We start from the raw sequence: 288,358 nt of genomic DNA on the forward strand, positions 1-288,358 counted from the left end.
CTTCTGCCCTGTGCACAGTGTGATTGCTGCCCTGCCCTGTGCACTGTGTGATTGCTGCCCTGCCCTGTGCACAGTGTGATTGCTGCCCTGCCCTGTGCACAGTGTGATTGCTGCTCTGCCAGGCGGATCGCTCAGAAACAGCCTTATCAGTCCACCGACAGACTGTACACACGCTGTACTGTCTGCTGAAAACCTGCCCAGCAGGAGGTGACGACGGACCAGTTGTTGCCTTTGATCAGACGTGTGTGCAAGCCTTATGGCTCTCATACTACATGGAAGGGGGTAAAATTGGTCTGTGATCTTGCCTTTTCCAAAGACTTTTATCTCAAGTGTATATGTAGCATAAGAATGCAATGCAAAGTGAGGGATTGCACATTCTCAATTCTGCAGCTTTGTAAATCAGGATCAATGTTCACACCTCCTAAATGACATCACAGAGACTGAGAACACACCAAACGTTCAGACATTTCATCTACATTCCAGTATTCTCCCTTCCCAGCACAGAACAATTTCCATTCCTGAGGAATGTTAAATGACAACAGCAATTAGTGCTGACAAGCTCCAGAAGCAATCCTGTATTCTCTTTAAAAAGCACTACAGTCTTTATTAAAGTCTTCCGACCGTAAACCTTGCCGCTGTGCTGATTATCTCACATTATTTTTACACTGATATGTGGTATATGAGTGCACCAGAGAATGGGATGCGAGGAAGAGCCAATGGTCAATGGAATTGAATTATTCATGTTAATTATCCATGTTGCAGGTAGTTTAGGGTTTATGTTAGATATACTGTATATTGCTTATTATTGTGTTTCTTCCCCACCTAACACAATGAAGTTCACTCACCCACAGGTCCCTCATGCTCATCTACAGGAGACCTCAGATTACAGGAGGTCAGGTGACATCCTCTTTTAAAGGGAACTGAGCACCCCCTTTTCCCTGGAATTTCTCCTAGTTTCTACTAGCTGTAGGAGCTGCCATGCCCTCCCCTTCTAGCTGTCCTTATTTACAGAAGTCACAGATGCCATCTTCACACCTTTCCTCTAGATAAACTCTTTGATGCAGTTGTCCTAATTACCTACTCCCCTCTGTTGATGAAAGGTATTGTTTACTTCTTGCTAATGTGTGCAGTAAAACAATGACATTAAAGGTCCGTACACACGCCGGACTGGAGGCAACGATGGGTCCGTCGTCACTTCCCGCTGGGTGGGCGTTCCAACGTCAGTCCGGCGTGTGTACGCACTGTCGGCGGACTGATACGGCTGCTTCTGAGCGATCCGCCTTAGCTGCCTGAAACCTCTGTGGTAGAGCAGGACACGCCAACTGAAGTAGGCTAATAAAACCTATAATCCTCTGCTAAAGTTTAAATGTGAAAAGAAAATGTAAAATGGAAGTTTTTTTTAAATTATGAGACAAATTGTTGGCATGCATTTTTAATGTACTATTGAGATGCCCTGGGTGCTAAAAAAGGTGCTTGGTTCATATTAAATGGATATCGCTGGAAGTGAGGAGGTGTCCCAAGGTGTAGTACATAGCTGCAGGAACATTATATATATATATATATATATATATATATATATATATTATGACTTACCTCAAAAAAGAAGGGGCAAGCCCAAGTTAAAATACATTTGAATAGAAACCAGACACTTGAATGATAATGCGTTTCATGGAACTCAGTCCACCTCCTTGGACCAAGTAACAAAAAGTGTCTTAAAAGCAGGGTTTTGCTAGCCAGGAGTGCCTAAACAGCGCCTTAAAATGGACCACCTGAATACCCATTGCACCTAGGACCAGCCTGTACTGGTGTCCTCTTTATCTCAGGGCCACACTTCAGGTCCTGCAATGATATTCTGGTACTCTTGATCCAAGTACCAGTGGTAGGCATGGGCTTTTGGTCTTCATGAGAACAAGGTATCACAAGCCTCCTACTGCCCAGTCCACTCAATTCCTCCCAATCTGCTTCAGCCCACAGACCATCAAATCCAGTGTATGCAATTGATGCGCTGAAACCGCTGGAATTAGGCAAACAGACAGACCGGGTGTGAGGAAGGGGAGGGGATGGGGGGGGATGGGGGGGGGAACCGTGTGAGTGACACAAACACTTTAATACACAATATTACAGATGGCTGCCACCACCTCTGTTATAAGGGCAAAGGACTCTGTTCTGCATATTCTAAGCCTGCATATAAAACAGTTAACACACTCTAGTCTGGCTGATACTTCAGGTAGCAAATCTTTGGAAGAGCTAGGATTCGTTCAGCCATACTCAAATCAGGTATATAGCCATAAAAATGACATTAAGTAGTTTTATTTTAAATGCAATATAAATAATTTATACATACAGCAAATTATACGTAATAGTTGTGAAGACAGTAGCCACAGTATAAAATAAAAGGGAAAACAAAGAAAAGTAACTTATCTTTTTATGAATTTTGGAAGAAGTCTATTCTTTGTGGCCAAGCCAAGTCCAAGCAAAATGGAAGCCAGCCTTGGGCTCTCTGCTAGCTTCAGTGGTGGTCAAAATGGAGAACTACAGTTGAAAATGCAAAGTTCTCTTTTATACACCTTTGCTCTGAGGGTGGAACTCAGGGGTAGTCCCTGGGCTGGAGGCTGGACACCCCCTGACATTTGGGGGGAAAATCCAATCCCAAATACAGGACTTGTCTATATCTCAGGCAATATTCATTGCACACAAATAATAATAGCAAACTCTAAAACCTCAAAGAAAATGAATCACATTAAGACATGAATAGAGTGTGACATTTCCTTCCTGAGAAGTTTAATGACGGGTTGCTGTTAATGTCAGCCCCCTGAAAGATATATGTAAATGTTTGTGAAGTTACTAGCAATCAAACTATATACTTTCCATATACATCACAAGTACAGTATCTCTTAAAAGGCAAAAATAATAAAATACAGTTAGTGAATATGGCTAGGGCTGTCTCCTCTTTGTCTGCCTCTGGGGTGCTTTAGGGCTTCCCTGGCAGCAGTAGAGACAAATGTTCCTTTTCAGGCTGGTGGTTCACAACTATGTGTGAGTTTACTGATGAAAGAATGCTCTTTTGTTAGAGGTAACTAAAGAAAACACACTGTGGTCCCGGAATAGAAGCTTGAATAGACAGACCCTAGTGCTTCTGCCCCTACACATACAATCTGAATTGTAACGTAAATCACAATCAGTGCAGAAAACCGATTGTGATTGCGTTTTTCACCATTCATCCCTGACAAGGGATGGCCCATGCAATTACCACAGGTGAAAGAGAGAGCAGGAGATACTGTAATACAACATATGGACTATAGTGGTGCAGACTGCAGACTATTGTCTGGAGGCAAAGTTGGATAAGCCCAGGAGTCAGGACTGGTGGTAATCTGTGACTTTGGAGTGAAGCCAGAGGACAAGGCAGGCATGCAAACAGGCAAAAATGAGTACTAACGAAAGGTCAGAGGCAGACGGAGTTCAGCCATAGCGGAGTAAGACAAGCTGGGTCACAACGCAAAGACAATACACTAAAGTGCACTGAATTTAGGCACAAGACTCTGAGCTACAGAGGGTACAGATGTGTCTTCTAACCTAGACTGAGATAGGATAGCTAAGTGCGAGGCATACCCCTTTCTTCTGTTTGCACTTGCACATACATTCTCAGGTACACTAAATCAGAGCTCCTGCCCCTTTTTATCTTGCTCTAGAAATTAGCAATGCACACTCAGGGGTGTATTCACAAAATGTCAATTAAATTTACATGTGAAGACATCGCACATTAAGTTTACCAGGCTTAGGCAATCTACATAGTGGGTTATGCAAACAGTACAACTTGCTTCATACTGTACATGAAAAGTTATTATGGCAGGTTATAAAAGAAATGTGAGTATTGCATGTATAATGCAAGTTACAATATTTGCAAAATGTGCCATGTATGGTAGATTGCATAAACCCAGTAAACTTTACTTTGCATTGTCTGCTCTTGTATGTTTTATTGACCTGTTATGAATATACCTCTAAGAGGTAATCAATTGCTCATGTGTAAGGGCAGAACTGCTTAAAAGGCAATGTCCTGAGATGCACTTGCACATTGGAATGTGCACACCACTGGCATACAATTGGAAAGGTGAGTTACCACATTGCTCCCTACCGCCCAAGGTCAGCCTCTGCATGTGTAGGTTTGTGCAGACACTTCCAGGACATACCCACCAAGTTTCTACTGGAAAGATAAGTTGTGCACTGATCACACCCCCTCCATCACGAGTTGCTTGGGAGGTGGAGTCAGAGGACATTATGGCCAGAGCACATGTTATGAAGAGTGGTCACTGCAGCTGTTAAATTTAAATTTTGGCCACAAGGCGACCATAGTGCTCTGGAGGAAGTCCGCTCTATGCCAATGAAGCATGTATAATACACATGGTGACTGCTGACCTCACACCACTTAAACCCCTATTGCACCAAGTTTGACGGCAGACTGGTCTAATATAGGAAACGCTTTGCAGCTGCTCTGTGACAGAAAATGGATCAACGTTTTTAGAGATTTCCATTCACGCTGGGTGATTACCTGACTGGCAATTGGTCAGTTGTAGACTGCACTGATGTCATGGACTGCACTGCATGGCTTTTGGTGCATGATACACACTGCTGTGGTGCAACTGGACTTACAGAGATACATTTCCATTGCACTTATTGTTGTGTGAATGCTGAAATTGGACGGCTGTGGACCTTGTACCTTGTTATGCTGCATGGCTTTAGGACTGTTTGTTTGCAACATCACATAATATAGAGAAGAACACATGGACACCGAGAGCACAATAGTGTAGTATGTATGGATCAAGGGAGGATAAGGGAAAGGTAAGTATAGGATACTCACAAACCAGGGTTGCCTCCTAGGCAACCACTGAAACAGCAGGTGGGGAGAACAAGCCTGTCCCCACTCAGGAATAAGAAGTCGCTCTCTGTAGATAGGAAGAAACGTGGAACGTTTTCCGCCCTTCCACCAAGGGTGGGTAGATAATATGAGCAGGTGAACAGAGACGCCAAAAGTGTAAAACAATATAATAAAAGTTATAAACATAGATGTGGTGGAGCTGGAAACCTAGCCACTCCAAAGGACGAGAAAAGTACTTTTTCAAGTCAAGCAACAAAAGATTTATTTATACACTCCAACAAACATACAAGGCGTTTCGCGGCATAACCCCACTTTATCAGGCAATTCATACGGGAGTATATAGCGTTAGTTGTCCGGGTTTGTACTAAGCGCCTCTGTGTTTTGTTTTACACTTTTGGCGCCTCTGTTCACCTACATCTATCACATAATATAGTCTGCTTCAATGCAAGAGGCCTTTCAGAGATAAAATGAAAGCAGACCACAAGCAAATTGACTGTCAGCTGAGTGGCATAGTTGTATATACAGTAATATTAATATAGAGTGCTACATCTGTGCTAGAGGATTCACTGGAGCCTGTCTTTTTAAACCTGTTAATTATCACACAGGCAATCAGATTTAAAAATAGCTTAACTTAAAGCGGTTTAAAACCCTGACATAATATTCAATAAAAACATGTTTTCCTACTTTTTATATGCCATACGGTTGTCATATGTGCATTTGTGTAAAGTATTATTATTCATTTAGAAATTATAGGTTCCCAAAAGTACAGTTTTTTTGCTTTGTGAGCTGACTTTGCACTTTATTAATAACTGGTTTTATTCATTATGTATTGAAGGCAGACATACTTTCAGTGTCTGTCTCCAGCTGCTTCTGCACAGTCAGATAATGTGTCACATTCCTCACTTGATACATTGAATGCTGGTCTAGTAAAAAAAAATGCTGGTTGCATATAATACGCTGTAAATAATTTTTTAGAGCAAAGAAGAAATGCTGGGTTATATTCCGCTTTACCGAATTTTTTTTTTATAGTATTCATTTAGGAATTATTTAGCCAAAGATTTACCATTTTAAACAACTTGACTCACCCTGATTTGCATTCTTGCATTTATCAGTGATGCCAACATCTTAACTTTTGGTAAGGTGAATCGCTGTGAAATGCTTTTTTTTCCCCTCTCTTTGAAGTGAGCACAAACATCACCTGATCTCCCATAGTGCTCTGGGGCAGCCTAACATTGTAGCCTAGGTTACAGTTGCCCCCCCAGAGAAATTTCGATGTTCACACCCCTTCTCTTGTCTCCCCTTGGTGCCCTTTAAACCAGGGTAATTAAGTAGGCATAAAGGTTTACTGTGGTGATTGGGTCCGGAATCCCATATTTGCATTGGTATGTGTACATTTGTGAACTTCTGGGTCTCTGAAAGGGGTTGAACTGCACAGCACAATGTTAGCCCATTTTAGCATGGCCATCCCCTGCCTATCCAGCCCTCTATGCTACCTCGGCGGTGACCAGTCTGGCTCCATTTTTCATCTCTTCTAACACCACATGCGTTATCATGTTTCATAGATGAGTACTTCTAAGATATTTAAGTTACAAGTCAGTATTTTTCTGTTGATGTGTGTGTACAGTATATGTAAGGATGTAAGAATATGTGTATGTCAGTTTAATCTATGTGGAGATCAAAGGGGCCAAATTACAGAATATCGTGCAGGATTAAAGTGAACCTATAGACTAAAAATCTACTCAACGGCACTGAAAAGGCTTGGTGTTTCTTTAACAGTTTCACAGCATCAGAACTTTGTTTTTCTTACATAAGCCTTATTTTTAGCTGCACAAAACCTAAGCTCCGCCCCATCTTAGAAAACTGCCTGGGCTTTTTTTCCCTGATGCTGTGCAAACCATGATGGGATTTCCTATGTTGTTGTTCACATTGCCTAGCAACTGGGAGTAGTGATCAGCACACAGGACAGTTGAAATTGTGTCTCATGCTCCCTGTCACCTCCTTTCCACCAAAAAGATGGCTGCCCTCATGAAATCAAACATTTGCCTGTTCTTTTAAAACAAGGTGGTAAAGAGATTATATTACTTATCTATTTTAAGTAACATAACTAATGTAACTTAACGACAGTATGTTTGTTTAGGCTAAAGTTCCTCTTTAAGGTCGTAACTGTAGGGTGTTAAGAAACGCGGAAGAGCCGCCGCCATGAGTCAACGGGAGGCGGCTCTTTCCGCACATGGCGTGGCAGAGCACGGGGAGGCAGCCGTCTCCACTCAGTCTGAGGCGGCTGTCCCCGTGCAGGGCATGGCGGAGCGCTGAAAAAACGCGCGCATGGCCCCATTGCAGAGGCACCGCAGAGCGGTGCTGGTGTGGCTGGGACACATAGTCCCTCCAGGTTTAGAATGACGCGCGCGCGCGCACTCAGGCAGGGATTATATGACAGCCAGAAGTGAGTCAGCTGACCAGGCTGGTCAGCTGACGCTGGCTTCACTTTTCATTGGCCCAGCACTTAGGGAGGTGCTGGGCAGCTTTATGTATATATACTGCAGGATGTTCAGTTGCTGGTTGTCTGGCGTTGCGAACACAACGTGGGAGCACTCAGACTCTTAGTCAGATCCTTAAGTGTGCCGGGACCAGCTGGAGCTGTAATCCTACACTTAGCTAGATACTGTTGATAGCTTAAAGTACTAGTTTGATTGTGATTCTCTGTTATGACCCTTTGCCTGCCTGACTATCTTTCTGAACTCTGATCTTGTACCTTGCCATTCTGATACTCTGTTGCCAAACCCTGGCTCGTCCTTAGACTCTGCTTCTGCCTCCTGATCTTGTACCTTGAAATTTCTGATACCCTGTTGCCGAACCCTGCCTGTACCTTAGACTCCGCCTCTGCCTTCTGAATCTGTACTTTATCTGTCCGTGTGTTTACAACCTGGCTTGTCCGACCTCGAGAACCGACCTTACTGTTGGAGGCGGTTCCCCGTCCTGTTAGTGACACTTCCTCCAGAGTGTCACTTTCAGTCAACTTCCTACTCTCAGCCTGACTCCTCCCGTCTTGGAGAGTTCAGGTCTTCGGAAGGAATCCGTGCAGTACTCCTTACTGCGCTGAGGCCTAGTCCTCTAAGTGTTACTGTTACACCAAACACTACACTCTACTCAGGTGAACAGAGGTTAGCTGGTATATCGGATTATTGGTGATACTGCAGATCACTTATAATCTGGTATATATCTGTATTCCCAGTGATTCTGCAGATCACCGGTAATCAGATCCTCTCTGTGCTTCACCGTTCGTTACATAGGGAAGCAGCTCCTTCAACTCCAGCAGGGCCCAGAGCAGTGGGGGTGGCCCCAGCTACTAACCTTTCCTCTCTCCATGGCAGGGGTCCAACCTCCAGATCAGGTGTTTTTGTGGCCACACTTGTAATGGGTGTGAAGATCCTGATGGCCACACTTGTATTATGACCCTTGCATCATCGGTTGCCAAGCTGTGAGGGTCACCAAGAGGAGGCATGAACATTTGGGGGCCCATCAAAGTTTTGCTGAAGAGTCCAATAATTTGCATTCTTGCCCCTGTGCAAGAGATTTCTATGTACTTACAATGCCGTTTCCTACATTAACCCAGGATTAGTGACATAAATCCAAAGCAAGCTTATAGAAAATGTTTATTTGTTGGCATAGTTTATTACACAACACTTAATCTATGCAAGACATTTTAACAATAAATATTCAGAATATTCCATAAGAATATAGTACAAAATGTAGTGCAAGTTTCTAAGGACAAAATAAGTGCATGTCTGTTAACAAAATGAAAGGCATATTCCTCTTTCAGATAAGTATGGATTTCTATCTACATTATGGTATGAATACCCGTTCCATTTCCCTACTATCTGGATCTCATACACAAGCCAAGTTGCATGTTTTGTTGCAGGTTGCTTCTGACAGTAGAACTACATGCAGGCAGCAGATGCAGTGGTCCCTCCAATTGTTTCTGGTCCTATTAAATAATTCTTAGAGCTGCAGGCCCAACTATGCTTGAGGAAAAGAGAATGGATGAAATGGATTTTGTTGGCCAATCCTTGATATTGTCACATATACAGTATGGAGCTGGGAATGCTTGATCACTACTTCTTCTTCTATCATAGCGATGATCATGGATTCTCTGTCAAGTCAACCATACATGGCTTACCAAACCTGGTTGAATCCTGTCTGCATACCTCCTTGCCCTGTTATATGTGTAGAAAGTTTAGTTTTAGTTCTTCCCTCTACCCGGATGTAGTTGCCCAGGGGGAAATAGCCGGCGATGTCGATCCGGCGTGCGTTGCAAATGGTGGAAGAGTGCGGTTAAGCTGGCAATGACACCCACCCACCTCAATAGGTAAGCTAGACTATTTAAGAGGTATCTGTTGATGGGGCAATTTTTCCTGATGACGCGCCACGCAGCATAGGCGCGAAACGGCTGTTGACCTTCTCTCTGCCTGTACCTCTCTCCATGTATATATTGCCGCTGGAATGCTTTTAATGGTTTTGAAATAAAAGCTATGTTTTAGCCTGATGTGCACGACCGCTTTTCTCTTCGTTTAAACTACTTCTTCTTCTATCATAGCGATGATCATGGATTCTCTGTCAAGTCAACCATACATGGCTTACCAAAGCTGGTTGAATCCTGTCTGCATACCTCCTTGCCCTGTTATATGTGTAGAAAGTTTAGTTTTGGCTGCAAACAAACAAACAGATTTTCTTCCCCACAATTTGCTTTGAGATCTACGCCTAAAGAACCACTACTGTGAACATTTGTATAATTTGCAATCTGTGTATAACCATATATAAGATGCAAGTTTGCCCCAGAGAAATTCCAAATAAATTACTTTTTTAAAATGTTGCTGTCACTGATGGGTTTTAGACTAGTCCATCTCCTCAAGGGGATCTCTCAGGAATGTATTTATCTTCCATATGTAGATGGACTGGTCCAAAACCTGTCAGAGTTGTGAGAGCAGAGCAGTTTTTACTGCTTACTATAAGTGACAGCTACAAAGGAAATTCATAGTTCATTGTACTCTGGGATAATCATACTTCCTATTTTGGGGTGATTTCACAGCCAGGATCTAGTGCTTAAATACAGCCTTTAAAACTCAGTAAATATTATTGCCATGCCCCAGAAATCATATCACCTAGATTGGTATATACTGTACTTTGCTTATGTATTTCACATGACCAATATTTAATTACGTTTCTAGATATTTTTGTTATTTAAATACTGACAATAACCCTGTTCTTTGTAATGCTTGCACATTCTTTGTATATATGGTAATTCCAAGAATACATTTTTAAATAAAAAAAAAATTCTGGTGTAGAACTCCAGTTAATCCATTATGGATAATCGAGATACTATAAATACATATTCTTGGTATGACAGTGGCTTAAAGCCCATCTGACTGACCCTAGGAGGACTGAGGCTTAATTGAGTATAAATTTACCCCTTTTGTAATAGGAACTAACAAAATCTATGTGTACACATGAGTTTTAAATTTTACAATCTTTCCTAATATTATTTCTTAAGGGAACACTATCAACGATTTCCTTTTTTTATAAACACCTTAACCACTTTACCTCTAAGGGTTTTTCCCCTCAAAAAACCAGAGCAATTTTCACCTGTTAGCACTCCTTCCATTCATTCGTCTATAGATTTATTACTACTTATCACAACGAAACAATCTATATCTTGTTTATTCGTCACCAATTAGGCTTTCTTTCGGGAGGGGGGTACTTTTTAGCTCAGAATGATTTCATTCTAAATGTGTTTCAACAGAAAGTAATAAGAAAAAAAAATATTTCTCAGTTTTCGGCCATTATTGTTTTAAAATAATACATGCTACCATCATTAAAACCCACACATTTTATTTGCCCATTTGTCCCAATTATTGCAGCTTAAAAAATGTTCCCTAGTACAATGTATGGCGCCAATATTTTATTTGGAAATAAAGATGCATTTTTTTCAGTTTTACATGCATCCCTAATTACATGCCCATCATTTATAAAGTAACAGTAATATACCCTCTTGACATACATATTAAAAAAAGTTCAGTCCCCTAGGTAACTATTTATGTATTTTTTTTTAAATAAATATATATATTTAAATATAAATGTTTTTGTAACTATTGAGGAGCGTGGGAGGTAAAGGGTTAATTGTAAACTGTTAAAAAATGTCTTTTAAAGAAAAAAAAGGTGCGCAGATGTAATTTTACTATTTGGCCACTAGATGTCCTCATGCATAACTTCCCTATGTGTAGTATTACTAAGCAAAGAGGAAGTAATGCATGGATGTGTAGATCATTTAATCAGACTGACTGAAATCCGCCCAGCCACAAGACTCACTTGTTTATCCAAGCAAGACAGAGTGCAGAGGGAGCGAGATTCATATTGCTGCCTGCAGCCTCGTCACCATCACCCAACACCCTAGCTCTCCATATGGTCTGATAGGGCGAATAATGTTTTTTTTTTCCCCTTTTACTACCACTTTATGTCATTACAAAGTCTCTTCTGCCTATTAAAGGTGTTTAGAAAACAAAAAGGAAAAGTTTCATAGTGTTCCTTTAAGTCGTGTAATGATCTACACTTTTTGTGTGTGGTCAAGAGATCTTCCTGTGCTCTCCTGAGCATATCCAGTGAATCTACAACTTGAGGACTGGTTTGAAAATCTCATTTTTTATGCTGTTAAAGTTGCTAGTTCCCTGGCAATTATTCTCAAAACTTAACTTGAACTGCAAATAAACTTATAAGATAAAGGCATGTGTAATAATGATGGTACATAGAACTTTCCTGGAGTCTCATATTCTTATTTTAAGGGGTTAAATCCTAAGACTGTAAATGCATCCATTTTAATGTGATAGAAAACCTGTCTGATTCAGCTCAAACACAGAGGAATAATGGTCTTTTGAACTTTTCAACAATATCATGTTATCAAGAGTGTTTATTCAGCCAGATAGAAGTGTTATGCGCGATTGCAGGAGAGTTATAATATTCAACACTGTTATTTGACTGCACAGATCTAGCACTGTTTTATTAACTATTGCTGTACAGTGAAAACCTATACATTCCTAGTGGTTTGGGTCACCCTGAGCTGCTTGGTTACTCTGTTGTACAGTGAAAAGAAAGGGAACACAGATAAGTTATTAGCATGACTAGTACTATATGTAGTCCTTTTTATCTCACCTTGACCCTGATTCACAAAGCTGTGATAAAATGAGGTGCGCACACAGTGTCACTTTAACTTGCATTTACACAATTAACATGACGTGTGCTGCACTAGTACAACCAATGTGTGTGTAATGCCGGGAATACACGGTACGTTTCTGAGCCATTAAGATGGCTCGATTGATAATTTCCGACATGTCCGATCTCCCGCCGGATCGATTCCGCGCTCGATTTTGCATAGCAGAACAATGGGAAAAGATAAGGAAAACGAATGGACGGTAAGAGAATCGGGCGTGAAACCTAGCGCGGAAAACGATCGGGCACAAAATCGAGCGCGGAAAACGTAACGTGTATTCCCAGCATAAGGTATTTGACAAGCGTTGTACTAATTGCACAAGGCATGTTATGTAGAATTGACATGCGCTGTGTGTGCACGCATCCATTTTACCACTACTTTGTGAATCTGGGTCCATGTCACATGTCAGTTCAGGTATACTTTATGTGAATCAGTGATCTGGACCACACAGGTAAGGGCTTTTACAATTTTCTGGCTGCATGCTCTAATATGCCCAGTAAGTTATGGTATATTTATAAAGGTCCAAAATATCAACTTTTTATAGTTACGTATTTATATAGTGCTGATATTTTCCATGGCATGTCAGTAGCTGTCCCTCAGCGGAGCTCACAATTTTCCCATAGTCATACTGTAATGTTCATACCATAGCCTAAGGCTAGTTTTGGGAGGAAATATTTAGCTTAACAGTCTGCTTATGTTCAATGCTAAAATATAACACTTTGTGTACTTATACTGTACATATTTATACACATGCAGAACTCTCTCCATGGTGGAGAGAGTTCTGGAACCAGAGGAATAGTGAGCAGAGGCACAAGTAACCAAGTGTGGCCAAGGGTAGTAAAATGCCAAACTAACCTTTTAAAGGAGGTTACACAAATATTCGGAGCATTAGAAAACTGACAGTACCTTTCATGGTTGCAATTATATCACTGCCTTCTATCCCGCTTCTGTAGGTAGTGGGTCCATGCGAGACCCTAGATTTGGTGATAGGGCCCGTAGGAAATTATCGATTCGACCCATTGATATGATGGGAAATTGCATGGTGTGTACCAGGCATTACAGCCAATGTGTCACTGCCGTGGGACTGCCAAGAAGATTAAGAAAATGCTTTGTTAATTCATTATATGGATTGAACGTGGGATTGTCAGCCACAGAATCAAATTCCATTTAAACACTGCAATGTGTCTTTAACCCTCCTGGCGGTTAATAAATTCTGCCAAATAGGCAGAAATACATTTTTTTTGTTTCATGTAAAGCTACCAGAGTGGTAGCTACATGAAACAACACTAGAGGGCGCATGTGTCCCTCTAGTGCGATCGTCGCCGGCATCAATAGCAAACAGGGGAAAGCGTATATAACACGTTCCCCTGTTTGGCTTTTCCTGTCACCATGGTGATGATCGAAATGACGTCATGGACGTCAGCCGACGTCCTGTCAGACACCTCCGATCCAGCCCTTAGCGCTGCCCGAAAGTCATTGGTCCGGGCAGCACAGGGCTCTGGCGGGGGCGGCCCTCTTTGCCGATGTGTGCGGGCAATCGCCGCAGAGCAGCGGTGATCAAGCTGTACGCACGGCTAGCAAAGTGCTAGCTGCACGTACAGCACTTTAAATGGGGCGAATCGCCCCACCAGGGGCTGAGATATCCTCCTGCACGACATAGCCCGAGCTCAGCTCGGGCTTACTGCCAGGAAGGTTAATGTTGCCAGACATCTCAACCTGCAGTACAAGCTCTCCAATCTGTTCAGGAATGTGTAACGATTGTGGAATTCTCTCTGTGATCAGCGCACAAGACGCGCGCCGACACTGCGGAAATCCTCCACAAGCGTGTAATTTGCGGGAACCCAGCAAAAGGTGCAATGCACCCATAGAGGGAAATCCCCGTCGACAGAAGGAGCTGTGGAGCGCAGAGGAACAGCTCCTCTGCCCTGCCACACACACCAGACAGGAATTGGACGAAGGGAAGAAACGCAGGGCAAGATAGCCCTGAAGGAGAGAGAGCAAAGCGACAGAGGGTATGTGTGTGCACCAAACTAGTCGCCAACCCGCGACGGTGCATACACAACAGCAGATATGAAGTAGGAACGCAATCGCGAGAGAGGCGATTGCCAGAGGTGACACAAGGCTACAGCAAGGCAGAGCACGAGAGTAGCAAAGGCACAGCAAATAATACAATGAGAAGATAAGGAAAATAACAAACGCTAGCTAAACGCGAACACCGCACTCATTCGCAACAGTGCACACGTTTATGCGTGGTCCCCGCGTGATAAGCACAACAGAGACAAGCACGCCTAACTACCCACCGACAGACAAACATGAAACATAGGACGCGAGCGCTTGCTTAACGGTTACCTCACCGAGCCTCCAGCAAGCGTTCGTAGCAGACAAGACAGACACACGAAAACAGGAATACGTAAGAGATACGATCCACTGCTCTCTCTGTCAGAGCGAGTGCGATCCAAGTAAGGCAACAACAGAACAGAGGGGCCTACCAGTAACAACTGCTGCTCTGGTTAGCACCCCACAGACAGACAGAACAGGCAATACAAATAATGCAATCCTAACTGCACTAGGGAAACTGCCCAGTGCAGTTCCAGGAATTACTCTAGGCTAATCTTCAAACAAAGAGCAAAGCTGACACTCCAGACGAGTGTTACACAGGAACTAAGTCTTATGACCAGCCACTTACTGTGGGAAACATAGCTCTTTATAGAACAAGCCCACAAAGGATGTGGCTAGGCAATCTGCATGACAAATGTATGCAAATTCCTCAGCAGCAAGCTGCATAACTGACAAAAGGTCTCTCTTCCAGAGACCTGCAGAATGCAGACCTGAACAGTGGTCAAAAGGCTGCCTGCCTGCGCAGGCAGCCCAGCGGATCCTCACAGAATGTCTCTGCTGTAACTATCTTATCTCAGTCAGCTGAGCTCTAGTCTTTTGCCGTGATCACCAAAGAGAGAGAGGGAAACTTGTTATCTCCCCTCCCACATCACTGCTTCTCTCTGATTGGGATAAGCACACTGCACTGTGACAGGCTTGGCTAGAATCTGATGCTTGTGCTTACACCTGGTTAGAATGCAAGCCAGAATGACTCAGCACATTGGAGGACAACTGAGGGAAGTAATGGCATCAGGGATTTAGCCTCAGACTGTGAGTAAAGAAATTTCCCCTGCCAGGAACATAATTATCTTCATTTACTATATGAAATTTACTGAAATCAAAATGTGGACAGTACAATACATGTGTTATGTAAGTAGAGCAAGAATTTACATATATATATATATATGTGTATGGCTGATCCTCCTGCTTTAAAACAAGGAACTGAACTACAAAGGTCTAGACTCTAGCCAGTGCATATGGACAACTTTGTGGCTCTAGTGCCGTGATTGTACAGCTACTATTATTCATTGCGACTCAGTTCTGCATGCAGCATCCGTCAGACAGTTCTGCAGCTGAAACATCCTTAGAAATGTACACAGGAATATTGCGCAAATGATAAAAATCAGCTTTTATGCCTTAATCCATGTTTAGCAGTAACAAACATAATAAATGAACATTGGATGAGATTCAGGCCCTATTCAGTTAACATATTATCTTGAGTTTTATCCTAAGAGATCATTTTGTATCGTCTCTTTAAAATAACATTTCAGCACTTTGCAACTTGAAAAAGTACCAAAAAAGAAGGTGAAAAAGTCATTTTATTTACAAGGTGTGATAATATCACCATGGACAAAACTCAGGAGAAAAAGTTACCGGTAATTGAATAGGGGCCACAGACTCCTAACCTTTCTGATCGGGGATGTTGTAGTCTTAGAGCAATGATACACCAATTATTAAATCCCAGCTTGAAAATGAATACTGTGGTTCATCTTATGTAGCACTGGTAACAGAAGAAATGTACAGTACATCTAGCACTGTGCATTACAATACTGTAGATTTCTCTTAGCTAGCATATAGTGTTACATCACTATATTACAAAGAACTTCTTGTAATCTACTAGTATTGGTATTCACGGTTAAACTGTAGCATACTTTAGATACCTATGTTTGCCCAACAAATGACTAGTTAGCTGCCCCACTACAGAGCTAGGCACTCCAGTGGGAAGAATTGCTACTAGAGACCGAAAGGCATAAGAAGTGGGTGTTTGTGTGTACTGGCAAAATTTCTAAATGTAGCTACACTTACCTCTTAAAGTGTACCTGAGATGGGGGATTATAAAGAATCACTCCCACGGTGTCCGCTTCTCCCTCTCCGTTCGCCTGCAACTGGCCCAGGAAAATCCTCCATTCGGCGCCTGCGCAGTCGTGCCAGGCGCGCTCCCCTGTATCGCTCCCATTGCTGGGAGCATTCTGTGCGTAAGACGCTCCCGGTGACAGGACTGTGAGTGGCAAGGCCGGGCATGCGCAGTTGGCCCGGACCGGAGGACTTTCTGGGGCCAATTACGGAGGAAGACAGAGGTAGAAGAGGACGGCATGGGAGTGATCAGGCCTGAGGGGGCTGAAGGAAGTCTCAGGTATGTATATTTTCTCTATAATCCCCATCTCAGGTTCCCTTTACCAGTGAATAGGGCATCCACCTTTGGGCAATTCTATTTTTATGATAACCAGAAGTGACATGTAACATGAGATAATCGTGTGTATGTGCAGTCACAAACAGGGTTGCGCAGGTGATATCAGATTTGCAGTGAATTTGTTAGATTTGCTTAAAGTGTACCTGAGACAGTGGATAAAATAAGTTTTATACATACCTGGGGCTTCCTCTAGCCCCCTTCACACTGATCCATCCCTTGGCATCCTCCACCGCTGCCCGGATCCTCTGCAATCTGGCCCAGTAATTTGGCTGGTCGGGGCCAGTTGGCACAGGCACATTGCGGCCATGCGTGCCCCCTGACATGAGGCATGGTGACGGGAGCGCAAAGGGGTGTGTGTGAATGGGTCATGCATGCGCAGTAAGCCCAGGAGGAAGAGAGCGAGGGACGGATCAGTGTGAAGGGGGCTAGAGGAAGCCCTAGGTATGTATAGAACATCTTTTATCCACCGTCCCAGGTTTACTTTAAGGTGAATTCTTCATGAAACTGAGGCTAAAATTCACCATTTGCATTGATGTCTATGGCTCTGACTTTCACGGTTAACTGCAAAGCCCCATACATGCACTTTTTTGTTGTTGAAAAAAATATATTTTAAACTCTGGCAGGAACAATTTTTTTTCATACCCCTTGCAGCATCAGTTTGTGTGTGAGTTTTGCCACCAACCCTCTGTAGGGTACCTCCCAATCAAATTAAGCATGCAGGCTGGTATCACTCAGGAGGCAGAGCCCCACACTGGTGGGCTTCAAATTCCCTGGGAATACCAGTTTTAAATTCCCTATTTGGATGCATGTTTGGGGAGAAGACTTTATGTGCGACACAGATGTATTGATTGAGGGATACTGCAGGTTGGGATCCTGACCTTTTCTATTGGTCCCTCATATATTCGCAGTGTGATGGAGATAGGAAGGGCTAAGGATGACTGTCCAGGTGGACTGTACTGGATTGAAAGGTTGGATCTGGGGGATTTTAGGACCATCCCTGGGAAGAAGAAGTGGTGTCTCTTTTTCTGTAGTCTATATAGGGTGGTTTACACAGCCAGTGAATAGGACAATTAACTTTTAGGAAGGTACATTTTAAATGGGAGAGTCTACAAGCCAATGAGGAGCATATAAAGAAGCTTGCCTCAGTTTGCTGTTTTGGTTAGACCAAACAACAAGGGTCTCGGTCTCTATAAACGACATTGTGTATACTGTGAACTTTTGTATGTTTGCACTGCACTTTTCTCTTAGCACTTGTATTTGCACATCGCTGACAAAGAGATATGGGGTAAAACATAAGGTATTTGTATGTGTTAATCATTAGGTTAGGGTTGTTCCCTTATCCTCATTTGCACATTAAGAGTGAGAATTATTTATGATGACATTAGCCTGGGTTCATACTTCTCTATTCAGATGTTCATGTCAGTCATTCATATTAGCATTTCAAATGACATTGTTGCCTATAATTCTTTTATTTAGTTTAGTAAAGGTTACATTTTATACTCAGCAATTATTGGTTCTCAATGGGGGGGGTCATCATATTTTGTTGGCTTTGCAGTTAACTCCAAAATATACTGTACTTCAATGCAGAATTTGCCCCGTGGCTATATTTTTTGCGACAATGCAGTAGTTTCACAAAAAACTTCTCTAAATTGCTTTTTCTCTCATCCCTAAACCCATGCCTGCTTAGAACTAGGCTGTATTACTTTTTTTTTTTTTTATACACTGTAAGGGTAAAAATCAGGGCTTTAAATGACAGTTTCGTTATCTGCAGCCACAAAGCAGTCAGACTATTGCGTAACTTTCAGTGATTACTAATTAGAGCAGATTGAAACACTTCTGAGTGCAGGAACAGATAAAAAGTTCCATAGTTCAGCAGTTATCTGTGTCAGAGCTGAAAAGCATTAAAACTTTGTAGTCATTCACCTGAGACCATTAAATCTTCAAACTCACATTTTAAACTGTTATATAAAAAAATAAGACCATTGGATTCCAGGACAGTCCTGTTTAGGATTAGGGCCATGGATACAATTGTTTACCACATCAGTTTATTTTCACTTCAGATTTGCTTTAAGACCTGGTACACGCCATGCAATCTTAATTTCAGATCCTACTTCTGATCGAGAAAATGATCAGATTTGGGAAAAAAATATACTGATTGCCAGCTACCAATCCCAAACTTAAAATTTATCTGTTTCTCAATCCGAAGCAGATTGGGCTTACTAGAAAATATTAATCAAATACTGGCTATTGTTCCATGTGTATGTCCTTTCAATTAATCTTCCATCGATATCCAATCAGAAAAAAATATTAGAAATGTGATCAGAATTTAAAAAAATGGCATGTATGTATGATATTTTTCTTCTTATCTGTTCAATCTCAGATCTGAATATCAATCTGATCACTTGCTGGAATAGGATGTGAACAGGAAATTGCATGCGGTGTACCAGGCCAGGCTTAAGTTTTTAAATTATACAACAGTTCCTCAGAAAAGAGGATGTAAAGGAATGAGAGGTGGTAGCTGGGAATGGACTGGTGTAAAAATGGTTTGTGGCACAGGTGGAAGAGGCACAGGAATATGACAAAGCACTGAACTTGGCATAATGTGAATTGGTGCTAATGAAGGAGATTCCACAGTTATCTGGTAGAAAGGAGTTCTTGTAATCCCTTGAGTGTGTGGACCGAAGAATTGATGCTGAGAACCAATAAACTTAACATTTTCAATTGAGGCTGAAGCAAAGTTAGGTGTGAGGTGCTGTGGTAGTATGTGCTGTAGGGTAGCTATGGAACCAGAACCAAATGGTACCTCTACTTGCATTGGGTAAGCAGAGGAACAAGGCTGGATAGGTGCTGTGGACACCAATTTAAACATGGCTGGAAGTGTATTTGAATGCAGTGGTTTACCATATCTTCTGCAATCTTGATAATTCACTTTCTCTGAATGTGTCCTTGATGGATGTGTTGGCTGGTATGGGAGGCTGAGGTGGGGCATCATCTGCTCAGTGGCATACGTTTTGGCAGTCATGTGTGCTTCTTTGTATGTTGACAATAGTTGGCTTTCTTTAGCCTGTGGTGTAGTTTGCATACAGTTTTTCTTTGGCTCTTCATAAGTTTGCCCAGGCAGACCATCCCAAGACAGTTGAATTTTGCATTGCTCTTCAAGCTTATTATGATGATGTTGATGGGCTTCTTTCTGAATAATGTCTCTTGTGACTGCTGTTGTAGGCAAAATACTTTTCTCAGCTGTATAGCTGACTTGGTTTGTGGTATTGTGTACATTTTCTGTACAGCAAAGTGAACTTTGATCATTTCCCTTTAGTTCTGCTAAACTTTTACACAAGTGGTCCAATTTTACCCCTACCACTTTCTTTAGATTTTTAATGTATGTACGAAACTCCTTTGCCCTAACAGACTTCAGTTCTAATTTGTACAAATCGTCACCTATTTCTTCCACATTAAGGTTTTGAGTCAGTTTGCAGTGCATTGGTTTGTTTTTACTCTCAATGATGGTATCTTTTATTATCTGCGCCTCTCTTATTCTTACAGATTTACATAAAATGCTAACATTTTTCATGGGAAGAATGACCCCTTGAGAAAACAAAGGTTTACATAGCCTGGGTCTCTTAAAGGACAGCTCTATTTCATCTATGAGAGATTGACGTGTTCTTTTGAAAGTGCAACTATGCTTCAAAAAGGTTTTGTGTTCTTCATGATCAAAGCTTATTTTGTCAGTACTCCAGCTACAAATTGTTTGAGAAAATGCAATGTTTTGAGTGCAATGATCTATTTGCAGGATATTTGATTGGTAGTTAAAAGACCCTGTGTTCTCACTGTGTTTGCTTTCTGTTTGATTGGTGAACATTCTTTTATGATCTGCATCCCAAACCATACTTTCCTGTTTGATCTGTAGCGTTGGTCTTCTTAACAATTCTGTTTCTGCGTGATCGTTCTCAGCATGTGGTGGCTGATGAGAAGCTGCTAAGTTTTTTAATGAGTAAAATGAGTCTTTTGGTTTTGCCTGTTGTTCGAAATTTGCTGAGGAGCTCTGACAATTTCCATTTAGACGATTCTTTCGTCTGTGCCTGTATTTGGAAGTTCTTCTTCCACGTTCTCTGCATTTGCATCCTCTGTGTCTTCTTCTTTTTCTTTTACTTGAGTTTCTGTGACTATTCTTTACCTTCGTTTTATCTTTGTCCAGATGGTATTTTGAAACTTTGTGCTTTTGATCTGCTCTACAGCTGCAAATGAACCTATAACATCTCAAGTTTTCTGCCTCTTTCGCCATTTGGCGACAGGTATCTTTTCTATTCTTTCTTACATAAGGGCTGTAGTCTAATTGTGTATTGGGTTCACTGCTTTGATTGTTACTGTAATGATCATGTCTTATTTGGTGTGGCAGACCATTATATTTGCTAACTGGTTTCATGCCTCTTTTTGGTTTCGTTAACCGGAAATCAAAATGTAAAGGGTTGCAGCTATAGGAGATAGACGGCTGTGTACTTGTGTACCTTATCATTTCTGAAGGCCATTGTAGGATTTTTGAACCATCCTTGCTTTGCACAGGTATAAAATCCTCACTTGGTCTCTTATGGGATATATCATTTTGGAGAAATGTTCCAGCTTTATGGTATGATGAACTGTCTGCTGGATTTTTCTTACATTTATTGCTATCAACTGAATCATCAGATACTATCCCCTGCTCTCTCTGCATGTTGTTTTCCAAGGGCTGATGGAGGAAGCTGAAATGATCATCACAGTTTCCTTCTACTTCACTTGCCTCTGATTTGAAGCAGTCTACTGCAAGTTCTTCATTTCCAGACTGATATTTGCCCCCTTTTTGTTCTGACTGGACAAAAGTATCTGAGTTTACAGGTTGTGCTTGGGCATCACAGTCTAAAGGCACTTTTAAATTGCAAACATCAGGGGATGCACATGTTGTAAGCTCTCCTTCATCCACTTCAATCTGATTTGTGTCCTGGGAAGCATGTCCTCTACTAGATGATTGTTTTTCACAAGCTGATATAGATTTTTGATCGTCATTTGGGCATGAAGATTCTTCTATTGGCAAAGATGATTGAACACTAAATGAACCTGGCAGAAATCTGCTTCTCTTCGTTAACCCATGACCACCAGAAATATCTTTGTTGAAGTCGTAGAACACAGCGGCTGAAGCTTCGAGTTTAACAGGAGTCCGTTTTGGAAATGCAAATGAGAAACTTATTTTCCGTTCTCTGTCTTTCTGGATCTGATGTGGTAGGTTCTGTTTATTGTTTTCTGAGCTTTCTGAATTTGATAACAAAATGGATGTCACACTGGTGCCGGTATGAAGCTTTGTGATAGAAGTAAGTTGTGTAGTTTCCCTTTCTGCAGGGTGGACAATGCTACTCTGTAGGCTGCTGTGGACATGATCGTGGACAGTAACCGTGGTTGATTTGAACATAGGACCACATCCTGGAGCACTAGAAAGAAAAAAGAAAACTGAATCAGTAAAAAGCAGTTGACTATTAACTATATTTAAAGCCTTAATTTAGGATCCCCTAAGAGTATAGAAACCTTTTACTTTAAGTCTTAAGTTTAGGGTTTACGTGCAACAGTTTGCAAGGCCAACAGGCCACAAACAAAGAGCATAATGTATTAACATTCTCAAAGATAAACCTAAAATCTGAGATCATTCAGCACCAGAAAATTTGATCTGGTTTCTTTTTAAATTAGAAAAATGTGAATATGACATCAAGTACTACTACTGGCCCAGTGGGAATTCCTCAATAGACAATAAAAATATGTCAGATCCAAGATAACAGGGAAATACAGCTAATTCAGAAGCAGGGTGACAGTTCTTTAATCAAGTAAGAACGTTACAGAATATTAGTTAAAGAAAACATGTACACCGATAAAGCACCTAAAAAAGATTAACAAATTGTGATGGGGGCTTAAATAAAATGCACTTTAAAGCTAGACATATTTTTTATAAGAATTTTTTCACAGGTGGGCACCAGATTGACTCTCTGTATTACCCCCGCCCCCTAAAATTATCCTACGTGTGTGTGTGTGTGTGTGTGTGTCTGGGGGGAGGGGGGGTTGTCCTGGGGCAAAGATGCATTGAGAGAGTAGGTTTTGCCACTTCCTCTCATAACGTTCTTTTAATTTTTACAGCTGTGTGGGTTGATCAGGTTGACGGGTGAGGGAGACAAGCTTGCTGGCCTTTTTTTTCCTGCTGCTTCTAGCTAGCATACCTGGATGAAGATGTTCCATTTTTTAATAGCGATAAAAAGTATTAAGAAGCATCATCTACAATTTGCTTGCAGTGACTGCCGCTGTCCGACAGAGCATATTTTGTCTCTTAGCAATGGCCAACCAACAGTCAATGAATTCATGATTTTTAGATGAAAAAATTAAAATTATGGCTAGGACATTACCCACATTCTAGTGCATAGCTGCTTAAAGGAATGCTATTAAATCATGTGTTCTAAATTGACAATTTACAAATAAAGTCTAAGTAGCAGTGTAAACATTTTCCTACTATTCTTGTTAAAGAGAATCTGTATTGTTAAAATCGCACAAAAGTAAACATACCAGTGCGTTAGGGGACATCTCCTATTACCCTCTGTCACAATTTCGCCGCTCCTCGCCGCATTAAAAGTGGTTAAAAACAGTTTTAAAAAGTTTGTTTGTAAACAAACAAAATGGCCACCAAAACAGGAAGGAGGTTGATGTACAGTATGTCCACACATAGAAAATACATCCATACACAAGCAGGCTGTATACAGCTTTCCTTTTGTATCTCAAGAGATCATTTGTGTGTTTCTTTCCCCCTTCTGCTCTCATGCACTTAAGTGTCAGGCTGTTTCTTCCTGCAGAGTGCAGACAGCTCTGCCTGTATGTAATTCCTCAGTATGTGAAAGCCCAGCCAGCTCAGAGGAGGATTTATCCAGCTTGTAAAAGATAACAGAGAAGAGAGAAGCTGCTCTAATCTAAATAATACACAGGCAGTGTGCAGAGAGGGGCCTGGAGGGGGGAGATGCATCACAGAACCACAACACTGAAGAACTTGGCAGCCTTCCAGACACAGGCTGACAAGTCTGACAAGAGAGAGATAAGTTGATTTATTACAGAGATGGTGATAGTAGAACGTGCTGCAGTAAGCCAGAACACCTTAGAATAGCTTTTGGAACTTGTAGGATGATAAAAAACAGGATGCAATTTTTGTTACGGAGTCTCTTTAAATATCAGAGGCAAAAGCTTTAATTTATTGAGGGTAGGATTTAGCTTTATTTGGAACAAATCAATTGCAGAAGGGGTGTCTGTTTCAATGCACAGCCAGTGATGCATATCAGACTAAAGAGTATTTTTCTCTGAAAGCAAAAAAGTATGAAAAACTGTGGTGTCACAGACAATTACAAATGTTTATAACAAGTTACATTTCCTCTGCTCTCTTCAGACACTCCAGACAGAGACAAAGGACACACCAGCTGCAGCTGCTGAGAGCTTTCTCTCTCACACACACAGGGTTAACAGATGAAGTGTGAGGGAAATTCCTCCTCCCCTCATGGCTCATTCTGCAGTTAGTTTTGGCGTCAGTAACGTGTGAAAGTATTTTGATAACTGTAAACAAAGAGGTTGCCAGTAAAATGTGTACACCAGTACTTAGCAGCACTTCCCAAACAATTTCTATCTCAATTGAAAAAAATATATTAATTGATTGTGTTCCTTTAACACTGCTTTAGTAAATAACACCAATACCCTCTTTGGAGGTTAAGCAACCTGCCTGATCCCTAGGGCTTGTCTCCTTTTGCGCACTTTCAGCTGTGATTATGGAAATGCGATCACAGGGACAGCAGAGAGTGCACAGACTGCACTGTCTGCAGTTTCCATATATGCGCTGTGATTCACCACTGAATCACAGCACATGGTTTCCTGCATTTTGGGGCAAATGCGACCGCGATCCCATTCAGTATAATGAATCGGATCGCAAGCAATGCCCCCCCCCCCGGTAAGTCACATGCAACAAAGAGCCACGCTGACCGCGTATAATGGAAACAAGCCATAAGGGCCTGAGCCCACTAATGCAGCTGTGTATATATATATGAGATAAAATGAAACACTTTTCGTTTTCTTTCTCTTTACTCTTTACAACATTAACAATAAAAATAACAGATATCCGGAGCAAATGACCAACAGAGTCCCCCTTTTCATTTAAGTGGAACTTTGTGATTAAAAAATATAGTAACACAAAGTGACAGAAAATCGAGTACCTACGCGTGTGTGTGTGTGTGTGTGTGTGTTTGTGTGTGTGTGTGTGTGTGTGTGTGTGTGTGTGTGTGTTTGTGTTTGTGTGTGTGTGTGTGTGAAGGGGATGCTTAACAAAGGTAACAATAAAGTGGAAGCGAGAAACTAAGCAAATAAATTCCTGTATAATTGCATGGGTTGTGATTAAAAATGTATGAACTCAAACTGGGAAAACGCTTGTTGATTTTATATTTTGTTTGTGGACCCCCACAATATTCTGCAGGTCTTTTGGTGCCCATACATGGTACAATTTTGTTCATCCAATCTTACCATTTCTATGTAGTATAAGGGTAAATTAAGGGAATATACTAAAAGGATAATTTAGGTGGTTCCCTTGTATTACATAGAAATGGTAAATTGGATGAAAAAAATTGTGCCATGTACGGGCACCATAAGTCTGATAGTTTTGTTGTATGTGAAGTTAATAGGCAATTTAAGTTGTTCTGGATCAGTTATGTTCAGTCTTAGAAAATCATGCAGCACCATTGCTGGCAAAACCATGGCCATGGTGTACTAAGCTTTTAACATTTTAACTCTATATTTTTTGTCTCTTTTTTGTTCTCCTCAATGCCTAATAAGTAAAAAAAAAAAAAAAGGAAAGAAAAACTATATATTAACAGAAAAAAATTGTATTTTTATTTAATCAAGGACAACTTATCACAGTTGACTGTTATTATATAAACAAGGTCAGAAAATGATAAGTAGAAATAATGCAAGAGAAACATATGGATTACATGCACACAATACATTTTCAGAGATGCTGAAAGGCACATTTCAATCTGTATGTTTTATCTTACAATGTACGCTGTAGCAGTACCAATTTGTCTCCACTAGAGGGGGTTCTGCACTCAGCTTACACAGCCATTGTAATGGAGTTCAACTAAAGATGGGAGATTGCAAAGGCATGTTACCAATTACCGGTACTCTCAGGCTTTTTCATATTATACCTATGGATAAGCCATATAACTTAATCAAAAGTATTAATTAGAATACTATTGCTTTGCCCACTCCATCATTATACATACACCATTGTATGTTATGTAAATTTAAAGGAAACTTTAAGTAAGAATAATTTAAAGGCTGTTTTGTTTTGTTTTCATTTAAAAATGCCAGATCCCTGGATATCATGATGTTTAGCTGCATGATTGTTTCAGTTATACTTGGAACCCTTGACACAGAACACTCAATGGGCTCTATTCATAAAAAAGATGTGGCGAAAAAACTCCTGGAGGTAAAATACCGCAGCGGTATTTTACACTTCTGGGTGGTCATTCAAAAAAATCTTGAAAGCTGCGATGCAAGAGCGGAGATCTCCCGCTGAAAGCTGGCGGTAAGCTGTCGGAAGGCATGCGGAAACACTTCAGCCGGCAGAGTCCCTCCGTGCACTGCTCTGTCTGGGAGGTCTGTCCCATTCACTTGTATGTAATCCGCAAAATCAGAGGAAGCGGTATTTCCCGTCAACATACCGCTTCCTCTAATCTTTATGAATGGCCATTTTGTTACTTTTTTCTAGATTAATCTAGAAAAACACTGGAGAAGGCGGAAATTTCTCGCTCTGCTGGGGGATTGTAGATTTTCATGCGGGAACAGCTTTTATGAATGCCCACTTTGCTAAATGGACGAGAAAACCCGCTGTTTTGAGCGGAAAACTTGCGGTAATGGTTTATGAATAGAGCCCACTGTGTATGCTTTTTCTAGGCCAGTGAATGAGGAACTTTTTTGAATATGGCTTAAAGGGAACCTTAACTGAGAGGGATATGGATGTTTCCTCTTAAAGAGAACCCGAGGTGTGTTTAAAGAATGTTATCTGCATACAGAGGCTGGATCTGCCTATACAGCCCAGCCTCTGTTGCTATCCCAAACCTTACTAAGGTTCCCCTGCACTCTGCAATCCCTCATAAATCACAGCCGTGCTGTGAGGCTGTATTTACATCTGTAGTGTCAGTCTCAGCTGCTCCCCCGCCTCCTGCATAGCTCCGGTCCCTGCCCCCGTCCCTTCTCCCCAATCAGCAGGGAGGGAAGGGATGCAGGCGGGGACCGGAGTTCTGCAGGAGGCGGGGAGAGCAGCAGACTGACACTATAGAGATAAACACAGCCAGCTCTGACAAGCTGTTTGTCAGCAGCGTGGCTGTGATTTATGAGGGATTGCAGAGTGCAGGCGGACCTTAGGGGGGTTTGGGATAGCAACAGAGGCTGGGCTGTATAGGCAGATTCAGCCTCTGTATGCAGATAATATTCTTCAAACCCACCTCGGGTTCTCTTTAAACAATACCAGTTGCTTGGCAGTCCTGCTGATCTCTTTGGCTGCAGTAGTGGCTGGATCACACACCTTAAACAAATATGCAGCTAATCCAGTCACACTTCAGTCAGAGCATCTGATCTGCATGCTTGTTGAGGGGCTGTGGCTAAAAGCATTAGAGACACAGGATCAACAGGAGAGTTGGGCAACTGGTATTATTTTAAAAGAAAAAATCCATATCCTTCTCAGTTTAGGTTCCCTTTAACCTCCCTGGCGGTAAGCCTGAACTACGTTCGGGCTAGCCGCCGGAGAGGATCACATGGCCCATGGAGGTTTTTTTTAAAATAAAATGTATATTATATTTTTAAGCTAGCACTTCGCTAGCTAACCATGCCCTTCAAGTCCCTCCACTCTCCCCCGATCGCCGCCGTTATACGTACCCCCCAGGGATCCTGCGATGGCGCAGCCTTCCAATCAGCTCCAGGCTTCGGTATGGGGAGGATCGGGACTGCGCATGACGGGGTTTGGGAGGCATAGTTAGCTAGCGAAGTGCTAGCTAAAGCATTTAAATGACATTTTATTTAAAAAAATCCTCCCGCGGACGCAGCCTATGAAACTGCGTACCGCCAGGGAGGTCAAAGAACACCTGAAGTGAGAGGAAAATGGAGGCTGACATATTGATTTCTTTTTAAACCATACCAAGTGCCTAACTGTCCTGCTGATCCTCTGCCTCAAATACCTATTTATTTATTTTATTTATTTATGTATTTATATAGCGCCGACATATTACGCATCGCTGTACAGAGTATATTGTCTTGTCACTAACTGTCCCTCAGAGGGGCTCAAAATCTAGTCCCTACCATAGTCATATGTCTATGTATGCATCGTGTAGTGCATGTATCACAGGCTAGGGCTAATTTTTTAGGTGGAGGCCAATTAACTTATCTGTATGTTTTTGGGATGTGGGAGGAAACTGGAGTGCCTGGAGGAAACCCACGCAGACATGGGGAAAACATACAAACTCCTTGCAGATGTTGACACTGGCTGGGATTCGAACTTAGGACCCAGCTTGCAAGGCAAGAGCGCTAACCACCTATACCTGAAGCCATAGACCCTGAACAAGCATACAGACCAGGTGTTTCTGACTGAAGTCTGACTGAATTAACCCAATGCTTAATTCAGGTGTGTGATTCAGACACTACTGCAGCCAAATAGATAAGCAGGACTACCAAACAACTGGTATAGTTTAAAAGGAAATAAATATGGCAGCCTCCATATCCCTTTCAGTTCAGGTGTACTTTAATAAATATAATTACTGATTTTTAACTCTATTACTTTATAAATGATTTAGACAATGTTTGCCCATTGCAAGCACTTTCCTGCCCCAGACTTATGTTCTTAAATGGATCACAGGTGGTAACATTTTTACTACTGGTAGGCGCATCACTGCGGAATGTTCATTTACTGTGTGTTCTGAAGTCTGTAGAAACAAAACTTGGTCTACCAGAATGCTATGGGAGGAGAATTCTGCGTAGCTAAACACCATAGGCTAAATATTATTGGTGGTGGGGGGCAGGGTTACATACTAATATACAGCTCTATATAGATATAGGAAGTATTTTTGATGCTGAACCCTGAATACTTAACATAAAAGTGGGATTCCTAAATGATTTACTGCATTTTACTATATGGCACTGTGATGACTCTTAAATGGCATTAAGTGGGCAGTCTTCACATAACTCTCATTACAGATATTCTTTAACTTGAGAATTAAGAAAAACATAAAATAAAAAATTAAAATTAAAATTTTAAAATTAAAAGAAATATGAACATAGGGTGTTCTCTTTGCAATACTCTTAAAAACTGCCAATACTATGTGATAGGTGTGCTGGCCTTTATCTTCCAATTCATTACAACTGAAAAAGTATGCAGGTCAGAATGCTCAGACACTAGTGAAGGTACCATATATACTCGGATATAAGGCGACTCCGTGTATAAGTCGACCCCAATATTTGACCCTCTTAAACTGGAAATTTTTAATAACTCAAATATAAGTCTATCCAGCAAAGTTTATGGTTGCCCTTGAGGACCAGAAAGGAGTTAATGGCTGCACTTCATAAAATATTGTAGCTATTTACCTCTCCTCAAGTGCAGCCAATAACTCCTCCATGCCCCCATATGCAGCCATTAACCATATCCTCTTTTGAACCCCCTCCCACCCACCACTACCTAAAGAGGTGCTGCTGCCCCCCCCCCCCCACCTGTGTAAACCCCCCTCCCCACAGTGCCAGTTGCCAGCTTGCCAAATCCCCCTCCCAACACCTAAAGTGGTCCTGCATATCTTTGCCGCCCCCACACACCATGTAAACCCCCCTCCCCGCAACACTGACTGGCTCCTTCCTACCACCCACCACAACCTAAATAGTATGTGCCTCTATCTCCGCTTCCCCCTTCCCACCGTAATACAATGTAGTGTGCCCAAACACGGATGTCCTGTCACTCACCACTCTAGCGCTGCATTAACTTACGGAACGTAATACAATGTAGCGCGGACGAACACGGAAGTCCCGTCATTCACTACTCTAGCGCTACATCCTCTGCTCGCGCTGGACTTACATTCGTGGCTTACCTACATGTATTGCTTGCCTTCTATTCCCGATGTCACGTGGCATCGAGGTACACCATGCAGACCACCGTGAGAAGAGGATGCGAGAGGCTGCAGGACTAGAGTGGTGACGGACGCGACTTCCACGCTGCATTGCATTACGCAACAGGAAGCAGCGCTAGAGCGGTGAGGGATGGGAATGGGCACACTACATTGTATTACCGGGGAAGGGGGAAACGGAAACACACACTATTTCGGTTGTGGTGGGTGGGAGGAAGGAGACAAAGAAGCTAAGAGCTTCAACTGCTGGGAGGGGGAGAAAGGGAAGCGGCCCCCCAATACTGTCTGTAAGTGGAGAGATTTAGGACTGACTCGCATATAAGGCGACCCCCCACTTTTAACCTGTGAGTCAGTCCTAAATTTCTCGACTTGTAGCCGAGTATATACGGTACTCTTACAGGACCTAATATAATGTAAAGCAGGTAATATTGGCAGTAGAGTTGCCGAGGAAGTTTGGACACCACCTTGGGCGCCTAAGTCAACCCGCTATTAGCGCTAATAAGCCCAATAAAAAAGTGGGAGTTGGGGCAGGCCGCCATAACTTACAAACTATTGATAAAAATAGTGGGTCGCTCGCTATATAAACTGTGACTATGGTTCGGGCTATGCATGGGGGAGGTCTGTTAGAATTAGACATCGGTGGGGGTGGTGTCGGTTAGGGATTGATGGGGGGGGGGGTTGGGAATCGCCGAGGGTGGTGTCGGTTAGGGTTAGGCATTGATGGGTTTGTTGGTTAGGAATCAGAGAGGGTGGTGTTGGTTGGGGTTAGGCATGGGGGGGGGGGGGGAGGTGGTGTCAGTTAGAGTTAGGCATCGGTAGAGGAAGGGCTTGTTGTAACTTGTCGTTGGGCGGCGTAATGGATGCACATAATGGCTGTACTTCTTATATGAATTATATTTATCATTAATATTAATAGAGCTCCATAGAGCCACATTAATCCATGCCATGCACTGATGAGAATCAACCAATCCGAAACAGTCTGTATGCATGTTGGATTATTGTGGCTCTGTACAATTAACAAGCTGACACATCATTGCATTCCAGTGGTTCTGGAGGTGTGGTTAGCTTACTGGGACAACAAAGGAAGATTTGCATATTCAGCAGTGATGCATCATTGGAGACATGCAAAAATTCCCATATAGAACTCAACCCTAGGCAGGTATATTCCAAACTTCTTTTATTTCATAAATAGCAGTGATACAGCATAACAAACCAGCAAAACTTTGCGGGCCTGTCGCCCTTTGTCAAGTGCTCCATCGTGGGAGACATCATATGCTCTCTCCAACCTAAATTATCGCAAATACCTTCTGTTTTAAGAAGGCAAACTTTTGTTTTGCTTAACATTTTAGTAAGAGGGCTTTTTGGTCCATTGTAGCCCCTTACACACGCCTAGGGGTTCTGGTTCACCTAGAGATTGCTGGGTAGTCTGCAACTCTGGGTGTTTCAAATCCTATTCCATAGAGCCACATTAATCCATGCCATGCATGATGAGAATCAACCAATCTGAAAAAGTCTGCATGCATGTTGTATTATTGTGGCTGTGTACAATTACCAAGCTGACACATCATTGCATTCCAGCGGTCCTGGAGGTGTGGTTATCTTACAGGGGCAACAATGGATGAATTGCATATTCAGCAGTGATGCATCGTGGGAGACATCATGTGCTCACTCCTTCCTGAATTATTGCAAATACCTTCTGTTTTAAGAAGGCAAACTTTTTTTGATTTGCTTAATATTATTAGTTTGTGATTTTATTCTTGGTCTTTTGATATTTTTGAAGGGAAATAGCTGCATATGCTGGTTAACCTCCTTAGTGTCATGCCCGACACTGTGTCGGGCATACCACTCGCTGGCTTTAGGAGTCCCCATGCTTAATTTATTTGATCAAATGGCCGCAAAACCTTTAGCTAGCACTAGGCTAGCTAGTACATGTGTCCGCCACCCCCAGGGTGATTGGGGGCAGGGGGGTTAGGGGTGATTGGGGGTTGCCGGACACCTGTACTAGCTAGCCTAGTGCTAGCTAAAGGTTTTGCGGCCATTTGATCAAATAAATTAAGCATGGGGATACAAACTAGCAAATCCTCCTGAGGGGCGTAACAATCAGGAGGTTAATAAACTGAATATAGTCTCTTTATATTGCAAGGATTACTCCCATTGTGAAACAGTGTGAAGCATATTAAATGGGAGCAATAAATGTGACATTAATAACCACTTTGCACCTAGACCTTGCTTTCCCTGCATGGACTAGAGAAATGTTGATGTTTTAGCTGTGTCTATTTAATCTGCAATAACTTTATATCACTACTTGTGACACCTTAGTGATATAAACATCATTTTTTTTCGGGGCAACTAGACTTTTTCTGGGTGCTTTTTTCCTATGGGTATTATTTTATCTCCTATGCATTTAAAAGGGAAAACGAAGAAACCAAATGGAAAAAAATACACAGTGTCTTAAATTGCTATTGTAAATAAAACACACAAATTATATTTGACCATTCATCCTATGTAGGATACAACTTAAAGTGAACCTAAAGTCACTTAAAAAAAACGAGATTAACTCACCTGGGGCTTCCCTCAGCCCCCTGCAGACGATCGGTGCCCTCGCAGCTCCGCTCCGATGTCCCAGGACCCGCCGGCGAGCACTTCTGGTTTGGCCGTCACCGGCCGACAGGGATGGGAACGCGAGTGATTGTTCGCGTTCCCAGCCTGTATATCGCCCCCTATGCTGCTATTGCGGCCAGGAGGTCGGAGCGGAGCTGCGAGGGCACTGATCGTCTGCAGGGGGCTGAGGGAAGCCCCAGGTGAGTTAATCTCGTTTTTTTTAAGTGACTTTATGTTCACTTTAAATATTGTTGCTGCTACAACGTATGGGGATAATATTTGATTTTGAAATAAACACATATATATATATATATATATATATATATATATATATATATATATATATATATATATATATATTCTGCATTATGTATTTTTACTCTACCTCTACTGCTGCTTTGATAGTGAAACATTTTTAAAGGCGAAAGGGGGGAATAAACATTTTATAGAGAGTGTATTTAGTGCAAGGTTTGTGATTTCAAAAGTGGGCAGAGTTGCAGGAGGTGGCTAAACAGGGATTTTATTGTAATAGGATAGCCTTATATTGTATTCCTGTTGCTTTCTTTATATTAGGCTGCTACTATGAGTCCCCATTGAAGTGTCTTCCTAGTTAAAGCTCCTAGTGTTTTGCTTTCCCTTTTGCACTGGGAGGACACCTCAACCCTTATGTTGTGTTCCCTCACAGTTACCCCCTTTGTTATGTGTCATTTATGCTAGCCCTGACCCCTGAGCTGTGACCCCTTATTTTCCCTGGTGGTCTAGTGGTTCCCTTTCCCATTTATGTTTTTTATCCCTGGTGGTCTAGAGCAGTGTTCCCCAACCCTGTCCTCAAGTCCCACCAACAGTGCATGTTTTGTAGAAATCCACAGAGGTAGTTAATCAGCTCTGCTGAGACAATAATTACCCCACCTGTGATTGTGTGTGGTTTTCTGCAAAACATGTACTGTTTTTGGGCCTTGAGGACAGGGTTGAGGAACTCTGAGGCCCTTTTTCCCTTATAGCTTTCATTGGTGGTCTAGTGGTAACCCTCGCAATGGTGATATAGTGGTTCCGCCTCCTTCTTATAATTTTCCCTGGTGATCTAGTGGTTCCCTTTCCTTCTTTAGCTTTCCCTGGTAATATATTGGTTCCCCTATCTATATTTGGTGTTTTCAGGACTCCTGGGCAGCCCTGATTGTGGAGCTCACCTGGATTGTACTGATGCCAGCCTTCTCTATCCCATGCACCGTGTCCTGGCTTGATGATGTTACCAAGCTGGCACCTAGTACATGCAAATAAAGGAAGCTGGCTGCAGTACGAGTATCGGGTATTGCCGTAGCAACCGAGAGTGATGAGAGATACTTCCCAGCATTGCTTCCTGCTGCTGACATCTGCCAAAGGAGGACGGAGGGAGAAATACCTTGGTTAGTTCCAAAAATGTTGTCTGGGGTTATGAGCACCCCAGTCAACATTTGAATATAAAGGCTGCTAGATGTATTTCCTGTTAAATAGGTTCTGCACAAAGACAATTGGGTGACAAACTCGTTTTTGAAAAGCCACAAATATATCATTCTTGTAACAATTTTCTATGCTGACTATTACTAAAAGCAATGCTTAAAAGGTACTGGGAAGGGCTGACTGGCCAATAGCAAGGCAAATAAAATTCCCTGATGACCATGGCTGCATTTATGGAAAGGCATCAAAGGTCCTGGCCTAGGGTGGCTACCGCTCAAGGGAGTGGCTGATCATGGAAAAGAGGTTGCTGAAAAAGGAAGAGAGAAGCCTACATATGGAAAAGGGAGGTTGTACATGGGAAGCAGCATATGAAGAAGGAGAGATGGTGCTTCAGTGAGCTGCTTGTGAAAGAGAGGGACTGCTGTATATAAATCTTTCCCACGGAACACAGGTCTGCACATGGAAGAAAGTTGGCATAGGGGCAGCAAAAGTATAAATCTGGCCTCCCTGTTGATGTCACAGTATAAAAAAATACAGCAAGACTCCTCAGGGTCATCAGATGTAACCCTATTTCAGGGAGAAGCTATGCTATCTTGCATCCATTTAACAGCATAACTACACTGCATTTAAAAGTGTTCTTTGCTGCCCCCCCCCCCTCCCTTCCCCACCAGTGATTCATTAAATTAGTCAAAAATAATTCATTTTTTTCTGTTTTTTAAAGGCACCGGGACATGAAAGCACAGTGTTTATATTATTAATATTATTTGCAAGTAAGTAAGATGCCCTTTCTTGCTAAAGTAAAAAGTAACTGTAGAGGTAATTACATAAGCCACATAGGCATAATTATGCCTAATATACTGGTTTAATTGTATTTTCCCCTTTGTGAATAGATTGTTAAAATATTTATCCTGAGTAATGAATTTGCATTGCGCTCTGAAAATACAGAAACTGCATCAAGAACTAAAACAGATTTTATGCTAACAATGTTTCTGAGAATGACTGTGTCTCCTCACCCTGCAGTATTACTTAAATATTATCTTTACCATTGCACATTAGCAGCCCATTAGACACAAGTAGAACAGCTCGTTTTTTCATAAGCAGTAGAGCTCTTAATAGCAGTAGCACTCTTAACAGACCATTGACACAGAGACCTTCCCACAGGTCTCCTAAAATGTGAGTGCGCAAAACCTTAGGTACAATGGGCTAAATTTACTAAGGAATCTACAGAGAGATCCAAGGATTTTCAGTATGCATATCAAAGGTTATCCAGCAAACCTAGACTGGATTTTTTTTTGTAATTTTCTGCTATTTGGCACACCCTTGCCTGAGTTCTGTTGAAACCTTGTTGGGTTGCTAGATGGTCAGCTGTGTGAAATATAAAGTTTTCTTGTGGCAAACGGGGTACTGGCTTCTGACTGGGATGAAGTTCGATCCTGGGTTACAGTTCCTTTTTAAATCCCACTTACTTGCGATCATTTTTTAATCAGTCCATTCCAGATTTACTGGATGATTTTTGGTGAATTCCCATTGGAGATGTTTGAAGGTGCCCTAGTAAACTGGTCTAATGTTACTAACATGGCAGAGTGCTTGGAGCTGTTTTAGCATATGGCTGTTTCAGACTTGGAAACACAATGAAAGCAATAGGTTTCTGTAGCCTTCAGCGCTGATTACATACCAGTTTGCTTCTCTCTTCTGTTCATCCAGTTTATGGAGTGTTTGCAAATACTTATTTTGTTTTCGTTCGTTCCTCCTTAATTTTGATGCTACATTTCGAGAAAATTCCCTTTGTTTTAGATCTTTCAGTCTCTGTTGAAAAACAAACAAAAAGACACAAAGTTTATTTTTGTATTTCTGAAATGTTTGCAGACCTTCTGTCAGGCTATTAGTGCTATATCCATGTTCTACTCACTTCCTGTCTAAAATACAGTAAAGCTAGGGTGTCACCAGGAAAGAGAGTGTGTATGGGGGAGGGGAGACAATCATACAAAAGCTTTTTTTTTTTTGACCAGACTGAAATTGTTGTTATTGTTGTCTTGTTATTGGTCATAGATTTTTTTTCTAATTATATTCAGCAATTATGGTATAAAGGATACTGTATCCTTTACAATAGCATTTAGACTCTCATAATAGTGTCCATTGCATCCTTAACACATCTCAGATGTTGTTCCTGTTGTCTCCACTAAGATGCAACGTATGTTTAGTGGTGGCCATCAAATAATGGATTGTAATAAATATTTGTTGGTTGCTATGGGCAACAACACTTCACCTTTGTTCGGCACCCTATCACAGAAAGTGAATGTGATAACTTGACACTCATCACAGCAACAGCACAGGAGATAGAACTGCTTAGACGTCCTCAAAGTTTCAGGAGTTTATTCAGAAAACAAATATACAGATGTGTTCAGCAATCTTATGTCTTCGTTTACCTTGGCAAAGCAATCGGTCTGTAGAATCTTATGCGTTCCATGCAGACTTGGCCTATCCATTGTGAATAGACCAGGCTTTCTCTTATGGTACATCTATGCTAGTTGCACTTAGGCCTATATACGGCATACAGAAAATGGAAGTTAAAGGGACTCCGAGCTCACAATAAAAAAGAAAGTTGAACTCACCTGGGGCTTTCTCCAGCCCAGTGCTGGTCGGGAGGTCCCACGACGGCGTCCTGGCTCCTCTCCAACACCCCGATCCGGAATGGCTGTCAGGCCGCAGCCCGGGCGACACTCTCCCGAGTGTCGGGCTGCTCCTTCCGCGTATGACGCGGATGACGTCACACGCCGGCCGCCTCGCGTCATCACGGCGGCCGGCGTGAAAGTACTGCGCATGCGCGATTAAGCGCGCATGCGCAGTACTTTCACGCCGGCCGCCGTGATGACGCGAGGCGGCCGGCGTGTGACGTCATCCGCGTCATACGCGGAAGGAGCAGCCCGACACTCGGGAGAGTGTCGCCCGGGCTGCGGCCTGACAGCCATTCCGGATCGGGGTGTTGGAGAGGAGCCAGGACGCCGTCGTGGGACCTCCCGACCAGCACTGGGCTGGAGAAAGCCCCAGGTGAGTTCAACTTTCTTTTTTATTGTGAGCTCGGAGTCCCTTTAACTAGAAGGAAAGTAGGAAGTGGAAGTCAGAAGTGGAAACTCGAAGTGGGCTCTGAAACCTGTGTCGGCTATTTTATACTAGCCACTAAAGAGTTAAATGTGACATCATCCAGCAGGGACGGTCCAGTCCCCATTGCATGCAATTGGCTGCTAATAGCATGTGATGGATGACACTATCCACACCTGATCAGATGGGAAAAGCCAAATATGGCGTTTCCTCTCCTACTACCCTGAAATTAGGTAATATGTCCCTAAAACCATTGTTTAATGTACTTGTGAGAATATTTTTCATAACAATGGCTCATGTTTATGTTGTTTGTCGCCAGCTGATCTGGCCTCTGCACTGGATATCTCTGCTTACAGCCTTGGGAGTTCCAGCACAATGTTCTACTGAAAATCAGAACTGTCTTTATTTCTCTCTAAAAGTAATTCTCCTTAAAGAGACACTCTGCAGAGCAAGTCCTTTTACTAAACCAGTTAGGTAAAGTGACCGAGGCCTCCGAATTCAAGCATATCATACTTAAATTCTAACATGGATCAGTTTATGCTGGCCGTATTTATGCCTAGGTGGTTTAAGAGAGTCTTGAGGTCTTTGGAAAGAGAGACAGCAGGCATTTCACATACAATATGCAAAACCCCCAGTTATAGTCTACCAATAACCAATTATGTCTACCAGATATGAAGTACAGTGCCCCAAGAGGAGCCACCCCTAAAGCAGGAGAATCTGAGTATTCAAATTGGAAAAGTCTTTTGAGAACTAAATAGGTTCTGTGTAGCAGCCTTAAAGAGGCACTTAAGCCTAAAAATCAGTTTTACTCACCTGGGGCTTCTACCAGCCCCCTGCAGCTGTCCTGTGCCCTTGCAGTCACTCACGAATTCTCCTGTCCACAGCCGCCAGCTACTTTCACTTCTCCGACAGGCCTGGCCACGCCTAGCTTTCTACGTGTTCCCGTCCGCAATAGCGTCCTGCACCTGCGCAGGGCGCTATTGCTGACTGGATTGTGTAGAAGCAGATAAAAACAAGGAACACCAAGAGCCCCAATAGTGTAATATGTACTGGTAAATGGTTACTAGATAGAGTAAATATTACTACTCACAAACCAGGGTTACCATTAGGCAACCACTGTAAAAGTAGGTGGGAGATTTTCCTGACCCCACTCAGGAATAAGAAGTCACTCTCTGTAGATGAGAAAAAGGGGGTTCAACCCTCCACCCAGGGTGGACTCAATATTATGCAGGAGAACAGAGGCGCCAAAAGGATAAAAGGAAGCTAAATGAGCTTAAAAACCAAATTCTTGGTAAATAGAGGAGGTAGTGGTGGACTTACCTCCTTCAAGTAGACACACAACGACTGTAGTAAGGATAAAGACAGTCAATATGTTTTATTTATGAACTCCAAATATGCAACACGTTTCGCAGGTTTGATCCCGCTTCATCAGGCAATAACAACGGAGCAATAGCATATGTGGTCAGTAGAAGAGCCAGGCACCTCTGTCAACTGATTTTTAGGCAATAACAACGGAGCAATAGCATATGTGGTCAGTAGAAGAGCCAGGCACCTCTGCTATTGCTCCGTTGTTATTGCCTGATGAAGCGGGATCAAACCTGCGAAACGCGTTGCATATTTGGAGTTCATAAATAAAATATATTGACTGTCTTTACTACATTCGTTGTGTGTCTACTTGGAGAAGGTAAGTCCACCACTACCTCCTCTATTTACCAAGAATTTGTTTTTTTAAGCTCCTTTAGCTTCCTTTTATCCTTCTGGTGCCTCTGTTCTCCTGCATAGAAGCAGATGTGTGGCCAGGCCTGCGCAGGAGCAGTTAGACTGTTGGGCGACAATGAAAGTAGCTGGCGGCAGGGGACAAGCAGATCCAATCTTGACTGTGTGGGCACAGGATGGCTGTAGGGGGCTGGTAGAAGCACCAGGTGAGTAAAACTGATTTTTTTTTATCTTAGGCTTAAGGATCCCTGTAAGGACACCTCCATGTTTGTCAAGCTCCTGGATAAATACATTTTTTTTAATATGTAATAATTAAAGCGCACAATCTTGTGTAAATATAGCATAAAACATTTCTAATATGTCTTAGGTCTCGTCCCCATTAGACAATGTAAGTGGCCATGCATTTAAGCCTCAACACACGGCACCTGCATTGCTCTCTGTTGCAGTGCTGATCACAATCAGTGACCATGAATGGAATAGCACTGTGTTATGGCCAAATATGCTGCAACAGTGCCTTGCTTATTTATCTTGTACAATATCCATTTATAAATTATTCAGTCAATGTTTGACCATTGTAAAATTACCTCACCCTGATTTACATTCCTAAATTTAGCAGTGCTACCAGTATCTTTACTGCTGGCAAGGTGAATCACAGCTGCATAACACATAGGTGGAAACATCAGACAGAGCTGTCTATGTACTTTTGCACACCGCACACTTATACGTGTTACTAAAATGCACACAGCAAGGCGTACAGGAGTGATATTATAAGGCTCCTTGTGCCTGCACCCAGTGCACTGTCCAGCAACGTTCACTTGGTTTCCTCTTCTCAGTTAAAGCTGAATAACAGTATGTTCAAATAAACACCTTTACAGCAAGCATCAGTGTCAGGTTATGTTTCTTTCCTCTATCCTGCTGCCAATTTTGCATCCGGAATAGCCTGAACCTAGAGCATGCCGCATCTGTTTTGCTTAAAAATGCCAAGTTGTTTTGGCTCATAAACACCTATGCAGACGTTGTAGTGCCGATCCTCCATCCTTCTTCTGTGATTCTAGTAATATTATAAATGTACAACTAAATTAGTAGTGCAGTGCAAAAAAAGTTTGATACTCACATATGTCCAAAGATAGGCACATCCGTATTACTTACAAACCCAAACTCGCGTGTGCACAGTATGGATCTGCTTGTGCGGATCCATACTGTGCTTCTGCAGATCTACTCAAGTACATCTGAAGAATGCTTTGTCAGAGCCAAAGGTGTATTTGACCAAGCTGGCTAATGATGTATTTGATCAAGCTGGTCAAAGAACTTCACGGGGGGTTGGGCCAGGACAGACCGAGGCCCAGGAAGGCTCTATGGAGTCCAGAACCTCACCTCTTCTTAGGTAAGTATCAAACTTTTTTTCACATTTACTTTAAAGTGAACCTGAAGTGGAAAACCGTACCCATGGGGGTACTTCCCGCAGGAAGGGGGAGCCTCTGAATCCTGGAGAGCCTTCCTTTGTTCTCCTCTGCTGCCCTGTTCCAGAAGTGTTACTCCCAAAAGTCCAGTAACAAGGGCTTGTCGGGCCTCGCGCAGGCGCAAAAGCAGCTTTCTGTTCGGGCCTTGGCAGAAATAGCAGAGTGGGATTGGGTCCATTCTACTGCGCATAGCCGCCTGTGCAGTAGAGCGGACCCGATCAGGCTTGGTTATTTCTATCAGAGCCCGAGTGGTAATCCATTAGTGCACCTGTGCGATGCGTGCCACTGTATTATTACTATTGTGAACTGTTTGGGGATGCCAGTGCTAGATTGGGCTGGCTGAGGAGGACAGGGGAAGCCTCATTAGGATCCAGAGGCTTCCCCCTCCCAAGGCAAGTATCTGTTTGTTTTTTGTTTTTTTTTTACTTTTCAGATTCCCTTTAATGGATCAACTCCAGTATGTTTTCTAACTGCAGAATGACAGCTGGGTGTTCCTACATATGACCACATAAAATGAACCAAATTGTTTAAATTCATTCAATTCCTCTGAATAGACTCTCAAATTTACTGACCCCTTAAAGTGTACTCGAGGTGGCTTCAAATCTAAAAAAGGGGCACAGAGGTATGTTCCCATCTGAAGGACATGCCTCTGTGTGCCCTGCTTGCTAATCCTCCGCTTCCCTGTGCTCCTTACTTTTGTTCCTATGCATGGTCCTGGTCCGTGTGCCTTCTAATCACGCTTCTGTGGATGGGAGTGCTCTGCGCAGTACAAAAAATCTCTACTGCACATGCGCTGACTGCTCCCATTGATGGGAGCTTGATCGAGGACGCGCAGGGCTGCACATGCGCAGTGGCCCGTTGACTCCCCAGTTGGCTGACCGGAAGAGTAGCGCTATAGGGGACTGAAGGGACACTTATGGCCCATACTCACGGGCTACAATTGTCGCTACGGCGCGCGTGTTGCGGCGACAGGTCGCCCGTGAGTATGCGCACCCCGAACTGTCGCCCGTCGCTGATGTCACCAGGCGATTGAAAGTTTCAATCGCCTGGCGACAGTCGCCGCCGCACCTCCGCCGCAGCTGTCGCTAGTCCGCGTGAGTACGCGGACTAGCGAAAGCAACCTCCATTGAGGTATACGGCGCTTCCGGCGGGGGAAGGAGGAACGTCGGCGACAGCTTCCGTCGCACCGCTGGTCTCTCTTCCGCGTGTGTACGCAGAGGGACCTGGCGAGGAGCTGTCGCCGGCCTGTCGCCCACACGCTCACGTGTGCTGGCGACAGGCAACTTTTGCTGCCTGTGAGTATGGGTCATTAGTGATAGCGCGGGCACAGGACGTCTGTAGGTGGCTAGTAGAAGCCCCAGGTAAGTGAAACCCATTTTTTTATAACAGTTAAGGTTCCCTTCAGCCTAAGATTTACAAGCATGGCTGGAATGCTTCAGCTAGAAAAAAAAAATGAAGTTTTGTGTTACTGTTTTGATGCGGGACACAGTTTTTTCTTAGTTTGCTATAAGGAAAGAACGTTTACCAAGACTGTTTATTTAGTTCAAAATGAGGAAACAATCTTCACCCTTGGGATGAGATCTATTAAGGGAACAGATGCTTACGCTGCACTTGTTCCGTTGTGCTGCCTCACATTCCTCGGAACGATGTCACGTTACTCCAGAAGCAGCCCCCAGTGCTTCCACACCTTGGCTCACTGAATCCATTAGCAATATGTAGCTTTACTTTCCAAGAGTAACTTTATTCCAAAATCAATTTATGCTTTACTGCTCTGTCACAGTCTACGCTGCAACTAGCCAGGCTTATTAGTCTCAATAAAAAGAAAAAAGATCACACATCTTTAATATGCCACCTAAGCCAAATAATTCTGAACAGCAAGCTAATAACCCTTAGTACTTTCAGTAATCACTGTAATCATTTGCTAATGGTTGTTGCATATCTCTCCTCTAAATATTAATGCAAAAAGTCTTCGTCTAGTCATCTATGAGGGCTTGCTGCCAACAGCCCTTACCTAAAATACCACTTATACAATGATCCAAAGTTTACCATTAAAGTGACCCTAGAATAGGTGAAAAAAGCCGGCCGTTGGGATAGGTTGTCATCTAACATATTATTCCCACACTGCTGCTACAACTCCTTACTCATTTATGCAGATTCAAAAACCGTAGAGTGAGTCTGAAGCCTAAAAAACGAAGACAAAAACATATATATATATATATATTTCTTTGCAAATATGGGCACGATCCAATTAACTATTGCCCCTAAGTTTTCTCGTAGGAGATAGTTAGTATGTTCAAAATAGGTTAGTGAATTTCCGTGAGCGTAAATTTGTGTAACTTGCGCAAATTATGCAAAGCAAGATTATATGCAAAATTGTAATTCCAATCAAGATTGTAATTGCGAAAAATACACAAAAGTTCACAAAAGGTGATTTAATCCATTACAATCTACTCTACTCTGATCGCTCTCGTTATGTCAGAGAGCAATCCACCTGGTGGATCAACTCAGAAGAGTGCTGGCCAAGGACATTGTCCTATCTACTCACCTCACCAGCTCTGTGCTGTTCTTTTTGTGCTGTTCCTTTTTGTGCGGTTCCTCCTCCCCCTGTGTACCACCAAAATGCATCACTAGCCTAAAGACTTGTAACACATCTTTACAGCCTAGGCCGTGCCTGCACCACCACCCAAGGGATTGAGTCCCGATCCCTCTCTGGAGACATGTCTCATAACAGCTTTATTTAGTTTAAGTCACAGCTTATCCAATCATGAAGGAAGGTCCTGTGCTTTGCTTAGTGTTTCATTTGCAGTTACTGATACTGACTTTTGTTTGTTCTCAGATCTTTTCACCTGGTCTTTGATGTCAGTTTTTTTTGATCATCTGCAACCTCTGTGCTCACCATTTGATACAAGACAATAAAAACATAGAGCCCAGGGGCATAAAGCAACCCTCCTGGTGGGAGTGCAGCAAATTTAGGAGACTCCTCAGATTAGAGGTGCGTTGAATTTTCAAAATGGGCCTAAAAATAGAAGTTGATATTAACTAGCATTGGTCACATAGGTCTTTGATTTACTGATCATTTGATCGAATAGGTCCAAATAAAAAAATAATTTGGAACCCTGACTACATGGGGTTCTGCATCCTGAGCTATACCAGCCCACATGTCCCTGAGCTGTACCAGCCCACAAAGCCGCCACCTCACCAAAGCCTTTGTCCGCCCCCCCAGGTGAAATGGGTGCAACTTACCCATTACCATAAAGAGCTAAAGTAGAAAAAAAAAACACTACAAAGAAAAAAGTATTTAAATAGCCTTAACCATAAATATTTACATTTAATTGATGATCCCATGCTAATATCCTCAGAAATTATTATTTACACCCGCTGCACATGTCACTGGCACTTGCTATACTAAACTATAGCAAGCTCCAGCAAATCCTCCTGAGGGAGGATTCCCATTGGTCTGTTAAAGGACCAATAGGGAGACCCTGAAGCACATTTCAAGATGCTTTGCCAGGGCTTGCTATACTTTACTATAGCAAGGACAGACCCTGCATATACTGCCTCCTCTCACCAGGACCCCCTGACACCCATCGCATTGCTGACACCGGTACTCACCACCGCTGCACTGAATGGAAACCCCAGCAACAGCATCTTTGAATTTGCCACTGGTGCTTCCCACTGGTTATTACACTGACCACTGGAATACCTTAAGGGGGTTGCCTTAAAAATCTCATGGAGGTCCCAGGGGCAGGAAGTGAGGGGGGAAATCTCTATAATGGGGATGCAGGAAACAATAAAAGAAACCCCCAAACTGTACCCACTTTCACCAATATTCAACATGTAGGAATACATCTGGAAAGGGGCCTAACAGCAGGAGAAAACATATAGAGAACAGCATATATCAAGTTTGTCTGGGGTCCATCTAGTAAAATTACCTGATTTTCGTATTCATTTACCCATATATCCTCAAATAAAACTCAACCTTGTGTATAAGTGGACTCCAATATTTGACCCCTTAACCTGGATTTTTTTATTGACTCAAGTAAAAGTTAAGCAAAGTTAATGGCTGCACTTGGGGACCAGAAATAGGGGGGCCATTACCCCCTCCTTTCCCTGAAGTGCAACCAATAACTCCTCCAGGCCTCCACATGCAGCAATTATTCACTCCCCCTCCTGCAACCCATTCCCTTTCCCCCTGCAACTATCCTTGTTAATTAATGTCGCCAGGATTTTCCGACCTATGTTTTCTTGGCAGTTCCTTTTAAGAAAGTGTCACTTACTACAGGGTGATTTGCTGCAAATGGGAATGTCACAAATAGTACACACATTACTCAGCATGCTCAGTGTTACTCATGACTCATGTATAAGTCAACCCCTTTTTATCTATTTACTTTATATACTTTTATTTAGTGAGTCAGACCTACATTTCTAGACTTATAGTTGGGTGTATGTGGTATTTTTTAGTGACTTCAGTTATGATCATGGGATTAGGTCAAACACATGTCTCTAGATGAATTTTGTCCACGAGGATTCAGGCAGAAGAAGCAGATCATCTCTACTAATAACTTTACAATCTGCAATGAACAACTATCACCACATTGTACAATCAATTCTATGAAAGGTGAAACTATTAAAGGACAACTATCAAAGTTAACTAAAATTCTAAATGCAACATATATTTCCAGTAATAACTAGCAAATTGCAATATAAAGGCTTTTTTCCTCATCTTTTCATGTTTTGTGTGAAGAAATAAATGACAGAGAAGAGTTCTCACTGTGGGCATTATTATGGAGGACTATATCCAGCACATGCAGCACATGCAGCATACAGAGTCAGTCCTCACTGGCAGTAATCCTGTGAGTAAAATGTGTTTAGAATTATATAAAGCAGAAATATTGTGTAAATAACTCATCAGCTGCAGCTCTGTGCGTTCATGTATCTCTCTGCTCATGGAGTTCAAAGTAAACAGAGGTTACAGCCAGAAACTGCTCATTGTGAATGGGGAGGGGAAACATGCAAATACAGGTCTTTTGCTTAAGATCCTTGATCTGTAGCTAAATAATCTCTCACCTGTTTTCATATGATTTGTGATAAAGCAGTGTTTGTGAGCAGGGCAGAAACAAACAGTAAATAATTGCTTTTTGAATAGTCACAGAGAGGTGGAACCTTCCTACATGGTACAACTCAAGCTTTGATGCCGACATAAGTTGATAAACAAAGCTATTTTTTCACACAGGCTGTGATGAGAGACTTCTGAAAAGCTTTCTATCATTGCAGGCTAAAAGCTCTTTAGGTATGTGGGGTTTACAGAAAAACAGTTTCTTTGATAGTTGTTCTTTAAAGGGGAACTGAAGAGAGAGGTATATAAAGGCTGTCATGTTTATTTCCTTTTAATCAATACCAGTTGCCTGGCAGCCCTGCTGGTCTATTTCTCTGCAGTAGTATCTGATTAAAACCAGAAACAAGCATGCAGCTAGTCTTGTCAGATCAGACTTATAAGTCTGAACCACTGAAACACCTGATCTGCTCCATGCTTGTTCAGGGGCTATGGCTAATAGTATTAGAGGCAGATGATCAGCAGGGCTGCCAGGCAACTGGTATTGTCTAAAAGGAAATAAACATGACAGCCTCCATATATCTCTCTCTTCAGTTCCCCTTTAAAGAGGAACTTCAGTCTAAACAAACATACTGTCATTAAGTTACGTTAGCTATGTTAATTAAAATAGATAGGTAATATAATCACTTACCCACACTGTCTTAAAAGAACAGGCAAATGTTTGATTTCATGAGGGCAGCCATCTTTTTGGTTGAAAGGATGTGACAGGGAGCATGATACACAGTTCCAACTGTCCTGTGTGCTGATCACCCCTCCCAGTTGCTAGGCAACGTGAATAACAACATAGGAAATCCCATCATGCTTTGCACAGCATCAGGGAAAAAAAGCCCGGGCAGTTTTCTTTGATGGGTGGAGCTTAGCTAAAAATACAGCTAAAAATGATGCTTTGGTAAGAAAAACAAAGTTCTGATGCTGTGAAACTGTTAAAGAAACACCAAGCCTTTTCAGTTCTGCTGAGTAGATTTTTAGTCGGGAGGTTCACTTTAAGGTTAGTGTGAGCTTACCTGTTTGTGTGCATGATCATAGGAATTTATATGGTTATCAAATTCCCGATGCTTATGATATTGCTTGTCACACAGTTCACAATAGAAATTTGCCTTCAGAGCTTCCAGTGCATTTTCTCTTGTGTTCTCTTTTTCTGCCAAGTCCTTAAAAAAAAAAAAAAAAAAACATGAAAAGATTATTATTAAATTTAAATTACATTATTAGTTTAAATTAAAATCATTAAAGTCTAATGTGGTTTGATTACATCAGCAATATTTCTTTTGATGAGGAAGAGGGATGAAATAATAGAAATAGTGATGAAAAGAAGATTGCAAGAGAGTATCACATAAACTAGGAGTGGATGGACGTGAAAATTGTGTTGGGTGAACATAGTCAATACCATAAAAGCTATCCATAACATATAGAGATAAATGCAAATCATCAATCATGTCCAAAAAATATCAATATTTATTAGGGACATATCCCTGAATAAAAACAATTAAAACAGGCCATCACATTGTGAATCAAGTAAGGCACAACAAATGATATATCTGGATAAATAATACTTAAGTAGTGCAAAATAGTGCAATATAAGCAATAAGACACTGGGAAGCAATGGTAAATCACATAACCCCTAATGCAGACTAAATAAACATACGCCAATCAATGCTGCAGCACTGTCTGCACATGGAGAGAAATGTATAGTAAGTAATGGCGCAAACCAAAGTGGACACTTTAGGCCCGGTTCACACTTGCGGTGGCCCTCCGGAATCGCCGTGCCGGAGCCGCACCACTTGCAGAACGGACGGAACGGACGCACGGCATAGCAATGAAAGCCTATGCGTCCGTTCACATGCGTCCGTTCTGCCGGACCGGAGCCGGACCGGATCTGGGCCGGATCCGGACTCCGGCCTCCGTTCCAACATGCGCTATTTTTTCATCCGGCTCCTCCGGCAGCCGTATCCGGGGCGGAGCCGGACTGCACCATCCGGCCAATACAAACCAATGGGAACCGGAGAGCGCACAACACACTGGCTGAGAAATCCGGATGTTCTACCCCACTTCCTATGGGGATTGTTGCGGCGATATTGGATGGGGACACATGGGCAAGCATTTTGGAGTGGAGCAGCACAGCTGGATCCGGATCCGGAGATGTTGGCAGCATGTCGCAGGTGGAGGTGAGTGCTAAACAGCAGAGGGCCTGATTCCACAGGTCCCCCTTCTGCTGACCTCCCAGACCCCAACATTTTTTTTGTTTTTAACGTAACTTTTGCCAAACGGATCCGGATCGCATCCTGATGGACACCTGATGCAACCTGACCGGATCCGGATCGGATCCGGATCAGAACCGTACGGTTCCGATCCGGATCCGGTCCGGATCCGGTCAGGTCATCCGGTCCGTTTGGCAAACAACCGCAAGTGTGAACGGGGCCTTACCCAGAGATGAAACTGTTGATGTTAATCTGCTGCCAGAGAATGGAATCTAAGCAGCTAAGGGTCTTCAAAAGTGCACCCTGCAAGAAATGATGGGCCGCCACCCCAAGTGGGCAACAAACTACTTTACAGACTGGTAGCTGCCAGGTCCTGATCCCTGGGATTGCCCCACCAGTGATGGATTGGAGAGAACAGGAATTTCCACTCTCAACAAAGCAAGCTGGTAACTAGAGACAAGGTCAAACTAGCCAAGGTCAAAGGGCAGGCAGCAATCAAACGATGGTCGAAAACAAGCTGAGATCAGAATATGCAGATTACTAGTGAAGTCAGAAAACAAGCAGAGTCATAACAGGAATTAAAGTGAGCAGAATATCACAGGGCAGGCTGAATAGTCCAGAAAACGCACTGCTGGGTGGCAGCAAGTGCTTCAGCAGAGCCTGTGGCTCATTGAAAAAGCACACTGAGGCAGAACCACAGAGTCCTGAGTTAAAATTCAGTGATCAACTTAACAGTACCTGAACTGACATGTGACATGAAGATATAAATATAGGTACATATAATACTAGTCTTACTAAGAATAAAAAAAGTGTTATCTATGCAAATGAAGCAGTCAAACAACTTGTTGAATCTAGTCTAATGTCCTGAAAAGTAAATACAGTAGAAGACACAGCACTTCTATTTGGTTGAAAAAACACTGCTGATATTTTTTGTGAGCTGAAAAGTCTAAAGGGTCATTACATCTTTTTTTAATTTCAGCTAAATGAAGCAGATTTTACATCAGAGTGTCATGCCTGCTGCTTAGAATTCAGTCTTAAAAATGCAGCCTTTCAACTTCATAAAAATATTCTATGTTCTACTTACCATTAGTGCTACACATATGATACAATTAATGATCTCATAAGGTTATTTTCAGTTTAGGTTTGCTATAACCCTTGCAGTAAGCCAAAAAAAAAAAAAGTGACATAGCCTAGTTCTAAGCAGTATTGGGACTGAACATTCACATGTTGATCTCCTCATTTCCAGCACTGTGGAGTCAGAGTTGAGGCATTAGTGCAATTTTTAGGTACCTGCAGTCGGAGTTGGTGGTTTCATAAACTGAGGAGTTGGTGTTAGAGTCGGATGATTTTTGGTACCGACTCCACAGCCCTGCATCATTTCACATGTCACTTCAGGTATCCTTTAAAACGCTTTGCAAACCCACAGCAAATTCATTGAACCTGTGTTTTGTCACTCTAATGATCCCAAGTGCAGAGGACATTGTTGGCTCTTTACCTTGCTCTGAAAGGTGATCTCTACCAACATCCAACATTTCTCATTAAATATTGGCCACATTTTCCCAAAACATAATTGCATTCATTATTTAGCTGGATTAGTTATGCTTTAGACATAACACAGCCAAAGCTATCAATCTATGCTTACTGCATAATAATCTAATTATGAGCATGCCAGGCGCACTGACTGCTGAATGGCTGAGGCTTGGTGATTTGACGCTGACATGTTGTGATGGATATGACATTTGTAATGAAAAGATTTATGAAAGTTTTCAGGGAAATGATAAGGAAGAAGTTTGTGGATAGCCTATAATATAGAAGAGACTTTTGGAAGCCGATCTGATTATTGCAAGGTTTTAAAGCAAAGTCCAGGCACAGCTCTAAATGTACCATCTGATAAATTAAGCCAAGTGCCAAGATATTAACTTTTTTCTTTCAACAAAACGGATCAAATTCTAAAGATGTGATACTAGCAGCCCAGCTGCAAGAGTTAACAGCAAGGTGTGTGGGTAGGGATGTGCGTGTTGGTTTAGTGTTGTCAGGCTGTTGAGACATACTAGTTATCAGGTCCGGGGACTGCAGCCCCAAAACCTCTAACTTGATGTCAGGAGGCTATTTTTAGCTATTTATGTTGTACGTTTGATTTAGATTGTGTGTATGTCCATATTTGGTGTTCAATTTATATTTAATATAAAATAATTCATTAAAGTAATTTTGTAGTTTTTCACATGCGCCCAAGAGTCAATTCTTTGCTCTGTTGTGTATTATTTACTATGCTGACATGGTGCATGTGAAAATATTAGTTAGCTAATAGTATATTTATATTTGGGTATTTTGTTTTTGGTCTCATTGGACGTCGATCGGTCATTTAAGTAGTTATAGTTCACATATAAGATGAGAGGCACAGACAGAGCTCTCTGACAAGATCACAGGTCTGAATTTCTGCACTACAGGAAGTATCTGGAGAAAGAGTTCCTTAAAGAGAACCCGAGGTGGGTTTGAAGAATATTATCTGCATACAGTGGCTGGATCTGCCTATACAGCCCAGCCTCTGTTGCTATCCCAAACCCCACTAAGGTCCCCCTGCACTCTGCAATCCCTCATAAATCACAGCCACGCTGCTGACAAACAGCTTGTCAGAGCTGGCTGTGTTTATCTCTATAGTGTCAGTCTGCTGCTCTCCCCACCTCCTGCAGAGCTCCAGTCCCCGCCTGCATCTGGACAGACCCAACACCTACGCCAGGATCCTCTTCCTGGACTTTAGCTCTGCTTTCAATACGATCTGCCCGAACATCCTGTATAACAACTTAGCGCAACTTGGGCTTGATGGTAATCTCTGCACATGGATCAAGGACTTCCTCACAAACAGGACGCAACAGGTCAGACTTGGTAGCTGCCTCTCCCAAACGAGGACCACAAATACTGGCGCCCCCCAAGGCTGTGTACTGTCTCCGATCCTGTTTTCCCTGTACACAAACAGATGCTCCTCAACCGCTGACTGCGTTAAGGTAATTAAATTTGCGGACGACACCACCATCCTTGGTCTCATCAGTGAGGAGGACGAACGCACCTACCGCAGTGAGATTGAGCGAATCTGCAATTGGTGCAAGGACAACATGCTTGTCCTAAACGCTGCATAGACAGTCAAGTTGGTTATCGATTTCAGGAAACGCCCCCCCCCCCCCCACTCAGCCCGGTATTCATCGAAGGCACTGAAGTCACCAGAGTATCAAGTGTTCGGTTTCTGGGCACTACCATCACCAACGACTTGAGATGGAGTGAAAACACCACTAAATGCCAAAAGAAGGCGCAGCAACGGCTGTTCTTCCTAAGACAACTCAGGAAGTTTGGCATGCCGCAGGAACTGTTATCAAGCTTCTACACTGCCACCATCGAGTCAATCCTGTTCTCATCTATCATCGTGTGGTATGGGGGTGCCACCACGAGCGACAGGTACAGACTTCAAAGAGTAATCAAGGCAGCGGAAAGAATCATTGGGTCACCCCTGCCACCTCTGGACCTCCTCCACGCATCCAGATTGAAAACAAGGGCATACAGGATCACGAATGACCCGCACCATCCCGGTAGCCGCTTCTTCAACCGTATGCGCTCGGACCATCGTTTCAGAGCTATTTCCACCAAAACCTCCAGGCACAGGAACTCCTTTTTCCCCCAAGCAGTGTGCCTTCTGAACTCTAGTCACACACACAGAGAAACTAAATAGAACATCTGTGACCCAGGCCTAAATAAATATGTACTTTTCCGAGGTTCCGCACGTAGTTTTTGCACTACAATACCCTAAAGTCTTTTGTCTGCACATGTTTTGCTTGCACTAAGTTGTTTTATTGTTCTTTGTCTGTCATTGCATGCTTTGCACTACTATGTTTTTGCCGCTTTGTACTATGCTCTATGCTGATGTGTACCACAAACAATTCCGAGTGTGGCAACTGCTGCACTTGGCGAAATAAATCTGATTCTGATTCTGATCCCTTACCCTCCCTGCGGATTGGAGTGAAGGGACGGGGGCAGGGACTGGAGCTATGCAGGAGGCGGGGGAGCAGCTGAGACTGACACTACAGATGTAAACACAGCCTCACAGCACGGCTGTGATTTATGAGGGATTGCAGAGTGCAGGGGGACCTTAGTGGGGTTTGGGATAGCAACAGAGGCTGGGCTGTATAGGCAGATCCAGCCTCTGTATGCAAATAACATTCTTTAAACACACCTCGGATTCTCTTTAAAGCAAACCTGAATGGAACATTACACAGCAAAATAAACATACACACATCATATTTACCTCCCCTGTAGTCTATTCATCAACCTCTATCTCCTCTACCGCCTCCTGTTTGTCCACTGTGTTAAATGGAATTCTCCTTTCTCCATTTTGAAATTGACTGTTACCCCATAACAGCTTCCTGGTCAGCACACTGTTAAACTGTGAAATCGCTTACTTGATCCATAGAGAAATATGGGCATTACCTTGTACATCAGTTGTCCTTTCAGTTATAACTGATACAAACTGATATATAACTGACAGAAACTGATGTATTTCAATTCTGACAAAAAGATGAGCTTCTAAGAGGAACTGACAACGGGGTAAGTATGTAATATTAATTTGCAGGAACATTATGTATTTATCTTACATTTTTCTCGGTTCAGGTTCACTTTCAAGATACTTTAGAAGTAAATAATCTGATATCAACTAGTGAAGGTGTTCATACACAGATAAAAACAAGGCCTGCCACTGAGTGGCCAACACAGAACTAGGAAAGCTTTATTGCCTGGAGATGAGCTTTAATCCTTTCTAATGCATTTTTGCAATCACTCACATATGGGATGGGGGATGTAGGTGATCCGACATAGGATTCAAAGTGGTTATTGGGTAACTATGCTACAAAGAGTAGTAGCCTAAATACTCAGGGCTTGTTCACACCTAGGGTGTTTTGCATTTTTTTTAAGCGCCGGCGATTTTCTAAATTGCCATAAAAGCGATTGTGCAATGATTCCCTATGAGAGTGTTCACATTTGAGCAGTTCGTTTCCAATCCGCTCAGCAAAGCGCTGCCTGTACCATTTTTGGGGCGATTTCCGTATAATGGCAGGTATAGAGAAATCACAAAACGCTTGAAAAAGTGCTTGGTACAGCGATTTCCCCAGCGCTTTTCAGAATAAATACATTGTATTTATTATTTTGCGGGTCAAAGAGTTCACTTCCTGACTTGCGTCAGGAAGTGAAAAAACAAATCGCTCTGTTAAAGCTCTTTACAAAAAAACAAACCACGCAGGTAAGCACTGGGGGGGCGGGGGAAGTGTGTGAAATCACTCACTAAATCAAAAAAATCGCTGCTGTCACAGAGCCCAAGACACTCAGTATTTTTTTTCCACCTCTCTCACACCCACAGATATCAAGGCTATAATAACTCTGCTCTGACCAGTAGCTATATTTAGAGGTTGAAAGTAGACCAGCTCTCAAATAAAATGAACAGAGAGGCAGCCTGCTTTCTATTTGACAGCACCATCTTGTGGCTGGAGGACACAGTGGCACTAAAGACAAACAAAAGTATTTTCCGCTCCCAATGGGATCTATGTGGTGGAGGGCCTTAGAGTGGCTGAGGGAGGCATTTAGGATAACTATACTGTGTAACAACAGTTTTGTAAGTACAGTTATCCTTTGGGGAAAATCCAATTTGGGGAAATCCAATGGTTTAATGGAAGCTGTTAAAGTCACTGAACACAACTGATTACAGCTTCTAGTTTATTTTCGCGCAATGAGAGGGAGAAAACTCAGCTTGCATTTGGCAACCAAACCCTTACTGATGATACATGATGGAGATAAACAAAATTTGTAGTGCAGAATAGAAGACCTCTTTATATAACATGGAGGAGTCTTTTAAACTGAAACTGGCTACAAACGTACATTAGTGGTCCACAAGAATTTCATAATTTAAAGGGGCACTACAGCGAAACACTGTAAAATTTAAAATATGTGTAAACATATACAGATAAGAAGTACATTTGTTCCAGAGTAAAATGAGCCATAAATTACTTTTCTCCTATAATGCTGTCACTTACAGTAGGCAGTAGAAATCTGACAGAAGTGACAGGTTTTGGACTAGTCCATCTCTCCATAGGGGATTCTCAGCAAGGCTTTTATTTTTTATAAAGATATTCCCAAAAAAGGATTTAAACAAAGATGCTGGCCGGCTTCCTTGCTCGCTACACAGTTTTTTGGCAGTTGGACAGAGCAACTGCCATTCAATAAGTGCTTTTGAAAATAGATATATCCCTAAGAATCCCCTATAAAGAGATGGACTAGTCCAAAACCTGTCACTTCTGTCAGCTTTCTACTACCTACTGTAAGTGAAAGCAACATAGGAGAAAAGTAGTTTATAGCTCATTTTACTCTGGAAAAAATGTACTTCTTATTTGTTTATGTTTGCACATATTTTAAATTTTACAGTTTTTCGCTGTAGTGCCCCTTTAATGTTATTAAATCATTCAATTTGCATCCATCTTTGAATTTCCAAAATTGGTTGGTTTAGTTGCACTTCTTAGCAAACTTGGATTCTGTAATCTCTTTGAGGAGGATGGGCTTTAAAGAGAAACCGTGACCAAGAATTGAACAATTTGAAAGAATTGAACTCCTCCTGTGGGAGGAGTTTCACCACAATATCAGCCATGCAGAGCCCCCTGCTGATCCGTTTGTGAAAAGGAATAGATTTCTCATTTAAAAGGGGGTTCCCAATCAGTAGCTGATACCCCCTTTTAAATGAGAAATCTATTCCTTTTCACAAACGGATCAGCAGGGGGCTCTGCATGGCTGATATTGTGGTGAAACTCCTCCCACAGGAAACTGTGAGGACTGTGGTCCTGGCAGTTTCCTAACTGTGAACCTCGTTGCATTGTGGGAAATAGCTGTTTACAGCTGTTTCCAACTGCCAAAAAAGCAAGCAGCAGCTACTTCCAATGACATCACCTGCCAGCAGTAAAAATGTCACCATGTGATAAAGAATGTAAATCAGGGAGAGGAAAGATTTTTCAGTGGGCAAACACTGACTAAATCATTTATACATAATTATTGTAAAAATAAAGCACTTTTTTGTTACATTATTTTCACTGGAGTTCATCTTTAAACTCTGGGTTCCATATGCAATTAACTTTTTCTCCTGCATTTTCTCCTAGGTGATAAGTTTTATCTTCTCTTTAAAATAACTTTTCAGCATTTTACAAATGAAAAAGTACCAAAGAGTAGGTGAAAATGTACTGAGTATTTTCTTGCTTGCTGGTGGTTTTGAAGGCATTTTTATTGACTAGTTTGAAAATATCACCTAGGAGAAAACTGAGGATAAAATGTTAATTGCATTTGGACCCTAGTCTTACTGCAGGAGTAATTAGCTGTACAGAACAAGGGTGTGTTACCTACTTTAAAACCTCAATTAATCCACTGACTGGAAAGCAGCAAATGTGGCATTCCCATATCACAGCCTCTGTTGGGACCTGAAAGGAATAGCTAGTTTACATGTAAATGATTTACATGCTTACATGCAGCAAGCGTAAGTAAGGATTGCCAGTAATCCCTTCAAAGTATAGGACTGGACTAATGGGAGTATTTTTTCTCATCAGTAAGTGAGTTTAACTTTGAGTGAGCCACATGCTGCCTTGAGTAGAAATTCGTTACATTTCATGAATTTTATCATCGACAAAAACAATGTAACGTGCGCAAACAAGTGTAAAATATATATATCAAAAATTGGGTGGTGGTAGTGGTGGACTTACCTCTTTAATGATAACACCCAAATAGTCAATTTTATGTATTTTGAAGTTTTTAAAGTGACAATTAAAGTCTTTACTAAAACTGACTATTTGGGTCATCATTGGAAAGGTAAGTCCACCACTACCCCATTTACTACCTTTTAACACATTTTTGGTATATATTTTACACTTGTTGGTGTATCTGTTTCATTGTTTTTCTTGCAGATTGTCCACCCTTAGTGCAGGGGTCGGGTATATTCTTCCCACTTGCCTTTACAGTGGTTGCCTTGGAGGTAACCCTGACTTGTGAGTATACTAATAATCCGACAATTCCTGTACCCTCTGGTATACTAACATATTACACTATATTGGGCTCTCTGCTTTCTCCCTCTTTTTGTTTTTGATTAACCTCCCTGGCATTCAATTTTCCCAGGATTTCTGTGCAAAAAGTGATACAATTTATTTGTAAAACTTTTTTTTTTCCTGTAACTTGCCAAAATGTGTCAAGCAAGGGTCTAGTATACAGTGCAGGAGAGTATTGATGTGTATGCACGTTTATACTGTTCACAGCATGTTTTTATGGACGGATATATCTGTCCATACCGTTGGGGAGGTTAATGTTATCATGCTTTTGGAAATTGTGGGGTTAAAACTACTTGAGGATAAAATTTAAACAATGGGGTAAACCAAACATTTTATCTGTTTATTTTTAACCACTTTAGGATCCTTGGTACGCATATCCACGCCCCTTTAAACTACACGTGCGGATCAGGGGGGTAGATATGCGTACTGCTGCCTTACCGTCGCGTTCACGATACCCGCGCTGTTTACCGTCGATCCACCGTCGCAGCCCCCTCCATCTGTGATCAGGATGTGAGAATCTTTTGATTCTCAATCCCGATCACCGTTCCCGTGTCTTCAGAGAGCTTGTTAACGTCGCATAAGCTCTCAGACCCGACACTGTGTTCGGCTGTGTTCTATTAATAGAAACAATAGCACCATCTTGTGGCCAAAAAGTAAAATACACCTATTTATGCCACTATACTGTTTTCCATAGAAAGTTTATTATTATTATTATTTTTTTTATTACTTTTAACCCCTTCCGTCCCTGCCCCACAGTTACAGAAATAAAACACTTGTTAAAAAAAAAATTAAGAAAATTACATAATTTAATTTTTTTTACATAAATAGTTACCTTAGGGACTTTTCTAATACGGATGTCAGGAGAGTATATTTTTTCAAAAAAGTTCTTGTAATAAGTGAACAAGTATTAAAAATCCCTAAATGGAAAAATGCTCCTTCATTTCCAGTTAAAATATTATCACCATACATTGTACTAGGGACACAATTTAAACGTTGTAATAAACTGGACAAATAGGCAAATAAAATGTGTGGGTTTTATGTACCAAAGCACATTTTATTTTCAAACTATAATGGCTGAAAACTGAGAAATAATCATTTTTTTTCTTTTTTTCCTTATTCCCTTTACAATGCATATAAAATAAAATAATTCAGAGCAAAAACTACCACCCAAAGAAATCATAATTTGTGGCGAAAAAAACAATATATAGATCATTTCAGTGTGATAAGTAACAATAAAGTTATCGCTGAATGAATGGGAGGAGCGCTGAAATGTAAAAGTTGTTTTTGTTTTTAAGGGAAAAAAAACTGTGATCCTGAAGTGGTTAAAGTGAAATTTCACTTTTGTCAAGAACAACAATGCAATTCTCACACCCTTTTGTGTGTTGGAATTGGTTATTCATTTCTTAGCTTGCACATATTTGATGTATATCATTGTCTGTATCATTATGTACCCCTTGTTTGTTTTCCTACTTTGTACAATGCCGCTGAATATGCTGACGCTTTATAAATCAATAATAGTGATAATACTTTTAAGGTCTATTTGTAACAAGAGTCTTGGCAAAAATTGGGGTTAATCTGTAATACTAATCGCTTTATTTCATTTTCACCTCAACTGCAACGAGAGTTAATTTAGGAGATCAACAGATAAGAAGAGATAAGTCCTGAGTTAAGACCAATAAGGAGAGATAAACCATGATATAAAGAAGAGATAAGAGCCCGTAATCAATTAAATGTTCTTCTCAGTTTTCTACCAGGTGAAGAATCTACACTAAATCATTAAAATCATTTTGTAGCCAATGTCTACAAGCAAGAAAATAGTCAAAATAGATTTAATTTTAAATCTACTTTTAAGTACTTAGTGTATTGGCAGTTGAAAATTTATTTTGTAGAGGAGATGAAAAATGACCTCATAGGTGGAAAGTGCTTGGCACCTTAACGAATTAACTTTTTTCATGAGTTTTCACACAGGAGATCTCACAACTAATAAATCAAATATCTTTTAAGCCCATAGTCAGCAAGAAAAAACTCAAAAAAGTTTGAAATTGCTTTTTACCCACCTTTTAGTATTGTTTTAATTGTTAAAGAGAACCTGTACTGAGTAAAAATATTTAAAATAAACACATGAGGTAACTTCAAATGAACATTGCATAGTTACCTTGCCATCAGTTCCTCTCAGAAGCTCACCATTTTCTTCTGATTATAATCCCTTCCAGTTCTGACAACATTTTGTCAGATCTGAAATATATCAGTTGCTGTCAGTTATATATCAGTTGCTGTCAGTTATAGCTGAGAGGAAAACTGATGTACCAAGTAATGTCCATGTTTCCCTATGGCTCAAGTGGGCGATGTTACAGTTTAACTGTGTGCTGACCAGAAAGCTGTTATGGGGTAATTGCCATTTTCAAAATGGAGGACAGAAAATTCCCTTGATCACAGTGAACAAACAGGACGTGGGACAGGAGAAAGACACTGAGGAGTAGACTACATGGAAGGTAAGTATGACTTGTGTATGCTTATTTTAACTTTTAATTTTCAATTCAGGCTTTCTTTAAGTATTATTTTATAAAAAATATCTCCATGGCAAAAACTCAGGAGAAAGGTTATTTGAACAGGGCCCAAGGAGAGATAATTCACCATTAAAGAAATATAAGGACCCCTTTTCAGTTAGCTTTTCTTCTGTGTATTCTCCTAGGAGATCATTCTTAATCTTATTTATAAAATAACGTTTCAGTACTTCATATTTGAAAAAATAGAAAAAAGTGGATAAAAAAAGTAACATTTATTTCGAGTTTTTCCTTGCTTACTGTGGGCTTTAAAGGTTTTTTCAATAAGGTGTAAAAACATGTCCTATGAGAAAAGCCAGAAGAAAGGTTGATTGAATTGGGGGGATCTTTACCTTTTCTCGAATAGAACATCAGAGGAAGTCTGTGTGGCTTATATTGTGGTGAAACCCTTTCCTTAGTGTGATGTCATGACCATGGTCCTTATAGTTTGCTGATTGGGAACCTTGTTGTATTGTGGGAAATAACGGCTTTTTCCAACTGCCAAGCAAGCGGTATATTCCTCTGTGCAAAGAACTCTCAGTAAACGAACATTCCGTACAGATCACCTGGCAGAACTACAGATGTCACCACCAGTTATAAATTTCAGAATGTAAATCATGGAAAGGAAAGATTTTACAATGGGCAGACTAAATCATCTATAAATGAATAAAGTAAACAATAAGCAATTTTATCCCATTATGTTATTTTCCCTACAGTTCCTCTTTAAATGCCACATGTACAGTGGAGGAAATAATTATTTGACCCCTCACTGATTTTGTAAGTTTGTCCAATGACAAAGAAATGAAAAGTCTCAGAACAGTATCATTTCAATGGTAGGTTTATTTTAACAGTGGCAGATAGCACATCAAAAGGAAAATCAAAAAATAACCTTAAATAAAAGATAGAAACTGATTTGCATTTCATTGAGTGAAATAAGTTTTTGAACCCTCTAACAATAAAAGACTTAATACTTAGTGGAAAAACCCTTGTTTGCAAGCACAGAGGTCAAACGTTTCTTGTAATTGATGACCAAGTTTGCACACATTTTAGGAGGAATGTTGGTCCACTCCTCTTTGCAGATCATCTCTAAATCCCTAAGGTTTCGAGGCTGTCTCTGTGCAACTCTGAGCTTGAGCTCCCTCCATAGGTTTTCTATTGGATTAAGGTCCGGAGACTGACTAGGCCACTCCATGACCTTAATGTGCTTCTTCTTGAGCCACTCCTTTGTTGCCTTTGCTGTATGTTTTGGGTCATTGTCGTGCTGGAACACCCATCCACGACCCATTTTCAGTTTCCTGGCAGAGGGAAGGAGGTTGTCGTTCAGGATTTCACGATACATGGCTCCGTCCATTTTCCCGTTAATGCGATTAAGTTGTCCTGTGCCCTTAGCAGAAAAACACCCCCAAAGCAAAATGTTTCCACCCCCATGCTTGACGGTGGGGACGGTGTTTTGGGGTCATAGGCAGCATTTTTCTTCCTCCAAACACAGCGAGTTGAGTTAATGCCAAAGAGCTCTATTTTGGTCTCATCAGACCACAGCACCTTCTCCCAGTCACTCACAGAATCATTCAGGTGTTCATTGGCAAACTTCAGACGGGCCTGCACATGTGCCTTCTTGAGCAGGGGGACCTTGCGAGCCCTGCAGGATTTTAATCCATTGCGGTGTAATGTGTTTCCAATGGTTTTCTTGGTGACTGTGGTCCCTGCTAATTTGAGGTCATTCACTAACTCCTCTCGTGTAGTTCTAGGATGCTTTTTCACCTTTCTCAGAACCATTGACACCCCACGAGGTGAGATCTTGCGTGATGCCCCAGAGCGAGGTCGATTGATGGTCATTTTGTGCTCCTTCCATTTTCGAACAATCGCACCAACAGTTGTCACCTTCTCTCCCAGCTTCTTGCTAATGGTTTTGTAGCCCATTCCAGCCTTGTGCAGGTCTACAATTTTGTCTCTGACATCCTTGGACAGCTCTTTGGTCTTTCCCATGTTGGAGAGTTTGGAGTCTGCTTGATTGATTGATTCTGTGGACAGGTGTCTTTTATTCAGGTGACTAGTTAAGACAGGTGTCCTTAATGAGGGTGACTAATTGAGTAGAAGTGTCTAACCACTCTGTGGGAGCCAGAACTCTTAATGGTTGGTAGGGGTTCAAAAACTTATTTCACTCAATGAAATGCAAATCAGTTGCTATCTTTTATTTAAGGTTATTTTTTCAATTTTCCTTTTGATGTGCTATCTGCCACTGTTAAAATAAACCTACCATTGAAATGATACTGTTCTGAGACTTTTCATTTCTTTGTCATTGGACAAACTTACAAAATCAGTGAGGGGTCAAATAATTATTTCCTCCACTGTATTCATTCATTTTTTAAAACTTTTTCCCAATATTTCCTCCCCTTTTCCAAATGCTTTCATCATTTTTTTTTCACCAGAGATTCACTTGCCTTCATTCTGAGCATGGCAGTCCCTCCACATACATCAGAAAGAAGACAGCAGCCGCTTGTCATGCAGTACACATATTTTACTATGCGTGGAATCTTTAAGCTTTGCAAACCATTTTGTAAATTTGATGTGTCTGCTTTCACATAAAAGTGTTGCTCATTCCTGGAATAATATCAATAAAAGTAGGTCCAAATTTGAGGGTATCATGTGAAAAGGTGTTATTTTCAATTCTTCACAGCTCAGTTTCAACCAAGGAAAATGTTTTCATTAAAATGGAGAGGGCATAGCATTCTGTGGCAAACTTGATACACGAAATCTGCATAGGGCATGCCCATTTTGATTTAGTGATATATGATTAAATCATTTCTGAGATGAAAATCAATATGCAATTTTCAGCTGACGTGATTACACAGCATATTAAAGCACATCACAGTCTGATATAGTGTTGTATGACACAGACCTACTGACTTATCATAGTTATTAATAAATCTAAATATCTCTCTGCTATGGATGCTGTCCAGGCAATTACTAGGCTGCTTTAGAATTTAAATTAGGGGGAAAAAAAGTTAATACAATTTTAGGGCTTCTTTAATGAAACATGAAGCAGGATTTAATTTAATCAGAAAGCAAGCCTAAAGTAATTATTATTTTTATTAATATCGGACAAGATGATGCAGTAATGGAAAAAATATGCTGCAAGTAAAATGTTACTGCGGAGAAGATTTCTATGGATAGGATGCTCTTTTGGTCTCCACTCTCCACTTGTGACCGTTAGTAAGCAAAATGTCTAATGTCCGACGAGTCTATCAGGCCTGGCTTTTAACCAATATTTGCAGTGATTGTCTACTTTACAGTCAGTGGTGGACAAAACCAACAGTGGGCCTCTGGGCAGCATAGATGAAGGGAACACCATGCGAGTGTCTATGGTTATAACAAATCAGGGGTTGATCCAAATAATGGTGTATGTATTCGTACATCAGCAATACTGGTAGATGTCCATTTGCTAAAATACACAGGAACAGGAAACACTAGGGGAGGTCCCTGCACTTTTGAACTTATAGGGTGGGGGGAGACACTAGGGGAGGAGTCCATGGAGTAAAAATATGATTGCATGAAGTTATTTGTTTTTTTGTTGACCATACCTACTCAAAAAGAAGTAAAAATAAACCCCGCCACCCCAACTACTGTGCGCAAGATGGAATAGATAGTGGCCAGTTAAATCTGAGGATAAAAATATTCCCTTATGGTCAATTAATATTTTCTTTATAATAAAGTGGTTGAAGAGAATCTTCAGTCTTCCCTGTCCTCTGGCATCTAGCTAAGTATATTATCCTGTCACTTAATTGTCACTTAGAAGGGCTCATAATAATATTCCTACCATAGTCATATGTCTATGTGTGTATCGTAGTGTAGGGGTAATTAACTTATCTATATGTTTTTGGGATGTGAAAGGTAACCAGAGTGCCTGGGGAAACCCCACAGACACGGTGAGAACATTCAAGCTGTGTGCAGATAGTGCCCTGGTTGGGATTTGGACCGGGATCCAGTGCTGCAAGGCAAGAGTGCTATCCACTGCATCACTATGTCTACTACGTCACTCTACTGTGTTTTTTTTTAAAGTGGTAGCTTTTGGAAAATGGTCCACTTAGCAGTAGCAGCAAACAGTTATGTGAGAGGAGAGGGGTAAATTCATTAGAAAAGGACCTGAACATTTCCTGGAGACCCAGAAGTGAAGCAGAGCCTGTGTTTCCTATTGCAACAGAGAAAAGATGTAAAGTACAGTGAGGCAGACAGGACTTTCTGTAGCCTCTTCTGATCAGCACTGGTCAGGCACAGAGATAGATTGTCATATGACCAGGACCCTGGGAGCCTATCAAAAAGAATGTTTACAGCTGGTAAAGTGTAAAGTGTTAGGATGCAATTTATATTTCAGCAGGATGTTTAGCCAGTTTATTATGGTCACGTTTGCCAACAAAAACAAAGTAATAAAATACAACAGCGGTGTATTCAAGTCATACGCACTCAAGTTAGATGGTAAATGGAATGCATTCATTCTAGAATGTGTAGATACATTTAAAAAGAAATTCTGCTTTCATTATACTAATTAAAAATTGATATACACATGGTGATGCATAGATCTTTTTTGCAATTTAATGTTTTTGAAAAGGATCTTTCCATTTCAGTCTGCGGTCAGCTAATGTTTTAAACCATGGACAGTAAGCTGGGATTGCCTTCCTCGCAGCCTTAGCAACAGTACTCTGTGTACTCGGCTGTCAGCAGGCTTTTCTAGGGGATGCAAATTCACAGTCCTATTACATTTACCGGTACATGCATATCCACAGCATCCAATAAGTAACCATCAACACAGGAAACGCCCTAAAAGGGAAAGGGATTTCTACAGGGAGAAAAAGTTCAGACAGAGTAACCAAGCAGCTCGGGGTGACTTAAACCACTAAGAATGTATAGGGGGATAAAAGAGACTGAAAAGCCCTCCTACTAATAAGCAAAGCTTGGTGAAATTTGCCTTCTTAACTACTTCCCGACCGCCGTATAGACAAATGGCGGCCGGGAAGCAGACGCCGCAAGGACCGCCGTATTGACAAATGGCGGCGGTCCTTGTTTGGGCATGGGCGGAGCGATCGCGTCATCCGTGACGCGATCCTCCGCCTCCGCCTGTCGCCGCTCACTCGCCGCAACATCCCGCCGGCCATACGAAAGCGCCGGCGGGATGTTAACCCGACGATCGCCGCATACAAAGTGTATAATACACTTTGTAATGTTTACAAAGTGTATTATACAGGCTGCCTCCTGCCCTGGTGGTCCCAGTGTCCGAGGGACCACCAGGGCAGGCTGCAGCCACCCTAGTCTGCACCAAGCACACTGATTTTCTCCCCCCCCCCGCCCCAGATCGCCCACAGCACCCATCAGACCCCCCCCCTGCCCACCCCCCAGACCCCTGTTTGCACCCAATCACCCCCCTAATCACCCATCAATCACTCCCTGTCACTATCTGTCAACGCTATTTTTTTATACCCCCCCCCTGCCCCCTGCTCCCTCCTGATCACCCCCCACCCCCCAGATTCTCCCCAGACACCCCCCCCCCCCCATGCACTGTATGCATCTATCCCCCCTGATCACCTGTCAATCACCTGTCAATCACCCGTCAATCACCCATCAATCACCCATCAATCACCCCCTGTCACTGCCACCCATCAATCAGCCCCTAACCTGCCCCTTGCGGGCAATCTGATCACCCCCCCACACCAATAGATCGCCCGCAGATCCGACATCAGATCACCTCCCAAATCCATTGTTTACATCTATTCTCTCCTCTAAACACACACTAATTACCCATCAATCACCCCCTATCACCACCTGTCACTTTTACCTATCAGATCAGACCCTAATCTGCCCCTTGCGGGCACCCAATCACCCGCCCACACGCTCAGATTGCCCTCAGACCCCCCCTTATCAATTCACCAGTGCATTCATTACATCTGTTCTTCCCTGTAATAACCCACTGATCACCTGTCAATCACCTATCACCCATCAATCACCCCCTGTCACTGCCACCCATCAATCAGCCCCTAACCTGCCCCTTGCGGGCAATCTGATCACCCACCCACACCATTAGATCGCCCGCAAACCCGCCGTCAGATTACCTCCCAAATGTATTGTTTACATCTGTTATCTTCTCGAAACACCCACTAATTACCCATCAATCACCCCCTATCACTGTTACCTATCAGATCAGACCCTAATCTGCCCCTTGCGGGCACCCAATCACCCGCCTACACGCTCAGATTACCCTCAGACCCCCCCTTATCAATTCGCCAGGGCATTATTTACATCTATCCTTCCCTGTAATAACCCACTGATCACCTGTCAATCACCTGCCAATCACCTATCACCCATCAATCACCCCCTGTCACCCCCTGTCACTGCCACCCAACAATCAGCCCCTAACCTGCCCCTTGCGGGCAATCTGATTACCCACCCACACCAATAGATCGCCCGCAGATCTGACATCAGATCACCACCCAAGCGCAGCGTTTACTCTCCTCTAAACACCCACTAATTACCCATCAATCACCCATCAATCACCCCCTATCACCACCTGTCACTGTTACCCATCAGATCAGACCCTAATCTGCCCCTTGCGGGCACCCAATCACCCGCCTACACGCTCAGATTACCCTCAGACCCCCCCTTATCAATTCGCCAGTGCAATATTTACATCTGTTCTCCCCTGTAATAACCCACTGATTACCTGTCAATCACCTGTCAATCACCTATCAATCACCCATCAATCACCCCCTGTCACTGCCACCCATCAATCACCCCCTGTCACTGCCACCCATCAATCACCCGCTGTCACTGCCACCCATCAATCAGCCCCTAACCTGCCCCTTGCGGGCAATCTGATCACCCACCCACACCAATAGATCGCTCGCAGATCCGACGTCCGATCACCTCCCAAGTGCAGTGTTTACATCTGTTCTCTACCCTAAACACCCACTAATTACCCATCAATCACCCCCTGTCACTGCTACCTATCAGATTAGACCCCTATCTGCCCCTAGGGCACTCAATCACCCGCCCACACCCTCAGAATGCCCTCAGACCCCAGCCCTGATCACCTCGCCAGTGCATTGCTTGCATCTATTCCCCCCTCTAATCACACCTTGAGACACCCATCAATCACCTCCTGTCACCCCCTAGCACACCTACCCATCAGATCAGGCCCTAATTTGCCCCGTGTGGGCTCCTGATCACTCGGCCAAACCCTCAGATTCCCCTCAGACCCCCTTCCGATCACCTCCCCAGTGCATTGATTGCATCTATTTTCCCCTCTAACCACCCCCTGAGACACCCATCAATCACCTCCTGTCACCCCCCTAGTACTCCTATCCATCAGATCAGGCCCAATACAACCTGTCATCTAAAAGGCCACCCTGCTTATGACCGGTTCCACAAAATTCGCCCCCTCATAGACCACCTGTCATCAAAATTTGCAGATGCTTATACCCCTGAACAGTCATTTTGAGACATTTGGTTTCCAGACTACTCACGGTTTTGGGCCCGTAAAATGCCAGGGCGGTATAGGAACCCCACAAGTGTCCCCATTTTAGAAAAAAAGACACCCCAAGGTATTCTGTTAGGTGTATGACGAGTTCATAGAAGATTTTATTTTTTGTCAAAAGTTAGCGGAAATTGATTTTTATTGTTTTTTTTCCACAAAGTGTCACTTTCCGCTAACTTTTGACAAAAAAATAAAATCTTCTATGAACTCGTCATACACCTAACAGAATACCTTGGGGTGTCTTCTTTCTAAAATGGGGTCACTTGTGGGGTTCCTATACTGCCCTGGCATTTTAGGGGCCCTAAACCGCGAGGAGTAGTCTAGAAAACAAATGCCTCAAAATGACCTGTGAATAGGACGTTGGGCCCCTTAGCGCACCTAGGCTGCAAAAAAGTGTCACACATGTGGTACCGCCGTACTCAGGAAAAGTAGTATAATGTGTTTTGGGGTGTATTTTTACACATACCCATGCTGGGTGGGAGAAATTTCTATGTAAATGGACAATTGTGTGTAAAAAAAATCAAACAATTGTCATTTACAGAGATATTTCTCCCACTTAGCATGGGTATGTGTAAAAATACACCCCAAAACGCATTATACTACTTCTCCTGAGTACGGCGGTACCACATGTGTGGCACTTTTTTACACCCTAAGTACGCTAAGGGGCCCAAAGTCCAATGAGTACCTTTAGGATTTCACAGGTCATTTTGCGACATTTGGTTTCAAGACTACTCCTCACGGTTTAGGGCCCCTAAAATGCCAGGGCAGTATAGGAACCCCACAAATGACCCCATTCTAGAAAGAAGACACCCAAAGGTATTCCGTACGGAGTATGGTGAGTTCATAGAAGATTTTATTTTTTGTCACAAGTTAGCGGAAAATGACACTTTGTGAAAAAAAAACTATTAAAATCAATTTCCGCTAACTTGTGACAAAAAAATAAAAACTTCTATGAACTCACCATACTCCTAACGGAATACCTTGGGGTGTCTTCCTTCTAAAATGGGGTCATTAGTGGGGTTCCTATACTGCCCTGGCATTTTAGGGGCCCTAAACCGCGAGGAGTAGTCTTGAAACAAAAATGACCTGTGAAATCCTAAAGGTACTCATTGGACTTTGGGCCCCTTAGTGCAGTTAGGGTGCAAAAAAGTGCCACACGTGGTATCGCCGTACTCGGGAGAAGTAGTATAATGTGTTTTGGGGTGTATTTTTACACATACCCATGGTGGGTGGGAGAAATACCTCTGTAAATGACAATCTTTTGATTTTTTTACACACAATTGTCCATTTACAGAGATATTTCTCCCACCCAGCATGGGTATGTGTAAAAATACACCCCAAAACACATTGTACTACTTCTCCCGAGTATGGCGATACCACATGTGTGGCACGTTTTTGCAGCCTAACTGCGCTAAAGGGCCCAAAGTCCAATGAGTACCTTTAGGATTTCACAGGTCATTTTGAGAAATTTCGTTTCAAGACTACTCCTCACGGTTTAGGGCCCCTAAAATGCCAGGGCAGTATAGGAACCCCACAAATGACCCCATTTTAGAAAGAAGACACCCCAAGGTATTCCGTTAGTAGTATGGCGAGTTCATAGAAGATTTTATTTTTTGTCACAAGTTAGCGGAAATTGATTTTAATTGTGTTTTTTCACAAAGTGTCATTTTCCGCTAACTTTTGACAAAAAATAAAATCTTCTATGAACTCACCATACTCCTAACGGAATACCTTGGGGTGTCTTCTTTCTAAAATAGGGTCATTTGTGGGGTTCCTATACTGCCCTGGCATTTTAGGGGCCCTAAACCGTGAGGAGTAGTCTTGAAACGAAATTTCTTAAAATGACCTGTGAAATCCTAAAGGTACTCATTGGACTTTGGACCCTTTAGCGCAGTTAGGGTGCAAAAAAGTGCCACACATGTGGTATCGCCGTACTCAGGAGAAGTAGTATAATGTGTTTTGTGGTGTATTTTTACACATACCCATGCTGAGTGGGAGAAAGATCTCTGTAAATGGACAATTGTGTGTAAAAAAAATTAACAAATTGTCATTTACAGAGATATTTCTCCCACCCAGCATGGGTATGTGTAAAAATACACCCCAAAACACATTATACTACTTCTCCTGAGTACGGCAATACCACATGTGTGGCACTTTTTTGCAGCCTAACTGCGCTAAGGGGTCCAAAGTCCAATGAGCACCTTTAGGCTTTACAGGGGTGCTTACAATTTAGCACCCCCCAAAATGTCAGGACAGTAAACACACCCCACAAATGACCCCATTTTGGAAAGTAGACCCTTCAAGGTATTCAGAGAGGGGCATGGTGAGTCCGTGGCAGATTTCATTTTTTTATGTCGCAAGTTAGAAGAAATGGAAACTTTTTTTTTTTTTTTTTTTTTCTCACAAAGTGTCATTTTCCGCTTACTTGTGACAAAAAATAATATCTTCTATGAACTCACTATGCCTCTCAGTGAATACTTTGGGATGTCTTCTTTCCAAAATGGGGTCATTTGGGGGGTATTTATACTATCCTGGAATTCTAGCCCCTCATGAAACATGACAGGGGGTCAGAAAAGTCAGAGATGCTTGAAAATGGGAAAATTCACTTTTTGCACCATAGTTTGTAAACGCTATAACTTTTACCCAAACCAATAAATATACACTGAATGGGTTTTTTTTTTATCAAAAACATGTTTGTCCACATTTTTCGCGCTGCATGTATACAGAAATTTTACTTTATTTGAAAAATGTCAGCACAGAAAGTTAAAAAAATCATTTTTTTGCCAAAATTCATGTCTTTTTTGATGAATATAATAAAAAGTAAAAATCGCAGGAGCAATCAAATAGCACCAAAAGAAAGCTTTATTAGTGACAAGAAAAGGAGCCAAAATTCATTTACGTGGTAGGTTGTATGAGCGAGCAATAAACCGTGAAAGCTGCAGTGGTCTGAATGGAAAAAAGTGGCCGGTCCTTAAGGGGTAGAAAGCCCTAGGTCCTCAAGTGGTTAAAACAGAAGGAAATTTGCAATAATTCAGCAATAAGTGAACATTTGTGGTTACCCAAAATGCACCACTTCTGAATACGCAATAATACGCAATTTGCATATTCAGTAGTGGTGCATTGTGGGTAACCACAAATGTTCACTTATAGTTTAGACAACTAATCAAAGCTCATATTTATTAATGTCGCATTAAAAAAATGAGAAAAACGAAAAATGGAGGTAAGAAGCTTTGCTCATCGCTAAAACTTGGTTTTGAGATCACAGTTGGCGACATCTGTCATTCTGAATAATACTTATCAAAACCTGAAGTGAGAGGAATATGGAGGCTGATATATTTGTTTCCCTTTAAATGATGCCAGTTTCTTGGCTGTCCATCTTATCTTCTGGTGTCTAACACTTTTAGAGTCTGTACAAGTGGAAGGACACAGCTCAACCTTACACAACTCTGCTGGCAGTGCTGCAACTCAAGTAGTCAGGGAACTATAGTAATGAAAAATCCACACAATCCAGTTCATAGAAAAGTCCAAAAAGTTGTATTTATCACACAGCATAAAATAGCTAACATGTTTGGACTTGTGGGCAATGATCAAGGACGCAGGTCTGAAACATATTATCCATTTATAAAAAACAAAATTAGCCATTTTATGCTATACCTGATTTCTCAAATAAAACTTTTTAGACCTTTCTACAAACTGGATTGTGCGGATTTCCATTACTTTTTGCCATAGACCCAGAACAAGCATGCAGATCAGATGTTTCTGACTGAAGCCTGACTGGATTAGCTGCATGCTTGTTTCAGGTGTGTGAATTAGACACTACTGGTTCCAGAATGGTGTGCAGGGGTGTCAGGCAACTGGTATTGTGTAAAAGGAAATAGATATGGCAGCCTCCATATCGCTATTCCCTATAGGTTGCCATATTATACAATTTATACATCATGTATCAGAGAGAAGGCACTTTCTCAGAGATTTAGTATTGATGCCAAAAAAGAACAGTAATCATTTGTCTATCTATGGAAAAAAATAAATTACCATTAATATGTACAATGAGGTATACCAAGTTAAAAAGAGATTCCAGGATAGAAATCCATGTTTGTTAGTTTCTGTGCTCCAGCGTGAAAAAAAGTTTTTTTCTGTCATTTAGTGACCGATGGAGCTGGTACTGGAGCTGACAGAGGTTAAATGGTATGTAAGTTGTATTATGTGGTAGAATATACGTTGCATTGGGAGAGAGAGGGTTGTAAGTGCTGTTAACTGAGGGAGGGTGTTATGGGGTCCTGATGGCTCTGCACTTGTTATGAAGAAAATGATCCCTGAACGTGTTTGGGGACACTTATTTATGTTGTGTACTTCTTTATTTCTTTTATTTTTCTTTTCTTCTCCTTTAGATTTTATAGTGAGGGTAGCATTAGACATTAGCGGAGGGGTTATGCAAGGTTTAGAAAGGGGATAATATTTACAATGATTGGGTACCTGTGCTATGTTTTGGGCATAGTACTTTTTGCCAGAGGGATTATGCTTTGTTTTGGTATTGGAAAGCGGGTTTTGCACCTTGTTTGTGTGTGTACGCATGTGTGTGTGTTAATACTTCTTAATACAACCAGATAATCTGAGCTATGTTTAGAGGATGTACAAACTTGAATTGTACTTTACTTACAATACAGCTGCAGGGAAGGTCGAAAAATACACAGTACCACCTGTTAGAACAAAATTACCGAGGGAAGTTCTTAATGGATGCCACACGGTACAGAAACTTTTTTTCTACTATTTTTACTCTAAAACAGAGTTTGACAGATGATGATTGTTTGAATTTTAACTGGACTGATCGCTCATATCCTTTACACTGAGCAAAATGTCTGTACAGCAATTCGTTGGGACTTACTCCACCAGCCCAATTATTAAGCGTTCCAGAAGTTAACTGAAGAAATTAGCAAAGGGATGTCATTTTGTAAAGTGAACCAAAGGCTTGTTTTAGAAAACTGTGAAGTGAACCTGTATTACCATACACTATACATATGAGTACAAATGGATTTGAGTATAAACTGAGCCCCATAATTTGAGAGAACAGGTTAAAATAGGTAACTCATTTGTAAACAAGTGCCCTTCCTTCCCTACTGCTACTCACTCTGATACTTTATAGTTCTCCCTCTTTTCCGCTCCCAGACACTTTTTCTCCAGCCAGTCCCATTACCAGTGTGGCCGCTTTGGCCTGTTCTAACTGTTCCCTCCACCCTGTCTGTAATGTATACAGAGTGTATAATGGAGGCACAGACCATGATGGAGGGCAACTGGTGTTGTTACCTCTCCATTTTGCTTCACACTGCAACTATTCATTCTAATTGCTAGAATGAGGCTGAATATCTGCAGTGGGTAGTGGAACCCAGAGCAAGGTTGGATGACCGCAACAATTGAGAGACCATGAAGGTTCTACAGAGGACATGCAGATAGGCAGGAGAGCCCAGGAGACTAAGGGGCTGGAACCAAGATATGTAACTATACTGATCCCACCACATCAAGTACCACTCTATATTCTAGGGGAAACAATGACAGTAAGGCTAAAAAAAATTGGCAAACACGGTTATACAAAGGGTATATTTTCCCTTTAACACAAAACTCATGAAAATGAAATCACTTTGACAAACTGTCACACTCCCCGACACATTTTCCAAACTGCTTTAAGCACGCCAATGCACAAGATTTGATATTATACGTTTGCTCCTCCTGATAAAGCCAGGACACTATCAATAAGTTAAACGGCCTTCTCCTTGGAATGACAATAGATATTAAATTGTTTCCTTGCTGCTGTCATTTATCATTTCCAAAGTGATGGGGCCTGCATGTTGTCTCTAAGCAGGAAGTCAGAAGAAGATGATACAGAAAACAAGCTCAGCAGGGAATTTATATTTCATTTTTCCTAAGAATATCTTCTATGCTTGTAGGAATTGGAGTTCAAAGAAATGATCAATGGGGGCCTGCAGCTTCATGTTGTGAAGGTTGAAAATACAAACATTTATGGAATTGCCATGTTTTACAATGACCTCTTTCTATTTTTAAAGAACAGCCCAAAGACTTTACAGCTGCTTGTTGAAAACGAGCCAAAGACTGTAATTTCACTAAACTCGGTAAATAACAGGTGTGTAATTAAAATAGAGTTTGAGGAAAAGAAAAAGAGGAAACCATCAGAAATACCCTGTGAATCCTTATGTTCTGGTTAGAGCAGCTAAGGTTCTCCTGCATTTTATATCTCTAAAGGGAATCTGAAGTGAAAATAAACTTATGAGATAATGGATGTGTTCGTGTGCTAAGAAATAGAACATTAGCAGCACAGATATGAGTCTTATATTGTTTCCAGTACAGGAAGAGTTAAAAAACTTCAGTTGTTATCTATTCAAAAGAGCTTCTCTGAGCTCTCCAATCCAACTTGGGTCGGCTACAGTGCGGCGGTAACGGCGATTGAGGCGGGTCGTCGTTATCCGTCGGGATTCCGCCGTTTCTGTATCAGCGGTCTCTGGTCCTTAAAGGGAATGTCCAAGCAAAATAAAAAGATGAGTTTGACTTACCTGGGGCTTCTACCGGCCCCATGCAGCCATCCTGTGCCCTCGTAGTCACTCACTGCTGCTCCAGTCCCCCGCTGGCAGGGCCGCATTGCGTACATTTTTACGCATTCCCGCTAGTGCAGGAACATTAACACATACATTTTTACGCATTACTGGTTCAATGTATACATTTTTACGCATTGAACCAGTAACGCATAAAAATGTATGTGTTAATGTTCCTGCACTAGCGGGAATGCGTAAAAATGTACGCAATGCGTCCCGCCGACCTCCTAGGTCGGCAAGCGGCCAGCGGGGGACTGGAGCAGCAGTGAGTGACTACGAGGGCAAAGGATGGCTGCATAGGGCTGGTAGAAGCCCCAGGTAAGTGAAACTCATTTTTTTTATTTTGCTTGAACCTTCCCTTTAAGGTGTCAGAGACCGCTGGTACTTAAGTGGTTAAAAAAAGTTCAGTCCCTAAGGTAACTATTAATGTAATTTTTTGTCTTTGTTTTCATTTAACTTATTTAGGCAACTATGGGAGAGGGTGGGAGGTAAGGGGTTAATTTTAAATGTAATGGTGGGTCTTTTATTAAAAATGGGGGTGGGGATTGGCTTGGGGTGGATTTAAATGGGGGAAAGGTATACCAGGAGGCGAGAAAAAATGGGTTGACATACCCATATATGATACAGTAGAGGCATAACTAGCTTTGGATACAGCATTTGAATAAAGTGGTGTTACACTCTTTTCGGAGAGAAACAAATATTTTCAAGTTATGTATTGGATAATGTGTTCTTCTATCTTATCTTGCTTCTTATTGTATCAGATGTGATTGACATGTATATGAACCCAATAAAAACTTTTGTGAATTAAAAAAAAAATGAATGCATGTGTCATTTTACTATTTGGCCACAAGATATCCTTGCACATTATTTCCTATTAGCGTACTATAAGTACGCTAAATAGGATGTAATGCGTGGATGTGTTACTCCGGAAGATACAATGATGCAGGCATCTTATTGATGCCGGCGATCATTCACATAGGGACTTAATTTAATGAATGGGAACTATGTTCCCATCTACGTCCTTCGGCAGGAACTGAAGTCCTGCGGGGCGTAAATATACTGCCGCAAACGGCATAAGTGGTTAATGCTGGATAATAGCCTATTTCCCTGAAAATAAGACAGGGTCTTATATTAATGTTTGTTCCAAAAGATGCATTAGGGCTTATTTTCAGGAGATGTCTTATTTTTCCATGAACAAAAATCTACATTTATTTGAAAATCAACATTTTTTTTTCAAATATAGTCATGTTATCACATTCTGGAACATCATCACAACTGTCCAAATCCTGAATTTCTTATTTCTTTTTTTTCCACGTACCTCAATCTACATTAACAGAGAGACCAGCACTTACCACCCTTTATTGTTTTGGGTCTAGTCACAGGGTCTTTTGAATATGATTCTTTTTGGGGGTGTCTGCTTTCCTTGGTGAAGGGTCAGTCTATTCCTGATACATTCTACAGCTAATTGATTTTACTTATTTAAATGTATACTATAGCTGCCTGGACACTAAAATGAAATGTAACTAGGGTTTATTTTGGGAGTAGGGCTTATACTTCAAACATCCTAAAAAATCCTGAAGAAATGATGGTAGGGTTTATTTTCAGGGTAGGTCTTATTTTCAAAGAAACAGGTTTCTCTCCATTCATCCAGATGACTCTCAGGAAAATCCTTGTATGCTTATTTTAGCAATGCCAACTTATATACTATATATATAAAATTGCCTTGGTCTCACAGTCTCCTCTGATCCCAAATAGAGTAAATATAATGGAGTGTTGTATAAAAGGGGTGATGTTAAATATTTTCCCGCCTAAACTTTTTTGAAATGTGTGTTAAGCATCAAATTCAAAACAAAAGTTTGCCTTCTTAAACAGAAGGTATTTGCGATTATTCAGATTGGAGTGAGCATATGATGTCTCCCATGAGGCATCACTGCTGAATATGCAAATGATCCTTTGTTGTCCCTTATAGCTAAACACACCTCCAGAACTGCTGGAATGCAATTATGTGTCAGCATGTTAATTGTACTTGTAAATTGTTAATTTTTGGTCCTTTCTAACCCCTTTACACACTCCTAGGAGTTCCCCATGAGCTTACTGGGGATTTGTACATTAAATTGAAAATGCACATTTCTTAAAGAGAACCCGAGGTGTGTTTAAAGAATGTGATCTGCATAGTGAGGCTGGATCTGCCTATACAGCCCAGCCTCTGTTGCTATCCCAAACCCTCCTAAGGTCCCCCGGCACTCTGCAATCCCTCATAAATCACAGCCGTGCTGTGAGGCTGTGTTTACATCTGTAGTGTCAGTCTCAGCTGCTCCCCCGCCTCCTGCATAGTTCCGGTCCCTGCCCCCGTCCCTTCCCTCCAATCAGCAGGGAGGGAAGGGATGCAGGCGGGGACCGGAGTTCTGCAGGAGGCGGGGAGAGCAGCAGACTGACACTATAGAGATAAACACAGCCAGCTCTGATAAGCTGTTTGTCAGCAACGTGGCTGTGATTTATGAGGGATTGCAGAGTGCAGGGGGATCTTAGGGGGGTTTAGGATAGCAACAGAGGCTGGGCTGTATAGGCAGATAATATTCTTCAAACCCACCTTGGGTTCTCTTTAAATAAAAAAAAAAACACACAGCCCCAATGTTCCTCGGGTTTAACACTAGCTATGATGTCTTTGTACAAGTTTCAATATATGTAGGTAGAAAAAAACAAAGTCTTGTAAAAGTAATACCTTTTAATGGCTAACTGATAAAGTTAAATAATGCAAGCTTTCTGGGATCTAGTCCCCTTCTTCAGGCATATTTCTAGATGTTAGCTGTAGTAAAACGTTATTATTTATATATATTATTTATATATAAACGTTGTTATATATTCTAGAAATATGCCTGAAGAAGGGGACTAGATCCCAGAAAGCTTGCATTATTTAACTTTATCAGTTAGCCATTAAAAGGTATTACTTTTACAAGACTTTGTTTTTTTCTACCTACATATATTGTTTGGCTAACACGGTACAGAAACATTTTTACTACTACAAGTTTCAATAAAATACAGGGTTAAATTATTTTGAAATCATCACTTTATTGAATTCAAATTCATGTTTTATACTCTGTGCCAAACTTTTGGAGATTCAGTTTAAATGAAACAGACAGTGGCTTCAATTCATCAAGCATTACCGCATTCGGTAATGCTGAAAACAGCTGACTTTACGGAGCACTTAGTAAAATGTTAATTCATCAAAGCAGTTACCGCGTGAGAAGCAGACATTCCTGTGCAGAGAGATAAATTACCGACTTGTTAAGTGATTACCTCAACACATGTCAGTAAAATGTCAGCAAATGTTAATTCCTCAAGCTCACAGCATTCGATAACATGTGCAGTGTTTATCTCCAGCTCTCCCCTGTCGATAAGGAGCTTGGAATGCCTTCTCCATGTGTGACAGGACCATAGAAACCTCCCCTGTCCCCTGCAAGTGCTGCTGATAGGTTGGCCAGGCTTCTGGGGTGGAACAGACCCCCCCAGGCAGCCAGGGGAGAGCAAAGAATCAAAGTTATTTTCCAGGCACCCTTCTTTTCTAGGCACCCTTCGGTAGTGTAACCCCTTGAGTGCCTGTTTAAATATGCAGGGATGCAAGTGGGAGCTCGTGGCAAAATGACCTAAGCAGGGAATGTGTAATGTTTCTCAGCAGTTCATCTAAGCTGTGGCAAGTAAATAGAAACTTAAGACTAATGAGACAGATTCAGCAAGAGCAGAGGCAGCACAACAAATATAAAAGGCACATGTATAGGGATGTCGGTGCTGCCTCTTTCCTATTGTAATGCCCTCACTGCACGGACCTCTTCGGTAACTTACCGAACATCTACCACATGTGTGAAAATATTGATGAATTAGCACAGTGAAGTGTAAAATACCGAATGCGGTATTTTAAGGACTGGGATTTTGTTATCGAACACCCTTTGATGAATTGAAGCCAAAGTAATGTAACTGCAGGATTCTAGGCGATTCCTATGGACTGGTTTACTATTGTATTCCCTTAATTGGCAGCACAGTAATAAGACTTGTTATGTTTCTTTGTCTCTAACTGAATAAATGGAGAAATTATACCTGACTAACAGCACAGGAGCTGGACTGGAATGATTCTCTCATGCAGTTACTGTAATGAATCTCTATCAGCTTTCATAGTGGAAGGAGAAAGAAAAGTTACAGATTACTACAGATAAATATAGAAAACTCTTTTAATTTATTAAACCCTTTTTAATGAAACTGTGCAGTGTGTGCACACCATTTTGTGTCATAGGGAAGGTTTAGTAATTAATTAGCTACATAAAAGTAATATCCACCAAGACTGAAGCAATCTGGGAATTTTTGGCCAAGTGTTATAGCAGGCATACACTGACATTTTAATAGGTTAGATGTCAGGTTAGATAAATAAACATCACATCTAATGAAAATCCATTAAAATTGAGCACCTTCAGTTGATTGCTTTGTCTGACAAGGTGGCCTGAGGTCTGATCTCATATCAAGTGAGGCAAGTAGTAAGTGTGCCTATGCTGGCCATGCCGCCTTATTCCAGCAAACATGCATATATTAGTGATGTTTCCACCTATGCTGTGCAGAAGAGAGCAATCATTGTAATCTGAGCCGTGTGCACTAGAAGGTGATAAACTCAAAACATGCAAGCTTCTTATCAAGATTTACTGGCAATTTCACTTGCCAGCTTCACCTGAGCCATGTCGAATGTTAAAGCGGACCTAAACTTCGAATTTCCTCTCTGCTCTAAAAGATAAGCAACAGCATAATAACCTTTAAAGAAAATAATTTCTTTGTTACAAGTGATACAAATTCTGCAATAAATCTGCCATGTGTTTACTTCCTGCTTTCATGGAAATAGACATATTGTTAATATCCTGCGTTCACCAATTAGCTCTCTGCCGTGGAAGCCAGCTGACACAGCCAAGGGATCAAATTACAACTTGTTTTTAGTCACAGATGAAGGGGAATCCGACAGGCTGAACTCTCAAAATACATACAGGGTGCATTTCTCTCTGTTTTCCTTCTGTCCTGTGCAAGAGTTCGAGTCCACTTTAAGAGCATAACTTCGATGAATAGTAGGTATTCCCCTGAGTGATACTTCTGTGTCCTGAGCGATGATGAGTGATATGGAGTGAGGTATTTGAGCTGCGGTGCTGTCCTTCAGCACCACAGCACTACTGCCTCACTCCCTCAGTAGATGCGTTCCTGCTAGTCACTGTCACCTGCCGTAAGTCACTAGGGCCAGCTGGCTCCCAGCACTTACCCAATGTCTGTGCTGTATGCCAGGCATTGCTGGCTTGTTGCTCCCAAATGCTCGGCACCACCCGGGGAATCTGCGCTGACCACTGCCGCCACTACCGTCCTCTTCTCTGTCTTCCCTGGAGCTCCAACAAAAGCAGCTTTGAAGCTCCTGCTGGGGCTTCCAATTCATTCACTAAGAGAACCAATGAGAATCATCCTGAAAATTATTGCTAAAAATGGTAACACACTTTGTTCTTCACAAAAGCATGTCAGGGAAAGGTCCTATAAAATGGTGCCGGCCAGTTTGCCTACTCATGTATGCACTACTGTATTCTGTATAGGGAGGCCTTCTGAAAATAAAGGCATTTCTAAGAATTCCACATGAAAAGTTGAACTAGTCCAAAAGTCTGTCAGAGCTATCAAATGTTTACTACTTACTGTAAGTTAGAGCAACATAGCAAAAAAAAAAAGTAATTTAGGTTCATTTTGCTCTGGAATAAATGTACATCTTATATGGCTGTATGTAAAATTTAACAATTTTTCGCAATCGTCCTGTTGGCAGTTCTGATACATTACAGATGAGGTTTTTATTGTGTATATTTGATCTGATGACATCTTCTCTACATTTCTGGGTATATAACCCTTTTTTGATACACAAAAAAAGACAGCATATATAATTTTCTTAGACTCCCAAGCTTCTCCGAATAATACATAATGAATGTTTTCAATGTAGCTTTTTTTGCTGTCAACCCATCACTAGGGATGCTCATTCGGATTCTTCAGAAATTCAATTTCCGCATTTCAGATTGAAAATCAGCATTTCTGATCGGAACTCAGAAATCGGAAAATGGAAATCGGATTTCTGCGGAAATACCACATTATCGCAACTTGGTAATGTTGGCCCAATCACAGAATTCGGAAGCTTTGGACCAATCAGAGAATGCTGAGTCAACTCAGAAGTATTTGGCAAATCAGAGAATACAAAAAATGATATAAAAAAAAAAACGACTCAGAAACCGAAATCGGAAGACGGAAATCCATGGAATCGGTAATCGGCATTGGCGAAAGTCAGAATTTCCACGGAATCGGAAATTTCTGTCACGTAATATATCTATCTCAACATGTATTAAAGAGGAACTCCAGTGAAAATAATGTAATAAAAAAAGTGCTTCATTTTTACAATAATTATGTATAAATGATTTAGTTAGTGTTTGCTCATTGTAAAATCTTTCCTCTCCCAGATTTACATTCTGACATTTATCACATGGTGACATTTTTACTGTGGGCAGGTTATGTAAGCTGCTCCTAGCTGTTTTGGCTGTTACAGACAGCTGTAAACAGCCATTTCCTGTCTGTGAACATTGTTACATTGTGGCAGTTTGCCCAGAGTACCGCGGTACCAGAGCCTCTTGTAGGAGGGGTTTCATCACAAAATCAGTCATACAGCGCCCCCTGATGGTCTGTTTGTGAAATGCAATAGATTTGTCATGTAAAAGGGGGTATCAGCTACTGATTAGGATAAAGTTCCATTCTTGGTCGGAGTTTCTCTTTAACAACTACAGTAGTTGATCCTTACTAGTATGTCATGTGCTTAAAAAAAGTATAGCTGTATAAATCAGACACTAGAAAAAGAAAACACGAATTTTATAGCACATTCAAACATAAAAGTTTTCATAATACAAAAAGTCAGTGAGTTAATTGCAAGTTGGCCTGGAGAAAGCAAATAAACTTAGAAAAAATGTTGGTCCCTAAACAGATGTTATTCTTCAGCACATTCACATATTGTAAGTGTACAGGACTGATTCAAAAAGGGGTACCCAATACATTTCAAACGTATGATACAAAAAATAACCAGAACAAAATTCTGCTCCTGCAGGCAGTAGACACCTCGTTTACAAAGTTTATATCTAGAACCATGCAGGTTACTTTTATCAACATTTCTGAGCCATATTTGCTGTGTTCGTTTTTACCCTATTACTATAAAATAACAAATTCCAAAGATTTAGCCTCTCTCAGATAGCACTGGAAAAAACTTTGCTTCTGCATACTGACATGTTTACAGCCACACGCATTTTCCTCCCAAATGATTTAATCCAGACCAAAAAAAGTAAATAATATTTATTATTCACGAATGCAGAGCTACTGAGAATACAAAATAACAGTCGTACTTCCTCAGCAAGGAAAAAATATATTTTCAGATTGCATTTTTTTCCCTGACAGTATGATAAATTGGCACATAAAATACGTTTGCTTTTCTGTGGAATTATTCAGTCGGACAAAACTCTTGCATTATTAAAAATAAGTTTGTTTTGTAATTTAAGTTAGAACAAGCTACTGTGTATTTTTAAAATACTAGAAATAAAAATGTGATGATTGTTGGTGAGTTTATTGCTGGAGGTGGCATATCTACCTAGGTTTGTGGCATATTTGATATAATGCCCAAGGGTGTCCATACATGACTCACCAAGCACAGCACATAGAAGACCCACTGCAATATAAATGTTATTTGTCTTGTCTTTAGCAAGTGGACTGAAGAAGCACACCTATCTACTATCCAGGACTTCTTTATTTCTCCGTGCAAGGAGGGAATTAACAATCCTGTTGCAAATAGATTTGTTGGAAAATCGCTGTGTATAGTATCCCCCATCAGAAGTATCTGTTATGTACAGTTATGGCAGCATTGCACAGCTTGGCCCTCTCTTAGAGTGAACCTCCGGACTAAAAATCTAATCAGCAAAACTGAAAAGGCTTGGTGTGTCTGTAACAGTTTCACAGCATCAGAACTTTGTTTTTCTTACCAAAGCATCATTTTTAGCTGCATTTTTAGCTAAGCTCCACCCATCAAAGAGACCTGCCCGGGCGGTTTTTCCCTGATGCTGTGCAAAGCATGATGGGATTTCCTATGTTGTTATCAGGGGAGGACTGGGACCTTTTGGCCTGGGGGGACAACACAAACTAGAGGCCCGTTTCACGACATCCCCAGCCCAAAGCCATATCTTTCTTGTGTGCAAATCTTCAAATTGTGATGACTAACACACACACACACACACACACACACACACACACACACACACACACACACACACACACACACACACACACACACACACACACACACACTATGTACCTGATGCCTAACCCCATTTCTCCGCACAATCTTTCTGTCTGTGTCTGATGCCTAACTTTAAAGGAGTTATCAGGCTTTTTTTTTTTTTTTGAAAATAAGTGCTACTTACCCAGGGCTTGTCCAGCCCCAAGCTTCCAGCATGTCCCTTGCCGCAGCTCTGCAGTCAGCTGTTTGCTGCCTCCCAGCCCCTGGCGATGACATCAGGCCGACTGCGCCTGTACAAGCGGCGCTGTCAATCACCGCCACATGGACCAGAGCGTACTGTGCAGACGCAGAACTACTGCGCCTGTGCAGTACACTCCGGTCCACGTGGCGGTGATTGACAGTGCTGCTCGCACAGGCGCAGTACAGGGCGACATCCAGGTCGGACTGGTGCCATCGCCGGGGACTGGGAGGCAGCGGCAGCGAATGGCTGACTGCAGAGCTGCGGCAAGGGACATGCTGGGAGCATGGGGCTGGAGGAAGCCCCGGGTAAGTAGCACTTATTTCATTAAACCTGATAACTCCTTTAAACAACCCTCCCCCCCCCCCCCCACACACACACACAGTGCCTAACTGCCTGCCTCCCCCCTCCCCTGTCGCCAATCACACCACAAGAAGAAAAAACGTTCTCCCTCAAGCAGGGGAGGACTGGGACGTTTTGGACTGGGGGGAAAGCCAAATCTAGAGGCCCTTTCACAGCAGCCCCGGCCCAAATGCATATCTTTCTTGTGCAGCGTAAAGCAGCAATAGATTTTTCAGTTACATTAAGAAAGCAAGGATTCATCCTACCTTAAAGGACAACTGTAGTGAGAGGGATGCGGAGGCTGCCATATTAATTTCCTTTTTAAGCAATGCCAGTTGCCTGGCTATCCTGCTGATCCTCTGCTTTTAGCCATAGCCCCTGAACAAGCATGCAGCAGATCAGGTGTTTCTGACATTATTGTCCGATCTGACAAGATTAGCTGCATGCTTGTTTCTGGTGTTATTCACACTACTGCAGCCAAATAGATCAGCAGGGCTGCCAGGCAACTGGCATTGTTTATAAGGCAATACATATGGCAGCCTCCATATACCTCTTGCTACAGTTCTCCTTTAAGTCAACAGTTCAGGGTGCTGCTGGTGGTGTAATAGAAACAGGTAACTTCGGCACCCAGTGCTCAGTGTAGAAGTAGGAGCCATCATAGCACTAGTGCTATGATGCGCACCCCGAGCAAGAATAATTAGGGGAGCCTACGATCGCCAGACCCCGAATTATACCTCCCTCCGAGTTGCTACAACTTGGATGGGGAATAGTATTTAATGCTGCTGCTGGTGAAGTACAGCCTCCCCCTTCTGCCCCATAATTCAATAGGTTCATCCCCTTCTGAAGCTTGCACCTTCCATATTTAAATGATACCAGAGCTGAAAATAAAAATTGTTCTTTCAATTATCTGGGGCTTTTTTTTAAGCCCCTGTAGGCTTGTATGCCCATGAAAGTCCTCCCAGTCCTTTTCATCAGTTGACAGTTTGTCCTGCTCCTGCAGCCGAAAGGCCTGGCCACGCAATATTGCGCATATGTTGGCCATGTGGCACACATCCCTGATTGTGCTCTTGTGGCCAGAAGTGCTCTGTGCATGCACAGCTACGAGGCTTGATGTAGAGTGCTCTAGACCACGGGAGAGTGCTTAAAGGGACTCAGAGCTGAGTCTTAAGGCATTTTTTTAAATTTACCAGGGCCTTCCTCCAGCCCCATAAGCATGGATGTGTTGCTCGCCGTCCTCCTGCAGTCTCCCGTTCAGCCACCTCAGCACCCGGTACGCAGCTCAGATGAACTCAGTCTGACTGAGTGATTTCAGCCGGGTCCTTCTGCGCTTGCGCAGAAGGTCTTCCGCTGACGTCACTGATCCGCTTACTGGGGCTCACCGCGGCTGAACGGGAAATCGTAGGAGGAAGTCGAGGGACACAGCCATGCTTATGGGACTGGAGGAAGTCCTAGGTAAGTGAAAAAAATGCAGTAAGACTCAGTTCTGAGCCTCTTTAAGGAGGTGCACTGCTGGCTCTGCGCATGCACAGTACTGTGCCGCTTGGGCGACTCAGCTGCAGGAGTGGTACAAACAGCTAAGCAAGAAGGAGGATGGCGAGGGACATACAAGACTATGAGGGTTGGAAAAATCCCCAGATAAGTAAAAGAAGATTTTTTTATTTTCACCTCTGGTATCCTTTAATATTAAAAAATATGCCTTCTGCTGCTTGCACCCTTATCTACTGCAACCCTACCCCTCCCCACACACAGACACACATACATTACCCCACAATGCAGCACACATTTATTATACAAAAATGCCACCTCTGCTGCTTGCATCCTGAAACACTGATACTGGCAAGGTAGCTGCCTGGAAAAATGTAAAACTGCTAACTCCTGCCCCAAACTATTGCTGACCTAGACTTGCACCTTTGGTATATAAACAATGAGAAAGCAAAACCACACTGACTCCTTAGCTTCACACAGGCATGTAAAACCTAACACTGGCTATGTAAGGTGATATATGTTTTGGTGCACAAAACCACTGCTGATATACTGTGCTATGGTCAAATATTTCACTAAACCTGATATGTTATCTTACTTCAATGATAATAATTTAATAAAGCACTAATTCCACAAGCTCAGTCAGGCATTTTTCACACTAAAAGTGCTGTTTTGAGTCAAAGCCTTCCATACAACCCACACGTGTAGCATAGCAGCAAAGACATATCCACATTTTGCCAGTTTTTTATCACTCCCTACAGCACTTATTTTAAAGAAATAGAAAAAAATGAGTTATACCCAGTTTTGTCAGTACTTCTTGCCTGGTCAATGAGGACATGCTTCATTTCATAGAACACCACGGGAGCTACATCATAAAGACATGGAGGGGGCAGGAAGAGGAGGTGGGCTGTAGTCACATGACTGCAGTTTTCATGATTAATAAGGTGTGTTGAAACTGTATATAAAAACGGACAGCAGAGACAGGCTCTCTTCCTAAAGGTCAAATATAATCTCTAGGCTGCCACATTATTCCAGCAATGATCATATCACTCACATTCCTGATTAAAACTGTTTTGCCGAGTTTAAACATGCTTAGTTAAAACATAATTCAACATGTGATACACATGCTGCTTTTAATGACAAATTCTGACTTTCGGACTATATGACTCCTAATAGCCATGCATGTAACCTGTAATACTGGTGCACACACTTGTAGTCTGCCAGTGGCTCCCTTCTATCTGTTCTCCCTTTCTCAGCTTAATTTTCGTCTCAGCCAGCTCAGGGTCCCTTCACACTTCACTGTACTAGCTTGCCTGGAGCAGCACACAAGAGAGGTGAGAGCTGCCACACCAGCCACCACAGTCTACTCTTTGCGTCGGGGTGGGCGGAACTAAAAAGTTTACCACCACAACAGCCAATAGTGAGAACACACAGCAAGTCTGTGACAGGGGGCGGCCCGCAGGGGGCAGGCATACAAGTGAAAGGCCGCAGCAGCAGCACATTAATCACGAGGCAGCTGACTGTCACTGCTGTGCGCAGTGTACATCTGTCCCGCACCTGACCGGCCCTAACCACTTAGGAAGTGGGCAGCCCGGGGGGAAATTGCCCCCCGTCCTCCCGGGCCAGTCCGCCCTTGGTTGTTATTCACGTTGCCTAGCAACTGGGAGAGGTGCTCAGGACACAGGACAGTTGGAACTGTGTCTCATGCTCCCTGTCACCTCCTTTCAACCATAAAGATGGCTGCCTTTATGAAATCAAACATTTGCCTGTTCTTTTAAAACAGGGTGGGTAAGAGATGATATTACCTATTTTAATTAACATAACTAATGTAACTTAATAACAATATGTTTGTTTAGGCTGGAGTTTCTCTTTAAGCATCAAACCACACCACTAAATAAATAATGGAATGAAGCTATAAAGGAGCATCCCAATGTCAGATTTCCTCTCCTTGTATTGCTTAACACAAACCAAATTATATGTTTGTCCCTTTACTAAAATGTCCTTTCTGTATCCATTTCTTTCCAAGGCTGGCAAGAACAGTGTTTACCCCCCATTTTCAGTCTTGGGTCCTCCGCTAAGCATTTTAAGTATTTTCTATTATGCTTTCCTCAGTTAGACTCTAAGCGAACTAAGGAGTTAACTTTTATAAAGATTAAATTGCAGAACACAATAGCGCCGTGACCATTACTTTTCTAAATACCGTCGTTTTTTGGGATGCTGTTGTTGAAATGAAACTCATAGTTATTTGCTATTTTCTTGTCAGTGAAATGTTTTAAATGACTGATGAGTATTGTTGCCAGAAAGGGTTCCATCTTCAACATATTAACTTGCCATTTTACTTCCAAGCCTGGTAGAATTTGCTTTCACGTTTGATAGAGAGGGCGAGGAAAAAACAGAATTGGGGATGCATTTGGAAAAAAGCTTTTATATGTGAACTGTACAATAAGTGGCAAATGATGCATTGAAATGGAACTAAGACAATATGTCACAGCATGTTATGGGATGCATTGTGCTTTCATTAAATTCTAAACCTATTTTCTGTTTTTCAACGCCAATGTCATTGTTGGACAACATTTAATGTGCCTGACAAAGATTGCATTGCTTTGCTGCTTATTTCAGATCTATTACAGCGCTGCAAACTACATGATTACATAGGGACAACCATGGAAAGATGGGCCAGATAGTCTATTAAATGGGTTCTGCTTTACATTTTGAGATTTTTACATTGAATACTGAGCTCAAAGGCGTGACCTTGTGAGATAGGAAAGTGGTGAGAAATTATAGTGAGTAGAATGGTGGTGAAGAGCTATTAACCACTTCACTTCCAAGGTAAAATAAATATTTTCCACATCAGGTGATTCAAAAGGATTTTACGATTTTTATTTTTGGATGTAGAGGTTTCTATTGGAATATACTTGAAATGATAGATGCCAAGTACATTTTTATGCAAGTGAGGTTTATGCAAGTGAGGTTTATGCAAGTGAGGAAATGATCCAAACTGTGGAAAATAATAGTAGATATTGACCAGAAAATGAGGTCACCACCACCTAGGTAGATTAAAGCAGTTTTGCTCATAAATAATTCCATAAAACATACATTATTTTCCACTGGACTTGAATGTTTTTTTAGAACATGGTGTTTTATATTAACCTTTACAGTAAACCTAACTGGCACAAAAAATGCATACTGACCCATAGAAATGAACAACAACCAAAACGGCAGGAAAAAAACGGCTACATTCGTTTGATGGGGTGTACACTGAGAGCAGGGTCAGACTTGCTGCAGATAGTCGGTTGCACGAGGAGTGTACACACCATCAAACAAATTTAGCTGGTCTGTACTGGGTCAGCCAGGCTATTTGGTGAGCGCAATCTATATTTACAGCACATGGGGGTGCACTGACACTGCGTGCTAAGGAGGATCACGGTGGTTTGCACAGTTGGTGGAGGCAAAGAGTTGATTCATCAAACTAGATTACGCTATGTGCCTCCTTTTTTTCTCTGTTTGAGTCATATACAGGTGGAGACACGAGCCATGGAATAAGCTACTTGCATGATAATGTGTTTTGCTGATACCTAACCTTATTAGCCACTGGACATCGGTGAGAGTATATTGTACTACCGCTGTATAGGAGCCATTACGTGCATTTGCTGTGGACTGGTTCATATAGACTCTGATTACATAGGGTGGATTTGCATTCCAGAAATTGTAACCTTTGTTTTGACTGTCTTTTTGGTCATTTATGCCAATGAAGGCGCTGTGAGCGCTGTGCACGATTTTGTTTACAATGAACAGAGAGCGGATAACAGCAATTTTAATATGTCCAGATACCCTTCTGCAATCAAATGCCCCAATACACATACTAGGATAGTTTTTAATACGCATTCTTGATGAGTACTCTACCCACAGTACCTTTTGTTAAAAAGTGATGCATCATATTACTTTTTCTTTGTAATCGTATTAAAGCAGAAACAAAAACAGATTGGGTGGCTTCATGCAGAGACGCTTTTCACACTCTATCATATCTTGGAAACATCTAATTCACAATCTTAGCTTCTGCTGTCAGCTGGGTGTGGAGAAGTGTGTTTTCGTTTGTAAGTGTATTTATATTTGTTTACTACAAGGATGTCAGGACCCAACAGGAACAGATTTTCACATCAATATTAATTTACACGGGAAAAAAAGAAATATACTGCAACCACGTCATGTCTGGTATTTTTGAAGTTGTTAAACCTTGGCTAACTACTGAGAGTCTCCATGGAAGAAGGTCACATAATGGATGGAGGAACAAGAACATTCCTAGCTTTACAATTAATAGGGATGAGCCTGCATATCAAGCAAAATCATCTTCATTAGAAAAAAATGGTGTATTTGCTCTTTTAAATTTTCATGAAGACCTGAGTAAAATATGTATTGCTATAGAGAACTGCCTCCTACTCTAACCTGATGTAGCTTGTTTTTTCTGCCACCAATTTGGCTTTCTTTGGGTGGTACATTATGTTAAGAATAATTTTATTCTAAATGCATTTTAATGGGCATAACTAAGAAAAAAATGGAAAAAAAATCATTATTTCGCAGTTTTCGCCCATTATAGTTTTAAAATACCACATGCTACCGTAATTAAAAATCCACGCATTTTATTTGCCCATTTGTCCCGGTTATTGCAACATTAAAATTATATCCCTAGTATAATGTATGGTGACAATGTTTTATTTGGAAATAAATGTAAATTGTTTTAGTATTACATCCATCGCTAATTTTTAGCCCATAACAATTCATGTTTTGCTACTATTGCTATTAGTTGAGAAGAGCTGTTTACCTTAATTATTTAAAGTCTTTTTCTTCTTAAGAAACTATAGGACACACTGATTGTTTGGTGTTATAAAAGAGCATTACCAGCAGCCAATAGTCATTAATAATAACAGCCATATATACACATATCAAATCCCAAAAAAGCTTGAGAGCAAGACACCTTAAAGCCAACCTGAAGTTAAAGTTTAGCTCGGGTTTTACAGATAATACTGGGTGAGAAGGGCTAAAGTGCTGCAAGGTTTACAATACTACATTGTTTTCAATACTTAACTACAGGAAACTCAAGTATCATCTTTTCTGTTGCCTTGTCATTGGAAGCCTCAACAAAGTGCTTAATTGACATGAGTCTCTCAGCAGACTAACACTTCCAGGTTCTTTGCTGGAGGTGCTGGTGGGAAGGATCAGGTATATTAGGTAGCGTATTCGAAGTAAAAAAAAATCAAACTTTTTTTTTTACATTCCAGGGCTCCCACACTTCTAACACAGTTTTATCTATTCAAGTAGGCTTAACATTTACTTTAAGTCTGCATAAAAAAAAACATTAAACAAAAAAAAGAAAAAACCCTGAAATGCTTTGTTATAGGACAGTCACATATAAAGAAAGTAAATCAATATTAACACTCGCACGTAAAACTTACAAAATGAAGGATCTTCATTCTCCAGAAGAAGAAAAAGAAAGAAGAGCTTTAACGTCTATCAGTAAATCCGCCAAATTTCAAACCCCAGTGAGGCCTTTCTACAGGTAGAACAAAATGTTGACCATGGTTTACAATCAGTGTAAGGTATACAGATGATTTATTGGCATTATAACTGCATTTATTCTGCACTATCTCAGAATTACTTTGTGGTAAAAAGGAGCACTTTCGAACACCAGTAGTTTTATCACCAGATTGAAGTCTGAGCTAAAAAACACAAACCTCCAGGAACTGAAACAATTCTAAAAACATTTTTAATGATAAAAATGGGTGTGGTACCAACAGTCCTTGTGGTGTCCCCATTACATATCCCCATTCTTCCCCTTTAAAGTGTCCCCACATTATATATTGACCCCTATGCTGTGCCATCTTATAGTGGCTCCTAATGGTGCCCCCCTATAGTAGACCTTGGGCCCCATATATTGGGCCCTGCATTGTGGCCCCATGAGGTGGCACCAGTACTATATCAACTTCACTGCCCTCTGTGCTGTGCCTTTTAGATTGGTCCCTTATGAGGTGCCCATTATTGTTTTCCATGGTAGTCTATTGCTTTGTCCTCCTAAATTTGCTATAGATCTGTCTGACAAAAAATGAAAGTGGTCCTGAGTAGTAAATCCTCTATGCATATGATAAGATGTTGATTTGACAAACTGGGTGCTTAGTTAAAGAGAAACTGTAACCAAGAATTGAACTTCATCCTAGTCAGTAGCTGATACCCCCTTTCCCATGAGAAATATTTTCCTTTTCTCAAACGGATCATCAGGGGGCTCTGCATGGCTAATATTGTGGTAAAACCCCTCCCACAGTGTGATGTCAGGGCCATGGTCCTGACAGCTTCCTGTCTGTGAACCTCATTGCATTGTGGGAAATAGCAGTTTACAGCTGTTTCCAGCTGCCAAAAAAGCAAGCAGCATCTTCTTCCACTGACATCACCTGCCAGCAGTAAAAATGTGACCATGTGATAAATGTCAGAATGTAAATCAGGGAGAGGAAAGATCTTACAATGGGAAAACACTGACTAAATCATTTATACATAATTATTGTAAAAATTCAGCACTTTTTTATTACATTATTTTCACTGGAGTTCCTCTTTAAGTGTTTTGCACTTGCATTAGATCAGCAGAACTAAGAGACCTTGCAGGGGATGATGTGTCCTTGAAATGGGTTTTGTGTGTGGCCTCAAAGTGCTGTGTCACCATTTTGGAGCCTAGTACTTAGTATATAAAGACTAACCCATCTGCCATAACTCATCTGCTCTTTTCCTATATGTCTGGCTTTCAGTAAGGGTTACAGGAGGATAACCCTTGAGTCTGGGAGCTGTTACCACTGTCCTTGCTTGCTCTATGGAGTCGCTTTCCTACCATGGGTGCCATCTTGAGTTACAGTGCCTGATAGGGTAATGTATTTTGGTATCCTTTTTTTCTGTATACCTAGTTTTTCTTTTGTATACATCTAGGTGATTGTTGTAGCAAGTGGGTAGGCCAGAGTTTGGATCTAACTGCTGGTAAAGAGAACCAATAATCTATTGCTGCTTCGTTTCCTGCATTCCTTATGGGGGTTCTGGTTTTCTATTTTTGGGGATCTAGGTGATTGGAATAGCATGGGGTAGACTGGAGAGTATATCTAACCACTTATGAACTGCTTGAGGGGTCAAGCATGGTACTCGGCTAGAGAGGATCTGTCCATGGCAGAGTCCATAAAAAAAAATGTTTCCTGAGATCCCACTTAACCTTCCCAGCGTTCAATTTCCCCAGGATTTCTGTGCAAACAGTGATAAAATTTATTTTTAAAACTTTTTTTTTTCCTGTAACTTGCCAAAATGTGTCAAGCAAGGGTCTAGTATACAGTGCAGGAGAGTATTGATGTGTATGCATGTTTATACTGTTCACAGCATGTTTTTTTGAACGGACATTTCTGTCTATACCGCTAGGGAGGTTAAGAAAAAAAAATCTAGCAATAATGCAAAATTCAACTGCTAACTATAGTAATAAAAAAGCTGCCTATTCTATTTGTATTCTAGTGGTGATAAACAGACCAAAATATTGCTTGGAGGACACAATGTAAGGTAAACACACATTAGTTAGGTATCCCAAATAAGCAGGTTCTGCAAAACAACCCATTTATAGCTGCAGTAAGGTTTCAGCTATGGTTAAATACATTCAGTGGGTGAAAAGATTTCGATGGAATGTATTCATTCTCTGTGTTTTTATTATCTGTGCAGCCAACAACTTGCACTGTAATTAGCGGAAAGTGCTGGAGATTTTTTTTTTTTCGTTTAGCCTTTTTGAGCTTTTAATAAATCCTGCATTAATTTGGGCACGATGTCTGCATTTTTGTAATTAAAACAAAATGATTATCGGGCAAATGCTTTATTACCATTGTATTTGTGTAATGTCAATGTAATTCTCTTTATTTTCTTTTGTAAAGAGCAGGAGCTTCATTCCTCTTGTCACGTGAGTCATTTGGTGACAGCAGAAATGTAGCAGAGTGTAAAATGAGATTGTGTCTGCAGATGGCATTGTGAACGCAGCACATCAAGCATGCTTGCAGACAGTTTGCGATGACAGGCTCCAGGAGTTACACACATGCATAATGAAGGAATAAAGCTCTATGTAACTCCTCTGTAACTATAATGGAGAATGACCTAGCAGTTTAGGGAGAATCACCACAGGTGTTAGAGAGAAGGGACTGAACCAAAAAGCCTCCTGATAATTTTAAGGTACAGAATAAGTAGAAGTAGACTCACGGGGCCCATTAATGGTACCATTTATTTATCAGATGTGATCTTTTGATGCACTTTTTTACAATCGAAAGTAATTGGAAGATAATTATTGATTGTTTCCATAAACAGGTAAATTAGGTCTCTTTTCAGATTTGATCGTACAATCCAACTTAGGGATCAATTACATTTTCAGTCATCAGTCTTCAGTGATAAAGTTATTAGTGAATGAATGGGAGGTGAAAATTGCGCTGATGCATAAGGTGAAAAATCCCCGCGGGCTGAAATGGTTAAAGCCCATCTCCAACCGGATATCAACAACTACTAAGGAGACACCTGGTAATACTTATTTTCCCAGGAGGACACTCCCTAAGCCCATGCTGCTCCTGCCCTTTGCTTCCAGAACCCTTCTCCGCTAGTCCTGTCTTGTGGTGAAGTCTGTGTCTCCATCCAGTGATGTCTGTCCTACTACTATGATACAAGCCCTACACAATAAATACATACACATATGACTATGGTAGGAACTAGATTGTGAGCCCCTCTGAGGGACAGTTAGTGACAAGACAATTTACTCTGTACAGCGCTGCATAATATGTTGGCACTATATAAATAATTAAATAAATAAAATACTATTGTACCATGCATATCACTAATCCAAGTACTGGCCATTAAGCCACCTGAGCCTACAATGTTTGGTTTAATGTGACAACTTTCCACATACAAGCCAAATAAGTGGACTGTTAAAGAGACACTGAAGTGAGAATAAATCTCACTTCAGAGCTTATATTCAGCAGGGGCATGTGTGCCCCTGCTAAAACGCCAATATCTCGCGGCTAAACGGGGGTCCCTTACCTCCCAAATCCCCCCCCTGCAAAATCCGCGACCAACTTGGTCGTAGATTTTGCTGCTGTTGAGGCAGGGCTAACGGCTGCAGCCCTGCCTCTCAGCGCCGTCTATCAGCGGCGCATCGCCGCCTCTCCCCCACCCCTCTCAGCGAAGGAAGACTGAGAGGGGCGGGGGAGAGGCGGAGATACGCACTGATAGATGGATGCATGGAGGCAGGGCTGCGGCCATTAGCCCTGCCTCACCAGGAAGAGATTCCAGAGACTCCACAAGGGGATTTGGGAGTTAAGGGACCCCCGTTTAGCCGCGTGATAGCGGCGTTTTAGCAGGGGCACACATGGCCCTGCTGAATATAAGCTGTGAAGCGAGATTTATTCTCGCTTCAGAGTCTCTTTAAGGCTGAGAAGTGCTTATTGCAAGTATGGTTTATTTACCAGGATTTCTTTGTTTCCTGCTACATTTCAGCTTGTTTTCCGACTTACAACCCACAGACAAGTGAGTGTTCTCTTTTATGCAGGGTCACTGGGGATGTGTGATTTCTAACATGCAGACCTCTGCTAGTCTGACTGACGTTCGGCATGTGGGATATATGTGCGTGCTTGCATATGTGGGTATATATACTGGAAAAAAATAAAAAAATAAAAAATAAAATATATATATATATATATATGTATATATATATATATATATATATATATAATGTACATTGTGTGTCTCATATAGGTAACATGCTCTTTGCCTCCAATTGTGATGATTTTGACATCTGGAAGCTTGCATTATAAATGAGTGACATAGAAATATGAGATTTACATTTGCATCCACGGGGTAAGGCCTCCCTGGTTTGAATGTTTTGATTGGTGATTTTCCAAGCCTTCTTTCTGCTCTTTATGTGGAGGGACACGGTGGCGGGAATGGAGATTAACCCATATATAAATTGTCAGTATAATATCTCTGAGTATAGTCTGGAAAGCCTTTACATTCTACATCCTCATTTCACTGTTTCAGTGTAGCTACATGATATGTCCTTATGATGGTTATTTGCGGGTGAATTTAACCTGTGACTTATGATGCAATGCTGTCGATAAGGGATTGTTTGATATTTAAATAACGATGTTAAGCATAATTTGCGTACAAATTCTTAGTGTTAGATCCTAATAAGCAGGGTCTCTCATACTTAAGGAGGAACTCCAGAGAAAATAATGTAATACAAAAAGTGCTTCATTTTTACAATAATTATGTGTAAATGATTTAGTCAATGTTTGCCCATTGTAAAAACTTTTAAATCCCTGATTTACATTCTGACATTTATTACATGGTGACATTTTTACTGTTGGCAGGTGATGTAGCTGCTGCATGCTTTTTTGGCAGTTGGAAACAGCTGTAAACAGCTATTTCCCACAATGCAGCAAGGTTCACAGACATGAAATTGCCAAGAGTACATACTCAAGAGTTTCTTGTGGGAGGGGTTTCACCACAATATCAGTCATACAGCGCCCCCTGATGGTCTGTTTGTGAAAAGGAATAGATTTCTCATGTAAAAGGGGGTATCAGCTACTGATTGGGATAAAGTTCAATTCTTGGTTAGAGTTTCTCTTTAAATTTATCAACCATTTTATTGTCAGCTAAACTTTCTGACATACAATGTGAGAAGTGTAATAACCTGATAACATGGGCTATTTCACCTAAAACCACCATATCCCGGTCCATATACTGTATGGTGTTATGTTTCCTTTGGGATCACAAGCCTTGGTAGTTTGGGTATCTTATTCCAAAAATGATATATACTTTGATATTGCAAAACACTCACAGAGGATTTGGTTGCACATGTGTGTTCTCTGGTGGCGGTGTTTCCGCTCTGATCATTCAGAGTGTGCAGCACTCCATGCTATTTAATGCTTTTATTCCCCATTTGGATACTTTGTTTATATTTTAGGATACCAGCCTATAGTGTATTTGTGCCTTTAAGCTGAGAATAATACGCTACTCCTGAAGAAGAGAATTATAACATGGCCTTATTCCCGAAACGCGTAGAGACATCGAGTATATCTTGGCCAACTGTATATCTATTGCTATTAGAGTATTGTCAGAATCCGCTCTGCTGGCCTTGATTCCCTGGACTGTTTTGTTTCCTATGCAGCTTGCAGGGAAAAGAGGCCTTTCTGTCAGTTTCCATCCACTTATCTTGCAATCTGCTTGTCTGCTTACTTTGAAGGTTTCTAGTATAAATGTCACTTCCTCCCAGAATTCCTCGCTCGACATAGTTCCTGATTAGGGAAACTTACCTTAGAGCCTCAGCATCTTTGTTACTATATTATAGTGTAGTTAATTCTTGGGGAGTGTTCCCTGCACTCCTATTTAGTGCAGTCAGGTTTGAGTTTTATTTGTACTGCCTATTCTGTCTTGTCTTGTGCGTGCAATTGTACTGTCGCCAGCGGTGGCTGACAGTGAATCGTTCTGTCCTGTTACTAGATCGCATTCTCCCTAGCATTAGAGGCAGTGGATCTCCCTTGTCTTAATCTTTGAGTATAACCTTAGCTGCGGTTGCTACTGGTTACTCCTTCTGTCTGTCTTGTCTGGAACGAACGCTTGCTGTTGTCTGGTGTGAGGTAACCGATTAGCAAGCGTTCTCCTCTTGTCTGTACCTTGGAGTTTAACCTTAGCTGCAGTTGCTACTGGTCATTTATTCTGTCTGTGTTGTCTGGAACGAACGCTTGCTGTTGTCTGGTGTGAGGCAACCGATTAGCAAGCGTTTGTGTTATCTGTTTGTTTTCATTCTCTGTGTTCATCTGTTAGTCAGGGTTGGTATGTTTTGTCACTGTTGCGCTTTAAGTGGCCGTACCGCTAACACGCTTGTCTCTGTTGTGCATATCGTGCGGGGACCGCGTTTAGCTAGTTCATTTGTTATTTTCCTTGGCAGATTGTGGTGATTTGCTGTGTCTTCCTTACTCAGTTCACGCTCTGTCTTTACTCAGTCTTGTGTTGCTGATAGCAATCGCCTCTCTTGCGATTAGCTTTCTTACTCTGGTCTGTTCTGATGTGATATGTCTACCGTCACTGGGTGGTGACTAGATTGGTAGACTTACACATAGTCTGACTCTGTTCTTGCTTTCTTCTGAGTTGCTGCTTTGTTGCCCAGTCTTGCTTAACCTATTTTGGTTCCTGGACGTAGAAACTACGTCCAGGAACCATGCGCGCTACCGCACGCTCCTGCGGCCGATCGCGCGCGTGCACGCACACTCCCGGCCGCGGATTCGGTAGCCACGGAATCAATGTATCGGGCTATGGTGCCCGTTCACTGATTCCTCTCCCCCGCTGAAAAAGCGACAGCTTCTCTCGGAAGCTTCGCTTTTTCTGTCCGTTCCCTCCCCGATGCGTCACTCTAAGCGTGTGTTACGCTTAGAGTGACGTCATGTAAACAAACTCATGGCCGCCATCTTGTGGCCAAAAAGTAATACTACAACTGAAAGTAAAAAAAAATAAAAATTAACACACATTTACATTATAAATCTATTGTTTACCTCCCACCCTCCCAAAACTACCCAAATAAAATGTTTACTATAAAAAAAGAAAAACATTACAATAAAAAAAAAACATGTAAATATTTACCTAAGGGTCTAAACTTTTTAAATATCAATGTAAAGATGAAATATTTCTATATTTTATATGAACTTGTCCCCACAGGTTAGATTTGGAGGAGTTGGATATTAATTTCATAGCCAGTATTCTGTGCCGCTCTATGGCAACCTTGCTTTTTAGTTTAGGTCCACTTTAATGTAAACCTGAACTAAGGAAATACACAGTAAACAAAAGTTATATATCAGCTCCCCTCATGAAGATGGTTCTGCACATATCTTTTGTTGGGATAACACTAGGCATTTTTGTTTTTGTTGTAAAGACCGGTACACATGCTAGAGTGTATTAGCTTGAATACATTTTTCATATTTCAAATATAGTATCATAGTTAGTTTGATTGAAAAAAGACATCTGTCCATAAAGTTTAATCAGAAAGAAAATCAAACTAATTTTTTTTTAATTCATTCCTGAACCTGCCCATTTCCCAGTTGATCCAAGGGAAGGCAAAAAGAAACTTCACAAGGCCTGTGACAATTAGCCTTTAAAGGGAAAAATTCCTTCCCGACTCAAGATGGCAGTCAGATAAATCTCTGGATCAACTCTCCCAGGAATTACTTAGTAATTATAGCCATGGGTGCTGTTCAATGTAAGGAAAGCATCCAAACCCTCTTTAAATAAAAATATAGAGTTTACCATATACTGGCGTATAAGACGACTTTTTAACCCTTAAAAATATTCTGAAAAGTCGGGGGTCGTCTTATACGCCGAGTGTCAGTCAGTCCAGTCCTTATACAGCGAGCGTTCAGGTCCAGAGAGTTCAGTAGGGTGCAAGGCAGAGTTGTATTTACCTATGGTTCAGTCATCCGGTTAATAGATCCCACTCTCCATTTAACAGTTTTTTACGAGCAGCCGCTCGCGCAAGTAGCAATGCCGTTTCCGGGGTCACCTGACTGGTGACGTGCGCGCTCCACTGATGACGCTCATGGAGGAAGAGACTGCCGGGCTGCAGTGTGGAGCGCACACGTCACCAGTCAGGTGACCCCGGAAACAGCTCTGCTACCAGCGCGAGCGGCTGCTGGTAAGAGGGTGTTAAATGGAGAGTGGGATCTATTAACAGGATGACTGAACCATAGGTAAATACAACTCTGCCTGGCACCGGGCACCCTACTGAACTCTCTGGACCTGAACGCTCGCTGTATAAGGACTGAACTATTAAATGGAGAGTGCAATCTATATGTATTAACCGGATGGCTGTAGTATAGGTAATTACAACTCTGCCTGGCACCCGGCACTCTCACACTTACTACAGGGGTAGTCTTATACGGTGAGTATACCCCAAACTCTATATTTTAAGTGGGAAAGTTAGGGGGTCGTCTTATACGCCCAGTCACCTTATACGCCAGTATATACGGTACTTCCTGAGGTAAGATATTCCAGCTTTTAATCACTTTCCCTATAAAGATGGCAAAACTTTTTCCTCCATAAGCAGATCGTGTCTCCTTGTCCGTTGTACAACTTAAAGAACAAAAAGCCCATCTGCTAAGCTTTTGTATTGCCCTCCGATGTATTTACGCATATTAATCAGGTCAAATCTCAGTCATCTCTTTTTCCAAACTAAATAAGGCCAGCTTGTCCAAACTTTCTTGGTAAAGGCCCATTCACACCAGAAGCCCTTTTCTGAGAGTTTTGTGATTGATTAGCTTTTTTTAAAATCGCTCCATTCACTTTCATTAAAATTGTGGATAAAATGCTGCAATCACCGCTAGGAGTGTCTATTAACATAGTACAGCGATGCAATCTAAGTCAGACGTCACATGGCTGTCCTCCTGGGACACAAGAGAGCGATCGGGTCTCATAGGCTGAAGCCTATGACAGAGGCTGACTGGGGAAAGGAGGGAGGGAAAAATATAAAAAAAAAATTAAATTTATAAAAAAAAGAAATATTTACAAAATAAATAAACACTGGGGGAATACATATTTATCTCTTTATTTTGAAATACATTTTACTATTTTTTTTCTCCTCAACTGTTCCTTCTTCCTCTCCACCCCCCCCCCCCGCCAGCCAACCAGCGTGATCGGCTGTCATAGGCTTCGGCCTATGACAGCGGATTACCTCCCTGCCGCCCAGGGGGACAGCCGTGTCACACTGCCATAGATCGCAGCGCTATACAGAGTAAATAGACGGCGATGCGGTCTATCAGTCTCCTAGCTGGGAGACTGATGGCGGACCAGAGCTCCGTCATCCAAGTGGAGATGTGCGTACATTGGCGCGCGCTATCTCCTGCAAATCCCTGACCCAGGACTTTACGCCTTTAGGAGGTCCTGGGGCTGCCGCCGCGATCACGCCATCGGCATGACGCAGACGTATAGTAATTAAAGTGTACCCACGGTAAACCTTGGGTTAAAAACTACACACTTAACTTAGAGCAGGGAAACCTCTGGATCCTGGTGAGGTTTCCTACGCTGTCCTCCTTTGCCACTCGCAGACCCCTGAAGAAGTCCCACAAGGGCTTTTTGGATTTAAGACTGGGCTGTACATCTCTTTAGGAACGAGTGCCTGGCCATACTGCACCTGCACGTGTAGGGCAGAACTTGCAGAGTAAGCTGTGCTACTGCACAGGCGTGGCTGTGCTCAGGCAGGTGCACCACAGCAACGTTCATGCATGAAGAGGAGTGAAGCCCGGATCTTCAGAAGAGTCCCGGGGAGCGGCAGCAGTGATGAGGAAGACACAATAAGCGTCTACGGGATCCAGAGGCTTCACTCTTCTTCAGTAAGTGGCTTCAGATTCTTTTTAAGTAGGAGACCTTTTGATTCAAGTTTTCTTTAGAATGGAGAAAAAACTGCCATAAATAAAGGCATTTAAAGACAGTGGGTGGAGGCATGCAACTGCATTACACTTTGGTAAAACCAGTTGTTCAGAAACATTGGTGTAAAGTACTGATAAAGCTTTATACATACACAACCAGGGAATGCAACCTGCAAACATCTGTTTGAAGCTATTTAGGTATAATCAGAACATGGTGTTCAAGATACATTATGTCAGTTTAAAATTAATGCATTATGCAAAGAACAATGCAGAAAGCATTAGACTGCAAAGCCTTGTCACGGCCACTTACCATTATTCATAGTCACTGTGAATTGTACTATGCCCATTTACTATGGCCATTCATAACACATGATGTAAACACGCATAAGGAGAATGACAGGACAGATGACAGGGTGGGGAATTTAATGTCTTGTCATTATATAAGCTGCAGCAAAAGGAGGACAATGATGTCTTTCTTGCCAAATAATATGTTGATACAGCAAAATTAGCAAAGTAATTGTTAACATAAAGCCTAAAAATGCCTTTACTCACACTGATTTCCAGGGCAAAATGCTACAATTTAGGTCCGCCTATCTTTAGAACTAATCATTTGCAAGCTCTAATTTGTGTTTATTGGGTCATGGCAGTGAGTGTCAAACTAATGGTAAATCTGAACATGCCTAAATGATGGCATTTTTGTGTGAAAGTATTTTTGTATTACACTGCTTTTTATTTTTAAGGTTCTTTAAGTGTAACTGTCGGGCATAAAATCAAAAATCAATTCTTTATTTTTATCTGATAAACAAGTAATAAGGATGCTAATCAGGCAATCCAAAAGTTAAAATCTCTATTACTTTTCTTGTTTATAAATGATCGTTCCCCAGTTTACTTGACTCTTATTTGGTACGTTGCCGCAAAAAGGAAGTTGCAGGGCATGCTGGGTTATCCTTTTATGCTTCTGTACATTAGTTGAGACTGAGGGGAAATAAAGAAGCAAAAAAAGACACCCAGCATGCCCTGCAACTTCTTTTGTGCGGCAATGTTCCAAATTACTTGTTTACCAGATAAAAATAAAGAATTGATTTTTGATTTTATGCCCGGCAGTTACACTTTAATCACTTAGGTCTATCTGGACGGATATATCCATCCAAATAACCTGCCCTGCTGCTGCGAGCAGGGCACATGATCGCGCCTGCTCCCGCGTGCGCTCCCACTGCCTTCCATTAGCCAAGGGATCAATGAATGGGAACACAGTTCTCATTCATTGATCTTAGTCCCAGTATGAAAGGCTGACACCGTCAGCGAGACGGCTCCATCTTTCATAAATCTCCTTTTGCCCCATCTACACTTTACTTCCGCTTCCATAGTAATACTACGCATGCAGAAGTAAGCTCCAAGGGCATCTTGTGGCCAAATAGTAAAATTACATCTGGAAATAAAAATTTCCAGATAATTACATTTTTTTACTATTAAAATTAGTCCCTTACCTCCCACACTCCCCAATAGCTACACAAAATTGTTTTTGTAAAAAATAAATAAATACATAAATAGTTACCTTAGGGGCTAAACTTTTCTAATATGTATGTAGTAAGGTATTTTACTGTTATTTTTTAAATTATGGGCTTGTAATAAGTGATGGACGCAAAAATGAAAAAATGCACCATACATTGTGATAGGGACATAATTTAAATGGTGTAATAACCGGGACAAATGGGCAAATAAAATACATGGGTTTTAATTACTGTAGCATGTATTAATTTCAAACTACAATGCCCAAAAACTGAGAAATAATGAATTTTTCCATTTCTTTCTTAATCTTCCTGTTAAAATGGATTTAGAATAAAATAATTCTTAGCAAAATGTACCACCCAAAGAAAGCCTAAATGGCGGCAGAAAAAAACAAGATATAGATCATTTCAGTGTGATAAGTAGTGATAAAGTTATTGGCGAATGAATGGGAGGTGAAAGTTGCTCGGATGCATAAGGTGAAACAACACTGTAGGCTGAAGTGGTTAAAGTATAGTCAACATTTTCTCTCAGCTGCCTGCAACAACTTAGCAACACCATAACAACTTGTAGCCTGTAAAAAGTTCCTTAAATGGTTAACAGACTTTCTTTTTCTTTCTGTGGAGCACATATCAGTCACTTTGCCCATGTTATGTGCAGTGAGCTCTGATTTTGTCCTTTGATCACTAACTGCAAAAGAGAAGACTAAAAGAATCACAGCAGTCAATTTCTTTGTGGGCGCTTCACTGACTGTAAGTAGAAAGGAGGCAATCTTACTGACAGATGTCATGTTTACCAGTCCAAGCGTGGTGGTTGGTACGTACAGAGGTCTACAGGTGTGCTGGTTCATTCTGTTGGGCTCACAGTCATGGGGGTAGGCAAACATGTGCATCATCACGCGTAAGCATAAGTGGCATTAGGCAAAATGCACATGCACACATGAAAGGACATTTGCGTGTACATGTTTCAATGCTGCATGCGTCTATGCACATTGCATATGGCACATTACACAATACGTGCCAAACAGCTGATTTCAGTCTGGAGAGTGCCACTCTCCAGTGCTGTTGTACTGCAGCTAGTGTGTGAGTGTTACTCCTGTGACCTGACCTAGTGCCCACTTGTGACTGTGACCTGTTCTCTGATGCTGATCTTGGCCCATCTGAATACCCCATCTGTTTCCATTTCCTGCTGTGTACAACTGCCTGCACTGTTTTCAGCTACTGCTTATCTGAGCACCTGCTCCATTGGCAGTCTATTGCATGTCCGAAAACCTGATCTGTAGACCACCTCAGCCTGCCAGCACCTCTTTGGTCACATGCCTGCTTGCCAAGCAATTGGTCCTTCGAGTGTTCCTGCCACTTGTTTACTGGAGACCCCAATTCCAACCTCAGAGTTCCCAGTTAATAAGCTGCAAGAGTTGTTGCCCCTATACAATGGCAACTCCCTCTACTACCATATAGAGATAGCCCGAACAGTTCGCCGGTATTCTGTGAACATCGACTGTTCGCATTTGCGGCAAACAGCGAACATTTGCCGCGTTTGATTCGCCCCCTATACATCATCATTGAGCTTAACTTTCACTCTTTACCTCACAGTCAGCAGGCACATGGCAGCCAATCAGCTAGTATCCCCTCCTAGACCCCTCAACCCCCTATCAAAAAGCAGTTTCAGTTGCCATATTTGATTTATTCTCTGTTGGCTGCCAACTGTTAATGAGAGGAGGGTCAGACTTGCTGCAGATAGGTAGGGAAAGCATTAGCTAGGCCTGTGTTCCTGTTCCTCACTTGCTGTGAAAGCACCCCAAACAGGCCTTTTGAAGGCTAGCACCGTGTTTTTTTTTTGTGTGTGTGACACTCCACAGCCCACTGACACCACCACCGACACGCATTGTCGGGGACTCCCTGCCTTGTCCCCCTGTGTGGTCCGCCTGCCCCCAGCATGTTTCCGCTCCCCCTTGGCAACAATGACTGCAGAGCAACTCACTTTGCTATGGATTCCAGCGCTGTGTGGGCCTCCAGGGCGGCATGTCAGCGCTACACCTGTAAAAGAAAAGTTAGCGGCAGAGAAGCTCACCTACCCAGCAACAGCAATCTGCGGACATCTCGCGTCCTGGGCGGCTTCCCCTAGTGACAGCTCCTGTTAAAGACTCATTGAGTCATGGGGAACGACTCATTGAAACATTAACAGGAGCAGTCACTAGGGGGAGCCGCGTGGCTTCCCTAGTGACGGCTCCTGTTAATGACTCATTGAGTCATTCCCCATGAGCCTGTTAATGATTCAATGAGTCATTTCCCATGACTCAATGAATCATTACCAGGAGCCGTCACTAGGGGAAGCTGCACAGGACGCGAGATGTCCGCAGATCGCCGCCGCTGGGTAGGTGAGGTTCTCTGCCGCTAACTTTTCTTTTACAGGTGTAGCGCTGACATGCCGCCTTGTAGGACCACACAGCGCTGGAATCCATAGGAAGGTGAGTTGCTCTGCCGTCATTGTTGCCAAGGGGGAGAGGAGACATGGGGGGGGCATGGACAGAGGACAGGATGGCGACTGTGGTGGGGGGGGGGCAAACACATGGACATGCAAAGGAGACATGAACATGCACAGGAGGGGGCAAACACACACACACAGGAGGACAGGAGGGGACACAGGGACTGGAGGACCACGGGGGGGGGGGGGAGGGTGAAGGGGACACAGAAACACACACAAGGGGGCAGGAGGGGACATGGACACACACACACACACACACACACACACACACACACACGGGGACAGGAGTGGACACAATGGGACTGGAGGAACAACACAGGGGGGCTGGAGGACACACACACAGGACAGGAGGGGACACATGGGGCAGGAGGACCACACAGGGTGGCAGGAAAGGATGACACACACAAGAGGACAGGAAGGGACACATAGTGGACACAGGAGGTCAATGGGGGAGAACAAGTACAAAAGACGCTCCTGGAACATGGACGCACCAGGTTTAGTTTATACTGTATACATTTTTCCCTGATTTTTGCTCTCTAAACCTAGGTGCGTCTTATATTCCAGAGCGCCTTATATTCCAAAAAATATGGTAATGATATTCAACTAGATTCAGGTCATGAGGCTCACACACTGTATATCATGTAAAGGAAGGTGCTGGTCTCATAGCCAGTAGAAATCCAGAAAAGTATTAAGAAGGTCCGGAAACAGGTATTCAAAAACCATGCTTTATTATTCCAGCCCCGATCACCGCATCACCTGACCATATGTAACCAACAATCATTACAGGGCCTTGCAGGGACCCCTTTTGTGAAGGCACAATGCAGATATGATATATGTTGTATCTGTACTGTACCTTGACAAAGGGGACCCTGTTAGGCCCAAAACAATTGTGGCTACATACAGTCATATGATGTGATGATTGGTGATGGAACAATAAAGCATGGCTCCTGAATTGCAGTATGCAGACCTTCTTTATACTTTTCTTTGTTTAAACAGATTACATTACTTTCTGACAAATGCAAGTAGGATAATTATATGAGCAATAATAGGTAGAGAAACAGCTTGTTGTGCCAGACTATAATTCTGCTTTAAATCAAAGGGCATTTGAAGCACACAAATGGTCCATTGATGAATGCTAGCTCCCACCTTCTTGTATTTGTACTTTGCTTCAGCTCACTGACTTTCCTGTAAGAACCTGAAAACTGATAGTATACATTTCACAGTGGTGATGTTTTGTGTCATAATGCATTCAGTACATTTCCTACAAGCATTTGCCACTTTAGATTATTATCTTTGAATTCTTATTTTCCCAGCTGGGTGCATCTAAGTGCATTAAGACATCAATTCCTCGACACAGATGGTAAGTTATAGTGTACTGTCAAAGTACTAGAGAACTATTGGCTCATTTCACTTAAGAGATGCATTTTCATTTGATATGTTTTTCTTCTGTGTAAGGGGTAGTAATGACTTTTTAGTCATGGTTCTAAAAACGGAACATAAAAACTCTTTTGTGCTTAAAGGAGTCATCAGGCAAGTTAATAGAAAATAAGTGGTACTTACCGGGTGCTTCCTCCAGCCCCAAGCTCCCAGGACGTCCCTCGCCGCAGCTCTGCCCGCAGCCGTTCGCCGCAGGTCCGTCCCGGTCCCCAGCGATGATGTCGGGGCGACCTCCAGGTCGCACTGTACTGCGCCTGCGGGAGCGGCGCTGTCAATCACCGTCACGTGGGCCGGAGCGGACTGCGCAGGCACAGTAGTTCTGCACCTGCGCAGTCCGCTCCGGCCCATGTAGTGGTCATTGACAGCGCAGGTCGCTCTGACGTCATCGCCGGGGACCGGGATGGACCTGCGGCGAACAGCTGTAGGCAGAGCTGCGGCGAGGGACATTCTGGGAGCTTTGGGCTGGAGGAAGCCCCCGGTAAGTACCACTTATTTTCTATTAACTTGCTTGATGACTCCTTTAAGATTATTTTAATGGCAAAAAGTATTACAATACTTCAACAGGAGTGCAAAGTATTACCCCCCAAATGTGAACAAAACTATATATTGTTTATATTATAGTATAATGTTAACATTGCTTTGTTTGATCCTGAATCTGTTGTGTTCTACATACCTGCATAAATTACATTGTTTTACTAATGCCCATTGCCATCTAACCTTGCTGGCAAAGCTTCAGAATGCATTGTCTCTATGCCATCTGCGCCACCATTTTGCTTTCTGCAAATTCTGCAAATGACATTACCTACGTCTGGCACTCTTTTTCTAACTCTAATAAATTGAATTCTGCATCTTTTATATGGGTAGCTGCAGGTGGCACATTGACCACCATTCAGCTGCTTTCCTGCACATGCTCTGCGCTTGCAAGAGCTCAGCACAGGCAGCGGAGAGATGCCCATCCCAAAGAGGCACATTTGAGTGTGACACAACTGCACAGCATGTCAAGTGCTTACGCAGGTGTGATCACGAACATTATCACTCAGCTACATTAAATTGCAGCCGGAAGGCATTAGTGGCAGATAAATTGGAGACGGAACCGCACACCCACTTCAATCACTCATGCTGATGACCCTAAGTGACAACATGGTGCATACAGGAAGGACGGGGTTAGTGCTACTGCTGCCAACTACAAAACACAGTGTACACAGGAAGGAAGAGGGCACTGCTACTTCTGCCAAGTGAGAAACATTGTATACACAGGAAGGAAAGGGGTGTGGCAGTGCAACTGCTGCCAACTAAGGCCTTGTTTCCATCTATGTGCGTTCTGTCCGCTTTTCAGCAGCATGTATCAATCTGTAACATTGATGTGCTAAAAAAGAGGACAGAAGCGAATAGAAGAGCAAAGAGGAAATGAGGTCTAAGAAACATTGTATACACAGGAAGGAAGGGGGCAGAGCTACTGCTGCCAGCTGAGAAACACGGCATACACAGGAAGGAAGGGGTGGAGGACCTGCCATACCATCAGGGAAAATATGAATGACCCTCAAGACCACCAGAAATGCATACGGGGTCCACTAGACTACCGGGAACACGTTTTGGGGGCTAGTAGACCACCAGGGAAACATATGGAGGACCACAGAAGTACTATAAGGGAGGGGGGACAAATGAAATGTAATAGGGAAACCACCATAGTGATGAAATGGGGATACAGTAAAAACTATTACATTAAAATAGACTGTTTAGTCCTGCCCACTTTTAAGACTACACCCACTACAATATAAAAATATTAACCTTCGTCATTAACCCTTTCTCACTAACTTTTAGCATTAACAATACTTTTAATTGTTTTTCAGTTCAAAGTAAAAAGCACACACTATAGCAAAAACACACATTTATTCCAGAAGCAATTGTAGACACAGGCAGTTATTGTCAATGAGTGGACTGACTTGATTGATTGTGCACTTGATATTTACAGTCAATGGATGTAATTGTCTGCACAATGCACTTTATATACTGCTCTATATTTGAGTATTGTTGACACGTTCTTTTGTGGGACTGTATTAGAGGTATATTAACTATGTATGTATCAATCAAAAATGCTGTATGAAGGTCCTTCACCTTTTTTAATTGTTTCTAAATGTTTTCAATCATGGATAAGTTCTGAAAAAACTTTACCATTCTACCGATATCAGCACACATTTTTTGTCATGATGGATGCTTTTTTGTGTATATAATTGTCGTTTTTGTCCACTATTATGGTGTTGTTATTCAGTCCAGGAGTTTGTGCTGTCTTCTAGGACAGGCAGATTATATCATGCAGTGTGTTAGTTTATGCTATATGCTGAAGTCTCATTCCCAGTCACTAATGTTAGGCATGGTGGCGTAGTGGTTAGCGCTCTTGCCTTGCAGCGCAGGGTCCCCGGTTTGAATCCCAGCCAGAGCACTATCTGCATAGAGTATGTACGTTCTCCCCATGTCTGCGTCTGGGCACTTCAGCTACCCCCCACATCCCAAAAACATACAAATAAGTTAATTGGCTTCCTCCTAAGTTGGCCCTAGACAATGAAACATACATAGTCATATGACTATGGTAGGGATTAGATTGTGAGCCCCTCTGAGGGACAGTTAAGTGACAACACAATATACTCTGTAGAAGATGTTGGCACTATATAAATACTAAATAATAATGTCCTTCACAAAATTTTATGGATTGTCATTACCTAGCAATAGGGCACGTTTCACTGCCAGTCCTGTCTACCAAGGGAAACACAGGTAAAGCCTCTACAATAGCTATTTGATTGCATCAATGCTTCCCACTAGCCCTCAGCTGCAAAACAACTTGCTAATGATTGTGAAGACATGTAAAGGTTTCAAAATCTGTTTTTTTTTAACAAAAATAGTATCAATTACCCAGAATGTCTGGACTTTGGATTTTCAAATTTTGTTCCATTACATAGTGTACTAAGCTTAAAATAAACTGAATTCCAGTAAAAATTGCCTTTACTCACGCTGCCCGTGGCATTTTACTCCTCATTATTTTTGTATCAATGCTTCCTACTATCATTGTGGGCGTATATGACATTATCACTGGATATCACCAGTTATTTACTTTTTTTAATCTGTAGCTTGTGGAAGAGTCTCAGAAAAAAGAGAATAACAATTTCTGTTTAAAGTGCAGCCACTCTTCTGATCATTTCAGTTACTATTTGAAATGCAGTGATGATCTGCATGAAGCTGAATGGATACAGAATTCATAAGATGTACCAGCCTAAAGGCCGGTTCTAGATTTTTTTGCTGCCTTAGGCAAACTTGTGAGGATGTGCCCCCTAACCCTCCACTTTAGAATGATCACACAGCACCCACAGCAACTCGTTATAGCTGCAGTGCAACCAGAAAAAGGAAAAAAAAAATAGGTAGGTAAGTAGCCAACCAGGTATAGGTGCCCCCTGTATAGGTCGGCCAGGTATAGTTGCCCTCAGTAAAGGTAGTCAGTGTAGTTGCCCCCAGTATACGTTAGTCAGGTGTTTGCCCCCAGTAGTTAGTCAGTATAGTTGCCCCCCAGCATAGGTAGCCATTGTAGTTGCCCCCAGTATAGGTAGCCAGTATAGTTGCCCCCAGGCCCAATATAGGTAGCCAGCATAGTTGCCCCTAAGCCCAGTATAGGTAGCCAATATAGTTACCCTCAGGCCCAGTATAGGTAGCCAGTATAGTTGCCCCAAGGCCCAGTATAGGTAGCCAGTATAGTTGCCCCCAGGCCCAGTATAGGTAACCAGTATAGTTGCCCACAGGCCCAGTATAGGTAGCCAGTTTAGTTGCCCCCAGTATAGGTAGCCAGATAGGTAGTCCCCCCTCCCTCCCTATGGCCGCCAATTGTCTTACCTTCTTGGTGGCCACTTCCTCTATAACAGTCCCCGGCCCCTTGAATGCTGCTGATACACAGACAAGACCTCAGATCAGAGCGACCCACAGCGCCAATGTAACAGGAGAGCGGCTCCCGTAGTAGTGCATATACAGAAAGTAAGTAGGCCAACAACGCTTTTTTGCCAAGCAACACGCATACGCACAGAGCACCCGACCCCCATTCCTGGGAACCCGGCGAACCATTCCAGGACATCTGCTGAAATCTGCATGTACCAGCCGCCTCGCCTGGACACGTAATTGACTGTGACACTTATACTCTAAAGACGGCCACTAATAACACAATTTGCTGATCGATCGTTTACAAATGATTATTCGTATGAATGATGGTAAATGATCGGTTGCGACCAGTACTGGACAAAGTCTCCTAACCAATACGATCAGATTGACGGGGTCAATTTCATTAATCTGATTGGATTGGTTAGGACATTTTTATCCATTACTGGTCCCAAACGATCAGTTTCAATCACTCATATCAATAATTGTTTGTAAACGAACATTAACCTTCCTGGCGGTAAGCCCGAGCTGAGCTCGGGCTATGCCGTGCAGGAGGCTATCTCAGCCCCTGGTGGGGCGATTCGCACCATTCAAAGTGCTGTGCGCGCAGCTAGCACTTTGCTAGCCGCGCGCACAGCTTGATCACCGCCGCTCTGCGGTGATCGCCCGCACGCAGCGGCGGAAGAGGGCCCCCCGCCAGAGCCCTGCGTTGCCCGGACCAATGAGTTCCAGGCAGCGCTATGGGCTGGATCGGAGGCATCTGACGTCAGGACATCGGCTGACGTCATTCCGATCCTCGCCATGACGACAGGAGAAGCCAAACAGGGGAACGCGTTATATACGCGTTCCCCTATTTGCTATTGATGCCGGCGACGATCGCACTAGAGGGACACATGCGCCCTCTAGTGGTGTTTCATGTAGCTACCACTCTGGTAGCTTTACATGAAACCAAAAAAAAAATAATAGAAAAAAAAATGGATTTCTGCCTATTTTGCAGAAAAAATTAACCGCCAGGAGGGTTAAGGCCTTGTTTACATTATAAATGGCCAGCACTATCGCAAGCGCTGAGCGATTTATTGAGCTTTTTCAAAGCCCTTTTCCCTGCGCTTTGAGCTTAGAAAAGCACTTTTGTAAGCACTTTTCTAAGCGCTTTTGATGAGCAATTGTGATTTTCACTTCCTGACGGTAGTCAGAAAGTGAACTCTTTCACCCGGAAATGAATAAATAGAATACATTTATTCATAGAAGCGCTCTGGAAATCGTTATACAAAGCGCTTTGCGATTTCTCTATACCTTTCTTTGAGCCAAAGCGCTCCGAAAATTTTACATGTAGTACGTTTCCGATTTCAATGAAATTGATACACTTACATGTGATGTGAACACTCTCATAGGGAATCATTGCACAAGGGGTGACTTCTAAAATCGCCAGTGGTTAAAAACCCCTGCAAACGCTCATAGCGTGAACGACCCCTTAGGGCAATTTTCCACTGAGCCAGCATGCATCTTGCAAAGATGTGAGTGCACATTTGAATCCCTGTAGCTGTGCCATGCAACGCTACAGGGATTTGGGTGCAAGCTGCGGCAGAATGCAGCATGCCCTCCAAATCCCACCGGCATTCGATCTGGACAGCAAAGTTCAAATTACTTCCAGGGAAAGGCTGTGGATTCTGCTGCAGTAGAAATAGGCCCTTAGCCATAGGCTGAACCAGGGTCCATGTAAGGGTCCATGTAAGCCAAAGTAGCTTGGGGACCCCCTACCCCCCCCCCCCCCAGCAAGCAGAGAGCCCCCAGGGCCCCCTCCACCGGACCTCTCAGATTGTCCCCCACTGATTCACTGATCCCCATGGCCCCCGGCCCCACAGGTTTCGTAGCTTCCACCTGCCTGAGCCACGTTGTAACAACTCGCCTGTCCTGGCGGTTGCTCCTTTCTGATCTCCGTCTTTAGCCACACTGCCTGCATCTGTATGTCTGGCGCACATGCGCTGGCAGGACAGGCAGCGTGGCTGGAGATGAAGACCCTAAAGGAGCAACAGCCAGGGCAGGTGATTAGGCAGGCAGGCAGCTAAGAAACACGTGGGGCGAGGGGACCATGGGAATCAGTAAATCAGCGGGGATCACCTGGAAAGAGCGGCAGCGCGGGGGCCCCTAGAGTGGCTGGAGCCCAGGGGCAAGTTCCCCCTTTCCCCAATGGAAACGCCAGCCCGGGACCGAACAATCCTGTGGATCAGTTGTTTCTGACAAATATCTAACAAGATTAGCCAAATGCTTGTTCCAGGATGTGATTCAGACATTTCTGCAGCCAAAGAAATCAGCAGGACTTCCAGGTAACTGGTATTGTTTAAAAGGAAATAAATATGGCAGCCTCCATATTCCTCTCACTTCAGGTTTCCTTTGATGGAGTGAGGTGGTTAGTTACTGTTGCCAGCAAGACAGTAGATCTCTCCTGAACGCATGAGATTCAGAGAGGCGTAAGACGAGATGGAATACAGTGACTCACATATCAGGGCAGTGCGTCAGTTGCGCGCTGGACTCAGCGTCCAAGGCTGCACACTGGATCAGACAGACGCATGACTCAGCATCCGAGGCCGCACACTGGAGCAGACAGACGCATGACTCAGCGTCCGAGGCCGCACACTGGAGTAGACAGGCGCATGACTCAGCTTCCGAGGCCGCACACTGTGGCAGACAGACGCATGACTCAGCGTCCCGAGGCCGCACACTGGAGCAGACAGACGCATGACTCAGTGTCGAAGGCCGCACATTGGAGCAGACAGACGCTCTCTTGTCATCATTTTTTCAGTACAGCATCACTAGGAAGAAATGTTGCATAATTTTAAGTAGTGAATTCATGCTTTATTCCCTTTATGTTTTTTGGATTAATGAATTCCAAGGACTGAAAGCCTTAGCTTACTTCATGGTCAAAAAATGATCTTTATTTTTTTTAAAGCGCTGTATGAAGCAATGTGCAGCATGCTGAGATAAAGGGAACCTACAGTCAGAGGGATATGGTGACTGTCATATTTATTTAATTTTAAACAGTGCCAGTTGCCTGGCTGTCCTGACGAGCCTCTCTATCGAAAACTTGTAGCCATAGATCCTGAACAAGCATGCATAATTGATGGTTGCAAAAAAAATCTGCTTGCTTGTGTCAAGTGTTGTGATTCAAACTCTACTGGTGACAAAATGATCAGCAGGACACCTGGCAGCTTGTATTGTAAGGAAATAAATATGGCAGCCTTCATATCCCTCTCACCTTAGGTTAAAGCGGACCTGAACTCTTGCATAGGAGAGAAGGAGAGAAGGAGAGAAATCAATCCTGTGTCCACCCTGCATGTGTTTAAGTGAACATCCCGTCTAATTCTCCCTTCTCAGAAAGTAATGAGCTAGTGTAATTTGAGGTTCCAGCTGTCTGCTGACTCTGCCGTGTTGAGAGCTAATATTTAAACACAGGAGTTTGTACTGGTTGAACTCGATGGATGTTTAGTCTTTTTTCAACCAAAATAACTATGTAACTATGAGTTTAACCCTTTCTGTGCTCCCAGCAAACCAGGAAGTAACTACACTGCAGCATCTCTGAAGGAGCTCTATAAGCTGTAACAAGGAAATGTTTTTCTGTAAAGGTTATTATACTGTTGTGTATATTTTAGAACAAAGAGGAAGTTCTGAGTTCAGGCCCACTTTAAAGAGAAACCATAACCAAGAATTGAACTTCATCCCAATCAGTAGCAGATACCCCTTTCCCATGAGAAATCTTTTTCTTTTAGAACATATATACAAAAATAACTGGCACACCAAGCATTTGTGATGCTCAAATATTATTGTATTAAGAAAAGTACAAAAAGTAGCATGTACAAAATATGCACTGGGCTCGGAACAACATAGAGTGGCCCAAACATTGATTACAGTCAGTGAACACAATTAAACAATGGAGGCATGCACAGAAAAAGGATCACAAATATCACAATCACTAACAGGTAGTGCTGTGCAAAGCTTTCTCAAAGGGTAAAGGTGGTGTCCCCAGGTAGTGCTGTAGGTAGCACTACCTGGGGACACTACCTTTACCCTTTGAGAAAGCTTTGCGAAACAGCGCTGTCAGGGTAACTATTTATGCTTTGGACAATCACTGTATTTTCCTTCACCAGCAAGCTTCCTTTCCATTCCAACCTGCTGCATAGCAGATGCTGCATATATCATTATACGGACTCTGTTTGGCAGCAGCCATTTTCAATGTTAGTGATTGTGAAATAACTATGTAACTATGAGTTTAACCCTTTCTGTGCTCCCAGCAAACCAGCAAGTAGATATAATATAATAGTAGCTACAATATGTTATTGTACATATATTATCAGTTTTGTAAAGTGAAAGGTATAGTCCTACATACTAAGCATTTCAACTTGTGTGATTAGCATTAGTTTGACAAGTTTTTCCTTTCTTAAATTTGAAAGAGTTGAATATTTTGATACTAAATAGATAACTGAATTTAAAGAGGAACTGAAAGTAACATAATGACTAAAATAGCTTATTGTTTACAATATTCATTGATACATTATTTGGTCAGTGTTTGCCAATTGTAAAATTTTTCCTCTCTCTTATTTACTCTCTAAAATGTATCACTGGTGGTGACATCTAGTCCTGCCAGGTGATTTGTACAGAATGTTCAATACTGAGAGTTCTATAAACAAAAGGAGATACTGCTTGCTTGGAAGTTGGAAAAAGCCGTTATTTCCCACAATGCACAGACAGCAAACAGTCAGTCAGGACCATGGTTATGATGTCGCACTGTGGGAGGGGTTTCACTACAATATCAGAATTACAGGCCCCCCTGATGATCTTTTCGAGAAAAGTGAAAAAAGTTAAAGTGAACCTCCAGACTAAAAATCTACTCAGCAGCACTGAAAAAGCTTGGTGTTTCTTTAACAGTTTCACAGCATCAGAACTTAGTTTTTCTTACCCAAGCCTTCTTTTTAGCTGCACAGAAAAAAAACTGCCTGAGCATTTTTCCCCTAATGCTGTGCAAAGCATGATGGGATTTCTGATGTTGTTGTTCTCCTTCTGCTGTTTTGGCGCAAATTTTGTTTAAATATAGAATTTAAGATTTGAAGCCTAGCGCATGCAGCTGGGAGGGGTGATCAGGACACAGGACAGTTTGTACTGCTGCGCAGGAGGATTTCTCAGGCCCTGCTGGGCCGATTCGCATAATTTTTTTTTGCAACACGCAGCTAGCACTCCGATCGCCGCCGTTCCACGCCGATTATGCCCACCCCCCAAAAAAACTTTTTACTACAGGCAACCCAGTTCATCCTCACTCATAATATATTTACATTTCAAGATACTACCTACCTACAGACCAGGGGTACAGCGATGGGAGCCAATCTAGCTCCGTCCTATGCAAACCTTACGATGGGCCTTTTTGAACAACTCTTTTTGAATCAAACCTCTTACCGGAAAAATATTATAACATATCATAGATACATAGATGACATCATATTTGTTTGGGAAGGGGAGGTGACAGCTATAACCAAATTCGTTGATTGTATCAACGATAATGATTGGGGGCTGAGTTTTACTATGCACACAGATCCAATTACTATCGATTATTTAGATGTTACCTTGTATATCGAGGACAGTCGAGTCAAATTTAAAACATTTTTTAAGGAGGTGGATGCGAACTCCTATGTGCACTATGGGAGTTCGCACCATAAACCATGGAAGACCAACATACCATTCGGTCAGTTCAGGCGTATCCGTAAGAACTGCTCTGATATATCGGTTTTTGATACTCAGGCTGATAAGCTGGAAGAGAAATTTCTGGAGAGAGCATTTCCGAAACAGTTGATTAAATCTGCCAGACATAGAGCGAGAAAACTTGATCAAGAATCCCTACTAACTACCAGTTCCAAAGAAAACCCTACCTCTGACCCCCAACCTACTTTCATCACCCGCTATTGTTCCAACCATAGGAATGTTAGATCTATAATTAATAAACACTGGTCCACACTGCTGAGGGACCCATACCTGTGCCCTAAGTTAGAAACCAAGCCCAAGTTGGTTTTCAGGAGAGCTAAAACTCTAAAAAATATCATTGCCCCCAGCAGGCCGCGAGCACTTCAATCCCATATACCAGACCCTAAGACCATTCCAAGTTTGAACAAATGTAGATCGCCTAAATGTCTAGCGTGCGATCACTTACATCCAGGGAAACTTTCCTTCACCTGTGAGGTCACACAGGTCTCATATGTCATCACCAATTCATTTACCTGCAGTACTGCTTTTGTCATTTATCTTATAACCTGTCCCTGCAAAAAACAGTACGTTGGACGCACTACCCAGCAAATTAGAGCAAGACTTGGTCAACACAGAAGAAACATCACTAAATCATTTACTAAACACGGTCTCTCCAGACATTTCACTGAATGTCACAACTCAGATCCTAAAGCTCTATCCTTCATGCCCATAGAACTCATACCTGATAACCTCGCCCAATCTGATCGTATAGCCCGATTGCAGGCAAGAGAGATGTTCTGGATATTTCAACTGAGAACTCTCAAACCAGAAGGCCTTAATGAGTGTTTAGAGCATAATTTTTAATTCACAATACCTGTAGATATATGCCATAAAGTATACCATTGATCTATCCAAGCCCTATAGTGTACTATAATGTTCACATTTTAACTCTTCCTTGGCCCCATTGTCCCTTTCAATTAGACTACATCACATAGCACTAGACCTAAGTTATGAGTTTTTTGCACAGGATCTTTGTATACACCATCCTATATATATGTATATATGTATATACCTAATATGTCGGACAACTGTTGATTTTTCAACTTTTAGACGTCAAGTGACTCTACTCATACACATACTAGTATATATATACATTAGATAGGTTATATAACCAATAATACCTTAGCCACTGGTTATTAAAGTAAATGAATTGATAAGTAATAAATATTAATTAATTTTTAGTTTAACAGGAATATAATATAAATTTAACCAGCACTTTCAGTGATTCCACTGAGCGAGAATCATTAATTTGCACCATGGATTTATTGGGATACACCGGTTAATACATTTAGCTTTCCATTCAAAGTCACTATATCTAATAATACTAATACACTAGTTTATGCTGCCATCTAGTGGCCGTTTATAATTAGGAGCTTCAAGGCAGCATTTCCCCCATTGAATCATTCAGTGCTGGCACCTTCTAATGCGTGTCTATGCACTGCCCAAAAGTAAAATGGCGCCACCGCTACTTCCGGTCGGCGCGGAAAAACGTGATGACGTCATCTGACATCCGGAAATGCTCCCCTCTCCGGCGAGCGTGCCGTTCATTACCAATTAGAGATGTTCAAGAGGAGATATAGTGCAGTTCCGCAGAGCCCCCCGCAGAGGCTCCCTATGCTTTAGGAATTCATTCATTTGGTAAGTCCATTGTATTCCCTTATATACGGATAGACCACCCAAAGCTCCCCCTGCTGTCTCCTTAGTATAATGTTACTTAGCACAACGCAGTGCTGCATATTTATTTAATGGATTAGTGACCAGTCTATCTTTTAAAGAGCAGCTAAGGCTGCTATGTGTCTCCTGTATATGTGTGTTTGTTTATATTCATATACACTAAATAGCTGGCCAAGTCTTTATGACTTTATTATATATTTTTATGTATTATTTTTAATATTTTTGTATTATTATGAATTACGATTTTTATTACATATCTATGACTTCCTTTAGCATACAACTATGTGTGCATGCATATATATACACATACATATGTATACTAGTCTGAGGACTCACATCTGACTGACAGATGAGCTACTAATATTATTAATTGTTTTATACACAGTATATATATTCACTTTTGTATATTTTTTTCATATTATCTAGTCAATGAACAATGAACAAAAAAGAATAGATGATCATTTTTTATAATTATGGTGCTATGTACACGCATGTGTGTATGTGTATATACATGTAGAAATGGTGCTGCAGATCCAAATCTAATCTGACATAATATGGGAAAGAAACTTTTTATGATTGTGATGATATGATCTCCTATGCATGGTTAATTAAGGAGTCTTTGTTGCTGTTATAGGCACTGCAATTGGCCTGATGAAGCGGGCTGTGACCCGTGAAACGCGTTGCCGCTTGTGCCAATAAAAATCTTTTGTAATTACTTGCAGAGATTTCGTCTTTGAGGTAAGCTACCTCAAAATTCTTACTTATTTTAGTCGTTTTTAAACGTTTTTATCATCCCAGGGCGCCTCTTTCCTCCGCTTGTGCTAAGTATACCCCCTGAACAGACTCTGTTCGAGGGGTGGTGATACGCCACTAGTGGGTCTCCACAGTGGTGGTCACAACCTTTTTCCACTAAGAGAGCGACCGTTCCTCCGGTCCCGGCCAGGACCACCCCGAGTGCAGTCGGGTTTATTGTCTCCACCTGCTTCCTGTGGTTGGTTGCCCCCAGCAACCCTCCTTTGTGAGTAGTGCTTTTATTCCTCCCATTATCTTGGTGTTTTAACATATTGCACTACTGGGCTCCCGTTTTTGTCTCCTGTGTCTTTTCCTATAGGGTGCTGCATCACCCCTACCACTATTGTAAAGTGAAAGGTATAGTCCTACATACTAAGCATTTCAACTTGTGTGATTAGCATTAGTTTGACAAGTTTTTCCTTTCTTAAATTTGAAAGAGTTGAATATTTTGATACTAAATAGATAACTGAATTTAAAGAGGAACTGAAAGTAACATAATGACTAAAATAGCTTATTGTTTACAATATTCATTGATACATTATTTGGTCAGTGTTTGCCAATTGTAAAATTTTTCCTCTCTCTTATTTACTCTCTAAAATGTATCACTGGTGGTGACATCTAGTCCTGCCAGGTGATTTGTACAGAATGTTCAATACTGAGAGTTCTATAAACAAAAGGAGATACTGCTTGCTTGGAAGTTGGAAAAAGCCGTTATTTCCCACAATGCACAGACAGCAAACAGTCAGTCAGGACCATGGTTATGATGTCGCACTGTGGGAGGGGTTTCACTACAATATCAGAATTACAGGCCCCCCTGATGATCTTTTCGAGAAAAGTGAAAAAAGTTAAAGTGAACCTCCAGACTAAAAATCTACTCAGCAGCACTGAAAAAGCTTGGTGTTTCTTTAACAGTTTCACAGCATCAGAACTTAGTTTTTCTTACCCAAGCCTTCTTTTTAGCTGCACAGAAAAAAAACTGCCTGAGCATTTTTCCCCTAATGCTGTGCAAAGCATGATGGGATTTCTGATGTTGTTGTTCTCCTTCTGCTGTTTTGGCGCAAATTTTGTTTAAATATAGAATTTAAGATTTGAAGCCTAGCGCATGCAGCTGGGAGGGGTGATCAGGACACAGGACAGTTTGTACTGCTGCGCAGGAGGATTTCTCAGGCCCTGCTGGGCCGATTCGCATAATTTTTTTTTGCAACACGCAGCTAGCACTCCGATCGCCGCCGTTCCACGCCGATTAGCCGCCGCTGCTTGGCCAATCAGTGCCAGGCAGGGCTGAAGGGTGGATCCGGACTCCCTTTGACGTCACCATGGCGACGGGGGAAGCCCTCCAGGAAATACCGTTCTTTGAACGGGATTTCCTAATCAAAGATCTCCGGAGGCGATCGAAGCGGGTGGGGGGATGCCGCTGCACAGCGGCTATCATGTAGCGAGCCCTGGGCTCGCTACATGATTTTTTTAAAAAAAATGTTTTTTAAAACTGCTGCGCTGCCCCCTGGTGGTTTCTAATAGACCGCCAGGAGGGTTCAATCACAAACATTTGCCTGTTTTTTTAAAACAGGGTGGGTAAGAGATTATATTACCTATCTATTTTAATTAACATAACTAATGTAATGTAACTTTATGACAGTATGTGTGTTTAGGCTGAAGTTCCCCTTTAAGATTCCTCCTGGGAAAGGGAGTATCAGCTACCGACTGGAATTTAGTTCAATTCTTGGTTAAAGTTCCTCTTTAATGGAAGATAGCTTATGTCGATGATTCCTTTGATTGTAACAACTCCAGGTTCATCTAAAAGACAAAAGAAGACCAGGAGTCCAATGGTGCAGAATCGTATTCAGAAAAGCAAATTGCTAAGGACGTATATACTCACAAAGGTGGGTTGCAAATTCTTGCAACCACTAGCAGAGCAGGCGGGAAATTAACCGTCCCCACTCAGTTTCCCAGGTCTGTGCCAGGAACTGGGTGGTCGCACTCTGGAAGTTCTTTAGGACAACTAAAAAATTATCACCTCTAAAAGAGGTATGGCAAGACACTTAAAACGGGGTTGGAGGCGCCCAATGCATAAAAGATAGGCTAATAAGGGGTTAACCTCTTGCCGACCGCGTCACGCCGGTGGGCCTGGCCGCGGCGGCAGCCCCAGGACCGCCTAATGCCAATTGGCGTAAAGTCCTGGGGCTCTGTTTTGCAGGAGATCGCGCGCAGGCTGCGCGCGCATCTCCTGCTTGGGGGGCGGAGCTCCGCCCCGCCTTCAGTCTCCGGAGCTCCGGAGCTCCCTTAGCTTGCTATTTTAATTGGCCTGGCACTGCTATTGGCCTGAGGAAGCGGGCTCAGACCCGTGAAACGCGTTGCCTGTGCTACCAATAAAATCTTTTGTCCCTACAAAGATTTGTCGTCCTTGAGGTAAGCAACCTCCAACCTTTCTCGGTTTTAAACTGCTTTTAAACGCTTTTACATACCACCAGGGCGCCTCTTTAAACCATTTAGTTATAAACAGAGAAGTAATCTTACCTCTCTTGAAGAATTTGGACAAGTTTATTGAAAAAAAGGTCTTTTATTCGAGCACATCAAATTGACAATGCGTTTCAAGGGTGCTTGCCCTCTTCCTTGGGTCAGTGAATAAAAGGTGCCTAAACTGCTATGGCTGTGTAGCAAGCATGAGCGCTTCTTTGTGATCTCTCGACAGAGAGGCGCTCATGCTTGCTACACAGCCATAGCAGTTAAGGCACTGTTTTTTGACTGACCTGATGAAGCGGGCAAGCACCCGCAAAACGCGTTGTCAATTTTATGTGCTTGAATAAATGACCTTGTTTCAATAAACTGGTACAAATTCTTCAAGAAAGATAAGATTACCTCCGTGTATAAGATTAACAGCTTATTAGCCTATCTTCTTTGCATTGGGTGCCTCCACCCCTGTTTTAAGTCTCTTTAAGGAAACAAGATAAGAAAACAGTAAGCAGGGAACAGTCAAGGAGCACTCTGGATAATGGGCAAGATTATAGAAGCAAAAGTAATATACGAAGACTTAGTATAGATTTATTGTGTTTATTAAGGAATGTAGCGGATTGTCATCGGGATGGGAATATGCTTTCAGGGCTGATAGACACAATTTTTCAATACGTTGTTCATAAGATAAATGGAAACCCACCTCTGAAATCATGGTTGGGAATATTCAAAATGTCCTACACAAAGAGCAATAGTGACAGCAGGTAAAGCTGTGTTAGGTCTAATCTGCTCTGTCATTTGGCAGCTGGTTCTATTATAAATGGCATGATATGGACACTTGGCTTCAACACAACATCGCTGAATGTTTCAAACATGACTCTTTTCTGATAATTTACTAGGGGTGAAAAGCTTAAGGTGTTTAGTGAAGTTAAACTACAAAGCAGGACAATTTAAAAAAAGCAGAAGGCGCTCTGCATGTTACAAGATATCTGAAGTTAATAAAAACTCTCATCCCTGTTTAATATTCTACTGCTTTTCCTTTGTTAGGAATATAAATGATAAATATAGATATGGCAGAGCAGGATCATCCACAAGGCAACCTAGGCAAGTGCTTGGGGCCTAATGCATGTCAAGGGGCCCTAATGCCAGTTTCTCAGGCCCATTTTCTACTTCAGATTACCATAAAGGGCAGCCAAAGTTACTTCCTTGTCTAGGGCCCGATTTAATCTTAATCCTTCTCTGAGATATGGTATGGTATTAATACATTATATAGGTACGGTATACATGGAGACTACCTGGAGATGGTGACGTGCACCCTCCCTTCACCTGAAGAGATAAGAGAAGTCTATGACTTGCTGTTTATATAATCTTCCCCTTAAACAGCAATCTGTGCATAAAAACACCAACAGAGCAGTCACTGATAGAGTGTGTGTGTGTGTGTGTGTGTGTGTGTGTGTGTGTGTGTGTGTGTGTGTGTGTGTGTGTGTGTGTGTGTGTGTGTGTGTGAGTAGATCAGGAAGTGGGAAGGGTGAGAGGTGGGTGGGGCATCCAGGAGGATGGGGCGCTACTGAACTGTCACACCAGCAGGCACAACCACAGCTCTACTGACATACATGTTAATGGTGCTAGAACAGAGAGACTACATAGTTACATACAGTTACATAGTTGGTTTGGTTGAAAAAAGACATCCTTTCATCAAGTCCAACCAGAAAAAAAAATAAAAAATAATAATAATACATAAACAAAAAACAAAAAAAAACCCACCATCCTGAACCCACACATAAACCAGTTGACCCAGGGGAAGGCGAAAAACCTTACAAGACCTAGGCCAATTAGCCTTAAAGAGAATCTGTGCTGTGAAAATCTTACATAAATAAAAGTACCAGCCTGTTTGTTGTCTTCTCCTAGCCCCATCTGTGACATTTTCGCTGCTCCTGCTGCTTTCCTGGTGATAAAATCACTGTTTTATTCATTGTTTTTGTAAACAATACAGATGGCCGCCAAACAGGAAATGCATCATTAGAGCAGGTGCCTGTTTGCAGACGCTCCTCTCAAATGTGACTTGATTTCTGTAATGTTACTCCCATGTGTTGCCTTACCTGCTTGTCTGAGCTCTGCACTGATCTCTCTGCACTCACAGCTGTTTGAAATGTCTCTGTTCCAGGAGCCTTGCAGAGATGCTGGCTGTGAGCAGAGACAATATTCCCAAAGCAAATCCAAACACATATGGGTTACCAGCCTCCTTAATATGCAAAGTATCAAAATTTATTATCCATAAAGAACAAAAGAAATCTCCAAACATATACAATATGAAAAAGAGCAGTTGTGACTCAAGACAGTTTAAAATTGCATATGCAAAACCAATTTCGCCATCTATGCAGCAAGAATAATTAAAACCTGATAGTGATGCATAGAGTTATCCTGCATACACACTCCAAGCACTCCGCGCTTCCATACTGGTGCCAGATAATTAGTATAGTGATGGGGGCCCCCCTATTTCCTTAGAGTCCAATCATTTGGCTTACTCCAAGCAGCCGCTGATGACACATAGAGCTCCAACGTTCCCTCTTATAATGCTTGTGATCCTGGGACTGGGCAATATGATCCTCAAAGGTGCAACAGTTCATGCATTACTGTTTAGGGGGAACACGAAACAGGATAGGTCTCACCACAATGGTTACTGGCGTCCTCTCAGCTCTCCTACACGTGTGTGGTGACTTTGTCAGCCGCTGCGGAATATCCCCGATCCACGTAGGACCTTCCTGGCATTTCGCTCTCACCAGCGGTCAGGTCACCTCACTCCGGGACCAGTCCAATTAGCTGTTGGCACTACCGGAGATAGGGGGAAGAGGCAGGACGCTCAGAACGCTGCCAGCGCGGAAGCGCGGTCCGTGACACAAGCTGCGTGGCTCCGCCCACCGACGTTTCGCGTCAAGTGTGACGCTTCATCAGGGTGTGGCTTCGGCATACGCCAAGTGCGACTAAAAACAGTCTGAAGGCACACCTCCTTCCATACTCACGCCGTGACTCACCAATGAAGGAGCCAATCGGGTAAGTGGACAGATATGCCAATAAACACCGATCTCCTGCTGGCATACATGTAAAGCAGACGTGGAAATTTAACTCCAACGAGGGTCACAAGTGACATTTATACGTCCAAAGTCCAATACATCTGGGGGGACAGTTACACACCAACAGCCCGGCAGGCACTTCTATTCCTCATCATTTTCATTATAGCACGGGGTCATCAACAACTTCACTCCTTTTACGAACACATATTTCAATGTTTCTTAAATTCATAATAGATGGAAGTGGCGGAAGTGTACCGTGAGCAGAGACAAGCCTGTGACTCATACACACACAGATGAGCCTGCAGGGGGCGTGCAGGGGTGGGCATAACTTCTCCCTATCACAGCAGAGAGAGTGCATTCCTCTTTGCCTCAACAAGGCTTGACAAGAAAAGAAGATTACATCTATTACAGAGACAGTGCAACTAGAAAAGGCTGCAGTAATCAAGACCACATTAGAGCAGGTATAGGAACTTATAGGATAGAAGAAATAAGGCTGAAAATTTTGTTACAGAGTCTCTTTAAAAGGGAAAAATTCCTTCCTGACTCCAGATGGCAATCAAACAAATCCCTGGATCAACTCTTCCAGGAAATATCTAATAATTATAGCCTGGATACCCTTCAATGCAAGGAAAGCATCCAAGCTCTCTTTAACCACTTGAGTACCCTGGGCTTACACCCCCTAGTGACCAGGCTATTTTTTCCTGATTAGGCGCAGCAGCTTTAAGGCCTTGCTGCAGGGCCGTACAACTCAGCACACAAGTGATCCCCCCCCCTTTTTCTGCCCACCAACAGAGCTTTCTGTTGGTGGGCTATGATCGCTCCCATAGTGTGTGCTGCACAGCTGCACTGCTGTTGCTGGGCCAAGGGCTTTACACAGTGATAAGCTCAGTGATTAACCCCTTCACTATCACTACACTATTGTTAATTCATTAATGTGTTAGTGTGCACTAGTGTCTTCTCCTCTGCTGTCTGACTGTCACTTGGCACGTGTCTCTTCGCACGTGTCACTTGGCACATGTCACTTGGCACTTGGCACGTGTCACATGGCATGTGGCACGTGACACTTGGAAAGTGTCACGTGACACGTGCCAAGTGCCATGTGACACTTGGCAAGTGACACGTGCCAAGTGACATGTGCCACGTCCGGCAGGCTCCTGGCATACGTTACACCTGCTGCTGCTGCATTGTCCTGCTCCTGCTGCCTGTGCAGCTCCCACTGCCAGGCCAGGGTGCCACAGGCCACTGATACCACCTATATTTAATCCAAAACACAATTGCTGCATAATTTTTTGGAGGTGTCTTGGCTGAAAACTGTCATGTCCCAGTTGTGCGATTGGACTTCGGACACAATGTGGGCTGCACGACCGCTGACTGGAACCTAGGCCTGATGTTAATTGACAGCCATTTTTTTTAAGTCCCCACATCATCAATTAGTGTTCCCCTTTGCAAAATAATGATGATACATGCCTCATTTACCCTAAAAACACCTTTTAAAGCTATTTAAAGGGCACTTCCGGTTTTTCTATCCAGATATCCGAATAGCCCGGATATCCGCGGATAATGCAACCGGATATCCGCGTTCACGCGGATATCTAAAAGGCTGGATTCGGATATCCGAACCGGATCCGGATATCTAGGTATCCGGATCCGGATCAATTCCGATTTTAAAAAGCACTATCCGAGCAACACTACTACCTCCTCCTGTGGTAATCAAACCAGTGACCTTGTGATAACATAACCAGCACCTTTATCTTTAAAAATGTTCTCCTAGGAGAAAACCCAAGTGAAAAAGTTAATTGCATATGGCCCCAGATGTCTTTGATGAATTGACAAGATTAGCTGCATGCTTCGTTCAGGTTTGTGATTCTGACCATAGTGACCAGAAAGATCAGCAGAATGCCAGGCAACTGGTATTGTTTAAAAGGAAATAAATATGACAGCCTCCATAGGTCTCTCACCTCTGGTTCCTTTTAATAGGCCCCTACAACTTTTCACACATGCTGCAATATAGTCTATTTTGTTAATCAGGAGAGGTTATATTACAGTGATTGCACTCCTCATCTCAAGTAGATTGTTATTCCTGAAATATGAGCACTTACTAATAAGGTGTGTTGGAGGGTATTAAGAAGAAACAGTCAACTTCTTATGTATCTAACTGTTCTCTGGTACTCTTGTTTGTTTCCAGCTGATTGAACTGATAAGCGATAGCAAGATGATTTAGAGCAGAGAGGAAGCTCTGAGTTCAGGTCCACTTTCATGAACTATAAAGCATAGAACTTTATAAAAATGCATCACATTTAAAGCCAGTGTGGAGAAACGTGCCTCTGGGAGCATTTTTAAAAAAACTTAACTTAGTTATCTTCAGTACAACATGTCTATAAGCCTAAGTGCGAAAGAGCCCCTGTCAGCCTACTGAAGGCCGTTGTACATGCATATCATGTAATATGTTGCATGAGAAAACAAGTCTTTGTCCTCCAACCTCAATTATGTTGGAGGTTATGTACGATGTCATACTTTTAGCTTAGAAGACTTCCCTAACACCCATCAGGCCCCCACCCTCCATCAATTTGTAATTTAATTCATCCATGGTTTGCCAGACCAATGCGATTCACTTTACCGCTCCAGCTCTTTGCTGTTCTTGACCTGTTCCCTGCATCCTGACAAAGCTGGCTCCCCTGACTAATTCTTTATGCGGCAAGTGGAGTATCTCGGCCTGTCTGTATTTTGCTTCTAATACGTCTTTTGATTTTACTTCGGGCACTGTCAATCTTGGCAGCTGTTATCCCCTAGCTGAAACATTACCGCTACTATTTCAATGAGAAATTGCTTGTTGTTGACTCTAACGTGTCATCAGATGGCTTGCTTCTCCTGAATTTATCTCACTGCAGTCAGACAAACGTTCACGGAACTTGTGAAATGCAACAGGCCTGGAAACCATATACGGTATATACAGTACACACACAAACACACACATTCTTTTTTTCCACCATGTCCCCCCCAAAATAAAATAAAATAAAATGAGAAAACTGCTGAAAAAAATTGAGTTAGAGTCCATACAAAGTCAGTTCTACAACCATAAGGGCAGGTACACACTGCTGTATTTGCGCTGTTTTTAAAATCACATGCATTTTTTACATCGCAAGGTCTTTTAAAAAAATCATGAAAATTGTGATGACCTGTACACACCGGTGCTAAGCGTTTTTAGAAAAACAATTGCAGTGACATTTAGATTTGTCACAGTTTTTTTTAAAACCACAGTGAATGCAGTAATAACAACTTGAATTAGAGCAGAAAACAAATACAATTATGGCTGGATAGAATACTGCTTAAAGGCTCTGCCTGTGACATGGGAGACCAGGGTTCAAATCCTGGCTGTGGTCAGTACCTATTCAGTAAGGAGTTCAAGGCAAGTCTCCCTATTCCCTAACACTGCAGGGTGGCCTCTTGAGCGTTCCAGTTGCTGCAGTTCTTGAGCACTTTGAGGCTGACAGGAGAAAAGTGCTATACAAATGTTCCCATTATTATTAAAACTACCCCTGTAATTATTGTGAATTTACAGATTACTCCGTTGAGCTGTACTGGACAGAAGAATGGTATTTAGAATCCACTGTAAAAAGGAGAGAAACTACTTTGGCTTTGACTGCTAACTCTTTCAAAAATCAGTCCTCAGCCTCTAGATGGTCCTTGGCAACGGCGGCTGGTTGGGGCCACATCTATTAAGAATCTAGCATGAGTATGGATTGTCCCATATGCAGTGCTGGATCATCTTAGCTGAGCTCAGGCTGAGCCCATGGTTTTCCTCCTTTTTCTCTCCCACTCCATTGTGCATCATGCTATTGTCCCTCAGCCCACCTCCATAGAAATATAAAACATCTCTCGACTCTAGGTAGCACACTTGGCCTAAAGGTTCATACACACCTACCAACTATCTGTCAAACTTGTCTGTGAAGCCCCATTCACACGCTCAACAGCGGTCTTTCATGCAGCACAATTGTCAAACAGCTTTTGTTGTGAGACAAATTGAAACAATTATACAAAGTATTTTGCTATTGTTCAAACAGCTGATAAGACAGATAAGAAGTCAATCCAACAGTTGGATTGACTTCTTATCAGTCTTATCAGCTGTTTGAACAATAGCAAAATACTTTTTTTTAGTTGTTTCTACTTGTTTCACAACAAACGTTGTATGGGGCCTAACAGACAAGTTTGGCAGATAGTTGGACAGATAGTTGGTAATGTGTATGAACTTGAACTTAAAGAGACTCTGTAACCTCAAAAACATCCCCTGGAGGGTACTCACCTCGGGTGGGGGAAGCCTCCGAATCCTAATGAGGCTTCCCACGCCGTCCTCTGTCCCACGGGGGTCTCGCTGCAGCCCTCCGAACAGCCGGCGACAGACCCGACTGTAAAATCAATATTTACCTTTGCTGGCTCCAGCGGGGGCGCTGTGGCTGCTTTCCGCTCCGAACTACACGGAAATACCCGATCTCAGTCGGGTCCGCTCTACTGCGCAGGCGCCGGAAACTTGCGCCTGCGCAGTAGAGCAGACCCGACGGCGATCGGGTATTTCCGTGTAGTTCGGAGCCGACAGCCGTCAGAGCACCTGCGCAGGAGCCGGGAAGGTAAATAATGACGTCATCTTGTACGGAGGGCTGCAGCGAGACCCCCGTGGGACAGAGGACAGCGTGGGAAGCCTCATTAGGATCCGGAGGCTTCCCCCACCCGAGGTGAGTACCCCCCAGGGGATCTTTTGATGTTACAGATCCTCTTTAAGGGATCAAATCCTAATCCTTGTGGGCGAAAGTAACTGTATGTGTGTATGCACCTTTAGATAACCGTACCAAGTGGGCTTAAAACTCAGTGAATTCTGTCTTTTCTGTGCACAGTGCTGATATCACCAGCAAGATGGTAGCTCCCACAAAGGAAAGAGAGGCGATAGAAATCAACAACAGGGAAGAAGCAATGGCAGTAGGTGTGTTCATTATTTGACGATGCTGGAAATGTTACATCTGTGTTTCTTCTGTATAAAATAATGGCTTGATTTAAAGGTGCTTTTGAAAGAATTTGTATAATCATCTCTCCAGATAATGCTTACACTTTCATACCATAAAATCACTTTTACTTTAATAAAACACACTAAAAGTTATAATTACAGTCCTTTTTTAGGTTTAAGAAGACACATGGTTAAGGATAGGGCCGCTTCCTCTCCAACACTGTTCCTCACAGTCTCGTCCAGCTCCCAGCCTCTCACAGTCTCGTCCAGCTCCCAGCCTCTCACAGTCTCGTCCAGCTCCCAGCCTCTCACAGTCTCGTCCAGCTCCCAGCCTCTCACAGTCTCGTTCAGCTCCCAGCCTCTTACAGTCTCGTTCAGCTCCCAGCCTCTCACAGTCTCATTCAGCTCCCAGCCTCTTACAGTCTCGTCCAGCTCCCAGCCTCTCACAGTCTCGTCCAGCTCCCAGCCTCTCACAGTCTCGTCTCGTCCAGCTCCCAGCCTCTCACAGTCTCGTCCAGCTCCCAGCCTCTCACCGTCTCGTCCAGCTCCCAGCCTCTCACAGTCTCGTCCAGCTCCCAGCCTCTCACAGTCTCGTCCAGCTCCCAGCCTCTCACAGTCTCGTCCAGCTCCCAGCCTCTCACAGTCTCGTCCAGCTCCTAGCCTCTCACCATCTCGTCCAGCTCCCAGCCTCTCACAGTCTCGTCCAGCTCCCCGCCTCTCAGTCTCGTCCAGCTCCCAGCCTTTCACAGTCTCGTCCAGCTCCCAGCCTCTCACAGCCTCGTCCAGCTCCCAGCCTCTCACAGCCTCGTCCAGTTTCCAGCCTCTCACAGTCTCGTCCAGCTCCCAGCCTCTCACAGTCTCGTCCAGCTCCCAGCCTCTAACAGCCTCGTCCAGCTCCCAGCCTGTCACAGTCTCGTCCAGCTCCCAGCCTCTCCCAGTCTCGTCCAGCTCCCAGCCTCTCACATTCTCGTCCAGCTCACAGCCTCTCACAGTCTCGTCCAGCTCCCAGCCTCTCACAGTCTCGTTCAGCTCCCAGCCTCTCACAGTCTCATCCAGCTCCCAGCCTCTCACAGTCTCATCCAGCTCCCAGCCTCTCATCCAGCTCCCAGCCTCTCACAGTCTCGTCCAGCTCCCAGCCTCTCACAGTCTCGTCCAGCTCCCAGTCTTTCTTAGTTGTAACACGCTGTGTACACTTCAGTGTAAACACATATCCTGCAAGCTGTGTCACCTCAGTAGCTTCATCCTATGCATTTTGTTACCATGGTAACTTATCAGAAGCATGTGCGCGTGCAAAAATGGATGGGTATTTTGGTGGTTGAAATATTTGATTTCACTGTACCTTGCAATATCCTGATGCATGCAGTATTTAATTGTTTATAATGTGGTAATATAAGTTTGCAGAGAACATTCCTGGCAGTCTTTTCTGCTAAAACATCTTACCGTATATACTCGCATGCAAGTCGAATTTTTGTCCCCCAAAAAGGAGGCCAAAAGTTGGGGGGTCGGCTTGTATGCGAGTCTTGGTTGGTGGTCCGCACTATACTAGCTATACTGTGCACTTTACGAGCTCTACTGGGGCACTACCTACCAATACTGGGGTACTATACTAGCTATACTAGGCACTATACTAGCTAAACTGGGGCACTACCTACCCAGCCTGGGCACTATACTAGCTATACTGGGCACTATACTAGCTATACTGGGCACTATACTAGCTATACTGAGGCACTACCTACCCATACTGTGCACTATACTAGCTATACTGGGACACACTGGGGGGATCACGTGGCCTGCACCAATCCAGCATTTCCTACCCCCGGCTTATATGGGGGTCAATCCTTTTTCCCTGTGTTTTCAGGTAAAAGTTGGGAGTCGGCTTATATGCAGGTCGGCTTATATGCGAGTATATACGGTACATACAGCGCGCACATTATAGAACTATGTTTAGTATGTTTTCTAATGGATGAGACTGGTCTGCATGAATCTTGCTTCTTGGTCAGCTCTCCATTACTTAACTGATTCTACTAAGGATTTTTATGATTCCTCTTCTGGATACAGTTATATTTCTAGCTTTAATAAACATAAAAATGGTTTCACCTGCCTTATGTGAGTGGTACGTCTCTTTCCTCAGGTATTGTCTACTATAGCCCTTGGAGCTTCAGGGTTCTGTGATGTATTTTAGCTGTTCCAAGCACTGCATTTTTCTGAAAAGAGATTTCTGATGCTGTTCCAGAGGCGTCTTGGAGCTACTTTTCCAGTTCAGCTTCTTCTCACCACCCCAAGTACTCCTACCACTCGGACACTTTGGCCTTCATCTTCCATATCTCCTCTAGTTCTTCTTCTCCACTCTACTCTTTTAATTTTAAAAAGGACATATCTTTGTGCCACAAGAATATAAACTACAATCTCTATTACTACTTATTCCACTTATTGTTGCTCTGCCTGGATCAGTGCTTTTTCATTTCCAAGTGTTAAAATCAGCCAGACAGTTGGATAGGAATCTGGAAGAGGTATTACATATTCTCGGTAACTGGTGTGGTCTGTCATTGAAGTCTTAGTTCACCAACCCAGATTTTTCATTATTATCAAAGGTGAAAAAAACCACTGCCGTTAACCTCACAACTTTTATATTTAAGCAGCCATTTCCCAATAGTTAGTCCCATGTCCCAGAAATCGAATTAGAAAACATGCAGATGCCAGGAGACTGGATGTTCTCATCCTGTAAACAGCTTTTACAGAGAGAGCCATTATCTGACCCCACCCACTTTCTCCCTCTGCTGCTATGATATTAATTCTTTCTTGCCAGCACTGCAACTACAGCTTAGCAGAGTCTTCTTACTTTCCTGACCAATGGCTGCCCACTGTGCAAATAAGTATTTAATCCTTACCACACAGACCCCAGAGACACACTTACTTCTAACCATTCTATGTCTCCAATAAGAAAGCATTTCTCACTGCTCTTTTTTTACTTAACCCATTTATAAGGACATTGAGGAGGGTATGAAAAGGGTGAATGCTTCATTATAAACTGAAGTCAACTAGAAGATGGTGAGAGCAGTAGCTGCAGTACTGGACACAAAGAGTTAATCTCTCAGCAGCCCAGGGAGGAGATGGGTGGGGTCTTGTGATCAGCTCTGTGCTTACTTTGAAAGGTTAGTTGGTGCCTTTATCAAGCTACCTAATGAGGATGAGATGGAGGAGAAGTTTGGACAATTCACAGAACTGCTGTTCTCTCATGCAAGCAGCATCCTTCTTTGACATATGATGATTTTTGCAAACCCAGCCAGTCAGATAAAAAGCAAAATTATTAATTCAAAAATGGTTTAGGTGTCATGTACTGTACATCACATTTTGTATTGCTAATTATGATATTTTACATTCGATATGCATTAAAGTACACAAGCCTGAGCAAAGTCTCTAATGTTATTTATGGTTTTACTATATAGCATTCTGTATTTGGTTCAGCACTTGGCTAAGAAGGGATCAGCGTTTTGCGCCTCATAATTTGGATGCAGCCACAATTCGTACTACAAATGGTGATAATTTAGGTGTGGGATGATTAGAAGGTATGGCGGGCACTAGAGTTACGCTATACTATAGCTTAACTCCAGTGTGGGATTATTAGTGGCCATGGCTGAAGGTTATTGCTAGGAGGAGCTTGGGGTAGAAGGGGGGAAGGGGGTTAGAGTTAGGCATAGGTAGGAGGGTTATTGTTGTATGTATGTAGGGGAGGGGCTCATGCAAAGGTTAGGTAATGGTCATAGTAGATTATTGGTAAATTTACTGATATTCTGCAAATGGTAAAAGTAGATAGTAACGTTTTGGTAAATTTACCAATATCCTACCAACGGTAAAATTAGATAAAATATCGGTAAATTAACTGATTTTCTGCTAACCAGTCAATCCACGCCAATTTCAACTTACACCTTTTTTTAATGTATTTTAATTTAATAATAATAATAATTATAGAAATTGGAATGCCATCAGAGCCAGAGTAACCCCACATATTAAATATAGCGCCACCTATGGGTGGCTCACAATAAGGGACTATCACCAATAACTATTTTTAGCAGGATCAGCCACAAGCATGCAAACTCCAACACGCAAACACATAAGAAGAGAAACATAATCCCTCATTTATCTCCTAACAGATGGCAGATGTATTGTTATTAGAATCGGGATAACGTGTTCAGTTGTGTTTAAAATGATCTTAATGCAGGATAAAGAATCAAGGCAAATGCCGGGGTGTTTTGCATGAAAACAGCTATTTTGCCACATCAAATGAAAGTCTTGTAAAATGACACACAAAATTGTCTTCATTAGCATAAGCTATTTCATTTGCATATACCATTTCCTGAGCAATTCTGTTTAAATGTTCAAATTAAGTGCAATTTAAATAATTGAAAATAAAATGTTGTTATATCTAATAAAAGATGCATTAGAAGAAAGAGGCTTTTAAAGGAGAATTGATAAGCTAAAAGTTCTTAATTAGTACCACAGTCCTATACTTCTTGCCTTTATTAGTGGTGTGTGCTTACTCTAGTAAATTACTTTCAACTTAAATTCACACTAATTAATTCAAAAGAAAATGCTAACTGCCAAATGCCATCATTTTTACGGCCAAAGAAGCAGTTCCCAAAAATTCTTTAAAAATCCAGATTAATAACTTTCACAAATTGCATTCTTGACACGGGTTCACTTACTTACTTGTCAGCAACATTTTTCTTACATAAAAGCTTCCACCACTGCAAATCCACTTTAACCTTAAAGTAAACATGAAGTGGTAAATAAGACAATAAGGAACCCACTGAGTGGGGCAGTCAGCACTTACGTGAAGCCACTTCTAACACTGGAACAATTCAGGAGGTCCACACACTCAAGTAAAGATGTCCATTCACAGAACTAATTACCGTTTTGGGGACACAGCGAGTCCCCTTTGTCAAGGTATCAAACGGAATGGTAACAGTAACACAATGAAAGTGACAGACACACATCCTGTGGTTGGGAAGGGTTGCTGAAATTCCCTGATTGCATGCCACATTCCCTGATTGCATGGAGCCATGCTGAAGGTAGTAAAGATAGCAGATGTGAAGAATCCGACTCTTGCACCTAATAAATTATTTTCTTGTGGATCAACAAGCTAGGGTAGCTGAAGTGAGGTGGCCTACACAATGAATTTACCTTGAGATGCTTCCTGTTATTTGCCACCTCTATTATATGTGTGTATACCTGTACCTTTAAGGCTTGTCCTGCCCAATTGTATACTTTAGAAGTAAAGTTGATAAACTGTGTAAAATCTTTTCAGTTGAATGAACATTTGATATAGTGCAGCAGCCTGAAACTGCTAATACATCCCATTTGGTTGAACATACTGTAGGTTATCAATAATATAGCTTTTGAGACCTAACAATCAAATCATACTTAAAATACATTTTCTAAAATGAACTTAAAGTGGTCTGAAAGCCAGCATTTCTAATTTGTTCTAAAAGATTACTCACAGCTTGAAAGCTACTATCCCAGAATTTTGTTTTAGCAGAACATCACTGAAATGGTTAAACAAAGCACTTTATCCTGCTATTCTGCATCCAAACTGGAGATAACAGTATCTTTGTTTGCATTCCAATGTTGTTACCTTGTGTGTAAACACAGTGTAACAAGTGAAAAGGAGCTCTCTGTGAAGCTCTCTGTGCTTCAGGCACACACACAGTTCAGATTAGCTCATTAGAAGATGTTAATATATAATAAAAAAGCAGTTTGAATAAAATGCAATGGCAGGTTTCAGGGCAAGATAAACTACACGTTGGAAACTTGTAATTTGTAAACAGACAATATTACTTATGCACAAACGCAAATATGATAACTGTATGAGTAATACAGAGTGGGAAAACACATTTTTATTGAATGTTATGTCAGAGTTTCAGACCACTTGGAGTATAATATAAATTTTTTTAATCTGCTCTTTAGCACTTTTTACATCTGTAAGCAGTTAAGTATTTGTAGATAAGATAAAGAATCATCTCCCTGGAGAAAACTCGGGAAAAGTTAAAACAGTCAGGGCTGGTTCACACTGAGAATCACAGCGCGAACCCCCCTAAAATGCTGCATGCAGCGCATTTGCAGCATTTGTTATTGCGATCAATCGCAGTGTGAATGTATCTATAGGGATACATTAGTAGCAAAGCACTGAAAAAGCACCCAGTGTGAACTAGCCCTCATGGTATTGGGCAACAGATGAGGAATGGTTTTAGATTAAATGCGCTGCTGTAAAAAAATGAATAAAGAGCCTCAAACAACACACGTTTAAGGTTTCCAAGGCTTTACAGGGGTAACGACAACTTTTGGTGATTGGAAAGGACACATTACGATAAGCGTGCTATGCTGCTCTGTTATGGAAAGGCAACCTGTTCTGGTAAATGCAGGTTAGCACTAATTGGTGGAGGGGATCACCAGTGAGTGCTGCACCAAGTTACATGGACTTTCAATTTGTGGAAGAGGTGTCCGATTTGTATACCAAAGTCTAGCAGTATTACACCATTGGCAGCTTTAGCTCTACTTTCACTATTATCCTACTTGCGCGAAAGCCACTGAGCATGCGAGGATGGTGTTAGGTTGAGATTATATTTCTTAACAGTATTACACTATCTCCTGTTTTTCCTATATTATTCTGAGGTATTGTGATTGGATTGGAGAAAGACAAATGAACTCTTGGACTGAATGACCTGGGCTTTATAAAGATTCTCCGGATTATTGAGACATCTGGCGACTGTTGGAGTGCTTTGTTTATATATGTGTACTGTATGTATATATATATTTTTTTTCTTAAAAATTCAGCCATTAACTGAAAATAAAAATATGAAATTCTATTTTCCATTAGTACTACACTAACAATTGTCTCAATAATTTATTTTCAGGTTTGCTTTAATTCCTAAATGTGTAAAAGAACTGAAAAGGTCAAAGAAAAAGACATCATAATAAATGTAAGATTTGGGCAGCATGGCGGCTTAGTGGTTAACACTCTCGCCTTGCAGCACTGGGCCCCTGGTTAGAATCCCAGCCAGGGCACTTTCTACTTACCGTTTAGATGTTCTGTGTGTGTCTGCGTGAGATTCCTCGGGGCACTCCAGTTTCCTCCCACATCCCAAAAACATATAGATAAGTTAACCTCCCTAGCGTTTTGATTACACACACGCACGGACGCGTTTTTTTTACCTAATTTTTGTTTCCATGTAGCTAGCCTAGCGCTAGCTACATGATTCCCCCCTCCCTGCGGCATCCCCTCCCACCCTTATGATCGCCTCCGGTGATCAAACCCATCAGGAAATCCCGTTCTGAACGGGATTTCCTGTAGGGCTTCCCCCGTCGCCATGGTGACGAATGGAATGATGTCATCGACATTGTGACGTCAGGGGGAGTCCCGATCCACCCTATAGCGCAGCCTGGCGGTGATTGGCCGGGCTGTGCACAGGGTCTGCGGGGGCCCTCTTTCACGGTGGGCAGCGGCGGATCGGCGGCGATGAGCGGGAAAACACGCAGCTACCAAAGTGCTAGCTGCGTGTTTTAAAAAACAAATTATGCAAATCGGCCCACCAGGGCCTGAGCAATCCACTGCGGCGTTACTGGACGAGCTGAGCTCGTCCGTAACGCCCAGGTGGTTAATTGACTTACCCCTAAAATTGGCCCGTGACTACAATGAATGTATAACTGTGGTAGCGATTAGATTGTAAGCTCCTCTGAGGGACAGTTAGTGACATGACTATATACTCTATACAGCACTGCAGAAAACATCAGTGCTATATAAATACATGATACATAATTTTGTAACTATTTGCAGTGTTTGATTAAAATTAGCTTAAAACTATGTTTACATTAATTTGCAAACTACTTTATCACAGAAGGCTAGTGTTACAGCCAGGAAATTAAACTTATGCAATTTACACTTAAGTGTAGATATAAGTGCTATTTATTACTTCTATGCAGTGTCAACTCCAATGTTTAGTACAAACGTATATATTATTGGGTGTCTGTGTGCTGACAGCAGGTTTTATTTCATGTTTAACCTTCTGCCGCCCGCGTCACGCCAGTAGGCGTGGCCGCGGCGGCAGCCCCAGGACCGCCTAACGCCAATTGGCGTAAAGTCCTGGGGCTCTGTTTTGCATGAGATCGCGCGCATGGTGCGCGCGCATCTCATGCTCGGAGGGCGGAGCTCCGCCCCCCCTTCAGTCTCCGAGCGGCTATTGCCGCTCGGGAGACTGTTAGACGGCGATCACGCCGTCTATTTACTAGGTGCAGCGCTGGGATGAGCAGCAGCGCTGCACTGGGGACAGCCGTGTGACACGGCTGTCCCCATGGGGGACAAGAGAGCGATCGGCTCTCATAGGCAGAAGCCTATGACAGCCGATCGCCGTAATTGGCCGGCTGTGGGGAGGGAGGGAGCGAGGGAGGGAAAGGAATTAAAGGAAGAGTTTTTTTTTTTTAAAAAGTGACAACATAAATATTTATTTAAAAAAAATAAACATGGGGGGAGCGATCAGACCCCACCAACAGAGAGCTCTGTTGGTGGGGAGAAAAGGGGGGGGGGGAATCACTTGTGTGCTGAGTTGTGCGGCCCTGCAGCTTGGCCTTAAAGCTGCAGTGGCCAATTTTGCTAAAAATGGCCTGGTCACTATGGGGGTTTAGCCCTGCAGTCCTCAAGTGGTTAACTTAAATTTTGCGGCTGAAAGAGTGACCAAGACTAGTAAACCAATACAGATAGAAAGCTTAATGCTATCTTTTTGAAATACTCTAAATTATTTTTTTCCCCCTTTAAAGCATAGTGTTCCCTCCAAAAACTACAGGTGTAAATTTTGAATGTGAGACTCAAATGATGCTCTTGCGTCAGAAACCAGATCAGCACAGCTGCATCATATTAAACAGTACTGAAGCACAGAGAACAAAACTGGCTCCACCTGAGACAACCAAATCACACCATATGAACCCATTTACAATCCTGACACCATTTACCTTTAAGCAGCCTACTCCACTCACCTCAAGAAGTATTATTCTGATTATCATCATAACCTCTGTGTAATAAGGAACACACCTGCAGTATGCAATTAACAGCAAGCAATGTACAGAGAATACAATAAGTAAAAAAGAAGGATAACTGAAAGCAACAGCCTTATTGAAGGGACTTTTAAGTGACTTTATAACATGGTGAGATATATGTGTACGTACAGTTCCAACCCTGCTTAGAAATAGCCTGAGTTCCTTTTTTTCCCCTTGGGTATGAAAGCACATACTTACTTAAGAAGATGGAAGGCTCTGGATCTTATAGAGACTTCCCACGCTGTCCTCTGGTTCCCCTTGCTGAGCGTGGACCTCCCCGAAGATCACCAACTTGTCGGTAGGAACATACTACCTACTGATCTTTCTGGTCAGTAGTGTCTGACTTGAACACCTGAAAGTGGAGCGTAGAGAGGACCCGATAGGCACTTGGGAACCAGATCCTTCTCTCTCGTAGCGTATTTACCTTCTTTAGGTCATTTCAGGGTTGCTTTAAGATAGCCAGATACATTAACTTATGTTGTGCTTAGTGATATAAAGTGTATTTTTCTCCGTTAATGCAGTAGACTTCAGAGATTCCATCAGCAACCATTAGCTGACAAATCCAATACAGCAAAGTGACTGTTCACCTGAGAACGAATGTCTGGAGCTTGCCAACGGTACTCTATAACATAACGACTGTCTGAAACTGGCCAGATGGAGGATCACCATCATACATTGCAGAATGCACAAATTCGCTGTGTTTAGTTTGCAAGAATAAACTTATGCGCACTATGATCCCAGAAGCTAGACTTGCTATGTCATCTGACTGCTGACTCCTTTGTATAATGAGACATAACATACTGCCTTCTTTAACTATGGACAGCAGAGCTCCCCAAGTGATGGACCTCTCTTTTATAAAAAATATATTACAGTTCTTTACACCTGCGGATTTGACAAGTATGAGGAGATCCATCACACTGTGAATCAATATTAGTTAGGTAAGCATCCCCCGGAGGTGGATCCTCGTCATTATTTACTGCAGCCCCTTCATAATACATTTCTCTCTAATAAAACTTTTATAAAGTCCTTGGGACGTCCTTTGGCAGCTTACAAGGAAATAACAGTGTTCACGGTGCTCAATGTTTTATGCACTGATGCAGCCTGTGAATCATTTTTTAATACACCTTTGTTTTTCTTAATATTATTTCACCCTTTCAGAACCAGAGCAAATACAGTATTTGAGTGCTGCATTAGGTTAGCTCTCAGTGTATACTTAACATCTACACTTTGGCACATTCTTTACTTGACAAATACCGTAGGACTATCAGAAGGAAAATCACTCAAATATTTTTATTTTATTTTTTTAAGTAGACATATTTAAAGAATACTGCCTGAAAATGAAAAGTGTGCTCCCAGAACAAAATATTTACACAGCAGGTTACTGTTTTTTTTTGGAAACTATGAAACCTATGTAACAACTATTATTTTATGCAATTAAAAATACTCATAATAGCATAAAGTAAGCAAATGATTAAAACTGGTATGTTAGAGTTTCAAAGGTGCACAAGAAAGTAAATTCAATTACCAGACAAAACATATGAGATATCCGATTCAATACTGGAATCTGATGTAATAATGTCTGGTGCAAGGTGGGAAGCAGGTAAACAATTAATATCAATAATATACTGTATTTATAGCTCTTTTTTCCCTGGGAACTTATAGCATTGTGACCCTGCGTACTGCAGTCTCAAAGGCTTGGGGAAGTAAGTTCCATAGAATAAATTATTCATTTACCTGATCTAATACTGTAGTGCATTACTACCTTAAAGAAAACCTGTAACGAGAAAAAAGTTCCCCTGGTGGGTACTCCAATCGGGTGGGGGAAGCCTCCGGATCCTATCGAGGCTTCCCCTGTCCTCCTGTGTCCCACGGCGGTCTCGCTGCAGCCCACTGAACAGCGGGATGTAAATAAAAGTATTTACCTTCCCGGGTCCAGCACAGGCGCAGTATTGGCTCTCCGCTCGGAGATAGGCGGAAATAGTCGATCACTGTCAGCCCGCTCTACTGCACAGGCGCAAGTCTCCTGTGCCTGCGTAGTAGAGTGGACCCAACAGAGATTGGCTATTTCCGTCTATTTCCGTGCTGAGAGCTGCAACAGTGTCACCCGCTGGAGCCAGAGAAGGTAAAAAAATCTAGCTTGTCCGGCTTGTCGAGCCAGGATTGCCGGAGCCTTCGGGGGAGCCAGCGCTGGATTGCCTGCAGCTACAGGGGAGGGGGAAGCCTCATTGGGACCCTAAGGCTTCCCCCTCCCGAGGTAAGTACCCTTCGGGGACGTTTTTTTCAGTACAGGGTCTCTTTAAAGCAAACCTGTGAATTTGAAACAGAAACAATTTAGATACATACCTTCATAAAGGGAAGACTCCGGATCCTCCAGAAGCTTTTCAGCCCATCGCATGTTGCTGGGACCCTTTTCCTCTTTGCGACTGCACCCTGTCTATGACTGAGCTGCGCACACACAATGATGGCTTGCGCCTGCGCAGCACTGTGAAGCTGCTTATGCATGGAGGAATAAGCCCTGCATGAGTGGCTCTGTGCTACTGCCCAGACGAGGGGCGGCTTGCACCTGTGCAGTGCAGATGCCCTCTAGCATGGACAGAATTGTGGCCATGTGAAACTATTTCTATTCGACAAGCCATTGCTGAATAGGTTCAGAGGTACAGCCCTGAAACGGCGAGCTCGAGGGGGATGGGGAAGGCGTCTGGATTAACTAATTTTCTCTCTTAGTTTGCCTTCAGATACACATTAACTGAGAATACATTAACTTCAGGACAGGTGCTACAGAGGATAGGAGCTATGCTTAGAATGAATAGGGGAATACAATGGTTTGTAAAAAAATAGTTTTGCGCCGTTTAAGTGAGATTTCTGCTTGTATTACATAACATTCAGTTTCTTTGTGTGGATTTCTTTGCTTTTTGCAGTAGAGCATAAACTCCCACTTTCAACTGACCGAGAGACAGCAGCCAGCCAAGGACAATTCTCATACAGTACATGAGAGAGGAACGCGCCATATTCCCCTGTTGCATCATGTTTGTGTTCTTTCTTCTTAAGTAAAAAAACAAGGTTCCCTTTTCAATTTAGTTTGCACTCTATTTTTGTGAAATGGAATTGAAGTCTTTTTGATCTTTCTGTGAAGAGTCTCATTTAGCCCGGTCACGGTGCATCCCAATAAAACAAAGAAGGTAGCTTCAAATAGACACCCGTTTCTTTTCTGGAAGATGTTTCACCTTTAGAGCAATTTCTGTATTTCTAATGAGTGATGATGTGTTATTTGTACAGGGAATCAACTTACCTCGCCCAAAAGTCTAACTCATTAATAATATTATGCAGATGGTAATTAAGTATACTTGAAGTGAAAAAAGTGCCCCAAATGGGGACTTACCTAGGTAGAGGGTAGCCCCCCATTGTTCCCCTCCTCCTCCCCATTCCAAGGCTGGGACACTCTGAAGCCTGTTGACAAAGGCTCGTCAACAGAGCATGGCCACACTGCGCAGGCGCCTCGCATCTGTGCACTAGAGCAGAACAGGCTTGACTTTTTCCGCTGACCCTTAGTGGCGGCTTTGTGTTACTGCACCAGAGGCGTAACTAGAGGTGAGCAGCCCCTGCAACGGAAGGGGGGCCAAGAGCTGTGAGGGGCCCAACTACTAACATTCCCTTCCTCCGATACAGGGAACTATACTTCAGATCATGCGCTTTGTGGTTATACTTGTTATGGACGTGAAGATCATGATGGCCACACTTGTTTTATGACCCTTGTGTGTTGGGCCTCAAGCCATGAAGGGTACAACAAGGAGGCAAGGGAAGGGGTGTGAATATTGGGGGGGCATCAAAGTTTTGATTGGGGGCCCCATGAATTGTAGTTATGCCGCTGTTAAAGTGGACCTGAAGTCTTGCACAGGACAGAAGGAAAGCAGAGAAATGCACCCTGTATGTATTTAGAGAGTTTAGCCTGTCTAATGCCCCCTCATCTGCGACTAATCACAACTGTAATGTGAACTCTCAGCTGTGCCAGCTCAGGAATCTAGACTGTTGTGGCAGAGAAGCTAATTTGTAAACACAGGAGGTTAACAATATGTCTGCTTCCATGAAAGCAGGATGTAAACACACTGAAGATTTATTGCAGGATTTTTATCGGCTGTAACAAAGAAATGTTTTCTTTAATGGCCCCATTCTCATTCGTGTATGGGAGTGCGGCAGCAAGCTTTGGGAGTACCAGCACTAGAACGGCAAGAAGGTGAGAAACAAGGGAAGCCTCTGGGGGAATCCCACTATCTAGAGGCTTCCGTCTACCAAAGTAAATATATAGAACATTTGCTTTCTTTAAAGTGTTTTCAAGATTTCAAGGCAAAATTGTTAAAACATTATTATATATTGATAATAAACAGTGTCAAAGGTCCCCTCTCTTTTTTTGTTTGTTCCAGTTTGCTATAGATGACCTCTTTCACCCTCTCTTGTGAGAACAAAGCAGGTTCACAAAATGGGTGAATATTTCCAGAGATCAGGTTTTCTGTATTAGATATGTTCTCCAGTTCCGGACAGTATATGAGCCCTGCTGACCCATAAGGGATGATTTATTATTTAAGGTGAGCTTTGATGAAGAGCAGTGAAGTTTCCTGTGATAACGTCAAACAATCAGACAGATGCAGGAAACCTGGAAAACCAGGAACATCTTTGTGCAATTGGATGCTTGAAGTAATCACAGCAAATGTTCACTGCACAACACCTTCCGTAAATCATACCCATAATCTGCATGGTAGCAGAATTTCGAAAGAGGCCAGGAATGACAGCTCAATTTTACTGGCAGAATAGCTAAATTTAAAGAAAAAACCTGCACAACTCAAAACGGACTTATTTATTTCTGCAAATCTACCCTTAAAGTGTACCTGAGAACCTCAGCTCATGTAGACTTGTAACTACGCATGCACACCATTCTCTCAGCTATAAGAGCATATAGCACGTAGCACATGCACAGTAGACGAGGTCCTGAAGAAAACCTGGGGCCCTAAAAGACAACAGGGGGCTAGACGAAGCCCTGGTCAGATCCCCTCCCGCCTCCTTCTGTATAAGGGTTTAACTAAAAATCAGCAGTTTTGTGCTCTCTGTGACTGCTGGTGTATTCTGCACTGCCCACCGCAAGATTGCTTTCTGATAATTATATGTCAATAAAAGTTTTCTTGTTTACTAGCCCAGGCAGCCCTACAATGCAGACCAAAAAGTACATACAAAAGAGAGAGCCCCAAAACACAGATCCAAATATCAGTTTTCCTGCAGTCACTGCCCTAAAAGTAATTATTTTTAGTATGTTGATTTTTATAGCTCCATAATATTTCACAGTTCTGTAGAAAGTGGATATGGAACATTGGTGCACAATATAAAGGTAGTACACAACAATAACATAAGTGTGACAGTAACTACTAAAATATACAGTGGCTATGAGGTACACATTGCAAAGACAGCCTTGCTCTTGTGAGCTTACTATCTTAAAGGGAGTTGTACCACCCGAAAATAAAAGATTGCCTAAAAATAGTTCCCCCTCCTTTTTTTTTTTTTTACTAAAATAGGTCCCTATTGCTGAACTGTGCGGAACTGTGCAGTGCAAACAGGATTGTGAGAAGTCTTTTTTTTTAGCTACAGTAACAAGCTTATGTCAAAATGCAAATATTGTAACAAAAACTTTCCATTTCTGCTTAGATAAAGACACTATGACCAGAAGGTGATTGAATCCTCCCTCCCTTAGGAGAGTTTAGTGATGTGTTGTGGAGTGATGAAGTGATGTAAACCTGTTATTTAGGTGAAGTTTGCTGTGGGAGGAACAGTAATCTGTAAAATAAAAGCAGTAAATTAACACTGAGCCTGGTTAAAAAAAAAATGAAAAGGGCACAGGTAATGTAACATTTGGCATCACAGAGAAGAGTTAAAGATGGAAACCAGCAGAAATATATATTTTTTTTTCATATCGCATTTCGCTTATAGCTGACAGTGAACACTAAAAGCAACAGGTTAGGTAAGCTAAATATATAATTTCCTATTGGATCATTTATTGTAATTGTTTCTGTTAATATGGAGTTTTATCCCACTTTAAAGGATAGGGGAGAAGCACTTGGTGAGGTAGAGAGTAAACTGTTTCTCAATTGGCAATGAATACCAGATTTTGCAGGAAGCAAAGCTTGGCACGGAATGCACTGGCCTCCTTGCCTGAAAAGGCAAGTTTTAAGCGTGTGCTTAAAGTTTTGAAAAGTTGAGGAGAGGTGAATTTGTTGTGGGAGGGAATTCCAGAACGAGGAGAATCTCATGAGAAGTCCCATATACATGATCGTGAGGAGTTAACTCTGTTGGAGGATAGAAGAAGGTGACGTGCAAAGCAAAGACAGCCATTGGGATGGTACTTGGAAAATACTGATAAAATACATGACAAGAAAGGTTGTGGACAGCTTTGTAATTTAGAAGTGGCAGTTTGAACTGGAGCTGCTGGGCAGTTGGCAAGTGAAAACAAATGTAGCGATTGGCAAAGGGCAGTAGCACTTGAGAAGTGAGTGGAGAGTTGGATGTGCTGTGCTGCTTTAAAGGATCTCTGTCGCAAAAAAAAAAAAATGTAAAATATATGTAAGCGCATACAAATAAAAATAATGTTTCTTCCTGAGCAAAATGAGCCATAAATTACTTTTCTCCTATATTGCTGTCACTTACAGTAGGTAGCAGAAATCTGACAGAACCGACAGGTTTTAGACCAGTCCATCTCTCTACAGGGGATTCTCAGCATAGCATAGACACTACTTGAAAATGATTTATACAAAGATGCTGGCCAGCCTCCCTGCCCACTGTACACTTTTTCAGCAGTTGGACAGAGCAATTTTTATTCACTGAGTGCTTTTAAAAATAAAGAAAATCCTGAAAACCCCCCAGGAGGAGATGGGCTATTCCAAAATCTGTCGGTTCTGTCAGATTTCTACTACTTACTGAAAGTGACAGCAACATAAGAGAAAAGTATTTTATGGCTCATTTTACTAGTACTTCTTATCTGTATATGTTTATATATATTTTACATTTTAAGATTTCCGCGACACTGGTCCTTTAAGATGAGGCCCAAACACCTCTATGTGTTGACTGTGGATTTCTAGTTCAAGCCAAGACCAAAATAAGATGAAATAGGCCTGAGACAAGTTCTCAGATCAAGTCAATTCTTCCATATTCATCACCGTGAGCTTCAATCTTTTACACATCTTATAACAGAAAGCAAATTGTATAAAGTAAGTGGTGTAAAGACTGTAATTTTATCCAGTAGCATTAAAAGAAAAGAAGTGCGGGAAGTAGCGCTCCAAGATTATTCTACTGCAGGTCTTCAGTATTTGCTTCTAGTTAATATAATAATATATATTAATTTTCATCATGACATGTTCTTAAACAGTTTGGTCTGTGTCAGGGTGACCCAACAGAACAGAAAACTAAGCAACAAATGTTATCTTAAATTACAGTAATTTACAGAATAGAGACAAAATAAGTTCTCTATGGACTGAAGTGGTGCCAGTTTGTAAACTGGGTCACCATAGAGGACAACGTTACAATAATCAAGGTAGGATATACTAAACGCTTGCATAAGCAAATTTCCAGAACTCTGTATTTGCAACTATGGAGACAGCACAGCATTTAGCGTAAAGAATAACTTCAGATTTCCACCTTCATGTGTGATTAGCTGCACACAGAATAATGTGTTTTTTACACCTTTGTGCACATATAAATGAATCTCAGAAGCCTGAGCACCTGTGTCATGTCCACTCAGGAGATTGCTCACATTGCTTACACCGAGTTCTCATATTATACGTTTAGATCAAACAAATGTAAAATATCGCAGTCTGCCTGATCAGCCATGTTGTTTGAAATAACATGAAATAATCCTGGTGTACACATTAGCTTTATGTTGCCCAAAATTATTTGTAAAAAGTGTTTTGGGTGGCAGTTTGGGATTGATCACTATTCAGACCCACTGTTGTATAGGAAGTACTGTTCTATGGAGAGGAAAGAGAGCGGTCAGCAAGCGACACTACACTGCAGGAACTTTGATGACACTGGGTGAGGTGGTCTCAGGGACGGCGCTTCCATAGAGGCAAAGGGGGCAATTGCCCCAGGGCCTCAGAGCCTGTAGAGGCTCCCCAAGGTGTCTCCCCTCAACTTACCTGTGCTACCCGGGGACCCTGCAATGGAGCAATGAAGGACTGACAGAGGAGATCACCTGCTGGGAAAGGCAAGACCCTACTCTGCAGAAGACAATGCAGGGCCCCCGAGAGCACAGTTAGGTTGGGGTATGATCTGAAGGGAGAGGGCCCTGGGGGAAATTTGGCTGCAACAAAGGGCCCCTAATGCCGCTTTTTTGGTTGGATGGTCTTTCTGGGGGGCCCCAGGTTAATCTTGCCCAGGGGCCGCATTGTAATTAGAATTGGTGGTCTGTTCTGGTGGATTGCAGTGAGTGAGTTAGGCTAGGTTTACAGCGGGCATTGTGTTCCCTCTAAAAGCAGGTGCAATGGAACAGGACAGTGGTACCACACGTTATCCACATGTCGTGTTGTCAACAGTGAAGCATACAGTCAGTTAAAAGTATGCTTCGCTGTCACTGTTAAAGGAAACCAGAGATGAAAAAAAAAAAGTTTTGTACATACCCGGGACTTCCTCCAGCCCCATGCGCACGGATCGCTCCCACGCCGTCGTCTTCCAATGCCTGCAGCTCCAGTATCGGGTCCCGTTAATTCTGCCAGTTGCGGCCAGTCTGCTCATGAGAAGTGCTCCCTTTACGTATCTCTCCAGCTGCCTCTTGCACAGACTGGCCATGACTGGCAGAACTAACAGGACCCGATACCGGAGCTGCAAGCAGCGGAGGATGGCAGCGTGGGAGCAATCCGCGCGCATTGGGCTGGAGGAAGCTCCAGGTATGTATAAAACTTTTTTTTCGTCTCTGGTTTCCTTTAAGACATGTATTTTGCTGCATGCCGTTCTACCGCACTGCCTAACAAAGACACTTGTGTACGCTTTAAATTTGTATTGAGGATGCTGACATGTGAGGAAACTTGATAAGGTTTTGACCCCCATACATTTATGAAGAGATAGAGTGATCTGTGCATTTTCTCATAGACTGACTTTCCCTTACCCCACATTGAGGAACCACAGCTCCCAGTATGTCGCCATAGATGCACTTCAGCTCCCAGCATACCCACATAAAGCTGTGGAGACTCTATGGGGGCATGCTAGGAGCTGGAGTGCCTCTATGGCGACATGTTGGGAGCTGAAGTTCCACTATAAGGTATGCTGGAAGCTGTGGTAGTCCCGGCATCTCGGCCAGCCAGCATTACAGCCAGACAGCATTACAGCAAGCAGCCATCCAGCATTATGGCCAGCCATCCATCCAGCATCACAGTTATCCAGTATCCCGGCCAGCCAGCATCACAGCCAGCCAGCATCATGGCCGGCTGGCTAGTCATCCATCAAACTGCCAGCCCAGCATCACTGCCATGCAATCCAGCATAGCATTACAACCAGGCTAGACGAGTACAGCACCCATGCCAACACAGAAACCAGGTGAGGGGACTCTGATTATTGTGAAATGCTGCCTATTTATGATATTTCTACAGTATGTGGGAAAGTACTTACCAACTGTGATTGTCGCCATAGGTGGTGCATTGCAGTGTGGCAAGCTGCGTTACAAAGCTGCTGTTATGCTGCATTGCAAGTTCATGTACATTTGGCCCCATCCATGACCACACCCACTTTTTGACACATGGCCATGCCTATTTTTGGCGCAGCTCTGAACTGATATGGTGCCTAGATGTGCCCGGATCTCCTGGGAACCTAGCAGCGCCCCTGCACTTAAACTGTACATGGGATGGAAGAAAAAAAATGATACATATCTGGCGCTTCCTCCAGCCCCCTTTTGTCTAATTGGGCCCTCGCCGTCCTCCTCCACCACCTGTAGCCTCCGCAATCCATCCTGGTAATCCATTCAGACAGTGTCAGTTGGCACATGCACAGTCCAGCTTCTGCAGCTAGGAGCGCTCTGCACCTGCCCTGCCCAATAGTACTGAGCAGAACTCCCCTCGTGACTGAAGTGTCGTTGGGCGCGTGGCCGAGCCACGCATGAGCAGTACGCGCCGAATAGCAAAGTTACCAAGATAGACTGTGGAGGCTACAGGTAGCGGAGGAGGACAGTAAGGGCCCAATTAGCCTGAAGGGTATGTATATTTTTTCTGCCATCTTAGGTTTCCTTTCAGCATTGGCATTGTATACAAAGTTGGTATTTGTATATTGTATGTACATATTGCAGGAACCATCTGTTTGGAACATTTTCTGGAACTCAAAATATTTATTTAAAAAAAAAAAAAAAGATCATTTATTTACAACTGAAACAACATGTGCTATCTTAGAGCTACTTGTTTCATGGAATGCTGTACACTTTGTTCAAAAACATATAAAACGTTTTGAAACAACAAACACATCCTTAAAACGTATTTAGATGTCTTAGAGGGAATTACTTTTTCTTTCTCAGTAAAGTTGGAGTTACACTTTGAATATAACGTGTGGAAACCAAATATCTTCATCTTATCAATGGGCCTTCATCCTGCAATGAGCTCTAAGTGAACTAAGATGGGAGAGGCATTAATCCACCTTTCAGTAACGTCATTGGTAATTTTCACAGTCTTTGCTCCCAATTTTAGACCTTCCATTTCATCTGCCAGTCTTTTAGCTTGGAGTGGGAGCCGGATTGAGAAACTGAGCTAAAAAGATTTACTGCAAATAAACTGAAAGACACTGACCAATAAGGTCAATTAGGAGCCCCGAATGTGCTGCAGATTGGTAATTGTTTTCTAGTATAATGGCTCTCTTGGCCTGAGGATCTTCAAACCAGATGTGCCACAATAATAACAAAGCAATAGGAGGAAATAATGGGAACATCTAAATGAGAACCTTGTGATGTCCAAAGAATGACTGAACTTTGTACCAGTGCCACCACATTTTCATAAGTATTGTCATGTTTTATTTTCCCAATTATTAATTGTATATTTCTAGTATTTATTTTGATTTCATAGAATACTCCTAACATCCCATTAAATCTTTATGTGGAGACCATAAATCCTTAATTCTTTCCTGGTTAAGAAATTGAATGTGGAGAGTTGCCTTAACATAGTTATAATCTATAGTGTTTTTTCTTTGGTGATTCTTGTAAGGGCCAAGAATACCAAGATGAGAAGTAGGGAGAGATTGCGCGCCCAATGGTGCAGTATCGTCAGGTATAGGGAGGATAAACGTATATAAATATATACTCACAAAGTTGGGTTGCAGTTCCCGCAACCACTGTATAGGCCTGCAGGGAATTAACCATCCCTGCTTGGTACTCCAGGTCCTGCTGGATACTGGATGGTCGCTCTTCTGTAGTACAATAGACTTTCCAGAAAAACTGCAAAGCTATTACCTCCAAAGGAGGTCTGATTGGTAATGCGTAGGATGGAGTGCGTTCTATTTTAGTATTTTCAAATAAAAAATTATATAATAAAAAGATAGGTAATTTTTTACCACTCCAGAAGATATAGACACCAGTTCCACTGGAAAAAAGTTTTTATTCAAAAAGCAATCTGACAATGCGTTTCACGGGTCATGGCCCGCTTCCTCAGGTCAATACAAAATGCTTTGATAGCATAGGGGATAGAGTGTAGGTGCCTCTAATTAGAGGCGCCTACACTCTATCCCCTATGCGATCAAGGCATTTTGTATTGACCTGAGGAAGCAGGCCATAACCAGTGAAATGCGTTTCAGATTGTTTTTTGAATAAAAACTTTTTTCCAGTTGAATTGGTATCTATATCTTCTGGAGAGGTAAGCAATTACCTCTCTTTTTATTATATAATTTTTTAAAATTTAAAAATACTAAAATAGAACACACATTGGGCGCCTTCATCCTACCCATTACTAATAGTTATAATCTGTGCTTTCTAGTTACTTTCTATTTACTTTGTACAGCATGCATTGATCCTCTTCTCTCACCTGCCGAGTTCTTCCTCTCATACCATCCATTGATATCCTGCTGGTAGCAACACTGCTGTGACATCACAGGAACACTGGACCACCAACAGAATACGGATGCGTGGACAAGGAAACAGTGAGAGTGAGGCAGGCACGTAGACAGGACTACTGCATGCCATGATTGGTAAATACAAAAAAGTCACCTTCACTTTCCAGCACTAACAATGCATAGGGTGGGGTCATGTGTATACTGGGGTGGGGTGATCAGAGGCGTATCTAGAGGGGTGCAGGCATGGCTCATGCCATGGGCACTACAGCACCATCGGCGCCATGCCTGTCCCTGAGCTGCGTTGCCATGCCTGCCCCATGCATCCCTGTCACTTAGACCTCAGATCAGATTAATTCTGTTAACTGGGGAACACGGCTACTTCATTTATGTATGTGGGGCACACTTGGCTTAGTGTAAGAAAAGAGGACAGAGAGGAAATAAGAAAAGATATTTCCATAAAAGTAACTTCAGCAATATCTCAATCCCAAAAACACAGGCAGCCGTAACACATGTACACGAGAAAGGAGGCTGTTTTAGAGGGGAAGGGGGCTCTGACCGGGGGTGGGACGCAATTTCAGTGTTTGCCATAGGCTCTATATTACCCAGATACGCCCCTGGGGGTGATGGCACTGCTGTGGAAACATGGCTATGCCAGGGGCACTCATTCCTAAACTAGGGGAGATATGGCACTGTTGGGAGGTGTGGAAGGTCACATTTCTATACCGGGGGCAGGTAATGCTAAATTTAGGGAGAAATGTCAAAACTGGGCGGGCATTGTTAAGCTGGAGGTACATCATCATTTGAATGGGAGGAAGAAAGGATTTCATAGTGGTTACACTCAGGGACGTATTTTTGAAACGACCACAAAGGCCTGGGCCTTGGGCGACTGCAGCCTAAGGGGGCACCTGGACATGAAATAGGGGTTACTACTTAATAAAAGAGAAAACTTTAACTGAGAAGCAAAACATGAAAATGGAGATGATGCCCAAGGGAATTGTACATGAAAGAGAGGGGCTACAGTACATGGATGTTACACATGGGAGAGAAGGCTAAGGCTACACATGGAATGGGAGGGGCGCTGCTGCACATGAAAGGGGAGCCCCAAAATACTTGGCCTGGGGGGGGGGGGACGACGACAAAGTATAAATCCAGCCTTGGCTACACTTGCTTTAGATGGGTCTTACCGGTTACACTTTCATGGAGTAAACAAGGGTTATGGTGGCAGTTGCTGCACCGCCTGTCCTATTATGCATCATGTGAAACCTATAGTTACAATTTTGGTAAGGTAACACTACCAATATTTTACTGTAGACTTACCCAGCACTCTATACTCCCACTAACCCTTCCTCTTAGTGCCTAATACTAACCTCCTTCTACCCCCTTACTTAACACTAACTTCTGACATCCAAATAATTGGCAAGTTTAAATATACCCTACGCAGTTGCCTATTATCTACTACTGCCAGAGCAGGCACCCAAATGACCTGATCCATCATGGTGGCTGCATTAGTAATATGACTCTGATCATAAGGGTCACAAGAGGTGAGCTTGGGGCGGCACCTTCAAAGGCTTGCCTGGGGACCGCCTGAATTGGTAAACAACAAATGCAATACATTATCAGACAGAATCCTGGCACAGACAGATTTGCTGTGGATTTTTGTGCCTCACTAATGTGTATAGTGAGTTCTCAAACCTCGCTCATCTCTCTTGATAGACTTTGGGGAAAATTAAAACCATCATTTGCTCTGTGTTCTGCGGTGAGGCCCCAAGGCAAATTTTATTTCTGTTTGATCACTCCGAAACAATTACAGTCTGAATATTAGACATTAAAATGGACCGGAACTTATAAATATTTTATGCTAGCATTTCTACTAGCCGTATTCACCAGTCCCTGTTGTCTGTGATAAAAAAAAAACAAAACAAACAATGCCATTGATTTACTAAGGACATAACTTAGACTAGATTTTTTTTTTTTAACAAACTAGCTTTTATTAGGTGGTAAAAGTTTACAACCCATGCCTGGGTCATACCAGAACACAGACATAACAAAATAGAGTGAAGGGTCAGTAAATTAGCAGTTGTATGACTCCGTCAATCGCATGTCCGCGCACACACAAACACATACACCTCATTTATTTATAAATGCCGGCTAGTCTGGATTTAAGCTAAGTCCACAAACATGATAACTTTCTCTTTTTGGCGATCATGAAACAATCTCTTGAGCAAACATTTGGGGACTGATGCTGCACAGACATTTCTGTTGTTATGGAGGGTGGCGGAGGTACAACAATCTACGCACAAGGGAGTGGATTCCTTCCTCAGGGGGGAGCAAGATAACATTTATTTACAGCCGTGGTACCAACACTATGTACCATGGCCCGTTACATTGACAGCTGCCACACGTCACTCCTCCTCCTGCTGCTGCTGTAGTTAATCTCCTGATATCTGTGTTCCCACTGCCAGGGTCCACAGAATTATGCTCTGCTGCCATGCGCCACTAGCTATTACTTCACTACAATAGCTACATTTTTGTTGTAAAAAAATAAAATAAAAATCTGAGGTGTCTTGGTTGAAAACTGTGCTGTCCCAGTTGTGCATTGGGCACAATGTGGGCTGCACGACTGCTGTCCGGAACCTCCTGCTGTTGGTGTTTATTTACAGCTGAGGTACCAACGCTAGGTACCATGGCCCCGTTACATTGCCTGCTGCCAAACGTCACTCCTCCTCCTCCTGCTGCTGTATTTAACCTCCTGCTGTCTGTGTTCCCACCACCAGGGTCCACAGAATTATGCTGTTCTGCGCCAATAGCTATTACGTCATAAATTTAGCTAGGCTGTTGAAGAACATTTTTTACAACAGTTGATTTCTGTAAGGGAAAAAAACATTGTTGGGTATAAGAGGAAGAATATGAACACAAAAGAAAAAAAATGGTGGTGGTAAAGAAGAAGAAGAAGAACCAGGTGAAGAAGAAGAATAAACAGGTGAAGAAGAAGAATAACCAGGTGAAGAAAAAGAAGAAGAAGAAACAGGTGAAGAAGAAGAACCAGGTGAAGAAAAAGAAGAAGAAGAAGGAGAAGAAGAACAAGGAGAAGAGGAAGAACCAGGTGAAGAAGAAGAAGAACCAGGTGAAGGAGAAGAAGAAGAACCAGGTGAAGAAGAAGAAGAAGAACCAGGGGAAGAAAAAGAAGAACCAGGTGAAGAAAAAGAACCAGGTGAAGTAGAAGAACCAGGTGAAGAAAAAGAAGAAGAACCAGGTGAAGAATAATAATAAGAAGAAACAGGTGAAGAAAAAGAAGAAGAACCAGGTGAAGAAGAACCAGATGATGATGAAGAAGAAGAACCAGATGATGATGAAGTAGAAGAACCAGATGATGAAGAAGAAGAATATGAACTAGTTAAAGAAGAAGATGAAAAAACAATCGAAGATGAAACAGAAAAAGAAGAAGAAGAACCAGGTGAAGAAGAAGAAGAACCAGGTGCCAGTGAAGAAGAAGATGATGAAAAGGATAGTGATGAATAATGACGATGAGAAAGAAGATGGTAAAACAGAAAAAGAAGACGGTGAAGAAAAAGATGGAGAGAAGAAAAAGAAGGTGAAGATGGTGAAGAAGAATAAACAAGAAATGCAGAAAAAAAGTTTTCCATGACATTTTTTTTTACATTACACATAGTTCATTGTGATTTCCCTTTAAAAAAAAAATTGCCTTGAAGGCCATCCGAATTCGTAATCACAACTATTACCCGATTTCAAGAACCTATCATGAGTTGAATTTGAATCGAATTCGATGGGCCTGATCACGGCCGAATCCGAATTTGACCCGGACCCAAATTCGAATGTACTTGAATCGAATTTGGGTACATTCAAGCACCACTGGAGAACAGATGGCATTGCTTCGATCTGAGGCACACTAAAAAATTTCCAAACCGCTGAGCCCCCCTGGGGTGATGGCATTATGGTGACATTAGAAGCTGATGTTGAAGGGCATGTTGGCGGGTTGTACATAGGTGGCGATACATGCCGCCGGACACTGACACTAGCTGTTTCTGATGACGAGCTCCCCATGCTTCTTTCAGGAACTCGTCTCCTCCTACTCCTCTCTGACTCCCCCTCTGAACTGTCCCCCTGTTCATCTACTCTATTGGGAACATACGTGGGATCCGTATCATCGTCATCATCATAATCATCCTGTCCAGCTCCGTTTGCCTCAGACACCTCCAAAACGGCACCAACAGCAGGTACTTCATCATCCCCCTCCGCACACGTTACGTCCATAGTGTCGCCTAACTCAGTCATATGAGGTGGTGTAACTTGCTTAGCGCCTTCATCTGGTTGTAACAATAATGGCTGTGCATCAGTGATTTCCCCACCAAACAACTCCTGCAAACTGTCAAATGTAGCGGATGTGGTAGTTGGAGTAGCGCTGCTGACTGCGGAAGATGAGGTGTTCTGTGTTAAATAGTCAACCACGTCCTGACAATCTTGGGAGTTGATGGGATGTGCCTTCTTCTGAGCACTGTACTTTGGACCAGGGCCGCACGAAATCACATCACCACAACCTCGCACAGACCTGCCGGGTGGCCTTCCTCTGGGTCTACCTCTACCTCTGCCTCTACCTGTTTTGTCCGTTTTGTCCATATTGGGGGGGATGAAGTGAAAGGTATGCACTGACTTGAGTAATACAATATGCAGTCACACATGTGCAGTTAACAGGTATGCACGGAGTGGTATATCACACTGCGTGCGCTCACGTAGGTAGGTGGGTGCACAGAAGTGAACAACAGGTAGGTATATGCAGTGATGGGTATTACATTGTGCACCTGTCACACACAGACAGGTACCGGACAGGAACAGTGACACTGCGTGCGCTCACGCAGGTGGGTGGGTGCACAGTGAATAACAGGTAAGTATATGCAGTGGGTATTACAATGTGCACCTGTCACACACAGACAGGTACTGGACATGCACTGTGCGCGCTCACATAGGTGGGTGGGTGCACAGTGAACAACAGGTAGGTATATGCAGTGGATATTACAATGTGCACCTTACACACATAGACAGGTACCGGAAAGGCACAGTGACACTGTGTGCGTTCACATAGGTGGGTGGGTGCACAGTGAAGAACAGGTAGGTATATGCAGTGTGTATATATATATATATATATATATATATATATATATATATATATATATATATATATATATATATATATATATATATATATAGGAGGATCTTTACTTTAATAAATAACTTTATATGGTAGTACCTTTCTTTTGAGGTAACTTGCAAAGTACGTCTGCTAGGGAGAAGGCATACAGGCTCGGTATAAGAAGAGCTCATTGAGTTACACAGCTCTGGCAAGCAAAGTCACACAGGACTGCAGCTGTGGTGCTGGTGTGCACTGCTGGAAGTATTATGTTATTTCCCCCCTCCCTTTTTTTTTAACAGCCCACTATAAAGAATTAGAAGGTGAACTGAAAGCTCTTTAGGGTTATACAGCATAACCGTGTACCAATTACAATCAAGTGGTGGACACATCCAAAGGCATACCATTGTGACCTGCAGCAATTTTAAAGTCTATATGGTGGTGGTCTTGATTTAGATTGCTTTATTTTGTGGTAGTGTGTGTTTCAGAAAAAATGGTTGTACGATAGCTAAATTTTCAGAATTAGTAAACAGAGTAACACCACTATGGTTTGTATGTATAGAACTGCCCCGTTTGTTTTTTTTTTCTTTTTTTGACCTATTTACATAACATATGTGTTGTACTGTCCACGTTTTGATTTCAGTGAATTATACATATAGTAAATGAAGAGAATTCTGTTCCTGGTGGGGACCATGTCTTTTCCCCACAGTTTGAGGCTAAATACTAATGTAATTTCTTCCCTTCACTTTTTTTTCTTTTCTCCTCCAATCGCTGAGTCACCTCAGCCTTGCTTGTGAACACAAGGATCATGTTTCAGCTTGGCAGGGAAATAAAGGGGAGAGGAGGAATAAATTATAGATAAAAAGAACCCCTAGCATGCAACTGAATGGCAATGGCTATTAAAGGGCCAGTGCTCCAAAGGTATATGATAACTCCAAACCACAACAGAAGAACAAGTTTTGAAAGTTTTGAATGCAGGATTAGCATCTTTATCACTTAATACACTCAGACCAGTTGCTGTTGAAATTAGATTTTTATGGCGACAATCCCGCTTTAAGATTAGGTGCTGAGCACAAGGGGTTAGGTTTAGATGACAGAGTTGAAGGAGGGTTGCTTTAGATGCACAATAACACTGCAAAAAAGCCCCACTATGCGAAAATCAAGATGAAAAAAACGCTTAGTATAAAATAGTAAAATTGCAGTCGCATTGCAAATCATGATCGTGATATTCATCGGAAAAGCACCATCACAGGACTGACTGTGCTGCACTGAGTGAAATGTACTCTATTCACATCTTAAATTTATTTTAATTATCTTTTCCAGGAATATTTTTAAACTATGATTAACAAATTGTGAAGAGTAAGTAATTTTATCCATTATAGCTGCTGATTCAAAATATTTATGAGCCAGAAGTAAAAAGATCTTGAAATAGGTCAAGCATTCTAATGATTTAAGTCAGTTTAAATGTCATATTCTTACTTACTGTGCAGGGATTTTTTCATTCTTCTGCCAAATGAATTACTTATGATATAAAGAGAACACTAAAGTGTTAAAGGTGAATACAGTGTAAACATTTCTTTTACATTCCCAGCTCTGAATGCTGCATAGTCAGAATAGGCACACTCTGTAATGCACACTCCACACTTATAGTAATGCCACTTACTGGAACATCACTATGCGGTATTATCAGTCTATGTAAAAATGTCTGGAGTCATTAGTTTATGCTTAAAGGAAACATCAAGCAAATCATGCCTCCCCATGATATACTTACCCGGGGCTTCCTCCAGCCCCTTGCAGCTGACATGTCCCACGCTAACAGCTCCGCTCTCGGGTCCCGCTGGTGCAGAGGCCAAACTCCTCTACTGCACCTGCGTGAGCGCCACTGTCAATCAAGTCCACGTTGTCCGTGGCGTACTGCGCAGGTGCAGAACTACTGCGCCTGCACAGTACGCCGTGGACAACGTGGACTTGATTGACAGAGGTGCTCACGCAGACACAGGCCTCATTCACACTTCGTGCGCTTCTGCTTGCTTTTTTCAGCAAATAATGTTAACAGATACAGTACATGTTGCTGAAAAAAAAATGCACAGAAGCGGACAGAAGCGCACTGGTGTGAATGAGCCCTAAGGACTACCTCGAGGTTGGCCTCTGCACCGGCGGGGATTCTGGGCTGGCAGCTGCGAGTGGAGCGTGGGGCATGTCAGCTGCAAGGGGCTGGTGGAAGCCCCGGGTAAGTATATCATGGGGAGGCATGATTTGCTTGAGGTTTCCTTTAAAGGACACTTATCCAGTGTAGCTAGAAATCGCTATGCCTTGTAGCTTAATATTAATAGGACTTCCCAACATGGGCACACATGGGCAATGACACCCTCCCCTTCCTGTCTCCTATAGATTTGAAAAGATAGGGCAATTTATACTTACACACAAGGTGAGATGCAGACATAATGTATATATTCAGAAATGTACAAGCACCATAGCCCACTTCCCCATCCTCTGGGCTCTGGTTCTCTGAACAGCCATTGATCTCTCAAATCCCCCCTCACAGCATATATATTATTAAATTCACCTCACTGAGCACCACAACTTGGTTTACATACAAGTGCCTTGTACATACAGGATAGAAGATCACAGGAAAAATGAAAAGGGCAATACAATTCAGAGCAGTACACTTGCAATGATTGGGCCTCCCTTGATCCTGGGCCCCATAGGAGTAGTTATAGCTGCTATGGCCATTGCTGTGACTTGCAGAGATCATTAAAAATGGCCTAGAATTTTCCCAAATAAAGATGATTTTAACTTCTGACCTCCTGTTGCTGCTACAAGTGACTTTTTCAGTTTAAATGAGGCAAAGAAAAATTACTCATTTATATGTACATTTAAGGGTTTAATTGTTTTCTTTGGATATCTGGATGAGTAAAAAGCTTAACATTTGCCGAGGAATGTAAAAGAAGGCAGTAGAGGTTATGTATCAGTATTAGGCTCCCTGCACAATGCAAATCCATTTTCCGATTCCGATTTGCAATTCCGATTTTCCCTGAATGCAATCAACAGAAAAATGGAGTCAAAACCGCAGCATGCAGTAATGATTAAAAGTCGGAATCGGACATAAAAACCGATTAAAAATCGGAATCGAAAACGCATGCAGTGTGCAGGGAGCCTTATACAGATACACTCACTATCCCCTGTATTAATGGCATTGGTCCAGGATTGGTCTTACGTCTCACAACAACCTGAGCTGAACTAGACTTTGGTGCCTGAAAGAGGGATACATGTGTGGTGTTCCTACTTCTGGCCTGTAGATGGGACTTGTGGCACTGCATGACTGCATGGGATCTATGATATTCAAAACTTATTCATTCCTGCCTGTCTGTGTGTACTGGATACAAAGCAATGCATGGCTTGATGTACAGCTGCTGTCATTTGTAAATAGTCATGTAGCGAACATCAAATTTTCGGTTCGCGACAAGAGAGTGCGGATTTCCACAAATTTTTGCAAACCAGCTATTTGGAGCTGGCTCCATAGACTTAAATGGCAGGCGAACGGCTGCCAACTTTAGCGGGTAATAGAAAATCCCCCTTATGTGCTAGAAAAACCAAATTTTCAGGGTATGTGAAGGAGGGTAGTGGGTACAAGAGGAATTTTCTTTAAAAAACCTTATAGTTTTTGAGATAGTCGATTTTAAAGTTTTCCTTCTGAATGTGGGAAAAGTTTTAATGGCCACGGAATTTCGCGGTTAATAAGAAAGGAGGAAATGTTTTTTTTGAAAGCACCTAATGGTTTTTGAGAATATCGTTTTTAAATTTCTTGTGCAGCGCATGGGAAAGGTTTCTCCGGCCGCCGACTTTTAACAGCAAACATTTAACAGCAAAGCCCCCTTATGTGCTGGAAACACCACATTTGCTGGGTATGTGGAGGAGGACAGTGGGTACAAGAGGAAAACAAAATTTAAAAAGACCTTATAGTTTTTGAGAAAATCGATCTTAGATTTAGAGGGATGAATAGCAAAGTATAGCAAAGTCACTGCGCTAAAATGACAGATAATTATTAACATGTATATCATTTTTTTCCTTTTTTTTTTTTTTTTTTTTATATTCATAGTGTGGGAAATAAATAAAAAATGATGTGGGGTTCCCCCCCTTCTAAACCTCTTTAACCCCTTGTCCCCCATGCAGGCTGGGATAGCCAGAATCCAGGACCCAGCCACGTGGAGCCTCACACCCTAAGCTATAGCAGCCCGCATGGTATAGGGGGGGCTCCGGGGAAATGAGACGTGAGGTTACTGTTCAGATCGGGTGCTGAGCACAAGGGTTAGGTTTAGGGGACAGGGTTGAAGGTGGGTTGTTTTATGTTAGAGTAAAACTCAACACACACCATACAATATTTGTTGTTCAGATTTACCAAATCTATGTAGTATAAGGGCCAACAGATTGAAAACACCTTGAATGATTGATTGGATAAGCTCTTATACTACATGGAAGTGGTAAAAGTGAACAACCAAGATTGTATGGTGTGTGTTGAGCTTTGCAAGGATACATACAGACTAAATTAGCAAGGGGTTAACTCTTTCAGGATGTTGTATAGGATTAGCCTTCAGTTAAAGGGTTGTATACAATGTGAATTTGTATGGGGAGGGGGGATCACAAAAGGAATATGAAGTACACAAAAATCTGTAATCGCTTTGTCAAAATGTTGCACCCGTGCTGAGTCTATCATGCTGGATCTATATGTATTCCCTTCCCGATCAGCTCATTTAGTCCTGAAGACAGGAGATGTTGGAGGATAAGCAGCAACAGCCGCAATGGAAAACCAGACTGCAGAAACACTGTACAGAGTAACATCCCGGTCTGCAAATCAACGGGAATGAAACCGCTAGCTTCACTTCTGACTTTTATCTTCCACAAAGACCTTTTTAATCTATAATACCGTACTCTATTTTTGCTTGAAACAGAATCAAATAATAAATACATTTATAAATAAATAGAATCTGTTCATACACTTAGGCCGGATCCACACTATAAGCGCTTTTGTGAGCACTTGCGTTTGATTAGCGCTTGCTAAAAAATCGCTTTCATTCACTTTTGATAAAATCGCGTTAAAAATCGCCACAATTGCATATGTTTTTGGCTTACACAATTGCTGTGATTTTTACAGCGATTTTAATGAAAGTGAATGAGGGCGTTTTTTTAGCAAGCGCTAATCAAATGCAAGCGCTCACAAAAGTGCTTATAGTGTGCATCCGGCCTTCAGTCCCAGTTCACACAGGCGTCTCAGGGCAGCAGTGGGCAGCGGTGGTAGCGTCTCATTTAGCCGATACCAAAATGCTTTTCTGCTACCGAGCACAAAAGTATTTGGCAACCTTCAGCGGCAGTTCTCGGCGTTTCATCGATGCATCACGTTCTGACCCCTGTAGGAGTATAGAGACTGCTGAACATAGCTGATCAGACACACTACTGGTGGCATCCTGGATGAGACATGACTACAGGATTTACTGCAGTGTTTGTTCGAGCGACAGGAAACGCCAGTACTGCAGGTACAAACAACAGCTTCCATGCATATGAATAGAGGTGGCAGTTGATCCCTGTTACCACCACCAAGTGTCTTTCTGAACCAGCCCTTAAAGAGGAACTCCAGTAAAAATAATGCAATAAAAAAAGTGCTTCATTTTTACAATAATTATATATAAATGATTTATTCAGTGTTTGCTCATTGTAAAATCTTTCCTCTCCCCGATTTACATTCTGACATTTACTACATGGTGACATTTTTACTGTGGGCAGGTTATGTAGCTGCTCCTAGCTGTTTTGGCTGTTAGAGACAGCTGTAAAATGCTAATTCCTGTCTGTGAACCTTGTTACATTGTAACAAACTGCCAAAAGTACCGCAGTCCCAGAGCTTCTTGTGGGAGGGGTTTCACCACAATATCAGCCATACAGAGCCCCCTGATGCTCTGTTTGTGAAAAGCATTATATTTCTCATGTAAAAGGGGGTATCAGCTACTGATTGGGATAAAGTTCAATTCTTGGTTGGAGTTTCTCTTTAAAGTGGACCTGAACTATTGCACAGGACAGAAGGAAAACAGAGAAATGCACCCTGTATGTATTCACAGAGTTTAATGTCTAATTAACCCTCATCTGTGTCTAATCACATGCGTAATTTGATTCCTCAGCTGTGTCAGGTCAGGAATCTGGCTGCCTTGGCAAAGCAGCTAATTTGTAAACACAGGATGTTAACCCTATGGGCTTGATTCACTAAAGGGTGCTAAGTGTTAGCATGCCAGTGAAAAGCCCCTTAGCACGTGCAAAGTGTCTTTGCACGTGCTAATATGCGCACAAAATTTTGCACGTGCTGCGCGGGAAACATCGCACCATCCGCATGTACAATAGACTGATAAGCGTACTCTGCTTGCGGACGGTGCAATGTTTTGCGCGCAGCGGTGCGACATTTCGGGCGCACCAAATAGCGGAAAATCAGTAACAGCTTTGTCATGCAAACTGCTTACCACCCTAGTTTGCATGTGCAAAGCTTTTAGGCGTGCTAACTGTGTTAGCACCCTTTAGTGAATCAAGCCCTGTTTGCTCCCATGTAAGCAGGAAGTAGACACACTGCAGATTTATTGCAGGATTGGTATCAGCTGTAGCAAAGAAATGTTTTTCTTTAAGGCTAGATTCACAGTGCTCAGTTGCGTTGCAGAAAAATTCTGCATGTCAGCTTACTGCCCATACAATTCTATGAGCCTGTTCACAGTAACGGATCACATTATTCTAACTGGCTGCATGCAGGCTTTGCATTAAAGTCTATGTCCAGTCTCATGTGCAGTTCACACACATTTTAACACGTGCGTTATGTGACTGACCACTGTGAATCCAGCCAAAAGGTTATTAGGCTGTTGCGTTTCTTTTAGAGCAGAGAGGAAGTTCAGAGTTCATGACGCTTTAATCACTCTGTAAATTTGCTCTGTTCACAACAGTATGATAGAAGCTGGAATACAGATGGATATTGACTTCGCATAAGGCCATGTGCTTGTGCATTATAACTGCATGCTCATATATTCAAAGTGTGTCGCATTAATGTAGTGCCCTCAAGACTCCCTTAAATCTGTGTCGTTTTCCCAGCTATTGTTGTGGAGAAGTAAAGCATACCCCCATTAATTCAAGCCACCGCAATGCTGTTAGCTTTGCGCAAAAAACATATCTGGACAGATGGACGATCGAGGCAGTCAACTAATTTCACTTTGGGAACCATCCAGATTTTTTTTTCTCTGGTTGAGTGATGTTTAACCCTTATGACTAATCCAAACATTAAATCCGCATAATCTCTTTCTGTATTAGGAAAATTCATGCATCTGTTTTGTACAGGCTTTTTCATTAACATAATATTCGTGCCAAATGCTCCAGCTCACTAAGCGCAGCTTGGCTGTTGGCTCGCCCCCAAATGTGCAGAACATCTACCGAAAAATGTCTAACATTTCTACAACATTAAAATCCTGAGAATGATGGAGCTGACAAAACAAAGGCAAATATTTGTATTACTATTAAGTCAGCGCAAAACAAAAACAAATATATGGGCTTACTGCTTAACACCGCTAATAAGATATAAAAAAAATATACATTAGACTTATTTCTAAGGCATTCTACTAATTATCTGTTTCAAACAAGCTGTATGTTGGTGGTGAGCATGAATGCCTTTGAGCTTTACAGTTTTGGGTTGGACTCCCACCAAAGGCAATATGGAGTATATTTTATGTTTCCCTGTGCTTGTAAGGGTTATTTCAGGTGTGCAGTATCCCACTACATGGCAAACCCACACACATGTTTATTATGTGACCTCTTTGAGGATAATAAGTAGGGTTAAGTGAGCACAGCATAATTGTATCTGCGTGTGTGAGTGGGCGTTGGGGTTAACTTACCTGTTTTGCTGCCACTATTCACAGTGCTGCTTGTTGCATTCCATGCTCCCAACATTTCCACCTTCACAGCTAGAACTTCCGCTCTGATAGAAGAAGTGTTGGGCAGATTGAAAGCAATGTGCAGCACAGCAGCTGTAGGCAGCAAAACAGGAGTAACGGTTGGGTGTAGCAACTCAGATGTCTGATTATATGGTGATCTGCAGAATCACCAATAACACAGACGCTATACCTGATTATGGGGTGATCTGCAGAATCACCAATAATACTAGTATAGCTAAAAGGGTGCTAAGAGTGTAGTGCTTGGTGCAACCGTAAGTTTATTAGTTTTGTAAGACCTTACCAGAGGGACTGGTAAGGTACTATAATACACAGACTGTAACCTAGTAATTAGGCAAGACCTCACCAGAGGGGCTGGTGAGGTACTATCAGTACACAGCCAATGTGACAGAGAACAAACCCCAGCAGCTGGTGATGCTGAGGGAGTCTCCCGAGGAGCGGGTGATTCAGACTATACTGTAGTCTAGTGGACACCTGAGGAGCAGATGTACAAACAATACTGCAACTACTGATCACCTGAGGAACAGGTGATTACGATACTAAGAATCCTTCACCAGAGGCTAGCCCATTGGTGAGGACAGAGTGGTCGGACAGGCAAGGTTCGGCAACAAGGAGGTAAGTAACAGTACAGAATCGTGAGGCAAAGGGATAATGGGTAACAGACAGAGGTTCAGCAACTGGTCAGATAGGCAGAAGTACAGAAACGTTAGACAGGAAGCAAGGTCAGAGTTATAGCCAGAATCATACACAGGTAATCAATAACAATATAACAATTCCTAGTCTAGGTGTGAAGTCCTTGGTTTCAACACCTGGGATCTAGTCTAAGGTCTGAGCGCTAACACGTAAGTATTCACGACAGCAGACGAGGACCGAATGACAAGTGAAGGCTTATGAGGAAGAGGGAGACTCTCAGCCACTCCCACCTCGGATTTCCGCCAATCCGAGCGGCGAGAGTCATCCCTGACGTCAGCCGACCGGCAGGTCCGCTGACGCGCCTTCTGCAAGCATAAAGGTCCTATCCGCGCGAGACAGACCTCCTGTGAGTCAGAGAACCAACCATTCCCGGCGTGCCAGATGCCGAGGGAATGGAGAATGCTTGTGAGACAGGGAAGTAAGCGGCTGCAGACACCCCCCGCGTGTCGGCAGCTGCTGAGCTACTAGTTGTTACAACAGGTATGTTCACTGTCTCTGCCCCCACTTGCACACATGGGTACAGTTTAACTGCTTGTTAAACTGCGCATGTTCATCCTTAAAGTGAACCTGAACCAAGTAAAATCATTTAAAATAAACACATGATGTACCTGCAGATGAATATGACATACTTACCTCCCGGTCAATTCCTCTCAGAAGCTCACCATTTTCTTCTTACAATGATTCCTTCCATTTCCTTTCCATTTTTGTCAGAACTAAAATATCTCAGTTGCTGTCAGTTATATATCAGCTGCTGTCAGTTATAACTGAAAGGACAACTGAGGAGCAAAGTAATGTCCATATTTCCCTATGACTCAAGTGGGCAATATTACAGTTTAACAGTGTGCTGACCAGGAGGCTGTTATGGGGTAACAGCATTTTTAAAAATGAAGGATGGAGAATTCCATTAATCACAGTAGACAAACAAGACGCAGGAAAGGAGAAAGAGATTGACGAGTAGACTACATGGGAGGTAAGTATGACGTGTGTATGTTTATCTTGACTTTACATCTTCAGTTCAGGTTTTCTTGAGAGGACAACTGGGATATGGATGTTGCCATATTTATTTCCCTTTAAACAAAACGTGGTATCCTGCTGATCTGTTATGCACCAGTAATGTCTGAGTAATCCATCTGAAACAAGCATGTGGCAAATCCAGCAACACTTATGTCAAACATCCCAACTGCATGCTTGTTCAGGATTTATGGCTAAAAGTATTAGAGGCAGAGGTCAGACTCAGCAGGATAGCCAGGCAATGTGCAGTGTTTAAAAGGAAATAAATATGGCAGCCTCCATATTCCTCTCACTTCAAATATCTTTAGTAACAAGTATTTTATTATTATAAGTAGTATATGAATAAAATTATCTGCACAGTGCTGCAGAAAATGTATCAGTGTTATTTAAATGAGTAAAAGAATTAAAAATGGAAAAAACAACTAACGACAAATAGAAGAAGTCATTTGTCTCTAAAATTTGTCTCTAAAAGTGGGGTAATGGGGCTTCTTGTGAAAACAACTCCATTACTGCGTGAGAGTCACTGATATGGAACAACCATGCAGCTGAAAGGTCAAGATTTTAATACTTCACTCAGCAGCATGCTTGCTTAAAATCCCATGGATGACTAGGAAGTGTAGCCAGGGCTAGGCTGGAAACTCAGTAGCGTGCATTTTATGATATAGCAATAGTAATTCACATATGGATAAGGTGCCTGTGGTTTTTGATGTATTTACAGCAGAAACGTATCTAGGGTATACCAATAGGGGTGAAGGGGCGCCCAGGACAAAATACTGCATTAAAAACAATGATAAAATAGAAAACAAATTGAGGTGGCGTACCTCTAGGATGACACAATTTGTAAAATATAATTATTAGCAAAGGCAACACGTTTTGTGGGTGCAAGCCCATTTCCTCAGGCTTATTTAAGTGCCAGCGGGTGTATAGCTAGAGTGTGGAGTGCATGTGCTTTATGATATAGCAATATGGAAGCATATGGATAAGGTGCCTGTGGTTTTTGCTGCATTCACAGCTGAGACGTGTCTAGGGTATAGATGGCTTGTGTCCTGAATGCGATCACAGGGCACAAGCCATGCTTGCCTTACTCAAGATAGATGGCACTATTGGTGTTGGAACTCAGCTTTGCCCCCCTGCTCTGTACACTTCTGCTGTCACTGGTTGAGGTAAGGGGATGGCATTTATCCAGCCAGCCTGCATTTATCTCAGCCATGCAGAGTCTCCTGGCTTCCTCCTCCTGAACCCCTCCATTGTCCATTCACTAAGGACATGGACAGGGACTTGGGAGATGACATGCAGGAAAAGTGAACACTGCTTGGTTGAGCTGAAGAACATTGGGACATAAGTGCCATCACCCTACCCATAGTGACAGCAGGAATATACTGAATTCACTGGGTGCTGCCGTCACTCATCGCAGCTGTGCAGCATTTACCATCTTCTTCCTCCTGACCCCCTATTGTCCAATCACTGAGGACATGGGCAGGGATTTACTGGAACTGGGAGATTCCACACAGGACAAGCAAATTCTGTCTGGGTGGGCCGAAAAGCATTGGGACATGGGTGCCACTACCCTACCCCAGCCATAGTGACAGCAGGAGTATACAGATTTTACTGTTTATTACTACAGATGAATCCTTACACTGTGCAGCGTGGTGCCCAGCAGATCCAAGTGTTGCCATATTCCTCCTTGTCAGACATAGTCCAACATCAAGAGCTGGGAAGAACGGTCTTAGATTTTCACAAAAGAAATAAGGTGATTTTACCTATCACTAGAATATACATTCACACCAGCTGCCACAATATGGACTAGGACAGATCTGTGGCTTGGTCATTACTGCAGGCTGTAAGATTGTATACTCTCCTCATTACTACCAATAAACCACCTGCAAACTAATTCAGCACATACTACAACGTCTGTAATAAAAACAGTGATTCTGGTACACACAATGCAATATATATCTTACATTGTCTCACATCATAAAAGGTCATAACAAGTCTTCCCTATAGCCACTCCCTGCATTACCAGCAAATGATTATACACTTACAAGTACAAACTACTTTATTATCACAAATCAGAATGGTAAAAAAAAGTCAGCTTCAGGCATTTTGAGTTGCATAATAACCCCCCCCCCCCCCCCCCCCAAAAAAAAAAAGTATCAAGCACAATTCACAGAACCGCATTAGTATTAGATAATATTCAAACGCTATATGGTGATCCCATCAGTAAATGTGTGTCTTCGCTTAAGCTACACTACAAATCTTTTGTTGGAAGGCATCATTAATTCATGCTGTGAACACTGGGTAGTTATCCAACACTCTACAGCACAGTTAATGAAAGCTTATCTACTCTTTTAAAAGTGTTTTGCTTCCTTACTGCTCTCTCCACTAACACTACTGAAGGCTGTCTTCTCCCTAACCCAACCCCCTTTCTACCCATTGAAGACATTCAAACAGCCCAGAATTCCTGGATTGACTTCTGGAAGAGATCATGGTCCTCCCACTACCTTTACTCTCCTTTTACTACTAACCCCCAATGTACAGAGTTGCATGAAAGGGGCATGGCTGAAGAGGGGGATGGGGTAGGGTAAGGGAGTGTACAGCAACAGAGGAGTGAGCGGCACAAGCATTCCTGGGATGCAGCATGGGGAAGTTGTGGGAGAGTAGAGTTGGGACATGTCAGATTGGAGCCAAAGTGCCTTGGAGAGCTTTAGACTTCATGGCTGTCCTGCTGGATGGAAGAAGGATCAAGTAACCCTGTAGTTCAAGATGCTTAAAGAGGAACTCCATTGAAAATAATGTAATAAAACAGTGCTTTATTTTTACAATAATTATGTATAAATGATTTAGTATTCTCCCTGACCTACATTCTGATATTTACCACATGGTAACATCTTTACTGCTGACAGGTGATGTCAGTGGAAGGAGATGCTGCTTGCTTTTTTGGCAGCTGTAAACAGCTGTAAACAGCTGTTATTTCCCACAATGCAACAAGGCTCCCACAGTGTGATGTCAGAACCATGGTCACTGTGGGAGGTGTTTCACCACAATATCAGCCATACACAGCCCCCTGATGATCCGTTTGTGAAAAGGTAAAAATTTCTGGTGGGAAAGTGGGTATCAGCTACTGATTGGGATGATGCTCAATTCTTGGTTACTTCTCTTTAAAGGTGAGTAGAAGCTGTGAGGTACACAGGTTGGTTGGTGAGAAGACATCCACTTTCTTGAAGATCATTCTGTTCTGTATTGTATATCATCTTTAAAATTTCATAGAGATCATAAAGATTATTTATAACTGGGAAAGAATTATGACCATTTTTTATTTGCATAGAACCTGTCATTTACATTGTTTGTCTCAGTTTTGCATAAGGCTCTGGCCCATATACAATTAATTTTTTTTCCTGAGTTATCTTCTAGGAGATAATTCTCATCTTCTCTTTAAAATAACTTTTACAATTGAATAAGTTGTTGAAAAAGTAATATTAACATTATTTTGAGTATTTTCTTGCTTGCTAGTGGTGCGAGTGGTTTAAAAAGAATTTATGACAAGGGGCCATATGCAATGCACCTTTTCACCTGAGTTTTCTACTGGGAGATCATTTTTCATCTTTGATTTAAAAAAAACTTTCCAGTACTTTTCAACTTAAAAAGTACCAAAAAGTAGGCGAAAAGTACTATCAACATTATTTTGAGCATTTTCTTGCTTTCTGATGGGTTAAAAGGCATTTTATTGACAAATTTAAAAATAACACATAGGAGAAAACTCAGGAGAAAAAGTGAATTGCATATGGGTGTGTAAATGGAGAAACTCAGAAGAAAAAGTAAATTGCATATGAGCCAGACATTGTCAAAGAACAGATCTCCAAAGACACACAGTGAATTGAATCCAGATTTTTGTTTTGCCTAATTGCAATCCCTCACTATATTTAGTTGTTGCCTAGATACAGTACATGGGTGCCCTGATAAGCAAGGATAGGCTGGATAGACTGGGACATGGCTCCCCATAGCTGTATCTAATGCAACAACGATCTTCCTTTGTCTGTCTACAACTACACACTGTCTACAACCACATGTATTAATGGCCCCATTGCCATATGGAGAGGCGAATAGATATAAGCTATTACTTCCAAACTAATCCTAAAGAAAAACAATGGGCTCTGCATGACACTCATTAAATCATATATGTCATTTCACACCTTTGGCTTCTGTTGAAAATGCTCAAAAGGTGCAAATGATTACAAGTAAATCTGAGAAAATCACAAGCAGCACTTGACTAAATATTGTGTAATCTGTTCAAAGCAAACACCAAGAGTTACATAAAGATAACTAAGTACACTTTTACAGTCACTATACTACTCACTTATGACTCCCCAACCTAATTACCACAAAACACACAGACAATGGGATAAACGTTGTTCATGAAGTTAAACACACCTGGATTTTATTGTAATTAAAATCCAGTGCTATCTAGTTTCCGACATATTTGATTCCTGTAAAATTCTTTCCTTACTTTGTAAGAATTGTGCTTGATTAGAGAACATTAATACAAGCCAATGCTCTTTGTGAACATTTCCCTGACAAAATCCTTGCTCACAATGCAGCACCTTCAGCTATTGGCTGGTACTGTAATCACTTCAGGGCTCAGGTAGAGCATAACACTTGTGGTGATTGCCAGTATTCTTAAGGTGGCCACACATCAGGCAATTTGGCGGCCGATCAACCATCCAATTTGATAAGTATTATCGGATTGAATGCAAATCGGTGCCGGAAAAACCATGCCCAATCGACAATCTTACAAATTTCGGTCCGAAATTGGTTGCATGTATATAAATCGGACATGCTGCAAGAAGTCGAGCAAACATGCTCAATCAGGAGTATCAGCTCTGGACCCTGGACCGACGGAAGAGGGTTGCCTGGATTAACCAAATCAGATGTCTTTGACCTCCCAATTTCTTAGATCTATAGTGGTTTGAGCATCTGTGGGATTAGTTGAAGGCCCCAACCTGCAATTTACAGAAATTAATCTACTCCTGTTTTGGGGCTATACATTTGTACATATGTGTCAGCATGACGTGTAGAATGGGGTAGTTTAAAGACTATGTAAGTCATAATTGAAAATAATGCAAAGACAACACGATCCAGCTCTGAAACATGCCTGAAGAAGAAACTTAAAGTTTGGAAAGCTTGCAAAGGAATCTTGTACAGTTAGTCCAGGGCCGGCCCGCCCATGAGGCGGGGTGAAACATTTTCCTCAGGCGGCACTTCTGGGGGGGCGGCACCCGCCCCGTGGGTGTGGGGGAGTCGCCCGAGCTGGAGGGGATAGCTGGCAGGACGGGGGTATTGGGCCTAGCGGCGGGGAGGGGGGTCGGACCCAAAAATTTCAAAATTTGCCTCAGGCGGCAAAAAGTCTAGGGCCGGCCCTGAGTTAGTCATTAAAGGTATCAGCTAAACAACTTTTGTTGTTATGTCTTCGGATTCTCTCCATGACTAATACCGGACCACACGTAACTAGAATCACCTTGTAAATGAATGAATTACCGGTAGTATCACTTTATATTTTTTTCATTGAATTTATTTTAATCTTCCTTATGTCAGAACAGACTGTATACATGAAGGCAAGTGTACACATACAACCACTATCAGATTCATTACTGTGGAATAACAGCTTTGGCTGCACTGCTTGGTTTTACACATTGCTACAAACTGTGCAGTCTAAGTAATCTATGGATGAAGCGGATAAACCTCCAATTATCTATGGTGATAAACAGAACCTGGAAACACAGCAGAAGTGGCCATAGTGGTGGAAAGTTGATATTACACAGTGATAAGCTCTTCACTTTTAAAATGTTGGCTCTCTACCTAGGCACACATGCAGGCACATTATGGTTCCTCTATTCCTGGGATATACAGTAACTAGCTTAGTTGAAGTTCTGCAGCTGTCAGATTCACTTTAACTTGGGCCGTGATAAATGATTCTGTACGCCTGATACATTTTGAGTTATATTTTTGTATCTTTCTGCATATCAAGTTATTTTGTACATACTTTCATTCATTCATGTTGTGCCTGTCTAGAGTGGAAAAGTTATATTTCTTGTTAACAAAGGGTTAGATAGTTTAGCTTACTTCTTTGCTAATAGTGAATGGTTAAAGGCTATGCCTCTGACACAGGAGACAAGGGTTCAAATCTGCGCTCTTCCTGTTCAGTAAGCCAGCACCTAGTAGGCAAGGAGTCCTTGGGCTAGACTTACTAACACTGCTACTGCCTACTGAGCATGCCCTAGTGGCTGCAGCTCTGGCGCTTTGAGTCCGCCAGGATAAATACGCAATATAAATGTTATTTGTCTTGTCTTGCTAATAGGCCTTCTTACAGTGCAGAATTTCCCTCAGCCAACAGCAATCCTGTAATGTACCACCAGGCCTAGCTGATACATACTAAGCAGCCGTATCCTCAGTGGCATCATTAATGAGCTATGGGCCCCACTGCAAGTTTTATATTGAGCCCCCTCAAGCATTTACACCAAAACATTCCCCAGATACCTGGAGAGTCAGAGAAGTCTATTGAGGGGAGAGAATTGGGGCATAAAGAGCTAATTTGCATATTCAGTAGCAGTGCATTCTGGGTAACCACAGATGTTCACGTTAAGCTGAATTATCGCAAATACCGTCTGTTTTAAGAAGGCAAACCACACTTAGCATTGCTTTTTAGTAGGAAGGCGTTTCGGTATCTTTAAAGTAATACTATCGATACCCAAGTGTTCTAAAATGACAGTGTGCAAATAATGTCTAAGTAGCTGTGTAAACATTTTCCTACTTTTCATGTTAAATATCAGAGGCAAAAGCTGTAATTTATTGAGGGTAGGATTTAGCTCTATTGGGACAAATCAATTGCAGAAGGGGTGTCTGCTTCAATGCACAGCCGGAGTTGCATATCAGACTACAGAAAGAAAATATCAAACATATCAAACTCTGACAGCAAAAACAGTATGAAAAGCTGTGAGAATTAGTTACATTTCCTCTGCTCTCTTCAGACACTTCAGTCAGAAACACAGGACACAGGATCTGCAGCTGTTGGGAGCTTTTTTCTATGTCACACACAGAGCTACACATAGAGTTAACTGATCAAGTGTGAGGGGAATTTCCCCTCTCCTCATGGCTCAGTCAGCCGTCAGTTTTGGCGTCAGTAAAGATTGAAAGTATTTTGCTAACAGTAAACGAAGAAGTTGCTACTAAAATGTATACACCAGTACTTAGCAGCACTTCCCAAACAATTCCTGTGTCAATTGAAAAAAATATGTGAATCGACAGTATTCCTTTAAGTCCCTTATACCTTCCTTGTGGTTGGTGTTGAGGGGAGAGAAAAACAGTTAATGGATGATTACCATTACTTAAGCACATTCAGAGAGGATCATTACCAGCATAGCACCAATGTAGCACCATAGCATCGCTTCTCGGCCTTTTGGCTAAGATCAAGTGTAGTATCTGTTCTTATCAGTTTTTGGGTGACCCGGGGGGATGGCACTGTAAAGGTGTCCCCACTGGTCATAATTCCCTAGAGGCGGATGGAATGGATCTACCATGGTCGAAGCTGAAGGGCTGAGGGCTTTGCTTAGGCGTATTGCCCCTGGAAGCGGCGCTCCAGGAGTACCCGAAAAACCTGGGATGTGGCAGATCCTGGGCGGAGTAAGGTGCTTAGGTCTGTACTGCCCATATGCATCGCCGACTAACACAGCTCCCCGGCCTTTTGGCTAGGGAGAGTGCGGAATCTTTATAACACCGGCCGCAAGTTCGGGGCCAGCTTGCTGGCACTGGGGACTTGTCCCCTGGGGCTTCGGTTCCCGCCCCTGCTCCTTCTCGGGGGAGCCACCCGGACCATGTGGGTGGCCACATGGCCCAGGCCCTTTGGGTAACCACTGGTCAGGTTGGGGTCCTCCTATCCTTCGGGTGTTGGAGGACCCAAAAGCCCCCTGCGCCGAAGGCAAAGGGGGAGGTTCCCTTTGGGGAACACCGGAAAGGGCCCTGCTTTTGTGGGGCCTGGGGCTGCTCATGCACGTTTTTGTGGGGTGTTTATGCACTTCCACTTTTCCCATGCATGGGCATAAAGCCTTGCTTACTTCGGGCTCCTGTTGCATGCAACAGGAGCCAAGAAAGCTAAAAAAAAAAATAGCACCAATGAAGAGCTAATACAGTGGTTGAAGGAGGGCTCCTGTGGGATAGAGGCCTGCAGCAGTCACAACCTCAACATCCACTATTGCTACACCACTGCTTATCACACAGTCTGCATCATTATTTAAGCAGCACGGTGGCATAGTGGTTAGCTCTCTCGCCTTGCAGCGCTGGGTCCCTGGTTCGAATCCCAGCCAGGGCACTATCTGCAAAGAGCTTGTATGTTCTCTCCGTGTCTGCGTGGGTTTCCTCCGGGCACTCCGGTTTCCTCCAAAAACATACGGATAAGTTAATTGGCTCCCCCTAAAAAAATTGGCCCTAGACTACAGTATTTACACTACATAATATAGACATATGGCAATGGTAGGGATTAGATTGTGAGCTCCTTTGAGGGTCAGTTAGTGACAAGATATATATATACACTGTACAGCGCTGCGTAATATGTCGGCGCTATATAAATACTAAATAATAATTATTATTTTACCAGAAAAAGAGTCCCCTAAGCCTTTCCAGATCATTGAAGTAAAAAATTATGTCAAATTTAACTTTTGGTCTGCCCTCACCCTCAGTGTCGTAGTAATAGGGGGTGCAGAGGTTGCCACTGCACCGAGGCCCTTGGGCCAGAGGGGCCCTCCCTCAACCACAGTATTAGCTCTCTATTGGTCCCGTGCTGGTAATAATCACTTCTATAGATGCCGTCAATAAGCGTAATCAATAGCTCGCTGTCTTTGGAAGGTTTTGGTGTGCCGTATCAATTGTTAAGTATAGAGTGCTGGGGGGGGGGGGCAATGTAAAACTTGGACCAGGGCCCATAGCCCCTTAGCTACCCCACTGCTCACCCTACATTCGCTGGAGACCAGGAATCACATGATTGGAAATAGGAACATGTCTGCAAGTCCACAACAGGAAGCTGGCTTCATTGACCTGTTGGGGGAATCAGTTTTCCGGGCTCAGATATTCACTAAACAATCCGCTGCAGTATTGCTTTAAAAATATAAGGGTTCGGGCTGGAAAAAAGAGAAATATAAATATTTTCTAACGCAGCACAGAGTGATATTATCACAGTCACACAGGCAAGACAAATATAGCATATTGAAGTGCAGTAATTAGTAGTTTCACTGCCGTGGTTAATGAGTGCTAAATAAAAAGTCAGCAAAACAAATTTATGGTGATGGTGTCAGAATACTTCCTATTTAAGAAGTAAAGCATCTGCTTTGATTTAACTGCTGAACCGACAAAATCATTTTTCTTTAATCTGCGTGATAAATTATATTAGGTGACTTGATTTATCTCTGTTATTTTAGTTTCAAAGCTTTTTATTACGGAATACAATACACAACATGAATAAATATGGATCTGCTCAGGCAAGGTGGTAGAGACTAATAAATAAAGGCATACAACATTTACTAATACAGATTGCATGTATGAACATAAATAAGTATGTGCGGAAAATAAACAAAATGAAAAATTAACTTAAACGACAGTAAATTACAAGATATATATCTGAGTTATTCATTAAACCTTTATCTCTAATAGTATTGCTTTCTTTTTAATAAGGAAAAAGTCAATAATAAATGTTGGGCTGTGGTTATACTCCAGTAGGTTTGGGTAAATGGTTCACCCACTGCTTTATAAAGAGGAACTGTAACCAAGGATTGAATTTCATTACAATCAGTAGCTGATACCCCTTTTCCCACGAGAAAGCGTTACCTTTTCTCAAATAGATTATCAGGGATGTCTGTATGGCTGATATTGTGGTGAAACCCCTCCCACAGTGTGATGTCAGGACCTAGGTTCTGACGCCACACCGTGGGAGCCTTGCTGCATTGTGGGAAATTACTGCTGTTTCCAACTGCCAAGCAACCAGTATCTCCATCTGTGCATATGTATATCTATAAAAAAGTAACCTTTTAGCCTATCACTTTGTTAGTGTGTGTGGTTATGGATAATGGCAGTTGATGCTGTCTGTTTTTTTCATGTCTGCCAGTAGAAGACAAGTATGTGCAGGCTGAATGTGGATCAAACAATATGAACAAATAACATGGTGAATATCTCAATATTTCTTGATATTTCTTCTATTTTTTTTAAAAGTGAATGAGAACCTGGTTAAAAAACAATAGCCAGATACTTACCTAAAGAGAGGGAAGGTTCTGGGTCCTATAGAGCCTTCCCGCTCCTCTCACGGTCCCCCCGTTCCAGCGATGGCTCCGGGTAGCAGTATTCGACCAGTTTAGTCAAATACTGCTTTATCTGCTGCCAAAGAAGGTTTCGGAAGTCTTCCGGAGCCCGTGTGCTCCCGAAGACGGGTGGCTTAGTACTGCGCCTGCACGGGCACACTCTCTTGCGCGCTAATGCAGGTGATGTACAGAACCGCCTGTCTTCAGGACTCGAAGACTTTTGCAGTTTGTTTGTTTGTTTTTTAAAGTTCCCAATGACTTTAACTTCTCACTTTTCAATGTATTGATTTATGTTTTTCTATTTTTTCGCTAAAGTTCCTCTTTAATACCTTTTACAGAAAGTGTTCATAAGAGTCCACAGGTTGACAACTGTGCCCAAACAAGTTATTTAGTGCTTTTACAGATTTTCTCCAGCACTATTTATCCTTCTTCCCGCTACAGAAGTAAAGCCACACTCCCTTGACCATATCCCAGCAGGCCAAGGGGGAGGGTGGCATGGGCCCGCACTCCCTTTCCACACATATGACTGTAAGCCAATTCTGCTCCAACACAGAGCTTCTGTATGGTCACATGAGTGGGTGGGGCGTGGTTATGGTTCCTTCTACAATCAGACTCCATCACCAGGAAGTCCTGTCTGCAAAGTGGCGCTTACAGCTGTCTATGGGCTTGTTTTTGTTTTTTTTTCATTGCAAAGAGAATGATAAAGCTGAATATATGATAGCCCTTCCCATTATTGACTGTGTCACATTTGCTATAGGTTCATTTTTTTCTCCCTTGTCACACATTGCAACAGGAGAGAAAGTGGGAGTGTCTCTTCTAGCTGGTGTTAAGATGGTGTCAGAGTCAATTAAATCCTGTTAAAGGAAATGTATAATGTGTTTCCAATATTTGCTTATCTTTTATTTTCACACATCAAGTAAAGCAATAATGCTTTCATCTGCTTTTCTCTGCACTCAGAGCTACCACTGTCATCATAAAATGTCTACTTCAATGACCTTCCACAATGGAATTCTTGCTAAAGTCCCAGATCCAGCCGCCACCCCCCAGCTGCATGGACTTTTTATTGTTCCGTTTTGCATGGGTTTCCTTCCACATCCCAATAACGTAATGGTAGGCTAACTGCCACTCCTTCCTTTTCTCAATAAATCACCCCAAGCTACGGGAGGGTTATCAGACTATGAATATGTTAATTTGAGTTTCTTTGATGGACTGTTAGTAACATATATCCAGTGTAATCTGAAAAGCGCTGTCAAAATTGCCATTCCGCATAAGTGCATAATAATAATGCAAAAAGTGGTCAAATTTGTCATTCTGGGGGCAAGGGAAGAAAGGTTATCGTGGCTGCATGTCTTGGGGGAGGTGGGAGACCATGGCCCAGGGCCGGTTCCGCGGAAGTTCACAAACTGAAAATCGGAGGTTCGTGACATCACTACTTTGGTCTAGTACAGACCAGAGTAGTGGCGTGGTGCACAGATCAATCTCTCTCTCCCATGCTGGGAAGAGAGTAAAGTCTTCTGCCGTCGGCCCGCCGCTGATTTCTGGAGGGGGGAGCAAGAGAGAGAGGGGGAGCCTCAAGGTGAGGGAAGGGGGGACTTCTCCCCTTACCCGCTGTGACCACCACTCTCCCTCTTCTCTCTCTGCTGACATCCCATGCTTGAGGGGGCATAAGATTTATTTGAGGGGGCACTGCCCCCTCTCGCCCCACCTAGGCTCGCTACATGATTTAAAAATAAATACATTTTTTAAAAAACTGCTGCGTTGCCCCCTGGCGGTTTTTAATAGACCGCCAGGAGGGTTAAGAAAAGAGGAGTCAAGGTGCTGGCACTTGTTATATGATCCTGGGGGTCACCGTGGGGAATAAGGGGGTGTGCAATGGAGGGAGATGGGTCCCATGGTTTATAATGACACCTCTGCTTTTTTGGGTTTTTTTATTAATAAAATAACTGACATATTAGCATAACACTTAGGACCGGTTCACACAGGCTTCTGGGGTCGGGGTATTTAACTATGCTTTATGCTTTTCTGCAGCAGAGTGTTGGTTCCTTTTGCCACATTTTGAGCCCCATGCAAGCACAGAACCACCGAATGCAACTGCCGCGGGATGCTACATGCAGGGTCCAAGAAATTATTATCGACTGCGATGTTTGTGCAATCGGCAGAAAACGCCAGTAAATGCATTCCATTCATCTCAATGCAGGTGTGGGTCGATCCCGGCGGTAAATGCTGTCCCTGCATGCAGGGATATTTTATTAACATTCTCCCAGACTAAAAAAGCAGCATTACTATCTATTAGCTGGCAATCAGTGCAGACACTGTCTGGAGCACAGTGAATGTCTGATGTACGGTCACAGGTCACATGTGCCCACAGGCAGCCAAATACGTGAATCTATGATCAGGATTTCTTGCAACTCACCACGGCGTTAGCAAATCACCCCCTTCATGTGAACAGATATAAATTATTATAAAGCCAATAAAAGGCACAAAAAGATAAATTAAGTTTGCCTTTTTTATGCCATTGCATATGCAGCCAACCCAAATACAGTATCATGGCTTATTTTAAGTCCACAGCTCAATTTATACACTTTATTTTTCTAAAGTCAACTAATTGCAGTACCCTGCTGTTCCGTAGTTCTCCAGGCCTGGCTGGAATTGCCACATTAGTGATGAATGTTGGGCCTGATTTGTGGAAGTCTCCTCTTTATAGCCTGAAAAGCATCTATATTAAGCATGTACTTTTTGGGGCTTTTTTTATACTCCTGCTATAACTTACTCCTACACATTTCTGTTGTACTTAGCACCGCGTTACAGGCTCTGTTGTTTCAGATCTCGCAGTTTTGCTATTTGTTCACAGCAGATGATTCCAGGAATGATGCATCCTCCTATGGCCCTGAAAGCCGACATGGCTGGGATCAGTGGTCTCTTTATGCCTTTATTTATTCCTGGTTGATTATTATGTAGCTGCCGCACTGTTTACCTCTGGAAAAGGTGTCCAGGGCCATTTTTTTACGGTGGAAATTACCTTCAAAAATCAAGTTGTTTCTTATTATTATAGCAGTGTTTATAACAGCACCATATAGTCATGCATTTTGCATAAGAAAAATAAAAAAAACGAAGGACTCCCTGATATTCTCAGCAGCTGAGTCATAAGAGGGACATGGCAGCAGATCATAAACTGCTATCCACAGAGATAACCTGGGGACAATGACAGCTCAGAGTGATCTTGGGCCTCAAACAACATCAGAAAAAGGCAGAGGGTGGTCAAACTTTGTGCACAGCTAAAAGTGTTGAGTGAAAATGCTGATATTCTTCTTGCATTCATTTTTGTGAAAATGTTAAAATCGACTTTTGAGTGAAAAATGCCATCGAAAATCATTTTGTGATAAGTTTATGTTTTTTCAAATTTTTTTTGCAAATTCCCACGCCAAAATAAACTATTTGTTTGAGTTTTCGTTGCAAAAATAATGATTTTTCAAATTTTTTCGAATTTTTGCCATATTGCGAAAATACAATGAGCTCGATTCACAAAGCGGTGCTAACCCAGTTAGAGACTTTAGGCGTGATAACCATTGCACCACGCTGGTGAAAAGCCAGTTTAGGCTTGATAAGTTTAGGCGTGATACGTTTAGGCATGATAAGTTTAGGCATGATAAGTTTAGATAAGTTTAGATCGCGCACAAAGTCCCGCACGCAAAGCAGCGCCATTAAACTCTATGCGAAGTGCACCAGACTTTGCTAGCGCAAAACTTTTGATCAACTGTGCACTGCGGTGCTAACCCAGTTGGTGCTTAAACTTATCACACCTAAACTGATCACACCTAAACTTATCATGCCTGAACTTATCACACCTAAACTTATCATGCCTAAACTGAGTTTAGGCATGATAAAGGGCTCTTCACCAGCGTGCTAACTGTTAGCACCGCTTTGTGAATCAGGCCCAATGACTTTGGTGACAATTTGCAAGCAACATTGACAGTTAATTATTCCACCATGTTCATCAAAAACAGTCAGCAGAATTTCTTTATGATGATACAGTTTTAAAAGTTTTGCAGGCTACCTGACGTGACCAGCATGATGAGATAAGCATGTGTACGTCACAATCCTACTTAGAACTAGTGAGGGTTAAAAATCCTTTGCATAAAAATGTCTCTGTAGCCAATGTAAACTATCGCTAATAACTAATTGGAGGTGTTGAAACTTTGTGCAGCTGAAAAAAACCCATCTGAGTGTAAGAAACAGATAACTTGTTAAATAGTTCAAGATTTCTCTGTATGGAAGCAGAATAACATTTTAACAAACTACCTTCATGTACCTGAGACAGTCAAACCTTGTGGATTTTATTCTTAAAAAAACCCCAAAATATGACTCAGGAATTCCAGGCAAGTTCCATTTAGGGTTAAGACTGTTGGTACAATTGTTTATCTCATGAATGTATTTTCTCTATGGGCCTGTTTCCACTAGGATGCTTACTGGTTTGGTTAAATAAAAATTAGCTAAATTATTTTTTGTAAAAAAAAAAAAAAAAAAAAAAAAAAAGAACCTGCCGCATGTTTCCGAACAGAACGCATAACAATGGGTACACGGATGCAATTAAAGCCTATGAGAACCTACAGTGTCCATTCTCACTAGGTTGGTCGCCATGTCCGCTCTGTCTATTTTGATTGCCACCACCCAAATACTCATGTGTCCCCGGTTCCGCCGCTGCTAACTCCTCCGCTCTGTCCTGGAACACAGATCAGTGAGAAGGAAAAAGCATGGGGATCCCCATTGGATTGCAAAAGACCAATGGGAAAACTCTGCAACAGGGAGGAATCTCATTGCTTCATGGTTGACAAATGAAAATTCTCCCTGTTGCTAAGGTAGAATTGGTCTATTGTAACCCTATGAGGAGCCCCATGCTCCTGACGGCCTCCAGTCTGTTTATAGGTTTCAGGACCAAGTAGAGGATTCAGCAACAGCAGATCCGCAGGACAAGTGAGTATCGGCGATCAGGCACAGTTATCAATGCCGATGGACGGAATGGATGCAAAATGGTCCGCAGAAGCGCTTACCATGCCATTTTGCATCAGCTCTAATGAGAGCTGCACCTAAGACTTCCTTGTAACCCATTCAGATGACAGGCTGAGGTCGAACACTAGCATTCCAGCGCTGGAGACTTGGGCACAGCTGCCGCCACCATAGACCGTAATAGGAATTACGGCGCACAGTGAGTAACTTCAACGCCGTCAGAAGACGGAGCTGAAGTTACTTTTAAAACTCTGTAATTCGGCCTCCAGCAATAGCTGGAAACCGAATTACATCATTCCCCACCATCTACGTGGACCTAGAGGGGGAATAATTATTAACATCGCCGGGAACTTGTGCAGCAGCAGGATAAGCCATACCGGCTATATCCTGCACCCAAGTCTCCCGGCGGTGAATCCTCTCGAACGCAGCTGAGGTTACTATGGACAATAGGCTATACAGTGCTGTGAATTCTACCAGTTACAACCATTCTATGCCAGCGTACAAAGCATGATAATCAGAGTATTGGTAATGCGATTTCCGATTCATCTGTGAGGGTTTTCAAACAATGTGGCAGCCAAAGAATTTATTTCTCCAACAGAGGAATAGATGTAATATTTATTATATAAGATTATGTAATTAGAAATGAAAGAGACACCCGTGGCAGACGTTTATAGTTATAAGATGTTATTAAAGAATGAGATTACTCAGGTGGTTCAGAAGAAAGTCACAACAGGCGGAAGGCATCGCATTGCCAGAGGCTAATCACCATGGAATTAGCTATCCCCACATCCAGCAAGTGACAGTGATTATCACACTAACACTGAGGTTCTGTTAGAATTGTAGAAAAATATGACAGATAGCATAGCCTCTTTATGCAGCAAGATAGATGAGAATCGATCTTATCCTATTAGGGGTTGGGATATTCTGGAAATAAATGTGATTATTTGTGAGCGGTTTGACCACAGAGGGTATTAGCGTCTGTGCAGTTACCATACTCTAGGTCAGTGCTGTCCAACTTCATGGCCAGCAGTTGTGGCAAGCACCACATTTTTCAGCTGGAGAGGGTGGAGCATCAATGTCCCTTCTTTGAGGGCCAAGCCAAGCGCAAACAAGATGTAGGCCTACCAGAGGAGAGGGACTGACACTAAAAATAGTCTTAGCAAGTGAGTGTGGCCTGCAGGTCACATACAGCCCATGGGCCACTAGTAGCACAGCACTGGTCTAGGTTGTTCTTAGGCTTGTTTACCCAAAGCCTTGTACACAAATAAGAGACCTGTTACCTTATCAGTCGCGCACATAAGAGTTGGCAATAGTAAAAATATCAGTAATTTAACTGGTTCTGGATCTTTGCTACGCATATCTACACCCCTGAAAAAACTTCACTTGCGGATCAGGAATGAAAATAATGCACCTCTGTTTGTTTACCACGCCACTACCGCATGCACGCACCCGCTCACTTCTGTCACTGTCCTGTGAAAGGTGAATGGGAATATGTGTTTCAAATTCCAATTAAATTACCTGTAATGAATGATCACCGGCATCAGGGAGATTGATGCCGGTGGTCATAAAGAAAATGAAAGTAAAAAACACATTCACAACAGTTCCTGTTTACTGTTCACAGTACAAAGGAATAAAGTGTGGGGACATCTAGTGGACAAAAAGTAAAAACTCACTTACATACACTAAAATAGACTCAAAAATAATCTCCCATTAGTTAATAATCCCTTATACCCCCGCCCCCATAGTTACCCCCCAAAAAACACTAGTAAAAATGTCATGAGAGTATATTACTGTTATTTTTGGAAATAAGAAACACACACAAAAAATACACCTTTTTTCCAAATAAAATATTGTCACCATACATTGTATTAGGGACATAATTAAAAAGGTGTAAAAACAATAACAATAATGGGAATAATGGAGCAAATAATATGTGTGGATTTTATCTTCAGTAGTACTTTTTATTTTTAAAGGACAACCAAGGTGACATGATAAGATAGACATGTGTATGTACAGTGCCAAGCACCCAAATAACAAGGCTGTGTTTCTTTTTTTCTTTCTCTGCTTGAAAGAGTTAAACATTAGGTATGTAACTGACAGTTCTGTGTGGGTCGGGACCGGGTCGGACTGGGTCAGACTATAGCATAACCCTCACTGATAAGTAATTACAGCTATAAAACACTCTCTTGTCAGTAAATGGCTTCTGCGAGCAGGAAAGAGATAAAAAGAGTCAATAATTCATAGATTTGAGCTCTGGCTTACTTCAATGAAGGCGTCATTAAGCAGAGACAATGAAACAGTAAAAACTTAGAAACTAGATTTAAATAAAAAATACAACTGTTGGATATGTAAAAAAGTCATTTTTAGGAGAGGGAGGACAGTTACAATTGTTTTTCTTATGAGATTATTTTCACCTCGGATGTCCTTTAACTATTTAGGCACCATGATGATTGAAATCTATGCCCTGTTTTGATCCTGTTATACCTGCAAGGGCGTAGATTTCAATCATCCTGCCGATCACGTCTCTCTCCTCGCCACAGATCACTCGCCCTGCCGCCTATATGACGGCAGAGCTGTGTGAGCCAGTCAGAAGCCGATTTTATTGGCTCCTTACCGTGTCATCACTGTAAGCCATTTGCTTACATTGATGGATAGCGTCAGGAGCCAATGAAAGCGGCTCCTGACCTGCTCACACAGCTCTGCCTTCATAGAAACAACAGAGAGAGGGGGATAGAGGAGCGGCGGGAGGAAGCCCCGGGTAAGTAAAGCTCCTTTTGCTTCATTTCCCTGATGATTCCTTTAAGGGGGTAGAGATTGCTGGTATGGAAGTGGTTAAACTATAATGGCTGAAAACTAAGAAATAATGACTTTTTTCATCTTTTCCTTCTTATTCTCTTTAAATTACATTGGAAATACAAAATGTACCACCCAAAGAAAGCCTTATTTGTGGTGAAAAAAGCAATACATACATTTTTTGGCGTGATAAGTAGCAATAATGTTATTGGCAAATGAAAGGGAGGAGTGAAATGTGAAAATTGCTCTGGTTTCTGAGGGAGGGAAAATAACCTGTGGAAAGGAAGTGGTTAAATTACCAATATTTTACTATAGATAAAGCCGGCAACCATTCTCACTTGAACGCTCCCTTGTTGCCTGAAAAAAAGCCCCTCACCTAACGCCCAAAACGAATCCCAACTTCCAGTGCCCAACCTCACAACCTCATGTCTAAAACGAATCTTCCCTCCTAGTGGCCTAAATGACCCCTTCCTGATGCCATAGGTTATTTTTGCAACCCTAACTAGAGCTAACTTTCCCCTAACTTATCTCCTATCCCCTTAATCAGGCCCTAACACTAATTACAGTAATTTTCCATCATTTTTTTTACTTCAGCAGCAGCCACCAAATCCTTGCACCTGCAGTTGACATCCCACTTAGCAAAGATAATATTTCTGCATAGCATGCTGATGTCTTCAGTGACAGGTATCTGCAGATGACAAAGTCACCTGCCAATACGTCACTCTAAAAAGCTTGCACTGTATAATAATGATAAGACTGTGTGCCAAGGGCCTATACTTATTATTGATGAACTCTACATCCACCTGCTTTGCTGTTCTCTGTACATCACCAGCTCAATGGCAGCTTCCAAATGAACAGCACACAGCAAAAATCCTCTATGCGAAAGACATTAACAGTGAAAATGAGTGTAAGAAGCATGTCCATTACTCTAAGACGCAGATATTATTAAATGTATTAGAAGTTCCATATATCAGCAAGTGTCAACGATTTATGTATACAAATTGACCAGGTCTCTTTAGATCTGCGTGCTCTTTGAGTCTCTCCAATTCTCTGTATCAGCCTGTCCCTGTGCATGTCTAAGGGTTACATGGAAACCTTTATGAATGTGCTCTGCTCCTGCTTCTCATGTTTTGTTTATTTTCTAATGTCCCGCCCTGCAGTACATCGGTACCAGCAGTGGGGTGAATAGTTAGACAGGGTGCCTTTCCAATTTACTGATAGGCAGATTGTTAGTTACTGACAGCTACAGGCAGGAGGTAAAATACCAAACATCTCACTTCTCTTACCCAATGCTCTAATCTTTGTGAATAAACATTTATTGGGGTATGTACTACACAAGTTTGCAATTTATCTCACTAAAAATGGTAGTTTTACTCTTCTATGTGGTAAAGGCCTTAGTGAATTGACACTTGATCAGGTGTTCGGTAAAATAAGCTGTTTTTTGCATTGTCGAATGCGGTAATGCTTAGTGAATTGAAGCCAGTGTAGCTATAATAGACTCCCATTGTAATGACGGTAAATAAATATTTTGTGGACAACACCATTTCTTTCTGCTTTATAATTAGACCAAAGTTTGCCTTTGTACAGTAAGTTTTGCCAGTATAAGCACTATAAAAAAGAAGCATCCAGTGATATGTCACATCCTTCTTTATAGAGATTTAAATAGATTATCCAACAGACTTTAAAGATTTGCCAGCAGCAACATATGCCTCAGTATATTTATGTCATATATTGTGGACCAAGATTATATTCCTAATTGAAAATCCAAAATGAATAAACGGGTCCATTTTCATGATTCACATTTTAATGGGGCATTTTTCTCTCCATTCATTTCATGCCATAAACAGCCAAAATAATTAGCTCTCCAGTGTACTCCATACAGTTGCCCACTTTTTGTAATGCATTATGCTAATGTACTTTGCCTGTAAACATGAAAATGCATCAAACTTCAAAACAGTCCTTGGAGTTTCTCTGTTTTTAATCTAAATTACACCGAATAATTATTGTGTAAGCTCCAGGTGGCACACCAGTGCTGTACCTTCCCATGACACCCATGGCTCACAGTAATGTCATCTCTCAATTCTACCAATTATCAACAAAAATATATTTATTTCATTGCTAAGGTTTATTACATTAAAAGATCATCTGCTCCCCAGCGGGTTCTAAAATGATTTCAATGTAACCTCAGGTGTAAAACTACACACAACAGGTTCCACTGTGTCATTATGTGTTTAACAAAAATGAAGCCAAAACAGAGAAGCCATGTGTGAAAAACTAAATATACCTAATGATTCAATAGCTTGTGGAAGCACCTTGGAGGGGCACCATTGTGACACAGTATAATGTAGTAAATTATTTCATATACGGGGGCCGTGTAATATAAATCCTACGCCGTACTTGTGGCAGTCCAACTCTGATGCGGCATAGGATGTACGCCGTCTGCTGCTTCTGCTCCCAACGCCATCATGCACACCCAAGAGGGGAGATCAAGCTGTCATATGACAGCTGACATCTTCCCTCGGTGATCAGGAGCAATTGCGATTGGCTCCTAATCACATGATCACTACGATTGCTGGCCGATCGTAGTGATCATTATTGGCAGCGGTCGTCAGAGGGAAACCAGAGGACGGAGACTCACCTTCCTGACGTTCCCCAAGGCGATTGTCGCTCCCCTCTGCTCTGGCCGGCAAACCCCGCTCACTCTGCCTGAAGTTTCTAGTCCCGGCTTGATGACGTCATCAAGCCACGACTCGGAAATTAGCGGCAGTGCGAGCGGGGATGCCGGACAGAGCGAAGGGGGTAGAGCAGCTCATCGCTGGAGCATGGGAGGTGAGTAAAGGCTGCTGGTAATATGGGGGACACCTGGCTACACTGGAGACACCATGCCTAGTTATCTATAATGGGGATACGGCTGCCTGACCCCCCCAAACTCGCCCCCTGCATGTAACATGGCCTAGTCCTTAAGGGGGGTTAGGCAGCCGGTCCCCAGAGGGTTAATTGTCCTGGTTTCAGTGACAGAAACACTTCCTATATCTATATATTGCTGTTTATTAGTGTGTAGCACCACCCTCCCAGTGATGCCTATGCAGAATCCCCCCCCCCCTCTTGCCCACCCAAGTATTCTGGGAGACCAGGTATTATTTGTACTGGCTTTGGAGCACTGAGTATACAAACATCCAGAAGTGATGCACCTGACAGGACTAAAGATGATGCTAAATTTCACAATGTAAATCAGGGTGAGAAAAGATTTTACAAAGGACTAACACTGACTAGGTAGTTTATAAATGTACTGTAAATGTTTGGCCAATCAAAATGGAAGGTGTGTACCAGGCTTTAGCCACCAATCACTGACCACTTTTTCCCCCTCCGTTTACCATGAGGACCAACAAATACAGTACTATGAACAGATTGTGTAGGTAAGCTCTCATACTACATGAAAGGGGTAACATTTGCCAATCTTTGGAAAGTCAAAATTAGATGTGTGTACCAGGCTTAGAGAGGAACCTTAACCACAGATCGAACTTCATCTTAATCAGTAGCTGATGCCCCCTTTCCCATGAGACATCTTTACCTTTTCTCAAACAGAGCATCAGCGGGGTCAGTGTGGCTGATATTGAGGTGAAACCCCTCCCACATTGGCCTCAATTCACTAAGCTTATCTCCTGTCTTTAATAACGTTTCTAGAGTGATGAGGCATGTCGTGTTCAGGAAACATTTTACCTCAGGCAAACCTAAAGTTAACTCTTCTATCTTTAAAGGGATACTGTAGGGGGGTCAGGGGAAAATGAGTTGAACTTACCCGGGGCTTCTAATGGTCCCCCGCAGACATCCTGTGTTGGTGCAGCCACTCACCGATGCTCCGGACCCGCCTCCGGTTCACTTCTGGAATTTCAGACTTTAAAGTCTGAAAGCCACTGCGCCTGCGTTGCCGTGTCCTCGATCCCGCTGATGTCACCAGAAGTGTACTGTGAAGGCCCAGTATGGTCTGTGTCTGCGCAGTACACTCCTGGTGACATCAGCAGGAGCGAGGACACGGCAACGCAGGCGCAGTGGTTTTCTGACTTTAAAGTCAGAAATTCCAGAAGTGAACTGGAGGCGGGGCCGAAGCATTGGTGAGTGGCTGCGCCAACACAGGATGTCTGCGGGGGACCATTAGAAGCCCCGGGTAAGTTCAACTCATTTTCCCCCGACCCCCCTACAGTATCCCTTTAAGTTAACTCTTCAATCCTTAAAATAACTCCAGAATTCTAAAGTTAAAGACAGGCTGTTAATTAACTGCGTGTGAAAATAACTACAGAGGAGGTAACTTAACTATAGAGGAGGTAACTTAACTACAGAGGAGGTAACTTAAAGAGGAACTCCAGTGAAAATAATGTAATAAAAAAAAATCAGAATCAGAATCTTTATTTTCGCCAAGCACGACTGGGTCGTGCCCGGAATTGGTTTTGGCACGTACAGGATACAAGTAGTATAGGGCACACAGAATACATCAGAAGGATCAACAACACTATATCACACATTTACATACAGAGAAAGCAGGATAGGGCACACAGAATACATCAGAAGGATCAGCAACACTATATCACACATTACATACAGAGAAAGCATACAAGCGAAAACCACGCAATTTTTCTATAATTACAAAATCACGTTATAGTGGGGACTGCGAGGAGAGAGTTCAGTGAGTTGACAGCTGAGGGGAAGAAGCTGTTTCTGTGTCTGGTGGTCCTGGAGTAGATGGACCGATACCTCCGGCCCAAAGGGAGCTGGCTGAATAACCGGTTGCCTGGGTGTGAGGGGAAATTTGCAATCCTCAAAGCTCTGGAGCGCAGCCTTGAGTGGTAGAGGAGGTCCAGAGCAGGTAGCGGTTTACCGATAATTCTCTCCGCTGATCTGATGACTCTCTGCAGTTTGTGTTTGTCGCTAGCGGAGGAGCTGGCATACCAGACTAGGATGGAAGAGCAGAGGACAGATTCAATCGTAGCGGAGAAGAAGCTGGTCAGAAGTTTTGGGGACATACCGAACTTCTTCAGTTGGCGGAGAAAGAATAACCTCTGCTGGGCTTTCCTCTGGGTGGTGGAGGTGTTTGCCTTCCACTTCAGGTTGTTGGAGATGATTGTTCCCAGAAGTCGGACACAGGGAACTCTTTCAACATCTTTGTCATCAATACGGATTGGAGGAGGGGGTTTGGCGTGCTTCCTAAAATCAACAATCATCTCAACAGTCTTTGCCGTGTTTAGGACCAGCCCGTTCTCCCTGCACCACTGGCAGATGCTCTCAACCTGGTGGCGGTACGCTTCCTCATCATTTTTGGTGATGAGGCCGACGATGGTGGTGTCGTCAGCAAATCTGATCACTTTGACGGAGTCCTCTGTGGATCTGCAGGCATTCGTATACAGGGAGAACAGGAATGGCGACAGGACGCACCCTTGTGGTGCTCCTGTATTTGTAATCCGAGGTTGAGAGGAGATGGCCCCTAGCTTAACGGCCTGGGATCTGTTGGTGAGGAAGTCCATGATCCACAGGCGCAGAGTGGGGTGGACCCCGAGTGCGCAAAGTTCTCCTGAAGTATTTTGGGGCTGATGGTATTGAACGCTTAGCTGAAGTCCAGAAGGAGGATCCTGGCGTACGTGCCGGGTTTGTCCAGGTGTTCATGGATAAGCTCCAGGCAGATATTGATGGCGTCGTCGGTGGACCTGTTTGCTCTGTATGCGAACAGGTGCTGATCCAGCAGGGCCTCAGTGGCGAGCTTGAGGAGGGGGAGCACCATACTTTCAAGAACTTTCATGATGACCGATGTAAGTGCCACGGGCCTGAAGTTGTTGAGGTCGGCGACACCCTGCTTTTTGAGGACAGGGATGATGGTGGACCTCTTAAAGCAAGCGGGGACTTTACCTCTCCGAAGGGACTTGTTGAAGATAGAGGAAAGAATAGGAGCAAGCTGTCGAGCACCGGTTTTAAGGCAGGCTGGTGACACACCGTCCGGGCCAGAGGCTTTCCTGACATTTAGCCTTAACAAGTGCTGCAGAACATCAGCCTCGTTCACCGGTGGAGGGGGCGAGTTTGTTCTCGGGGGTCTCAGAGGCAGGGAGGGGTGGAGGTCCTCATAGCTCTGGGGGAGTCTGGTTCTCAAATCTACAGTAGAATTCACTGAGATTCTCAGCGAGCACAGCGCTCGGTGTTGCATGCTGCAGGGGGGGGGGGGTGTTAGTGGCGGCCTTGAGCCCTTTCCACACAGCTCGTGAGTCGTTAGAGGAGAGGTTCTGTTCCAGTTTATCTGCATAGCTCTTCTTGGCAGCCCTCAGTTCTCTGTTCAGGTCATTCCTTGCCCTTCTGTATTCATCTTAGTTGCCTGACTTGTGCGCGTCCTCCTTGCTTCTGCGTAGTTGCTGTAGTTTTTTTTGAGAACCACGGTTTGTCGTTAGGATAGAGTTTAAAGGTTTTTGTTGGAATACAGTGATTCTCACAGAAGTTAATGTATGAGGTAACATTTTCTGCCCATTCGTCCAAGTTTGGCGATTCCAGGGTCTGCCAGTCTGTGCAGTCGAAGCAGGCCTAAAGTTGTAGCTTAGCTTCGCTTGACCACACTTTGGAGGATTTAAGGAATGGTTTCAAAGTCTTCAGGCTTCTCCTGTCGGTTGGTAACAGGTGGATGAGGCAGTGGTCAGATGAACTTAGTGCTGCCCAAGGGGTGGCTTTGTATGCATCCTTCAAGACCGTGAAGCAGTGGTCCAGTGTGTTGGCATTCCTGGTGGGGCAGGTGACATGCTGATGAAAGAGTGCTTCAATTTTACAATAATTATGTATAAATGATTTAGTCAGTATTTGCCCATTGTAAAATATTTTAAATCCCTGATTTTCATTCTGCCATTTATTACATGGTAACATTTTTACTATTGGCAGGTGATGTAGCTGCTGCATGCTTTTTTGGCAGTTGGAAACAGCTGTAAATAGCTATTAACCACAATGCAACAAGGCTCACAGACAGGAAACTGCCAGGAGCACCACGTCCTCAGAGTGTCTTGTGGGAGGGGTTTCACCACAATATCAGCTATACAGCGCCCCCTGATGGTCTGATTGTGAAAAGCAATAGATGTCTCATGTAAAAGGGGGTATCAGCTACTGATTGGGATAAAGTTCAATTCTTGGTCGGAGTTTCTCTTTAACCACCCTGGCGTTCTATTAAGATCGCCAGGGCGGATGTGGGATGGTTTTTTTTAAATAAAAAAAAAAACTATTTCATGCAGCCAACTGAAAGTTGGCTGCATGAAAGCCCACTAGAGGGCGCTCCGGAGGCGTTCTTCCGATCGCCTCCGGCGCCCAGAATAAACAAGGAAGGCCGCAATGAGCGGCCTTCCTTGTTTTGCTTACATCGTCGCCATAGCGACGAGCGGAGTGACGTCATGGACGTCAGCCGACGTCCTGACGTCAGCCGCCTCCGATCCAGCTCTTAGCGCTGGCCGGAACTTTTTGTTCCGGCTACGCTGGGCTCAGGCGGCTGGGGGGACCCTCTTTCGCCGCTGCTCGCGGCAGATCGCCGCAGAGCGACGGCGATCAGGCAGCACACGCGGCTGGCAAAGTGCCGGCTGCGTGTGCTGCTTTTTATTTCACTAAAATCGGCCCAGCAGGGCCTGAGCGGCAGCCTCCGGCGGTGATGGACGAGCTCAGCTGGTCCATACCGCCCGGCTGGTTAAGGAATGAAGAGATAAGATAACTCTCTCACTGTGTGGAGGTAAGTTTTCTCTTGCTTTATTATCTCCAGCATGAACTTAGTGAATTGAGGCCATTGTAATGTCATGACCATGGTCCTGACAGTTTGCTGTCTGTGAACCTCATTGCATTGTGGGAAATTACAGCTGTTTCCAACTTCCAAGCAAGCAGTATCTCCTTCTGTAGAGATCACTTACCAGCAGTAAAGATGTTGCCTTTGATACATTTTAGGGAGAGGAAAGATTTTACAATGGGCCACCACTGGCTAAATAATTTATAAAGAATATTGTTAAAAACAATTTTATTAATTATGTTATTTTCACTGCCTCTATGGTGCATACATACATCCAATTATGATTGGCCACATTTACCACTTTCATGTAGTATGAGGGCTGATAGATTTTATATACTGTGAAAAGATTATATAGGTAAGTTCTCATACTACATGGAGGTGGTAAAATTGGCCAGTCATTTGCCAATCAAAATGGTATGTGTGTGTGCAGACTTGTGCTGCAGCTAGCTACAGGTCACAAAAAGGAAATAACTGTAAGCATTACTTGTTGCCCCCCTGCACCATGATATTCACCCTCTCCATAGATCTGAACCCCAGAGGATCTATTTGCTCATTCTAAGTAGATTCAAGTACAGAGCAGAATCTTCTCCATAATGAATTAAGCTGGACAGAAAATAATTACTTGCTATTTGGTTTGTGTACAAGCTTTTGCTGCAGCCAGCTACTGAAGCCAATTGACTTGAAAACAGGAACAAATCAGTTGATTTCTGAATCATTACGGCCACAGCTCAGTGAGAGTCCTCATTTACGCAGGTTAATAATCAATGGGCCATAATCAGACATTTGACTCTGGTGGTTTTCACAGTTTTCTCTCTTTCCCTGAAATACTGACGAGTACAGTGACTCATTTAAACATTTACAGTACTGGGAGAGCCATTACAAATCTGTACAAATCAACTTGTGCTTGGCATGTAATACACAATAACAAGATGTACAAGTTCATGAAGTTCATTAGAAAACAAATGTGCAAATGTTGCTTCTATTAGTTATGGTTCATCCAGTATTTTTTTGTACTTGGGTTATCATGCACACATATGGAATTAAGGCCTCTTTCATATGGGAGGCTGAACTGTGTACTTGCCGAGCAGTTCAGCGCCCCGTCTGCCGCACACTAGTGCAGTTTGCGTGCAATTTAACCACTTCACTACTGAGGGGTTCCCCTTATGGACCAGAGCAATTTTCACCTTTCAGTGCTCCTTCCATTCATTCGCCTCTAACTTTATTAATACTTATCACAACAAAATCACCTATATCTTGTTTTTTTTCACCACCAATCAGTCTTTCTTTGGGTGGTACATTTTGCTAAGAATTATTTTATTCGAAATGCATTTTAAACAGGAAAAATAAGAAAAAAAACAAAAAAATAATTTCTCGATATTTCAGCCATTATATTTTTAAAATAATACATGCTACCATAATTAAAAACCAAACATTTTATTTGCCCATTTTCCCCCGATATTAAAAATGTTTAAAATATTTCAGTAGTTCATTGTATGGCGCCAATATTTTATTTGGAAATAAAGGTGCATTTTTTCAATTTTGCGTCCAACACTAATAACAAGCCCATAATTTCATAAATAAAATTAATATACCCTTTTGACATACATATTAAAAAAGTTAAATCTCTAAGTTAACTATTTATGTATTTTTTGTCCTTTTTTATTATATACTCATCATTTATTTAGGTAACTATGGGAGTGGATGGGAGGGAAGGAGTTAATTTTTAATATAAATGTCAGTCTTCTTACTAAAATAAATGAATGTAGGTGTAATTTTACTATTCAGTCACAAGATGTCCTTGCACGTTATTTCCTATAAGCGTACTATAATTACGCTAAACAGGAAGTAATGCGTGGACGTGTTATTTCGGAAGTTACAAAATGATCACGGCATCTCATTGATGACAGCGATCATTGACATGGGGACTCAGATTAATGAATGGGAACTGTGTTCCTATTCATTCATCTCCCCTCCAACGGGTGGCAAGTGTGAGCGGCTGCCATCCACAGCCCTTGACGATTATCTATGTCGCTGGGCAGGAACTGAAGTCCTGCCCGACATAGATATACTGTAGCAAACCACAGAAGTGGTAAAAGAGGAACTTAAACCAAGGATTTAACTTCTTTCCAATCAGTAGCCGATATCATCTTTCCCACAAGGAATCATTTCCTTTTCTCAAATAGAGCATCGGGGTGGGAGGGTAGTCTGTGTCTGTGTGGCTGATATTGTGTGTGGTGCATTGTGTAATGTCATGACCATGGTCCTGATAGTTTGCTGTGAACCTCATTGCATTGTGGGAAATGACGGCTTTTTCCATCTGCCAAGCAAGCAATATCTCCCTCATAGAATTCTCAGTAAGTGAAAATTCTGTACAGATCACCTGGCAGACGGATTTCTGCCAGGTGATCTTGACTGCTGCAGCCCAGAGGGGTGGCTTGACATGGAATACGGGTTGCTGCATATGGAGGAGGAGGCTGCAAATGGGAAACAACACATGGAAGAGGGGTACTGTTGCCCAAAAGAGCTGTACATGAAGGAGAGGGGCTGCTGTCCATAGACATTATATATGGATGAGGGGGCTGCACAAGGAATGGGTGACACTGCTGCACATGGAAGGGGATCGACAAGAAAGTTGGCCTAGGGGCGCTAAAGGTATAAAGCCGGCCTTGCTGGCAGAACTAAAGATGTCACCACCAATAATACAGAATGTCAAAGAGAGGGAAGATTTTACAATGGGCTTATACTAACTAAATAATTTATGAATGAAGCTAGGCAATTTTCAGTTCCTCTCCAAAATGTTCAGCCTTATTTCTTCTATCCTATAAGTTCCTATACCTGTTCTAATGTGCTCTGGATTACTGCAGCCTTTTCTAGTTGCACTGTCTCTGTAATATATCTAATCTTCTTTTCTTAGTCAAGCTTTGTCGACCCAGGGAGGAATAGGCTTCCTCTGTTGTAATGAATACGAGTTATGCACGCCCCCTGCAGGCTCTGTGTGCTTTGTGTACTCCTCACAGACAGCGCCTCTGCTCTCAGTTCCAGCTTGTCTGTGATGCAGTTTGTGAGGCTGGGGTGAAGGGAGCTGCCTGTCACATGCTGAGAAACTGCGAGAATCCCAGACTGGAGTGCAGATAATTCACTATGTAATAAAATCTTGTAGTATACTGTAACATGATGGCGTAAACGGCAAAGAGAGACCCAGGAGATCACAGTGACATGATTGGTATGTTTTTTATTGTACAGATTCTCTTTAAATGCAGCCGAATGGCAGTGGTAGTAACACCACGCGTGTCAAGTGCTAACACGTATTGGTATTATAGGGTAGCAGAGGCCCGCAACATGTCAAATCTGAGTATGGCTGCACTCACATCTGACTCCATTGGGGGGGACGCGCCTGTCTAGCGCATGTACCGAGCAATAAAAGTGCCTGACCGCTGCAGGAAATCAGCTGAGACGCGGTCTGCTGCTGGTCTAAAGGAGGCCTGAGTTTCAATAAGTGCCAGTTTATTATTCACTGTCAGCAATTACCAAGTATAAACGGAATAGTTAAAAAAACACTTTGATGTTCTTTGCACAGTGGTGATCCTTAAGAATTGTAGTAAAGTAACACAACTTGCTTAGTAAACATATATTTATATTAGGCAAGAACATGCTTTGAAGATTGACTGCCTGATTAAGAAACCGAAGCGCTCTGCATGACTATCACTGCAGAAGAAAAAAAAAACATTTTAGGGCATATTTATGATGAATTTAAATAGTAAATAAACAAGAAATTTGCATGGTGGCATTTTGATCAAGTTTATTTACAGGCATTTTGCAAGCGCCTCTTCCAAACACTGAAAACTGATTTGCCTTTTACATGCTGGAGAAGTATGAAGCTGAGTTTTTACTAATATAGTTTAAGAAAAAAATACTAGGATTTGCTGTAAGATACAATGGAAAATAATGTTTGTTCAGTGAACACTGCCAACTGCATTACGCAGAGTAAACTTCTGAACAGACTGAGGCTTGGTGGACACCGGGAGCCACTTTAACTGTGGCAAGGGCACAGGACGGCAGACAGGGGCTGGAAGAAGCCCCAGGTAAGTGGATTTTGGGTTTTTTTGTGCTTAGATGTTTCCTTTAACTCAAAGGAAACATCTAAGCACAGTGGCTCTGCATCAATCTCACATACAGCAGCTCCTTGTGTAAAGTGTGCCAAATGGTTGAACGATGCACAGTGACTCCATTTGCAGCAAGATGATTTTGTAGGTCTTTGGTGCTGGTCTGTGGGTTGACTCTGACTCTTCTCACCATTCGTTGCTTCTGTCTATCTGAGATTTTTCTTGGTCTGCCACTTCGAGCCTTAACTTGAACTGAGCCTGTGGTCTTCCATTTCCTCAATATGTTCCTAGCTGAAATCTCTGAGACAGCTTTGTCTTCAAGTCATTTGAGAGTTGTTTTGAGACCCCCATGTTGCTACTCTTCAGAGAAGAGGAGGGAAGTTTACAATTGACCCCCTTAAATACTATTTGTCATAATTGGATTCACCTGTGTATGTAAGTCAGGGGTCACTGAGCTTAACAAGTCAGTTTGAGTTCCATTAACCCCCCTGGCGGTATAAAAAATTCCGCCAGGAGGGAGCGCAGCAGTTTTTTTTAATTTTTTTTTTCTTATATCATGTAGCGAGCCCAGGGCTCGCTACATGATAGCCGCTGCTCAGCGGCATCCCCCCGCCCGCTTCGATCGCCTTCGGCGATCTCCGATCAGGAAATCCCGTATTTCCTGGAGGGCTTCCCCCGTCCCCATGGCGACGGGGCGGGATGACGTCACCGACGTCACTGATGTCGGGACGTCATTGGAAGTCCCGAACCACCCCTCAGCGCTGCCTGGCACTGATTGGCCAGGCAGCGCACGGGGTCTGGGGGGGGGGCGCGCGCGCGGAGCGACGGATAGCGCCGATCGAGCGCGGGGCGGCGGCGATCGGTGTGCTGACGCAGCTAGCAAAGTGCTAGCTGTGTCCAGCAACAAAAAAAAAATTAAACAAATCGGCCCAGTAGGGCCGGAGAAAACCTCCTGCGCGGCTTACCCCGAACGTATACCGCCAATCAGGTTAATTAGTTCTAAAGGTTTTGGAATCAATAAAATGCCCAAATTTATGCACCTGCTGAATTTTTTTAAACAATTATTGCGCACTTTCTGTAAATCCAATAAACTTAATTTTACTTCTCAAATATCACTGTGTGTCTCCTATATGATATATTTAAATGACATTTTTTATCACAGCAACCAACGATTTATACAGGAAAATCATGATGATTAACAAGGTTGCCCAAACTTTTGCATCCCGCTATAAATAAGTACCTATCGTACCAATCCTAATAAGGATTTTTCTGACATCCTATAGTCTTCTTTTAGTTGTAAGTGCTAAAAATCTAGGGTGGCAGATTAGGCTGCCTAACTGGCATCCACTCCTGCTCTTTAGGTCTCTTGAGCTCCTAAACATGAGTAACGTCCTACTTAATGTTTCTCCTCACTACTCCTTTGCTGATTTCAGAAATGCTTCTAGCAGTCATACAAATGTTTTACAACATGTTATCAGATATTATATAAAGAACAAGCAATCAAGGGATTTGGATTTATAGCACTGAATTGTTAACCTTTACAACCAGAATACTGCGTATAAGCCGAGGTACCCACTTTTCCCTCAGAAACCAGGAAAAAGTGATTGAGTCACGTATAAGCCTCCTCCCCAGTATAGCCCACTCCTCAGTAGCCAGATGTGCCCCCAGTACAAGTCAGCACCCCTCCCCCCATAGCCAGATGTGCCACAAGAATGATACAGCTGTGTCTCAAGAAGCCATTAGATAAACAAACAAACAAACAAACAAACAACAAACACAGAACATTTATATTGCGCTTTTTCTCCTGGTGGACTCAAAGCGCCAGAGCTGCAGCCACTAGGACGCGCTCTATAGGCAGTAGCAGTGTTAGGGAGACTTGCCCAAGATCTCCTACTGAATAGGTGCAGGCTTACTGAACAGGCAGAGCCGAGATTCGAACCCAGGTCTCCTGTGTCAGAGGCAGAGCCCTTAACCATTACACTATCCAGCATATGAGACAGCGAATACCACACAGGAAGGATTCCTGATCATTGCACCCTCTGCTCCACAATCCAGGGGACACCATGTTGCAGGGGATGGAGGGCACAGACACAGCAAGGAGCCAGCTGGCAAGAGCAGAATTACTAGTGCACGATCCTTACGCTCCTCTGCCAGTAACAAAACCTGCTTCACCATTCATTCTGCTCAAATGACTTGCATATAAGCCGAGGGGTTAACTTTTCAGCACATTTCTTGTGCTGAAAAATTAGGTTTATACGCGAGTATATACAGTAAGTCAAAGTTAAAACTGACAAGTCCCAAGTAGGACAGAGTAGTGCAGGAGTAATGTCACATGGCCAGCTGGGTGAGTGGTGAGAACAATGCTCCAACTGGCCTCAGCCAAACTGGCCTGCCAGGCTGATCAATGGCAGGATCGTCCACTGTACACATGCTTGATTCTTGGGTTTCATGTAGTGTGTGTACAAGGCTTCAGGGGCGTATCTATAAATCATGCCCACCCAGCAAAACTTTGATGGGGCTTCTCAATGTTCACACCCTTTCCCTTGCCTTCCCTAGATGACCCTCACAGTCTGGGGGCCCATCTAGCAAGGGTCACAAAAAGAGTGTGGTTATATAATCACACCCATAACAAGTATAGCCCCAAACACCTGATCTAAAGGATGGACCGGTTTATTGGAGGAAGGGAAGGTTAATAGTTGGAACCCCCTCACAGCTATGGGCCCCCAATGCACTTGCAGGGGCTGCATGCCTGTAATTACGCTACTGCAAGGCTTTAGTCAGTAAAGCACAGGATGCTGTGGGCCAGATTTATCAAAGCATTACCGACACTTCTTTCTTCTTAAACTGTTCTAACCAGCAGGGAGAACAGTTCTGCATGATAATAATATATAAAAAGAGAGAACCGAGAGCCAAATATAGTGTAGTAGGTACTAATAAATGAGTAAAATAGAAAAGAGTACAAGGTTATACTCACAAATCAGGGTTACCTCCAGGCAACCACTGTAATAGGCAGGTGAGGAGATTGTCCTGTCCTCACTCAGGGTTAAGAAGTCGCTCTCTGTAGATAGGAAGAACGAGGGGTATCCCCCTCCACCAGGGGTGGATATTATGTCTGCATGATAATAAGAACCTTCTTAAATCCTAGGTAATAGCGGCAGTTTAGCATGAATTTCTAGAGCTACACTACAGTTGCAAATCCATTCCTAAACTGCTGCAGATTAAGAAGTGCTTGGTAGCAGTTCTACAGACAGTGCAGCAGTGCAGGCTGGGCATGATTTGTGAGGTGATCCTCCCTCCTGCTGAATTCCTCCTCAGAGCCTGCCAGTATCCATACAGCAGATGTATTGTTTTTTCAGCAACAGCAATTCCCCTCACACACTGCACTGTCTGAGAGACCTTCCTAGCTCCTCCCAGTTGTAGAAGGAATATGCACTATCTGGTGATTTCTTAAGATGTCGCAGACAGTTCTGCATGGATTTCTAAAAACCTACCAATATTTTGTCTCAGACACTCTTGATAAATGTCCCCCTACGAATCTTGCTGTCAGACTTCAACAGAAAGATGGGTTGTGGTATCTGCCGGGGTAAAGCTTTACCATAACAGAGAGATCAAAGAGCTCAAACTGAATAATCACGATTTTTGAGCGAACGCAATTCAGGGTTTTTTTTTACATTTCAATTGCGATTGCTCTAAAATCGCAAAAAAGAGCTGCATGCACTCCATTATCGTTTATCGCGAATCAGTGGCGATCGTTGCAGTGAGATCGCTGCTATATCGCTTTAATTACACTAAATACATTACATTTTCAAAGCGCTAGCGATCAACGACAACTCGGCAATCGGCAGTAAACGCCTGCAAATCGCTTCAGTGTGAATGGGCCCTTGCTGTATGCAATCTTGCTTTTCCTTTTGTACTGCTTTATTAGATAAACCTACACGTCTGCCATTGTTCTTTCCTTCAAAAAACAATTCCAGTCTCTTGTGAAGAGGCTGTGTTATGTCTTTCTTATATTGCATTGCCACCTATATTTTATTGCCCTCCTAAAGCTGACGTGTGCAGATTTGAAGCCCTTAATTACGTAAAGAGACTATCTCCAGTAATTATATCAAGACAATTTCCAGTTCATGCTGAGCGCAGCAGATCTGGCTTTTCTTGCCCAGACAAGCAGTCTAACACATAGAATGTCAAAGTGTCTCGACTGAAAACTATGTTAATTTAACAAATGTAAGTGCGTAGAGGCTCTGACAAGTGTGAAAATTATAAAAAGACACAAGTGTGAAAATGGATGCGGGAGATGTTCAGGCCTGTGTAGCTTAAAATGAAATTCATTGAACTGAGCATCTGCAGATGTGCTGTGTAATCTGCACCCGCGCCTCTCTTCCTTCCATTGTGTTTTCCCTTTCCTTGGAAGTTTGTACTAGTTGAAAATCTCTGCCTCCACAGCAATTAAAATGAAATCCCATCATGCACCATTTGATGATGATCAGAAAAGCAGCTGGAAATTCATTTTTTGATACTACTCAGATGTCACATGGGATGAATTCCAGACCAAAATATGGAGACAGGATACACTGTTAAACTACAACTCTCTTAAAGGACCTCTACTGCAAAAAATGTAAACTTTACAACAAGGACAACAGGACAATCAAGACTGTTTCATTTACAGAAGCTTAATCCAGATCACAAAAGCACAATCCACCCCTCTGCTTCTCCTTTCCACCAATGATGAAAATGCATTTGACAGATTGCATTGGCAATGGATGCAGTACACTTTTTGGGATTTCAAACTGCACTAGACAGAGCTACCCTCTTCTTAGAACCCTTTTTGGGTAGGAACCCACTAGACAGAATCGCATATGCGTTTTTCACTATGTGCTATGGAAAATGCATATGCGATTTTGTCTAGTGTGTTCCTACCCTATATGCAAAATCAGGAACAACCCAGGCATCAGGATCTGTTCATAGCACAACAAAAACACCAAGAGGCAGCCTACGTTGCCGATTTACTTTTCTAAATAACAAATCCAGTAGTGACACTTCTGAACCTTATTGGTGAATTCAAGATATATGGATCAGTTGGGCTGTTCACAAGGAGTTCTCGGACTATGCACTCCTCTTAAATGGGGAGGATTAAGCACACCACAGTATGTGCTTCAGATAACCCCTGTTTGCGTTGTAAATGTAGCCAATCAACACTGGGCCGCAGGTGAAGCACCTGGGATATTGTGGTGCACATTTGGTATGGGACACTCTCTCTACTAACCCATCCGCACATTTCCCTACTCCTCTCCCCCCACCCCCTCATCTGTAGAAGGGAAACTGTAATGGATGTGCATTGTTATGCACATTGTGCACTATGTTCTATATACTGTATATTCCTGCGTATAAGACTTTTTAACCCTTGAAAATCTTCTGAAAAGTTGGGGGTCGTCTTATACGCCGGGTGTCATTGATGCCGGGTGATACGTCCTATCCTGTTACCGCCTCTCAGATCTCCCTGCTGAGGGAGCGCAATCTATTCTTCCATACTGCTCTGATAAACAGGTAGACAAGGAGAGCTGACCAGTCTACTTAAGGAGAGTTGATCAATGCAGCAAGTCAATTGACTATATACTGTTATATACTGGGAAACACATACAGTACAGCACCAGTATATGATTTTTTTATTTTAATTTGGTGTGCGTTGGAAGAGGACTAGTCTTATACGGCAAGTATATCCCAAACTCTATATTTTAACTGGAAAAGTTGGGGGGTCGTCTTATACGCCCAGTCGTCTTATACGCCGGTATATCAATATTGCAGCTGTAACATGAGGTTCTGAGTCTATCAGTGTTTTACTTGCACTACTGTTTTAGATATATTGATAGATTTCCTTTATACTTTGACACTAAATATTAAAAAAGTCTGTAAACGGACTATCACACAAGAAGGATCAGGACTTGACGACAAAGCATCACGGATCGGGAAGATGGGGGACAGTTCACAAACTGGTGTACAGTAGGAAGAAGGTCTCTGTTTAAAAGCATTCATTACTATAAGTAATAAGCTGATGTTCAGTGGGATTCACTTATAAAAACAGATACAAAGAAACTGGGGTAAACGTAGAGCAGTTGAGCAACCAATCACATTTCAGCTGTTAAATAACTCAAGGAAGCCATTGCTTTGGGTAAATAAATCAGGAATACATTATTTTTATCCTTAAAGGACTCATGAGGTGAGATTAAAAAGCAATTTTTACTTGCTTGAGTCTTTTCCAGACCCTAGATGTCTTCTGAGTCCCTCGATGCAGCTCCAGTGGTTCCCCCTTGTCCCGCTGGCATTGCACAAACACACCCACGTCATCGGGCCCATACTGCGCCTGCACAGACTAACTGCGATGGCGCAAAACGTGCCTGATGACGTGGGTGGGCCCGCGCGATGCCCACCGGTGGGTCTCCAAGATTCAGGGGTGGCCAGCAGGACAGGGGGGCCAACTGAAGCTGCGGCGAAGGACTCAGAAGACATCTGGGGGCTGGAAGATGCCCCAGTCAAGTAAAAATTGCTTTTTATGTCACCTTGTGAGTCCTTTAGCTGCATTTCACTATTTAAGGTAAGTGCTTCTAACCTTTCAAACTGTTTTCAATTGTTTTACATATTTTTGGGGCGCCTCCTTCCCTCCAGAATAACATTGTAAAGTGCATATTATTGTCCCTACCAGAGCCTCAGATGTGGGTGAAAACTATGGTATCTGGAGAAAAACCATATAAACACAGTGAGAACAAACAGGGGTGTAGCTAATTAGAAATAATAAAATAATAGGGTCTCCCAGCAAGACTTTGATAGGACCCCCAAATTCACACCCGGTTCCTGGTAACCCTCACAGCTTGGGTGCCCATCTCTTCTTGTGGCCACAAAACACCTGATGTGGAGCATGTATTCGAGGGAGGGAAGGTTAGTAGTTGCCCCCCCCCCCCCCCCAACACACACCAAACACACACACCAGCACTGGGCTCCTCTATGTTTACATATCAATACAAACTCTATGAAAACAAACAATGTCCCGACTTAGATTAGAACCTGAGGCTTTGATGTGACAACTGCCTAAATGCATAAGAGCAAATGAAATAATACAGGTTAATACATTTACATTTTTGCATTTCTGTCCATTGAAATGACAGGCACATTTTGTAACCAGGTACAGGTAAGTATTGAGCTATTATGCAACAGTAAAAAAACTAAATACCCTGACACTAGAGAAACCAAGTTTCCTAACCTGGCAATGGAAGAAGCCTCTGTTCATGACGGGATTTTATATTTACTGCAACGCAGAACGATTTCTAGAGACAGACTTATAAAAGCTGTACAAGCAGGATAAAAAAACAAAACAAAAAAATATAGTGTATTAATTCACATTTCCTTGAGAAAGAAAGCAAAAAACAAATGCATAAAAAACATGTCTAATAAATAAAGCAAAAGTCAGATGATTCACAAGAAGGCTAAAAACCAAGAACAGTCATCGGCTGACTGAAGAAACCCAATAAAGCATTAAAAAATGTATGAAAAGAATTCTCTTCAGTTGTAGAAATCATTTTTCAGTGTGGAAGAGCAGAAAGTGAGACAATATATGGAAAACAGCTCAAAGTTCACTTCCTTACTCACTGCTTTATGAATAAATGAAATGGATAATTAACCACAAATATCCCACTGACCAACTTCACAGCACTTCTGACAAACATTTGCTGAAACTAATGCACCACAGCATATGTTTAATATTTCAAGAGGCAAATAACACCCACTAATACTAAAGGCTGACATTGTTTAGTGTTACATAAATGCAGATAGCACATTAGCCAATCCCCGGGCACCACAAGAGCAACAGAAAATCAGCAGTAGTTATTGTCAGAGGCATTTAGCAGTCATTAGGGGAGTAAGCCAAGAAAAACAGTTGAAAAATATATGAACAGAAAAGCATATTCATCATTGGAAATTGCCTTTGATATAAAGGCCAGAGAAGTGTGTGAGGCAAGTTAGCTTCAGCTAGTAATGTCGCAAGGCTTAGTGATGCTAAGGCTATAGGAGTGTATGCAGTAAACTGTGTTAAAGAACCACTATATAAAAAGTAAGCAGTTAAAATCTGACAGAACTGACAGATTTTGGACTATTCCATCTCCTCATGGGGGATTCTCAGGGTTGTCCTTGTTTTCAAAGGCATTTCTTGAATGCGAGTTGCTGCTAAGTCTAATTGCCAAAATAGTAAGATACCTGCCAGCCTCTCTACTCACTTGCACACTACGTTGGAAGTTGGACTGAGCAACTGCCGTTCAGGAAATGCTTTTAACCACTTGAGGACCCACCCTTTACCCCCCCTTAAGGACCAGCGCTGTTTTAGCTGATCTGTGCTGGGTGGGCTCTGCAGCCCCCAGCACAGATCAGGGTGCAGGCAGAACGACCAGATCGCCCCCCTTTTTTCCTCACTAGGGAGATGATGTGCTGGGGGGGTCTGATCGCTCCTGCCTGCCGGGTGTTGCGGGGGGGCACCTCAAAGCCTCCCTCCGCGGCGAAATCCTCCCCCTCCTACCTGGCCCCCCCTGGTGAACCGGGCTGCACAGGACGCTATCCGTCCTGTGCAGCCAGTGACAGGCTGTCACATGGCGGCGATCCCCGGCCGCTGATTGGCCGGGGATCGCCGATCTGCCTTACGGCGCCGTACAATGTAAACAAAGCGGATTATTTCCGCTTGTGTTTACATTTAGCCTGCGAGCCGCCATCGGCGGCCCGCAGGCTATTCACAGAGCCCCCCGCCGTGAATTGCAGGAAGCAGCCGCTCGCGCGAGCGGCTGCTTCCTGATTAATCAGCCTGCAGCTGGCGACGCAATACTGCGTCGCTGGTCCTGCAGCTGCCACTTTGCCGACACACGGTATAAGCGTGCGGTCGGAAAGTGGTTAAAAACAAAGAAAACCCTGAGAATCCCCCACGAGGAGATGTTCCAAAACCTGTCAGTTCTGTCAGATTTTAACAGCGTACTTTTTTTGCTGTAGTGATCCTTTAAGCCCAATTATGTGCGTAAAGAGTAAAGTGTAATGCATTGCATGTAATGTATCGAATCCTGCTCTACTAATCGTGCGGTAAAAGTTTACACACGTAATTCTGCTTAAGGCAGTTTATTGCATACACCCCATAGTCACTCAACCTCCAACACCACCATGATTACACAGCAGATTCTCACTTGTCTGTATGTAAGACACATTTCATTGCTTGGCATAATTCGTAAAGAAGGGTAATAGCAATAATAATCCACAGCAAACAACAAGACTTGATAGTCAAAGTGAAGTTACTGCACATTATTGCTAGTGTACATTTGATTGTTGACATCCTCTCAATAGATATCACAAGCAGCTCATAAGTCCAAAAAGGTTGTCCAGCGCTTGAAGAAAAAAAATAATAAATAATAATAGCACGCTTGGTAGTATGCGTGTGCACAGTAGTCAATATAATCTGTAGTCCAACAAAGTTAGGGTCATACACGAGTAGTCAGATGGCAGCGGTACAATGGGTCGATACAAGGCTTGGTCGATAACAGGCTGAGGTCATACACGGAATATCAGATGGCTAAGGTACAATAGGTCGAGACAAAGGCTAGGTCGTTTAACAGGCTAAGGTCATACGCGGAATATCAGATGGCTGCGGTACAATAGGCTGAGGCAAAAGGCTTGGTTGTTAACAGGCTGGGGTCATACACAAGTGGTCAGATGGCTAAGGTACAGAAGGCGAAAATCAAGCGAAATCAAGGTCTAAAGACAAGCAAAGATCATACACAATAAATCACAATACTGGACTAGCTGGAGTATTTGTATTTACTCCAGCTATATACTGGACTGGACTAGCTGGAGTATATATATATATATATATATATATATATATATATATATATATATACTCCAGCTATATATATCGGCAGTTTCTGCATATATATATATATATATATATATATATATAGCTCAATAATTAACTGGACTATACACAATCACAAATACAATAAGTCACAAAGACAGAGTGCCCTGCATCAGCGTACTGAATGCAGTCACCGCCGCAGGTTGCTGGGGATGCCGCCAGGCGAAGAGGAAGCTCGTGGTCGCGCTCCGCGCTCCAAGCCGCCTGAGACAGCGCTGGAACCACTGACAGGTGAGTCCCTTACAAATAATAATAATAAATAATAATAATTTAAATGCGCCCCCGCACAGCACGGCTAGCAATTAAGGTTTCTGTTTTATTGACCTGAGGAAGCGGGCTGTGTCTCATGAAACACGTTGTCTACAGTATAACCATTTTTTCAATAAAGACTCCCTGTTTTCCATCTCAATGAGTCTTCTATAGAGGTAAGAAACCTTGTTTTATTATTTTTCAAATTCTGTCAGTACCCATATATTGGGCGCCTCCCCACAACCCCTATCGAGTAGTTCAACATCTCTTACAGAGGTGCCGACCTCTACTACGTTGGGACTCATTCCACTAGTAGAGAAGACCCAAGGAGGAGAGCGACCGCCCGGTTCCAGAGCAGACCGGGAGACCGTGCAGGAATGGTCCAAATTTCCCACACGCACATACGGTTGTTGCAGGATTGCAACCCATCCTTGTGAGTATTCAATTTTTCCTAATTTGAACCTCCAGGGCTTTAACGATACTGCACTATTGGGCTCCTGGTCTTCCTTTTTTTAACAGAAATACAGAGAACTCAGTTCCAAGGAACAGAGAACCCCGGATCTGTTACACTACTTGTTAATCGTCATGATTTTCCTGTATAAATTGCTGGTTGTTACGATAAAAAATGTCAGTTAAATATATCATATAGGAGACACACACAGTGATATTTGAGAAGTGAAATTAAGTTTATTGGATTTACAGAAAGCGTGCAATAATTGTTTAAATAAAAGTGCATAAATTTGGGCAGGGCCGGCCTTAGGTTTCACAGCGCCCTGAGCGTATCCAGATTTTGGTGCCCCCCCCCCCAGACTCCGACGCCCGACTCCTCAGTTTATAAAACCACGACTCCGACTCCGGGTGCCCAAAATTGCCCCAACTGCACAGTCCTGGCTACTAGACTTGTATATGTAAGCAGATCCTCCACTTTAGTGTATATATATATATATATATATATATATATATATATATATATATTTATATATATATACTGCCTATATATACTAAAGGGGGGATCTGCCTACATTTACAAGACAAGTAGCCTATATACACTAGGGGGGGGGGATCTGCCTATATATACACTAAAGGGGGGATCTGCCTACATATACAAGACGAGCAGCCTATATACACGAGGGGGGGATCTGCCTATTATAGACAACCCCCCCTAGTGTATATAGGCTGCTAGTCTTGTATATGTAGGCAGCTCCCCCCTTTAGTGTATATGTAGGCAGATCCCCCCTTTAGTGTATATAGGCAGATCCCCCTTTAGTGTATATGTAGGCAGATCCCCCCTTAGTGTGTGTGTGTGTATACATAATATATATATCTATATATATATATATATATATATATATATATATATATATATGATCCCCCTTAGTGTATATATAGTGTATTAGGCTGCAAGTTTCCCCTTTAGTTAGGCAGCAGATTAGCCCGCTCGCCCCCCCCCCCCCATCAATCATAGAATAGGAGGGAGGGAGCCTTACTTTTGGTGGTCACTTGGGGAGCAGGAGAGGAGATGGCCAGGTCTCGCAGGACTCAGGAGGACAGTCGCAGGGCAGGGTAGCTGCCGGCACACATGCTGCGTGCTTCAGCGCTCCTGGCTGGCTCCATCCCTCCTATCACGGGAGCCGAGCGCCAGGCGGAGTCTCGCACTGACTCCAAGAGGCAGCAGTTGCTGGTCTTCGCCCCCATCACCCCCGGCGGCAACAGGGGGCAGAGCCAGGGCGAGACGCACTAGCCCAAGCAGCAGTCGCCGCAGCACATAATAAATATGCGGCCAGGGCGGCAGGAGCGCGGCGCCCCCCCCTGGAAGCCGGCGGCCGGCGCCCTGAGCGATCGCTCCGGTCGCACAGGTCAAAGGCCGGCCCTGAATTTGGGCACTACAAAAAGAAATGAAATCAATCGTTAGTAGATCCTCCTTTTGCAGAAATTACAGCCTCTAAAAGCTTCCTGTAGGTTCCAATGAGAGTCTAGATTCTGGTTGAAGGTATTTTGGACCATTGCTCTTTACAAAACGTCTCTAACTCATTCAGGTTTGATGGCTTCCGAGCATGGACAGCTCTCTTTAACTCACACTACAGATTTACAATTATATTCAGGTCTGTCATTGTCTTGTTGAAAGATCCAACCCCGGTGCAGCTTCAGCTTTGTCACTGATTCCTGGACATTGGTCTCCAGAATCTGCTGATACTGAGTGGAATCCATGTGTCCCTCAAATTTGAAAAGATTCCCAGTCCCTGCACTGGCCACACAGCCTCACAGCATGATGGAACCACCACCATATTTTACTGTAGGTAGCAGGTGTTTTTCTTGTAATGCTGTGTTGTTTTTCCTTAATGCATAACGCCCCTTTGTTATGCATGGAGGAAAATTAATTAATAAGCTTCATTTCAATTCTTAAATATCACTGTGTGTCTCCTATATGATATATTTAACTGACATTTTTTTCGATTAATACAGGAAAATCATGACGATTAACAAGGTTGCCCAAACTTTCGCATTCCACTGTATATATAGCGGCATTGAAATGGACATTGGACAGCATTAGACAAGCTTATAATTTGCTATAGGTAGGATTGGAGGCTCAGTGCCTCATCCGATAACCCCTTCGTCTGTCTCTTCTTCTAGTGTCTCCATTCCACTACCCTTTAGAAGTGCATTGCCAAACGTGGTATTTACTGTATAATGTGTACTAAACAACATGTTTGTTTCCAGAATTGATCAATTTCAATTTTGGATTTAGTTAAGATTTAAAGGGAACCAGAGACGCTGGGGGAAAGATTTTATACATACCTGGGGCTTCCTCCAGCCCCATACGCACGGATCGCTCCCACGCCGCCGTCCTCTGCTGCCTGGATCCGCCGGTACCGTGTCCCATCATTGCCACCAGTCGGCCGGCAGACGCGGCCAATTGTCCGCATCACACGGGGCTCCCTCCTTATACGTACGCGTGAGGCTGCCTACTGCACAGCCGCATGCGTACAGGTATGGAGGGTGCCCCTGTGATGCGGACAATTGGCCGCGTCCGCCGGAAGTGACGGGACCCGGTACCGCCGATACAGGAAGAGGAGGATGGCGGCGTGGAAGCGATCCAGGCTTATGGGGCTGGAAGAAGCCCCAGGTATGTATAAAAGCCTTTTCTATTTTTTTTTTTACGTTCCTCTCTGGTTCCGTTTAAAATGAGGCTCTGATCAATAGTGAAATGTTTCTGCATTGTTGATTTTAGTTATGTGATACACATGTCAGTATCATTGGTTACATTACAATATATACCCTCATCATTTATCGAAGTGCAGAATGACAATGAGAAGTGTAGAGTCAATTTACAGCTGCAAAAATTAACAAATCCTTTTGTCTCATACACTTGTAAAATGTATGTGGCCAGACAGGGATTGGAACATGATCCATCAGGCTACATTAGAAGGCCGAGGTTGTAGAGACCCATCGCTAGCCTGCAGGCTAGTGAAACAATCTGTTGCTATGAGGGGGGGGGAGGTGATTGAGAAGCGCGTGAGGAGCAGAATGTTAAAGCAGGAGGGGTGATTAGGGAGGACAATGCTCTCAGCCACCACTCAACCGATTGATCCACCTGGGCAGAGCAAGGGAAACTAGTTTTCCTCATGAGACCAACTTTTTTGATGAATAAAAAAATCATATCGCTAATCAGTAATTTAATCATGAGAAAAGAGCTTAGCTTTGTTCTAATAAAAACAAGAATGTTTGATTTTCACAATTGACTTTGTTGTTTTGCTGAAAACATTTCAGTAAGAAAGGGTATTTGCTGAACATCAGAAAATTCACACAGGTAATTGACCTTTTTCGTGTTCAGAGTGTGGAAAATGTTTGACAAATAACACCTGCTTACACAGTAGAAAATTCACATCAGTGAAAATCTCTCATCCTGTTCAGGGTGTGGCAAAGATCTTATTTCCCGCAGACTCCAACTTAGGCCTTTTGCACACTACATGCAATTTAGATTTTTTCATACGATTTGATTTTTGATTCCGATTAAAAAACGTAGCAGCATACAATGCTTGTTTAACTTTGAATGAAAAATCGGATCGTATACAAAAAAATATTGGAATCGCATGTAGTGTGCAAGAGGCCTAAATCGACAAATAATTCATACAGGTGTTTTGAGTGTAGGACATGCTTAACTTCTAAAGAAGCTCTTTTGTTCCCCTAGCGACTAAATAATATTGAGGATATATAGGGCATTAGCAGTGTGTGTTCGATTATTAACATGACTAATAACATGTATTACCCAATGCTTTAAGTGAACGGAGCACCATTTTTAGCACCCAGGGCATCTCAAAAGCAAATAAAAAATGCATGCTAACAAAGTGGCTCATTACTAAAAACTTTCATTTTATCTCATCTTTTTATGTTAAAGGGTTTTAACAGGCAGCGTTCTTCTACTTCCTCCATCCATAAGCAGCCCACAAGCCAGAGAAAATGGAAGACAGATAAGGACTCTTCTAATTAGGCTTAATTGAGCAGAAGCTAAGACCAAACAAACTCATTTAGCATGGGGAGGGGGGGGGGGGGGTTGTCACTGTGCTTCAAACAGATGAGATAAGTTATACTTTAGAAACTGCACACCAACCCTGGCTAATGGCAGTGAAAAGGAAGTGGGGAGGGGTTAACTTCTTAAACATGGAAGCCTGGAAACCCTTTCAGCTAATTGAAAACCGGAGTTGCTAAGATCCCTTTAATAGCCAATTAAATTGCAGCTCCACCCAAAGCACATTTTTAATGGCCAACAATGACATGAGGGCATGTGTCTGTAATCTGTATAAGGGATACTCTCTAGGCAGGAGTTGTTAAGACTTGTGTGCATGCTATGCTGCAAGTATAATGTATGATTTTACTTGTTTTTGCACTTTTTGTTCATTTGATAGTGGCTTTACTATATTATTAGGCTGTTAGACAACAACACAGTTTAGCTAACATTCTAGACAAGTACAAGTCCCCGCCCTCTTCCATTCCTTCTTTAGTAATAATGTAGCTGCCTAACTCATTTTTCAGTAACATTGTTAAAAGTTTTATTTTTTCATAGTATGTAGAACTTCTATATAAATGTGATGGTTGCATTTTTTTGTTCCCTTCATTTTCCTTTATGTAATGGTAAAAAAAATATAAGTCAATATAGAAATAGCACCAGGGTCTCTTTGTCATGTCTTCCTGTGCCTACTGGCATATAGATCACATTTTGCTTACAAGTAATTCCATACATTGGCAGTTTACTCGCCACCCTCTGTTACGCTCTTTTATTCTGCTACAGCACAGTTTCACATAGGATTACGGCAGGATTGCTCATACACAGGCAGACGAGGCCTCCTGATGTTAGTCCGTCTCTGCTGTCGGGAAAGCTATATCCCTCAGCGGTGGGGAAAGGCATATCCAGCAGATATGGCATCTCAGAACTATAATGTTCACAAGACAATGTATAGTACACTGTGTCTGAGAAGCGTATGGACAAACCAATGTGTAAATGTTATTATTGGATCTGACATTCCATATGCTCAGTATCAGATTATATAAAAGCTGTTTTTTTAAAGGCAGCCCCTGTCTTTCACAGGGGAATACTGCACAGATTTGGCTCTACACAATTATTATCCACTATGATGGAAGTAGCTCAAGCAGACCAGGAGATATTTCCACAGTACAGCTGGCTTCAAACATATGCATATTTTCGGTATAAGCTTCAGTTTACTTTCTTGATGCCTCATTATTGCCACCTAACCCTAAACTTTATTACTGATGCCTAACTATCTTTATCCATGACTAACCTTTATCATCTTTTTTAGCGCTCTACCTTTCAATATTTGCTGATAAGACTAATCTTCCATGGGTGTAACTACAATTTATGAGGAACCCCAGAAAAACATCAATACTAACAATCACACCTCCTTTTCATCATAGTGACCCCACGACCTGTATGGTCAGGTGTGTTCACAGTGACTCCACCACACTTAAAGTGGATCCGAGGTCAACTTTTACTTATGGCATAATTGTGTTCCTTTCCTATTATTTATAGGGCATTCCTCAAGCCAAATACTTTTTTTGTTTTAATACTCTAATTCTCTATAAACTAAATAATCCACACCCACAGGTTTTCAGAGAGCCTTGGCAGTAGCAAGGGCTCACGGGAGCTCAGTCTGGGCAGGAGGAGGAGGAGGTGTTACTAACCATTGATTTCAGAGGCAGAGGGGAGGAGAAGAGGGGATTAGGCTAAGGTGCTCAAGATACAGATAAGCCTGCCTCTGTGTAATGTTTACAAACAACATGGCGGCTGTTATTGTATCACAGGAAGACATAATCATATTCTATTAAAGCTGTTTGCAGCTAGATTTGCTGTGTAAACCATCTAAACTTTAGATAAGATATATAGACAAGTTACTTGTTATAGTTAGTTTTTCATCTCGGATCTGCTTTAACAAGAACAAAACCTGCTCTGGAGGTGCACTACGGGAAGGAGGGAAGGTAAGAATTTGGGCCCTCCAGATTACAGAAGCTGTTCACCGTATAGGTACACCTCTAAACCATTCCCCAGCCTATCCGCGAACTTACATCACCTAACCTTAGCTGTCCTTATCAACACCTAAAACTAACATTCCAGTACCTGCTGCTAAGACTAACCTTTATCTACTCTATTAACTTGAACTCCCTCCCTCCCTTATAACATGCAAAAAACTTAATAGACACCTGAGACGAAAGAAGGCAAAACATTTATCCTTACATGTGGCTTCCTTCAGCCCCCTTTAGGCTGTGGGCTCCCTCGCCATCTCTCCGATTGCTCCAGTCATCCACTAGCTGCCTGGTACTTCTGTGAGCCGCGACGGGTGTGCGCATTGCCGCACATGCTTGAAAGAACACAACTCGCAGATGTACCGACTACTGGGGCAGATAGTTGATGACTGTAGCAGCCCAAAGAGACGATGAGGGAGGCCATTGCCTGAAAGAGGCTGGAGGAAGCCCCAGGTAAGTACAAGTGTTTTACCTTCTTTTTGTACGACAAAAGGAGGCAAAACACTAGAGTTGTTCGGAAGTCAAAAATATCTTCTTCTCTACAAGCATCTGATGAGTGTCTTTCCTGAGTAAAAACGCCACTGGCAAACATACAGCATTCACCAAGCATCGTGGCTCATTTGATGGGAAGGGGAACTATATGCAAACATCACTGATGCCCGGTCCTGCTGCTAATTGTTATAGAGCTCTGTTGGTTTTCAAATGTATACACAAACTTTGTTCATCAAGCAGAGTAGCTACTTGCAACAGCGTATATCAAATAAAATGACTGCAGATAGTTTGGCATGGATGCAACCAGTGCCGGATCTGCTTTTCTTCTACGTTAACGAGTTTGGCATGGAGCTTGTCCACATAGCAAAGTCCCCACATGTGGCGTCTGGGTGAGCTATCAGTCATGCGGGTAGATCGTGGGACTCCCTATCTACATCGATGACACGTGCATCTGTGATCGGAAGAGCCACCTCACCTAAAGAAAACAACTGATTGCAAGTGAGTCTAGTGGTGGCAGTGCCAAACAAAACGTGTATGTGCATAGACTTGCTTGAGCAGGAGATGCGATCTGTGGGAACTGTTTGGGAAGAGACTACTCCCCTTTATGCTTTATACAGGCAGTGAAAATACTAGGTACATGCTGGCTGTGGCTCCCTTGCCTATGCTGCAGGACTGTGCATAGGCAGTTGCTCACTGCCGTGAGGACTTTGCCATGTGGACAAGCCCCATGTAAAACAATCTGCAGTCATTTTATGTGATACATGCTGTTGCAAGTACCGTATATTCCGGAGTATAAGACGACTGGGCGTATAAGACGACCCCCCAACTTTTCCAGTTAAAATACAGAGTTTGGGATATACTCGCTGTATAAGACTATCCCTCTTCCAATGCACACCAAATTAAAATAAAAATTAAAAAATCATGTACTGGTGCTGTGTATGAACATATACTGGTGCTGTACTGTATGTGTTACCCAGTATATAACAGTATATAATCAATTGCCTTGTTGCATTGATCAACTCTCCTTCAGTAGACTGGTCAGCTCTCCTTGTCTACCTTTTTATCAGAGCGGTATGGAAGAAGAGATTGCGCTCCCTCAGCAGTGAGATCTGAGAGTCGGTAACAGGATAGGGCGTATCACCCGGCATCAATGACACCCGGCGTATAAGACGACCCCTGACTTTTCAGAAGATTTTCAAGGGTTAAAAAGTAGTCTTATACGCAGGAATATACAGTAGCTACTCTGCTTGATGAACAAACTATGTTCATAAATTTGAAACCCACCAGAGCTCTATGACAATTAGCTGCAGTGAGTGGATGTGGTGTGATCACCTGAATGTGCTTGAGTTGTGAGGGAGAATGAAGTAGGCCGGATCCTTATCTGCAGAATATGTGCTTTTAAATTGTAAATTTCCTATTTTGGTTTGCCGTTCCCTCTTTCCCTCTAAATTTTCCCTATATTCTTCCTTGGAACAAAAAGCCCACCCCAAACTGAGTTTTTTGAATATAATTATCCCTCCCCAGGGCCGGATTTGTACTCTTTGCTGCCCAAGGCCACCAGCCACCCCGCCCCCTCCTCAGTATAGGTAGCGAGATGACCCCTCTCCAACTTCCCTCTAGTATAGATAGCCTGATGACCCCCTCCAGTATAGGTAGCCAGATGACCCCTCCCCCTCCAGTAGAGGTAGCCAGATGACTCCCTTAATTCCTCCCTTTCCCACTCCCCCCTTTCATTGCAGCAGCCATCAGTGTCACTCACTTCTCTGCTTGTCTCCAGTGCAGAGACTTCCCCTCCATCTCCAATGCTGCGCAAGTCTGCAGCCGCCCACCACAACACTAACATGCACAGAGAGCAAGGTGGCCACTGCACAGGTGTCTGGCAGCAGTGAGATTAGGCGTTCACCTGATCTCCCTGCATTGCAGCATTTGCAAGCTTGCCTCTGCGCCAGGCTATGTACCGGACCGCATTGGTGATATGCTCCTATTTATTGCCTGAGGAAGTGGGATATACCCGCGAAACGCGTTGCACCTTATTCGAAGTATGTAAATAAACTGATTTTTGCTTAAAACAGCAATTTTTGTGTCTGTTTTGGAGGGGTAAGTCCACCGCTACCTACTTCATTTTAACCATTTTAAAGAAATATTGTTTTTACCCTGTTGGCGCCTCTGTACTACTTTTGCAGTTGTTTCCACCCCTGGTGGAGGGGAATTCTTCTTTTTTCCCGATCTACAGAGAGCGACTTCTTAATCCTGAGTGGGGACAGGTCTAATCTCCTCACCTGCCTTCATAGTGGTTACCTGGACGGTAACCCTTGTTTGTGAGTATAACCTACCTATACTTACCTTCCATACCCAATTTACAGTACATACTACACTATACTGGGCTCTCGGCGTCTTCCCTTATATTTGTATAAAAATTTGCATAATTCCAGAAGCATTTGCATCTCATTGATCATCCCTAGTATGAACCATGCTGGCTGAAATTGCTGGATCATTCTCTCACCTCTAGGAACATTCATGTTTATATAAATAATTTTCAAAACAAACAAATACATGTGCATTCCAACCACTGTTGCAGTGTTAGGCTGAAGCCTGCTATTGACATTCTCTTCCAGTGACTTCAGCAGGGAATCCCCAAATACACGTGCAGAAGCAAATGACCATAGAGAGTGACCAGAGAGAGTTTCCCTCTGCTGTCTTTTGTCTTGGCATGTGTAAAAATAAATAAGATCTGAAACCCACAAGTATGATATGCTGACATCACGACATAAGTCCAAGCATTACAGTGCCAAAGCAGGCAAAATTGAGCTCAGTAGATAAAATGACTGGCGTAGGGGACCTAGCGGGAAAATAGTGGAGTAAAGGATGGTGACATGGAGCAGCTTTTGCTAGCAGTGGGATTCCTAAAAGTGGACAAAAACAGTATATTGCACCCTCTGAACACCTGTTGAGTCCAGAAAGTTGGATCTTTCACCCTGGATAATGCCATATAGTCAAAATATGCTATTCACACGTCCCAGCAACTGACCACAAATGTGAATGCCTGTAAACAAGCTCATGTGAGTGCCTGTGTACAAGCTCATGTGAGTGCCTGTATACAAGCTCAGGTGATTGCCCGTGTACAAGCTCATGCAGGTACCTGTATACACGCTCATGCGAGTGCCTGTGTACACCCTCATGTGTGTGCCTTTGACAAGCTCATGTAAATGACTGTATACAAGCTCATGTGAGTGTCTGTATACAAGCTCATGCGAGTGTCTGTATACAAGCTCATGTTAGTTAACGTGTACAAGCTCATGTGAGTGTCTGTATACAAGCTCATGTGAGTGTCTGTATACAAGCTCATGTGAGTGTCTGTATACAAGCTCATGTGAGTGTCTGTATACAAGCTCATGTGAGTGTCTGTATACAAGCTCATGTGAGTGTCTGTATACAAGCTCATGTGAGTGTCTGTATACAAGCTCATGTGAGTGTCTGTATACAAGCTCATGTGAGTGTCTGTATACAAGCTCATGTGAGTGTCTGTATACAAGCTCATGTGAGTGTCTGTGTACAAGCTCATGTGAGTGCCTATATACAAACTCACGTGAGTGCCTGTGTACAAGCTCATGTGAGTGTCTGTATACAAGCTCATGTGAGTGCCTATATACAAACTCATGTGAGTGCCTGTATACAAGGTCATGTGAGTGCCTATATACAAACTCACGTGAGTGCCTGTGTACAAGCTCATGAGAATGCCTGTATGCAAGCTCACGTGAGTTCCTGTATACATGCTCACGTTTGTGTCTGTATAAAAGATGATAAGAATGCCTGTATACAAGCTCATGTGAGAGATGTATAAAAGCTCATGTGAGTGCCTGCATACAAACTCATGTGAGAAGCCATGTACAAGCTCATGTGAGTGCACTTAAAGGACAACTGTAGTGAGAACTGTAGTGGGGACTGCCATATTTATTTCCTCTTTAACAATCCGAGCGGATGCGGTTGGAGGAAGCCCCAGGTATGTATAAATCTTTTTACTTTTTTCAGCTCTGAGTCCCTTTAAGCAATACCTGTTGCTTGGCAGCCCTGCTGATCTATTTGGCTGCAGTAGTGTCTGAATAACACCAAATGCAAGCATGCAGCTAATCTCGTCAGGTCTGACATGCAGGTTCAGGGTCTGTGACTAAAAGTGCTAGAGGCAGGATTGCCAGGAAATTGGTATTGCTTATCAGGAAATATATATGACAGCCTCCATATCCCTCTCACATCAGTTAGCCTGGTACCAGTGCTGATGTTCAGCTTTTGTGCACAGAGCAATTCATTACCAGAGCATTCTACAAGACGACTAGCTGTGTCTTCTAAGATTTGCCATAAACGTACGGCTGTCTAGTAAATTATTATCTTAATATTAACACGTGGAGCAAATGCGCTATTTATCCAGCTGGCAGGCTGCCTGTTATATATCCAGCTATGCATTTCCACCTTTATGCATGCATAGCTGTTACTTGATACAAACAAAATTATGGTTATTTTTGCTGCATATCCTGAATGTTTAAGATATTACCTACAGTGGAAAACAGCCTTAAGATTACAGTGCAAACTGATTGGTCAACTGATAATTGTGTGTGCAAATAAAGTTGTATTTTTTATAGTAGACCCAAGCACAGGTTATATATTCTACAGATTAAAAGTTATGAGTTACAGTATAAGACTTTCATCACCCACTAGTTACTGTTACAATGCAATATATCCATTGTTGTGAACGAGTAAAGCAATGCATTGAATTATTGCAAAAAAAAGGAAACTAATAATATAAAGCATATTATAAGAAACTTTAGAAAACGCATCCATATCAATTCAGAAATATTTTTTAACTACTGTTAATATATGACTTTCAGCATTCCTGGCACTGTAATAATTGTGAATTTAGACCGTTGAGGGATACATGCAGGTAGCTGTTATAACTACAATCTCATAGCCATCTTACTACAGGCATTATATGTACAGAAAATAACATATTACTCATGACATATACATTTACTACATCTTTTACGATTTTAAAGAGGCAGTATATACACTACATAATTATATAATGTTGTGCCAACTATATTTATGTCCTGATTAGATATATGCCAAAAATATCCTAATATCACATTATCCCAACCCAAGAAGAGGCAGAAGCTTAAATTAGCAAATCAAAGTTTCTTGGATTGGACCCTTTCAATCAAGAGCAGTGGTAATAATGCAGTGATTTGCTAGCTTCACCATCCACCTCTCTATTGACCTGTTAAGAGAACCGTCCACTCATTATTGCACACAGATATCATTATGATATTATTTGATGCGACATAGAAAACAGAGATGAAGTCTGTAACAATACTTTTATTTTATTTCAAATACTACTTTGGCTTATTTAGAGGTGTTCCTGGTTATGATACCTCTGTCTCCTACTACATTTCATATTTAGAATAGCTTTTTATGAAAAACTAGTAAAACTGAATACTTAGTTACTATAAAAGCATGCACTCTGCCTGACTAGCATATCAGTGGTATAATCATCATCAGTAAAGCCAGAGGATGGACCATGTATGTTGTTATGAGACAGAGATAATGATGAGGCTCACCAGACTTTTGCTGCCAGTGAGAGGTCCTCTGAAAACTCCTTTGATGTTTCGGAAGTGCCCCTTGCTCAGGTGTGCAGAGCTGATCACTATGTAGTAGCACTCCATTAGATGAGGTTTCTCATGCAGTAACTCTCTGTAGTGGAGGGAATTGCTGGCTGTCAGGCAGCCACACTCTGGTACCCGAGCACTGAGGGAATGTGGGATTCTCTGTAGTCTGCAGGCAATGGGGAGAAACAAAAGTATGTAGCAGCAGTTGTCTGAGCGAGCAGGAATCCTTTCCCTCTGCTTGTCTGTCTCTCGCTCTGAGCTGGGCTGGGAGCTCCTGAATTGCTGCTGCTGAGTTATTATACGGGAGGGCTCTGTCGCTCCGTTGCACTGAGCCAATGAAAGGGAGGCGCCTTAGCTAAAAACGAGAGCTGTCAGGAAGGAGCTTATGTCGCACGCTGCTTTGATTTTTTGCCATCTCCATCTCCAGTTCTCTATGAAGACAGAGTAGCGCCGTGTATATTCCACCGTGTGGATAACAGACTCACGCTTATGTGGGCTAAGCATGTTTTCATTCTTCCATGATCTCATTGTTACTACTACAAGTGAGATAAATAGATCCATCAATCCATCACGTGCTTCTGCCGTTAATGCAAGCTTGTGTTCCTGGGCATTGCTGTGCTGGATGTTCCTGTGGGGAGTCTGCTGCTGCTGGTACAACCATTTGCTGGATTATTTTAGCTGTGCGCTGGATTCAGAGCAGTAGAGCAGATGTAGACCACCTGCAGACAGTCTAGGCGGGTGCCTGGGGTCTGGTGGGTGGCAGGAAGCCTTGCTGTCATGTCCTCTGACTCTGAGTTCTGTATACAGCTCAGCAAAATGGGCATTTGGGAGCTGATACCTTGCTGAGACCCCTTTCACCTAAGTACATCCCTGCATTAGAGATGGAAAGACAAATTGGTTTACAAATCTGAAAGGAGGACTATCAAAGTATTGTGTTTTCAGAATCAGAATCACTTTATTTCGCCAATACAGCAAAAGCTGTAATCGGAATTATTTGTGGTACACATGACATAGGCCTAAATTAGTATAATACAAGACAGACGCACAACATGTACACTTTAAATGCATTGCTATTACAAACACAGGTAAATAATGATAATTTCCAGAATGATATTAAAAAAAAAATGTAATAAAAGAATGCTGCTGTCAGAGGCGTAACTACTCATCATGGCATTCCTGCAAAAACTTTCATGGGGCCACACTTCTTATGCTACTGCCTTCGTCCCCCAACTATTAATCGTTTGATCCCCAACATCAATGTCTCTGTCCCATGTACCTCTAGCTGTCATCTCCCTTTAACAGACCCACAGATCAGAGCAGCGGTAATGCTGGGTCTTACCTCTTCCAGCATCATATCTCTGATTCATTCCCACTGCAGCCACTAGGTCTCCTCTACCCACCCTTCCTTTCGGCCCACGTTCCCTCCATGTCACATGAATTCAAGTGATTTGCCGAAGACCAATGCAGATGAGATCTAGTGGCTGCAGCAGGAGGACATCAGGGACCCGACGCTGAAAAAGGTAAGCTCCAGCACTACTCCTGCACTACTCTGTGATTTGTACTTTTTACCGCCCAAGGCCTTCTGTCACAACCCGCCGGCGCCCGTTGGCCAACAGTATCCAGTCCCCACCTCCCTCTTTAGTATAGAAAGCCATATGCCATCCCCACCCCTTTACTTTAGGTAGCCAAATACCTTTGCCACTCCCCTATACCACCCTCTTTAGTATAGGTAGCCAGATGTCATCTCCCACCTCCTAGTTTAGTATAGTTAGCGATATGCTATCCCCTTTCCTAGTATAGTTAGCCAGGCTCTGCCTCCTCCCCCTTTAGTATAGTCAGGTGCCATTTTCAGAGCAGGAGCAGAGTCACTCACCTCTCCAGGTTTCCAGCACCAAAGCTACCTTGTTCCCTCCGTCAGCCGCTGTGAGCTTCTAAAACTCTCCATCCGGCGTCTCTCACATGTGACGCATCCACAGGTAACGTTAAAGGCAAGTCACATGATAGGAAAAGCTGGCTGGAGAGTTAGAGGCTCACGTCGGCTGGCAGAGGGGAGGAGGAAGCTTCAGTGCTGGAAGCCTTAAGGGGTGAATGTCGAGACTCTGCTCCTGCTTTGCTCTCCCGGGAGAGGGGGCAGTATCCACAGTGCTCGTGCCGAGTCTGTAGCAACCTGTGGTGTGCACAGAGTACAGGGTGGCTGTGGACCAGCCGGGCTTGTGTGCTGGTGGCCAGCAGCTGTTAACCACTGTAGTGCTGGCCACCCCTTTTATCCTGCCGCCCTAGGCCCAGACCTATGCGACTTTGCCAAAAATCCGGGTCTGTCTGTGAGTCTGTTAAAAGGGGGTGACAGCCCCGGGAGCATGGAACAGGAAAATTGGTGGAGGAGGGACAAAAGAAGTCCAGGCCCCGAACTCCACTACAGGCTCCCGCACGATGAGGCTGCTTCCCCATAAAAATGGCATTGTGAGTGATGAGTGCAGAATTTGAGAGACTATAGCAGAAAGTGGGTGATGGCAGTGCAGGAAGTGGATGACAGCAGTGCAGATAATGAATGACGACAGTGCAGATAGTGTATGACAACAGTGCAGAAAGTGGGTGATAAAGGTGCAGATAGTGGGTGTTGGCAGTGCAGAAAGTGGATGACGGCAGTTCAGAAAGTGGGTGATAGAGGTGCAGATAGTGGGTGTTGGCAGTGCAGAAAGTGGATGACGGCAGTTCAGAAAGTGGGTGATAGAGGTGCAGATAGTGGGTGTTGGCAGTGCAGAAAGTGGATGATGGCTGTTCAGAAAGTGGGTGATAAAGTTGCAGATAGTGGGTAGTGGCTGTGTAGAAAGTACCCTAATTGTAACGTAATGAAGAACAGAAGCGCCAACAGGATAAAATCAATTCTTAAAACTTTTAAAATTGCTTAGGAGGCAGTGGTGGACTTACCCCCCACAAGCAGACACAAAAACTATTTATTCAAAACAATCAAATGTATTGATCACAATCTACTGTTAATTGTGATCATAAGAAAACGATTGATTATGCCTATAAATGGGAAAACAAATGTAACCTATCTGATCATTTCAAACGGAATTGATCTGAAAAACAGATCGTAGAGTCTCGGTTATCTGGCACTGCCTGGGATTGGCTGATGCCGGATAAGTGTGCTTTCCGGTTGCTTGACACTCAATGTTAAAATAGGCCTAGCTTATGCAGTACAATACCTAACTCTATACGCATATCATGAACTCTGTATCAAATGTTAAAATACAGTAATTAAAAGTTATAACCACTTTTGGGGAAGCATGGAATGCCTCCAAGCACTGCAGAGCCAACAAACTGCCTAAGAAAGTGGCCTTAAAGAGAGTCTGAAGCGAGAATAAATCTCGCTTCAGACCTCATATATAGCAGGGGCACGTGTGGAGGGTCCCTGTCCCCCCAAATCCCCTCCGTAATGCGGGGGAGCGCTTCCTGGTTGGGGGAGGGCTGCGGCGGTTAGCCCTGCCCCAACCAGGAAGCGCTCCCCCGCATTACATCTGTCTGTCCGTCTGTCAGCGCGTATCTCCGCCTCTCCCCCGCCCCTCTCAGTCTTCCTTCACTGAGAGGGGTGGGGGAGAGGCGGCGATGCGCGGCTGATAGACGCAAATGGAGGCAGGGCTGCAGCCGTTAGCCCTGCCTCCAGGAGCGACCAAGCCTGCGACCAAGTGTCGCAGTGGGGGGTTTGGGGGTGAAGGGACCCCCGTTTAGCTTAGCATATGCGGCGGCTTAGCAGGGGCACACGTGCCCCTGCTAACTATGAGCTCTGAAGCGAGATTTATTCTTGCTTCAGAGTCTCTTTAAGCACCGCTGGTGATTTGGGCTGGTTGATTGAGAATGCTGGTTAGTTGAGTTCTGGATAACCGGGATATAGGGATATACAGTATATATATATATATATATATATATATATATGAAGGGATGAGCAGCACAAAACAAATTTTATGCAAAGCATGCATGCAGCACTGGAGATCCCCAAACTCCCCTGTGAGCGTGCATAACCACGCCCACCTCTAGCACAGTTATGAGCGGATTGCACATGTTCAGAGAGTTCATTCAGTAGCTAGTAAAAGGTGAGGTGTTTTTAATTTCCATTTCTCCCATTTAGTTGACTCTTGGGTTTTTGGTTTAGTTCCCACTAGACTGCTAATAAAAACTGGCATATTTGCATGGTTAGAGTAGGACTCACCAGATTGGGGACACTTTGGCGCAGTTGGTGAGCTTAAGCATGTTAAAGCGTAACCAAGAGCCCCTATCACTGTTTTCCTGTTGTGTGCTGCAGCCCCTCTGTATATGTATGTATGTATATATATATACAGTGGTGTGAAAAACTATTTGCCCCCTTCCTTATTTCTTATTCTTTTGCATGTTTGTCACACTTAAAGAGAAACTCCGACCAAGAATTTAACTTTATCCCAATCAGTAGCTGATACCCCCTTTTACATGAGAAATATAATGATTTTCACAAACAGACCATCAGGGGGCGTTGTATGACTGATTTTGTGCTGAAACCCCTCCCACAAGAGGCTCTGGTACCGTATGGTACTCTGGGCAAACTGCCACAATGTAACAATGTTCACAGACAGGAAATGGCTGTTTAGAGCTGTCTGCAAGGCCAGAACAGCTAGAAACAGCTACATAACCTGCCCACAGTAAAAATGTCACCATGTAATACATGTCAGAATGTGAATCTGGGAGAGGAAAGATTTTACAATGAGCAAACACTGCCTAAATCATTTATACATAATTATGGTAAAAATGAAGCACTTTTTTTATTACATTATTTTCACTGGAGTTCCTCTTTAAATGTTTCTGCTCATCAAAAACCGTTAACTATTAGTCAAAGATAACATAATTGAACACAAAATGCAGTTTTAAATGATGGTTTTTATTATTTAGTGAGAAAAAAAACTCCAAATCTACATGGCCCTGTGTGAAAAAGTGATTGCCCCCCTTGTTAAAAAATAACTTAACTGTGATTTATCACACCTGAGTTCAATTTCTGTAGTCACCCCCAGGCCTGATTACTGCCACACCTGTTTCAATGAAGAAAAGAAATCACTTAAATAGGAGCTGACACACAGAAGTAGAACAAAAGCACCTCAAAAGCTAGACATCATGCCAAGATCCAAAGAAATTCAGCAACAAATGAGAACAAAAGTTCTGTAACTGAGATCTATCAGTCTGGTAAAGGTTATAAAGCCATTTCTAAAGCTTTGGGACTCCAGCGAACCACAGTGAGAGCCATTATCCACAAATGGCAAAAACATGGAACAGTGATGAACCTTCCCAGGAGTGGCTGGCCGACCAAAATTACCCAAGAGCGCAGAGAAAACTCATCAGAGAGGCCACAAAAGACCCCAGGAAAACATCTAAAGAACTGCAGGCCTCACTTGCCTCAATTAAGGTCAGTGTTCACGACTCCACCATAAGAAAGAGACTGGGCAAAGACGGCCTGCATGGCAGATATCCAAGGCGCAAACCACTTTTAAGCAAAAAGAACATTAAGGCTCGTCTCAATTTTGCTAAAAAACATCTCAGTGATTGCCAAGACTTTTGGGAAAGTACCTTGTGGACCGACGAGACAAAAGTTGAACTTTTTGGAAGGTGCGTGTCCCGTTACATCTGGCGTAGAAGTAACACAGCATTTCAGCAAAAGAACATCATACCAACAGTAAAATATGGTGGTGGTGGTAGTGTGATGGTCTGGGGTTGTTTTGCTGCTTCAGGACCTGGAAGGCTTGCTGTGATAGATGGAACCATGAATTCTACTGTCTACCAAAAAATCCTGAAGGAGAATGTCCGGCCATCTGTTTGTCAACTCAATCTGAAGCGATCTTGGGTGCTGCAGCAGGACAATGACCCAAAACACACCAGCAAATCTACCTCTGAATGGCTGAAGAAAAACAAAATGAAGTGGCCTAGTCAAAGTCCTGACCTGAATCCTATTGAGATGTTGTGGCATGACCTTAAAAAGGCGGTTTATGCTAGAAAACCCTCAAATAAAGCTGAATTACAACAATTCTGCAAAGATGAGTGGGCCAAAATTCCTCCAGAATGCTGTAAAATACTCGTTACAAGTTATCGCAAAAGCTTGATTGCAGTTATTGCTGCTAAGGGTGGCCCAACCAGTTATTAGGTTCAGGGGGCAATTTCTTTTTGCACACAGGGCCATGTAGGTTTTGAGTTTTTGTTCTCACTAAAAAATAAAAACCATAATTTAAAACTGCATTTTGTGTTCAATTATGGTATCTTTGACTAATAGTTAACGGTTTTTGATGAGCAGAAACATTTAAGTGTGACAAACATGCAAAAGAATAAGAAATCAGGAAGGGGGCAAATAGTTTTTCACACCACTGTATATATATATATATATATATATATATATATATATATATATATATATATATATATATATATATATATATATATGTATATATATATATATATATATATGTATATATATATATATATATATATGTATATGTATTATATATATATATACAGTATGTATATATATATGTATTATATATATATATATATATATATATATATATATATATGTATATATATATATATACATACATACATATACAGGGGGGCTGCAGCACACAACTGGAAAACAGTGACAGGGGCTCTTGGTTACGCTTTAACACGCTTAAGCTCACCAACTGCGCCAAAGTGTCCCCAATCTGGTGAGTCCTACTCTAACCATGTTATAATGTAATAAAAAAAAAATAAAAAATAAAAAAATATATATATATATATATATATATATATATATATATATATATATATATATATATATATATATATATATATATATATTTTGTGTACACACACACACAGGTACACAGCTGAAGCTGGAAAGTTTAGAATATAGTGCAAAAGTCCAAAGTCCATTTCTTCCAGTAATTCAATTTACAAGGTGAAACTAATGTGTGAAATAGACTCATTACATGCAAAGCAAGATATTTCAAGCCTTTATTTGTTATCATTTTGATGATTATGGCTTACAGCTTATGAGAAGTTGAACCCCAAAATCAAGATCTCAGACCATTAGAATATTGTGATAGTGTTCACTATTCTAGGCTCAAACTGTCAGACTCTAATTAGCTAATTAATCCAAAACACCTGCAAAGGGTTCCTATATCACATATTAGTTACACCTTAAAGATGAATTACTGAAATAAATGGACTTTTTGCATGATGTTCTCATTTTTCAAGTTTCACCTGTATATTAATTAACACAATTTGTTAGTAAAATAAGTCTGTATATACAGTTTAAAAAAATGCTTTTTCCAAAATGAATGCAAACAAAGCAGCAGCCCCCTGATATAAGGCAAGGCTGATGGTGTACCAGTTGTGGAGGCCGGAGTCTTGCTAGCACTGATTTGTGAACTGCGCTCCTCCCTATGGTAAATCACGGTGTATTTGACATCTGTTATCTATCTCTTTTCTGATTTTAATCTCTGTGCTGTCTTGACGCAGCATAATCCTTCAAACCTCTAAATCTGATCTGGATATAGCTTTAACAGGATAAACCCATCAGGAGACATGCTGAGGCTTTAAGTAACATAAGAACAGGAAAGAAGGGAAACAAATTAACTTACAGTACACTTTATATATCTCTGTCTATACAGCATTCTTAAAGGACAACTCCACGTTAGTACAAACATTTTGTGCAGAATATGTCATTGTTGATTCGTTGCACAAGACATTTTACATAGTTCATAGGTGTCTAATTTGAAAAAGAAAAATACATTTTCATTGCGTTCAACCTTTCGAGCTTTATTGCACCACAATCCAGATGAAGGAAAAGAAACGAGAGTAAAAAATTAATTCTGGCTCATCGTATGACTGTCCTCTACATAAAGGAAACCTAAGGTGACAATAAACTGATGGGATAAACCATTGTATCTATCCTCCTACTTCTAAAAAATACTTTTTAAAATATCACCCAGTTTTATGTCATATTTGACCATTTCCCTAGCACAGGTTTTCCCCTTCAATACCACAGCAATTTTCACATCGTGCCCCTCCCATTAGTTCGCCAATAACTTTATCTCTAGTTACCACACCAAAATGTTCTACTGTATATTTTTTCTTCACCACAAATGAAACTTTCTTTGGGTGGTACTTAAGAATTATGGTATTTTATATATATTTTACATGGAAAAAGAAGAACAAATTTGAAAACCAATATTTCACAGTTCTACTGTAGATAAAACCCACACATTTTATTTGCTAATTTGTCCCAATTGTTACAACATTTAAATTATGTTGCTAGAACAATGTATTATGACAGTATTTTAATTTGAAATAAAGGTGTTTTTTTGTACGTGTTTCTGTATACTACATCAATAATTGCAACCCCTTATTTGCAAAAAATAACAGTAATATACCTTCATGACATACTTATTAAAAAAGCTGAGTACCCAACTACTTGTGTATTTTTTTAAATGCTGTCACTTTTATTTATTTTTTTATTTACAAGTGTTTTATGGTGGTAACTATAGGGTAGAGTGTGAAAGGGTTAATCTCGCTGATGCTGGCATTTGTTTATTACAGGGACTTTGACCGGTTTTGGGAACACATGTTCCTATTCACTGATCACGGACTGGCAGGAGCCTGGCGGGACGCGCAACCGTGTGCACTGTGGCGAACAGAGAGATGCATATCTACGCCCCTGAGCCAGAGATGAAGTTCTCAGGGGCATAGAAAAGTGTGACAATGGTAGGGAACCAGTTAAATCTAGTTTTAACTATTTAAATGTTTCATTATCTGTGCTCAGTGACAGTCTTTGAAGTATCCCAGAGCTAAATTCAAAACGATTGACCTTTTGTTTTAATCTCTTCACTGCTCTCAAAAGTTATCTGAAGAGGTTTATGGCTTTAGTTACAGTATAGTCTGACCAGGTCCTGACCCAGAGAAACTGTTACTTGCATTGCCAATTCCGAATACTAACTTTTTCAGGCACAGATAGAAAAAAAAGAAACATAGCCTTGTTATATGTATGCTTGGTGCTGTATGTACACGTGTCTATATCATCATGTCACTTGTCACTTTGTTATTCCTTTAATAATTATAGCCATGGAACATGGAACAACTTCCTGTGGCAAGATATTTATAATCTTATTACAAACCTGAAGTGAAAATAAACTCATGAGATAACTAATTGAATGTGTTTTACTATCGACAATGACAAAGAAAAAAGAGTTTCATATTTTTATAGTCAGTTGAAAAGCTTAATTTTGAAGACTTTGGAATATTTAGTAGTGAGGCAATTGACCATGGAATATTTAGTAATGAGGCTATTTCCCAAATTAACTTATTGCATAGGTGACATCTCATCACAATACCACACTGGGATTCACTGAGTTCCTGAGAGTGACACATTCTTTCACTTTGTAGAAGTAGTCTGCATATCTAAGTGCTTGATTTAATACAGTATACCTTTGAAAGGCACTCTGAGCCCCTTTGCACTGGTTAAAGTGGATCAGAGATAAACTTTTACTTATTGCATAATTGTGTTCCTTTTATATAGTTTATAGGACATTCTTCAAGCCAAATACTTTTTTTTATTATTTGAATACCCTAATTCCCTATAAACTAAACAAGCCTCGCCCACAGCTCCTCCAGCGACTAGGCACTCTGAGACCCATGTAGCAAGGGCTTATGGGAGCTCAGTCTAGGCAGGATGAGACTAGCGGGGAGGCAGAAAGGAGGAGGAGAGGGGAGTGAAGGTTTCACAGGCTAAGGGCTGGAGATGCAGAGCAGCTTGCCTGTGTGTAATGTTTACAAGCAGAATATGGCTGCTCTCATTGTATCACAGGAAGAAATAATCATATACTGTTGAAGCTGTTTGCAGCTAGATGTGTTGTGTAAACTATCTAAACTTTAGATAAGATGTATAGACAAGTTACTTGGTATAGTTTTTCATCTCGGATCCACTTTAAAGACCAACCATCAATAAGCAAGTGTTATAAAACTACAATGTATAAATTATGTCTTAGTATTATTTGATAGCTGTGTAAGCATATTCCTACTTTTCATGTTAAAAATTGGAGCCAAAAGCTGTACTTTGGTTTTGTAGATTTTAGCTGCATCCAGAGGTGTAGCTAGGCTTTTCAGCACCTGGGAACAAAGACAGTTTTTGCACCCCCCTCTGGACAAATTTGGCATGGCATCGCATCAGAATGTGGTCATGGTCATGGGTGGAGCCAAATGTACAAATGCTGTTAAGATAGCCAAATGTGCCCCCTTCCCCTTGTTTAGATAGTCAGATGTACCCCCTACAGTTAGCCAGATGTGCCCCTCTTGTGCTGCTGCTGTTAACACTTCTGCACTCCTCTGCAGAGGGAGGGCGAGAAGCAGGGACACTTCGGACAGCCAGCGAGCCACCTCTCATGCACGTGGGGGTGCAATGGCCTTGCTGAGCGCCCTCACAGTGCTGTGCCCAGGGATATGTGTCCCCCCTTGTTTACCCATAGCTACGCCTCTGCCAGTATCCATTAGCAAAGGGGATTCATTTTTATTTGAAATGTAACATCACAGCCACTGCTGGTCTTTGCATCTCTCAGAAGACTACGGAGTCCGTGTGGACGCTAATCCGGAAGTCCTCTGAACAACGGCAGTGCGATCAAACAATGAGTCACCGGCCGGGACTCAGACTGCCTAAGACTACGCATAGCTCCGAGGCTTGGAACCTCCTTTGCCCGCCTCTCCAGGTTACGTGAGTTGCTTTTATGGCTGCATAGGCTGCCGAGGCAGCGGAAGTTATGAACTGCATACTGGCTACTATGGAGAAGCTTACTGCATACTAAAGGGATGCAGTGGAAGTTTATGAACTGTTTTTTGTTACAACCCTATGACGGAATTATTATTGGTGATGTGAAATTTTATGAATTTTATTTAGATATACATTTTTTATGACAAAGTGACGCCAGAAGACGGCGTAGGATTTTATTAATAATAGTGCACTATCTGGACTATAACCATTAATACAACTAAGTGGATGTGTTTCAATTCCAATCCTGCTCTTGCATGGCCTGATATCAGTAGATTGGTTTGGAGAGTTAGTCCTAGGACCTTTTCTATATCTAGGTGTGCTGCTGGACAAATCACGCTGACTGTAGGATTCACGAGTGTGGATATGGGATCTTTTATGTGGTATATATTTTGTAATAAATTGATGCATTTATTTTTATGCATGGGCGCATGAGTATTATTATATATCAGCTTATAGTTTGGGATGGCTAGAAGTTAAAGCTCATTGCCTCACCTGCTAACCCCTGCTAACCCCTTTGTCTACTCCCCCTGTCTCTCAATCCCACTATCCTCTAGATCAGTGCTGTCCAACTGGCGGCCCGGGGGCCGGATCTGGCCCGCCAGGCCTTCTGCTGCGGCCCCCCTGCTGTGGCAGTGTTAGCCCCCGAGTCCCCAGAGCTGAGGGGACTTTTTTTTTTAAACCTTTTCCCCCATGCTGCTATAATGTAAATTTACAGCCCCCCTCCCCTCGTTCCCCCCGTGCTGCCGCCAGATGGCGGTGGGCAGGAGATAGGAACCAGCCACACCGGCGCATGGCAGCCACACGGGGGACTTTAAATGCTGGACGTGACAGTTCCTGCATTTAAATTCACCGCGCGGCTGACGTGCACTGGTCTGGCTGGTTGCTATCTCCTGCCCGCCGCCGATCTGAGGTGAGGCGACGGCAGCATGGAGGGAACGAGGGGGGGGGGGAGTGGAGCGGAGTCGGGGCTGTAAATTTACATTATAGCAGCCAATTTGACGGCATTTTGTGTGTAAATCTGCAGCCAATCCTGATTGCATTTTGTTTGTAAATCTGCAGCCAATACTGATTGCATTTTGGGTGTAAATCTGCAGCCAATCCTAATTGCATTTTGTGGGTAAATCTGCAGCCAATCCTGATTGCATTTTGTGGGTAAATCTGCAGCCAATCCTGATTGCATTTTGTGTGTAAATCTGCAGCCAATCGTTATTGCATTTTGTGTGTAAATCTGCAGCCAATCCTGATTGCATTTTGTGGGTAAATCTGCAGCCAATCCTGATTGCCTTTTGTGGGTTGATCTGAAGCCAATCCTGATTACATTTTGTGGGTTAATCTGCAGCCAATCTGAATGCATTTTGTGGGTAAATCTGCAGCCAATCCTGAATGCGTTTTGTGGGTAAATCTGCAGCCTATCCTGATTGCATTTTGTGGGTAAATCTGCAGCCAATCCTGAGTGTATTTTGTGGGTAAATATGCAGCCAATTCTGATTGCATTTTGTGGGTAAATCTGCAGCCAATCCTGATTGCATTTTGTAGGTAAATCTGCAGCCAATACTGATTGCATTTTGTGGGTAAATCTGCAACCAATCCTGATTGCATTTTGTGGGTAAATCTGCGGCCAATCCTGAATGTATTTTGTGGGTAAATCTGCAGCCAATCCTGATTGCATTTTGTGGGTAAATCTGCAGCCAATCCTGATTGCATTTTGTAGGTAAATCTGCAGCCAATCCTGATTGCATTTTGTGGGTTAATCTGCAGCCAATCCTGATTGCATTTTGTGGGTTAATCTGCAGCCAATCCTGATTGCATTTTGTGGGTTAATATGCAGCCAATCTGTATGCATTTTGTGGGTAAATCTGCAGCCAATCTGAATGCATTTTGTGGGTAAATCTGCAGCCAATCCTGAATGCATTTTGTGGGGAAATCTGCAGCCAATATGATTGCATTTTGTGGGGAAATCTGCCCCAAATCTGATTGCATTTTGTGGGGAAACTTGCCCCCAATCTGATTGCATTTTGTGGGGAAATCTGCTCCCAATCTGATTGCATTTTGTGGGGAAATCTGCTCCCAATCTAATTGCATTTTGTGGGGAAATCTGCTCCCAATCTGATTGCATTTTGTGGGGAAATCTGCTCCCAATCTAATTGCATTTTGTGGGGAAGTCTGCTCCCAATCTAATTGCATTTTGTGGGTAAATCTGCAGCCAATCTGATTGCATTTTGTGGGTAAATCTGCAGCCAATCCTGATTGCATTTTTGTAACGATCGGTGCCAGCACGCAGACAGAATCTGATTATTGGCGATCTGCAGTATCACCAAGAATACAGATATATACCCGAATATTGATGATCTGCAGAATCACTGATAATACAGATATATTACTAACCCTTTGGACACCTATATAGTGTGAGTGTTTGGTGCAACAGTAATAACTTTGAGTGAGGACCACCCGAGGAGCAGGTGGTCCTTGGCAGTATGAGAAAGACCTTCTTTTGGAAGTGTAGCAGCCTGAGACATCCAAGGGGTGGAGTCTCAGGCTGAATAGCGAGAAGACTGGGTGACTAGTGACCCCTGGAAGATGGGCGTCACAAGCAGGTCTGGAGAATAACACAAATGATAATACAGTTCCCTAGTCTTGGGTGCGAGGTCCGTGGTCTCAGCACCCTGGAACTAGTCTGGAATATAACACAAATGATAATATAGTTCCCTAGTCTTGGGTGCGAGGTCCGTGGTATCAGCACCCTGGAACTAGTCTGGAATATAACACAAATGATAATACAGTTCCCTAGTCTTGGGTGCGAGGTCCGTGGTCTCAGCACCCTGGAACTAGTCTGGAGTATAACACAAATGATAATACAGTTCCCTAGTCTTGGGTGTGAGGTCCTTGGTCTCTACACCCTGGAACTAGTCTGAACAATAATACAATGATACACAAAAGTAATCTGGCTCAGTGGGAATTCCTAGGTCCTCCTGTTTCAAACACACTGTAGGATCTGACTAAGGTCTGTATGCTTCCACGTAAGTGTTCGCATTGGCAGACAACCAGCAACTGGCAAGCAAGCTGTATATATAGTTGCAGGACTCTGCCGCCCCGCCCAAGCCACTCAGCCAACCAGGAGTCCAGCAGGAATCAGCTGATCATCCTGATCAGCTGATCCATCTCCAGCTGGCATAAAGGTCCTGACTTCTGGCGGCCGCGCGCGTAGCTCTCGATCCAGGTGCACTAACAGAGCCAGCCACACCAGACACACACTGCTGCGTGCAAACCGCCGTGTTGGACGCGGAAACAGCCGCCTTGCTGCCAGTACATGCGGCGGCTTTTCCGCGATCTATTATAGTATCAGACGCATGCTGCTGCATACAAACCGCCGCGCTGGACGCGGAGCCAGCCGCCTTGCTGTCAGTACACGCGGCGGCTTTTCCGCGTTTTCTCACAATTTTTTAGGTAAATCTGCAGCCAATCCTGATTGCATTTTGTGGGTAAATCTGCAGCCAATCCTGATTGCATTTTGTGGGTTAATCTGCAGCCAATCCTGATTGCATTTTGTGGGTTAATCTGCAGCCAATCTGTATGCATTTTGTGTATAAATCTGCAGCCAATCTGAATGCATTTTGTGGGTAAATCTGCAGCCAATCCTGAATGCATTTTGTGGGTAAATCTGCAGCCAATCCTGAATGCATTTTGTGGGTAAATCTGCAGCCAATATTATTGCATTTTGTGGGGAAATCTGCCCCAAATCTGATTGCATTTGGGTTGGGGGGGTCAGCCAGCCCTCCACCATGTGGCCTGGAAAAAAAACGGCCCTCCATGCCCACGAAGTTGGACAGCCCTGCTCTAGATTGTAAACTCGCAAGAGCAGGGACCTCCCCCTTGTGTTTCCTTTTTCTGTGCAGTTCTTTCAGTATTGGTGATGTTGTTCAAACTGCACATCAGTTGTATGTATTTGTACTTGTGTCACTGGTTGTCTTAATTGTATAGTATGTTGAACTGCTCATGTATCTATGTTCTCCACTGTTGTATGTTTTGCATGTTGTACTGTGCTACGGAATATGTTGGTGTTCTATACGTAAACATTATAATAATAATAGAAAGAAATATAAAGAAAGTGACCACATGAGGAATGACTGGCCCTTCCTCATGAAAAAAGAAACAGAGCCCTGACAAGAAATTATCAAATGCATGCATGCTGTCTGGCTGTGGACTAAAATAGTAATACTGGAGCAAAACAAAAAAAAAACAACAAAAAAAAACTAGCAACAAAACAAATTGTACTTTACATCCCCATATGAACCCTGATATGGGAAAAAAACAGGCAATACACACATTCAAGTTTTTGGGCACAAAAATATTTTTGTGCGTTCCAGAGGATAACTGCAGCAAACTCCAAAAGGTATCCTTGATAGATGCGCAGAGAATACCAGACAATATACAACTCTGGAAGTATTGAGTAGGATATTATCTTTTTGTGAAGTTCTCCATTTTTCAGATGTTTCTTTCACTTTTGGTCACACCCTAAATACTACACTGAAACTGTGTGCATTAAATTGTTGTCACCCAAAATGATTAATGGTGATGGTTTTAGGTGGTAATATTCTCTTAAGTGATATTTCCACAGCCAATCAATTAAATGCCTCTAAGTCACCAGCAAGCAAGAAAATACTCAGAATAAAAATTTCAGTACTTTTTCGCTTACTTTTTGGTGCTCTTTCAATTGCAGTGTGCTGAAAAGGGACAGACAGGAAGCTGCAAGGGGCTGGAGAAAGCCCCAGGTAAGTAAATCAGCTTTCCTATACTTTGCCTGATGACTACTTTAAGCAGTGGTATAGCTAAGAAGCTGTGGGCCTCAGTGCAAGTTTTGCATTGGGGCCTTCCAAACATGCTATACATAACAATTGATACAGCGCACCAAAACCAATCAAGGACAATCACAGTGTCAGAGGTGCAAAAAAGGGATGGAAACCATATGTTAATGATAACTACTATTCAAAGCATATATAGAAGGGATTATTACAAGCACAAGACCAACAAAGAGTTAATACTGTGGTTGAGGGCCCCTTATGGGGCCCCTCTAGTCCAAGGGCCCCGATGAGGTTGCTACCTCTGCACCCCCTATTGCTACGCGATAATTGCTTTTGTTTTTTAACTTGTCCGACCACTGAAAATTCATTGCCACTTGCTTGTAGTTATTAGCTGCCTAATAAAATGACAATATGTATCCACATGATTTACAGAAAAGCTTACTCAGGCCATCTGCCAGTCTGTAACTAACACAAATATCAATCAATGTATTGTGCATTCATGCTATTTATTTTTAGTATTTCACTTGTATGTAGTCAAAATTCAGCTCAACAGGAGGCTCCATTTTCCCTGTCACACTACATTTGTTGTGTATCAATACAGTCTGTTCATGTATATTTAAAACCTGCTATTAATCAATCATATGTTCATGAATTTCAAATGAATGGCCCTTTTATGAAGAACTATTCATGCAGAAAGGTCACTTAAATCCATATTAAAAGTTCACGTAGCTATTAAATAATGTGCACTACAGAATGGCATGCAGTTAATATAAAGCCATTTCAGCAACACTAGCAAAGTGTATTCTGTTGGTCACAGCACAGGTCACAGTATAGTGGGGCACATGGATGAGTGTACAGGATGTAGGTACGTGTACAGCACATGTCCATAACACACAAGTGCACACCGTATTCATCTATGGGTAAATCTACAACATGTGGGTAAATGTATAATGCATGGGTTATTGTACAGGTCATGGGTATGTAGAGTGGTTCGGTAATTGCACACTACATATGAATTTTAGCCTTATGAATATCTGAATGTTAGTCTTGTGAACTCGCCAACTACCGCCTGGTGTCACTTCTCCCATTTGCATCCAAATTCCTTGAACAACATATACATGTTGAACTAAGCCATTATTTATCTGCTTACTCCCTGCTTGATCAGTTCCAGTTTGGCTTTCGCTCTAACCACTCCACAGAAACAGCTCTTACTAAAGTAACCAATTATCTTCTTACGGCTAAATCGAAAGGTCATTACTCCATACTCATCCTTCTTGATCTGTCATCAGCATTTGATACTGTTGACCACACCTTACGCCTACAGAAACTTTCATCTGTAGGCATAAAGGGCTTTGCTCTGGATATCTTCTTATCTCTCTGTTAGGTCTTTCCCAGTCTCCTATTCAGATCAGATTTCTACTCCACATCCTTTGTCTGTGGGGGTACATCAAGGCTCTGTCCTTGGCCCCTGTCTCTTTTCCATCTACATGTCAACTTAATCAATTCATTTGGATTTATTATGACTTATATGCAGACGAAACACAACTGTACCTCTCGGTTCCAGACCTTAACTCCTTCCTCACACGTGTTCCTAAGAGCTTATCTGCTATATCTTTATGACGTCTCAAGTCTTAAAGATGTATGTGAGTAAAAAAGGACTAATCATTTTTCCACTGTCTCTACCCACCGCTCTGCCTGATATAACAATAAATGTTAATAACACCAACATAACTTCAGTTCCCAAAGCAGAGTGCTTAGAGGTAATATTTGACTCCTCTCTCTTTTATTTCTCACATTGACTTCCTAACCAGCTCCTGTCATCTCCAACTCAATAACATGTCTTGCATCTGACCTTTTCTCACTTAGAACACAACTAAATTGTTAATACATGCTCATATAATATTGCAACATACTACTTTGTGGACTACCAACTAACAAACTGGCATCACTCCAATCTGTACTGAACTCGGCTGCTCGTCTCATTCATCTTTCTTCTTGCTCTTCCTCTGCCGCTCCTCTCTGTCAAACTCTTTATTGGCTGCCAATTACTCAGAGGATCCAGTTGAAACTCTTAAACCTAACCTACAAAGCTCTCCACAATCTCTCTCCCCTGTACATCTCCTCACTAGTTTCCAGATACCAAACCCAATCGTGATCTAATACCTGCACATGACCTTCTTTTGTCCTCTAGAATTTAGCTCCTCACATTCACTTGAACATGATTTTGCATGTGCTTCATCCCTCCTCTAGAATGCCCTTTCAGAACACATCCATCACTCTCCAACCTTTAATATCTTTAAACGCTCCTTTAAAACTCACTTTTACTGACAAGCATATGCTCTACATTAGGCCATTCCCCTTTGACCTAGGGCTAAGTTTCACTCCTACTAGATATCCTAGAAATACACTGCCTCTAGGCATGCTTATTGTATACTGCCCCACCTCTTGTTCGCAAGGGCAGTGCTCTTTCACCCTACATGTCTTGTATTTGTTATAAATGTTATTCATCATGATACTTCTGTCACTGTAATTACCAATTCTGGATTTTGTATTATTCTGTACTTTGTACCAATTTTGTATATTGGTGTATACCATTGTCTGTATTATTTTGTACCCCATTTTTGATTTACATAAAGTTCAGTGGCAGAATTATTAAATTAATTACAACATTTTTATTTCCTATTTCCGACCTATTAATCACAATTAGAAGAAAGCATTGATCTGCATGTAAATTTATTACTTTCAAAATAAGAAGACTTTTTTCTTGAATCTACAGAAATATTTTACTGGTAGAACAGAGCAAAACTGCTCCAGGCATGTATGGGAACCTGTCCTGATGGCCACGATGGCCACCCCCCCCCCCCCCCATTATCTTCTGTCCCCTCCTTACATACCTAAAGCCCCTTTGGCAGCCTCTTTTGGATTGAAGGGAGTCGGGCCAATTTCATTGTCTCCTGACCCTGTCATGAATGTAAGCAACCATTGGCTTTCATTGATCACACGGTCAGGAGCCAATGAAAGCGGCTCCTGACTGACTCAAAGAGCTGGCCTGAGGAGATGGGTGTGCGGTGTGGATGGCGGTAGCGGTGATTCTTTGATATGCGCCAGTTTCTGGTACTGTTGGTACTGAAGGGGTTATATATAAGGATACTTTTGGCTAGCTGCATTCACTGCTTCACTTCCACTTTAAAAAAAAAATAGATTAGCATTAGCACATAATGTGCATCTGTTTTGTATTCAAGGCATACATTTAGTTCCAGAGGGGCTCTGCATTGCCTCTGTAGGCTTGTAATTCAGGTGCATCCTTGAGTGCTGTCACTTTTTTGGCTGCTTGTTTAATGAAATGTGTATACCATTTATTTGATAAGCAGCACAAGGATCATTATGTTTTTATCGTTAGATTAGTGTTAGGTCTTCCCCAAGGGGGTTCGTCACCGCCGTGGGGAAGTCTATTAGGTCATCATTTGTGCACACATTATCACTGAAGCTAACACCCCCCCCCCCCCCCCTTTGCCTGTAGTGAGTGCTAGTTGTGTAACTAGTCCAGTTATTGGAGCTCTGCACATCAATGCAGATAAATCATTCAGGTATAAGTTTTGTTTAAAAGCACTGCCATGTCTCCCACTGTGCAAACTGAAGGGGTTAAAGTAAGTTTACACTCAAATTTATCTTGATCTACTTTTTGTCATTGGCTAATGACTATTCTTTTCTCTGCTCAGGTAAGCTGAAATTACTGAATTCATGAAATACACTGTTTATACCACTGCACGGACATAAACGTAATAATATTACATCTATTGTGGTGCCCAGTGTTATAATTTAAGTATTATATGTAGGCCTCAGTTATTTGAACTGAGTTAGTTGAAAGGCTTGATTTGCACAGATAGTGTCCCTGTCCTTCGGACGAGGACAATTCTGCACCACTGTTAGAAACTATAAGGTCTCTTTAAGCATAATTTCTCGGAGAGAAATTATGAAGACTTTTACCAGAAGCAGATTGTCCTCGTCCGAAGGACAGGGACACTATCTGTTCAAATGTACAGACTTTCAGACTGCAAAGGGGAAAACAGAGGCCAATATTTGGTAAACAGAACATTCCTGTATGTAAGGGAAAGGGATCATAGAATATTAATTGCGTAGGTGGGTATTATGACACCACGAGGGGTCTGAGCCAATAGTCGGTTTTGGGGGATGGCTCAGATGAGGTCACATTTAACTCTTTCCTAGTCAGTATTAAAGGGCAGGATGGGCCAACGGAGCCCACTCTTACTTTCATGCTCTCTATCTGCTGACTGGAACCCTAACTACTTTTCTTTATGTAAGCTGATATAATGTATGCTGTATATACTTAGTTTAGATGTAACTTAGAATAGAAAGAAGATCACCTGACTAACATTCAGGAGGAATGTTAGTCAAGAGCTGGTAACGCAAATAGGCTTAAACAAGAATCTGCTTGGCTAAGATATGACGAACTGTATCTGTATATTTGTGTACTGAATAAACCTTTTGGAACTTGGAAGATGCCTCAAGAAGTCTATCTCCTATGCTGTGTGCTTTGATGAGTAGTGTTTGCAGCTCTTACTAGTGAGCCGCTGGTGCCGGAAGAAAGGTGTGTTGCCGAGAGAAACATATAGGGCCTGATTCACAAAGCGGTGATAGCTTAGTTATCACGCCTAAAAGACTTTAGGCGTGATAACCTTTGCACCACCTAGTTATCACCGATTTGTGCTGCTCTTCGCGCGAAGCTCCCGCGCGCAAAGTCTTGCGCGCGCAAAGTCCCATAGGGCTTAATAGACGCTGCGCACGCGCGCGCGCAAAACTTTGCACGCGGAAAATTCACGCGAGTTTCTTCTTATCATGCCTAAACTGAGTTTAGGCGTGATAAAGGGCTTTTCACTCGCGTGCAAACACTTTGCACCGCTTTGTGAATCAGGCCCATAGTTTCTAACACCCAGGTCAGGCACAACATGGGGAAGAATGGGCCTGCCAGAGTGACCTGCTTCAGTGCTTAACAGTTGACTATAAAGTGTCAACTCTGTAGGAATCATATTTCATCCTTTTTTCCCCTCTCTGTCTCTTTCACCTCATACACGTCTTCTCTCTCTCTCTTTCTGTCTTCATCTCTTTCTGCTATCTGCTTCCTCATCTTCCTCACTTTCTTTCTTCGACATGTCTTACCTCCCCTTACCTCCCCTTCCTCCTTCTGTTTTTGTCTGTGTGTTTCTGCCTGTCTAGTTTCCCTGTCTCTCTCTATTTGACTCTGTATCCTTACAAGCACCGATATAATTCACTGATGGCTGTTGCTTGGAACCTGGGCGAAATGAATAACTCACGAGATGACAAAATAATGTTGGAGTGAAGAAACAACAGCTCTGGCATGTGAGACAATTAACTTCTCTGGATGTTCATTCCATTAGTGACAGTGGGTATTCTCCACCGCTAGCCACCAGAATGGAAAACCAGTGTGGTGTAAAGCAATAGCTACGGAAACAGCATTCCAAGAAGCTGCAAGAATGCATCATTTAGCAAAGGCCCCCAGAAAGGCTGTTTTGTTCTTACCAGTGTGGCGTTTTTGTTTCAGTGTCTTGTCTGACCTTATTTATCTGTCACAAATAATTTAGCCTATTACATCAATGAATCAGATGTATTTGCATTGTGATAAAATCAGCTATACCATCAGGTATTGTAAGTTGAAAGGCTGGGAGAAGAATAGCAAATCAATAAGCTTTTTGCCAAGTCATTGGTTTCACAGTTACTATTATTTTCATTGCCCGTCAAGTAAATTCCTTACTGGCAGCTACTGGCTTAACCTTTTGGGAGCTACTGCTAAGATAATGCAGCAAACAATTCTGCTGTATGACTCTATGGAACAGTTATTATCATAGGCATAGCAGCCTGTGGAGCTTTAGTTTACGAACTACAAAACCTAACACACTCTGATATCTGTTGCCTTAGAACACTGTTGACTCTTTACCTAATGGGATAGCAAACTGCTGCTGGGCTTATAGCCATGGGGGCTAAGCTTTTATATACGTATTTTTTTTCCTCACTGCCCGAATCAGTTAATAGTCACGATGTGCTTACCATTTAGAAGAGACTTCCATGTTTCCATTTCATGACATTGCATGAATCACTTACTTACATATAAAGTGTTACAGTGCCTGGAACTTTTTAAAGCAGTTCTCCAGGAAGACAGTCGATAACATGTTTTTTTTTCTACAAGTTTCCAGGTGATAGCTAAAATATATGCTATGTTGTATCCATCCACCCGAAAATAACTTCAATAAATCTTCCCCCATGATGCACTGCATGCAGTGATAGATTTGAATAGTGCTTTTCTGTGGGAAAAAAATGTATAGAACAACTAAATTGATCAGATTTGGCTTATTTATTATTTATTCATTTATTGTATTTATAAAGCGCCAACATATTACGCAGCGCTGGACATTAATTTAGGTTACAGACAATATTTAGGGGTGAGATACAGCAATATGACAATACAGGATACAAGAAAACCAGATCACACACCATAGTATGAGTACCAGGTAATGCTTAGTCAGTCACTGGATGGAGCATGGAGATTAGGCAAGTTAGGTTCACTCAGATGCATAGCATGGGTTCACAGTAATGGAGGTGCAAGATCAGGTAGGACACAAAAGGAGGAGGACCCTGCCCAAAGGCTTACAATCTAGAGGGAGAGGTAAGGACACGAATGGTAGGGGACCAGAGTTCAGCTGTATGTTTAGAGCACATGTGAGGGGTAGTAGGCCAGAGTGAAAAGGTGAGTTTTGAGGGCTTTCTTGAAGATGTTGAAGGAGGGGGCTGCCCTAATGGGTGGAGGTAGGGAGTTCCATAGTGTTGGAGCAGCTCTTGAGAAGTCCTGGAGGCGTGCATGGGACTGGGTGATGCGGGGGGGCGGTTAGGCAAAGTTCATTGGAAGAGCGGAGTGAGTGGCTAGGTGTGGTACATTGAGGTACTCTGAGTAAGATGAGTAAGATCGGAAATGTAGGTTGGACAGGTTTTGTGGACAGATTTGTAGGTCAGATACAGTATCTTGAATCTGATTCTGGACTGGATAGGAAGCCAGTGGAGGGGTTCTAGGAGGGGATCTGCCATGGTGGAGCGATGGGAGCAGTGGATAATTCTGGCTGCCGCATTTATGATGGACTGCAGTGGGGCTGTTCGGGTCATAGGGAGACCAGACAGCAGGGCATTGCAGTAGTCAAGGCGGGACATTATGAGGGCATGGATGAGGAGTTTGGTGGTGGCAGAGGTCAGGAAAGGGCGAATTTTACAGATGTTACAAAGGTGGAAGTTGCAGGACTTTGTGAGGTTTTGGATGTGGGAAGTGAAGGAGAGTGCAGAGTCCAGGGTGACACCCACAGCGGGCTTGAGAGGTAGGGCGAATGGTAGTGTGGTTAACAATGACATGCACATCTGGGAGGTTCGTGGATGGCCGGGGTGGGAAGATCCTAAATTCTGTTTTGTCTAGATTTAGTTTCAGGAACCTAGCGGACATCCAGGAGGAGATGGCTGATAGGCAGGAGGAGATCTTGTCCATGGTAGTGGTGGATATGTCAGGGGTGTGGAGGTAGATCTGGGTGTCATCTGCATACAGATGATAGTTAAAACCCATGGAGGAGATAACCTTGCCAATGGAGGATGTGTATAGGGTGAACAGTAGGGGGCCAAGGACCGAACCTTGGGGGACTCCCACCGAGAGGTGGTTGGGGGTGGAGGAGGACTCATTGAAGGCGGTCATGAAGGAGTGGTTGGAGAGGTAGGATGCAAGCCAGGACAGGGCGAGATCGTGAATGCCCAAGGACTGGAGGGACTGGAGGAGTAGGGGATGATCTACTGTGTCAAAAGCTGCTGACAGGTCAAGGAGGAGGAGAATAGAGTATTTACCTTCAGCTTTAGCTAAGGCAAGGTCGTTGACCACTTTGGTGAGAGCAGTTTCGGAGAGAGTGGGAAGGCCGAAATCCAGATTGGAGTGGGTCTAGCAGTGAGTTGGCATTGAGGTACTGGGTCAGGCGTTTGTGAACCAGACGCTCAAGGAGTTTTGAGGCAAAGGGGAGGAGGTAGATAGGACGGTAGTTGGAGGGTAGCGAGGGGTCGAGTGAGGGTTTCTTGAGCAGGGGTAGTACAGTGGCCTGCTTGAAGTCTGTGGGGAAGGTGCCTGTGGATAGGGAGAGGTTGAACAGGGTAGTTAGGACTGGGGCCAATTCCGTGAAGTGAGGCTGGAGTAAATCAGAAGGGATGGGGTCAAGGGGGGAAGTAGTGGTATGGGAAGTCTGCAGTAGGTGGTTGACTTCCTCAGTGGTAGTAGGAGTGAAGGATGTGAGGGGAGGATAGGGTGGCAGAGGAGCTGATTGGGAGGGGGTGGGAGGTGAAGATTGGAGATTGGATATTTCCTGGCGGATGGAGACACTTTTGTTGGTGAAGTGGGTGGCTAAATCTGTGACAGAGAGGGAGGAAACGGAGGGTGGGGGGGGGGGGGGGGGGCGGGTTTAAGCGGGGAGTTGAAGGTGGCAAAAAGACGCCGTGGGTTAGAAGCTTGTGCTCCGATGAGCTTGGTAAAGTATTCCTGCTTCGCATGAGCAAGGGCAGTGTGGAACTGCAGCAGGTTGCTTACTAATTTCCACTTGAAGCAGACAACAGAAAAGATAGCCCCCTTTTTAATTATGTCTACAAGCAAAATGGTATAAAGACAACTTGAGAAATGACCTTGACAGATCATGGGACCTTACAGAAAAAGCACAGGGGAAACAGAGACTCGAATATACAGTAGTGTAGTACACCAGTAGAGGTGATGTATACAATGCAGAAGAGAAAGGGATATTCACAAGTCCTGGTTTGCGGATGGGCAACCACCAACCAGAGCATGTAGTGAAAACCATTGCCCTATCGTTATAAAGGAACCTCTCTCAAAGTCACTTTCCAGCAATAGAAGGATTTATGGGACCCATAAAATAAAATAAAAAAGAACAGAAGTAAAGGTTCACAAACTAAACAAGAGGTGCCCAAAACTCATAAAATAGCGCCCTATAGCTTTTCTTCCACTACAGTGGGCATATTATTGACCTGAGGAAGTTAGGTATCACTTGCAAAATACTTAAAACTCTCACTTCCTTTCTAACAATTTTTAATTATTTTATTAATTTTGTATACCTCTTATTCAGGGCATTAACTTAAGAGTCTTTTGTGATCAGCCTCTAGTTCTTACGGAGCAGTGATTGCGGGTGCCATCATAGCAGCAATGCTATGCTGCACGCCCCATGTAATGGTAATTCGGGGCTCTGGTGGTTGCCAGACCACAAATTACATCTCCCTCCTAGTTGCTACAACTCAGAGTGGGAATAGTTTATAATACCACTGGAGAGATCAGCGGCAGCAGGAAGAGCCGTCATTCGGGCCAGCATCAGATTGTTTTGGTTTTTAGTCATGACTAAAATATTAGTGCATGCTTTAATTTCCTCAAAATGTAAACATAATCTCCTCAATTTAAAGGGGATTTTAAAGGGGAAAGTAGGTGCTAAAGTAAATGGCCAAGTTAAATACATACAATCATTAGCCCTTTCCACTCAAAATATTCCCAGCAAGCTGGAACTCTAGTAGCAAAAAAAAAAAAAACAACAAAAAAAAAAACAACAACTAGGTTGTAAAATATTTTTCGGTTAAAGAAAAGGAGGATATTAGCTTCCAAAATGGATTGCATACAGCAACTTTCTATATTGTTGCTTTTACCAGCATTGAGGTGTTCTAGAGTAGGGACCCTTTCTATGGCTATGGAAGAAGCCTCAATGAAGGTAAAAGGGTCCTGTAAAGAATGTTGTTGCACGCAATCCATTTTAGAAGATATCCTGGATTTTTGCAAAGGAATACAATTTTTGCAACCTAGTTGTTTTTATCTCTACTAAAATTCAAGCTTGCTGTGAGTGTTATTATACTGTATATCTTGTTGTTTCATACTATATACCATTTTTCATTTCCTGATGTAGCATACAAGGTAAATAACTATACTTATTTTAGTTCATCTTTAAGGTCAAGACTGGGGATGAACTAAATTGCTAAAATCCAGTTCTGGATTCCACTGCAGCTTTCCAAACCAAATTACAACTTGTGTTTGGATTGTTTAGCTTTTCAGGCCAAAATGAATTGAAGTCAATAGGACATGTCAGAATCGTTCTTTTTTGTGTTTGTTTTTTGTTTTTTAAAGTGAAACATAATGATGGTAAATGCACACATATGTGTTTAAAATATAAAAAAGATTTAGATAAATAAAAGTATTTTTTTTGAAGTTTTGATTAGTGTTAGATGAGGAATTGTAGAGAAGGAATGCGTTGAAGTGAACAAGGATGGTGAAAGTAACATGATTGCTCCTGATTTCACCTTTCATATTGATTTAAATGTATTCCACTTACAGCAGATTCCTATTTTAACCTTCTTTAAAAATTGTTTACTGTACTCAGCCTTTACATTACTTTAGCTTCAGGACTATAGTTGTGCGTGTGACTTTAACGTTTACTCAAATGATTGATGGAAATTGTACTTAACACAGGTTAAGTGGGCATGCTTTGAAGCCAGTGTTCATTGTGGGAAGACAAATTGAGCTGTATTTTTTTTCAAAATTTAACATTACCTTCTGCCTCAAAAATTAATTAGCCACCATTTATCCCAAATGTATTAACCCACTTTCCTTTATCACCATTCATTTCTTCCCATGACAAAACCCTTCAAACGTTATTCCCTTTCCATGTCCCTCACAAATCTGATAATTTGTTAACACATCCTGGCCACCTGTACAATGACAGTAATTGTCAAAACCCCTGTATCAAGGGATTAATGGTGGTAGTAGGTGAGAGGGACAGAGGATGTCCTCCTCCTCCTTACTCTTTAATTCAATCACCCTTGAATTCCTCACAGCGGCCCCAAAAAGGCCCACCATGCTTTCCTCCTCATCAGCATAAAGGATTGCTCTTAGGGGAGGTGCTAAGCTCGTGCACCATAGATTGCTTACTGCTGTTGCTGTCACCATGATCTGAGGAGAGGATGGAAGGGTCCCATGTAACCTACTTCTCAACTACCTTTGCCTACTGTAGAAGGATTGCCCTGAGTAGATGGCCTCCCAAAAATCAGAGATCAGGCGGGTGCCACACTGGAAATTCCTATTTCAAAGTGAAAGGTCTGTTGCTGCTCCTGCTGTTCCTCATCTCTATCTCTCAGTTTTGTACTTTTTCTATATTTTTTAAAGGGACTCCGAGCTCAGAAAAAAAAGGAAAGTTGTAATCACCAGGGGCTTTTTCCAGCCCAGTGCTGGTCGGGAGGTCCCACGCCGGCGTCCTGGCTCCTCTTCTTCACCCCGCTCCGGAATGGCTGACAGGCCGCAGCCCGGGCGACACTCTCCCGAGGATTATGTCACACGCCGGCCGCCTCGCGTCATCACGGCGGCCGGCGTGAAAGTACTGCGCATGCGCGCTTTGTTCGCGCATGCGCAGTACTTTCACGCCGTGATGACGCGAGGCGGCCGGCGTGTGACGTAATCCGCGTCATATGCGGAAGAAGCAGCCCGACACTCGGGAGAGTGTCGCCCGGGCTGCGGCCTGCCAGCCATTCCGGAGCGGGGAGAAGGAGAGGAGCCAGGACGCCGGCGTGGGACCTCCCGACCAGCACTGGGCTGGAAAAAGCCCCTGGTGAGTACAACTTTCCTTTTTTTTCTGAGCTCGGAGTCCCTTTAAACTTATCTATCTATCTTTCTATCTATCTATCTATCTATCTATCTATCTATCTATCTATCTATCTATCTATTTCATGAAGTAGTAAATGCAAATTTAAACCTGGGGAAAGCAATAGACATTGGGCCCGATCCAATTCACTTTTTCTCCTAGGTTTTCTCCTAGGAGAAAATTTTTCATCTTTGTTTAAAATACATTTTTAGCACTCTGCAATGGGAAAATGCCAAAACGTAGATGAAAAAGTACTGTCATTATTTTCTTGTTTGCTGGTGATGTGAAAATATCACCTAGGAGAAAACTTGAAAGAAAAAGTGAATTGGATCAGGCCCATACCTGTAGTATACAGTACTTGAACTTTGTAAAGGCTTTTGACATTGTTCCCCACAGTAGCCTGGAGAAGCTGAGGATGCAGATATCAGTATTAGGGGAAACTGTACACACGGATAGAGAAATGGCTAAGGGACAGAAGGCAAAGAGTAGTGGGAAATGGATCATAGTAAATGGATCATACTCAAAAATGTAAATTGTTAACAAAGTTCGGCTAGGGTCAGTACTGGGTCTAATTCATTTCACTCTTTTCACTCTTTGCATAGAATGCAAAGTAATGTTGCAATCTTCTTAGATGATACACAATTATATTAAATTGTCAACACTAAGCAGGATAGTAACATACTTCAACAGGAGGTTGACAAATAAAAAGGGGTGGAGCTGAAGAAATAAAAACAACAACTCCACTTACTATCAGACAATCACTGACTCACTCACTCACTCGACCAAATACACTGACAGTAAACTGAAAAGAAAAATAAACAAAATAAAAAAAACTATTGCACAGACTCTGCATATACGCTGCTCATTTCCTACTCCAAAATAATTCCTTTCTAGTTTTCTGCTACGCTTCTCTCTCCTTTCCTACCCTGGATCTCTGTCACATTTGAAACATAACATGTGTAAGTGACAAGAGGTCCTCTTACCATGCCACACTAGAGTCTAGACCAGTGGTCCTCAAACTAAGGCCCGTCAGCTGAATGCAGCCTCCTGTGGCTCTTTTACCGCCCCCTCCCCCCCTCCACACACACACACACACACAAAACGTATTACTTATAGATGCGGTCAGCTACATCTTTAAATATTGGTGGTCCACATATAGAATAGCAGTGCTGGCACCACCCATCCACATGGAATCCAGAACGCAGTAATTCGCTGGTTTCCAATCAAATTCCACATCAGGTGACACTGCTGTCCAATTGGACTTCAGGTTGTCACCTGGGTATGCTTCACTATGTGGCCCACAAATACATCATTTTATGTATACTCCGACCCCCCAGCAGTCTGAAGTATGTTGACCCGGCCCTCGACCCTAAACGTTTGGGGATCCCTGGTCTAGACTTTCACTTTAGACCAGTTTTCACCTGAAAATCCATAAATACCAGATACACATACATTTCAAAGTGTCTCTACAATTGTTTACGTAGTCTCAGACACATATCAAATACACAACTCTGAGCAGGCCTGTTTTTTTTTTTTTAAACTGCACAGGGAGGCAAAAAACAGCCTCATCAGGGATACTGACAGGGATACTGACAACCATGGATGGGAAGGGGAGCTGTTAGTGACAGAGGGAGAGACAGCCACATGGTGGGTAGGGACACTGGGTGAGAGTGACAAGGAGGAAGAAATAGCCACATAAGAAAAGGGGGTTACAGAGAAATACACGGAGAAGAGCCTAGAGGATAATCCAGCCCTGACTGCAGCTGCATGGGCCCTAGGGAGCATAGGGCCCCTGTGCGGCTAGATGGTCTGCAGAAACCTATGCTACCTCTGAGAAAAAGCATACAGATACAGTAGAGTCTCAGTTAGCACTGATGGGGATCAGGTGATGCCAGATAAGCATACTGGCATCACCTGATCCCGAAGGGATCCGTGCTGCCTGGTCCCGAAGGGGTTAATTACGACATGGCATAATCCACCAGTTCTGAAAGCAGGCAAGAAGTTAATTCCAGGAGTCACATGGCCAATACCGATGTAGCACAAGTAAGATAAATATGTGCTATAGTAAGAATATATAAACATACTTACCCAGCGCCCAGCACGGCTGCCCCAATACTCAGCACCCCACAGCCACAGCCGAGATCTGCAACTACTTTATCTTCAATGTCACCAAATGTATTGTGGATGGTGTACAGCATACATGCTGAAATGGCAGAAATACAACACATGTAAACTTCAACTTTTATGAGTTTAACCACTTCACCTCTTAGGGTTTTTCCCCCTTTAACACCAGAACATACAGTGGTGTGAAAAACTATTTGCCCCCTTCCTGATTTCTTATTCTTTTGCATGTTTGTCACACTTAAATGTTTTTGCTCATCAAAAACCGTTAACTATTAGTCAACGATAACATAATTGAACATAAAATGCAGTTTTAAATGATGGTTTTTATTATTTAGTGAGAAAAAAACCTCAAAATCTACATGGCCCTGTGTGAAAAAGAATTTGCCCCCTGAACCTAATAACTGGTTGGGCCACCCTTAGCAGCAATAACTGCAATCAAGCGTTTGCGATAACTTGCAACGAGTCTTTTACAGCACTCTGGAGGAATTTTGGCCCACTCATCTTTGCAGAATTGTTGTAATTCAGCTTTATTTGAGGGTTTTCTAGCATGAACCGCCTTTTTATGGTCATGCCACAACATCTCAATAGGATTCAGGTCAGGACTTTGACTAGGCCACTCCAAAGTCTTCATTTTGTTTTTCTTCAGCCATTCAGAGGTGGATTTGCTGGTGTGTTTTGGGTCATTGTCCTGCTGCAGCACCCAAGATCGCTTCAGCTTGAGTTGAGAAACAGATGGCCGGACATTCTCCTTCAGGATTTTTTGGTAGACAGTAGAATTCATGGTTCCATCTATCACAGCAAGCCTTCCAGGTCCTGAAGCAGCAAAACAACCCCAGACCATCACACTACCACCACCATATTTTACTGTTGGTATGATGTTCTTTTGCTGAAATGCTGTGTTACTTCTACGCCAGATGTAACGGGACACGCACCCTCCAAAAAGTTCAACTTTTGTCTCGTCGGTCCACAAGGTATTTTCCCAAAAGTCTTGGCAATCATTGAGATGTTTTTTAGCAAAATTGAGACGAGCCTTAATGTTCTTTTTGCTTAAAAGTGGTTTGCACCTTGGATATCTGCCATGCAGGCCGTTTTTGCCCAGTCTCTTTCTTATGGTGGAGTCGTAAACACTGACCTTAATTGAGGCAAGTGAGGTCTGCAGTTCTTTAGATGTTGTCCTGGGGTCTTTTGTGGCCTCTCAGATGAGTTTTCTCTGCGCTATTGGGGTAATTTTGGTCGGCCGGCCACTCCTGGGAAGGTTCATCACTGTTCCATGTTTTTGCCATTTGTGGATAATGGCTCTCACTGTGGTTCGCTGGAGTCCCAAAGCTTTAGAAATGGCTTTATAACCTTTACCAGACTGATAGATCTCAATTACAGTACTTTTGTTCTCATTTGTTCCTGAATTTCTTTGGATCTTGGCATGATGTCTAGCTTTTGAGGTGCTTTTGGTCTACTTCTCTGTGTCAGATAGCTCCTATTTAAGTGATTTCTTGATTGAAACAGGTGTGGCAGTAATCAGGCCTGGGGGTGACCACAGAAATTGAACTCAGGTGTGATAAACCACAGTTAAATCATTTTTAAACAAGGGGGGCAATCACTTTTTCACACTGGGCCATGTAGATTTGGAGTTTTTTTTTCTCACTAAATAATAAAAACCACCATTTAAAACTGCATTTTGTGTTCAATTATGTTATCTTTGACTAATAGTTAACGTTTTTTGATGAGCAGAAACATTTAAGTGTGACAAACATGCAAAAAAATAAGAAATCAGGAAGGGGGCAAATAGTTTTTCACACCACTGTATTTTACATTTCTGCACTGCGTCCATTCATCTGCCAATAACTTATCAGTACTTATTACACTGAAATGATCTATACATTGTTTTTTTCGCCAAAAAGTAGACTTCCTATGGGTGGTGCATTATGCTAAGAATTATTTTATTCTAACTGAATTTTATTGGGAATACTAAGAAAGAAAATGGAAAAAATTCATTATTTTCAGTTTTCCAGCCATTATATTTTTTAAAATAAAACATTCTACTGTGCACAAAACCCACACATTTTATATGCCCAGTTTATATTTGTCCCAGTTATTGCAACATTTCAAATTTTTCTTACTACAATATATGGCACCAATATTTTATTGAAAAATAAAGGTGCATTTTTTCAGTTTTGCATCCATCACTAATTACAAGCCCATAATTTAAAAAATAATAGTAATATACCCTCTTGACATACATATTAAAAAAAGTCCCTAAGGCAATGTTTTTTTGTGTGTAAAAGTTTTATTTGGGTAACTATGGGAGAGTGTGGGAGGTAAGGGGTTAATTTTAAAAGTACATGTAGGACTTTTTATTTAAAAAGAAAATGTATGCAGATGTAATTTTACTATTTGGCCACAAGATGTCCTTGCGCATTACATTTCTGTGCAAACTATTAGTACACTAACAGGAAGTAATGCGTGGACATGTTACTTCGTTTTTTTACAATGACCTCAGACATCTGATTGATGCCGGTGATCATTGACACAGGGACTTAGATCAATGAATGGGAACGCAGACTGACAAGTGTGAATAGATACTGTTACTATCATAGGATCTGTCAACTGTCAGCTTTGTGATGTGGCAAAACGGGACATACACGGGTCTGTTTTGTGATCAGCTGTGGAAATAATACACATCTTATGTACAAGCAACAGAAACATTGCACTAATCACACAAACCAGGTGTGGACAAATTGAAGGGAATCCGAGTTGAAAGGGATATGGAGGCTGCCATATTTATTTCCTCTTAAACAATAACAGTTGCCTGGCAGTCGTCCTGATCCTCTGTCTCTAATACTTTAAGCCATAGACCCTGAACAAGCATGCAGCAAATCGGGTACGCTGACTCAGCTGACTCAGGTTTTACTGGAATAACCATATGCTTGTTCCAGCATTTTTGACTCAGACACTACTTATTCAAGAAGATCAACAGGGCTGCCAGGCAACTGGCATTGTTTACAAGTAAAATAAATATGGCAGCCTCCATATCCCTCTCATCTTAGGTTCCCTTTAATGTCTTTTCTGGGACTTTTGTCCTGATCTCCACATTTAAGGTACCTGGCTCTTTTATAAATGTGATTTTGTGAAAGTGTGAACCAGTATTTGAAAAATGTCAGTCTAAGGCTTCTGTAGTGCAACCATTCCCCCCCCCCCCCCCATTTGAATTCTGAAGCAGACTATTAATTTCAATATATGTATATTGCTGCTTGGTACTGAAACAAAATGATCAGCAAGCCTGTTTTCCTCCTCATTTCAAAATCACAGCAATTTAATTCATACCTCCCAGCATTTTAAAATTAGAAAGCGGGACACAGGCCACACCCCTAGCCACCCCCAACATAACCTCTAACCACACCCCCAACACACACCCTAGTCACGCCTACTATAAAGTTTTTTAAAGATTTTTTTTAATATTGATGCCCTTATATTTTTTAATAAGTATATCCCTCATTTACCCTGCCCGTGGGTGGGGCTAACTGTAATGTAGTTATACCAGCTAATGTAGTTACATTAAAAAAATATCGGATACCACTTAAGCACGGATCCGAATGCGGCAGTTTTTATTGGTGCCGCATCCGGATCACCCGTGATTGCGACCCGTATTTTTGTTATGCATAACCGGCCCGACCCGTCTTTTCTCCGGCTACGCACGGCTACCATACACGGCCGTGATCCGGATACATTTATGCGTACCTGTATGCCCGCATGCGTAAAAATGTACGTGTGGAAAGAGGGACGATACTTTATGCGTACATACATGTCCGCATGCGAAAAATGTATGTGTCTAAAGAGATAGTGTATGCATCCTTATTTTCCCGTATGCGTAACAATGCGCTTGGATGTGATCCGGATACTGTATGCGTGCATATATACACGTATGCCTCCCCTCCTGTGATTGGTTGCTCTAGCCTGCGTCAGGGGCCTCTGATTTGCCCAGTGACATATTTTGAAAAAATCCGCAACCATGGCCGCATCACGGCCGCATCACAGCCGTGATTACTGGCCGTGACCCGTATTTTTTTACGCACGCCGTGATCCGGATTTGACGCGATGTCGTGATCCATGTGGATCACGGCATGCGGATCACGGCCTTCGTGTTGCGTACAAATGGCCGTGAATCACGCGTACCCGTGATCACGACAATCCGTGATAGCAACACTGTGCACATAATGACAGACAGCGTTTCCCCACTAAATGCACATAAGAGACAGCATTTCACCAGTAAATGCAGGGAATGACAGACAGCCTTTCACCAGTAAATGTACAGAATGAGAGACAGCGTTTCCCCAGTAAATGCACATAATAAGAGACAGCTTTTCACCAGTAAATGCACATAATGACAAACAGCCAGTGTCCCTAGTATATGTAGCCAGGGATTAGGGATGCTCAAATTCGGCTTCGGGAGATATCCGGATTTTTGCTATCCGGATATCTCCCAGTAATGCTGTGCGGGCTGGGCGGGGGGGGTCAAGCTTACCTCTCTGACGTCTTCTTCGGTCGTCCCTCGGCGCCTCCCACGATGCGCTCCATGCGCGTCACGTGATTACAAACACTTCCTCCTTCAACCCGGAAGGAGGAAGTGTTTGTAATCAGGTGACCGCCGCTTGGAGCGCATCGTGGGAGGCGCCGAGGGACGACCGAAGAAGACGTCAGAGAGGTAAGCTTGACCCCCCCGCCCAGCCCGCACAGCATTACTGGGAGATATCCGGATAGCAAAAATCCGGATATCTCCCAAAGCCGAATTTGAGCATCCCTGCCAGGGATATATGTGCCAAGTATATGTAGCCAGAGGTATATGTCCCCAGTATATGTAGCCAGGGATATATGTGGCCAGTATATGTAGCCAGAGGTATATGTCCCCAGTATATGTAGTCAGGGGTATATGTGCCCAGTATATGTAGTCAGGGGGTATATGTCCCAGTATATGTAGTCAGGGGGTATACAGTAGAGGAAATAATTATTTGACCCCTCACTGATTTTGTAAGTTTGTCCAATGACAAAGAAATGAAAAGTCTCAGAACAGTATCATTTCAATGGTAGGTTTATTTTAACAGTGGCAGATAGCACATCAAAAGGAAAATCGAAAAAATAACCTTAAATAAAAGATAGCAACTGATTTGCATTTCATTGAGTGAAATAAGTTTTTGAACCCTCTAACAATAAAAGACTTAATACTTAGTGGAAAAACCCTTGTTTGCAAGCACAGAGGTCAAACGTTTCTTGTAATTGATGACCAAGTTTGCACACATTTTAGGAGGAATGTTGGTCCACTCCTCTTTGCAGATCATCTCTAAATCCCTAAGGTTTTGAGGCTGTCTCTGTGCAACTCTGAGCTTGAGCTCCCTCCATAGGTTTTCTATTGGATTAAGGTCCGGAGACTGACTAGGCCACTCCATGACCTTAAAGAGAACCCGAGGTGGGTTTGAAGAATATTATCTGCATACAGAGGCTGGATCTGCCTATACAGCCCAGCCTCTGTTGCTATCCCAAACCCCCCTAAGGTCCCCCTGCACTCTGCAATCCCTCATAAATCACAGCCACACTGCTGACAAACAGCTTGTCAGAGCTGGCTGTGTTTATCTCTATAGTGTCAGTCTGCTGCTCTCCTTGCCTCCTGCAGAACTCCAGTCCCCGCCTGCATCCCTTCCCTCCCTGCTGATTGGAGGGAAGGGACGGGGGCAGGGACAAGAGCTATGCAGGAGGCGGGGGAGCAGCTGAGACTGACACTACAGATGTAAACACAGCCTCACAGCATGGCTGTGATTTATGAGGGATTGCAGAGTGCAGGGGGACCTTAGTGGGGTTTGGGATAGCAACAGAGGCTGGGCTATATAGGCAGATCCAGCCTCTGTATGCAGATAACATTCTTTAAACACACCTCGGGTTCTCTTTAATGTGCTTCTTCTTGAGCCACTCCTTTGTTGCCTTTGCTGTGTGTTTTGGGTTATTGTTGTGCTGGAACACCCATCCACGACCCATTTTCAGTTTCCTGGCAGACGGAAGGAGGTTGTCGTTCAGGATTTCACGATACATGGCTCCGTCCATTTTCCCGTTAATGCGATTAAGTTGTCCTGTGCCCTTAGCAGAAAAACACCTCCAAAGCAAAACGTTTCCACCCCCATGCTTGACGGTGAGGACGGTGTTTTGGGGGTCATAGGCAGCATTTTTCTTCTTCCAAACACAGCGAGCTGAGTTAATGCCAAAGAGCTCTATTTTGGTCTCATCAGACCACAGCACCTTCTCCCAGTCACTCACAGAATCATTCAGGTGTTCATTGGCAAACTTCAGATGGGCCTGCACATGTGCCTTTTTGAGCAGGGGGACCTTGCGAGCCCTACAGGATTTTAATCCATTGCGGTGTAATGTGTTTCCAATGGTTTTCTTGGTGACTGTGGTCCCTGCTAATTTGAGGTCATTCACTAACTCCTCCCGTGTAGTTCTAGGATGATTTTTCACCTTTCTCAGAACCATTGACACCCCACGAGGTGAGATCTTGCGTGGAGCCCCAGAGCGAGGTCGATTGATGGTCATTTTGTGCTCCTTCCATTTTCGAACAATCGCACCAACAGTTGTCACCTTCTCTCCCAGCTTCTTGCTAATGGTTTTGTAGCCCATTCCAGCCTTGTGCAGGTCTACAATTTTGTCTCTGACATCCTTGGACAGCTCTTTGGTCTTTCCCATGTTGGAGAGTTCGGAGTCTGCTTGATTGATTGATTCTGTGGACAGGTGTCTTTTATACAGGTGACTAGTTAAGACAGGTGTCCTTAATGAGGGTGACTAATTGAGTAGAAGTGTCTAACCACTCTGTGGGAGCCAGAACTCTTAATGGTTGGTAGGGGTTCAAAAACTTATTTCATTTAATGAAATGCAAATCAGTTGCTATCTTTTATTTAAGGTTATTTTTTCGATTTTCCTTTTGATGTGCTATCTGCCACTGTTAAAATAAACCTACCATTGAAATGATACTGTTCTGAGACTTTTCATTTCTTTGTCATTGGACAAACTTACAAAATCAGTGAGGGGTCAAATAATTATTTCCTCCACTGTATGTGCCCAGTATATGTAGTCAGGGGGTATATGTGCCCAGTATATGTAACCAGGGGGTATATGTCCCCAGTATCTGTAGTCAGGGGTTATATGTCCCCAGTATATGTAGTCAGGGGGTATATGTCCCAGTATATGTAGCCAGGGGTATATGTCCCAGTATATGTAGCCAGGGGTATATGTCCCAGTATATGTAGCCAGGGGTATATGTCCCCAGTATATGTAGCCAGGGGTATATGTCCCCAGTATATGTAGCCAGGTGTATATGTGCCCTGTATATGTAGGCTGGTGTATATGTCCCCAGTATATGTAGCTAGGGGTATATGTCCCTAGTATATGTAGCCAGGGGTATATGTGGCCAGTATATGTAGCCAAGGGTATATGTCCCAGTATATGTAGGCAGGGGTATATGTCCCCAGTATATGTAGGCAGGTCTATATGTCCCCAGTATATTTAGCCAGAAGTATATGTCCCAGTATATGTAGGTAGGGGTATATGTGCGCAGTATATGTAGTCATGGGTATATATGTGCCCAGTATATGTAGGCAGGGGTATATGTGCCCAGTATATGAAGCCAGAGGTATATGTCCCAGTATATGTAGGTAGGGGTATATGTGCCCAGTATATGTAGTCATGGGTATATGTGCCCAGTATTGTAGTCATGGGTATATGTGCCCAGTATATGTAGGCAGGGGTATATGTGCCCAGTATATGTAGGCAGGGGTATATGTGCCCAGTATATTTAGTCATGGGTATATGTGCCCAGTATATGTAGGCAGGGGTATATGTGCCCAGTATACGTAGGCAGGTGTATATGTCCCCAGTATATGTAGCCAGAGGAAAATGGCCCAGTATATGTAGGTTGGGGTATATGTGCCCAGTATATGTAGTCATGGGTATATGTGCCCAGTATATGTAGGCAGGGGTATATGTGCCCAGTATATGTAGCCAGGGGTATATGTCCCCAGTATATGTAGACAGGTTTATATGTCCCCGGTATATGTAGGCAGGTGTATATGTCTCCAGAATATTTAGCCAGGTGTCCCCCCAGCAGGAGGAGAGCAGTGCAGTGGAGGGAGAGTGGTGGGCACAGCAGCGGAGAAGGGGGGCCAACTCCCCCCCTTCCCTCGCCTTAGGGTGCTCTCCCTCCCTCGCTCTCTCCTCCAGAACTAAGTGCGGTGGCTGGCAGAGGGGCGGAACTTACCTTCCATGTCTCCGCCTGGTCTCGTCACAGGCGCGGGATGGTTTGCCGCTAGTCTGGTCTGGTGCACACCAGAGCAGCGGCTGCGGCACCAGAACTTCCGGCGCTTGGAGCGACACGGAAGGTAAGTTCCGCCCGCTGCCAAACGCCACCGCACTTAGTTTCGGAGGAGAGAGCGAGGGAGGGAGAGCACCCTAAGGTGATGGAAGGGGGGGAGATAGCACCCCTTCTCTGCCGCTGCCCACAGCTCTCCCTCCACTGTGCTGCACTTCCTCCTGTTACGGGCGACTGTCAACACTGACAGCCGCCCAGGACTTGGGGGGCTCATACCGGGATAGCAGGTGAGCCCCCCAAAATCGGGAGAATCCCGACGAAAACGGGACGGTTGGGGGCTATGTTAATTTACAAAATGTGACAATTAAGCACTGCAATGGAGACCGGACATAGATTGTAATACAAAGTCTGCATGCAGAGAGTTAGAATAATCAGTTACAATTCAGTACTGTGAACAGGCCTGCAGAACTGTATGGGCAGCGAGCACCGTGAATCTGCTGAAGATTGTTGCCTCAACATGCAGGCTGATCATAATATTGATTGATTTCTAGCAGAAATCGACTGATATTACCGATCAGTCAGGAGGGTTCTTTGCTGCATGACTGGGGGCACGACAGTGGTATCTAAAGTGGCTGCACGGTGGCATAGTGGTTAGCTTCCTCGTCTTGCTGTGCTGGATCCTCGTTTTGTATCCCATCCAGGGCACCAGGGGCGTATCTGGGTAATATAGTGCCTATGGCAAACACTGAAATTGCGCCCCCCCCCAGTCAGTACCCTTCCCTTCTAAAAACAGCATCTTTTCTCGCTCCATACATGTGTTATGGTGTCCTGTACTTTTTTGGCTCTGGGTTTTGCTGAGGTTTTTTGGGGGAAGTGGCTCTTCTTATTCACTCTCTGTCTCTTTTCTAACACTAAGCAAAGTGCGTCCTACATAATTAAGTAGCATTATTCACCAGATATTCGCATTAATATGATCTGAGGTCTGAATGACAGGGAGGCATGGAGGTAGGCATGGTGGCACAGCATAGGGGCAGGCATGGCGGTGCAGTACAGGGGTAGGAATGGCGCCCATGGTGCTGTGACGCCCATGGCACATGCCATGCTTGCACCCCTCTAGATACGACTCTGCAGGGCACAGTCTGCATGGACTTTGTATGTTGTCTGTGTGGGTTTCCTCTGGGTACTCAGCATCCTCCCATATGCCAAAAACGTACAAATAAGTTAATTGGCTTTCCTTATATTGGCCCTAGACTACGATACATACATATGACTATGGTAGGGACTAGATTGTGAGCCACTTTGAGGGACAGTTAGGTGACAAGACGATATACTCTGTACAGTGCTGCGGAAGATGTCAGCGCAATATAAATACAAAGAAATAATAATAATATGTGTTTGTGTGTGAAGATCCCGCGCTCCATCCTCTGTGCTGCTGTCATCTCCTGATGCCTGTAGTGACCCCATGAACCGGCTGTGTACATATGAGAGGATGTACATGCTGCCAGGTCATGGTGTATGGGGACTGGAAGACAGCAGCAGCACAGACAAAGGAGCCCGCTAGCTGGGGAGGTGAGAGCGCTTCCCTGAGCTAATACTCTACATGGGGCTTGGAGAGAGCAGCATTAGCAGTGGGATACAGGGGGTGGGGGGAGGGGCAATTTATTTTTAATAGAGTTCATGCTAAAAACTATTAAAATCGATTTGCAGTGTGTGGCAGTAAGAGATACCTCTGATCCCTCTCCTGTAGCCGTTGTAATGTACAAGACATCTTTACTGCAATATTTAAAATGAACCTTAACAGTAGAAAAAAATGAGTTTAAATTACCTGCGGCTCCTACCAGCCCTCTGCAGACGCCCTGTGCCCGTGCCATGGCAGAGTGATCCTCCGGTACCCCACAGCGACCCTTTGCCACTTGGTGGCACGGCCCCGGTCTGCGCACCTCCTAATCGTACTCTCGTAGAAGGGAGCACTCTGCACATGCGCAGTACGTAAAAATCTTTACTGTGCATGCGCATAATGTTCCTGACGACGGGAACTTGATCGAGGACGCACACGGCAGAGTATGCATAGTGGCCCATCAACTCGAGAGTTGGCCGGCCGGAAGAGGGTCGCTGCGGGGGACTGGAGGGACGATTAGTAACAGTGTGGCCACAAGGCAGCTGCAGGGGGCTGGTAGAAGCCCCAGGTAAGTTAACGTTTAGGTTCCCATTAAGTGTGACTTTGTCCTGCTTATAAATAGCAGTATCAATATTTGGGAGGGATTCTTCCAATAAACTGAAGTAAGATAATATCCTTACAGGGTAACCCACCACACCCACTTGGCACACTTTGAGGATGTTTCACCAACTAGAATAAAATAGAATTAGCGGCTGCTATGGAGGCTACGCTCGCTCCGTGCAGTGTAGCGTGCCTTATTTGGTGAGAAAACAACGCGCGCTCCTTTAAATAGTGGCCACCTCTGTGCAGTATCTGAACCGTGATACTTCACTAGCACGCCCACTTCTATGTTAATTAAGGAAGCAACCCGCGTAACAAAATAAGGCACGCTATGCTGCACGGAGCGAGTGTAGCCTCCATAACGGACGCTAATTCCAGTTGATGATGAATCAACCCATTATTCCCAGCACTTTGCTTTGATTGGTCCAATAGGCTGCCTGTCACTTGACAGGCAGCCAATTGGGCCAAAGTGCGTTGATCTCATCCTACAAAGTGAATCAACCCCCAAGTCAGCTAGCTAATTGTACAAGCTGTTATTCTGTATTTCTCCTGTCTGGCTCTTGGGGGAATTGCTGAAGTTCGGACTCTCCATTCACTTTTTCAAAACAGATCCCACGGATCGCCAATGGATCTGTTTTGTAAGTGTGTGAAGACGGCCGCTATTTTTAACATTTGTATGTGTGGTTCCGGTTTTGGTCCGGGCCAAAAAACGGAGCCATGGATATGTTTTTAAAACAAATGTGAACCGACCCTAAGTGATGATCAGCAGAAGTGGTTGCCACTTTTATTTATAACCCATCATCCTGTCCCCTGATCGCCTCTTTTGCACATAATTATTCAATAAGTAAATATCACCTTACATGGAAAGAAGAGATCAGCTGGTCTTTGGGAGAGCTCTGAGGCAATTGTAGCCATGAAGTTGAGTCCTCAATTCGTTTTACAGCCCACTAGTGATGCACCTCAGTTTAGTGAAAAACTGCACCAAAGATGCATCGACTGTGGGCTGCAGAGCTTATAGAGGCCCTGACTTCATGGCTTTAAGGTGGTCACAATGGATTCCTGGTGGCCTTATGTGATTCCCAGGATAATTTCAAGTAAATGAAGCTGTGCATTGTCACTGTAGGGTAAAAACGGTTAGTTGTCCAAACATCAAGAGTCCTTTGGTTAATCCAACTGGTGAAAAGTAAAACCTTTTGAGCAGTAGGATTGTAAGCCCACCCACCACGTCACGGTAGACTCTTTGAGGGTGGGTCCCTACACTACACTATGCTGTACTACTCTGATTGGTGCTAGTCACCCTACTAATGCGGCACTAGTTACAATATGCCTTTAAGCAATATCACCCCTCTCCTCTCCTAACACTAACCCCTCCCCCCCCCACTCCTAACACTAGCCTTCCCCTCTCCTAACACTAACCTCCCCTCTCTCTACACCTATCACTAGCCTTCCTCTCTCCTGACACTAACCTCCCCCCTCTCCACTCTTAACGCTAGCCTTCCCCTCTCCAAACACTAACTTCCCTCTCACCACTCCTAACACAAGCCTTCCCTTCCCCTCTTCTCATATAACACTAACCTCCCCCCTCTCCAATCCAAACACTAGCCTTTCCCTCTTCTAAAACTAACCTCTGCCCTTTCCACTCCTAACACTAACCTCCACCCTCTCCTTTCCTAACACTAACCTTTGCCCTCTAAACTCCTAACACTATTCTTCCCCTCTCCTAACACTAACCTACCCCCTCCCCACTCCCAACAATAACCTCCACCCTCTCCTCTCCTAACATTATTCCCCCTTCTACTCCTCCTAACACTAGCATTCACCTCTCCTAACACTTACATCCCCCCTTTTCACTCGTAGCACTAGCCTTCCCCTCTTCTGACCTAACTCCTAACACTAGCTTTCCCATCTCCTAACACTAACTTCTCCCCTTTCCTCTCCTTTCCTAACATTGTACCTCCTGTCTTCTCCTAACACTAGAATTCACACTAGCCTTCCCCTCTCCTAACAATAACCTAACCCCTCCCCTCTCCTAACACCTCCACTCTCTCTTCTAATACTATCCCACCCGTCTACTCCTAACACTAGCATTCACATCTCCTAACACTAACCTCCCCCTCTCCATTCCTAACAATAACCTCCACCCTCTCCTCTCCTAACACTAACCCCACCCCCACCCCCCATCTACTCCTAACACTAGCCTTCCCCTCCCCTAACACTTACCTCCCCCTTTTTCACTCCTAACACTGACCTTGCCCTCTTCTTCTAATCCTAACACTAGTCTTCTCCTCTCCTTCCACTAACCTCCCCCCTCCACTCCTAAGTCTAGCCTTCCCCTCTCCTAACACTAACCTGCCCCATCCCCACTCCTACCACTAACCTTCTCCTCTCCCAACACAAACCTCCCCTGTCCACTCTTAACACAAGCCTTCCCATCTCCTAACACTAACCTCCCCCCCCCCCCCCCCACACACACACTCCTAACACTAACCTTCTCCTCTCCTAATATTAACCTCCCCCCTCTCCAATCCTAACACTAGCCTTCCCCTTTCCTCCCCTAAAACTAGATTGTCCCACTCTTGTCCTAACACTAACCTCCCCCTCCACACCTAATGCTAACCTTCCCCTTTCCTAACGCTAGCCTCCCCATCTCTACATCTAAGACTAACCTTCTCCTCTCCTAACACCAGCCTTCCCTTCTAACACTAACCTCCACTCTCTCCTCTCCTAACACTAACCCCCCCTCTACTCCTAACACTAGCCTTCTACTCTCCTAACGCTACCCCCCTTCCATTCCTAACACTAGCCTTCTCCTCTCCTAACCCTAACCTCCCTCTCTCCACTCCTTACACTAGCCTTCCCCTCTCCTAACACTAACCGCCCTCCACTCCTAACACTAGCCTTCCCTTCTCCTCACCTAACACTAACCTCCCCCTCTCCACTCCTAACACTAGCCTTCCTCTCTCCTCTCCTAACACTAACCTAGCCCTCTCCACTCCGTCCTAACTCGAGCCTTCCCCTATCCTAAGACTAACCACCACCCTCTCTTCTCCTATCACTATCCCCCCTCCAATCCTATCACTAGCATTCTTCTCTCCTAACACTAACCCATCCTTCACTCCTAACACTAGCCTTCCACTCTCCTCACCTAACACTAACCTCCCACCTCTCCTCTCCTAACACTAACCTCCCCTCTCCACTTGTAACACTAGCCTTCCCCTCTCCTAACACTAACCTACCCCCTCTTTACTCCTAACACTATCCTCCCCCTCTACTAACACTAACCCAACCCATCTCTACTCCTAGCACTTGCCTTCCCCTCTCCTAACACTAACCTCCCCTCCCCTTCTAACACTAGGCTCCCCCTCTCCTAACACTACCCCCCCTCCATTCCTAACAATAACCTTCCCTTCTCCTAACACTAACCTCTCCCCATCCACTCCTAACACTAGCCTTCTGCTCTCCTAACACTAACCTCTCCCTCTCCACTCCTAACACTAGCCTACCCCTCTCCTAGAACTAGCCTGCACCCTCTCCACTCCTAACACTAACCTTCTCCATCTCCACTCCTAACACTATCCTTCCCTTCTCCTAACACTAATCCCCCCATGCACTCCTAGCACTATCCTTCTCCTCTCCTAAAACTAACCTCCCCCCTCTCCACTCCTAATACTAGCATTCCCCTCTCCTAACACTAACCCCCCCTCTCCACGCCTAACACTAGCATTCCCCTCTAACACTAACCCCCACCCTCTCTCTACTCCTAACACTAACCTCCTCCCTCTCCACTTCTAACACTAACCTTCCTGTCTTCTAACACCAACTTCCCTCTCTCCACTCATAACACTAGCCTCCCCACTTTCAACTCCTAACACTAACCTACCCCTTCTCCACTACTAATACTAACCACCACCCTCTCCTAACACTAACCTCCCCCTATCCAATTCTAACACAAGCATCCCCCTCTCCTAACACTAACTTCCCCTCCTCTACTCCTAACACTAACCTTCTCCTCTCCTAACTGTAACCTCCCTCTCTTCAATTCTAACACAAGCCTTCCCCTCTCCTAACACTAACTTCCCCTCCTCCACTCCTAACACTAGCCTTCTCCTCTCCTAACACTAAACTCCCCCCTCTGTACTTCTAACACCAGCATTCTCCTCTCTTCTCCTAACACTAACACCCCCCCCCCTTGCTAATCCTAACACTAGCCTTCACCTCTCCTTTCCTAACACTAACACCCCCCCCCCTTTCCCTGTAGCCAATTGCTGCTATCTGAGTTTGGCTACAAATGTATGCAGAAGATGGTAGGAGCTGCAAGCAGTGATGGTGGAAGATAGCTGGGACTGTAAGAAAAGATGGTTCAAGATTACAGGAGCTGAAAGCAAAGATGGTTCAAGATGGTAGGAGCTGCAAGCAATGATGGTGGAATATGGCTGGGACTATAAGAAAAGATGGTTTGAGATGGCAGGAGCTGCAAGCAAAGATGGTTCAAGATGGTTGGAGCTGCAAGCAATGATGGTGGAAGATGGCTGGGACTATAAGAAAAGATGGTTTGAGATGGCAGGAGCTGCAAGCAAAGATGGTTCAAGATGGTAGGAGCTGCAAGCAATGATGTTTGAAGCGGCTGGAGCTGTAAGGCCCGGTTCACATTAGCGGTGGCTATCCGGAATAGCTGTGCCGGAGCCGCACCGCATGCTGGCCGGACGAAACGGACGCACGGCATAGCAATGTAAATCTATGCCAGGGTTCACATGTGTCCGTTTCGTCCGGACCGGAGCCGGACCGGATCCGGACTCCGGTGTCCGTTCCAACATGCGCTATTTTTTGGTCCGGCTCCTCCGGCAGCCGTATCCGGGGCGGAGCCGGACTGCACCATCCGGCCAATGGAAACCAATGAGAACCGGAGAGCGCACAACACACTGGCAAAAAATCCGGATGTTCTACCCCACTTCCTATGCGGATTTTTGCGGCGATATTGGCTGGGGACACATGGGCAAGCATTTTGGAGTGGAGCAGCACAGCTGGATCCGGATCCGGAGATGTTGGCAGCATGTCGGAGGTGGAGGTGAGTGCTAAACAGCAGAGGGCCTGATTCCACAGGTCCCCCTTCTGCTGACCTCCCAGACCCCAACATTTTTTTTTTTTTTTATACAGGTTGTTACTCTTTAAGAATCCGGATCCGGACCGCAACCGTGTTCATACCGCACGGAAACCGTATGCAACCGGACCGGATCCGGACAGGAACCGTACGGTTCAGGTCCGATCCGGCTCCGGTGCGGTCCGGACATCCGGTGCGGTTTTTGCAAAACCGCAAGTGTGAACCGGCCCTAATTGATGACAGTGGACAAAGGAGACGCTCACTGCAGGAGATGACAGACACTGCAGGATATGAATTAAAAGAGAAGTTCACTGCAGGAGATGACAGGCACTGCAGGAAATGATTTGAAAGAGTCGCTCGCTGCAGTAGAAGAGCCACTGCAGGTAAAGATTGGAGCTGCAGGTGATAGCTGCAGAAGTCGCTCACTGCAGTTTATGACAGGCACTGCAGGAATAGATTGGAGCTGCAGGTGATAGCTGCAGAAGTCGCTCACTGCAGTTGATGACAGGTACTGCAGGAAAAGATTGGAGCTGCAGGTTAAAGCTGCAGAAGTCGCTCACTGCAGATGATGACAGGTACTGCAGGAAATGAGAAATTTAGGAAAAGCCAGGAGCAGGAGGAGATGGAAATTGTGACAGACACTGTGGCAGAAAGATGGTAAGTGCAGATGACAGCAGCAACTTCAGCAGATGGATGAATTCTCAGGAGCTGCATGAGAAGGAAGGAAATGTATGAGGTGGTTGATGGTGGATTCCATGTCAGAGCCTGCATTAATCACTTCACTGCAGGTGATGGAAGTCGCTGGAGAGGATGGAAAGAGTTGCAGGACATGGATGGAGATGACATGAGCTGCAACTGCCCTGGCAGGAGGTAACTATCACTGCATGATGCAACACCAGGAGCGGGGCCTGGACCTAGAACAGTGGTCACAGACATATCCGCTCCCTGGTTCCATAGCAGTGCGTTCCTCTGTGGTCATCCTGAAACCCCGAGTGGCCAGGCCATGATGGTCCATTCGCTTTCTTCTCCATCCCCGGTGACTCAGTCTCTTCATGACCTAATAAAATTAAACAAACATACATGTTAGACGTTTATAAGAAAAAACAGGAGATTCAACATGTTTCATATTCTAGATTGCACAGATAAAAATGATATAACAATGCTGCAGCTCCATAAGGACAACGAGAGCCTGATAGAAAATAATAATGGTGATATTCATACCTGTTTACATGACAAAGTAGCTTAGCATGCAGTATTGTATTACTAATGTATAATAGTCCCCTGTATGGTGTGCATTCTGTACAATCTATCCACTTTGCCTTTTTATGCTGGAAATATTCCTTACAGGGTCCTTATTTACTGACACAATGCCTTGTATAGACATATTGCTGCTGAAGTGATAGAGGAGAATTATCCCTGGTACACAACAAGCAATTTCCCATCAGATCGACGGGTTGAATCATCAATTATTGACAGGTGTAATCACATTTTTCCAATCAATTTACTGATAACTTCTGTACAAAATCGATTGAAAAATATATCGGAAACCTGATCGGACCTGTCAGAAATTATTGATTCGACCCGCTGATTGACAGGCAATTGCATGGTGTGTACCAGGTTATCCACAGCATTCAATTTCCTTGTTCATTGGGGTAGTTCAGGGGCTTAAGGACGGCTTCATGGGACAAGGCAACGCAGGTAACTATTACTTTGTTTTACAGGAAGGTTGCTGGATTTTAAGTTTAGGCTAGAGAGTGCCCCCCCACACACACACAAATGCCTAACTTTAACTCCCCACACCTAACCTTAGCCACCCCCCGCGCCTAACCTTAGCCACCCCCCGTGCCTACCCTTAGCCGCCCTCCTGCGCCTAACCTTAGCCACCCCCCGCGCCTAACCTTAGCCACCACACAAGTCTAACCTTAAAACCCTTTTTTTCACTTACATGGCGGCACTCCTCACGACTGACCCAGGCCCGGAATCCCATCCGTCTAAAGAGGGTCTTCGTGGCCTCCTTGAAGTCTTCCTTGCTTCTGAAGTACCAGGTGGCGAACAGGAAAATGGAGTGAAAGAAAGGGATGTCTTCCTCCATCTGGTTGGCCAGGAACCTGCAAAAATGATGGAATAATACGAATGTGCTATAAAAACATTTGTATTGCTAACTATATACTGCTTATCTATATGCTACCAGACCCATGGTAGAAGAGAGAAGGAGGGTATCATGGAGCCCCCGATATAAGTTACCACTCTACTGTCAGCTATGTGAAAATATACATGAGAAGAAGACATCATATACTTACAGAGCAGCGTAGAAGTTCTGGATGTTGTACTCGGCGATGGAGAGGCCAGCTCTGCTGAAGTAGATGAGCACCATGGCCAGAAGGTACTGTAATGGAAAACACAAATACAGAGACGATTAGCTTTTACTGATAGACAATCTTTGCTATGGCAGCTAGCATTTGTATAAGAAACACAAAACAAGACTTCTATGTTACATTTACTAATACTTACCTTGTCTGAAACTCTTTTGCATCCATCATCTTCCAGGAAGAGATCGATGGTGCGGTCATCTGTGTGAGACAAAACAGTAACATGTGAGAATCAGGGTATGTTATATAAAAGACTTTGCTGTAATAAAGGTATTGTTAGACGCAACCCAACTTGTCACTACAAATGCAGCCAAACATTTTTGCCCCCCCCCCCCCCCCTCTATTCTCTCTCACCTATAAAAACATTTATTACAAAATGTGTTCCTAAAATAAATATTCATCCAAAGACAACGAGGGACAGAGAAAACTGGAGCCAAGGGGGAGGAGTTCCTAGAGCAGCCAATCGGAATCATTATTTCAGTTATTAGTTTAATACTCTATAACTGTTTGGGATTGTTCCTACAGTTTACTTTTCATTTCATTAATGACCCTTACAGGTTTTTCTAATGGTTAAACAGGTTAAATATCTCACCAAGGAGCTTGTAGAAGGCTCTCCTCATCTCTCTGGTGATGGTCACTGGCTTCTGAGGATCTGATGGACCATCTCTGGCTGGTTGGTCGGGGTCTGTCACACTCTCCCACTTCACACTCCTGTACGGCACACCCTCGTTTCCAGGAGTGATGAGTGGAGAGGGAATGCGAGGTCTTCTGATTCGGATGGGATTGTCAGGTGTTCTGAATGGGTCTGAAGGCTCCTGTGGTCTGAGTGAGCTGGCAGACTCAGATGACACAATGGGACTCGGAGACTCATGTGTTCTGAGTGAGCTGGCAGACTCAGATGACACAACTGGACTCGGAGACTCATGTGTTCTGAGTAAGCTGGCAGACTCAGATGACACAACTGGACTCGGAGACTCATGTGTTCTGAGTGAGCTGGCAGACTCAGATGACACAACTAGACTCGGAGACTCATGTGTTCTGAGTGAGCTGGGAGATTCAGATGACACAATGGGACTCGGAGTCTCAGGTGTTCTGAGTGAGCTCAGAGACTCAGACTCAGACATGACTTTGCCCGGTGGTGTAGGTGTCTCTGCAGGCCTATCTAAGAGCTGTGCAGGGTTGGATGGGACAGCTGCAGCTGGTGCAGACAGATCACTGGTGGGTGATGGAGATGTTTCATCAACCCCATCCAAGGCCACTGCAACCTGTGCCATGGAGAGAGTGTGGATGGTGAAACTCTCATTTGGCACAGAATCATCAGGTGCATAATAGATAGGCACTGCAGGGACTGCAAAGTCAGAGTCTGGGGAGGATTCAGACCCACCAGTCATGACGCTCCCATCCTGGGAATCAGATGGAGAGAAGCTGATGGTGTTTGCTCTGTAGGAGAAGATGGAAAACAAATAGAGTAAGTTAAAGCATTCCTGTGATAATGTCCATTAACATACATAGCACAGCTCTGGGCAATGCATGTGTATATCGCATATAAACGCACACATTGTCTGGAAAACCGCATTGCACCCGGAGCTAGAGGAACTGAAGCTAAATATTTATTACAGACCAATCACAAGACGTTTTTACGATTTCCGCTTTTCTTTTAACTTTTTTGGATTCTCTGATGCAAAAAAATGACTAATAAAATACTTCGCGGAACTCGGAAAAATGGAAAATCGTAAATCTGACTTTCTGCGGAATTGGAAAGGATGCTGTCATGATTTTCACATCCTTACTTTAAAGGGAACCAGGAGTCGGGAGTATGGAGGCTGCCATCTCCATTCCCTTGGAAGCAATGCTAGTGGCCAGGCTGTTATGCTTTAAAGAGACTCTGTAATATAATAAACATCCCCTGTGGGTACTTACCTCGGGAGGGGGAAGCCTCAGGGTCCCAATGAGGCTTCCCCCATCCCTGTAGCTGCAGGCAATCCAGCGCTGGCTCCCTTGAAGCCTCCTGCAATCCTCCCGACAAGCCTGACAAGGGATGATTGATTTACCTCTCCGGGATCCAGCACAGGCACAGTAGCGGCTCTTCCTTCTGGTCAGGCTATTTCCGCCTTACCCGAACGTAAAGCCTCTAGTACGCCTGCGCTGGATCCCAGAGAGGTAAATATTTACATCAATATATAGAGAGGAAAGTGAGTTGGCACTATGGATGTGGCAAGTGTGCTTGAGTAGTCTTTCAGGTGCCCTATTGCAGCTGAGCGTGCTCTGGTATAAGATTATGCAGAGTGGCAGGGAGGAAAAGCAGGCAAAAGGAAACCGGCACTGCAAATAAGCTGCGTTTATTCTTGGTTTCATGCATAGAAAAATGTAAGCATACATATAAAAGCGTGGCTGGCTTGCACAATTGGAGAATGAAGGTTGAAGTGGGGTACCTGGTGGTGCGGTGGGTGCTGGGTGGTTAAGCCTGACGGCCGTTTCGGGCACGTCTGCGCATCTACGGAGGCACGGAGGAGGATGGGGAAGCCTCCTTAGGATCCAGAGGATTCCCCCTCCCGAGGTAAGTACCCCCAGCGGGATTGTTTTTATTACAGGATTTCTTTAAGGGCCCTTTCACACGTCACTTTTTCTCCCAGGTGATATTTTCACACCTTGCCATAAAATGCATTTTAAGCCACCAGCAGCCAAGAAAATACTCAAAGTAATTTTGATAGTACTTTTTCAACTACTTTTTGGTACTTTTTCAATTACAAAATGTTGAAAATGTATTTTAAAAAGAAGTTGAAAAATGATTTCCTAGGAGAAAACTAAGGAGAAAAAGTGAATTGCATCTGGGCCATGGTGTATTGTGTGATTTGCGTGGGACATAAGAGCCTATCGCACTGCACTGCACCATTACATACATTCCGCTCCCTGCAATCAACTGTGCTGACAGGGAAATCTCTGTGACCCCGCCCCTCGAGCATCTAAGCCAGGGACACCACATACATCTGACCCCCTCAGTCACGTGCACACTTACGGACAGCTGTAACAAATACAAATGTATTTCTTTAAAGATTATTATGCTGTTGCGTATCTTTTAGAGAAGAAGTCCTGAGCTCAGGTCTGCATTAAAGGTGCACTGTAAGGGGTGGGAAAAAAAGAGTTTACCTTACCTGGGGCTTCTATCTGCACCATACCCCCCCCCCCCCCCCCGCGACGTCCTGTACCTGCGCAGGAAAATACCGGGGATGCGTGGGCAGAGGCATGTGACATTAAAGTCGCAAATACTGGAAGCAAGCCATGGCAGGGGACCGGGGGATCGTCTTGTCCTGGCGCAGGCACAGGACATCTGCGGGGGGCTGGTAGAAGCCCCAAGTAAGTTTAACTCTTTTTTTTTGTAACCCTTACAGTACTCCTTTAACAAAGTTTTCAAAAAATATAAGGCACAGGCAGGGGCGCCGCCAGGCACCAAGCATGGTAATCTCCTGCTGTGGGCCTCACTTTAGAGAGGGGCCTCGGGTCAACTCTGATGTCACAGGGTCACTGTCACTCACAGACTGTCACTGTGTGCGTCATGACACTGCATGCGTGTGCACCTCACTGCCTCCTGTCATCATGGCTTTGCCTGGCCCCGGCATTGTACTTTGTTATGTTACAGCAGCAGAGTGTGAGCAGAGTCAGCATGTGTGTGTGAGAGAGCACTGAGATGCTGATGCTGCATGCACTCTGCTGACTGCTGCCCTCTCTGGTGGCTTGGTGGTGGTGCAGTGTGCATCTTCTGTGTGGCACACTCCGACTCCTCTGCTTAGCTCTGTCTCTGCCTACCCCTTCAACACTGGGCAGATGCAGCCAGGAGATAACAAAACTGTGCCATTCACACCACCGTGGTGCCACCATTTTGAATGCCACCTGGTCCTGGACTGGTGACTGGTCTAATCATGCAATGAGGTTTGAGGAGGAAGATGAGATGAGGGTCTCCCTCAGACAGTGGCCAGCGGGCTCTACACCTGACCACTGGCTCCAGGCTCCTGACAGACTGGCTGTAAGCGTGGTCTCATCTATGCTGTGTTAGGCCTGTGTCCCAGCTGATGGTGCTGTGCCCAGTGCATAGCCCAGTCAGCCAGGACAGGTGCAGGTGCAGACCTGTATGTCCTGGCTGGCATCTGTCCAATAAAGGTGACAGGAAATTTGGGTGCCCAGTAATGCCGATAGTAAAATATTGGTATTAAATATAAATATTTTACTCCTGCTTCTTTGGTCACAGGGTTCCCCAATTCTTTTTACTTCACACGGAGTTGTACACTGTATTTTTTGTATTTTGGTGATCGCTGTACAGAGAGGTTAGTCAGCTACAACCCATTCTGCTCTATGGAGAGGGGAGGGGTGATGACAAGTGAGCAGGAGGTGCAGAACAATAGTGATTGTTTATTGATGCTTGTTTATTTATCCAGTATAGCAGATTGCTGAGTCGTGTCTTTGAAAGTTTCCGCACACTCTTGATTTTTGCTTGCAGCTTTCCACCTGCTTTTCTCTCTCCTCCTTCTCTCTCCACCTTGTCTCTTTTACCCCAGTCTCTGCTCCTCAGCCTTCTATTCCTCTGTTGCACCCACTCCAGTCTCCAGAGATTGTGTCTATCATGATGATGACATTTGCGCACAAATGAGAATATACATGAAAATATATGGGCATGCAAAAACACAATTCTGCAAAATTCATTGAAGTCTATAGACAGGAGAAAACACCTTTAGAAGAAAGTTTTCATTTTTGTGAAAATATACATCTTGCCAACGGCCATTATTACTATTAACAGCAAACATGACTTTTAATACAGCAATTCATTTGAGCTCATCCCTAAACATAAAGCTGTGTAAAGAGATGAGAGTTCTGTCTACACCGGTGTCTCCTCCCCTACAGCCGACCCTACTTGAGGAAAAATCAGTTTAGGTGCCCATTGACGATATCATTTTAGCGAATAGTCGACCTTCAGATTCCATAACTGCGATTAGAACAAATTAATAAGAAGGAATTGATTGGGCTCATAAATGGGATACAAAATATAACCAATCTGATAATTTCAAATAGAATGGATCAATGAAATAAATGATTAATTGAACAATTTTTTTTGTCAGCATCTGAAGTCAGATTTATTTGGTTGATTGCTATTTATTCCACAGCAAGGTCCCCCCTCCTCTTCTCTTTATATTATATGATACTTGTAAAATATGGAGGGGGGAGATTGCAGATTACAGCAGAGGGGCAATTAGAAATGGGAGGGGGGGGGGGGGGGGTGCAGGCCACAGCAGAGGGGACTTGGTGTAAAACCTCAATACATGTGCCTTGACTGATGCTATGGTGTAGTGAAAAGATATGTATGTTATGTGCACTGCTATGTATGTGAATACTGCCTGATGTGCTGTTATATTTGTTGTGTCACCGCAGGGCATTTCATGACTGTTGCTAAAGTTCAGTACATACATTACTATATTTCCTTTCCTTTTCTACATTAAAGATAATATAATGTCTAAAATCAACATTGCATTTATCACATTGTCATAAAAACGCATAATGACTTCACCTGTGTTTTTGATGTAACCAGATATGGATAAAGGTGAAATGAGGCCTAGGCAAGATAGCAGTTTTTACACACCGCAGATGGTCACCTAGCTTTTTTTTAGTAAGATTTGATGGTGGCTAGTATCCACCAGGCCCCTAGACTCTTTCCATGCCCTAGGAAACTGCCTAGGTTACCTTTTGGATGATCTAGTTTTGATGCTAGGCCTAAGGCTATTCCAGCTAGGCCTAGGCTATTCCAGCTGTCACCAAGGAGAAAGCTAGGCCTAAGGCCTACCTAGGCTATTCCATCTGTCATCAAGGAGAAAGCTAGGCCTACCTACTCCACATGTCACCAAAAGATGAATCTCCCACAATCAGGCAATTTGATTGGGGATTTGCGGTGGGTCCCCTAAAGTAGACTAGCTCCTAAAAGGCCCCCATGCAGGTCAGACTTAGTAGCAGGGCTCTCCTCACTGGCTTTCCATTTCCCCACACAGCTCTCTGATGCCCTCTGGTGGCTCCACTTACCTCTCGGTGTCTTGTCTGGTGCTCATTCAAAAATGGATAAAAATGGATAAAAACTGGATAAAAATGTCACTGGTTGATAGTATGTCACTAGAAATGTTGCTCTGGAGTAAAAAAAATCGACTGTAAGTCACAAATATTCACTGAAAGCCAAAGAAGCAGGAGAAAATCTGTTAAGATGTTTCCTGATCGAGGGCTTGCATGTGAATGAGGACCAACTGCCATTCTCAACTGCTTTATCAACTGCCAGACTCACAGCCAGTCTCACGGCCAATTTCACTGCTAGTCTCACAGCCAGTCTCACGGCCAGTCTCACGGCCAGTCTCACAGCCAGTCTCACAGCCAGTCTCACGGCCAATTTCACTGCTAGTCTCACGGCCAGTCTCACGGCCAGTCTCACAGCCAGTCTCACGGCCAGTCTCACGGCCAGTCTCATGGGTGCATGTGCCAGGCAACTGTCACTCCCCTGCAGATCAGCTAACCAACTGGCTGCAGTAATGTAGCAATTTTCTATTCCTATTCATTTAGCCATAGCTTTATAACTGCTTATCACATCTAAATATTCTATAGCTTGTTTTTTTCGCCACAAATCAGGCTTTTTGTGGGTGATACTTGTTTGTAGTAATTACTTTATTTTCTATGCATTTTTAAAGAAAAAACAAGAAAAAATGTAAAAAATGCACTATTTCTCAAATTCTATTCCCTATAGTTTTAAAACAAACAATTCTACAGTAAAAAAAACACACATTTTATTTGCCCATTTGTCCTGGCTATCACAGCATTTAAATTATTGTCCAGGTATTTTGTATGGTGACAATATATTATTTGGAAATATTATGCAATGTAGAAAAGAAATGGTAGAGCATCTTACCAAGCTGCATCAGACTGACACAGAATACATAGGGCTGTAAGGGCCCATTCACTCTCGGGCAATTAGCGGGCGTTTACTGCTAAGTATCGAATCACCGGCGGTCGCTAGTGCTTTTTAAAGTGCTAGCGCAATGTTAACTATGGCAGTGATCTCATTCCCGTGATTGCAGGCGATTCACGATTAGCGCTAAATGCAAAACTCACCACATGCAGTTATTTTGAGCGATCGTGATTGCAATGTATTTCAATTACGATCACTCAAAAATCCGAAAATGTCCCGTGATTTTTACGCGTTAATCACGTGAAACTCGCTGGCGCTAAGTGCTAGAGTTTTGCGTTTTGGCACAATTGTGCTCATTGCAGCTGAAACAGGTGCTGTTAAATCGGACCCAAACCAAACATTTTTTTAATTCAAAATATTTAGTTGCACCATACAAAGATAAATAAACACTCCTTCAAGCCTATGAGCATTTCAGTGCATGCTTTTCACCCTTCTCTTTTCATAACTAGGGTTATACAGGTGGCAGCCATTAGCAATTCCTCCTTTGCTGGACACCACCTGCTCCACCAGTTTGCCGGATTTTGTCCCAACAATATGAAAGAAAGGGAGGGGTTCCTCCAATAAACGTAAAATATTGTATATTTGTCATCATGCAGCTGAAAAAAGTCTGCTATTTAATATTATAAAGTTAGAAAATAGATTTTATTTCTGAAATCTTGTATTTTTAATTTGGGTCCACTTTAATACTAATGTAGCTCACACTACCAAAACTGGCTGCAAACTAATGCAACTCACACTACTAACACTGGCTGCAAACTAATGCAACTCACACTACTAACGCTGGCTGCAAACTAATGCAACTCACACTACCAACACTGGCTGCAAACTAATGCAACTCACACTAACACTGGCTGGAAACTAATGCAACTCACACTACTAACACTGGCTGCACACTAATGCAACTCACCAGCGGCGTTTCTTGGGTCCTTGGAGATCGGGGGCACCTGTGGGCACCAGGTGGGGAGGTATATGTGCTGCTGCAAAAAATGGGTGTGGCCATGAGGCGAGTGGGCGTGGCCATGGGTGGGGCCAAATGTACATGAACTTAGCAGCGGTGTAAGCTACAGATAACGGGCCTGCCCATCAAAATATTGGATGGAGCCCCCTGTCCTTTATTTAGATAATTTACAATCAGTATAAGCATAGATCAAAGATGTATACGCACATACAATTTTGATTGGTCAATCACTGACCCCCAATTTTACCACCCCCGTGCAGTAAGTGGGCCAACAGACAATGAATTTTATGAACAGAGCTAAAATTGGCTAATCAAAATTGTATGTGTGTACCAGGCTTTACAGCTAATACTGTACTAGAGATGGGCCGAACCTCCGATTTTAGTTCGCGAACTTCCGCGGAAGGTTCGGTTCGCGTTAAAGTTCGCGAACCGCAATAGACTTCAATGGGGATGCGAACTTTGAAAAAAAAAAATAATTATGCTGGCCACAAAAGTGATGGAAAAGATGTTTCAAGGGGTCTAACACCTGGAGGGGGGCATGGCGGAGTGGGATACACGCCAAAAGTCCCCAGGAAAAATCTGGATTTGACGCAAAGCAGCGTTTTAAGGGCAGAAATCATATTTAATGCTAAATGACAGGCATAAAGTGCTTTAAAACATCTTGCATGTGTATACATCAAACGGAGTGTAATTAAGGTACTGCTTCACACTGACACACCAAACTGTTCACTGAACAGAACAAGTATGCAGTGGCGGGTTCACTGAACAGAACAGGTATACAGTGGCGGGTTCACTGAACAGAACAGGTATGCAGTGGCGGGTTCACTGAACAGAACAGGTATGCAGTGGCGGGTTCACTAAACAGGTATACAGTGGCGGGTCCACTGAACAGAACAGGTATGCAGTGGCGGGTCCACTGAACAGAACAGGTATGCAGTGGTGGGTTCACAGAACAGGTATGCAGTGGTGGGTTCACAGAACAGGTATGCAGTGGCAGGATCACTGAACAGGTATGCAGTGGTGGGTGGGTTCACAGAACAGGTATGCAGTGGCAGGATCACTGAACAGGTATGCAGTGGTGGGTGGGTTCACAGAACAGGTATGCAGTGGCAGGATCACTGAACAGGTATGCAGTGGCAGGATCACTGAACAGGTATGCAGTGGTGGGTGGGTTCACAGAACAGGTATGCAGTGGCAGGATCACTGAACAGGTATGCAGTGGTGGGTGGGTTCACAGAACAGGTATGCAGTGGCAGGATCACTGAACAGGTATGCAGTGGCAGGATCACTGAACAGGTATGCAGTGGTGGGTGGGTTCACAGAACAGGTATGCAGTGGCAGGATCACTGAACAGGTATGCAGTGGTGGGTGGGTTCACAGAACAGGTATGCAGTGGCAGGATCACTGAACAGGTATGCAGCCAGGAAAAGCTAAGCCTAACTAATCTTTCCCTATGAGAGACAGACAGGCTGTCTGTCAGCAGCTCGCCCTACTCTCTCTAATGCAGGCACACGAGTGGCCGTAATGGCCGCCGCTGCCTGCCTTATATAAAGGGGGTGGGGCTCCAGGGGCTAGTGTAGCCTAATTGGCTACACTGGACCTGCTGACTGTGATGTAGAGGGTCAAAGTTGACCCTCATAGTGCATTGTGGGGCGAACCGAACTTCCGGAAACGTTCGCCTGCGGGAGGCGAACGCGAACCACCGAAGTTCGCTGGGAACCGTTCGCCGGCGAACCGTTCGGCCCATCTTTATACTGTACATACTGAAAGTAGCAGGGATCAGCATACAATATAGCTGGTTTACAATCAGTAAAGGCACAGAGTAACACCTTACACTGTACACACTGGAGGTAAATCAGCACACAGTGCAGGCACTAGAGAACAGCGTATACTGTACATATGGTAGGCAGCAGAATTCAGCACACTGCAGCTAGCGTGCCAAAAATATAAGGATCACGTTGTGCGGCGTGCTTATCGCGCCGCACCGAAAAATGGGTAGGCCATGAACCAGAATATGGGTGTGGTAACGGGTGGAGACAAATTTACATGAACCTAGCAATGGTGGGACATTAGATTATGACAGTGGTGGCGAACCTTTTGGAGGCCGAGTGCCCAAACTGCAACCCAAAAGTCACTTATCTATCGCAAAGTGGCAACAGCAATTTAAACTAAATACTGTACAAACGTTTTACCTCATACATGAACATTATGGAAAATCCAAGTTGAAAATAAACTGTGAAGATAAACAATTTCATCCATCCTACTCCTGAAAAATGTATTAAATTTTTTAGAACCTCCCAGTTTTATTTTCTGTTTTAAAAAGCTAAAAAAGTAGGTTTAATGCTATTGTCTCATATGATAAGGATTCAGCTTTTCCCATAGTCTCGCAGTTAGCAATCATGTGACCCCCAACAAGACAAATTCAGCAATCATGAGGCCCCCAACAAATCATGAGGCCCCCAACAAGACAAATTCAGCAATCATGAGGCCTCCATCAAATCATGAGGCCCCCAACAAGACAAATTCAGCAATCTTGAGGCCCCCAACAAATCATAACGCTCCCAACAAGACAAATTCAGCAGTCATGAGGCACATAAATAGACAGCATTTCACATAAATAGGCAGAATGCCCCCTTAATATGGTAGCCCCCCAAGTTAGGTAGTGAGTGACAGGGACCCCCAGGTTAGCTAGTGAGTGACAGGCGCCTCCAGTTAGGTAGTGAGTGACAGGGACCCCGATAGTGAGTGACAGGGAGCCCCTTTAGGCAGTGAGTGAGTGCCAGGGAGCCCCTTTAGGTAGTGAGTGAGTGCCAGGGAGCCCCTTTAGGCAGTGAGTGAGTGCCAGGGAGCCCCTTCAGGCAGTGAGTGAGTGCCAGGGAGCCCCTTCAGGCAGTGAGTGAGTGCCAGGGAGCCCCTTTAGGCAGTGAGTGAGTGACAGGGAGGCCCTTTAGGTAATGAGTGAGTGCCAGGGAGCCCCTTTAGGCAGTGAGTGAGTGCCAGGGAGCCCCTTTAGGCAGTGAGTGAGTGACAGGGAGCCCCTTTAGGCAGTGAGTGAGTGACAGGGAGCCCCTTTAGGCAGTGAGTGAGTGAGTGACAGGGAGGCCCTTTAGGCAGTGAGTGAGTGCCAGGGAGCCCCTTTAGGCAGTGAGTGAGTGACAGGGAGCCCCTTTAGGCAGTGAGTGAGTGACAGGGAGGCCCTTTAGGCAGTGAGTGAGTGCCAGGGAGCCCCTTTAGGCAGTGAGTGAGTGACAGGGAGCCCCTTTAGGTAGTGAGTGAGTGCCAGGGAGCCCCTTTAGGCAGTGAGTGAGTGACAGGGAGCTCCTTTAGGTAGTGAGTGAGTGCCAGGGAGCCCCTTTAGGCAGTGAGTGAGTGCCAGCGAGCCCCTTTAGGTAGTGAGTGAGTGACAGGGAGGCCCTTTAGGCAGTGAGTGAGTGCCAGGGAGCCCCTTTAGGCAGTGAGTGAGTGCCAGGGAGCCCCTTTAGGTAGTGAGTGAGTGCCAGGGAGCCCCTTTAGGCAGTGAGTGAGTGACAGGGAGCCCCTTTAGGCAGTGAGTGAGTGACAGGGAGCCCCTTTAGGTAGTGAGTGAGTGCCAGGGAGCCCCTTTAGGCAGTGAGTGAGTGCCAGGGAGCCCCTTTAGGCAGTGAGTGAGTGCCAGGGAGCCGCTTTAGGTAGTGAGTGAGTGCCAGGGAGCCACTTTAGGCAGTGAGTGAGTGCCAGGGAGCCCCTTTAGGCAGTGAGTGAGTGACAGGGAGCCCTTTTAGGTAGTGAGTGAGTGACAGGGAGCCCCTTTAGGTAGTGAGTGAGTGCCAGGGAGCCCCTTTAGGAAGTGAGTGAGTGTCAGGAGCCCCATTAGGGAGTGAGTGAGTGACAGGGAGCCGCCGCCGCCGCTCCCCCCCTTACCTTGCAGTCAGCAAACCTCAGGATCAGCGGCGACCCGACCAGTAGTACGAGCGGGCGCCGGACGCACCCGCTCTATATGCGGAAGTGATGTCACTTCCGCATATCAGTGCGGGCGCTGGGTCCTAGCGCCCGCACGATTGGTCACCGCCTGATCGAGGTCTGAGTGACGCTGTGGCGGCTGGAGGGAGCCGCTGACAGAGGGGGTGAGCGGCGGCCGGGCGGAGATCCGTGGCACCCCAGGACAGATTGGGGGCACGTGCCCCCCCCAAAATAGGGCTAGCGACGCCCCTGCTCTCGGTAAGTGCAGAATTTCGTGCTGTATCTGGTTCACTGGAAGGGATATGGTGTGGAGGAAAGAACTTGGGTGCCAGATTGTCGCGTGCATGCGGAAGAATTAAAGAAAGAGTTTCATGACTCACATCCTGGGAAGCCTGGTGGGAAGTGTCCGGAGTCCAATCCTCAGGGGGGGAGTACATTAAAGGATTGCGGAGATGCCGCCGCGCGGTCTGGCAGCAGGGCAGCTGTCTCCGCGTTCAGACTGGCAGTTTCCGCACAGCAGCATGCATCTGGTTTGTCTGAGCCTTCTAGTGCACACAGCTGGAGAGCTACGCGTGCGCGGGGAGGCAGGACCTTTATGCCAGGAGGAGAGGAATCAGCTGATCAGGTTGGTCAGCTGATCCCAGCGCGAACTGTCATTGGCTGAGCAGTGCTGGGTGGCGCTGAGGAGCGCTGCACTATATATAGATCTCGCTGGTCAGTCTCAGGTTGTCTGCCATTGCGAATATATACGTGTGAGCACTCAGACCATAGTCAGATCCCACAGTGTGTTAGAACCAGGTGGACCTGGGAATTCACACTTAGCCAGATTACGCTTGTGTTATTACTGTGTTATATTTTAGACCAGTTCCAGGGTGTTGTGACCAAGGACCTCACACCCAAGCTTAGGAATATTGTGTTATTACTAGGGATAGGACGAATCCACAATTTCTTCGAATCCGAATCCGGATCCGAATCTAAAAAGGTTCTCGAATATCTCGAACCTTTCGAATCCCGAATCTAACGAATCCTGCACATAAAAATTGTGCGATCCGTGGTATAGTTGCCCGCAGTATAGGTACCCAGGCATAGGTAGCGAGGTAAAGGTGCCTTCAGTATAGCTAGCTAGGTATGGGTGCCTTCAATATTGGTAGCTTTCAGTATAGGTAGCAAGGTATAGGGGCCTTCAGTATAGGTAGCAGGGTTTATGGGCCTTCAGTATAGGTAGCAGGGTATATGGGCCTTCAGTATAGGTAGCAGGGTATATGGGCCTTCAGTATAGGTGTCAGGGAATATGGGCCTTCAGTATAGGTAGCAGGGTATATGGGCCTTCAGTATAGGTAGCAGGGTATATGGGCCTTCAGTATAGGTAGCAGGGTATATGGGCCTTCAGTATAGGTAGCAGGGTATATGGGCCTTCAGTATAGGTAGCAGGGTATATGGGCCTTCAGTATAGGTAGCAGGGTATATGGGCCTTCAGTATAGGTAGCAGGGTATATGGGCCTTCAGTACAGGTAGCAGGGTATATGGGCCTTCAGTATAGGTAGCAGCGTATATGTGCCTTCAGTATAGGTAGGTAGCAGGGTATAGAGGTCTTCAGTATCGGTAGCAAGGTACATGTGCCTTCAGTATTGGTAGCAAGGTATAGGGGCCTTCAGTATAGGTAGCACAGTACATGTGCTTTCAGTATTGGTAGGTAACTAGGTATAGGGGCCTTCAGTATAGGTAGCAGGGTATATGTGCCTTTAGTATAGGTAGCAGGGTATATGTGCCTTCAGTACAGGTAGGTAGCTAGGTATAGGGGCCTTCAGTATAGGTAGTAAGGTACATGTGCCTTCAGTGTAGGTAGGTAGGTAGGTAAAGGGACCTTCAGTATAGGTAGCAGGGTATAGGCCTTAAGTATAGGTAGGTATGTAGGTAGGAAGGTATAGGTGCCTTTAGGTAGGTAGGTACGTATAGGGGGCCTGTAGGTAGGTAGGTAGGTAGGTATTGAGGCCTGTAGGTAGGTATAGTGGCCTGTAGGTAGGTAGGTAGGTATAGGGGCCTTTAGGTAGGTAGGTAGGTATAGGGGCCTTTAGGTAGGTAGGTAGGTACGTATAGGGGGCCTTTAGGTAGGTATAGGGGGCCTTTAGGTAGGTGGGTATAGCGGCCTGTAGGTAGGTAGGTAGGTATAGCAGCCTGTAGGTAGGTAGGTAAGGATAGTGGCCGGTAGGTAGGTAGGTAGGTATAGTGGCCTGTAGATAGGTATAGTTGCCTGTAGGTAGGTAGGTATAGTGTCCGGTAGGTAGGTAGGTATAGGTGCCTTTAGGTAGGTAGGTATGTATAGGGGGCCTGTAGGTAGGTGGGTAGGTAGGTAGGTATTGAGGCCTGTAGGTAGGTATAGTGGCCTGTAGGTAGGTAGGTATAGGGGCCTTTAGGTAGGTAGGTAGGTAGGTATAGGGGCCTTTAGGTAGGTAGGTATAGGGGCCTTTAGGTAGGTATAGGGGCCTTTAGGTAGGCAGGTAGGTGCGTATAGGGGGCCTTTAGGTAGGCAGGTAGGTGCGTATAGGGGGCCTTTAGGTAGGTATAGGGGGCCTTTAGGTAGGTATAGGGGCCTGTAGGTAAGTAGGTATAGCGGCCTGTAGGTAGGTAGGTATAATGGCCTGTAGGTAGGTAGGGATAGTGTTAGGTCGGTAGGTAGGTAGGTAGATAGAACCCCCCTCCCACGGCCCCCTCCGTCCCCCGTGCCTCCTCCGCTCACCCCTGCATAATAATCTACTCACCTTTCCCGTGGAGCGCAGAGCGGCAGACCTCTTCGTTACTTCCCTGTTCCCTCTAGTGGCCGGACCGGCTCTTACTGATGACGTCATTGTAAGAGCCGGTCACTAGGGGGAACCAGGAAGTCGGCGAGAGGTCTGCCGCTCTGCGCTCCGCTATGGATAGGTGAGTGGATAGTAACTATGCGGGCAGGGGGGGCGAGCGGAGGAGGCGCGGGGGGGTCGGAGGAGGACGAGTGTGAGCGGCGGATGCGCGGCGATGCGGCGTCGGGATTCGGCGGATTCGTATAGTGGAAAATGCCGTCGGGATTCGAATCCACGAATCTCGAATATTTCCTAATATTCGAGGGATTCGTGGATTCGCCGGATTCGTCGTCCCACCCCTAGTTATTACTGTGTTATACTTTAGACCAGTTCCAGGGTGTTGTGACCAAGGACCTCACACCCAAGCTTATGAAATACTGTGTCATTGCTGTGTTATACTTTAGACCAGTTCCAGGGTGTTGTGACCAAGGACCTCACACGCAAGCTTAGGAATACTGTGTCATTGCTGTGTTATACTTTAGACTAGTTCCTGGATGTTAAGACCATGGACCTCACACTCTAGACTAGGCCTCTGCTTTATCTGTTATGACCAATTGCACTCTCGACCTCTCTCCTGCTTTCTGATTCGGTACCTATGCATATCTGTCTACCTGTTGCCAAACCCTGCCTGTACCTGGTTATCGAATCAGCCTTATTTGCTCGTGTGTTGCCAACCTGGCCTGGCCGACCCTTCTGGCTGTCACTCATACCTTGAGTGTTCAGTCTGTCTCTACTACCTGTGACACTACCACGCCAAGTGTCAGGTAACTGAAGAGACCTCCTGTTCCTCAGAGAGGCCTCTCTGCAGTCCAGTCAGGGGCTCTATCCCTTACGAGTCCTTTGGCTGCAGTATAGTCTGATTCCCAGTATTGCAGGGAATCACTGGCTCGCAGGTTATCTCTATCCCCTTTCCTAGGAGATAGTTCACACACAGCCAAGGGTCACCTGCTCCTCAGGTGGTCCATGCTCATTGTTATTGGCGTCTCCCGCCCCACGGGAGATAGCCTACTGTTGCACCAAAACACTTACACTTTTTTTTTTTTTTTTCGTTATACAAAGTTTTTTATTGTAAATTGTAACAGGTAAGATAGGCAGTTCACTACAAATTATTGGGATATACAGCTCATTGTACAAATGCGGAACAATGAAAAAGAGATAACATCATTATACTTAACAGGACAAGTCATTAATCAGGAGGAGAGCCCCTTATCTGACATTTACACAACCCTTAGGGTAGTCATCAAGGGGGGTGAGCCCAATTACTAAAACCAGCGGGACCAGATGGCCATAAGGCCACCCGCCAGTGTAGGTATATCGTCTGGTTTGACTTGTAGTTGGTTTCCAAGAAGAGAAATGGCTATAAGTAATAACCTTCAACCTTAACATATAGAACATAAGGAACAGACATAACAAACCAAGGTCTAAGCATTATTAGCTGAAGACAGACTTTGATGTCATCATTGAATATAGAGAACAAAATTGCATATACATAAACCTAAGCCAGGGGTTTATAACCAAGATTTAGGGATAATGTGGTGTTCAGATTTAACTCCTAATCTAGCTCTGATCTTTTGCTCTAGTTGGATGTTTGAACAGGTAGAGGATAGTACCTGTCGAAATACCAAGTTTTCCTGAGATTTCCAGTTCGAAGAGATTGTATAGAGTGTGTTCAGGATGAGATGGGCAATAATGGGTTGTAGATTGGGAGGAATTTTATCTATGTCAACCATCAATAATGCTAAAGAAGGGCATAATTTGAAGCCAGGAAGGCATGTTCTGCTAATATGAGATTCTACTTCTGTCCAAAGTGGTGAAACTTTAGGACAGCTCCAAAACATATGCAGGTAGGTACCGGTGTCAGAGTTGCATTTCCAGCAAGTCGGGGAGGCATTAGGTGCAAATGAGGCAATCTTCCTCGGATTTATGTACCATCTATAGAGAATCTTACGGGACATTTCCCAGTGGGAGTTACATTTGGACAGTCTAGAGATCATGTTGTTGGATTTTATTAGTTGAGGTACCGAGATATCTCTATGAAGGTCCGTAGACCAAATTCTGGAGTATCGTAGTAATGGTGAAGTCTTGCCTGTTCTAATTGTTTCATACCAAACAGAAATGCCACCTTTATAATGGCCTTTAAAGTTAAGCATGGCTAAAATTTCAGGTTGTATAGAAGGTGGACATAGAATTTTAGAGGAGATCAGATGATACAGTCTGTGGTAAGTAAAGAGTTGGTTTGGGGGGAGATGGAATTGGCTGCTTAATGAACTGAAGGATTTTAGTTGGTTGTTTACGAAAAGGTCAGAGAAGGAGGATATTCCCAGTTGATTCCATACCGACAGGTTTAGGTCTGGTGTGAAATATCTGAGGGCTCTTAAATTAGTCTGAATTACAATGGAGTTAGATTTGGGAGGGGGGTGTTTAAAAAAGCTTTCCCAGGCTTTTAATGAAGCTTGTATGGAAGGATACGGATTTGGGGGAAGTTTTGCCCCCATTATAAAGCTAGTTAGCAAGTCCCTCAAGTTTGCGCCTGTGAGGAGTTGTTCAAGTTGTACCCAGGGTCTATCTGAAGACCACCAGTGTCTGATCATATCTAGGTTTGCCGCCTTATAATATGATTCGAAACAAGGTAAACCCATACCTCCAAATTTTTTTGATAGGGTCATTATCTTGTGTGAGGTACGAGGTTTTTTTCCATTCCAGACAAAGTTGTTGATGCATTTTTGAACATCAATAAACCACGTTTTATTAATAGGAATATGTAGGGTTCGGAAAATGTAAAGGATCTTTGGGAGGATAAATAGTTTGAAAGCTGCTATTCGGCCTGACCATGAGAGGTGAAATTTAGACATATTAGAGCATTCTTTTTTAACCTCTGAAAGTAACGGAATGAAATTATACTTAAATAGGGATGATGAAGATCTGGTTAGGTGAATACCTAGGTAGGGAACCGCTTCCTCTGCCCAAGAAAAGGCAAATGCTTGTCTTAGTTTAGAACTTAGATCATTGGATAAGTTTAGGCCTAATCCTATAGATTTGTTTTGATTCAATTTGTACAGAGATGCATCTGCAAAGCTGGTTAAATCCTGCAGTAATGATGGGAGGGAAATCAGTGGATTTGTTAATAATAAAGCTACGTCATCTGCGAATAGGCTGATGAGATGGGAGGAGCCTTTGTACTGCACACCTGTAATAAGAGGATTAGAACGTATTTTTTGGGCAATCGTTTCCATGATTAACACAAAAATGATAGGTGACAGGGGGCAGCCTTGGCGTGTTCCATTGGAAATGGAAAAGGAATTGGATATAAAGCCAGCTGCATTGACTTGGGCAGAGGGAGCGGTGTACAAAGCCATGATAGCAGATATAATAGTTCCTGAAAACCCAAATTTGAGTAGAGTGGCTCTTAAGAACTGCCAGTGGACCCTGTCGAATGCCTTCTCTGCATCCAGAGTAAGGAACAGAGAGGGCACCCGACAGAGCTCCACATGGCGTAAGGCAGCAGCCATTCTCCTAGTAGCATCTGATGCTTGACGGTTTCTTGTAAACCCTACTTGATCCTGGGCTAATAATGAGGGGGTAATTACCATGAGCCGGTTTGCTAATAGTTTCGCAAAAACACTTACACTTTATCAGGTGTCCAGAGGTTAGTCATACTTGTATTATTGGTGATTCTGCAGATCATCAATAATCGGGTATATATCTGTATTGTTGGTGATACTGCAGATCACCAATAATCAGATTCTCTCTGTGTGCTTACTGACACCAATCGTTACAGACTTAAATTGAAATAAAAACACAACCATTAAAAAGTCCTTGAATGATCTTACTTACCTTTCATTACTTCAATGTTAAATGCAAACTTTTACTGAAAAAAATTGCGGTATAATGCAAACGGTTGCTATTCGCCAGGCACTGTTCACCTGGCAAACTGTTCTGCCAACCCTAACCATAAAGAGCCAATGTTCAATTGTTCATACCGATCGTGGTTTGGAGAAAATTCTGTACTACTTGATGATGAAAACTGTTCTGTACTATGAACCACATGTCAGTGGTTCCTTTTTAACATGTTTGTAATATGTGCCTTTTTTGCCTTTTAATCTCCCTGGCATTCAATTTCCCCAGGATTTCTGAGAAAAAGGTAATTAATTAATTTTCATAATTTTTTCCTGTAACTTGCCAAAATGTGCCAAGCAAGGGTCTAGTGTATGAGAGTATTAATGTGTATGCACGTCAATACTGTTCACAGCATGTTTTGTATTGACATGTATATCCGTCAACACTGCCAGGGAGGTTAAAATGTGTAATAACTTGTGGTTTTAATGTTCACCCATGACGTGACTTTCCTTTCTGACTATTGTGATACCATTGGTAGACGTGTAAACTCCCACAGATCCTCAGACTATAAATATGTTCCTAAGAGGGGCATACTTAAATTAATACGTTCTCTACATACAAGTGCGAATCCTTATTGGGCCTGAATGGAAATTTGTGCACATGGGCGTGCCAGACAACTGTAGTGTGTGGAAGCTGAGCTCACAGAGCTCCTGAAAGGTAAGTGGGTGTGTCTGCAGGTGGTTCTCCAAACTGTAAGCATGCAGTTTCTGGGGTGCCATTCACTAACTAGTGTGCTATTAGCATATCAACATGCTGATAACCACAGCCTGAGAGAGAGTAAAGGGGCCCATATGCTGGTCGATTTCAGCCAGTCGATTAAGGCTTGGAACCCACTAGGAGCGATTTTCTGAGCACTTTGTGATTTGAAAAGCTCTTGCTAATGTAATGCTATGGGTGTGATCCCACTTGAGCGATATGATTTTATAAAAATCGCCCATAGCATTGCATTAGCAAGAGCTTTTTCAAATCACTAGTGCTTAGAAAAGGCTTCTAGTGGGTTGGAGCCCGAACACAAGTTACGCAGCTGAAGTGCACTTTTTAAAGGAAACCTGTAATGACTAAAAAAAATAAAAAAAATAAAAAAAGAACCGATCCCACTCTGATTAGATTCTGATTAGAGGGGTAGAAATCGTATCATACTGTATATATCATATTAATGCATGGCAAGCCTTATACCAGACACACACAGACACATATTTAAGGAAAATTCCATGTAGTGTCATTAATATTTGTATTTATAACACTTAAAGGAAAGTGCAATGACTGACCAAAAAAATAAAATTAAATTACTTGGGGCTTCTGCCAGCCCCCTGCATCCTCCCTGTGCCTGCACTGTCTCTGAACAATCCTCCGGTCCCCCGCCGCGGCTAAGTTTTGTTACTGCCAACTTGCAAGTTCCCGGCCACTGCGCCTGCATGGCCCAGGCCGCAGGGGCGTCCTCACTCACGTCCCCGTCGCCGGAAGCATTCTACACAGGCGCAGTATGAGGTTCTCTGATACAGTGCCTGCGCAGGGCTCTCCCGGCGATGGGACTGTGAACGAGGATGCACGCGGCTGCTCAGGCGCAGTGGCCGGCGAGTTACAAGTCGGCAGTAATGAAACTGAGCCGCAGCAGGGGACCGGAGGGTCGTTCAGAGACGGCACAAACACAGGGCGGCTGCAGGGGGCTGACAGAAGCCCCAAGTAAATGAAACTTTTTTTTTTTAGTCGTTACAGGTTTCCTTTAAGTGTTATAAATACAAATATTAATGATGCTACATGGAATTATCCTTAAATATGTGCCCATGTGTGGCTGGTGTAAGGCTGGCCATACACTAATATGGTACACCTGATGTGGCAAAACGATTGATACCCCTTCAATAGGAATCTGATCAGAGAGGGACACATGCAGCACATCAATTGTCAATAGATTTCAGCAGGCAATCTATAAAAAAATGTATCAAAGTGCAACGCTATGGGCCGATGATCAACCCTCTGCTCCTGCCCCACCCCCTGACCAAAGGAGATTTTCTGTCCTATCCAATCAATAGTTTCAGTTAACTCTGGGTCAAAATTTATCAAAATTTGATTGATCTGACATGTTGGGGTAATCGTTTTCACTCTGATTGAATCTACAAGGAATTGAATGCGGAGAATCATTGTGTATATGGCCACCTTAAAACAGGGTTTGCATTAGATGCAACAGTCCATGTTAATTGATGGGCTTGTTCACATTTAACTGCAATTCCGGTATGGGGGGGAGGGACTTACTACATGCATTACTTTCCAGAACACCACATGTCCCTCTAAAGTGGACCTAAATAATAGAGTGGCATGAATAAATGTTTAAACACCAGCCTTTGGTGCCAGAAAATGCAGCTCTTGCCTTTTAGCCACGTCCCCTCCTGGAGAATGCTACAGCAGTTTTCTGCCCTTCTAAAGGCTTTTCAGAGATTGTGCCGTAGGAGGGCAGGAGGGAGCTCTTATAGCAGTCCAGAGATGTTCCACTGAGCCAGTCAATCCTAGAGTGGAGGGGAGCAGAGAAAAGCAGTGTAGGGTCAACTACAGTAATCACAGTGACAGATGCAGTATGGTGCATACCAGAGCTGCCGCAGTGCTTCCCTCCAGCTTAACGCAGGACAGCCATAGTAAGTGGCACGCTAATTTTCTCTTTGAAAATGACACTTTATGTCCGCCCAGGGACGGATCTAGGGGGGGGGGGGCAGGCGGGTATCTTGCCCCAGGCGCAGTTTGTTGAATTCTTAAAAAGGCGGCAAAATTTGGATGGGGAATGACAGTTTAGGCGCCAAAACCTGATCTTTAGGTGCCAAAACCTGACCTTTAGGTGCCAAAACTGGATGGGGAATGGCAGTTTAGGTACCAAAACCTGACCTTTAGGCACCAAAACCTGACCTTGCCCCAGGCGCAACTTGGTCTAGATCCGTCCCTGTGTCCGCCTTAAACATCATTGTCTATTTTGTTTACACCGTGCAGTAAAATCACGTGCGGTTTCTCTATTAGTCATATTTTCCTTCTAATTTATGGAATTTGAACATGTGATATAAGAATCCAACATAAACAGAGGAGAAAATAAACTATTCTTAGTAATGTTATAAAAAGAAAGCTATTCTGACAGGTTACTCTGTGTAGTTTTTGCATTGGTCTTGATAAATTAGTCCCCAGTGTCCACAAGCCATGTACTCATTGCATATATTCTTTACTGAGCATTTATAATCTATACCCAGAAAGGGAAGCAGGAACCGAACCATATTGCTTACAATGCAAATTCAGGTATCCCATATAATCCTGAAGAAGTTGACAATTTTAAGCCTCTAAATAGGGTTGAAAATCTGTTAGCATATCCACCAGTTGGGAAACCATAACCCCCCTCACCTGCATGTCCTTGTTTCCCCACCAGCAGCCTATGCATGTGGGGGTTGCATAGTTATTTGGGTTGACATACGGCCATTGAGTTCAACCAGAAATTATACCACCAGCCTGCACCCATCACATATCCTTGTTGATCCAGAGGAAGGAGAAAAACCCTTACAAGGTATGGTCCAATGAGCCCAAAAAGGGAAAAAATTCCTTTCTGACTCCAGAAGACAATCAGATAAAATCCCTGGATCAACACCACTGGGCATTACCTAGTAATTATAGCCATGGATGTCTTTCAAAGCAAGGAAAGCATCTAAGCCCCCTTTAAACGCAGATACAGAATTTGCCATAACTACTTCCTATGGCTATGCATTCCACATTTTAATCACTCTTACTACAAAGAGCCCTTTCCTAAATAAATGGCTAAACGTTTTTTCTCCATGTGCAGATCATGTCCCCTAGTCCTTTGTAAAAGCCTAGTGACAAAAATCTCATCCGCCAAGCTTTTAAATTGCCCTCTGACGTATATTATACATGTTAATTAGATCTCCTCTAAGGCGTCTTTTTTCAAGACTAAATAAACCCAGTTTATCTAAGCTTTCTTGGTAAGTGAGACCTTCCATCCCTAGTATCAGTTTTCTTGCCCTTCTCTACACCTGCTCTAAAACTAGAATATCTTTCCTGTAACGTGGTGCCCAGTATTGAATTCCATATTCCAGATGTGGCCTTACTAGAGAGTTAAACAGGGGCAATATTATGCTAGCATCACAATTTTTTATTTCAATTTAATGCATCCCAAAATGTTATTAACTTTAGCTGCAGTGGCTTGGCATTGAATACAATTATTTAATTTGTTGTCGATGAGTACTCCAAGTTTGATGTACTTATCTGTATCCCGTTTATTTTGTATGTTGCTAGACCATTGGTACGCCCAAAATGCATGACTTAACATTTTTCAACATTACATTTAATCTGCTATTTATAGTCATCCTATCCAGATCCTGTTGCAATATGTCACTATCCTCCTGAGAGTTGATGATTCTGCACAACTTTGTATCATCTGCCTGCAAAAATAGCAACATTGCTTTCTACTGCATATACTAGGTCATTAATAGAAAAAAAAATTGAAGAGCACTGGACCAAGTACTGCCCCCCTGTGGGACCAGGGGAGGACTGGGACCTTTTGGCCGGGGGGGAAACACAACTAGAGGCCTGTTATCATGGCAGCCCCAGCCCAAATGACGTCGCACATGCACCCCACGTCGTATATAACAGTAGTCACGTGTAGCGCCAATGTGGAAATACAGAAAGAACATTCTAGGGACAGCGTGACAGGTAAGGTACAGGCAACGGGGGGTGGGGGGAGGCACATAATACATTTTAAGGGACAAAGGCCGGGGTTTACGTCGTGTCTATCATTCGTGGTTATCGCATGCCGTGATTATCGCAACTGACAACCACATTGGCCCGAGATTTCCCAACATCTTAGATTGATACATTCAACCAATTTCCACCCAAATGTTTTATCCGATTCGATAATATCAAAATGGTTGGTCGATCGGCTGTCAAGTCAACAGATGTATGGCCACCTTAATTCCCCAAAGCTCACCCCCCCACTTATATCCTCCCCTTTGCCACCATCTCTACTATCCCTCAAATATGCCCCTCAGATATCCCCTTGGTGGTCAGTGGCAGTGCATCACTGCCTGCCCACGACCCACTTTACTATAGTATGAAACCCTACAGGCCACAACCATACTCAGTACTGACAGGTGGAAAAGCCATTATGATTCGATCATAGTGAAATAATCTGTCCATAACAATTGATGCATGTATGGCCAGCTTTAGATTATGGTTTCTAATAACAAGATTGGAGAGAGGTGAGAGAAGGCAAAGCAGGAGGTTTGGGGCACGGCGCTCAGCACCGGTTACCCAAACCAGGAGCCCCATAGCAGCAATAATATGCCGCACTGGGCGTGTAAGTGAAATTAAGTGCTCAGGTGATCGCTGTACCCCAAATTACACCTTCCTCCGATTTGCAACGATTCGGAAGGGGGAATCGTATTTATCACCGCTGGGGGGTTTAGTGGCAGCATAAAAGCCATTATTCGGCTCTCCCGGGGGCCCAACTCACCTGCAGCATACAAATACTAAGGGCTCAGACACACTATAAGCCCTTTTCTGAGCACTTTTTAGCCATCAGGACTTATTAGAGCTTTTTAAAAAGGGCTCCCATTGAGGGCTCTGATCGCTCAGAAAAGCGCTTATAGTGTGTCTGAGGCCTTATGCAGAAAAAGGGAGAAACGGTGAGAAGAGAAAAACTGAAAGAGAAGAAAGATGATAGTTAAGTGACAAGACATAGTTACATGGTTACATAGTTATTTTGGTTGAAAAAAGACGTCCATCGAGTTTAACCAGTACAAAGTACAACTCCAGCCTGCTCCCTCACATATCCCTGTTGATCCAGAGGAAGGCGAAAAAACCCTTACAAGGCATGGTCCAATTAGCCCCAAAAGGGAAAAATTCCTTCCCAACTCCAGATGGCAATCAGATAAAATCCCTGGATCAACATCATTAGGCATTACCTAGTAATTGTAGCCATGGATGTCTTTCAACGCAAGGAAAGCATCTAAGCCCCCTTTAAATGCAGGTATAGAGTTTGCCATAACGACTTCCTGTGGCAATGCATTCCACATCTTAATCATTCTTACTGTAAAGAACCCTTTCCTAAATAAATGTCTAAAACGTTTTTCCTCCATGCGCAGATCATGTCCTCTAGTCTTTTGAGAAGGCCTAGGGACAAAAAGCTCATCCGCCAACCTACTATATTGCCCTCTGATGTATTTATACATGTTAATTAGATCTCCTCTAAGTCATCTTTTCTCTAGACTAAATAAACCCAGTTTATCTAACATAAGCGAGACCTTCCATCCCACGTATCAATTTTGTTGCTCGTCTCTGCACCTGCTCTAAAACTGCAATATCTTTTTTGTAATGTGGTGCCCAGAACTGAATTCCATAATTCCAGATGTGGCCTTACTAGAGAGTTAAACAGGGGCAATATTATGCTAGCATCTCGAGTTTTTATTTCCCTTTTAATGCATCCCAAAATTTTGTTAGCTTTAGCTGCAGCGGCTTGGCATTGAGTAAGATTATTTAACTTGTTGTCGATAAGTACTCCTAAGTCCTTCTCCAAGTTTGATGTCCCCAACTGTATCCCATTTATTTTGTATGGTGCTAGACCATTGGTACGACCAAAATGCATGACTTTACATTTTTCAACATTGAATTTCATCTGCCATTTATGTGCCCATATAGCCATCCTATCCAGATCCTGTTGCAATATGACACTATCTTCCTGAGAGTTGATGATGTATCTTCCTGAGAGTGCTCTGTACAGCACTGCAGCAGATGGCGACACTATATAAATACTAAATAATAATAACAATAATTTTCCTCACCAGGATTGCACTTCTAGAGCTGGTGCACACCAGAGCGGTTCTGAAGCGTTTTTTAAAACACTTGCAGGGGGAAAACCACTTGGCTAATGAAAGTGAATGGGATGGTCCACACCAGAGAGGTTCGTTTTTTTTCCACAAACGCAAACTCAGGGGCTGCAGCATTTTCTTTAGATTTCTGAGGCGTTTCTGCCTCAATGTTAAAGTATAGGAAAGTGGAAAAACGCTCTGAAAAATGCGAGATCAAAGCTGTTTCCCAGGCGTTTTTGTTACAGAAGCTGTTAAGTAACAGCTTTTACTGTAACAATATTTGTAATCTGTTACACAAAAACTTTCCAAAAAACGCTAGGCATGTTTAGAAATTGTCTCTAAACATGCCTAGAATCGCTCTGAAATCTGCTTCAAAAACCTCTAGCAT

General features: G+C 43.0%; 1 protein-coding gene and 1 pseudogene across 2 annotated transcripts; one reads left to right on the forward strand and one right to left on the reverse strand.

Annotated features, from left to right (window-relative positions):
• Positions 1-18,966: 18,966 nt before the first annotated feature.
• ZNF804A (zinc finger protein 804A) lies at positions 18,967-215,278 on the reverse strand. Of its 2 annotated transcripts, XM_068246963.1 has the most exons (4): positions 214,974-215,278; positions 46,313-46,456; positions 35,596-35,726; positions 18,967-22,154 (listed from the first exon to the last, which is right to left on the reverse strand). In XM_068246963.1, the coding sequence occupies exons 1-4, from the start codon at positions 215,076-215,078 to the stop codon at positions 19,181-19,183; spliced, it is 3,354 nt and encodes a 1,117-aa protein (XP_068103064.1). In that variant the 5' UTR covers positions 215,079-215,278; the 3' UTR covers positions 18,967-19,180. The 2 variants fall into 2 exon arrangements, with proteins under 2 accessions (XP_068103064.1, XP_068103065.1); XM_068246964.1 differs by lacking the exons at positions 35,596-35,726; positions 46,313-46,456; positions 214,974-215,278 and adding an exon at positions 33,674-33,729.
• LOC137526263 (U2 spliceosomal RNA) lies at positions 169,579-169,811 on the forward strand (annotated as a pseudogene).
• Positions 215,279-288,358: the final 73,080 nt, after the last annotated feature.

This window comes from Hyperolius riggenbachi, chromosome 7 (assembly GCF_040937935.1).
Source record: "Hyperolius riggenbachi isolate aHypRig1 chromosome 7, aHypRig1.pri, whole genome shotgun sequence".
In the NCBI taxonomy this organism is placed as follows: Eukaryota; Metazoa; Chordata; class Amphibia; order Anura; family Hyperoliidae; genus Hyperolius; species Hyperolius riggenbachi.

Excerpts from the sequence above, each read along its gene's own strand:
- ZNF804A (XM_068246963.1), bottom strand. The coding sequence starts at position 215,078 with ATGGAGTGCTACTACATAGTGATCAGCTCTGCACACCTGAGCAAGGGG. Across the intron at positions 46,457-214,973 it reads TCACTGGCAGCAAAAGTCTG|GACTTGGCAGAAAAAGAGAA; the intron begins GTGAGCCTCATC and ends TTTTTTTTTAAG. Across the intron at positions 35,727-46,312 it reads ATGATCATGCACACAAACAG|AGACTGAAAGATCTAAAACA; the intron begins GTAAGCTCACAC and ends GTTTTTCAACAG.